We start from the raw sequence: 288,358 nt of genomic DNA, 5'->3' as shown, positions 1-288,358 counted from the left end.
ACTTCCTAAGTCCAAATGAAGAAGGAAATAGATGCCCGGCTACAGGAAACAGAGTCCCAAACAAGATGATCCCAAAGAGACCCACACCAAAAATATCACAATTAAAATGGCAAAGATTAAAGAAAAAGAGAGAGTGCTAAATGCGGCAGAGAAAAACAAAGAGGGAATGCAAGGGAACCCCCATAAGGCTATGAGCTGATATTCCTGCAAATCTTTGCGGACCACGGGGAAGTGTCATGATATATTTAAACTGCTGAAAGTGGGGAGGGGGAGGCGGGGGGGGGGGAGGGGGAGGCGGGGGGGGGAGGGGGAGGCGGGGGGGGAGGGGGAGGCGGGGGGGAGGGGGAGGCGGGGGGAGGGGGAGGCGGGGGGGGAGGGGGAGGCGGGGGGGGAGGGGGAGGCGGGGGGAGGGGGAGGCGGGGGGGGAGGGGGAGGCGGGGGTGGGGCGGAAAATTACAGCTAGTATGATCTACCAGCCACAGTTATTCAGAATTGAAGAAAAGATAACAAACTTCTCAGACAAGCAGTTCACCAATAGTAAATCATCCTTAAAAAGATGTTACAGGTTCTTCACTAAGTGGAAAAGTACAGGCTACAATAAGTAAGAATTTGTAGGAAAGGAAAAATCCCAGCAGTAAAGGCAAATATACAGTAAAGACTATGCATTAAACACTTAAATAAGCTATTTAAAATTTGAGAGGGGGAAGGAGAGACCGTTACTTTTTCTGGATGCTTAGAGACGGGGATGGGGGCAGGGGGTTTGGGGGGATAGGGTCAGGTGTTGTTTCCGGATGAGCCTGAGGCTTGGTTCAGGCAGTGACCACAGAGGAACAGTGGCGCCATCAGGTAAGGGCAGAGCAAGAGTAGTCAGAGTGTCCACCTGAATTAATAGCAAGTCATTCTCCTTTCTTTTAAAATCAGACGAAACTGGTTTCTCTGCCTTACTTTCCTATTAGACCATGATCTGACATTTTCTTTGAACAGACCTATTCTGATACAACAACATAAAAGACTACATAAGGTATTTCATCACATTTTTATTTCCATTTACAAAATAATTGTAAAATTGTGATATAGGGATCCATTTCTCAGGTCATTTTGCTGTAAAGGACATTGTGGCCATGCAGTGTTAAAAAATACTATATTTTCTTTTCTACAGATTAGTAACTGAAAGTCACCCAATGTTTGTCCTCTAGGCATTTCACTCTTCAAACAGATAAAAGAGATTGATTCATTTGGTATACATGCTGTGGAGGATACATTTTGGTGGAATCATGCTAATAACACCTAAATCAAAATAAGAAGTATATAAAGTTTTTATATGATGGCAAGGTTGTAAACCCATCTGAATTTTTCTGTTAATATTCTTCTTTCTGTTAATAGTCAGAGATTTTTAGAAGGATAATACTGTAAGACCCATGATTTAAAAAAGAAAAAGGACTCAGCTATATTCTGTCTATAAAACATGTACTTAGAAATAAAGATAGATTGAATTGTAAAATAATGAGTTCATTCTCTACAAAGATAAAAGCTAAATTTGACAGAAAAACATGGAAAATAACAAATCCAAAATTGTGTTTGGATATTTCGGCATTCATCTCTGTGTAAATGATTGCTCAAATTAACATTACTATCAACCATTTTGACCCTACCCCTAAATTGTAGAAGAAATATTCTTCTAAGTGTATATGAAATATTTCTTAAAATAGACAATATATTCAATATAAAGGGTCTCATTAACAAGGGTGGTAATCTCATAAAGTATCTTCTTCTACCACAATAAAATTAAATAACTTACAATAAGATAAATATAAAATCACACAGAGCTTTCTAAACTAATCTTTCAATATAAACATGAAAGAAGAGTTTTGAATATATTTAAGGAATGGGATTAACACTTTTAAAAATCAGATAAACATTCACGATGTGTATTATATGAGGAAATTAAAAATATGTAATTTTTTTCAGTGATCTTTTGACAGTCTGCTTTTTAATAATTTGAATAGAATAGCCTCTTTAGGTAAATTGGTTATTTGAAAATTCTGACTATAATAAATAGTTTTGAGTTTCTCTTCAGCCACATGATTGCATGGATTGGTTTGCTGAACACAGTTCTGCATGCGGTTGATTTTACTGCTTAATATTGTAAGATCCTATTCGAGTAGGGACAATTCCTCTCTGATATTTAGCAGTTAGTTTTGTGGCTTGAAGGTGTTTCAATAACTATTTGTAGAATGAATACTGTTATCATTAGTTCAGAAAATGAAACAATAAACACAGGAAGAAATTTAGAACTAAATTTAGATGAGGGTGAACTACACTAGCCAGAATAAAGGCAACTATTGACATACCTCTTATCAAGCAAAATCATAGGCTTTAGTCAAATTCTTTATCCTGTTTGAAATTTCAATCTGCAGCATTTTGGATGGTATTAGAAAAATGTTTATGATAAAATAGGAATGTTTACTTTATGTTTTACAGTTCACATTTATAGTCAGGTTTTGGACAGTATCCATGAAATTACACTTTTAGTGTTCACATTTTTTTTTGAACAATTAGACTCATGGAATAATGTTTTATTTTACCTGAATTGGATGAAAATCAATGACCTTTACTACCAATGACTACAGCAAAACAGGAAAAAGAGGTTTATACCATAAGCCTTTAGGAGAGAGAAATTATCCTACAAATTCTATTAACCCCCACTCTCCTTTTACCTCTCTTCTCCACTAAATATCTCTCTCAAACATACTCAGCCACTATTTAGCCTGTTTCTCTCAAATTATGCACCAGAAAAATTCTATTTAAGCTCTTTTTTTCCTACTACTTAGTCTTTCAAACAACCACTCCTCAACTTTTATTTATCTGCACCCCACTGTGATTAGATGGAGAACAAAGGCAGAGTTATTAGTAGAGACAGAGCACAAAGAACAAAGCAATTGTCAAGAGTATGTTCATTATCAACAACAAAGCAAATAGCCCAGATATTTACTTTCTCAATTTCTGGACTCTCTTGGTCTTCTGCTGAAAATTGAAAATTACATTAGAACAAAAGTAGTCTTTTGAGCATATCAAATAAACTGCTTCATCTAATAAAGAATATAGCATATATTTACTATGAATGTCTTAATTTTTGCCTGGTAATATGTTTCCGTTTAGTTCAGTGCAGTTGCTCAGTCATGTCCGACTCCTTGCAACCCCATGAATTGCAGCACGCCAGGCCTCCCTGTCCATCACCAACTCCCGGAGTTCACTCAGACTCACATCCATCGAGTCGGTGATGCCATCCAGCCATCTCGTCCTCGGTCGTCCCCTTCTCCTCCTGCCCCCAATCCCTCCCAGCATCAGAGTCTTTTCCAATGAGTCAACGCTTCGCATGAAGTGGCTAAAGTACTGGAGTTTCAGCTTTAACATCATTCCTTCCAAAGAACACCCAGGACGGATCTCCTTTAGAATGGACTGGTTGGATCTCTTTGCAGTCCAAGGGACTCTCAAGAGTCTTCTCCAACACCACCCTTCAAAAGCATCAATTCTTTGGCGCTCAGCCATCTTCACAGTCCAACTCTCACATCCATACATGACCACTGGAAAAACCATAGCCTCGACTAGACAGACCTTAGTCGGCAAAGAAATGTCTCTGCTTTTGTATATGCTGTCTAGGTTGCTTATAACTTTTCTTCCAAGGAGTAAGCATCTTTTAATTTCATGGCTGTAATCACCATCTGCAGTGATTTTGGAGCCCCCTCAAATAAAGTCTGACACTGTTTCCACTGTTTCCCCATCCACTTCCCACGAAGTGATGAGACCAGATGCCATGATCTTCATTTTCTGAATGTTGAGCTTTAAGCCAACTGTTTTCACTCTCCTCTTTTACTTTCATCAAGAGGCTTTTGAGTTCCTCTTCATTTTCTCTCATAAGGGTGGTGTCATCTGCATATCTCAGGTGATTGATATTTCTCCCGGCAATCTTGATTCCAGCTTGTGTTTCTTCCAGCCAAGCATTTCTCATGATATACTCTGCATATAAGTTAAATAAGCAGGGTGACAATATACAGCCTTGATGTACTCCTTTTCCTATTTGGAACCAGTCTGTTGTTCCATGTCCAGTTCTAACTGTTGCTTCCTGACCTGCATATAGGTTTCTCAAGAGGCAGGTCAGGTGGTCTGGTATTCCCATCTCTTTCAGAATTTTCCAGAGTTATTGTGATCCACACAGTCAAAGGCTTTGGCATAGGCAATAAAGCAGAAATAGATGTTTTTCTGGAACTCTCTTGCTTTTTCCATGATCCAGTGGATGTTGACAATTTGATGTCTGGTTCCTCTGCCTTTTCTAAAACCAGCTTGAACATCAGGAAGTTCATGGTTCACATATTGCTGAAGCCTGGCTTGGAGAATTTTGAGCATTACTTTACTAGCATGTGAGATGAGTGCAATTGTGCGGTAGTTTGAGCATTCTTTGGCATTGCCTTTCTTTGTAATTGGAATGAAAACGGACCTTTTCCAGTCCTGTGGCCACTGCTGAGTTTTCCAAATTTGCTGACATATTGAGTGCAGCACTTTCACAGCATCATCTTTCAGGATTTGAAATAGCTCCGTTAGCTTTGTTTGTAGTGATGCTTTCTAAGGCCCACTTGACTTCACATTCCAGGATGTCTGGCTCTAGGTGAGTGATCATACCATCATGATTATCTTGGTCATGAATATCTTTTTTTGTACAGTTCTTCTGCGTATTCTTGCCACCTCTTCTTAACATCTTCTGCTTCTGTTAGGTCCATACCATTTCTGTCCTTTATCAAGCCCATCTTTGCATGAAATATTCCCTTGGTATCTCTAATTTTCTTGAAGAGATCTCTCTAGTCTTTCCCATTCTGTTGTTTGCCTCTGTTTCTTTGCATTGATCACTGAAGAACGCTTTCTTATCTCTTCTTGTTATTCTTTGGAACTCTGCATTCAGATGTTGATATCTTTCCTTTTCTCCTTTGTTTTTCACCTCTCTTCTTTTCACAGCTATTTGTAAGGCCTCCCCAGACAGCCATTTTGCTGTTTTCATTTGTGTAATATGTTTAGGCTCTAGTAAATAAAGTTCACTTAAAATGAATTACATAACATGATTTTTAATTAACTCAAGTTATTCTGACTGCCTGGTACTAATATTTTGTTGTTTAGTATTAAACAGAAATATACAAATCTAGATTATTGCCTACTGAAACACTGTTCGACCTTAGGAAGGTGATTTCAGTTTCCTTAGACACAATTTGCTTATCTTTAAAATGAAACTGTAAGACTGCTATTGGGTATAAAATTCTGAGTTTGTTACTCTCTAGGTGGCAGCTAAGTTATTTGAATTGGAGATATATGCTTATGTTGTCAGTCTAGACCTAAGGAGAAAAAGTAAAAGAATAATATAGTATGTTTGGTATGTAGATGAATAAGCAGAACCAAGTTTATTTTTGTTCTTATTTCTATTGCTGTTTTTTGATGTTATTGTGACAAATTTGCACCTAAAACATAATAAACTCTTATTTTTCTGGATCCTTCTGAATGAGAAGCCCATGTTGTTATGAGCAGGGAAAGATGGTGTAGATACATAACTGCAGATGATGTCTGCTAATCAGAGGGAATCTTTTTGAAATCATTAGTGGGAAATATTGATTATTTATATTCCTATCATGGTTGCTGATTATTGGTCCTTCTCTAATTAGGAACATATTTATCCTCTATTAATCATAGAGATTTTCCATGAGAGCAAAGTGATTTGGAAAGAAATATGGAACAGTGATAACTCTTAACCCACAGACCAAGGACCCAAAGTGAATTTGTGCCAATTACCAATTATTCTAATTATATATTCAGGGTTCTGGCTAATAACTGTTCTGTCATTTCCATTGACACTAGTGACTCTAGTTCTATAATAACTGCTCGTTCAGTCATCCCTGGCTTAGAGAGCCATCACCAAAGCCTTCTGTCGGTAAAGGTTTATCTTCCAGCCCCTCCAACAGTGGATCTTCTTTCAACACGACCACTTCTCTGAGTTCAGTATGTTTCTCAACCTTAGCAATATTGGCATTTTGGCCAAATAACTGTGTGAATGTGTGTGTGTGTTATTGTGTGTTTTGTAGGATGTTTAACAGCATCCTGAACTCTACCCAGTAGATACGCAGTAGCACCTCTGAACTCTACCCAGTAGATACCACTAGCACTTCTCTAGCTGTAACAACATTAAATGTCTCCTGACAGTGACAATCCTGGAGAAAGCGTAGGGATAAAATTGTCCCTGGTTGGAAACTACTATGCTGTGGGAATTCTAGACCTGCAAGCTGTGTCAGCATGGGCCATAACTCTATTTACTTCTACAGATATCGTACTCTCAAGTTTGCACTGTGCTAATAACAAATGCTGGAGGAATGTGGGTAGAAATTAATTTTGAGGCAGCTAGAATAAATATGGAAGATTCTAACTGTAAGTTGGATCAGAATTTATTGAAATGGGGGGTCCTTAGCCGGAATAAAATTCAGTGTGCTAATATATAGAATTTGGAGTTATTTAAATTATTCACTTATCAGTTCTCAGCCTTTTGGCTAAGGTCAAGTATAGATTATTCACTTACTTAGTTGGTTTAAAGAAGAACCCACTGGGAGCCCACTCTAAATAAAACTGAAATCCTAAAGTCATGAGACTCAGAGCAACAGACAATTCTTCAGGTGAACCAGTCTGAAGTTTGAGTAGATTTATTCCCAATTGCTTATGATCTAGTATATTCAAGTGAATTTAAAGCATCTAAGGCAGATTAGGGTCCTCCTAAAGGACAGAACTCTGGGAAGTTCACCCTGTCTCCCACTTTGTAACAAACAAGGAGTGACTATGGATTAGAATATGCTTGAAATCAATAGCAGGGACAAAGGCTTGCCTGGCTGATCAGAGTCTTAGAAGGACAAAGCAGTTCTGGAATAGAGACATGTGAATGTACATATAGAAGTAGGAATGAAGTATGAAATCTGTGTATTACACATTCATATGCATCAGAGAGCATCCACCAGAGAAGAGGCACTGAACAACTCAGCAGACAAAATTATTCGTCTAGTTGTAGCTAGTCAAGCCTTTCTCGTTAACCACTCTGGTCCTGGCACTATGGGCACCTGAGTGAAGCAGCCATTGAAGTAGAGATAGACTTTATGCATGGGCCCCAGAAATCAGTCTTCTAGAAACAGAGACTAATGTTGAATTGTTTATATAAGACAAGTGTCAACCTGATTACACTGGGCCTCTTCTAACATGGAAGGGACAACCAGAAATTCATGCTGATAGAAACAGACAGATATTCTGGTACATTTTTGTTTATCTTTCCTGTAGGATTCACTTTTGTGAGACCCCACATATATATGGCATCCGAACAAGGGTCACACTTTAAAGCAAAGGAAATTTCAGAGTTGGAACATGGGCAATTATCATTTCATACATCACACAATCTAAAATTCATTGGCCTAACAGATCAGTAGAACAGCATGTGAAAGTCCCACTAAAGAGGTAATTTGAAGATGACACATTATAATAATGTATGATAATGTAGTACTATCTTCTAGGATGCAGAAGAGTATAAACTCTTTATAAATATCTTTACATAGCACTTTACTCTTCATAGAAATAACAATCCAGGAACAAAATGATAATAGCAAAAATAGTTCCACTTACCATCATTTCCAGTGGTCCACTTGGGAGTCTGTGCTATCTGTCCTTGCAATTCTATGCATTAAAATTTCAGAAATCCTGGTTCTAAAAGGGGGAGAAATTGTCACCTGAGGATAGAACAAGAATTCCATTGCATTGTATAATAAATCATAGTGTTAATGATAATAACAACATGAATTTAAAACAGATTTCTCAAACACCATTATATGCAAGACCCTGCCTCAGTTTTGACCCTACTTGGGCAACTATATCCAAGACAGATCAATGCAGGGATATAAAGGACCAGCTATCTCAACTGAAATTTGGAAAGACCCAAAGGACCACTCTAACTCCATTTTGATTCACTGAATGAGGTTTTAAAACAGTGTGTCGCAGCACTGTTTATAATAGCCAGGACATGGAAGCAACCTAGATGTCCAGCAGATAAATGGATAAGAAAGCAGTGGTACATATACACAATGGAATATTACTCAGCCATTAAAAAGAATACATTTGAATCTGTTCTAATGAGGTGGATGAAACTGGAGCCTATTATACAGAGTGAAGTAAGCCAGAAGGAAAACACCAATACAGTATAATAGCGCCTATATATGGAATTTAGAAAGATGGTAACAATAACCCTATATACGAGATAGCAAAAGAGACAAAGATGTATAGAACAGTCTTTTGGACTCTGTGGGAGAAGGCAAGGATAGGATGATTTGAGAGAATAGCACTGAAACATGTATATTATCATATGTGAAACAGATCGCCAGTCCAGGTTCAATGCATACGACAGGGTGCTCAGGGCTGGTGCTCTGGGATGACCCAGAGGGATGGGATAGGGAGGGAGGTGGGAGGGGGGTTCAGGATAGGAAACACATGTACACTCATGGCTGATTCATGTCAATGTATGGCAAAACCACTATAATATTGTAAAGTAATTAGCCCCCAATTAAAATAAATTAAATATAAAAACTGTGTTAAATTAACTTGAATAGAAACATTCAAATATCAGAGTCAACAATTGAACATAGATATATATTGCTTTTAGGTCTAGATCCAAATTTCATTACTTACTCTGCAAAAACATAGATGGTCCCTTTAAAGATTTTTACTGTTATCCTCTGGCCTGATGTTAAACTTTGTGGAAGGAGCTGAAAAGATATCGTAGCTGGGAGTTTTCTAGTGTGCTCTCCTGGAAGATTTAGACAGTGACAGCTTCTCTGATGCTGGGTTCCAACAATAAAGGCAGCTTCTCCAGCACCTAACTGTAACAGTGCATGAAGCATTCCTAGTGCCCAGATTCTACACTGGGGGCTTGTGTATTAACAATGCCTTTTATTTTCTATACTGAATATTTGACATACTGGAACCTTGCTGACCCTGAAGAGACTGCTTCTCCCAGGGTTAGCTGATTTCCAAAGTCAGCAAACAATTCATCTTCAAGAACTTATTTCATATATATATACATACTAACCAGTCCAGAGCCCATATCCCCAAACATCTTCTTCATCAGTCTCATACTCTGGGCCACTATCCCCCTGCTCTAATTAATAGATCCTGTGTCCAGAGCCTGCTCAAATTATTCAGACTAACCAATCATGAGTTTGCTTACACTGCCTTACCTTTTCCTTCCCATGGAGTCCCTTTCCCCTATTGTCTCCTAATTTTTTGCCTCTTCATTGATATTGGTACCTTGGCATGCTCTCTCCTCTTGGGATGTATGAGTAAAATAAACAATCTTTTCAAAGGCAGTAATTTCCTGCTCTGTTTATATAACCAATCCTGAGTAGCAAAACTTATATTTTGAAACTGGTGGCTTCCCCTGCACCAGGTTTCTGCAAACAGTTATCAGCAGCACTCAGGGAACAGCAGCTTCTCCTGGCATACCCCATGGGTGATTTCATAGTGGAGTGCCTCTGGTATGAAATCTCCCCATGAGAAACTTTCCCCAGATACCAAGATAGTTAACTACTGGCAAGTTCTGAAGGACAGATTCCTACAAGATCCACCGTAATAACTCCTCTGTCTTCCAGTGAGCTGAGATCTCAGGCCTGGGTTGGTGAAAAGGAGACTTTTTTGGATACCTTACCTCAGCCCTAGGCTACTAACTATACCTCTTATGTTTCATTTCCAAATTCATTAGCGTTCTCTTTCTTACTAGCCAATACCTTTTATTTTTTTCAATCCCCTGTTACAGTTAGCAAGTGTTTACAGTAAACTTTTCTTGCTCAGATAACTGTGTGGTTTTATCTCCTAATTGGATTTGGATTTATACAATATTTGATTAGATTCACCTTATAGTAGTTATTTAACCAGTTTTCACAAGAGTAATAACAATTGTTGTTGCTTAGTCACTAAGTCATGTTCAAATATTTTGCAACCACATGAACTGTAGCCCACCCACCGGGCTCCTTTTTCCATGGGATTTCCCAGGCAAGAATACTGGGGTGGATTTCCATTTCTTTCTCCAATAATAACAATACTTTGTGAATAAAGAACCATATTTTTATTCTTCCTTCATTAGATATAACTATTATTTTTAATTTTACTAAAAATTATTCTGGACCAAGGAATTTTTCAATCTATGTGTGTGTATAGAAAATCAAACATGGAGGAAAAGTAACAGGAAATCTTCATGAGCTATGTGAGGGTGGGATAGCCGAACTAAGACACAATGCTCCCAGTAATGCAAGCCAAGCAATACATTTTACTAAAGATTTTCTATCACAAAGAACAACCTAATTCTTTAAATTATTTTTGACATACTTTCTAGTTAACCTAAGATTTAGACAACCTACTGTTTCTATTGATTAACTCAAAGTTTGCCCTCCAAATATTTCTTTTTTTTTTTTTAAGTTTTCTCCTTTACTTTTTTTTTTTTTAATTTTAAAATCTTTACAGATGAAGAGGTCAATTCATTTGCCAGGTACTCTTTGGAGGATAAATTTTGGTAGAGTCATACTGGTAACATCTAAATAAAAATAGAAATTATATAGACTTTCTACATCATGGCATGGTTATAAAGTCATCTGACTTTTTCTATTAATTTTCTCCCAACAAGTGAACACTAGGGAAGCCTGAAGATCTGTGAACAGTTTCTACAGGGAAAGTATTGGTTCTTATGTCTTCTTTCTCCTTTTATGGATGGTTCACAATATCTGTTTAGAAGTATTATTAAACTCTATAAAGAAGTTAGAAGATAAAGATCAGGGATAAAACTCATGAGTTTTGTAAATTTTCCACAGTATTTCTGCCATTGACATAGGAAAATAAAGGAGTTTATGTAAGACAGATATATCAGAATCTGGAAAAAACAGGTGTTAGATGAACTTAAGATTGTTTTTCCATGTGTGAAACAGCAGACTGTTAAATACTTTGCCCATCAACACAGGTTTCCCCCTCCTTACTTCTACCCCCATTACTTCAAGATTTCTTTGTTGTAGCTCAGAATCATTTCACTGGTTTTCATGTATGATAAAAAAAAAAAAACCTACCATAAAAGAAAAAACTTAACCAAAGATAAAAGGGAAATAAGTAGTCTTTGAAAGATAAGGTCCCTGAATCTAATTCTAGATTTGCTTCTTACTGCACTACTGAAGTTCAGTTCTCTACACTGTAAAATAAGAAACCTTACGATGTCATATTATAAGAACATGAGAACACCTTTAAAAGTTATTTTCTCATAATGTAGAAAGAACCTGTTGTTGTTGTTCAGTCACCCAGTCATGTTCAACTCTGCGACACCATGGACTGCAACAGAGCAGACCTCCCTGTCCCTCACCATCTCCTGGGGTTTTCCCACATTTGTGTCCATTGCATCAGTAATACATACAGTCATCTCATCCTCTGACACCCTCTTCTCCATCTGCCCTCAATCTTTCCCAGCATCAGGCACTTTTCCAAGGAATTGGCTGTTTGCATCAGGTGACCGCTATACTGAAGCTTCAGCTTCAGCATCAGTCCTTTCAATGAGTATTCAGGGTTGATTTCCCTTAAGATTGACTGGTTTATCTCCTTGCTGTCCAAGGGACTCTCAGTAGTCTTCTCCGACACCACAGTTTGAAGGCATCTGTTCTTTGGTGCTCTGCTTTCTTTACGGTTCAGCTCTCACAACCATATGTGACCACTGGGAAGACCACAGCCTTGGCTATATCGACTTTTGTTGGCAGAATGATGTCTCTGCTTTTCAACATACATCTATGTTTGTCATAGCTTTCCTGCCAAGAAGCAAACGTCTTCTGATTTCACGGCTGCAGTCACCATCCACAGTGATTTTATAACCCAAGAAGAGGAAATTTGTCACTCCTTCCACCATCCCCCCTTCTATTTGCCATAAAGTGATGAAACCTACTCTTAATGAATAGAAATGCTTTTTCCTGATAATTTCAAATACATGTTGTCTTAGTCCATTTGGAGGGGATTCTCAGGCTCAGTGGTAAAGAATCTTCCTTCCAATGCAGGAGACACAGGAAATGAAGGTTTGAACCCTGGATTGGGAAGATCCCCTAGAGGAATAAATGGCAACCCATTACAGTATTCTTGCCTGGAGAATTCCATGGAAAGAGGAGCCTGGAGGGCTACAGTCCATGGGGTCACAAAGAGTCGGACATGACTGAGCGCACACACACACACACACACACACACACACACGTCCATTTGGGCTGCTATAACAAAATATCATAGAGTGAGTGGCTTATAAACAACACAAGTTTATTTCTAATAGTTCTAGAGTCTGGGCTGTCCAACATCGGTACACATCGGGGCATGTCGTGTCTTTAAGAGTCCATTTCCTGATTCACAGACAATTGTCTTCCTCCTGTATCTTCACATGGTGAGTGGGAAGGGGAAGGCAGGTCTCCAGGGTCTCTTTTTACAAGTGTGCTAATCCCATTCATGAGTGTTCTGATCTCATGACCTAATAACCACCTAAAGCCCCTACTTCCAAATGCTGTCATCAGACTGGGAGTTAGAATTTTACATATGAATTATGGGGATAGACACAAACAGTCAGTCTGCAGCACAGCTGATAACCTCTTTCAACACTACCTACCCACTAACACATTGTAAGTTGTGCTTACTGAAAATGAACATGTTACGGTCATATGCATTTTACTCAGCCTCAAAAATAAAGCAACAGAATATTCCTGATCACAGATTCCCATTTTGCTTTCCAGCCTTTAATTATTTTATATTTGTGTGAAATTTATAGTGATTTTCTGTCTTGACCAATATTTGATTGTCATGTCATGGTTACTGTGTTATGGATGGTTCACAGTTACTACACTTCCTCCCTTCTGATAAATTTTATTTCCATATACAAGGACCACCCACTGAGGTAATTAGGCAGTTCATTTCTCCAGCTCATTTCTTCTTCATGACTTAAGTGAGTCTTCCTGTTTACTGTCTGAATCCTGGGAATACAGAGAAAAAGCAGGAATTCTCTAATATGTTTACTAAGGAAGCAAAGACATGGATAATTGGGGGTAAGGAGAGCAGACTATTTAGAGGCTTTATGAAAGAAGCAAAGAATTTATATCATTTAATACATTTAAATCGGACTAGGCAAAGTACTTAAGGATAAAGGCTGGAAAGCAGGTTTGTTGTTGTCTCAAGGGATGAGGAAAAATAATCCAAGTGCTCTCTTCCACTTCTTATTACTGTGATTAAACAACTTGATCCCAGCCTTTTTAGTGACTTTGTTGAAGAAGAAACCAATTGGTGGCAGTTAGAAGGTTGGCTTTACTACATGGACATCTGCTCTAGGAGCTAAGCCTAGAATTGATTAATTTCAAATATGTCAGCAGCTGTCAAGAGGTAACAATTTCAAGTCATTTCTAACCTAAGCCAGAAGCAAACCAATAACATAGAAGTAAAATTGCTTACGAATCCATGGATACATCAAAATCCTATTACATAAACATTTTAGTCACTTCTTTAGTTCCAGCATTTTAATTTAAAACCATTGAGCCAGCCCTAGACTTTAATTAATGGATTATTTATAAAAGACTCTGGTTTGCCATTTTATTGGATATATCATACAGTCTCCAAATGTCAGCACAAACAATGTGCTTTTGTATTGTAACTTAAGTGTTTAATACAAACAAAATAGCATAGCGTTTAATGTGCTTTTTAACAGTTCCCAAGTGTTTACTCTTACTGTGAATGCTTAAAGCCTACAAATCCTATATTCTTAGTCACCGGTTAGTAATGAGTCTTTTTTCTGCATATATCATTTGCCCTGTTTGAAGCCCCTCTTTGGCTTCCCTATGCTTTTAGGATGATAAGAAATCTCATTATAAGATATTAACACCAAACTGGGTCTGGCCTGCATCTCTTTCCCCAGCCTCAAATTCCAGCACTTTGCCTCCTCACTTCCCTTTTTAAACCTTTCTGCTCTTCTTTCAGGTCCAGAACCAGTCCTGTCCCCTTCTACTTCAAGATCTCTAACAATGCTGTATCCTCTGCTGGCATACTTCTCCCTGCCTTCTTTAACAAATTAATGTCTGTCTGTTCCTGCTCTGAGTTCAGTGTAAGCATTCCCTCAGGGAAAGTGCCCTGGGATCCCTCCTTAGGTCAAAGCCCTACTGTAAGCTCTTACAGTGCCTCTTTATCCCCAGTCATATCCACTTGAACTATATTGGACTATTGCCTTTTCTTCCAGACTAGAATCTAAACTCTGAAGAGGTAGGGAGCTGTCTCTTCTTTGTTCACCTTTATATCATTAGCACCTTGAACAATACACAATGCATCTCTGTTGAACAAATGAATTACAGGGAAGTAATTGAACATCACTAAAAAATCATATAGCACGTGTGAGTAAATTGCAATTGGGTCTAGTATTTACGAGGCTAATCATTGTAGGAAAGTTTAAACCAACATGACCAACATCAATTTCTCTCATATCATTTGGCTAATGTCCTGTTACTGTTGTGTATAGCAAGTGTATTTCCTATATCGTGAACTAAAAGTGCACAAGTTTGCTAACAAAAAAAAATCTCACAGGGAAGTAAAATCAATGGAGCAAGAGCTACATCTCAGGTGAAATTACCCTATCCTCAAAAGAAGAAATAAAATCAGAGTAAATAATTAGAAAATAAAATTATATTAACACAATGAAATGAAAATCCTTCATTACTGTTAAGAATATGAAAATTCTATTGAAATGAGGATGAATATATCTTTTTAAACCTTTAAAGAAGAGACAAAGGTGAAACACTAAGGAGACTGGAATATATGCAGCAGCGTGTTTAAGAATGTTCATAGATTAGACTGGAAAACTCTGTGTATGTGTGTATATGTTATGAATTTCACACTGAGCTGTTTGGAAATAATCGTAGGAGGAATGTGGGATTTCTCTATTATTTTTGTTAAAGAAATTGACAATATAAAATCATTTTCATATTGATTAATCAAGAGAACTAGAGAAAAGAGGCAGAATTTGGGGAGGCACAGAGACCATAATTTTGCAGTAATGCAGACAGGTAGGCAGGCCTGCAATGAGAATGAGATAGGAAGCAGATATATAAGATATTCTGAAGGCACAATTGGTGGGTTAATCACTTATACATAGTTAGAGGAAAATAAAAAGATCAAAATGATACCTGATCAAAGACATGTTGAAAGATTTTCTTTACAAACACATCCAAAAACAAGATTCTTTTAGTCTTGGCCTTTCTACTTCTTATCAAACTTTCTCAGCGCTTTTAGTTTTGGACTGTGCAAACCTCCACTGATATTCTTTGTACCCACATATATATATAAAGACAAACAATTTTTAGGAGTGAAAAAAAGGTATTTTTGCATTGGTGTAAGCACTTTGGACTCAGAATGAGTTTGGATCACCATAGAAATTGGTTATGTAACCAATTTTTTCCATATCATTTCAAATTTTACTACATAAAAATTCAACAATATAGCATGAGAGGAACAAAGCTTAAATATGGGACTTATTTTTCTACATGTTTCCTTTACAAAGAAAAGTCTTATAGAAAATAAGCAAAGCACACCTGTCAAGGGGATTCCCAGGCAGCGCTAGTGGTCAAGAACACACCTGCCAGTGCAGGAGATGTAAGATACATGGGTTCCGTCCCTGGGCTGGGAAGATCCCCTGGAGAAGGCATGGCAACCCACTCCAGTATTCTTGCCTGGAGAATGCCATGGACAGAGGAGCCTGGTGGGCTGTGGTACACAGGGTCGCAAGGAGCTGGTCATGACTGCAGTGACTTCTGTCAAAATATCTGCCAATAATAAAGCAATCCAACAACAAATTTATTAACCAATAATATATATTTTTAATTTTTTAGAATTCCGTAATTGTAAATCACATAAATGCTGTACAATGTTGTTTAGTTGAATAGCTTTAAAAATACAAAAATTTCTGTTGTGGCATTTGGGAGGGCTCTACAACTAATTAATTAGAATTTTAATTTTGAAAAGTGTATTTTAACTCTTGAAACTTGGAATGGGAGACAACATCCACAGCAAATGTATTTTATGCTAAATGGCCACCCTGTAGTACCATTAACACATCAACTTTCTCTTCAGAGTTAACTCATCTTGCGCAAATCTCATACTGTCTCCAGTTATCTTCGTACATGTACTTGAACTTTTTGTAAATGTTGTTACCAATTAAGAAAGTGAAGTTCAGCACTATGTTTCTTGAATTTTTAATACAAAATTCAGTCCTGAGAATATTCATTAATGCAAATTAGTACAAGTGATTCTGGTACTCAGGGACGTGTATCTGAATCAAGCCCTATTAATAAGACTCAGGTGCATTGGCTCAGCAGTGAAATTAACCTTTTACTGCATATGAACAACAACGTCCAAAAAATGGAAAACCACTGCTCTAGTATAATTGCTAGTTTGCAGAAAAAATAAAAGAGGCTCACAAAAATATAATGGTTTACCTGAGGTCACACAAATCATGAGGGAAAGCACAGACACACACACACACACACGCACAATCTGATCCCTAGATCTTTGCTTTTGCCAGTATATGATGTCAGCTTTGAAAATACGAGATTCTTCTTTTACTGTGATTATAAAGTTGAAGAGTTCTAGAGGACTATTTGTGAGAGTGACATGCATTTGGAAGTCCTAAGAATTTATGTTTTTCATTGATGGGAACCTTTAAAAATATGTATTTGTCATATCTTCATTTTTTTAGTCTTTGATGTACTTGGGAAACCATGTTATAGAGGTAAAATGAAAATCAGTTGCTTTCCTTGTCTTTTTCTGTAGAACAAGATATCTGGGTGACAATGGATTTGGCAACTACTAATTATCGTTCCAGGGAACGCTGTTTTAGAGCAATTACTTCATGAATACTCTATTCCATCCAGAGGATGTTTCCAAGGCTTCACCAAAGGCCCGTAAAATTTGTCCTGTTATTTGAAATGTCATGTCAACAGCTGTTTATTTTGAATATGTGAAACTTGTAACTAGATTATGAAGATCCCACTTCAAATTGTTCACTGAACTTTTTAATCTATCAGTTCCGCTTGTGCATTAGGTTTCTCTCACAGGGGCAGTTAACACTGTAGAATTTCATTAAACAGTTCAGACACATGTTGGCTTACTACATTTTAAAGACGGGAGATGTTTATCTTTTGGTTTCATATTGGAAACCAGTGAGTATTCCAAAAACTATCAACCATGTGATTTCAAGCCAGACATTGCATTTTGCTACTAATACCCGTTGGAAAAAAAAAAACTCAGTGCTTTATGTTTTCTACTTTGGATATGTAGTAAACAACTTTTTCCCCTTAGACTTGAATAGAATTTTAGTTTTTTTTTTATTGTTTTCTTTTGAATTTTAAGTTATGACTCAAATCACATTCTGAACAATTATTCTTGGAAGTCATTTGCACATAAGTTTGAAGCATAACAATAGGCCTTACAAACATTTCTTTTACACCCAAGTTGTTATCCCATCTACAACCTTTTTTTTAATCTCTGATTAATAATACATATGTGAATTATTGGAGCAGAATGTCTTCTTGTCTTAGACTTAAATTTTAATGCATTTTCAAAACGCCAGATATTTTTTAACTTAACACTTTACCTCATAGATATGTTATATATGTGTACACATTTACTCACATACACATCACTTTAAGGCATTAAATTTTCTATTGTACTCTTCAAAAATGATATTTAATAGTTATAGAAATATGAAATATAGAAAAGATGTATAGGTGAAAGTTAAAAAAACAACAGATTATTGGCAACAGTTCCACAGTAAACAAACACTGTGTGCTCAGTTGCTCGTTTGTGTCTGACTTTTTGTAGCTGCATGAACTGCAGCCCACCAGGCTCCTTTGACCATGAGATTCTCCCTGCAAGAATATTGGAGTGGGTTACCATTTCCTTCTCTAGAAACAAACACTATTTTAAGTAAAAAGTGATCTTTGTTCCTACTCCAGGAGTCTTCCTGACCCAGAAATCAAGCCTGTGTTTCTTGTGTCTCTTGCATGAGGAGGCAGAGTCTTTACCACTGCACGACCTGGAAAGTCCCTAAAAAATGATTTACTGGGTGCATAACATATACAGTTATATTACTGAAAAAATAAACTACTCTACATTGAAGTGTGCAAAATCTAATAGAATAGATCTATTATCTGATATTTTAAAGTAAGTAGACTGCAGAAGGGCTTCCCAGGTGGCTCAGTGGGTAGAGAATCCACTTGCAATGCAGGAGACACAGACAGATGCCAGTTGGATCCCAGGTCAGAAATATCCCCTGGAAGAGGGCATGGCGGCCCACTCCTGTGTTCTTGCCTGGAGAATTCCATGGACAGAGGAGCCTGGCGGGCTACAGTCCATAGGGTCACAAAGAGTCAGACATGACTGAAGTGATTGAGCACGCACACAGATGACAAAAATTCAATATATTATCACTTTAATTAAAACCAGATGCAAATAAATAATAAGCAAAATGTAAGAAAGTGATCAAGTGGGATTAGTTTGGATAGTCAAAACACACATGGATGGCTCCTCAGAGGGCAAGTGGGAAGGAAGAAACAAAGTCATGTTTTTAGAATAAAAAATGTTGAATGAAGAATTGCAAACATTATTACACAAACAAGATCATTTAAGGGATGGTACAATACAGCCAGAAGTGCACAATTCTGGCAATTTCGCCAGTATACCATGCGCTTTTTCTGCATTCTGTTCATTCATATTTATATCAATCCCCTACTCATTATTCTTCCCAGGAGTCCTTAGCAAACTTGTCTTCCAAATACTGAGTCAAGAATAACCTCTTCTGTAAAACCCTGTCTAACCCTTCTGGAAGACTGGGAGATTGATTTCTCTAAATTTTGATTGGTTCCAATTATAATCACTATTCTAAATCATTGGTTCTTTACCTTGGTTACGCACTGGAATCATCTAGGGTGGTTTAAATGTGCTGAAGCCTTGATCCCACCCTCAGAGATGCATATTTAAGTGGTTTAGGAGTACCTTGGGCATTGGGAATTTTTTTTAAAAAAGGAGAAAAAAAAAGCAAAGTCATTCTACAGTTCAGCAAAGTTTGAGCACCACTGGAATGTGTGTTAGCGGTTGTGATATTTGAGTTGTCTGTATAAGGCTTCTCCTATGCCATGTCTGAATCTGCAATTTTATACAGAGAGATCCCTGTCCTTTGTTGCTGGTTGGGAACGTGAACTGTATGCTGCTAAATAGCAGAGGTTTTACCATGAGACCAAATGAGTTGGAATTGCAGTTCCCTCACTTACTAAGAATGTACCTTTGGGCAAGTAATTTAATCTCTACAAGCTTCAACTTTCTTGTGAATTTATTGGGATGACTAAATGAAATGTAGTATATGTATATATATATATGTATAAACATTATATATATAATAAATGTAGTATATATATGTAATATTTGTATATATGTATGTAGTATATACATATACTATATATATATATAAACATTAACAATAAAATTCAACACAAAGGTGACCTATTTTGAACAACTACTGTTATCTACTTACAAATAATTGAGCATGTTTTATGTGCCAGGAAGTGTTCTAAGAGATAATATATTTCATTAACTTTTGGAAAACACTGTAAAATTTTAAGTAAATTATAAATATTATTTAACATTATTTTATATATGATGGAACTGTGGTACAGAGAGATCAGACAATTTGCACTAGGAACTTGCTGAAGGTCACACATATAGTTCAGAAACAGAGCTTAGAACTGAAACCAGTTAGTCTAATTTCTGACCGTGTGACAGATATCACTATACTTTGCTAAACAAAAAATTCATAAAAGAAAATTCTATTTAATTGTATGCGGTAAGTCTGTGTATGCAGAGTACATCATGAGAAACGCTGGGCTGGAAGAAGCACAAGCTGGAATCAAGATTGCCAGGAGAAATATCAATAACCTCAGATATGCAGATGACACCACCCTTATGGCAGAAAGTGAAGAGGAACTAAAAAGCCTCTTGATGAAAGTGAAAGAGGAGAGTGAAAAAGTTGGCTTAAAGCTCAATATTCAGAAAAGTAAGATCATGGCATCTGGTCCCATCACTTCATGGGAAATAGATGGGGAAACAGTGGAAACAGTGTCAGACTTTATTTTGGGGGCTCCAAAATAACTGCAGATGGTGACTGCAGCCATGAAATTAAAAGATGCTTACTCTTTGGAAGAAAAGTAATGACCAAACTAGATAGCATGTTCAAAAGCAAAGACATTACTTTGCCAACAAAGGTCCATCTAGTCAAGACTATGGTTTTTCCAGTGGTCATGTATGGATGTGAGAGTTGGACTGTGAAGAAAGCTGAGCGCCAAAGAATGGATGCTTTTGAACTGTGGTGTTGGAGAAGGCTCTTGAGAGTCCCTTGGACTGCAAGGAGATCCAACCAGTCTATTCTGAAGGAGATCAGCCCTGGGATTTCTTTGGAAGGACTGATGCTAAAGCTGAAACTCCAGTACTTTGGCCACCTCATGCGAAGAGTTGACTCTTTGGAGAAGACTTTGATGCTGGGAGGGATTGGGGGCAGGAGGAGAAGGGGACGACAGAGGATGAGATGGCTGGATGGCATCACTGACTCAATGGGCTAGAGTCTGAGTGGACTCTGGGAGTTGGTGATGGCCAGGGAGGCCTGGCATGCTGCGATTCATGGAGTCGCAAAGAGTCAGACATGACTGAGTGACTGAACTGAACTGAACTGAACTGAAGTCTGTGTGAATGTTGGAAACAAAATATTGTAGAAGTTTACAAGGGAAGAATTATTTATATATAAGTGGTAAAGAGAAGCTTCATGGAAGAAGTGAAATTTGAGCTATATTCCTTGGTTGTCACCAATGTTGTGCACAGTAGCTTGTAAATAGACACACACGTAGCAACTCACTTTAATTAAAATGTGCATAATAGTTACTCATGAGTTAAAGTGTTTTAAGTGAGATACAGCATTTCTTCAGTTCAGTTCAGTTCAGTCGCTCAGTCGTGTCTGACTCTGCAACCCCATGAATCACAGCACGCCAGGCCTCCCTGGCCATCCCCAACTCCCGGAGTTCACTCAGACTCACGTCCATCGAGTCCGTGATGCCATCCAGCCATCTCATCCTCGGTCGTCCCCTTCTCCTCCTGCCCCCGATCCATCCCAGCATCAGAGTCTTTTCCAACGAGTCAACTCTTCGCATGAGGTGGCCAAAGTACTGGAGTTTCAGCTTCAGCATCATTCCCTCCAAAGAAATCCCAGGGCTTATCTCCTTCAGAATGGACTGGTTGGATCTCCTTGCAGTCTTGGAAATATATAAAAAGCCAAAGTTGAAGAAGAATGAATGTAACTATCTTAGGAGTCGTCAAATACATTGGAATCATATAAAAGATAGCAGAGTTGGAGGGCTCACTGGCGAAGAATCCTACTGCCCATACAGAAGACATACATTTGATCCCTAATCCAGAAAGATCCCATATACTACGGGGCAACCAAGCTCCTGTGCCACAAATGATGAGCCCAGGAGCTGCAACCACTGAACCCATGTGCCACAGGTACTGAGCCTGCTTGCCCTAGAGCCTGTGATCTGCAACAAAGGAAGCCCCTGCAGTAAGAAGCCCAAGCACCACAACAAGAGAGTAGCCCCTGCTCGCCCAAACTAGAGAAAAGCCCAGGCAGAAATGAAGACCCAGCTCAGCCACAAACAAATAAATAAATTTATTAAAACAAAACAAAAACTAAAGATTACAGGATGGGAATCTACGTTACTGTTCAGTTGCTCAGTCATGTAGACTTTGCGACCTCATGGACTGCGGCACACCAGGCTTCCCTCTCCTTCACCGTCTCTCAGAGCTTACTCAAACTCTTGTCCATTGAGTCGGTGATGCCATCCAACCATTTCATCCTCTGTCATCTTCTTCTCCTGCCCCTATCTTTCCCATCATCAGGGTCTTTTCTAATGAGTCCGCTCTTCACATCAGGTGGCCAAAGTATTGGAGTTTCAGCTTCAACATCAGTCCTTCCAATGAACATTCAGGTCTGATTTCCTTTAGGATGGACGGGTTGTATCTCCTTGCAGTCTAAGGGACTCTCAAGAGTCTTCCCCAATACCACAGTTCAAAAGATTCAATTCTTTTGCACTCAACCTTCTTTATGGTCCAATTCTCACATCCAAACATGACTACTGGAAAAATCATAGCTTTGACTAGAAGGACATTAGTTAGTAAATCAGTGTCTCTGCTTTTTAATATACTGCCTATGTCTGTCATAGCTTTTCTTCCAAGGAGCAAGTGTCTTTTAATTTCATGGCTGCAGTCACCATCTGCAGTGATTTTTGAGCCAGAGAAAATAAAGTCTGTCATTATTGTTTCCATTGTTTCCCCATCTACTTGCCAAGCAATGATGGGACTAGATGCCATGATCTTAGTTTTTTGAATGTTGAGTTTTAAACTGACTTTTTCACTCTCCTCTTTCACTTTCATCAAGAGGCTCTTCAGTTCCTCTTCACTTTCTGCCTTGAGGGTGGTGTCATCTGCATATCTGAGGTTATTGATATTTCTCCTAGCAATCTTGATTCCAGCTTGTGCTTCATACAGCCCAGCATTTCACATGATATACTGTGCATAGAAGTTAAATAAGCAGGGTAACAATATGCAGCCTTGATGTAATCCTTTCCCAATTTTGAACCAGTCCAGTATTCCATGACTGGTTCTAACTGTTGCTTGTTGTCTTGACCAGCATACAAATTTCACAAGATAAAATGAGAATCTATAGTGAAATGAATATTTTAATATTGAGAATAGACACAGATTGTTAGATGATCCTAAAGAAAATGTGCCCTCTCCCAGGAATATCATTTTCCTTAAGCACAAGTAGATTATTAACCATTATTCAAATATTCACTAGTGGCAGAAGGCAAAGAGGAACTAAAAAAGCCTCTTGATGAAGGTGAAAGAGGAGAGTGAAAAAGCTGGCTTAAAACTTAGCATTCAAAAATCAAAGATCATGGCATCCGGTCCCATCACTTCATGGCAAATAGATGAGGAAACAGTGGAAACAGTGACAGACTTTATTTTCTTGGGCTCCAAAATCACTGTGGACAGTGACTGCAGCCATAAAATTAACAGACACTTTTTCCTTGGAAGAAAAGCTATGACTAACCTAGACAATGCATTAAAAAAGCAGAGACATTATTTTGCTGACAAAGGTCTGTATAATCAAAGCTATATTTTTCCCAGTAATCATGCATGGATGTGAGAGGTGGACCATAAATAAGGCTGAGCACCCACAAACTGATGCTTCAAATCATGGTGTTAGAGAAGGCTCTCATTGGACTGCAAGGAGATCAAACCAGTCAATCCTAAAGAAAATCAATCCTGAATATTCATGGAAGAACTGATGCTGAAGCTGAAGCTCCAAGACTTTGGCCACCTGATGTGAGGAGCTGACTCATTAGAAAAGACCAGGATGCTGGGAAAGATAGAAGGCAGGAGAAGGGTACGACAGGATGAGATGGCTAGATGGCATCACCAACTCAATGGACAAGAGTTTGAGCAAGCGCCTGGGATGGTGAAGGACAGGGAAGCATGGCGTGCTGAAGTCCATGGAGTCGCAAAGAGTTGAACACGATTAGGTGACTGAATAACAATAACAACAATTCATACAGTATTATTTCCTTTATAATCAGAATAAAGGCAGATACGTCCACTTTCACTAGTACTATTAATATTACACTGGAATTTCTAGAAAATATAGTAGGATAAAAATTAAAGCAAACAGATTTAGATATAGATAATCTACATTTGAATTATTTGTATATTATGTAAAAAATAATTAACTTTATATCTTTTAGAATGAACTTATTAGAATGATCATCAAGAAAAACTGCATTTGTGATAGCATCTAAAATCTACAATGTTAGGAATAACTTTAACAATAAATACACAGACTATATAAGAAATACATATATGTGTGTGTGTGTGTGTGTGTGTGTGTGTGAAAGCTAGGTCACTGAATGAAGTCTGATTTTGTAGAGTAAATAGTTTTCTTGATGACTTTATAGATTAAAGATCTCCAAATCACTACCTCAGTGGAGTGTTTTTGGTAACTAGACAGAACAGTTTTAACATATACATTAAAAAAAAGAAAATACAAAAAAGAATTAGATCAGCTGTGCAAGTTCACTATGAAACTTTAAGACTTAAAATAACAAAGATGTTGTTCTAAAAGAGCAGCATACAGATTAAAAGATAATTATAAAGAGCCCTGAAATAAACCTATAACATATGGGAACATAGTACATAACAAATGATGCCTTGCAAATTGATGATGAGGACATTTATTATTCTACAAATAATATAGGATAAAATCAGTATTTGCCTTATACTATATACCAAATTGAGCCATATGTATTTAAATAATTAAATTTCAAATTAAGCCACAAAAGAATGAGAAGAAAATACAGGTAAATATTTAACTGATGATAGTTAAGTTGGTCCATTTTTCTGACATTTTTGACAATCCTATTATTTTAAGCTCAGACTTATTTGAAAATTAAGTGACTGGCTATGAAGCCTCTCTTTGGGCGGGGGGAAGGGAAACATATATATGCATACATAAAACATCTTGCTTATAATTATATTTAATATGTAAATATTGAAGAGAGGATAAATGAATAGAGGATAAAGAAAAGTATTAACAGTAAGTCATGTAGACTACTCTCAATTCCTTCCCCCAGAAATCAGTTTCTTTTAGGTTATCCCAATGGATTCCTGAATTAAACTGAATCCTGCTTAAGTTTCAGAATAATAGAAGATGAGAAGGTTATGAGTATGAGGTGGCATGGGGTGGAGGGTAGGGGAGTGTAAGTTTAAGTGTATTCTCAGTATACGTATACTCATATACGTATACGTATATATTTTCAGTATACACTCAGTTTAAATGTAGTCTCTTCACTTCTCTTTATAAATGAATCCCCTCAACAGCCATATTCTCCAGAATAGTTCAAAAAGTGGTGCTATGAAACTGAATGTTTATGTTCACCCACGATTTATATGATTAATCCTAACTCTCAGTATGATCACTTTAGAACATGGGGTTTGGGGGAGTTGATTACATTATGAACATATAGCCCTTATGAATGGTGTTAGTACCCTTATGAAAGAAGACTCCAGAGAGCCCCTTTTCTTCTTCCCGCATGTGAGGATATAGCTAGAAGACTGCCCGTCTATGAACCAGGAAGCAGGCCCTCGCCAGACACCCAGCCCTGCATCTTGGTCTTGAACTTAGCCTCTAGAATGGTGAAAAATGAATGTTTGTTGATCATAAACCATGTGGTATTTTGTTATAGCAGCTTAAACAGACTAAGTTAAGTGATAAGAGGATAATAGTATAAAATATGAATGAGAAAGAGGGATGCTTGTAAACCACTAATGCTGACCCCTTTCTTTGGTTAATTAACACCTTTGATTTGCTTTCCTCTGCAAAGCATCCCCTAACTTCTTCAAATTATGTTGAGTCCTGTGTTATGGTACCACTTTACCTTATGCTTCTTGTAACACTTATTATGCACTTACAATTATTCTCTAGTGCCTGTCTTCTTCACAACACTCCATAGTACCTGAGAGCAAGAAATATGTCTCTCTTTTTAAAAAATCACTGCTCTCTAGAGTCTATTCAATATCCAGCACATTCTAAGTACATGAACGATAGATATTGAATAAATAAAATGGCACAAAGCCTTAATCATTAATTTTCATGATTTTGCATAGTTTTAGCTTTATCACTCAAAATCATTTCAACGACTAAGCTAAGCACTGGCTCTTGGTCCTTGAAATAGAATAAAATATCAAAAATGGGGAAAATTCTAAAATCATGTGAAATATATACAATATATAAATCATATCCAGTTTGTCATTGAAATAAATTTAGTGAGTCTTCTAGGTGATAATATATAGCTTTGCTCTCTTTTATAATTCTTCATGGCATGTCATACAAAGTGAGTGCCAAACTATGGGGCCCCATGGTTCTATCCTGGGAACATCATCTGGGTAGGCATTGGATTAGTAGATATACAAAATCAAAGAAGGTTCCGTGATGTGAGAAACCCTCTGGAATCTGGGGATAAAGTTTCAAAAGCCTTAGGAATGTTCTGGCAATGATGCACCATACTTAAAATAGGAAAGACAAAACCGGTTATACTAGAGATTTTAAAAGTAAACTACTAGAGTTCTGATGACCTTCCGTATTATCAAACTGTTTCTTCTCTTAAAGATATTCTAAGAGGGATTCTCCAAAAGTCTAAAAATATACCTACAGATTTTTTTTTGGTCAATAGCATTTTTTATTAGCTAGTTTATTATCAGATAAGTTAAAACTGATTGGACTTGGTATTTCTATGATAACTTATTTTAACATTTTCAGTGTTATAAATTAAGTAGTAATTAAAGGAAGATAAGTTAGTTTTTATCTCTCAGCTGGTAATGAGTGAATATTTAGATCTCCAAAAATTAGCAAATCATTAGTTAATCACCCAAGCCAAACACAACCAAGGAAAAACTTCTAGCAACCAACTGCTTTCAAAATTATTTTCTAGAATTTGACTCTCAGAATATATATTGGAATGTAAGTAGTTCTATTTCAAATTCTGTAAAATGTAGATTTTGTAGTAGTGTCTAGAAAACTGAGTACAAAGCATTTTACTTTGTCTTTTTATACCTCTTAAGAAAGTTACCTACTGACTGAAACCATTAACAAGACAAAATAAATTCCGATATGTTTTCAGGTGCATAGTAGGAGACAGAATTCAAATGAAATAAATGATAGAGGAATGCAGAGAATAACATTAAGACAACAGGAATGTATATATACATATATATAATTGTATTATATACATGTGTTGTGACAATAAATGATTTTACTGTTTTTTATAGGTTCAGTTTTTTAAATTGTTTTGATTGAATATAGCTGAATAACAGTGTTGTGTTAGTTCCAGGTGTAAAGCAAAATGATTCAATTAATCATATTATTTTTCAAATTCTTTTCCCTTATAGGTTATTGCAAAATATTAAGTATCGTTCCCTGTGCTTTACACCAGGAACTTGCTGTTTATTTTATGTATAGCAGTGTGTAAATGTTAATTCCAAACTCCTAGTTTATCCCTCTAGAAAGAGCCTTGTGCGTGATGATTGCTTAACAATAGTTCCATTAAACTCTAATGTGCCCAACTCTATGCTAACTCAAGTGGTGTCCTGGTAAATGCTTAAGAAACAACCTGGGAAAGAAGACACTATTCTGTAGTGTATACTTCCATTTTGACTACCAAAGAAGAGTGGTGATGTGCAATAGCATACCAATAAATAACATTTCACTATACAAATACAGCTGATGTAAACAGCCATACCAGAATAAATAATATTATGTAGTAAAAATAATTAGGAAGTGGTGGGTTTAGGGGCTTATTACCTTGCTTTCAATATAATTTAATTGTAAATTTATGTAATTTAATTTTCAGTAACGACTGTGTTTGACAACTGGCTTTACAAAACTGAAAATTTAACAATCGGTTCTGCAAGACCAGTACCAGTCTACATAGCATGCCATATTTACCAACCACACATCTTCCCGCCAATTATATGACAACAATGAAAACATTTGGAATCACACACCAAGCTAAGAGACCTCTACACAGAAGCCAAAGGGTCACAGCATAAATCTGCCAAAACTTGTATTCAAGGTCACTATCAGAATATCTCATGACAATTTTCTATCCCTTTCTATAAACAACAGCAACAATACTGTGATCATCTGTCATTTGAGGCCCAGAGATGTCATCAAGTTTAAAACCAGAAGCAGTGATACTGGATATAGGAATAAGGATGCAAGCCAAGACGTCAGATACATTCTGCTGTCTCTTCTCTCTCCATTTCCTGAAAACACCTGCTGACAAATTCTAGTCTTGTGAACAGAGCCCAAGATTCAGATTGCTGAATGTTCTAATGATTGGCAGCTAATCGGTAGCATATTGCTATTTCCTGAGTTAAGATTTTGCTTTGCTTCAGGCACTATGATAGGTTCATAAAGTAGATGGTCTCATTTAATCCCATTCTCTTTTTAATTTAAGCCTTATATTTCCATTTTTAGTAAGAAGAAACCAAAGCTTAAAAAAATTATGTAACTAGTCATTACCCACAGGCCATAACTAGTAAAGTAAGATTTGAGCTCAGGTTTCAAAAACTGTGCTCCAAATGATTTTACTATTCTGCCTAGCGTAATTCATGATGATATTTATTGACAATAATAACTGACATTGGTTAAATGATAGTTATACACTTAGTACTATTCAGTGCTTTACATGTACTAACTCATTTAATTCTCATGACAACTAGACATTAATTAGCACATTTCCTCAATTTTAAGATATTATTCATTGTAGGGAGTATTGATTTGATAACAACATTCAAAGAAAAAATAGGAGCATGACGTGTATTATTTTAAATGTGATATCAATAATACATTTGACACCCCCCCAACATGGGGGTTAGGGACTTTCACTCTCCTTGAAATGTAAAATTTGAGTATTGACTTTACAACTGGCCCTTCCTATCTGCAGTTCCACATCTTTGAATTTAATCAACCTTGGTGTCTATGGTACTGTGGTATGCATTTAGTGAAAAAAATTCATGTAAAAATGGACCATTGCAGTTCAAAACCATGTTGTTCAAGGGTCCATGGTACTATGCATCCCAAACTAATAAATATTTTAAGATATAAAGCTTAAGTCAGAGGACCAAAAAAATATGGTACCCAACCCTGTATTAACAAGGACGCCACAGGAAGAAAATGTGCTCAAGGATGCACAAAATATAAGGGAGAATGAGAAAGTGAAATGTTAAGTTACCTGAAGACCTTACAGTTTCTCAAGGTTCCCAAATAGACTGGTATTTATTATTCTGACTTCTTCAGCGTATTAAAAAGCAGAGGCATTATACTTTGCTGACAAAGGGTCACATAGTCAAAGCTACGGTTTTTCCAGCACTCATGTACAGATGTGAGAGCTGGATCGTAAAGAAGGCTGAATGCCAAAATATTGATGCTTTCAAACTGTCATGCTGAAGAAGACTTTTTAGAGTCCCTTGGATTTCAAGGAGATCAAACCAGTCAATCCTAGAGCAAGTGAGTCCTGGATATTCACTGGAAGGACTAATTCTGAAGCTGAAACTCCAATACTTTGGCCACCTGATGCGAATAACTGACTCATTTGAAAAGACCCTGATGCTGGAAGATAGAAGGCAGGAGGAGAAGGGAATGACAGAGGACAAGATGGTTGGATGGCATCACTGACTCAATAGACAGGAGTTTGAACAAGCTTCAGGAGATGGTGAAGGACAAGGAAGCCTGGTGTGCTGAAGTCCATGGGATCACAAAGAGTCGGACATGGCTGTGTGATTGAACAACTTCTTCCTTCCCTTTCCCCCTTTAAAGACTTGGTGATTACACTTAGCTCTACTGGATATTTCAGGATAATCTCCCTTTTTTATTTTTTAAACTAATTGATTTATTTTAATTGGAGGCTAATTACTTTGCAATATTGTAGTGGTTTTTGCAATCCATTGACATGAATCAGCCACGGGTGTACATGTGTCCCCCATCCTGAACTCCCCTCCCTCTCCCTCCCCATCCCATCAGCATATTAGTAACCTTTACTCCATCTGCAAACTTAATTTCCCTTTGCCATATAACTGAACATGCCTATAGGCTCCATGAATTAGAACACGGATATCTTGGAGGGTTACTATTCTGCAAACTGCAGAAAAGACAAAGATGTAGCTGCACTTTGTTTCAACTAAAAAATAAAATCCTAGAGAAGAATTCCAATCAACCTGGCAAGAGCCACCTCTCTATTCTAGTGATAGCAATGGGATTGGGAGACAGGCAATATATCATAATTGACAACCCCAAGGAGAATCACATATTTTTGAATTAGATGAGGAGCAGATGATTGAGAGAGGAGACAACTTTTCTCCCATTATTTGGGAGACCAGATAATGTCTGTCTAGTGTCCTTCCATTTCACCCTAACCTCTTGGTACTTCCTTTTAGGCACCCAATGCTCTGCCTCTGCTGCTGCTGCTAAGGCGCTTCAGTCGTGTCCGACTCTGTGCGACCCCATAGACGGCAGCCCACCAGGCTCCCCCATCCCTGGGATTCTCCAGGCAAGAACACTGGAGTGGGTTGCCATTTCCTTCTCCAGTGCATGAAAGTGAAAAGTGAAAGTGAGGTCGCTCAGTCGTGTCCGACTCTTTGCGACCCCCATAATACCATCTGGTTCCTCCAACATCTTTTCACTTTCACATACCCTTCATATCTTCTCTCAGATAGTACAGGCTTCTTGTCATTCTCTGCCATAAAAACCCTCATTCTTCTAAATAAAACTCAAAAGTTACTTCTTCTAGAAGAGAAGTAGATTTCTGGAACTGTCTAGTCCTCAAATATTCAAACCACTTACTACTAAATGAAAGTTTTAAAAATCTTGTTGTCATGATTCCAAGAGCAAATATTGTTCTTTCTCATTGCTTAAATATTTCAGAAACCATCTTGACTTGGAAGATTTGTTTGTACTTGTCTATCCTGTTTCTGAATTGTCTCCTGTTTCAAGAGTTACTTCAAGTGCTTTCCAAAAATCCAGGATATTTGGTTTTGCTTTAGAGAAATTTGTGAATGCAAAGTTTACTTTCTAGTTCAAATCTATCTATGGCACTAATAGACAATAGTGACATTGTCTCTGGGCCACTTTACTTGCCTTTTTGCAAAGGAAAATTTAATCCTCCAAAGATTTTTTTTATAAAGGCAGTCAGTGAATCAAAAATTAGATTTTACTAAGAATTAGTTTCTAAACTAAATGATTAAATTCCAACATAAAAATCTACAAATGGTATTCTGGCATATGCTTAATCATGTTATTATTATTATTTTTTTAGAAAATGAAATTTTGTACACAAATTTTCTACACATATCAACATTAGTTCACTTCTTTGAAGTCCAGCAGAGACATCTAAGGACATTACTATGGTCTCAGAAAAGATGCCATCTCAAAATAAGGAGGTAAATTTATAAAAACAACTCATGTTTAAACAAATGCAATGATCTATGAAGTCAATATTTGGTAAAGACAAAATTGATTAAATTATCTAAACAATGGAGAATGTAAAAATGGTAACATATAAAATAAAACTTTGATTTTTAGCTTACAGATTTTTATCTATGGGATGAAATACTTCATTTCTTCCCAAGACTAACATTTTAACTTTTTTTTTTCAATTGTAATAGTTATAGGTACTTATAGGGCTTCCCTAGTATCTTAGCTGGCAAAGAATTCTCCTGCAATGCAGGAGACCCATTTCAATTCCTGGGTTGGGAAGTTCCCCTGGAGAAGGGATAGACTACCCAGTCCAGTATTCATGGGCTTCCCTGGTGGCTCAGACAGTAAAGAATCCACCTGCAATGTGGAATACCTGAGTTCGATCCCTGGGTTGGGAAGATCTCCTGGAGGAGGGCATGACAACCCACTCCAGTATTCTTGCCTGGAGAATCCCCATGGACAGAGGAGCCTGGCAGGCTGCAGACCATGAGGTTGCAAAGAGTCGCACATGACTGAGTGACTAAACACAGCACACAGGCATTTATAATGCTCTTCTAATAACACAGTGTTGGAAGTCATATAACTAATTTGCTAGAAAATTAATTTCTCTTTTCTTCAGAAAAATAATCATAATAAAACACCATTAAGTCTTTTGTAGTCTCTGTAAAAGTGCTCTGTCCTCTTAAATTGCTATCTGGCTAATAGTTGGTAAAGTACTTCATATATACTTTCAGTCTGATAACTGACACCTCTTTCTTTATTAAACTTTTAAAATTGAAGTTCCTCTGGGCTCCTTCTTTGGCCTTCTTCCTTTACCACTCCACACTTTCCCCAGGACTTTGTTATCTTCTCCAATGAGTTTATTTTTCCGCTGTAGATAGAAGAGTCTAAAATTGAAATCTGAATCCTATAATGTCATCTGAATCCACTCTGAATGTGAAGGGTGCAGTCACTCAGTCGTGTCCGATTCATTGTGACCCATGGACTGTAGCCTACCAGGCTTCTCCATCCATGGGATTCTCCAGGCAAGAATACTGGAGTGGGTTACCATTTCCTTCTCCAGGGGATCTTCCTGACCCAGGGATTGAACCCAGGTCTCCCGCATTGGAGGCAGGCGCTTTAACCTCTGAGCCACCAGGGAAGCCGAATGGAAGACTCCACTCTACCATTAACCATTTGCCTACTGGTAGCCCCATCCAGATGTACTATAGCTACCTCACATCCAGTGTGTCCAGAATTAAACACATGATCTCCTCAAAGCCAGCAGGCTCCCTTTGTTCCATTGGCAAAGAGTAACTTGGACTTCCACCTAATTGCTTAATTAAGCCAGGAAGCAAATAATCGTTGATACTTCTCTCTCCTTTAAGCTTTATGTCCAATCTAACATTGTGACCTATAAATTCTATATCAAATGCATTTCAAGTGTTTTCACTTTTTATATGCTACCTAGACTCCTCATGTCAACATTATCTAAGTCTGAGCTATGATTCTTTGGCCAGAAAATCTGATGAGATCAATGTTCTATTCAAATCCCTTCCTCTTAGAGGTAAGAGAAAATGCCTCCTCCTTGCTTTTATAGTGAAATTCAAACTTCTGGATATGATCCTCCAAAATCTGATTACTCTCTACACCCCAGCTTAATGCATGTTCTCCCTAGGTTTTTTCCAACTGTATCTGCCTTCATATGCTTTGAATGCATTCTATACTATTAAACTGTGAGCATTTGCATAGATGATTCCCTCAGCCTGGAATATTCTGTCATCCCCTCTTCATCTAAGTCCCACCATTCCTCACATCATGGCTTAGATATCAGGTCTTCATAGAAAAGGTGTCTGACTACAAGGTTAGATTGCATTATTTTGTTCTATTCTTTCTTTACCTATGTCTCAAAATTACGATGATTCGTCTCCCATGTAGGTTATTATAGAATAGAGAGTAGAGTTCCCCTGTGTGGTATAGTAGGTCCTTGTTGATTATATATAGTAGTATGTATGGGTATATGTGTATATGTGTATATATATATATACACACACACATATATATATATATAAATATATCACTTTGTTGTACACGTGAAACTAACACAAATTTGTAAACCAACTATGAAAGAAAAAAGTGAAAGTGTTAGTCGCTCAGTCATGTTTGACTCTTTGTGACTGCATAGACTGTAGCTTGCCAGGCTTCTCTGTCCATGGAATTCACCAGGCAAGAATCCTGGAATGGGTATCCATTTCTTTCTCCAGAGGATCTTCCTGGTGCAGGGGTTGAACCTGGATCTCCTGCATGGTGGAAGATTCTTTACCACCTGAGCCATATTGATTATCAGTTCAGTTCAGTTCAGTTGCTCAGTCGTGTCCGACTCTTTGTGACCCCATGAATCGCAGCACGCCAGGCCTCCCTGTCCATCACCAACTCCCAGAGTTCACTCAGACTCGCGTCCATCGAGTCAGTGATGCCATCCAGCCATCTCATCCTCTGTCGTCCCCTTCTCCTGCCCCCAATCCTGATTATACTCCAATATAAAATAGAAATTAAATGAAAAAATAAAAATAAAATTACAATGAAATAGTTAACTGATTATTTATAATTTATGTTATTGCACATTAGTTCTTTATTGTCTTTGCCCTCAATATAAACTTCATAGGAGATTATATCTATCTGCTATATCAACTCTAACACTTTCTTTTACACAGAGGAAGAGCATCAATATAAATTTTTTGAAAAGATAATAAACAAATGCATATAAAGATACTCTTTAATGTGTTACCTCTTCAAAGGAAAATTTCTTTATTAAGGGAGTAAATATAATGCCTTTGCTTTCTTTTAAAATGATATCCATAATCCACTTTCTTCAACTGCCTACTGTTCTCAGTCCTATTCTAACTCTGTTTGAAAGATAATTAATAGCAAGCTTATTCTCAGGTAGATCTGCAGTTGTTGCTCCATTTAAATAATTTGAAAACCTGATGCTTTTTTGGAAAGTCGGAAATGTTTGTCTTTAACTAATGCACTTGCCGATACTCAACTAGTAATGGGAAGACCCTGTAACGCTCTTTCTTACATTTGCATTCTATCTCTCTCTCAAAACCAACGTGCTATGCCTCCAGTGATTTCTGCCTAAACATCACATTCAGTGTTGACAAACAGTTCTTTAAAGAGCTCAGAGTTTAGGGAGGACTATCGAAAAAAAAGTTAAAACAGAGCAAAAACAAAAGTTATAGTTGGAATACCTTCACAGATCCAGGTACTTTATGATCTTTCAAAGGACAGCAATCATGTCTTATGCTTAGTACAACAACCTAACACAGTTTAGACACTCAGTGTTTTTGTTGGCTTCTGAAGAACAGAGGAGGTAAATAATTATCTCTGTCTGGGAGATTCAGGCAAGATTTCGCATTTGTGATAGCGTTCAAGCCAAATCCCAAAACTGACAAAAAGTGGTAGTATGAGAGAGGACGTTATCTCAGCTAAAGGGAAGAGCAAATGCAAAGACATAGAGGCTTGAAAGGGAACCGCATGTTATAACAATGAGTGATTTAGAGCACTTTGAGCTTGGAACCCACTATATGACAAGCAAAGAGAAGGCTGGTTAAGGTCACCCTGGAAAGCTCTTTTACCATGCCAGAGTTTATATTTTATATTCTGGGAAATGATATGCCATATAAGATTTAAACAGAAAAGTGAAAGACTCAGGGCTTCCCAGGTGGCACTAGTGGTAAAGAACGCAGCTGCCAGTGTAGGAGACATAAAACACTTGGATTCGATCCCTGGGTTGGGAAGGTCCCCTGGAGGAGGGCATGGCAACCCACTCCAGTGTTCTTACCTGGAGAATCTCATGGACAGAGGAGCCTGGTGGGCTACAGTCCATAGGGTCACAGAATCAGACATGACTGAAGCAACTTAGCACACATGTATGCACGTGGAATACTCATATATATAAAAAAACAAAAAATGTGGTGGCATTTTGAAGCATGGACTAAAAGGATGAATGGCTACAATTACTCGAGCAAGTAGATTTCATCTGTAAATCAAGGGTGAAGTTCAGGAGGGAGCAGTTCTAGCAGGTCTAGAACATTTGAGGGGAGATGGAAGTGGGGGGCACCAAATGAAGTGCGCAAATTAGAGATAGTTTAGAAGTTAACATCATCTGGCATGTTGAAAAAGATAATTAGGGAGCAGTGATATGAAGCAGTTATCATGAGTCTGAAAGAAAATTTGTTCATTTCTATCTCTTGGTTTTCATGCAGATATGACTATTAGGAAACTAGGGGAGAAAAGAGTTATTGGTGCATTCTCTCTACAATTCACTGTCTCCAACATCTTTTTATTACATTTTATACTTTCTATTCTCAGATGACTGTCTTTCCAGATTGGCAGTATCAATTTTCTTTTGGGGACTTTCCTGGGATAAAGGTAGAATATTGGTTCCAGGGAAAGAAGATAATATTTTCAGAACTTAACTAATACACTGTATACATGAATCATAATATTATTTATTAAATCAGCAAATGTTCATTCAGTAACTCTTTTGAATCAATTTGTTTAATAATCAAAATTAGCAAACATTTATTTACTGATTATATTATCTGAGTAAATATTCAATGCCCCAAGAGGGAAAAAGGAAAAGAAAGAGCATAATTCTTCCCCTAAAAAAGGGTGTTTTCCATATTTTCAGAGTAAAATTAACTACCTAGAGTTATTCCACTCCCCAGCTCTCCAAGCCAATCTATTAACCACTACTTGCTCATAGAAAGGAAGTGGTTCCATTTAGGGCTAGCAGCCAAGATTTTTGCATTCCATTCTATTCATTTCTTCAGTAACTGATTTATTGAGTAATATTCAGTAGCTATTCCGCAAACTTTCCTTTTATCCTCTGGAGTGGGCATTGCACTGGAAATGCCACCAGTGTGGACATGGCCTAGGGCATGACAGAGAAATGGGTGGAGACTAGAAATACATCTCTGACACATTTCAGGAATGTCCCTAGAGATGGCTCATTACTGAGTAGTTGAGCAGAGACATGACTCAGCCAGAGTTTCTGCAACTGGCTGTCTGAAGCAGCTACAAGAGTCCTGGCAAGAGTCACGGCTCAGGCAGTGTTTCTTGGATGTAGAAGAGGAAACTGAGCCTTTTATTCAGAATCGGAGTTCTTTAACAACAATCTGATTATAGAAACTTACTTTTTGTCAGCACTACAATATTAAGAAGACTTCTGCTTACAATAACTTACTCAAATATCATCAATCTATTTGAAACACATTGAAAACAATCATTTAATCAGTGGACTTCAGAATTCCTCTTTAGAATGAATTCATTAGAAAAATACCTTGATTTTTGCAGTTGAAAAATGAGATATCTCTGTTGGCAAAGAGGTAACTAAAGGGTATATAAACTTGTTTCCTAAACAATAAACACTAACTTGGACAGGGAGGGAAGGGGAGAGGAAAGAGAAGAGAAAAAAGGAAAGTGACGAAACAGCACAGCAGAGAGAATGAAAGAAGTATGTCACAAATGACCTTTGTCTATCAATTGTCATTGTCTTGTGATATCAACTGTGTCAATTGTCATTGTATCAAATGACATTGTATCAATGTCATTGTATCAATTGTCAAGGATATCAATTGTATAAATGTTTCTTGTAAGTGATATAATATGCCAGAGAACATGTATTTTGCATTGGGGTTTTGATGGTTTGATATTTATTTTAGGATTGTATTCACAGTCTTTCCTGTGAAGAAGTTAAACAATGTGTCTGCAGTTGTGTGTCATGGCATTATTCAGTGCCTGATTCTTATGACAGAAACTGGACAGTTAAGGCCAAGCACAGTCCTTCTGTTTTATTGGGCAATAGTTTGCATGATCTTCAGTATGTAGGAATTTGTGTGTCAAGGCTCATGTGACAATTTTTTTATGGCTCTGAAATAAAACACTAATTGGCTTTGCTGTGGCCTTTCTGCCTATCCCTGGTGTACTCCTTCTAACAATGAATTCCTATTTATGAATCAAAAGATGATCAGTTTCTAGCTGTAAAATTAAATTTAGCGCCCCATGAAAGTTCCAGCTGTCCGTAAGTAAAGGAATTATCATTTTCCTCAAGCTAAAAATTCCAGTTCTGCCTAAGACAAAGCCTTGAGATGGGAGTTCCCAAGAGGCTGCTTTTGGTCCAGGGACCTCTTATTAGAGTGCCAGTGAATTTCCACACACATAAATAAACTCAGTTTTTTTGTGTGTATGTGATAAAGACAAAGGATTCTCAGAGGAGATGATCCTAGAACTCCTGGTTCCAGAACAATTGCTCACAGCTAGCTTAAGTGTTCCTGGTTTATTAACCAGGACCGAGTAGAGTGGTAGGGGACTTCCCTGATAGCTCAGTTGGTTAAGAATCCACCTGCAATGCAGGAGACCATGGATTGATTCCTGGGTCAGGAAGATCCACTGGAGAATAGATAGGCTCCCCATTCTAATATTCCTGGGCTTCCCTGGTGGCTCAGATGGTAAAGAATCCGCCTGCAGTGCGGGAGACCTGGGTTTGATCCCTGGGATGGAAAGATCCCCTGGAGGAGGGCATGGCAACCCACTCCAGTATTTTGCCTGGAGAACCCCAGGGACAGAAGAGCCTGGCAGGCTACAGCCCATGAAGTCACAAAGAGTCAGACACGACTGAGCAGCTAAGCACAGCACAGCACAGTAGAGTAGCAACAGCGACAGAAGACACCAGCAGATGGTAACTTTTAGCACAGAGCTGACTCAGTACCTGAGAAGTGTGTAGTCATCAGTGTGCGGGCTCTTCACACGTTCGTTTGGATCCCTTTTAGTTTTCCTGTGTGGAAGTGGTGAAGTGTTAATTATTTTTGTGTATTCAACAGCCTGTCTTCTACCCCCTTCACAATGACAGAAGACTGGCAGATGCTGTGAAACCCAGCTTTCCTGCCTTCAGTCAGGGTACCTTTAAGGCATAATGTGTATAACTCCAGAGCTCCCTACGTGATCAGGCTTACATTACCTTCTGCAGGACTTACGCCTAAGACTGAGTCTGCACTGTTGCTTGGCTTCCTTCCCTTCTCTCTCCTGCTTCTTCCAGCTCTTTCACTAGTATCCCTCATGGTCATTTCCTTAATAAATCAGTTACACATATATCCTTGGCTCATGGTCTGCTTCTTTGGAACTTGACCAAAACAGAGAGAGGTGAGTGAAAAGGAAGAGACAGGGAGAATAGGAATCTCCAAGTACAAAATAGCAAAATATATTACTAGAAGGAGGATGGGAGAGAACAGGATAATCTAAGAAAAAAGAGTAGAAGTAGGGTGAAGGAAAGGATCAAAATGCAGAATACTGTAGTCTGGGACCAGACTTTATGGGACCTTCATTTGGGGATCCTGAAACATGGTGGTTAAACACAAAGTCCTGAACTCATGCTGACTGGGGATAAAGTTCCAACTTTGCCACTTCATAAGTGTTACCATTGGCAAGATATTTTACTCTCTAAGACTCTACTTTTCCACCTACAAAACATATTGAGATGTTAACCCTTAAAAATACTTTTACATATGGAGAGAAGTTTTATACCTAAAGGTATTTGTTGCAGCCTAATTTAGAGATATGATTCCCAACTAGAGGCGATTTGGCCATATCTGTATACACTATTGTATTCACAGGTTGGAGATGGAGAAGCTACTAGTTACTAGTGGGTAAAGATCAAGGTTGCAGCTATAAAATTCTACAGTGCAAGAGATAGTATCATATCTTTATACCCAACAAAGAATTATTTGGGCCAAAATGTCAATAATTGCCAAGGTTGAGAAACTTTACACACACACACACACACACACACACACACACACACACACACACTCAAAAGGAAATGAAACTAAATATTTTTTAAATAAGAATAAGTAAATTATGATGCATATCTTAGGTGAAATAGTATATATAAAAAAACATTATTTAAAAAAGTATTAACTCCTTTGATGAAATTATAACAACAAAAAATTCTGAGGGTCTGTACATATAGGTTCATTGATTCATTCAAGTCATAATCTTTGAGAGAGACTCCATGCCAGGCATCGGACTAAGTAATTGTTGTAAATGAGACAAATGTATTACTTTCATGAATTTACATTCTAGTGAAATGTCTAAAAAGGACTATAGAAAGAAAGAAATGGAAAAAGGGAAAGAGGGAAGGAATGAAGGGAAAAAAGAAGGAAGAAAGGAACACACATTAAAAGTTATGGAAATTTTAATCATAACAAATAAGAATATAAAGTAAAATGTCTGAGTAATTTTAAAAATAAATAACTAAAATATGATAAATAAATGAACAAGAAACAAATCTCTGAAAAATTGACATTGCAACTGAGATCTGAGTGACTGAAAGTTGGGAACTATACAAGGATGAAGGAGAAAGCATTTCCAGCAGAGGGATCCATTACACTGAAGACCCTACAGTGAGAACAACATCAGCAGTTTTGCAGAACTAAGTCAGTTCAGTTCAGTTCAGTCACTTAGTCGTGTCTGACTCTTTGCGACCCCAAGGACTGCAGCACGCCAGGCCTCCCTGTCCATCACCAACTCCCGGGAGTTCACTAAAATTCACATCCATTGAGTCGGTGATGCCATCCAGGCATCTCATCCTCTGTCGTCCCCTTCTCCTCCTGCCCCCAGTCCCTCCCAGCATCAGAGTCTTTTCCAATGAGTCAACTGTTCCCATGAGATGGCCAAAGTGCTGGAGTTTCAGCTTTAGCATCATTCTTTCCAAAGAAATCCCAGGATTGATCTCCTTTAGAATGGACCGGTTGAATCTCCTTGCAGTCCAAGGGACTCTCAAGAGCCTTCTCCAACACCACAGTTCAGAAACATCAATTCTCCGGCACTCAGCCTTCTTCACAGTCCAACTCTCACATCCATACATGACCACAGGAAAAACCATAGCCTTGACTAGACGGACCTTTGTTGACAAAGTGATGTCTCTGCTTTTCAATATGTTATCTAGGTTGGTCATAACTTTCCTTCCAAGGAGTAAGTGTCTTTTAATTTCATGGCTAGAATCACCATCTGCAGTGATTTTGGAACCCCCAAAAATAAAGTCTGACACTGTTTCCACTCTTTCCCCATCTATTTCCCATGAAGTGATGGGACTGGATGCCATGATCTTCGTTTTCTGAATGTTGAGCTTCAAGCCAACTTTTTCACTCTCCTCTTTCACTTTCATCAAGAGGCTTTTGAGTTCCTCTTCACTTTCTGCCATAAGGGTGGTGTCATCTGCATATCTGAGGTTATTGATATTTCTCCCGGCAATCTTGATTCCAGCTTGTGCTTCTTCCAGCCCAGCGTTTCTCATGATATACTCTGCATATAAGTTAAATAAGCAGGGTGACAATATCCAGCCTTGATGTACTCCTTTTCCTATTTGGAACCAGTCTGTTGTTCCATGTCCAGTTCTAACTGTTGCTTCCTGACCTACATATAGGTTTCTCAAGAGGCAGGTCAGGTGGTCTGGTATTCCCATCTCCTTCAGAACTTTCCACAGTTTATTGTGATCCACACAGCCAAAGGCTTTGGCATAGTCAGTAAAGCAGACATAGATGTTTTTCTGGAACTCTCTTGCTTTTTCAGTGATCCACTGGATTTTGGCAATTTGGTGTCTGGTTCCTCTGTCTTTTCTAAAACCAGCTTGGACATCTGGAAGTTCAAGGTTCATGTATTGCTGAAGCCTGGCTTGGAGAATTTTGAGCATTACTTTACTAGCTGTGAGATGAGTGCAATTGTGCGGTAGTTTGAGCATTCTTTGGCATTGCCTTTCTTTGGGATTGGAATGAAAACGGACCTTTTCCAGTCCTGTGGCCACTGCTGAGTTTTCCAAACTTGCTGGCATATTGAGTGCAGCACTTTCACAGCATCATCTTTCAGGATTTGAAATAGCTCAACTGGAATTCCATTACCTCCACTAGCTTTGTTCGTAGTGGTGCTTTCCAAGGCCCACTTGACTTCACATTCCAGGATGTCTGGCTCTAGGTAACTGATCACATCATCATGATTATCTTGGTTGTGAGTATCTGTTTTGTACAGTTCTTCTGTGTATTCTTGCCACCTCTTCTTAGAATCTTCTGCTTCTGTAAGGTCCATACCATTTCTGTCCTTCATCGAGCCCATCTTTGCCTGAAATGTTACCTTGGTATCTGTCATTTTCTTGAAGAGATCTCTAGTCTTTTCCATTCTGTTGTTTTCCTCTATTTCTTTGCACTGATCGGGGAGAAAGGCTTTCTAATCTCTTCTTGCTATTCTTTGGAACTCTGCATTCAGATGTTTATATCTTTCCTTTTCTCCTTTGTTTTTCACCTCTCTTGTTTTCACAGCTATTTGTAAGGCCTCCTCAGACAGCCATTTTGTTTTTTGCATTTCTTTTCCATGGGGATGGTCTTGATCCCTGTCTCCTGTGCAATGTCACGAACCTCCGTCCATATTTCATCAGGCACTCTGTCTATCAGATCTAGTCCCTTAAATCTATTTCTCACTTCCACTGTATAATCATAAGGGATTTGATTTAAGTCATATCTGAATGGTCTCGTGGTTTTCCCACTTTCTTCAATTTAAGTCTGAATTTAGCAATAAGGAGTTCATGATCTGAGCCACAGTCAGCTCCTGGTCTTGCTTTTGTTGACTATATAGAGCTTCTCCATCTTTGGCTGCAAAGAATATAATCAATCTGATTTCGGTGTTGACCATCTGGCGATGTCCATGTGTAGAGTCTTCTCTTGTGTTGTTGGAAGAGGGTGTTTGCTATGACCAATGCGTTCTCTTGGCAAAACTTTATTAGCCTTTGCCCTGCTTCATTCTGTATTCCAAGGCCAAATTTGCCTGTTACTCCAGGTATTTCTTGACTTCCTACTTTTACATTCTAGTCCCCTATAATGAAAAGGACATCTTTTGGGGGTGTTAATTCTAAAAGTTCTTGTAGGTCTTCATAGAACCATTCAACTTCAGCTTCTTCAGTGTTACTGGTTGGGGCATAGACTTGGATTACTGTGATATTGAATGGTTTGCCTTGGAAACAAACAGAGATCATTCTGTTGTTTTGAGATTGCATCCAAGTACTGCATTTCGGACTCTTTTGAGGACCATAATGGCTACTCCATTTCTTCTAAGGGATTCCTGCCCACAGTAGTAGATATAATGGTCATCTGAGTTAAATTCACCCATTCCAGTCCATTTTAGTTCGCCGATTCCTAGAATGTCGATGTTCACTCTTGCCATCTCCTGTTTGACCACTTCCAATTTGCCTCGATTCATGGACCTGACATTCCAGGTTCCTTTGCAATATTGCTCTTTACAGTATCAGACCTTGCTTCTATCACTAGTCACATCCACAAGTGGGTATTGTTTTTGCTTTGGCTCCATCCCTTCATCCTTTCTGGAGCTATTTCTCCACTGATCTTCAGTAGCATATTGGGCACCTACTGACCTGGGGAGTTCCTCTTTTGATATCCTATCATTTTGCCTTTTCATACTGTTCATGGGGTTGTCAAGGCAAGAATACTGAAGTGGTTTGCCATTCCCTTCTCCAGTGGACCTCATTCTGTCAGACCTCTCCACCATGACCCGCCAGTCTTGGGTGGCCCCTCAGGGTGTGGCTTAGTTTCATTGAGTTAGACAAGGCTGTGGTCCATGTGATCAGATTGACTGGTTTTCTGTGATTATGATTTCAGTGTGTCTGCCCTCTGATGCCCTCCCGCAATACTTACCGTCTTACTTGGGTTTCTCTTACCTTGGACGTGGGGTATCTCTTCATGGCTGCTCCAGCAAAGTGCAGCCTCTGGGCCTTACCTTGGAGGAGGGGTATCTCCTCACTGCAGCAGCTCCTGACCTTAAACCTTATATGTATTACGGTGGTCCCCGCCAGAGCAACTTCAGCAGTTTGGGCAGTGGTGGAAAAGCTGCCAACCACCCCGGTTCTGTGGCTTAAAAATTTGACTTTGCCTCGTATTGGTTTTTGTGTTTTGACTTTTTTGAAATTTCCCCGCAGCTGCTCGGCAGCTGAACCGCACGGGCACGTATTCGCCGTGGAATCTGGGGCTTGGCTAGTGACCCTGCACCCCTGCAGGCGGGAAAATTCCTATGAATCTTGTGCTCGTGGGGCAGAACTAAGTATGAGGCACCAAAGAACAGTGTGGCTAGCAATACAGACTATGAAGAAGGATAGACTTGACTTTGATTTCCTGCTTTGTGAGATATGAAGTGAGATGTTCAGTCTCTCAAAGACAGTTCCTTCAGCATTGCTCCCCTTTATGTAATTGGTAATAAGAAAAATTTTCAGGGTGATTGTGAAAATTAAATTAGATGATATGTAAAGTGCTACGCATTATATCATTTACATAGAAAAGTACTCAGTGTGTGTGTGTGTGTGTGTGTGTGTTCAGTCACAGCCATGTCTGAATGTTTGAAATGCCATGAACTGTAGCCTGCCAGTCTCCTCTGTTTATGGGATTTCCCCGGAAGGAACAATGGAGTGGGTTGTCATTTCCTCCTCCAGGGGATGCAGTTTTAATTGAATAACAAAATCAAGGTTTAAACATATACATAGGATACAAAATTAATACAAAAATAGTATATCAATATTAAGCCTATATAATACAAAATGTAACACACAGTCCTAGGGTGCAGAAGGTAAAATGAAATCTAACATGATATAGCATGACCTCTAAGATCTTTCTTATTCCGTGATACCAGGACTCTATGAATTCCGGTACGATGATAAATGACAAATAGCCTTTGACATATTAATGCATTTATTTCAGTTCTCTGGGCCAATGGAGAGCAACTGCCTTTTTTACTGGGATATGAGAGTGTGGTGGAAGCAAAACATCTGTTGACAATTGAACTTTACATACAAAAATAAAGATGATCAGGTTTTTACAATAAGTAGTTCAGAGACTGGGCAGCCCATAAGGAAACTTTTAAATACCCTCAGTAGAGAAAGACAGGGTGGCGTAGCCCTTACTAAAATGGCTGTACATTAGACAGAGGCTATTCCTGACAAATGTCATCAAATGGAATTTCAGCTCAAATGTACTGATCCAAAATTGGCTCACCAATATTCTTTTTATGCCATAATTGAAAATAACTATCTAACTTTATCAGTAATTCACCATTTGTGTAAAAGCCATTTACAAATATTATTTCATCACATTGACAAAATAAATGAATCAGAAGTGATGAATGTACCAGCTTTGCTTAACACAATTTAATTGAATAAAGGATGTAGGCCTAATGGTTTACAGAAAGTCACACACAAATAAGATAAGTTCAGGGTAAAGATCCACTTATAATCCATTAAAATGCCATTGAAATCATAGCCCTGTTCTACAGGAGAAGGTAATTGTACTGTCTAATGATTTGAAAAGAAAAGTCGTTATAAGGAGATGTAGAGAACTACGTAGTCTTCAAGATTAGAGAATGCATGATAAATCTTATATGAATGTATTTAGTACTTATATTCTTACCTTATTAATTTAACAAGTTAGAAAGCATAGTGTATAATAAAGCTATATTTAATTTCACATGTGGAATTAAACAGGAAGACTTATGTGGACAAATTGCAAGTTATGTTTGCCTTTCATATTTCAAAATTGCTTCTGTGAGTTCCTTAAAAGTGTTGAAAAATATTGTTTGGTTATACTATTGAGATGTTATTTAAAATTATGAAAACAATCTCTAATGGAGAGTTTATGTATGAAATTAAAATAAAATCAATTTAGAAGACAGCTCAGAAATTTTTTTTTTTAATTCAGTAGGTGAGGATCTGGGGCCAAGAGTTGAATGAGAGAAGATAGTCTTCTTTATACTACATATACTGTATTTCAAAATGGATGGGTTCAAAATTGAGAAAGGAGTACAGCAAGGCTGTATATTGTCACTTTGCTTATTTAACTTATATACTGAATACATCATGCAGATGCTGGGCTGGATGAAGTACAGGCTAGAATCAAGATTGCCAGGAGAAATACCAATAATCTCAGATATGCAGATGACAACACCCTGATGGCAGAAAGTGAAGAAGAATGAAAGAGCCTCTTGATGAAAGTGAAAGAGGCAAGTGAAAAAGCTGATTTAACACTTAACATTCAAAAACTAAGATCATGGCATCTAGTCCCATCACTTCTTGGCAAATAGATGAGGAAAAAATGGAAACAGTGACAGACTTTATTTTCTTGGGTTTCAAAATCACTGAAGATGGTGACTGCAGTCATGAATTTAAAAGACACTTGCTCCTTGGAAGAAAAGCTATGATGAACATAGTGTATTTAAAAGCAGAGACATCAATTTGCCAACAAAGGTCCATCTAGTCAAAGCTTTTGTTTTTCCAATAGTCATGTATCATCTATGGATGTGAGAGTTGGACCTTAGAGAAGGCTGAGTGCCAAAGAATTTATGCTTTTGAGCTGTGGTGCTGGAGAACACTCTTGAGAGTTCAGTGGACAGCAAGAAGATCCAACTGGTCAATCCTAATGGAAATCAACCCTGAATATTCACTGGAAGGAATGATCCTGAAGATGAAGCTCTGATACTTGGCCGCCTGGTGGGAAGAGGTGACTCACTGGAAAGATCCTGAGACTGGGAAAGTTTGAAGGCAGGAGGAGAAGAGGATGACAGATGATGTGATGGTTGGATGCCATCATCGACTCAATGGACATGAGTTTGGGCAAACTCCAGAATATAGTGAAGGACAGAGAGACCTGGCATGCTGCAGTCCATGGGGTCACAAAGAGTGGAACATGACTGAGTGATTGAACAATGAGTATCTTATATATTAAGCCCTTAAAACAACCAGCATCTAATAAACAAGGCCTACAGAAAGCAATTTTATGAGCATTCCATTTTTCTTAGTAAATTTTGCCAGTGTGGAACAATTTTTACTATTGTTGAGGTGAGATGGAAAAACAGTAATTCCAAACAGCAAGTTGGGAGTAGGGAAGCTTTGTTTACAATGGTAGATGGACTGTTTTTATTTATATTATTCCCCACTGAACTTAACCTTAAAATTCATATATAACAACAAAGCGATCAGAATGGGGCTACCCATAAGCTTTTGACACATTTCTAGAAGACAGAAAGCAGATGATAAAGTGGTGCTATTGCAGAAGGATAGAAAAATCTGTGAATCTGTGGCCTAAAGAATATGAGGGAAAAGTAACAGTAACTAGGAAAGCGTCAATATATGCTACAAACCTACAGGATGTTTTGGAACCGGATTTTCCAGTTACCATAAAAGGGGATGAGTAATTTATGGCAGGTAGATGGAAAAATTAATCCACTCTATTTCTCACAACTGAATACAGAACACTTGACAGCTATCTTTTTAACTATGAGATCAAAAATTAACCTTTTAAAGTTTTACGTGTGTGGAAGTAGCCACCCTATAATAAGACCATCTATATTCTGATTTAAGGATCCAAATATGTAACAATTCAGCTTTCTGACCTTATCCTAAGCAGGCTGACAATGAGCAAATACCTCACACATCAGAAAACCTCATACTCATGAGTCCACATAAATGGATAACCTAAGTTGACAGGAAAGTTTAGAAAAGTATGAACTATAAGAAAGCCAAGTGAACAGATGAATAAGTGACCCTAAGGAAATGGATAATTAACAAAAGAGAATAAAACATCCAAGAATTTAATAGGGTCATTAGATTTTTATAAACAATATACTGCTTTCATAATATAAGATTCTATGACAAAGAAGTAGTCAGAGAACAGAAGGTATTACTTAGCAGTTAATATTTTATTGCACCTAAAGTAATTAATTAAGAAGCTTAATAGATAAAGTCAAAGAAATTTCTCAAGAAGATAAAGAAGATAAAAGACAGAGAAGATCAATCCTTGGGACTGGATATCAAACTAGTAAAAATCTCTAGAAAGCATAAAGAGATAATATACAAGGAAAGGGGTTAAAAAGAAATTAACAGATACTTGTGAAAGATGTAGGTGTAAGTCTACAGATTAAGAGGACTGATTTATTGTTTAGCAGAGTGTGTGAAAAAGATACACATTTTAAAAAGTATTATAGAAGCTCAGTATAGCAAGGACAAAAAGGAGTTCTTAAAAGGTCAAACTGCTTAAACTACAAAGAAATAATACTCAAACTACCATCAGACTTCTTAACAGTAAAATTGAATTCTGGAATAAAGTGATACATGCCTTCAAAGTTAGGTCAGTCTTCATCCCGGATCATATGGAGAAAATGGTGAGCAGAATAAAGTCACTGCCACACAGTTAAGCTATCAGGAGGTTACTTTCCACATAGCCCTTTTTTAGGTGGTTCCCTAGGTGTGTGTTCCTGGTGGGCTACAGTCCATGGGGTCACAAAGAGTCGGACACGACTGAGTGACTTCACAACTCACAATAAGTGTGTGTTCCAGAAAAAAAAGAGAAATAAATGAATAAACTAATATCAAAAAAATGAAGACAGACATATGGAATATAGAAAATAAAGAATTCAATCATCAAGTCATATAGATATGGACCAAAATGTTTCATAGATAAATCAGCCCATATTGGAGAAGAACAAGTTAGAGAAGGAAATGACTTCATGAGGTAAAAAAAGATTTCATGGGTTTGTTATTTTGAGAATTTTAAAGAACGAAAAAAGTAAAATTTACAAAAAAGAAAGTCACCTAAACTACAGCAAAAATATAAATGATGGTGTGAAAGAATGAATGAAACTAGGTAGAAAAGAAAATGTTATCACAGTATGACATAGTTCCATGGTAAACACTATTTAGATGAAAATGAATTTTAAAAAAATACCTCAGATTGCCTTTCAATTTTAAAACCAAGCTATAGGTAGAGACCAGAGGGTCACTTATTGCTATGGAACAAAATACATTGTAACCAACCTTGACAATAAATAAGAAAATGTTCAAGTGACTGAAGAGAGGAAGTTGGAGAAGAGCTGGAGGAGAGGCTGTGGGTGGTAATAACATACAAGTCTTAAACAATGATTCAGGAGATACTGGCTATTGTTGATGGAATAAGGAGTGAACGTGTAAGAATATAGTTTATAATAAAAATAAAACTAAAAGAGTAACAAAAAGTGATAGCAATTTCTCTTTTACAGGGATAGAAGATTGAAAGTAAATTAAATATTGTGTGAAATCTCTGCTTCCACCAATCAGTCATTCCATGAACAAGAAACATGATCTCTAAATTAAGAAATATTAACATAGGCCTTTATACATGTTTAAAATGAGACTAAACAAAGAGAGTACTTGGCCAGAGAATTGTAAGTCCACCTCTACTATTTTCTTTTAAAATTGGTACTACTTTTTAAAAAATAAACTTCCTATTTTGTAATACCTTTAGATTTACAGAAAAGGGGCAAAAAGTATACAGAGTTCATATACACTTAATCAGTTTCCCCCATTAGTAATTTATATTACCATGATACATTTATCAAAACTAAAAAACTGATATCGGTACATTGCTGTTAACTGAACTCTAGACTTTATTTGGATTTCACCAAGATTTTCATGAACATCATCTTTACATTCCAGATTCAAGGTAGTGCATTGCATTTGATTGTCAGGCCTCCCCAGTCTTTGTTTTGTGGCAGTTTCCCTGTCTCTCTTTGCTTTTATAACTTTGATAGTCTTTAAGAATACTGGTCAGCTATTCTGCATAATGTCTTTTCATCTTGGTTTGTCTGTTGTTTAATGACAATTAGACTGAGGCTAAAGGTTTTAGAAAGAATACAACAGAGAGGAAGTGTCCCTGTCTTCTCACCATATCAGAAGTACATGCTATCTTGATTACATCATTCATGGCATTATTCTTTTTTGGTTAAGGTAGTGTTTTCTATGTTTTGCTACTGTACACTCTATTTCTCCTTTTGATGTTCTGTTCTTTGAAAGTAAACTATTAGGTCTCAGTTCAGCTCAGTCACTCAGTCGTGTCCGACTCTTTGCAACCCCATGAATTGCAGCATGCCAGGTCGGAGAAGGCAATGGCACCTCACTCCAGTACTCTTGCCTAGAAATTCCCATGGATGGAGGAGACTGGTGGGCTGCAGTCCATGGGGTTGCTGAGAGTTGGACATGACTCAGTGACTTCACTTTCACTTTTCCCTTTCCTGCATTGGAGAAGGAAATGGCAACCCACTCCAGTGTTCTTGCCTGGAGAATCCCAAGGACAGCAGAGCCTGGTGGGCTGCTGTCTATGGGGTCGCACAGAGTCAGACACGACTGAAGCGACTTAGCAGCAGCAGCAGCAGCAGGACTCCCTGTCCATCACCAACTCCCAGAGTTCACTCAAACTCACGTCCATCGAGTCGATGATGCCATCCAGCCATCTCATCCTCTGTCGTCCCCTTCTCCTCCTGCCTTCAATCCCTCCCAGCATCAGAGTCTTTTCTAATGAGTCAGCTCTTCGCATGAGGTGGCCAAAGTACTGGAGTTTCAGCTTCAGCATCATTCCCTCCAAAGAAATCCCAGGGTTGATCTCCTGTAGGATGGACTGGTTGGATCTCCTTGCAGTCCAAGGGACTCTCAAGAGTCTTCTCCAACACCACAGTTCAAAAGCATCAATTCTTCAGCGCTCAGCTTTCTTCACAGTCCAACTCTCACATCCATACATGACCGCTGGAAAAACCATAGCCTTGACTAGACGGACCTTTGTTGGCAAAGTAATGTCTCTGCTTTTCAATATGCTATCTAGGTTAGTCATAACTTTCCTTCCAAGGAGTAAGTGTCTTTTAATTTCATGGCTGCCGTCACCATCTGCAGTTATTTTGGAGCCCCCAAAAATATAGTCTGACACTGTTTCCACTGTTTCCCCATCTATTTCCCATGAAGTGATGGGACCAGATGCCATGATCTTCGTTTTCTGAATGTTGGTTGAGCTTTAAGCCAACTTTTTCACTCTCCTCTTTCACTTTCATCAAGAGGCTTTTGACTTCCTCTTCACTTTCTGCCGTAAGGGTGGTGTCATCTGCATATCTGAGTTTATTGATATTTCTCCAAGCAATCTTGATTCCAGCTTGTGCTTCTTCCAGCCCAGCGTGTCTCATGATGTACTCTGCATATAAGTTAAATACGCAGGATGACAATATACAGCCTTGACGTACTCCTTTTCTTATTTAGTCCAGCCTTAACTTAGGATAGGGACAGGAATTACTGTTTACCTCTTGTAGCATGGAGTATCTACACATATTATTCGGAATTCTTCTGGGAAGAAACATTTATTTATTTATTTAGTCATTTATTTATATCAGCATGAACTGATGTATACTTATTTTATAGTTTAGGTTATAACCCAGTATGATGCTATTTGGACTTCCCAGGTGGCGCTAGTGGTAAAGAATCTACCTGCCTATGCAGGAGATGTGGGTTTGATTCCTGGATCAGGAACATCCTCAAGTAGGAAATGGCACGTCACCCCAGTATTCTTGCCTGGAAAATTCCATGGGCAGAGGAGCCTGGCAGGCTATCGTCCATGAGGCCACAAAGAAGGGGACATGACTGAATGACTGAGTACACACACACCCTGTTATTTATTTTATTGCTCAGATTATTTGCGTTTAGGCCACTGGGAACTCTTCTAAGTTAGTCATGTCTCTTTGAAGTATCTCCATCCTTTCATTTTTGAACATTTCCTTTTCTTTGGAGCTATAAGATGATCTAGGTTTATTTATTTATTTTTTAACCCTGATCCTAGAAACAGCTATTTCTCCAAGGATCCACAGTTCCTTTTTATTGGAAAATAATGTTTTGGGGCCAAGATCTAGGTATTGGATGTGCTTGCTGTTACTGTGTGTTATTGCTTATCAATGTATATAGCTAGATCACACACACACACACACACACACACACACACACACACACACACACCAGCCATAACCCTTGAGGATATATGCATTAGAAAAACAGAACCAGTAGGGTGTGTGTATCATAGAAAGAGATTTACTTTTAAGAATTGGCTCATGCAGTTAATGTGGACTGACAAATACAAAATCTGCAAGATGGCCCAGCAGGTAGGAGCCTCGGAGAAGAACCAGTGTTGCAGTTTACTAGCAATGGTCATCTGCTGCAGAGTTCTCTCTTGCTCAAAGGATGACAGTCTTTTTGTTCTACTCAGGCTTTCACCTGATGGGATGAGTCCCACCCATTTTATGGAGAGCAATAAACTTTACTCACAGTCCACTGATTTAAATATTAATTTCATCCAAAAACATTCTCAGAGAAACATCTAGAATAATATCTGGCCAAATATCTAAGCACAGTGGTCCAGTCACATTGACCTATAAAGTTAGCCATCTTTCATATGTATCTATAACTGCTTCTGTTTCCATACATATTTATATGTATTTATATGACTGGTGTGTTACCATCCACCGGGTTGCAAAGAGTCAGATGAGACTTAGCTACTGAACAACAACAACAAATATAAGTTCATTGTAATAGTTCTGACTCTTAGCCAGTCTCAATGATATTTTTGTAAATATGTCTTAATTTTTTAGCTAAATATTTAAGACATGAAACATCTTGACTTTCATTAATAAATGTGAAATTGAGAATTGTATATTACCTGTAATTAGAAAATGTTTGAAATTAGTGAAGCAGGGAAATGATCAATGACTCCTAATACATGTTAGATATTTCATATTTTTTATTTTGCTTAAACTATACAATTATGGGAGGGAAACATTGTTGATAACATTGTTCATGTCAGAAATCTTCAGCTCAGGGAGAAGAGAACTTGTCTAGATCCTCACAGAATGTTAGTTTATAACAAATAGTATAATTCAGAGGAAAGAAGATGGAAGGTGCAGGGAGCAGGAACCAACAATTAGTTAACATTAAATTTCTGCTGTAACAAAGTGCCTCAAACTGGGCCATTTAAAATGACAGAAATTATTCTGTCACAGTTGTGAGGTTAGAAGTCCAAAATCAAGGTGTTGAGAGTTCCACGTTTCCTCTGAACTCTCTATAGGAGAATCCTTCCTTGTTCCTTTCAGTTTCTGATAGCCCCAGGTGCTCCTTGGTTTGTGGTAACGTAACTCCAATCTGTCACCATAATTCATATGACCTTCTTTTTTTCAAGACACCAGTCATATGGGATTAAGGACCCACTCCAATGACCTCCTTCTAACTTATCTTTGCAAGGACCCTATTTCCAAATAAGATCACATTCACAAGTATGAGGGTTAAGACTTCAGCATATCATTTTGAGGGATATAGTTCAATCCACAGTTCCTCCCAAATAATGTTGACATAATTTAAAAAACCATTGAAACTATAGTCAAGACAGTGTGATCATGACTTACATAGAGAAAAGATGTCCAACAGGATACAGCAGGGCCAGACAGTGATGACCTAAGGGAGGTGGAGAGGAATGCAGATTCCTGAGTACTACATTGTGTTTCTCCTGTGTTCATTCAGACTTATTCCCTTTCTTAGCTTTCTTTGTTTTAAAATCTTAGGTGAGGATTATAAAGTAAAATATGGTGAACATAACGCGCTGTAAATGCTAACAGAGCTATTCCCTGCAAAATGCAAACTTACCTCATACAGCTCTCTGTTACAAAGTATCACCATTTCCCTCGACTTCCAACCTTCTTTGGCATTGTGCACAGCAAAACTTTGTTTCCTTAGAGACGTCCATATTTAATAGCAGACAGGGAGGCTTTGACTCAAAAATAGAAGAGAAAAGAGACAGGGTACCTGACTGTAAGAGCGTTAAACATTTCAAGAAATGCTTTTATACTAGTGGAGGACCTTCTTTGGGTTAAACTATTACACAAATTGACAAGTAGAGTGAAATATGGATCATCTATGTGACTTGATTAATTACCAGGTTGCAGTCTGAGAAAAGTAGATTTATACTTAAATCTATGCCAATCTGTGATTTTGTATCGTAACTTAAAAATAGTGAAAGTGAGCAGTGAACTGGTTATTTTTTCTAAGTCTAAATATGAGGAAAATGCTAAACTTTAAAAGTAAAGCACATTTGTTTGCCCTTCAAAATCTGAGAAGATAAAATCATAACACATGCAAAAACTTCACTGAGTATTAGCCAGTAAATTGTTGAAGCAGTCAGTATTTAAAATATTGCCAAAGGCTATTTTCTCTCCTATAAGTAAATTATTGTGTTTCAATTTGCAGATACTCTCATCATGTTTTGGTTTCACTCAAATAATAATCCTAAAATAATAAAAAAAATCTGATAAGGGAGGAAATGCAAAAAAAAGGGGGGGGGACATTTTGGAGTTATGAGTGCCTTAAATGAAAATGAAAGACTGTAAGAATCATAAGAACATTCATATTTTGTATGAAAGTGATATACAACAAAATCATACCCCAGGGTATGTATTTGCATATGATGTTAAAGCATATAAAGAACATAAGTTCCATGGAGAAACAACATATTGTGACCAAGAGTTTATGCACACTCGAGACTTACAGTGAAAGTGATAGTCTCTCAGTCGTGTCTGACTCTTTGCGACCCCATGGATAGTCCATGGAATTCTCCAGACCAGAATACTGGAGTAGATAGCTGTTCCCTTCTCCAGGGGATGTTTCTGACCCAGGAATTGAACGAGGGTCTCCTGTATTGCAGGTGGATTCTTCACCAGCTGAATTACCAGGGGAGCTCCCAAGATAGACTTAAAAGGAAGTTAAATAATGAAATATTTCCTAATATCAAAAATTGTTGCCTTTTAGAAACCTTTATATTCGGTCTATACATACATACATAGGCAAATGACAGCATCAATAATTGGGTGCAAGTTCTAATTTGTATTTTCAAAACTGAGATGATACCTTCAGTATACCTATGTTCTAATAGAGTTATATTATCTTTTAATGTTTATTCTTAAACTGTAGATCCAGAGTCAGAATATTCCTAGAAACTTTTAATATTTCTTCAAAATATATGGGTATGTATGGGGATAGGAGAGGTGCTGTTTTTAACTCCAGGAAAATAAATAGTTCATTCTGAAAAGAAAAGTTCTCCATATAAAAATCTTACAATGTAATGAATTTTCTGGGGTTACAGGTGCACATTTATACTTTCTAAGGGATCGATAAAAAAGTATCCAACACTAGCACTTAATCCTATGGCTGGAGCTCAATGTCTCTCAATAAGATTTTATTAAAAAAAATCTGTACATTTTATAATATTTTATAAAAGTTTTATAAAATCTTTGAAGTTTTTAAAATTTATCAAACTTTTATAAAAATTTCATATTTTCTATTACAAAAAATATAGGAAGTACAAATGCTTTTTTTCCCCTAGCTGATATGAATTTGCTATAGATAAATAAAAATAATATACCATGTGTTCCTGAAATAATATGCTTATAAATGTTTTGCATTAATTTACTCATCATAGAATTTTGTTTTATTTTTACTTAATTAATTATGGGTGTGCTGGGCCTTTGTTGCTGCATGCAGGCTTTCTTTAGTTGTGGTGCATGCACTTCTCATTATGGTGACTTCAGTAATTTGTGGCTCACAGATTATAGAGGAAGGGCTTAGCAGTTGTGGTGCAAAGGCTTAGTTGCCTTGCAGCATGTGGAATCTTCCCTGGGCAGGGATCAAACCTGTGTCCACTGCATTGGCAAGTGGATTCTTAACCACTACACTATCAGGAAAGACCCTTCACAGAATTTTAAAACTGAATTGGTATTATTGGTGTTATTTTTTATAGCTCTTCATTTAAACCATAGATATATTCTGAAAATATATATGCTTTTAACATGAATGCTAACTAAATAAAATTTTTGGATCGATTGAAGAACCCTTTGATAAAGTAAGTTTTTAAAACTCATGCTATTATTACAGCATTAGGTAATCCAAGATATTTAATATACGATATTTTGTTAAATGATATATACTTAAAAGTAATGAAATTTGGGATGAAATCTGCAGAATATGAAAATAAAATTTGTAGAAAGTTTAAATCTTAAAAGATTATACTTTGGTTGGTTCAAATTAAGACCTTGGTAGAAGAAAGCTTAAATGAAACAACTCTAGAGTAAAACATGAGAAGAAACAAAATTATATTCAGTTATTGGAAATAGATATTTTTTTCCCTTTCTATCCCAAGAGTTGCTGCTACTAGGCTCTTTTTAATCATGTATGCTGTTATTTTTATGTTTAATGTGATAGGAGTTTCCCAGAACCTTGTTTTAAATTTTAAACAGAGAACTCAAAACATGTTTTCTGAATTTTAATTTTAAACCTCAAAGTTTAAAATTTGAATTAATTCATACCACATGTTCTTATAGCAGTTGATTATCAAGAATGAAGCCAATTCAAATGTTCTCACAGATTTTACAAACTCAAATTAAAATTCAAATACAGCCTGAAGAGGAAAATACAAACATAATTACCTTTGGGAGTAAAGTTATGAACCTTGGAAAGTAGTTACTTAAAAAGTCAGTAAGAAACTCCATATATTGCAATGAAACACTATTAGTAACAATAAAATATATTATTTAGGCTTCTTCAGGTCCATAAAACATTACTAAAAGAAAAGTTTGATATAGTTAATTGAGCAACGATTTATCAAGCAGTCACTGTGTACCGACTTGACTTTGCTTCTGGCTACAAAATCTCTTGAGATCAATGTCCTGTCCTGTGGCAGTGGAGTTAAAGGAGAACATTTTCACACGATGGTAGCATAAAATATACAGCAGAGACTTCCCTGGTCGCCCAGTAGTTAAGAATCCGCCTGCCAGTGCCAGGGACACGGGTTCGATGTCTGGTCTGGGACGATCCCACATGCTGCAGAGCAACTAAGCCCGTGAGCCACAACTACCGAAGCCCACGTCCACAGCGCCTACGCCCGCAGAGCCTGGGCTCCGCAACAGGAGAGGCCACCGCAGTGAGAAGCGCGCACACCGCAAGGAAGAGCAGCCCCCTCCCACCGCAACTGGAAGAAAGGCAGCGTGGCAACAGAGACTCAGCACAGCCAAAAAAACAAATAAATACGTATTTTTTAAAGTATACAGCAGAGGGATAAAGAAATTTATGGTAATAATGAGAGAGAAAGTGTCATCATATATTATAATATCTAATTAACCATCAAGCTAACAGTAGTTGGTATAATTCTCATTTTAAAAATAATAAAAATAAAACTGGAAATCACACGATACTCAAAATAGTAAGTTAATGTATCAAAAATATAAATAAAAATCTATTTGACATCAAAATTGATGTTGTTATTTTATGTATAATACCCAACTTCACTAATGTTTGCCTAGGATTGTAGGAGTGTTCTACAGAGAGGATTTGTCTCAATGAATGAGAAAGAATTTGCCAAGTGGGTGAGATGGAGGAAAACAGAGGAAATGGCATGTGAAAACCACAAAAGGTGACGAGGTACAGTATGGTCAAACAATTGTAAGGCGAGGCATTTGATATATAGACGTTTAAGGAGCAAGGGGAAGGAATAGGTGAGAGGGGAATGAAGGATTATCTTGGACCAGTCAGTGAAAGGGAATGTCTGAGCCATGAAAATAAGCTGGAACATTATCCCCAGTGAATGAACAAAAGACTATTCAGAAACCCTGGTGACAACTGGCGTAACAGGTAACCTGTAACTTGCCGTTTAAAAGTCAGGTGTGACCTGCCTTGATATCACTGAACCTCATGTTACTTAGGCTTGAATTCACTGTGCAGATTTGTTTCTGGATTGGCTTTTACTATATTTACACAAGTAACAAACTAGACTTAGAGGAAGAGAACTAATTTGTTAATATATAACTATAAATATGTTCGGATAGATGATAAAAAATTATTCAGGGATTTTGTTTCATAATAGTGTGGTCTTTTACCTAGTCAATTTATTATTGATTCCTTCTTCTACCTGTATTTCCTGAAATACTTCTCCATCTATATTTCAAGGCTGTTCATTAATCATCGCGGTTCTAGCTATTCTATAAATGCAAAGGAGAAATACATGGTGATTTTGCTTTGAAACTTCCTGTACTTTCATGGTGATAATAAGACATCTGAATTTATAATTTATAATTCAGATGTGTGAGATAAAGTATTTAGTGTCCAACAAAAACAAAAAACCTTCTTCAGGACCTAAATAGCCTTCTTCAGGACCTAAATAGGAAGCAAGGTAAAGTTTTCCACTTCTTCCTGCTTACCAGACTGAACCAATGTACGCACAGTAGTGAGAAGTGGACTTTGACACAGGCAGATCTGAATTCACTGCCTAGAGACAGGGCCCAAGTAAGAGCAGGTGACTCAGTTTTTTGCACTGGCTCTCTATTTGCATAATGTAAGCACTTTTATTTTCTTTTTAGGACCATTAAGGAGTTTAAAAGAAATAGTCTTTGTAAAATATCTATTAAGTAACATGTGCGTGTTTGCTAAGTTGCTTGAGTCATGTCTGACTCTTTGTGACCCCGTGGACTGTAGCCTGCTAAGCTTCTCTGTCCATTGTATTCTCCAGGCAAGTATACTGGAGTAGGTTACTATGTCCTCCTCCAGGGAGTCTTCCCAAACCAGGGACTGAACCCACATTTCTTATATTAGCAGGACGGTTCTTTGCCACTAGGACCACCCGGGAAGCTCATTAAATAACATATTCTCTTCTAATTCATACTCCTTTTTCTGGTACACTTCTGGTCTAAAATTCAACAAGCCCATTGCCATGGATACAATCCATCAAAGAAAAGCTATTTTGTGGAAATGTACCCCGAAGTTGCATATCTTATGTCACATTTTTTTAAAAAATGAAAATTGTTTATCTCCTTTAAAGTTTTTAAACCCCACTTGAAATGTCAAAGCACTAAGTAGTTGATGCTTTTAAAATTTATTGCATAGCCTTCTCTATCTCCCAGAGATCAATGGTAGAGAAGACGACTTTGTCATGTAATTTTCATTATGAAGCTGCCTTTGTTAGGATGTAAAAGTTGTTTATACAATTTAATATTCTACTTTCTAATCAACCACTTAAGGTTCATGAAGAATAGAAAAGTAGTAAAATTTGAAGATAATGTGGAAAAGGCCTTTGACTAGGTTAAAAAGCTGCAGATGGGAATCAGCTATAACTAACAATTCTGAACTCATTGCTCCAGCTGGTAATTATTTTTGAGCCTTGTTACACACATCTGACAATCAGAGGTGCTCACATTGGCCTCTTGTAGCTCTCCTGTGAGAACATGTGGGAAAGAGTTTTATACTGCCAGATAGAGAAACAGAGCTCAGGATACAATAGATCTAGCAAAGTGGTTTGCCTTTCTTAAGCGAAGTCTGATGGTGTGTGTGTGTGTGTGTGTGCATATATTCAATTAGCAAACTCTATTTATTAAGGAACTATCATTTACTTTGCAACTGCAGTTGTTGATGCTAAGTTGCTAAGTCTTGTCTGACCCTTTGCAACCCCATGAACTGCATCTTGCCAGGCTTCCTGGTCCATCACCAACTCCCAGAGCTTGCTCAAACTCATGTCCATTGAGTCAGTGATGCCGTCCAACCATCTCATCCTCTGTTGTCCCCTTGTCCTCCTGCCTGCAATCTTTCCCAGCATCAGGGTCTCTTTCAGGGAGTCAGCTCTTTGCATCAGGTGGCCAAAATATCAGAGCTTCATCTTTACCATCAGTCCTTCCAATAAATATTCAGGATTGATTTCCTTTAGGATTGACTGGTTTGATCTCCTTACTGTCCAAGGGACTCTCAACAGTCTTCTCCAGACCACAGTTTGAAAGCATCAGTTCTTTGGCACTCAGCCTTCTTTACGGTCCAACTCACATCCATACATGACTACTGGAAAAACCATAGCTTTGACTAGAAGACTTTTGTTGGCAAAGTGATATCTCTGCTTTTTAATACACTATCTGGGTTTTTCATAACTTTTCTTCCAAGGAACAACTGTCTTTTAATTTCATGGCTGCAATCACCATCTACAGTGATTTTGGAGTCCAAGAAAATGAAATCTGTAACTGTTTCCACTTTTTTTCCCATCTATTGTCATGAAGTGATGGGACCAGATGTCATGATCTTAGTTTTTTGAATGCTGAATTTTAAGCCAGCTTTTTAGCTTTCCTCTTTCACCTTCCTCAAGAGACTCTTTAGTTTCTCTTCACTTTCTGCCATGAACAGTATGAAAATGCAACTGCAGTTGTTTACAGTTGATCTTGAAGACAGATACTACTCCCCTCATGAAGTTTCCCGTGAAATATTCCTATAAGGACAAAACAAATGCAGAGTTCACATTTTACCCCTGTGATAATATGAGTGACCACAATACTGTTTTACAAGCTTTGTCATGTGCACATAAAAAATAAAATAAAATCACTAACAGACTCTTACTACTGAAATTCCTTACCATTCTACTTCTGTGTTTGAAATACAGTAATATATAGACATTAGAGAGAACATACTTTTATTTGGCTGAGTTGGGAAATATAGAACTTTATTGTGTATGAACAACTTAAAAGTATTTAAAGTAATGATGAACTAGATTTCACATTTTATAAAATCTTATACATTCACCTGCTATAAAATCACAAAGGCAAAAAGGTGCAAAGTAGCAGCAGTTTCTTTCTGGCAGTTTCTCTCTCCAGAGCAAACCACTATCACCAGTTTATTTTGTTTAATGCCAGGAACTTTACAAGTTGAGAAGCCTAGGGTTTAGAACACATCAAAAGAGAAAGAGATCAAGGGTCAAGGATATAGATTAGCAATGGGTTAAGAATGAAAGTAGAGATACACTCATCGTATTGAAAAATAAGGAAAGATTTTAATGGAGGAAATACTAAAGCCTATTAGCCATGCAGATAGCAATTCCACACACATATTTCTAGACCAGACCTGTTTGACTGGCTTGGTCTCAGAACAGCTAAGGTAACCAAAAGAGAATGCTGATGTGAATAAAGTCAATAACCGTTTGCAGTACAAACGTTCTAAAGATATGGTTCAGGAGATTTAAAATGCTATCATCTAGAATTTGAGCAAATGAGGAAGTTAGGAGGCAGGAAAGTCAAAGAGGAGAAGAGAATTAGAGAAGGGAGGAAACATACAATATAATTCACATTGAAAAAATTAGACAAGTCATTCAATTAGCTCAAGTTATTTCCCACCTATGAGGACAGGGTCAAAACTGCATCCAAGAAAAGTGTCACTGGCCATTAATGTTTCTTATATAAGTCCTGTCAAGGTTTTTTAGGCTTCTAAGTAGTTTGGAAAAAGAGGGGCAGAGATAAATCTTATTATGGTCACCTATTGACCCTCTTAAAATTTCACTATATGGCCCAAATTTCAGTCAAACATGAGAAGTAATTGTGTCCTTGTGCTTGAATCTGATTTGACTAATGCCTATCAATATTTTCATCACTCATTTTGAGGTGTGGTCAGTGGTAAATGTCTGAGTCCTGTGCAAATACTATTAACGTCTCAGTACTGGGCAAATACCGTTCAGTTAAATACACTGAAAGAAGTTTATTCAGCAAGGAAAGAGAGTATCATAGCACAAGTTTCATAGACTGGTTAAATATAAGCTATTTTCATACCCTCTAAAGCCTTTTGAAGAATTGAGTTTTGGTAGTAAATTTGGCATGCATTTCACCTTGCATTTCTTTATCTTGGTTCCCTGTGTAAATATATTATACTTTGCATGGGTTTACAGATTAATCAGTGTCTAATGGGGCTTCTCTGGTGGCTCAGCAGTAAAGAATCTGCCTGCAACGTAGGAGATCTAGGTTTGATCCCTGGAGGAGGGTGTGGCAACCCATTCCAGTATTCTTGACCTGGTGAGCTGTAGTCCATAGGGTCACACATAGTCAGACACAACTAAAGCGACTAAGCAACTGCAGCAGCAAGTGTCTAATGACTCCACATTTGGAAATTAAGGATTATACAGTTTGTTAATGCTCACTGCATTCTTCTTTCTAATGATTTATTCTTTTCCCTCCCTAATTTACAAATGCTGAAGGATATATACAAATACATCAGTAGGAAAGTAATTATGATCACTATAACTCGGATCTTAATCAGTTTCAGATGTATTTCAGAGAAAACCATGCATAGTGTTTACTCATGTTTACATCTGGTTTCTAATACTGTCAGATGTTTTGTCAGTTAAATTCATTATTACAAACATGTCAAGGAGCTGCTCGCATTTTTATTTCACTAATTATCACAAAAATAATTTAACTGTATTAGATTTTTTTTAAAAAACAGATCCACTTAATTTGAAATTTCTTTCATAAACATAGTTTGTGTCTGAAGATAATATTGGTCATGGAATATAATTTTTGAACACAAGTTTGCATTCTTATTTGGCATAATCCCTTCATATCTCACTGCACAGAAAAAGTTAGTGGCATAACATAAGAAGTGGTGCTTAGATACATGAAAGATGTGTCTTAATCACTTCTTCTCTTCCTTCTAGTGAGATTTAGCTCAGCTGTCCCACTCCATCAAAGATTTTGCACTCTCTGAAGTATTTTCTATGATAGTTTACAAGAATTTAGTGATCTAACTTATTTCATAAAGAAAATTGTAAGAAACACGGTAGAGAAATTACACTCCATGTTCTCTCTGTATAGTGACATCTACTGGGCTGTAGCTCACAGTGATTTTTAAGCAAGTACCTGCTCATTTTATGGAGATGGAAGCTCATTCCTCCCCAAGTACAAATATGTAGTTAATTGTGATCCAGAGAAATAATTTTCACTTAAACATCAACGGTAGTTCCAGAATTTAACAAGGTTACCTGAAGGTAGTGCTGGAAATATATACCCTTGATGTCTAGATTCGTAAACCTCTGTTGGTATAATTCAAAACAGGCTTCTTCTACACAACTGTGAAATAATTTCTTATAATTATGTTTTGGGAGTATCCCGGAAGGTAGGGTATTGTATATGAGTGACCGTGGAAAGGTCGACAAAGTTACTGCATTGGGGACATTAAGGAAGCACAATAGGAAACAATACCCATTAAAAGGATAAACTTCTGCGATGAGACTGTTTTATGTCGACCGGTTTTAGAAAACGTTCTACAGGAAAAGGACGAGACTCATGCCTTTTAAAAACCCATCTACTTGCCTTAAAAGGATGCTGTGATCCTTTTCTGGCAAAAACTGCTTTGCACTTTGATAGTTAAGGCCAAGCTTAATCCTGAATGCCTTCCCAGAGCAGCCGGTAACAAACAAAAACCTTGGAACACACCCTGTAAGTTGCTCACTCCACCGCGGAGTGAGAAAGGAGCAGAGTTGTTTGGTTGGCCCCTTAGCCTGCTGCAGCGCATTCCTGTATCTCGAGGGCAGCTTGTCCTGGGGTCGGCCCCGCCCTGGCGGCTCCCTGCCACCCTCTCGCGGGCGCGCTCTGGGTGGGGCCTCGCGGCCGGTGGAGATGCGGCCGAGTGTGTTGGGCGGGTGATGTGAGCTGGCTGGGCGGCGCGCCGGGGCAGCCGGAGCCGTGCGCCGCGTAGCTGTAATCGGACACCCGAGCGCTCGCCCTTGCGCCGGCCACTTTCCATTCACTCCCGAGTGCTTGATTGAGCGACGCGGAGCAGGGCTCCGGGTGCCGCGCCGCGGCAACGCTGAGGATTCCTTTACAAAGGAACTCAGAAGGCAGGAAAGAAAGAATTTCATCGCTGGGACGCCCTAGAAATTACGGTCTTTTGGGGAAAGCGCTAGAAAAGAGGATCCAAACCTGTAGCGCATTGACGACTTTTCCGCGCTGATCTCTTTCCACCTCGGTAAGCTGGATTCGTTGTTTTCAGCATTACAAATTTAGCAAAATACAACTTTGGATCTGTGTATAGACTTTTCACACATCCGTGTTCTCAAATCTGGGCATTTTCTTAAGAGCGCATGTAGTTTGTCATGGAAGTGTTTCCCTAGCAGAGAGCCTGGCTGGAATTGTTTTTTTAGGTTATGACACCTGCGGAGAGTTTAAAGTTGAGTATCCCTGTCTTCTAAGGCAAAATTACTGGAGAGAATTTTATAAGAGGCCTTTCATTACATGTTATTAGTGTTCAGTCGTTACAAGTGAACACAGTAAGCATCGTGTCTTAAGTGTTTGAGTTAAAGGGGAGAGTCATAAAATGTGAGGGGCGGGGGCATGTATTAGATACTTGACTTTCCCTCACTTCTCATCTCTGGATGGCTTGAAATCACGTTGCTCTTTATACTCACTCCACTTGACCTGTCATTTCATCTCCAATGTTATTTTTTGCAATTTGTGGCATATGTTGCTTTCATAGGGACATATCAGATAAGATATTGATAATAGCAGTATGTAAAAATGTGTATTTATTGTCCTGCTTAATACAGAGGCAAAGGTTAGGCATATTTATATATTTGGTAGGGAATTTAAAGTCAACAAAACCAGGGAGCAAATTACTAAGGGAAAATCACCCTATAAAATCAGTTTTCTTTCAAGTTAATTTAGGGATAACAAGGTGAAGAGGTTGTGGAAGCAGGAAGAAAGTGTTTCTTTTGAAAATTAGGAACACAAACATCTCTAGGGTTTTCTCCATCTGTGTGGTAAAAGAAGCATAGAATTTTTTTTCTACCTCTTACATGTACCACCTAAGAAATCAATATAAGTTTTGTTTACAGTGGCATATTCAGTTTAATTGTTCCTTTGATTCTGTATTACTGAAGCTTCTCTATTGCTCCTGTACTGTATTACTTGTCAAATTTTATTGGCATTTCTTTATTGAATAATTGTGGTAAGATTTTACTTTTAAAAGCCACATACTATTGAAGATCAGTATTGTTATAACCTGTAAAAATAAATTTCTAGATTAAACTCTGTCATGTCATCTCATTGTATAATTGTGTTAGACTCAAAATGATTTTTCTTTTTGATGGTCCTGAGTTTACTTTGCATGTGGCTACTGGAGCTCCTATAGATTTGATATTACACATGTGATCTCTGGTGTTCAGACATTAGTTAATAGCATATATCAATTATATAGATATGGTTTTAAACAGTAATACCTGTCCCTCTGATTTATCCTTTGAAATTTTGACAGCCCACTTTCTAGGTGATTTATTTTAAAAAAGCATTGAGGGATACATGGTTCACTGGATTGCTCACCACTAGGTCATTGGTTTGTATTTGGCACAAATTCATGGTTACCTCATCTACATCATTTAACAGCTGTATGGTCATCTGTATAAACTGGCAGATAACTAATTCCAGTGATATAAGTGATGAGGAATTGAGCCCTGGTAGATTTTTGTGTAGAACTATCATTTCAGAGATGGTTACTCCAAAGAGCTAATGAGTGTGTGGAAGTGAAATTTTATGTGACGTTTTTCTACTGCTACTGTATTTATGGTAGAAAGAGAAGTTTCCATCTCTTAATCCCTATTGGCACCATTCTCAAATCTTTTCAATGTAATGTGTTTTTTGTTGTTGTTGTTTAAAGAGAATAACAAGTTTAAATATTGGTTTTTCCTTTGGGAATTGACAACATTTTCCTGGCTGCTTTGTTTAATATTCACATTATTTTGCTGGATGATGAAATAATTTCACTTTTAACAAAGACTTCCAGACACAAATGAATTCAAATCCAAATTTTCACATGTAAGACAGAAGGTCACAGCACCTCCTACTGTTTGCATGACTCTGAAAGTTCAGATATGTCTTTGTGAATAAGGTGCTGTCTAGATTGCAGGTTTTGTGTGTATGGGTGGGTGTGTGCTCCTAAAGTGTGAAGTAAAATATAACAAACTTATTATCTTTATTGTAAAGGTATTTTCCCTTGGATATTAACTTGCAAATCTGAAGAAATGGCATTCCAGGCAGTTTGCCTCTTGGTTGGAGTATTTGTTTGTTCTACCTATGTGAAAGGATCGTCTCAGCCCCAAGCAAGAGTTTACTTAACATTTGATGGTAAGAAAGTTGATAAACAATCTGAGAAAAATTTTGAAGTCTTTTTTTTTTTTTCTTAATCCAGATACAAAAATTAGTAAGGAGAGTAAAATAATAATTGAGTATTGATTAGCATTAAAAAATGTCTACTGAATTGCTTTTTGGATGATGTGGCTGTTTTAAATTATTGATTACCAGACAAAACCCTCTATTTCATTTGCTTATGAAAATGTTTGAAATGGATTCTGCCCTTTTTTGAAGTTCCTTCTGTGTTTACATGTACATTCATGAGGAGATGGTGAGGACTCCAAAGCCTAAGATCTTTAAGCTTAGTAGTCATTTACCTTTGATGAGGAATACCCCTTATATGGAACTTCTCATCCATAGAAAGAGCTGTGCAGGTTTAGTTATTGAAATTTTTTTCTAATACCTTTTGAGCCTTAAATTCAAGACTAGGTCTCTCCATATATTGTTCTAATGGTGTTCTTCTATTTCCATGAGGAGATCCTGAGGTTGGCAAACTCTCCTAAGTAATTAAAAAGGACCTAAAATAATATGCTTTGGATTGCTGTTATATGCAAATGCTCTTTTCCTAATCTTGGAAAATGAGTGTGATTTCAAATATTCATGAACATGAAAGGCATATTAAGGTCCTCTGAGGGAATGGTTTGCCAAATGTGTGTGTGAGCTTTAATGTATATAATATAAAAGACTTGGAGATGGATGATTTTGGTCGTCATGTAACACAAAATAATTGGACAGATGGAATAAGAGATGGATCAGGAAGATCATCTTGCCAGTCAGAGTCACTTATATTTTTATTGCTCCTTTCAGCTTTATCTCTGCATAAACATTAGTGTCACTGGGCATATTTTCATTCATTTGAGAAACAGTATACTCAGGCCTTATATAGCTGTGAGCCTTTGAAACTCTGTTATTTTGAATTTCAAACAGCAGTATGACTGACAATTATGAGTCAAATGTCCATCTTTTTTCTTAGTTTCTTAAATCACCAGCACTTTCCCCAGGGTCATCACAAGCACTGAAGGAGCCTTATTTGGAACTTAGAGTGTGTGAGCTTCTGATTGTTTCCTTAGCTTCTGAATTAGCCATTCCCCTCAAGAACCCGTGGCTATCAAGTTGGGAAGAAAAAAGACCTTTTGAAATGTCTTTTTTTTTTTTTTTTTTTAATTACTAACACAACTTGCTGGCTGCTTTCACCTCTTCTCCCAGGATGAAAACTGTGAATTGTTGTTGTTGTTTACTCACAAGTTGTTTCTGACTTTTCTGCAACCCCATGGGCTGCCCATAGGCTCCTCTGTCTGTGACGTTTCCCAGGCAAGAATGCTGAAGTGGATTACCATTTCCTTCCTCAGGGGATCTTCTAGACCCAGGGGTTGAACCTCCATCTCCTGCATTGCAGGTGGACTCTTTACCACTGAGCCACCAGGGAAGCCCTAGAGCTATGAATTATCTAATCAAGTAAAAAAATAAAGGCATTAAGGAGCAGTGCAATTCCCTCCCTGTTTTCTGTATTTCTCTCAGTATATAGGAAGATGACATGGCAACCCACTCCAGTATTCTTGCCTAGAGAAGTCCGTGGACAGAGGAGACTGGTGGGCTGCTGTCCACAGGGTCGCACAGAGTCAGACACGACTGAAGCGACTTAGCATGCATGCGTAGGAAGATGAAGTGATCGCATAGATTAGGTATCTAAACCTGCTTTCTGTTACACTGAAACTAATTAAAAAATTTTAAACTGAAACTTAAGCTTGAATATTTAACTGTTAGAAACAAGTTTGTCACTAGAGATAGTTCATCAAGGCTGTTTTTGAAAAGACAGTTACATTTTATCTTTTAAAGAGGAAATTAAGTAATACAGTCTTTTGAAATCAGACTTCAGTATCTTATAGGATAATGACTACTGTTTACAACATGACTGGAAATTATGATGAACTTTTAAAAATACTGTATATCTAAAATTTTAAGTTCTCTGAAATTAAAAAAAAATCTTATAGAATAATACTTAATTTATAACATATGCCGAATACAGCATGATTAGATAACTATCTAAAAATCTTATAATTCCTATTTTATTCTTCCCAAGAGTCTTACTTGGAAATAACTAGATAGAATTCACTTAATTTGGATACTGTTTTAAAAATATATATCACCAAGGATAATGAAATCCCACAATTTATAAATTAATAACAAAAAACCCCTCCAAAAATTAACTATGTAATAGGAAAAGTATCTTGAGAAAAACCAGTTGTTTAAAATGTATAAATTTTAATCATTTGGTCATAGTAATTTTCTTAACTGATTTGACTGTACCTGCTTGAAGTCTTGTTCCAAATTTCTTGTTACTTAAAGTGTCTCAGTGATCTTATTATGATTTGTCTGAGTATCACACTGAATAGGTTACTAAAGGTATAGAATTTTTTTACAGGGTTGACATATATAGTTTCTTTCATTTATTAATAGTTTAAAATTTCTGAGTGACCCATTAGAAGAATCCTTTCAGTTTTGTCTTACTGTCCAGTTAAGAATCACAGTCAGTTTAAAGGTGTGTGAAATAAGAGATCTCTTCTCCCATACACATTCTGTCCCTTCTTGTGGTGGCGGAGTGATGGAGTGATAGCATTTGGGGAACAGTGACTTACAGATTTGCCTTCCCTATTACTCTAGCACAAGGTCACCCAGATGGTTATCACTCCTAGGGGAGAATATACTTCAGGTGTTATTAAATAATTATGTATGCTGGATAAATCTTGAATGTTAAAAGAGCTGTTATTCCGATTAGATACTGTGTTTCATAAAATTTTATGCCAAATAGCTTTTCAAATGAATAAAAAGTTCATGCAAATTATTTTTGTTTGAATTGAATTTTTCTTGAAAAAACACAGTAGTTTATGGATTCATATTTCATAACATTATTGTCATATTCTTTCCAGAAAATCTTTAGGACCAATAAGGTTCGTAAGGAAAAGCAAGGCTATGTACATAAATAGACAGAACATGTTTTGATTGCTAATATTAAATTGTTAATGTTCAGTCAGTCTGTCAGTCATGTCTGACTCTTTGCAACCCCATGGACTGCAGCTCACAAGGTTCCCTGTCCTTCACTGTCTCCCAGAGCTTGCTCAAACTCATGTCCATTGAGTCAATGATGCCGTCCAATGATCTTGTCCTCTGTTGTCCCCTTCTCTTCCTGCCTTCTATCTTTCCTAGCATCCAGGTCTTTTCCAGTGATTCGGTTCTTCACATCAGGTGGCCAAAGTAGTAGAGTTTCATCTCTAGCATCAGTCCTTCCAATGAATGTTCAGGGTTGATTTCCTTTAGGATTGACTGCTTTGATCTCCTTGCAGTCCAAGGGACTCTCCAGAGCCTTCTCCAGCACCACAGTTCGAAAGCATCAATTCTTTGGCATTCAGCTTTCTTTATGGTCCAACTCTTACATCCATACATGACCACTGGAAAACCATAGCTTTGACTCTACGGACCTTTGTTTACAATGTAGCGTCTCTGCTTTTTAATGTGCTGTCTAGGTTTCTCATAGCTTTTCTTCCAAGGAGCAAGCATATTGAAAGATGTTCCCTGTATTCCTACGCTTAATATTTCTTGTAAATGAATGTTGAATTTTGTCAAATACTTTCTGTGCATCTCTTTAAGACAATCAGTTTTTCTGGGTTTTCTCCTTCATTTTGATACTGTGGTATATCATGATGATTGTTTTGCAGGTATTGAACCATTCTTACATCCCTAGAATAACTCCCAGTTGATTGTGGTGTATGCTTCTGTTAATGTATTGTTGAATTCTGTCTGCTGATAGTTTGTTGATGATGTTTGTACCTATGTTCATCTGGGATATTGGCCTATAATTTGTGTGTGTGTTTGGTGTCCTTTATGATAGATTTTCATGGCAGCCCACTCCAGTATTCTTGCCTGGAGAATCCCTTGGACAGAGGAGCCTGGTGGGCTACAGTCCATGGGGTTGCAAAGAGTCGGACATGACTGAAGGGACTTAGTATAGCATAGCCTAGCATGATAGATTTTGGTGTGTTGTATTTCCATTTTCGTGTGTCCCGAGATATTTTCTTAATTTTTCTTTTGATTTTTTCATTGACCAGTTGGTTGTTTAGTTGTTGTTGTTTAACTGCTAAGTTGTGTTCAAGTTGTTCAGTAACATGTTTAATCTCCACCTATTTGCAGAGTTTTGTTTTTGTTTCTCAGATTTTTCTTGTAATTGATTTCTAGTCTTATACCATTGTGATCAGAAAGAGACTTGATTTTATTTCAGTCTTCTTAAATGCATATGACCTAAAATGTGATCTATCCTGAAAAAATATTTCTTGTGCCCTTGAGAAGAATGTTTATTATGATGCTTTTAGATAGAATGTTCTATATATATCTGTTAAGTCTTTCTGGTTTAATGTTTTGTTCAAGACTGATTTCTGTTGATTTTATGTTGGGATGATCTATTCATTGATTTAAAGGAGATATTACAATTATCTCCTTTTATATTGCTGTCATTTTCTCCCTTTAGGACTGTTAATATTTGCTTTATATATTTAGGTACTCCTATTTTAGATGAATAAATATTATAAATATTATATCTTTTTTTGTTGGTTTGACAACTTTATCGTATAATAACCATCTTTGTTTTATTTTTTACATTCTTGGTTTAAAGTCTATTTTGTCTGATATAAATATATCTACTCCAACTTTCTTTTGGTTTCTGTTTGCAAAGAACATCTTTTTTTTCATCCCTTAACATTTAGTGTATGTATGCCTTACATCTGAAGTCAACCTCTTGTAAGAAACATGTAGTTGGGTCTTGTTTTTAATCCATTCAGCCATTCTGTGTATTTTGATTATAGAATTTATTCCATTTATATTTAAAGTAATATTAAAGAAGTCTGTATGATTTTTCTATTAATAATTGTTTTCTTGCTATTTTCTCTGCCTTTCTTCTCTTATTCTCCTCCCTTGTCCATTTGTTGTTGTTTGTTTCTTTTTTTATTGCTTGATAGTTATTTTTTCCAATTTTTATTGGAATATAGCTGATTTACAGGGCTTCCCAGATGACTCAGTGTTGAAAAATCCATCTGTCAATGCAGGAGACACAGAATATGCAGATTTGATACCTGGGTCAGAAATATTCCCTGGAGGAGGGAATGGCACCCCACTCCAGTATTCTTGCCTGGAGAATCACATGGACAGAGGAGCCAGGCAGGCTACAGTCCATGGGGAAACAAAGAGTTGAAATGACTGAGCCATTCAGCACACACCTCACAGCTGACTTACAGTATTGCGTTAGTTCCTGTTGTAGAGTGCATTAAATCAGGGATGTGTATACATATATCTACTCCTTTCTTTCCCTTAGATTATTTTCCCATATAGGCTTTTACAGGGTATCTTCCTTTGTGTTTTGTGGCTTTCTTTACTGTTATGCTCAGATTTGTTTCTTACCTTTTATGTACCAGTGAGATTTTTATTTTCATATGTTTTCTTGTTACCTATTGGTCCCCTTTCTTTTCAGCTTAATGAAGTTCCTTTAACTTTTCTTATAAGGCCAGTTTATTGGTTGTGAACTCCTTTGGTTTTTTCCTGACTGGAAAACTTTTATCTTTCCTTTGGTTCAGGATGATAACCTTGTGGGGTAGAGTATTTTTGGTTGGAAGTTTTTTTTTTTTTTTTCTCTCCTTTCAGCATCTTGAATATACCATGCTACTCTCTTTTGTCCTTGAAAGAGTTTTGCTGAAAATTCTGCAGATAAGTCTTAGAGGGAGCCCATTATATGTAACAATGTAACAAGTTGCTTTTTTTCCCCCTTTCTTGCTGTTTTTAAGATTCTTTTGTGATCTTTAAATTTGACCTTATAATTACACTGTGCCATTGTGTGGATCTCTTGGGTTCTTATTTGAAACTTTCAGGGATTCTTGGATCTGGACGTCCTGTTCCAAAATTAGGGAAGTTTTCAACCGTTATTTCTTTGAATAAAGTTCCTGCCTTTTCTCTCCTTCTTTTACTTCTGGGACCCTGGTTAAGCAAATGTTACCCCTTTTCATGTTGTCATACAGGTACTGTGAAGTGAAGTGAATTCGCTCAGTCGTGTCTGACTCTTTGTAACCCCGTGGACTGTAGCCTACCAGGCTCCTCCATCCATGGGATTTTCCAGGCAAGAGTACTGGAGTGGGTAGCCATTTCCTGCAAAGCTATCTTAACTTTTTAAAATTCTTTTTTTTTTTGTTTTGTTTCCCTGTTTGGGTGAATTCTACTGCCCTGTCACCAGATCACTGATTCTTTCTTCTGTCTGATCTTGTCTGCTGTTGAAACCTTCTACTGTATTTTTCAGTTCAGTTTGTATATTCCTTAATTCTGAGACTTCTGTTTTGTACTTTCTTATCTTTTCTGTATTGTTCAGGTTCTCACTGTCTTCATCAGTCTTCTAAATTCAGTGAGCATCTTTATGATTTATGCTTTGAACTGTTTATCAGATATATTTCTCATCTCCATTTAATTCAGATTTTTTTCTGAGGTTTTATTTTGTTCTTTGTTTGGAGCATGTTCTTGTTTCCTCATTTTGCTTGACTCTTTGTTTCTGTGTATTATATGAAATAGCTACCTCCCTTAGTATTGAAGGAATGGTCTTATGTAGGAGATGAACCTTAATTGTTCAACCTTGAACTAACATTTACTTGTCTCTCAAACTTTTGTGATTGTCTGAAAGTGTGAAAGTGTTTAGCTCAGCTGTGTCTGACTCTGTGACCCAATGGACTGTAACCTCTGTCCATGAAATCCTCCAGGCCAGAATACTTGAGTGGGTTGCCATTCCCTTCTCCAGAGGATCTTCCCAAACCAGGGATCAAACCCCGCTCTCCCACATTGCAGGCAGATTCTGCAAGCCTTTTGATTGTCTAAGGAAGCCTTGTGATTGTCTAAGCAGTCTGATTCATTCTTGATGGGTCACAGATGAGGATGTAACAATGACTGTGAGAGTTTCATAGCAAGGGATCTCAGGAAAAACCTAGTTTCAGGCTGATTGGAAGAGTTTCCTCATGTAGCAGCTTTTGAGATATGCAAATATATACAGCTCTGTGGGACCACAGTTTTAAGCCCTGCTGTCCTCTAGACCAGGTGATATGAAGGTGTCCCCTAGATGACAGTTGTGAAACTCAGGGCTCCAAACAAGTGTATAAACTATTTTCTGGTAGGTACTAGTGAGCTGAAGTGAGGCCAGAGGAGAGTACAACCATGGCATTCTCTGGCCTACATTCCCTGAGAGCACTTCCATAGCCTCTGGTGTGTGGCAAATGTTAAGTCTCCCCCTAAGACTGAAACTCAAGAAAATAGGTCTCTCTCTCTCTCTTTTCCACAGAAAGTCGGGTTGTGTTTCATTATGCTGTGTCTGTTCAATGTCCTGGGTGTGGTAGCCTCCCAACAACTGACTCTGATTGTTTCAGTCCAAAAAGCTCGCCAGGCCACCAAGCCATATAATCAGGGTGCATCTTCTGTGTGGACTGGGCATACCTGCTGGCTTTAGTGATCCAGCAGGAGAGCTCAGGGTCATGACGAATCTGCAGACTTTAACAGTAGTGATGAAGCAGGAGAGTGCAGTAATGCAACTTCCAGCTTTAGGAAAGCAGCAGGAGAGCACAGGGCAAGTCACGAATGCCAGAAATATTGCAGAGCAACAGGAGAGTGCTGTGACTGTTTGTGCCTACTGGCACTAGCCAGGTACTGGGGAGAACACAAAAAATGTCACTCGCCAACACCTCAATCCCCAGAGAGAGTCCCAGCAGTCCACTACTCCTCCCGTGCACTGCCCCCTCGCCCCACCCCCGACCCCAGCAGTTGCTTTAAGACTAGCAAATGAATTACCTTCCAGTATAGACTAGGAACTTTCTAGGCTGCTACTTTTCTGCTGAGTCCCAAGGTGAGTTGTCTATAAGTCTTTAAATAGCAGAATCTAGGCTCTCACAGCCTTTTGGAGCCTGAACATAAGCCCCTGGAAATAAATCCCTTGGTTTCAAAGGCAGACATATGGGAGCTCACCAAGGGTTGAGGTACTTGATATGGGGCACAAACCACTCCTCAAGGAGACGTTCCATATTTGTGAGCTGATTGTGGGTTGCTGTACCAGAGATGGATTTTTTGGCAAGAAAACATCTCTGCCTGTCCTGCCCCTTTTATCCTTTGAGCTGTTTACCTAGTTTCTAGCTCTTTTTTTTTTTTTAGAGGGAATCATGCCTTTTGTAGTAGAAGATTTGGTTGTGTTCATGTGAGATGGTGAGTTCAGGATCTTTCTATGTTTCTTGGCTTGAACTGACCAAATTCAATTCAGGTCAGTTGCTCAGTCATGTTGGGCTCTTTGTGACTCCATGGACTGCAGCATGCCAGGCTTTCCTGTCCATCACCAACTCTTGGAGCTTGCTCAAACTCATGTCCATTGAGTTGATGATCCCATCCAATCATCTCATCCTCTGTTTTCCCCTTCTCCTCCTGCCTTCAATCTTTGCCAGCATCAGGGACTTTAATGAATCAGTTCTTCGAATCTGGTGGCCAAAGTCTTGGAGCTTCAGCTTCAGCATCAGTCCTTCCAATGAGTATTCAGGACTGATTTCATTAGGATTCAATGGTTTGATCTCCTTAAAGTCCAAAGGACTCTCAAGAGTCTTCTTCAACACCATAGTTCAAAAGCATCAGTTCTTCAGAGCTCGGCTTTCTTTATGGTCCAACCTTCACATCCAAATGTGAGCAGGTAAAAACATAACTTTGACTAGACGGACCTTTGTCAGTAAAGTAGTGTCTCTGCTTTTTAATATGCTGTCTAGGTTTGTCACAGATTTTCTTGCAAGGAGAATGCATCTTTTAATTTCATGGCTGCAGTCACCATCTGCAGTGATTTTATAGTCATGTTTTTAATTTCTGTTATTAAGTACTGACTTATTTAGAAGTGTTACACTTCTTGATAAATTTAGCTCTTTTCCATTATGAAATATCTCTGATTATTCCTGGTAGTAATTTTTCTTCTGAAATGTATTTTGTCTGAATGTAACAATTTCATTTTTCTGGTAGAATGAAAAATATTAACAAAAATTAATTATAATTTAGTGGGGGAAATATTAGTTATGATTTCAGTGCCCTTGAGGAAATTGTTAATAAAATATTATGAAATACATTTAAACAAATATTTTTATGTACATAAATGTATGAATATTAGATTGGCAGTGTGGTATAATGAGAACAGTGTTTACATGGAAATAAATCCTTCAGGGGTTTCAATCCTTACTTCTTTAGTAATTAACTGTGAAACTTTGTCAGGACCTTGGTTTCCTCAATCAGGTACAAAAAATTTTGGACTAAATTGTTTCTAAGACCCCTTGCTATAGCCGTTGGTAAAATTATATGATATTTGAGCTTAGTTTTATTTTATAAATATGACCTCCTTTGAGTAAATCTTTCACAATAATACCCTTAGTATTTTTAAGAACATTTGTGTGAAGAACCTAGGCAAGTGGAGGAAAAGAAACCTAAACAATTTTTTAAAAATTCATGGGTTTTACTACTGGTTTTAAATCATAGTTGTTTGCTCCTTTCTGGGTATGCTGTATTGGGGTGGTCACTTAATTTTCTTAATCCAGAATTTTATAGTCTGTAACATGATGATACTACTTTATAAAATCAGTTTGAAAATTAAATGAGTTAAGTTTGTAAAGTGTTTAATGTTGTATGTAGTGTTCATTCTATTATACATGAAGGCTTGCCTGAGTTATTGTTTGTAAATATGATCTTCATTTGGCCTCCTCTGGTGGCTCAAACGTTAAAGAATCTGCTCCAATGCAGGAGACCTGGGTTTGATTCCTGGGTCAGGAAGATCCCCTGGAGAAGGAAATGGCAACCCACTCCAGGATTCTTGCCTGGAGAATTCCATGGAGAGAGGAGCCCACCAGGCTATAGTCCACAGGATCACAAGAGTCAGATATGACTTAGTGACTAAAGCACCACCAGAAAATACCTGACCATCACCTGCATAGCCGGGGATGGATCTAAATTCATTTGTGTAAAAAGTAACAAAAATTCCTCTCTGGTGCTGTTCCTATTCTGATGCTATGGTGAAGAAATGAGTATCTATTGCATTTTACCTGGTATCTATCAATTAAAAAAAATTAAAATTCCCTGAAGAGTGATTGTACTGTACAAAAGCTTTATTGCCTGCGGACGTGTAGTGGTAAATGGGTATCAAAACTTATGTTAATTCATCATTTATTGAGCAATAACAAATAGCAGTCTCTATGCTAAGTGGAGTGAAATGAATTACAGTACAAATGAAGACCATGTTGTTGTGTTAGTTAGCTGTATCTGACTCTTTGCAACCCCATGGAGTGTAGCCTGCCAAGCTCCTCTGTTCATGGAATTCTCCAGGCAAGAATCTTGGAGTGGGTTGCCATTTCCTTCTCCAGGGGATCTTCCTGACCCAGGAATCAAACCCGGGTCTCCTGCATTGTAGGCAGATTCTTTACCGACCGAGCTATGAGGGAAGCCTCTATTCACTTTCAAACTCTTCACAGTATACGCTAAAGATTCAGTGCGGTCCGGGAATTCACCTTTCTGTGTTGACCCTTGTCAGTTAATTCTCAAACTTCTAATTATTCTGTGTCCTTCCCCATCAACATCTAACCTGTAAAATTTTGGACATTTTCTACAAGAGAACCTTCTGTGCTTTTTGATTAGAAGCCTGGCTTCCAGTGTTAAATGAAAGATACTGCATAGAGGCCCTTGATAGGTAACCTGCCAATAGTATTAATAGTATTAATTGATAGGTAACCTGCCAGTAGTATTAATAGTATTAATTGATAGGTAGTATTGTCTTAATCCTCAGTGTCCTTGGCATTTATGTATGCTAGCATGTTTGGCATATCTAGATATGTCTAGAATTTGGAAGTATTGACCCAAATGAATAATTTTTTTAAGATTCTATTTTTCTAAAGTTGAATTTTTCATGATGAGCTTAAACTTATAAGCATATAATCTACTTTTTGACTGTCATGACACATAGTATGTGGCTTGAAATTGTAAACAACAATTTGTCATTCTTGGCGCACTTAAGAGTATCATAAAACCTCAGAAAGGAGAGCATGTGGGATGATTCCTGATCCATTTCTGCACTGTAATATAAAATTTATGTGTATAAAAATATCCATAAAAACATGCTAATAAAGTCAATCACAAATATAAATATACCCATGTAAATAACAAATATGAGCATACACTCAAAACAATGGTTGTTAAATTGTTTTTTTCATACTTTTGATGTACTTGAAATTGATTCAGGAATATTTGCATTGTATAAGAAAATTTAATATACCTTAAGTCTGATATTTTAATTGAGAATTACTGGATTTGTTAATTTTATATGAACCAATGAAGATATATATTATTGACTTTCTGAAAGAGTACAGTATCTTGGATTGTGTGTGTGTGTGTGTGTGTGTGTGTTTTAAGTTTGGATTGTTGTTGTTGTTTAGTCACTAAGTAGTATCTGACTCTTTTGTGACCCCATGGACTATAGCCCACCAGGCTCCCTGTCCATGGCATTTCCCAGGCAAGAATACTGGAATGGGTTGTCATTTCCTTCGTCAGGGCATCTTCCCGACCCAGGGATTGAACCCACATCTTGTATATTGCACTCGGATTCTTTACCACTGAGCCACCAGGAAAACCCCTAAGATCAGGTATCAGCTGCAATCCAGAAGTTAACTTATCGTGCATCACACAATAGCGTCCCCTCAGTTACCAAAGAAGCAATAATCCAACCATGTGGATTTTTTTTAGTACAATCCTCCAAGTTATCAGACTTGATTTTTTAAGTAATCCTGAAAAATACTGGATTATCTTTTTTTATTATATGTTTTTAAATCTAGAAAGATAATATTCTGAAATAAAGTAGGATAAAACTAAGGTGTGCTCAATTAACACACAAGGTTCAAAAAGTCTAAATATCATTTTACTAAACAGGCAGCTGCCTGGCTCTACTTCAGGTTTTCTTTTGGCTAAAAACTCTTATGAGTTATCATGGTACCTATGGAAATATTTTAAAATGCTTTATAAAACTATGGATGCTCACAAGTAAATTCACTGATAGTAAAACGCATGGCAGAAAAGTCCATTATTTGTGATTGCTAGTAATTTTTTGCTTATGTTCACCGAAATAGTTATGACTTCCCACTGCTAAAGTGTTCTACTCCCACTTAAGCCTGTGACTAATTTCCTAAAGCTCAAAAGAAAAATGACAATTAAAAGATTAAAACTCAATAAAGATTTTTACTATTTGGATGCATAGCTATTATTGGCCAGTTTTCCAGTCCAAAGTTGAGTTTTACAGTTACATTTACATATGTATGAGAGCAGTTTAAAAACATAAAAATGTCAGTGTGAGTTGTATTGGGAAACAAGTGTATTAACTGCAGAGACTAGGGTTGCGTAAGAGTATAAGCTCTTTCAGTTATTTACCTTGTGATTCTTTCTGCCTTCTTTCAGTGCTATATTTTAATTAATAAGTTGTTAAAATCTCCAGGTCATTGATAATATATAAATGAAAGATGATGGAATTTTACAAAACCTCTTTTCTCTTTTAATATCTGTCTTATTTGACAAGAAGCTTAGTTAATTAGACAATAAATGAAAGGACCCCTGTGAATTCATAGGCTAAATCTAAATGCTGATGAATTGTTGCTGGACAATAAACTCAAAATAATAAATCACCTCTTTATGAACTCTGGTAGCATTAACGTTGCAAGGCACATTTGTTGAAAACGGTTTGTCTAGTGGCTGCCCAAGATATAAAAATAAACTCAATTGTTCTTGGTTTCTCCATTAATCTTAGAGAATGCTCACTCTGATTGTATGGAATCTTCTGAAATATTTAGTTCTTGGGAAAACTTATGCTTCTACAGTTTCCTTTAATTTCCCTTCCAGTGGTCTCAGTTAAACATCAATTAAACATATTAAACAACACCTGCGTGTTTTAATAAACTTAGCTCAACAAGGGGTGCTGTGTGAATAAGAAGCTCTTAGCATTCTTCTCCTCTGAGAGAATCACTGAACTCAGGAAGAGGTTGATGAATACAAGTGTGAGTTGGACATTACCTAAAGCATGAAGATTTTTAAGTAGAGTAACAGTAAGTTTGTTATGTAAAGAGCAAGTTAAAATAGTTGTAAAATACTATGGAGATAGAAAATGAGAAGAAATTGTCAGAAATTTTAAATGTATATTTTTCTGTAAGGAATTTATTGACACGAGACTCTAGTAGTCAAATAAGACAGAATCTGTTTTGTAGCCTTGAATTGTGAGAAGTTTTATTTCAAAGACTGTCTCTTGGGAAATATTAGAAATTATTACAGAATTGTATTGATTAATTACTTGTATTAATTAGTACAGAAATGCATTATGGTGATATGCTGTGAATCTCTTTCTAAATGATTTATAGAAAAAAGTTGGAAACCTGTATTTTGCGGTCAATTCTTGTACTAGGTAAGCTTTCTCCGAATCTAATAAGCTTAGTTATGTTGCCAAAGGATGATGCTGTGATGTTAAGCCATTCCTAGAGGTACAGGTTTCTGCAGCTGGAAACAAAGAGGGTTGCTTCAGTGAAATGAAATCAGAAGAGTGAGCTTATGTTATCTGGTTAGTCAACCATCAATAGCAATTCCATGGAAAAAGGATGTTATATTCCATGATTATCCATAGATACATGTGAATATTAGTGGTTGAACTGTCAAATGAAGACAGCTCAAGTGATGCTAGATAATTTTAACACATTTACATGTTGATCAGGACTTCCCTGGTGTCTCAGATAGTAAAGAATCTACCTTCAGTGAGGGAGACCCAGGTTTGATCCCTTGATCCAGAAGGGAATGGCTACCCACTCCAGTATTCTTTCCTGGAGAATTCCATGGACAGAGGAACATGGCGGGTTGCATTCCATGAGGTCACAAAGAGCTGGACATGACTAAGTGGCTAACATTTTCACTTTTTTCTTTTTATATTGATCAAATATGTGAATATGTTCTTCACAAGAGTGAATAATGGTGTATGTTACATAGACTTTCTCTGCAGTTTTGATTTAGATAATTATACCTAGAACTAAATATATGCATTTTCCATCCTTCATAGATGTGTGCTACCATTTTGCCTTCTGTGTTTCTAAAATATTTTGATAATTTATTCATCACTTCATGGGAAATAGATGGGGAAACAGTGGAAACAATGTCAGACTTTATTTTGGGGGGCTCCAAAATCACTGCAGATGGTGATTGCAGCCATGAAATTAAAACACGCTTACTCCTTGGAAGGAAAGTTATGACCTACCTACATAGCATATTGAAAAGTAGAGACATTACTTTGCCAACAAAGGTCCATCTAGTCAAGGCTATGGTTTTTCCTGTGGTCATGTATGGATGTGAGAGTTGGACAGTGAAGAAAGCTGAGTGCCAAAGAATTGATGCTTTTGAGCTATGGTGTTGGAGAAGACTCTTCAGAGTCCCTTAGACTGCAAGGAGATCCAACCAGTCCATCCTAACGGAGATCAGTCCTGGGTGTTCATTGGAGGGACTGATGCTAAAGCTGAAATTCCAATACTTTGGCCACCTGATGCGAAGAGTTGACTCACTGGAAAAGACCCTGATGCTGGGAGGGATTGGAGACAGGAGTAGAAGGGGACGACAGAGGACAAGATGGCTGGATGGCATCACTGACTCGATGGACGTGAGTCTGAGTGAACTCCAGGAGTTGGTGATGGACAGGGAGGCCTGGCGTGCTGCGATTCATGGGGTTGCAAAGAGTCGGACATGACTGAGCGACTGAACTGAACTGAACTGATGCATTATAATAGTAATCACTAACATTAATATTGCCTTTGTGCCAGGCACTATTTATACACTTCATGTTATTTAATTCTGTAACTACACTGTGAATAGGGACTATTTTTATCCTCATAAAAAAGTGCAGAGTAACTTGCCTAAGGTCACAGGAATGGAAAGGAACATGATAAAGCATGAGCAATCAGAGTGTGGAACCATTTCTGGAAATACTGTTAGAATTAGTTTTAAGCTCCCCAAAAAGTCACAATGGAAAGAAAAAAACATTTTCTGCGGAAGTCATATATGACTCCCTTTATCACTGACATTAAAGGTGTCAGTTTATTTTTGGTTTCCTCTTGAAACAGCAAACCTTCACGAACATAATGGATCTAAAACTCATTCCTAATCCCCTCTTCAGTTTCAGATTCATCAAGGTGACGATGAGGGAATCAGCCCTCTGGAACAGGTTTATTTTGTTGCTATAGCTGAGGTCTCCTTTTGTGGCTCTGAAAGCTAAGACTGAACTCAGAAATGATAGAAAACTAGTTATTCACTCTCCTCACCTCACTATGCAGGTTTATCAGGATGTGTCTACATAAGTTCAATATAGCCTATATTTTCTTTAAAGAAAAAAAAAATCATGTGTTCTTGTTTATGAATACCATTACAGAATTATAGCAGTGAGAGACATTCAATGTTTTCATTTCCCAAATATCTTTTATATAACGAGGTAAAAAAAATCCAGTCATCTTGAGTTAGTTCCATTACTGTCCAAAATAAAAGTATTGAGAAAGAGAGCTGCAAACTTTGGGCAAATTCCGATACTCTTTTTTGCCTTCTACATTTTCATTTGTGTGTTACTTAGAACCTCTGTTGTTAATGAAAACAAAGTGAAAAGCAAGGAGCAGAAAGGTTAGACATTTTCTAACGCAGAGTATGGTTGGCAAGAAGGGCACATAAAAGGCAGAGCTCAGCGCTGAGCCATGTGCTATTTTAGGGCAGCACTAACTATGAAACAATGTGCTGAGCTGTAAAAGATGGCAAGTACATACTACATTTCTAAGGAACATGCTCAGAAATAATCATTTCAGCCTTCCCTCCTTGTTTAGTAAGAATGAACTGCCTTTGAGCCCTCTGTAGTAATATGTTACTTCTACAGGGTGCTTTTCAACTTTTCAGAGAATTTCCACATGTTATCTCATTTATTACAGAATTCTTAGGAAATGAGTGGGCATGGAGTCCCTGAGGGACTGCGTGTCTTGGCTAAGGACCTACAGCTTGATGGTAGCAGAGACAAGACTGGAAGAGGGAAATGGTATAGGAAGAAGGAAATTAATTATGTAGAGAATCAGAGACATTCTGCAAATGCATATTACAAAATCTGAAGAAACGCCAGGCCATTAATTTGAATATTAGCAAATTTGTCTCCTGCTGTTTGCTTTCCCAAATTATACACAACACTGTAGCTTTAACTTACTTTAAATTGTTAATTACTGATTTGTAGCAATAATTTGGAGTTTCCCAGGTGTTTCAGTGGTAAACAGTCTGCCTGCCAATGCAAGAGACGCAAGAGACGTGGGTTCAATAATGCCTGGGTCAAAAAGGTCCCCTGGAGAAGGAAATGGCAACCCACTACAGGAATCTTGCCGGGTTGTCCCATGGACAGAAGAGCCTGGTGGGTTACAGCAATAATTTATGGATTATTATATGTCAGGTTGCAAATATATTGAATAGTAAATCAGAAATGTCTCTAAATTTTCTTTGAAAAGATTGAGGCAATACATAAATACCAAAATTTCATATTTTTATTTCTAATTTATGTAAGTTAACGAACATACTTTCTTTGTCTTGCCTTCTCTGAGTTACTGCTCTTGTAGTCAGGAGTTTCACTTGCTGTGCTGTGTACATCAGGATTATATTTTCTCCTTTGTCAATCCCTAGAAGAGAGTATTCTATGTATTATCTTAGAAGGAAGCAATCATTTAAATAATCTTAAGATCTGACTTGAAGTGATGCCAATGAAAGTGCCAAATATTCTTGCCTTTCTCAACTTTAACATTTTCTAGCACTTAAGGTTCTTGATAATAAAAATGAAAAATATTCTACGTAATTAATTCCTAAATTACTACTTCACTGAAACTGTTTTCTTATAAAAAATTAACAGGTACCAGACTTTGATATGATTGCTTATATTAAGTCATATATATGATGTAATACTAATGTCAAGTCTCTAGCCAATACAGAATTGATAGACCGAAGGAGTCAAACCAATATAATTTTGCAGAAGGTAATTGCTCTTTCTTCTAAGAAGATCAGACTGCTGATCATGTAAAAAGAAAATCATAAGTCTCTTTAGGAGTAATAGTGTTAAAGAAACGAATGTTAAATTCTTTCTTGAAAAACTTCCTATTCCCTTGTTATAGCCTTTCGCTTTCTTTTTCCTTTTGCAAAAATTTTAAATTAATTAATTTTTTTGGCAGCACTGTGTCTTTGTTGCTGCGCACAGGCTTTCTTTAGTTGTGGCGAGGTGGGGCTCCTCTTCCCAGTGCTGCACAGACTCCTCCTCCTGTTAGTAACATGAAGTCTCCTGGAGGGGCATGCGCTCTAGGGCAAGGGCTCAGGAGTTGTGGACTGGAGCTCAATTGCTCTGACGGCACGTGGGATCTTCCCTTCCAGCATCGAATCTGTGTCCCCTGCATTGGCGGGCAGATTCTTAATCACTGGACTACCAGGGAAGTCCAGCTTTTTATCTAAAGATAAATTATTTATGGAGAGGGGATATATATCTGAGTTAAGATAAATGCACAATCTTTACATACACATACACATATACACATATGCTTTGCCTGTGGCCAAGCGGTAAAGAATCAGCCTACAATGCAGAAGACACAGGAGCGTGGTTCAATCCCTGGGTCAGGAAGATCCCCTGGAGAAGGAAATGGCAACCCACTCCAGTATTCTTGCCTGGAAAATGCCATGGACAGAGAAGCCTGGCAGACTACAGTCCACAGGGTCTCGAAGAGTCAGACATGACTGAATGACTGAGCATGTACATATGCATACTCTGTGGGTAAAGATCTAGTTAGGGGCTTTCCTGGTACCTCAGCTGGTAAAGAATTGCCTGCAGTGCAGGAGACCCCTGTTTGATTCCTGGGTTGGGAAGATTCCCTGGAGAAGGGATAGACTATCCACTCCTGTATTCTTGGGCTTCCCTGGTGGCTCAGCTGGTAAAGAATCTGCCTGCAGTGCAGGAGACCTGGGTTCGATCCCTGGGTTGGGAAGATCCTCTGGAGAAGGGAAAGGCTACCCACTCCAGTATTCTGGCCTAAAGAACTCCATGGGCTGTACAGTCCATGGAGTTGCAGAGAGTGGCACACAGCTGAACAACTTTCACTTTCACAGGTAGTTATATTTCAGTATGGTTTCAGTCTTTCCTAAGTGTGCATTCTAAGTGCATATAACAAAACCTGAGAAGTAACAACAGAAAGAGTTGTATTCCTGACACCACTTTTATTATGCATTACTTATATGTTTTCTTATTTAAAAGTTGTGATTACCACAAATTTGTCGTTTAACAATCAGATAATCAGCTTGACAAACACTTTAGTACTATAAATATTAATGTAACAGTTATACAGTAATAGCTAGTACAGTTGCGCTGAAGACCAGGACAAGAAATTGATGGCTTATGTATTTGAGCATTTCCTCCCTCCCATTACTGATGGCTAGTACTGGTGGGAACAAAATGACCTGTTGCCAGAACAAAGTAATCCATCCTTAGCATAGATAACAGGAACTTAAAGGAAGTGAGTGGGACAAAAATAACGCGTAAAGTAACTATAAAGTAAATACCTAAATTTGTTTACAACCTTTGCTTCTTTTATAGCAATTTAAGTCTTCCAGCCCAAGTTGCTAGTGTTAATTATGGTTAGCATCAATTACCAAGGACTTAGCAGAGTCCCAATTGTAGTATATGAAACATAATCTTTCATTATGAGCTTCTTTCTAAAATCTTTGCAAAATTCGGATTAGAAAATCTTTTTTTTTTCTTTTCTAAATAAACATAACGCTATACAAACAGATGTGAAGTGCACCAAGCTTGGGCTTCATTCATTACTGAAATTTTATGATGGATACAAGGATCTGAAGCCTTTAAGACAACACTAACATAATTAGAAACTGGGAGTAAGGGGAATAGAACAGAACGTCTTAATACTCCTTTCCTTGTTTATTTGGGTCAGGTAGAAGTGGTGTATGTGGCCACACTTTGTTTTAAATGGTAGAGACTTACAATTCTACAGAACTGTAATTCTTAACACAAGACCTCTTTTTCTAATGAAGTGATTATTAATTTGGCTTGTATAAGAAAGCGTTCCATTGAATTTCATAATGGGATTAAGAGGTACATCTATATGTATCAAATCATTCAGTAGACTGAATTTTAAATATATTTAAAACTGAAGATGATGATAAGGCATGCAGAAGTTTTGATAATATGATGTGGTGAATATTTCAAAGCACTTTTTATAAGTTTACCAGCCTCTTAAATACACAGTCCACAGAATTCTGCAGACCAGAATTCTGGAACGGGTAGCCATTCCCTTCTTCAGGGGATATGCCCAATCCAGGGATTGAACCCAGGTCTCCTGCAGTGCAGGTGGATTCTTTACCAGCTGAGCCACAAGGGAAGCCCTAAACATACACCAGTTGTCATTAATTCAAGCAAAACCAAGACCTCTTGCCTTAAATTGTCTCTTCATTTGAAACATTCTCTGGATAATTAATTGTGTCAGTTGTCAATAAGAACCTTAAGCTTTCTCTAAACATGATCAAACTGGTTCTGTATTCGTATCTAAATGTTATTGTGTAATAATGATGTAGACAATGGGAAAAGATTGGAATCTCATTGCTGTTATTTACAAGTCTTAAAGGTTTAAATAGAGCCATAGCTTTTAGAGGCCGTTTTTTGGGCATCAAAAGTTTCCAACTTTTGTTGGTCCATCCAGCCAGACTGTCACTCCATAAATTCACATTCATGGATTTTTTTTTTCTTTCCCCTGAATGGTAATACTCAGAACATTCCAGGAGACCAGAACATTAAGCTGGAATAAAACAATGAAGGTATTATCATCACCAAAAGAGCATTTTGAATTTTATTAGAAGAAACCAATTAGGATGTTATTTTCAAGCAAAGGGCTTGGCAAGGCTTCAGAAAGTTACTTTCCGGAGGCGGGTAGGGGTTTAGCTGGCACAGAGAGCAGATCTTTAGCTTAGAGTCTTGACAGCTTTAATGCACATGCAATTGGGATTTTTTTTTTTCCCTTTAAGCTGATTCTCCTAAAAGCCATGCTTCCTGCCACTGTTCAGAATAATTGCATCAATTCCATTTTCCATTAGTACTCAAAACCTGCTGATATGACTGGATTTTTAAAACCTCTGTGTGAAAATCTAGTTATACATATTTTTCCAGGGGAATCTAATAATGCATATGTTCCAGAAAGTTATTTTTTTATCATGATATCTAGCATAGATCTTTGTACTAGTCATATACCTTGGTTATTCATTTAATTATATTCACTACAGTGGTATAAGCAATTTTCTATTATGGGAGGAAAAGAACATTCAATAGGTTCTATTATGTTGAAGGACAAAGAATCAGTTATCGGTTTGCTACAGATAATAAAATATTCTGACTTCAGGTGGAAGGAAATGACTATCTCTCTTTTTATCATGTCTGTAATATCTATGTCCCTTTTATAAAGTGCTTATTTTCAGCAGTTTGTCTTTGTAGATATTTTATAATGATCTTCATTGATTTACTTCATCTTATATATTTCTACTTTTTTGATACTTATTTGAAACTTTTCTATACTTATCGCTATGTATAGACATTTCAGATATTACTTTAGAAATTTTCTAATTTTTTCCTCGCATTCCTTCTTTGTTTATTTTTTTTTTCCTTTTTTAATTGAATCAAGAAAAAGATCATGAAGCTTAGCCTGGACTTATTCACAGAATGGTGAAGGCCTCAGAGCCAATGTCCTGATGGAACATGTAGCAGGAACCGAGTTAAAGATGGCCTGGAGTTAAGATGTGTCATTCATATATGCTTTGGAAATGAAATTTAGCACCACAGACACTTAGATGAAATTATTGTTAAAGCAGTACTATCTTTGGTTTCCAAATTTTACAATAAATATTTGATGCTAAAGCAGAATTTTAACGTCTTTTCTAAAATTGCTTCTGGGTTAAGAGAAAGAAAACTAGAATGTCAGTAACTGAAGATAAGTTTGCTGAGGTCCATTGATAATAAAGCATGGATATTTTTCAAGCTATACAAGTATCTGTATTAAATTCCAACAGCATACATTATGTTCACCTTAAACTAGAAGCTTGAAAATCTGGTTAGAATTGATTGTTGGCAAATTATGAGTCAATGTAAGAAAATAGCTTTCAGGCTTTTATAAATAATGTCTATTCACCTGTCTCTTACCTCTTTACTCCCCACTCATCCACCCTACTTTGGAGAGATTCCACTAAATACATTGTTCAGTTTTTTAAAGAGACACGAAGAACTTCATTGAATTCCATGAATATTTTAGAGAACCTGCCTTGTACAATGTGATTGCTACATATATAGGTACAAAGAGACGTATGGCACAAATCCTGTCCTCACTGACCACCTATTTAGTCAACAAGATAAGCCAACTATATAAATATTACACCAGGTACTACCTAATGTGTGCCACAAAAGAGGCACAAACAAGTGACAGAAGATGCCAGTTTTGAAATAAAAACATTATCTTTAACTTGGTTTTGAAAATTGGCTTTAAACCCATTGTGATTATTAGTCATTCTGCAAGCAGGGCTACAGTTTTATCATGGTTATAAACTGGATTGAGGGGGAGTTCAGTTGGAATGCAAAGGGAGAGGTTATTGCACTTCACCAAGGTTCTCTAAGCCTCTGGTGCAAAACACTTTTGCTAGGCTTTGTTTTGTCTTGTTATTCACCTCCAAATCTCTAGCAGGGCCTGTGCAATGTGGAATCATTATGAGTGATATACTGACAAATAGATTAGCACCAATTTGCCAAACTGTCCACGAATGCCCAGGGTATTTAAAATCCCCTAGACTCTCTATAGAAGTGGTAGGGGTAGGGGACTATTTTCAGTCTTCTCCATTTCTCAGATTCCAGATCTCTCTCATTCTCTTATTTGATCTCTCTCTCTCTCCTCCTCCTTCTCTCCCTCGCTCCCTCTCTCTCCCCTCCCTCTCTCTCTCTCACACACACACAATGTTGGCCATATTTGAAGGATGGAATGAAGACTTGAAGCAGCCTGCCTTAAACATCTAACTAAATAGATTCAAACTAAATAGCTCTTCACAAATATCTTGTTATGCACAAAAATGAATTCCATATTAGAGGTCAGAAGTTCCTTTCTCTGAGTTTTCATTCCCATCAGCAGTTTGCCATCTCGTCATAAGAACTACAAGACAGAAGAATTTAGACCAGGAAAAAAAAATCTATAAATCTACGTGTTTGAAAACACTGACTAAGTTAAACCCAAGAATTTGTGATAGTGATTCTCCATGTTGGCTACACATTCGAGTCACCTGGGAGCTTTAAAATTCTGATTCCAAGACCACACCCAGACCAATTAAGTCAGTATCTCTAGGGATGGGGTGTAGCCACTATTGTCTTTAAACCACTCCAGGTGGTTCCGATCTGCAGTCATGTTTAGAGACCACTGCCTCCAAATCCCCCCAGATTCAGTTTCTGTTAGAGAATGTGTACTCTCCAAGGAGCTTTTAACGATAAAAGATAATTCTATTCAGTCTGTTGCTCTAATGGTTTCCAAAATAGAGTCTTTGCTAAACATTGAAATGTAGTCACTTTACTCAACAGTGGAGATTTTCGTTGCCAGAGAAATCATCATTAGTGTAGCCACAGTGCTGCTTGAGGGTTCACTGCCTATTGAGTGAGCAGATGCCCTTCACCTACTTCTGTGTAAGATGTGAAGGTCATGTCAAAGTCATGACTTGGAAAATTATGTTCTGTTTTCTCTTTCCTTTATACTTTGAAATGTCGTAACATTTCAGTGAGATTCTTGAAAGTCTAAGCTAGTCTTGACTTAGGTTATGGTCTAACCTAGAGCCTGATGCCAAGAGAATTCAGTATAGATCTGTACTGTTTCACAGACAATTTCATTTGTACGCACTTGTGTCTAAATGTGGGATATCAGATTCTCTAAGGCAAAGAGGCCCTCTATAATGGCAGTTGTAGGCAGAGTGGGAGTGGAAGATAGGGAGGGTTTCTTCTCAGAAAAAAAATCACCTATGGCAATAGGTCCTGATCTTTTTCTGTATATCATTCTTTTTCCAGTCTCTTTAATGATGTATAGTAGATGCTCAATTCCTAAAAGTAAAAGAATGAATGAATGATGTCTTCATTAGCAGTTTTAGAGAACTGGAAGGGAGCAGAAGTAGGTCAGGAAACAAAAATAGTGAATAAAACCCTTTCCAAGTTTATGTTTCAGGATGATAAGTTGCCAATAATTCAAAGAGGACTTTCTTAATATGTTTTAACCTTCAATACCAAGTTATTATGGTAGAAATAAACTAAGCAATATTATGGGCAAGTCAAGAGTAAACAGAACACAAGCTGAGAACTTTAGATCTTTGAAAATGTCAGTATTGGGTGTGAAGGACATGTCAGGTTTACCTGTTCTTATTAAAATGACATGGGTTTAAAAATTTACTTGGCCATTGTCAGGAGCATTGTAGTATATGTTTACTTACCAATATGATGTCTTTCATTAAAGGTGAAATCAAGAAAAACTCTTTTTGTGGACACTGTAAGTTCAACACCTTAAAATGTATAGCATACCTCAGATGGGCAAGTTAAGAAAACATGTTTTGCTCATTGGATGCAGTTTAGGAAAGAAAAAAAAAAGGGCAGCCATCTTATTAAATGAAAAAACAAATTACATTCTAGGACAGTGTGGGTTTTTAGAATTCTAGTCATATGAAGCTAAGATGTCATTCTTTCCATGCTTTCACCTATAACTTTATTGATTGATCTTTAATGGGAAGGTATGCATCTTGCCTTTGAAAGAATTAGATTTAGTGTGTTCCTGTTATTTAGGACTTTGTGGCAGGTCTTGCAAAGTATGTAGGCAAAGCAAAGTAAGTGGGAACTGACAAGTAAGAAATAAAAGCTTAAAATATTTCCAGGAATAAATATCAATATCTGTAAGAATACAACTCCATGTGCATCAAAATGTAGGTTTCCCAACTGTATTTATCTGAAGGTTATGAAAAATCACTTTGCTAAGTGGAAATTACTTCTGTAAAATACTAAAATAGCCACACTGATAAATCGTGGCGTCTTGTACTCAAAGGTAGTTTTTAATTTTTCCTGGAGTATTTTATTTTTTTGTTAGCTTTGGAATATTGTTGTTAAACTTAAATTATCATTTAATTCTAATGACAGTTGAAAAAATTGCTTCACTATCTTATAATATCAGGTTCTTAATTCATTTCTGGAGTTCATCCACCAAAATGAAGTGTGGTAATTCTTTGTACCACCCTCTTCAGCAGGCAAAACTATGACTCATTTCTACCACCCAATTATGCCAGAAGTGTTCAGTGCACTGTTATGAAATGAGATGTAATAGTTCAATATTTCACAATTTATGTTTGAGCCATTTGAACAATGTCTGTGCAACATCTTTTTGCCTTTTCATACTGTTCATGGGGTTCTCAAGGCAAGAATACGGAAGTGACTTGCCATTCCCTTCTCCAGTGGACCACATTTTGTCAGAGCTCTCCACCATGACCTGTCCATCTTGGGTGGCCCTAAATGGCCTGGCTCACAGTTTCAGTGAGTTAGATAAGGCTGTGATCCATGTGATCAGTTTGGTTAATTTTCTGTGATTATGGTTTTCATTCTGTCTACCCTCTGATGGATAAGGATAAGAGACCTATGGAAGCTTCCTGATGGGAGAGACTGACTCTGGACTCTGAGGCTTGTTCTGATGGGCGGGGCCATACTCAGTAAATTTTCAGTCCAATTTTCTGTTGATGGGTGGGGCTGTGTTCCCTCCCTGTTGTTTGGCCTGAGGTGAAACTATGATAGGGGTAATGAAGGTAAAGAAAACCTCCTTCAGAAGGACTTATGCCCACACTGTTGTGTTCAGTGCCCCTGACCCTGCAGCAGGCCTCTGCTGACCCATGCTTCTGCTGGAGACTCCTGGATACTCACAGGCAAGTCTGGCTCAGTCTCTTGTGAGAACACTGCTCTTTTTTCCTGGATCCTGGTGAGCATAAGCTTTTGTTTGTGCCCTCCTAGAGTCTGTTTCCCCAGTCCTGTGGAAGTTCTATAATCAAATCCCACTGGCCTCCAAAGTCAAATTCCCTGGGGATTCTCAGTCCCTTTGCCAGATCCCCATGTTGGGATATCTGTTGTGAATCTTAGAACTTTCTTAACAGTGCAAGAACTTCTTTGGTATAATTTTCCTGTGGTTTGTGGGTCGTCTGCTCAGGGACTGTATGGTGGGGCTAATGGCAACCTCCTCCAGGAAGGCTTATGCCACAGGCCACACGTCCCAGGTCTGCTGCAGCCAGAGGCAGTGTCCCTGTGTCAGGCCACTGCTGATCCGCCCTTCTGCTGGAGACTCCTGGATACTCACAGGCAAGTCTGACTCAGTCTCTTGTGAGAACGCTGCTCTTTTTTCCTGGATCCTGGTGAGCACAAGCTTTTGTTTGTGGCCTACAAAGTCAAATTTCCTGGGGATTCTCAGTCCCTTTGCCAGATCCCCAAGTTGGGAAATTTGTTGTGAATCCTAGAACTTTCTTAACAGTGCAAGAACTTCTTTGGTATAATTTTTCTGTGGTTTGTGGGTCGTCTGCTCAGGGACTGTATGGTGGGGCTAATGGCAACCTTCTCCAGGAAGGCTTATGCCACAGGCCACACGTCCCAGGTCTGCTGCAGCCAGAGGCAGTGTTCCTGTGGCAGGCCACTGCTGACCCATGCCTCTGCAGGAGACACTCAAAACGTGCAAAGGCAGGTTTGGCTCAGTCTCTGTGTAGTCTCTGGGTCCTGATGGACACAAGGTTTTGTTTGAGTGTTTTCTGAGCCTCTCTGGCAGGTATGGAGTTTGATTATGAATGCAATTTCGTCCTTGCTACAATTTTGCTGGGGCTTCTCCTTTACTCTTGGATATGGCATATCTTTTTTTGGTGGGATTCAACATTCTCCTGCTGATGGGTGTTCAGCAGCAAGTAGCAATTTTGGAGTTCTTGCAGGAAAACATTAGTGCACATTCTTCTACTCTGCCATCATGTACCTATTTTTCATAATGTTTAAGAAAACAATAGAATGGGAAAGACTAGGAATGTCTTCAAGAAAATTAGAGATACCATGGGAACATTTCATGCAAAGATGGGCACAGGAAAGGACAGAAATGGTATGGACCTTACAGAAGCAAAGAATAATAACAGGTGTGAAGAATATACCAGAAGAACTATACCAAAAAGAACAACACCAAAAAGAACTATACCAAAAAGAAGAACTATACCAAAAAGAAGAACTATACCAAAAAGAAGAACTATACAAAAAAGATCTTAATGACCCAGATAACCACGATGGTGTGTTCACTCACCTGGAGCCAGACATCCTGGAATGTGAAGTCAAGTGGGCCTCAAGAAGCATTACTAAGAACAAACCTAGTGGAGGTGATGGAATTCAAGTTGAGCTATTTCAAATCCTGAAAGATAATGCTGTTAAAGTGCAGCACTCAATATGCCAGATATTTGGAAAATTCAGCAGTGGCCACAGGACTTGAAATGGTCAGTTTTCATTTCAATCCCAAAGGAAAGCAATGCCAGGGAATGTTCAAACTATCACACAATTGCACTCATCTCACAGGCTAGCAAAGTAATGTTCAAAATTCTCCAAGCCAGACTTCAACAGTATGTGAACTGAGAACTTCCAGATACTCAAGCTGGATTTAGAAAAAGCAGTAGAACCAGAGATCAAATTGCAGATATCTTTTGGATTATAGAAAAACCAAGAGAATTTCAGAAAAACATCTACTTCTGCTTTATTAACTAGGCAAAGCCTTTGACTGTGTGGATCTCAACAAGCTGTGAAAAATCCTTATACAGATGGGAATACCAGACCACCTTACCAGCCTCCTGAGAAATCTGTATACAGGTCAATAAGGAACAGTTAGAACTGGACATGGAACAACAGATTCATTCCAGATTGGAAAAGGAGTTTCCAAGGCTGTATATACAAGGCTGTATATTGTCACCTTGCTTATTTAGCTTATATGCAGAGTACATCCTGTGAAATGCTGGGCTGGATGACAAATAAGCTGGAATCAAGATGGCCAAGAGAACTATCAATAACCTCAGATATGCAGATGACACCATCCTCATGGCAGAAAGCAAAGGGGAACTAAAGAGCCTCTTGATGAAAGTGAAAGAGGACAGCGAAAAAGTTGGCTTAAAACTCAACATTCAGAAAACAAAGATCATGGCATCCGGTCCCATCACTTCATGGCAAATAGATGAGGAAAAAATGGAAACAGTAAGAGACGTTAATTTGGGGGGCTCCTATCTTCCCTGGTGGCTCAGATAGTAAAGTGTCTGCCTACAATGCCTACCATGTGGGAGACCCGGGTTCAATCCCTGCGTCAGGAAGATCTCCTGGAGAAGGAAATGGCAACCCACTCCAGTATTCTTGCCTGGAAAATGCCATGGATGGTGGAACCTGGTAGGCTACAGTCCACGGGGTTGCAAAGAGTCAGACATGACTGAGCAACTTCCCTTCCCTTCCCAAGGCACTGCAGATGGTGACTGCAGCCATGAAATTAAAAGACATGAGCTCCTTGGAAGAAAAGCTGTGACAAACCTAAACAGCATATTAAAAAGCAGAGACATTACTTTACCAACAAAGGTCTATCTAGTCAAAGCTATGGTTTTTGAGAGTCCCTTGGACTTCAAGGAGATCAAACCAGTCCATCCTCAAGGAAATCAGTCCTGAATATTCACTGTAAGGACTGATGCTGAAGCTGAAACTCCAATACTTTGGCCACCTGATGCAAATAACTGACTCATTAGAAAAGACCCTGATGCTGGGAAAGATTGAAGTCAGGAGGAGAAAGGGATGATGGAGGATGAGATGGCTTGATGGCATCACTGACTCGATAAACATGAGTTTGAGCAGGCCCTGGGGGTTGGTGATGGATAGGGAAGCCTGGCGTGTTACATTCCATGTTGTCACAAAGAGTCAGACACAACTGAGTGATGAACTGAACTGTGAGCTGCAAAAGTGTTATGATTTTGGATCACAACAAACTACAAAATTCTTGAAGAGATGGAGATATCAGCCCACCTTACCTGCCTCCTGAGAAACCTGTATGCAGGTCAAGAAGCAACAGTTAAAACTGGACATGAAACAACAGACTGGTTCAAAATTGAGAAAGGAGTACATCAAGGCTGTATACTGTCACCCTGCTTATTTAACTTATATGCATAGTATATCATGTGAAACGTCAAGCTGGATGAAACACAAGCTGGAATCAAGAATACCAGGAGAAATACCAATAACTTCAGATACACAGATGACACCACCCTATGGCAGAAAGCAAAGAGGAACTTAAGAGCCTCTTGATGTAGGTGATAGAGGAGAGTGAAAAAATTGGCTTAAAACTCAGTATTCAAAAAATTAAGATCATGGTATCTGGTCCCATCACTTCATGGCAAATAATGGGGAAACAATGAGAGGCTTTATTTTTTTGGTCTCCAAAATCACTTCAGATGGTGACTTTAGCCATGAAATTAAAAGACACTTGCTCCTTGGAAGAAAAGCTATGACAAACCTAAACAGTGTATTAAAAGGCAGAGACATCACTTTGTCGACAAAGATATGTGTAGTGAAGCTGTGGTTTTTCCAATAATCATGTACAGATATGAGAGTTGGACTATAAAGAAGGCTGATTGCCAAAGAATTGATGCTTTTGAATTGTGGAGTGGGAGAATACTCTTGAGAGTCCCTTTGACAGCAAGGAGATCAAACCAGTCAATCCTAAGGACATCAACCCTGAATATTCATTGGAAGGACTAATGCTGAATCTGAAGCTTCAGTATTTTGGCCACCTGATGCAAAGAGTCGATTCATTGGGAAAGACCCTGATGCTGGGAAAGATTGAAGGCAGAAGGAAAAGTGGGTGACAGAGAATGAGGTGGCTGGATGGCATCATCAACTCAATGGACATGAGTTTCAGCAAACTCCAGGAGATAGTGAAAGACAGGGAAGCCTTTGGTGTTGCAGTCTATGGGATCGCAAAGAGTCCAGACACAACTGAATGACTGAACAACAAATATTTTGCTAAATATTACCAGACAAAATAACACTGCCTGGAGCATATGTATCAATGTGTACATAAATTTTTGTTTTATTATTTTTAAGTATTATGACATCTTTATCTTTGTTTCTGTTCTTATAATGGAGCTCAGTGTTACTCATCTTTAACAAAAATTATTTCACATTTAGCATTTGGGTTTATATATTTTTCATTTTTTAATCTTGGAGATTATCTAGAAAAAGTAAATCTTTTGGAAATGGTCAACATAAACTGTATCTAAATGCTCCCTTGTTATTCTTTATGACAGTTGGCAGGAGTTTTAGCAGGGCATGTTAAGCTGTAACTACAAAGTAAAATAATACAATTTCCAAGTTCATGAAAAGTTTAGAAAGTTATGCATTCATTCAAACATAATTTATGGACTGTCTGACTGCACTATCAGTAAGTAAAGGTACTGCATAGCAGACTGAAAAAATCCTAGTTTGAAAATTCTTAGTCAAAGTAGCACACAGGTTTAATCTTTAAACTGTAAATGCAGCAACCTTGTTCTCTTAGCCTGAATTTCCATTCAACTCTTTGTTTTCCTCAGTATCAAATCTTACAATCAATTAATTAGCTTCACGCTGTTTTCCAGCATTTGTCCTTAGCTAGTTGTCTTTCTTCTCTTTGACTGTCCTGATTCTCATTCCTCCCTTCTTTACCTCTGAACACTCTTTTCCATCTGTGTGCTCTTGTCGTGTACCTGCCCGCTCATTTTCGCATTCCCTTCAGTTTTCTTCTCTGGTGTTCTTGCAGGGAGAGTGAAATTGACCTAGACGTGCAGCTAAGTCTGAAGACTGTGGTTTAAAACTTACTTAAGCAACCATTTTACCACTAAATCTTATACAGCCCCCAGCCCCTGCCAAAAGGAGGACCTTCCTTCCCTCTGGGTATCTCCTTATTTCTCAAAGAACAAAAGAAATAAATGTTGACTTTTAATGGATTTTTTGTTTTTTATGTGTTGGTGAAAATTCATAAGTTTAATATTGCCATTCAGTGCCCTACAACCCCATACTCTGTTGCATAAGCCAGGAATCAAAAAATGAATAGTTCATCTACCTCTAATTCATTTTAGATCTTTATTTTTTAAGGGAAATTTCCCTTTTAGTAGATAGTAAAAAATAAAGATCTAAAATGAATTGTGCAAGAGTGAAAAAGTTGGCTTAAAATTCAACATTCAGAAAACTAAGATCATGGCATCTGGTCCCATCACTTTATGGCAAATAGACAGGGAAACAGTGGAAACAGGAAGAGACTTTATTATTTTGGGCTCCAAAATCACTGCAGATGGTGACTGCAGCCATGAAATTAAAAGACGCTTGCTCCTTGGTAGAAAAGCTATGATCAACCTAGACAGCATATTAGAAAGCAGAGACATTACTTTGCTGATAAAGGTCCATCTAATCAAAGCTATGGTTTTTGCAGTAGTCATGTATGGATATGAGAGTTGGACTATAAAGAAAGCTGAGCACTGAAGAATTAATGCTTTTAAACTGTGATGTTGGAGAAGACTCTGGAGAGACCCTTGGACTTCAAGGAGATCCAACCAGTCCATCCTAAAGGAGATCAGTCCTGAATATTCATTGGAAGGGCTAATGCTGAAGCTGGAACTCCTATACTTTGGCCACCTGATGCAAAGAATTGACTCCGTTGAAAAGACCCTGATGCTGGGAAATATTGAAGGCAGGAAGAGAAGGGGACATCAGAGGATAAGATGGTTAGATGGCATCACCAACTTGATGGACATGAGTTTGAGTAAGCTCCAGGAGTTGGTAATGGACAGGGAAGCCTGGTGTGCTGCAGTCCATGAGGTTGCAAAGAGTTGGAGAAGACTGAGCAACTGAACTGAAAAGGGAAACTAGAAGGTGAAGGGAAGAGAATTACCTATTTTCAGAGCATATAGGCCAGTGGATTAGTTGGGCCATGCAAGATGCTGGATGGTTGCATAGCCCCATGCTGCCATATGGGGTCTGTGTGACTCTGTGTCTCTCTCACCCCCATCTCTCCCCAAAAGCCATGTTTTCCTCAAGCCTTGCTGCCTTACCACAGAGTCTTATCAGATCTCCATTTTTGAGAGGTTAATTCAGGAAGAAGCCTAATACAAAATAAAAGTTGGCATAAGAGGAAAAGAAGCCAAGATGCAGGCTAGCTGTGTTGCAAGATGACAATACTAGAGTAGACAACACAGAAGTGATGGCACTTCTAAAGGAACAACTAACTACTAGGGTTGATAGAGGATCATTAGAGACCCATTCAACCGTTAGAGCTACTGGTGTACTCCAGTTGAGGTCCAGTTCACTATTGGGCTGATACAGGTGGTTGTAAGATGATTTTTTATGTTTCCCTTTCTATCTTTCCTATATATTTTTCTGTTTAGATCCTTGTGCTAAAGGTAAACTTAGATATACCTGTTTTTGACATTAGGTATATGACTGTGTGTGTGCTTAGTCACTCAGTTGTGTCCGACTCTTTGCAGCTCCGTGGGCAGTAGCCTGCCAGACTCCTTTACCCTCTGAGCCACCGGGACTTAGCAACTGAACAACACAACAAACTTTATTTATATAATAGTATCGTATGCCTAAAGATCAGTTAATTTAAGAGTGAATTGTATAAGAAAACTTTTTAAATGATGGCAATTGAAACAATCGATTTTTGTAGGGTAAACTTTGCTTTAGATAGCTCTAGATTGAATCATCCTTCCTTTTTCCAGTTTACAGAAATATTTTAGAAAATGAAGTAACTGTTTGGATATTTAACAGGAGACTTTTTTAGGTGTTCTGCTGTGTGTTTTTTAGTGTCCCTCATTTTTCTTGATCTAGGTAATTAAAAGATTGCATGTATTACTAGACCCCTTTTTGTTTAAACTTAATCTATACAATTTTCTAATCATTCTTTGCTAATGTATAGCTTTGTGAGCATGTTAGAAATTTGGATTTGTTTTATTTATCAGTGATTAGAATTTCTGTATATTTTTATTGAACACCTTTATGAAGGTTTGCCACTTTTTGAGCAGAGATACATTTTTAAAATTAAAAGATTGCTGTATCTGAACACTGGATGCAGGGAACACTGCCCTGCTTTGTCAGTTTACATAGGGAAAACTAATGAGGCTATAAAGAAATACTATCTGTTTTATTAGAACTTTTTTAGTAGTGAAACAGCTGGAAAAACAGAGTTAGTCGGCTGGCTTCCATTTTCCATTGCTTTCTGCCCTTTAAATTCAGGTTTCCTCTTGTTCATGACCACATGCTCACCACACACAGACTCCTTAGTTTGTTACTTTAAGCCAACGGAGATTAAGCACCATTAGTAAAGACTAGTTTAGCAAAGGTTTTAACTAAAATAAATGGCGCTTTCAAAGAGAATCTTGATTTATGGAGTTTGTGTGTGTGTGTGTGTGTGTGTGTCTGGGTAAATCAGTAAGGAAAAAATCAGATCATAGTGGTTGGGTTGAGTGCCATTAGTCATTGAGACATGTTTTCTGTTGCAGTCTTATTTGTAGTAAAAATGTACAGTTTAATTGTAGTACAAATGCAGCTTTGCACAGTGGCAGTATTGTAGCCAATGACATTTCTCTGAGGCAAGACTATTGCTAATTGAAACTAACTGTGGTAAAAATGCTTAGTAGCAGCCTAGTGACCAGAAGGAATATGTATCACTTTACTATATTTAGAATCAAAATTTTGTTGCTGAAAGGGAAATTAGATATCACTTAATCTGATAACTGAGACTCAAAGAGATTAAATGTCTTGGTTAGTAGGTAGAATAAGTAGAATTTGGGTATACTTGTTAATTGCAGATCAGAGAAGGCAATGGCACCCCACTCCAGTACTCTTGCCTGGAAAATCCCATGGACAAAGGAGCCTTGTAGGCTGCAGTCCATGGGGTCGCTAAGAGTCGGGCATGACTGAAGCGACTTAGCAGCAACATCAGCAGTAGTTAATTGCAGATAGCATTCCCACATCATCGTCACTCTCTTTTCTACCTGTCCTCTAAAGGGGTACATGGAGAAATTGGAAATTCAGTGTGAAGGAAGATGAGAGAAGATAAGAGTGGAGCCAATCAGGCTTTAAAAATACATAATTGTGAAAGGTAAACTGACACCAATTAATTAGGAGCTTTGGGACTAAAAACAAATGAAAATTATTTGATTTAAAAAATACCTATTATTTGCAGTTTGATCTCAGGAAAGATGAAATTAAAGCATTTACAGTCATCTGCCTCCAAAAATCCATTAAGTGCTAATTAGCTGGTATCTGAGAAGGTCCAAATCTCTCTACATTGGAAACTTGCTCTTTAGTGAAATATATGACTTAAAAAACACACACAAAAAACATCTGTTGGTAGAAACATATATCCATGATCTCTGCATTTCTGAAAAATTCACATATTTATTGTAGGGAAAAAGAATCAGAAAAAAACAAGTCAGGTAAGTTTAATTCTAACAAACGTACTACTGCAATGATAATGTGAAATAACTATAAAGCATATGAAATGCAGTTTATATTCCACTTTACTTGGGAGATGCAAAGAATTTATCTTTATTTTACATGTATCTAAATTTAATTCACTGTGCTTTTTAAAATATTCTTTACCAATAGATGTCAACACATTAAATAAGAAAAATCAATATATTCTAATACACTCTGTTATGCAACTTCCACAAGAAAATTATAATTCACAACATTCAGAAGCCAGTCTGAAGTATTTGTACTGTCTACCAAGGGAAAAATTATCTCATTGTTGTCCTATAAATTGCATATTTATTTCATAACAGTGGCAAAAATGGGTTATCTTTGAGAGGTAGGATTAGTTTTCTCAGCATTCATGTGTGACAAAGGCTAAAACAAATGAATCATAGCAGTAGTATTCAAAGAACAGAAATGTCTTCAGTTACCTTTCAGTCATGGTACAGCATTAAAAGTCTTCTAACTTTTAAGGATTTGTTTACATTAAAAGTACTTGGCTATTTCATAATGACTAACTGGCAATTTAAGTTAATTTTTTGATAGAGTGATCTTTCTTTAGTTTTTAGGAATTAGCTGATATATTTTGGAAATTATGTTAATATAATTACCTAAATTATTCATGAAATCTCAGAATAAGGGACTATATCAATACAGGATGAAAACTAACACAGTTCATAATGGTACATATGGATCTGACATGTCCCTTAGCCTTTCAGTATATTTTCTAATTTAAAATATTCTGATTGAGAACCTACCACATTTAAGGCATTATCTCCACTGTTGAGTAGAATATCAGTAAATGACTGATTTCTTGCTTTCCAGGAATTCACAATCCCATTAAGAAGATGAAGAGAATAATGACTATAGAGCAGATGACATTGTTTATGATTAGTGTTGGAGGCTAAAGAGATAAGGAAAAAAATGAAAGTGGGGATATAAAATCTGAGCTTTACCTGAAGCCTGAAGAAACAATACAGTTTAAGAATATATAACCGAGAAAGATGGTAGAGAGTGCATCTGATAGACAGTGGTATAGAAATCAATTTCTCAACTCAGTTTGAGTCTAAGACAGCATGTGATGAATTTGAACAATGTTGACTATAGGGATTAGGATGAAATGGGATTGGAGAAACTAACCTGGCTAATATGTGGTCCTAATGATGAGGCTGGTTGCCATAGCAAGGCAGTTGTGTGGAATTCAAGGTACAACAAAAGGAGAATGAAGGACTAGGCAGGAAATCAATGTAAACTGAACTAGTGAGAGGGATTATTATGATTTTTAAAAAGTAGAAACTCTGGATATCACATTTTCTGCCTCTTCCTCATTAATTATCTAATGAAAGAGTTTAGGTACAAAAGATTTCATAAGGTTTAGTACAACTTCAGACTGTCCAGTGCAGCACCATTCCTAGCTTCCATCCCTTTCTGGAGAATGGTAGAATAATCAATAGTCAATGTCAAAATACTCCTTCAGAATAAAATTACAAGAAATATAATATTTTTCTTGTTAGAACAATAAAAAGTGGAGAAAAAGATGATAATATAGCCACACATTCCAGACTTTAACAGTGGAGGTAGTTATTCAGAGTAGGAGTTTTGTTGGGAACTTGAGCAGATAAAGAGCAAAGTACTTTACACCTGAATCATTAGAAATGCCTGTTTTAAAAAATGCATGTTAGCTGGCATGTTTTTCAATCATCTATATTTATGAAAAATGATTTAGTGGCTAATACTCCTCAACTCAAAAAAGATCACTGCCCCTAAGGTATCTATTAGATATAGGATATTATCTTGCTCTTTTTTCCCTTCTGTTTCAAAGTGTTTTAGTGTATCATTTCCCTATCATGTCTAGGACCTACTTCTATCTCCCTTTTAGACAGTGTACACACTGAACTTAATCACAGTTAGGTCTATAATAAGAAGCAGAGAATTGTCTTGAAAGAAGAAAACATCATGACTGTCTTTTAAATATTGTGCATATACCCCCAAGGAAAGAATCCATGTAAGTGAAGGTATAAATTATTTTGGTATTATAATGATAAAAAAGACCCACATTAACTGGTAAAATTAAAACTGATTTATAAATACAATTCAATAATCTATCCTGTCTCCTATAAAAACACTGATATGTAATCAACTTTAACTATGAAATATCGCAGAGAACTGCAAGATGAATTAAATGTCAAAGTGGTCTTAGTGAATACGTACAGCGATAGTTTATTGTCTCCTGTAAATATATTACCTACACAAGCCAGTTATTTTATATGTGATTCTAAAGTAGTACCATTATGCTGAGTGTTTATATGTTTAAATGAAACAGCCTACTTTGGGTTCCCTGCTGGCTCAAGTGTAAAGAATCTGTCCGCAATGTATGAGACCCAGTTCAATCCCAGGGTCAGGAAGATCCCTAGAGAAGGGAGTGGCTACCCACTCCAGTGTTCTTGCCTGGAGAATTCCATGGACAGAGGAGCCTGGTGGGCTGCAGTCCATGGGGTCACAAAGAGACAGGGACAACTGAGTGACTAACACTTTCACTTTGATTACCAACAGAAAAATAAACGGAGGAATATATGTACTTTTTAAAAAATTTATTCTTTTTTTTAAATTTTAAAATCTTTAATTCTTACATTTAATTCTTACATTCTTTATGTACTTTAAAAATATTAACTGTTTCAGACTTTTGATAATGTTATTATCGTAACCATATATTACTTTCAGAAAGACCAGAGAAAAAATAAATTTTCGTAGTTGACCACTGTTGCTTGAATTCCACAACTACAATTTCTAATGCTTTTTATATTCAAGAGTAAATGTAATAGTAATACCATTTGCTAGTTAGCATGGGGAAAATATTCTTTATTTAGGAAAGTGTAATAGTTCATTATCTGGAGAATGTTTTTTATATAAGAAGGCAAAGTTACGAGTCTTTGTCACTTTGTAATTTCTAGTTTGATTTTGAGTATTATATTTAGCAGAAAAGTGAGGACATTTTTTTTCCCCAGAACTTAAGAAAGTTTGCATAATTTTGTTTGTTCTTAAGGAAATTTGGCACTTCCTTCTTTGAATATCATAGTTTTATCAATTTATCTTACTCATGAACTTTATTTAAAACAAGGGGAAAAGCGTGAAAAGGAAGCATATTTATACCTGCTTCTTTTCTTTGCTTTTTCTGTTCTCTTTTCCTCATTCCCATTCCGTTCTTTGTATCCCAAATTATTTGACGATTTCATGTGTGTAAAGTGATGGGTGAAGATAAGCTGGTCCTATAGGCTATTACTACTACAGAAGTAGTTGAGATATCATGAGGAGGAGGAAAAGTGGGGAGATTCATTCTGCAACAGGTTGTGCACGGTGAAGAGGGACAATTATCAGGAGTTCGGACTCAAAAGGGATACAGAGAAAATATGGCTGAGGGTTTCAATGATTGGTGAGACCCCTTCCTATCTCACTCATAGACTATTTGTAAATTTGCTAATCATCACAGATGCTAAATGTGTCCAAAATTTCAGTGGAAGCCAACAAAAAGTTGAAATTCACAAGCCTTATTTTGCATAGTGTAGATGCATGCTGATTGTTCTGAACCAACAGGTGAAAGAGAAAAAACACAACAGAATTTGTTGTAGAATTCCTAGATTTGTAACTGTATCAACCCCAGAAACATGGTGTCTGAAGCAAGATTCACCACATCTTGTAAGTGCAGAGAAGCCTCAGGTAATATATAGATTGCATGTGTAAATACTTCTCAAAGAAACACTGACATCCAGTACTACACTGATCATAAAATAATAGCATTGCACCTAAATAATGCATACATTTGCTGCATTAGGCATTTGACTGTTGCTTTGGATTTTGGAGAAAGTAGTAATATGCTAGAAGAATTGATGCTTTTGAACTGTGGTGTTGGAGAAGACTCTTGAGAGTCCCTTGGACTGCAAGGAAATTCAACTGGTCCATTCTAAAGGAGATCAGCCCTGGATGTTCTTTGGAAGGAATGATGCTAAAGTTGAAACTCCAGTACTTTGGCCACCTCATGTGAAGAGTTGACTCATTGGAAAAGACTCTGATGCTGGGAGGGATTGGGGGCAGGAGGAGAAGGGGATGACAGAGGATGAGATGGCTGGATAGCATCACTAACTCGATGGACGTGAGTGTGAGTGAATTCCGGGAGATGGTGATGGCTAGGTAGGCCTGGCGTGCTGCGATTCATGGGGTCGCAGAGAGTTGGACATGACTGAGCGACTGAACTGAACTGAACTGAACTGAATATCATATCATATGGCCTTTGATTGTATTTGTCTAAAGCCTTGTCAGAATCTAAACTTTCTCTATGGAGACATTTCTCTGATACTGAGCTTTTGGTTCTTCTTTGATGTTTTTGGAACTCCATGAGTTTTGTAGTGTGCCAGACTAGCTGGTGAAGGTTACTTACTGCTGGACATGTATATTTCCACCTTCAAACCAACAGATTAAAAAAGTAGAAAGTATATATAATAAAATAACTCTGCCAAACCTCAAGTGAAGAGCAACTTTGGTCATTTTTTGAGTCTTTAGATTTAGTTGTTTATAAGTGGTTTCCAAAGTTTATTTTACCAAGTGCCCTTTCAAGATTTTAAGTTTTCTGAACTTACTTTCATTTCTTTATACACTCTTAAACTTAGCATTAATTTTTATTGAGCTTTATGGAGAAGGTAATAGCACCCCACTCCAGTACTCTTGCCTGGAAAATCCTGTGGATGGAGGAGCCTGGTAGGCTGCAGTCCATGAGGTCGTGAAGAGTCTGACACTGAGCAACTTCATTTTCACTTTCTTGCATTGGAGAAGGAAATGGCAACCCACTCCAGTGTTCTTGCCTGGAGAATCCTGGGGACGGGGGAGCCATTTATGGGGTCGCACAGAGTCGGACATGACTGAAGCAACTTAGCAGCAGCAGCAGCAGCATGGTCTATGTAGAAAACGGTGCTACAAGTAAAGGGAAAGATATCTTTGGAACTTTGAAAGACCCTTCCTTAAGAAAGCATTTGCCCCTATCAACCACGGAGGAGATAATAATTCTAAAAAAAGCTTTCTTTTTTTCTTTGCCTTGCTCAAGCCATTGTAAAATTTTATCCAAAAGTGATAGCAACTGATATTAAAAATTTATCTATTGAAAATAGGATAAATTAAATTGAACAAGTGCCCAGATTCTCAAAGAAAACAGACATTTTAACCACAATGTAAATGCCTTCAATATGCCAAACTTCTAAAAACAGTTTCTCCTAACACACATCTAATCTGATTCATTTCTGAACATTTGAATTACTTTTCCCAATTATGAGGACAATAGACTACATATGAGGAAAGCAAGCATTTGAAGAATGAAGAATATGCCTTCCAATTCTACATAAAGTTGCCAAAGTTATGATTTGAATGATTGTTCACCCACTCTCAACTCCACACGGTTGTCTTCACTGAATTAGTTATTTGTGATTATGCTATTTAAAATTGTCATAAATGGGAAAATATTTATATCATTGGACATTATTTAAGAGGGTGCTGCAAATAAATCATTTTTTCTTACAGTATATTAATAGAATGTGTCCTCATTTTTGTCATCATATTTATGCTTAAGATAAATATAGCTCGGCCTTTAAAACACTGTGCTCTATTTGGAAAGGTATATAATTATTTTGATTTGATTATTTTATTTTATCTAAAGTAATATGGAAAAACTGGCAGACTTTATTTTTTTGGCCTCCAAAATCAATGCAGATGGTGACTGCAGCCATGAAATAAAAACATGCTTACTCCTTAGAAGAAAAGTTATGGCCAACTTAGGTAGCATATTCAAAAGCAGAGAGATTACTTTGCCAACAAAGGTCCATCTAGTAAAGGCTATGGTTTTTCCAATAGTCATGTATGAATGTGAGAGTTGGACCATGAAGAAAGCTGAGCGCTGAAGAATTGATGCTTTTTAACTGTGGTGTTGGAGAAGACCCTTGAAAGTCCTTAGGACTGCAAGGAGATCCAACCAGTCCATCCTAAAGGAGATCATCCTGGGAGTTCACTGGAAGGACTGATGTTAAAGCTGAAACTCCAATACTTTGGCTACCTGATGTGAAGAACTGACTCACTGGAAAAAACTCTGATGCTGGGAAAGATTGAAGGCAGGAAGAAAAGGGGATGACAGAGGATAAGATGGTTGGGTGGCATCACCGACTCAATGGACGTGAGTTTGGGTAGACTCCAGGAATTGGTGATGGACAGAGAGGCCTGGTGTACAACAGTCCATGGGATCGCAAAGAGTTGGACATGACTGAGTGACTGAATTGAACTGAATACTTACTATAACTAATAATGCATAATATATTTGGAACCATGCTTCCTTAAGGATACGTTTTGCAGGTTAGACTAAATTATCATTTCAAGCCAATATAACAGATGCCAGATCTGTTACAGGAATGTGAGGTAATATAAGAAAGAGGAAATTCATATGTTCTGTACTAAAAGATGGCAAATAGATGGGGAAACAGTGGAAACAGTGTCAGACTTTATTTTTCTGGGCTCCAAAATCACTGCACATGGTGACTGCAGCCATGAAATTAAAAGACGCTTACTCCTTGGAAGGAAAGTTATGACTAACCTAGACAGCATATTAAAAAGCAGAGACATTACTTTGCCAACAAAGGTCCGTCTAGTCAAGGCTATGGTTTTTCCAGTGGTCATGTATGGATGTGAGAGTTGGACTGTGAAGAAAGCTGAGCGCTGAAGAATTGATGCTTTTGAACTGTGGTGTTGGAGAAGACTCTTGAGAGTCCCTTGGACTGCAAGCAGATCCAACCAGTCCATTCTAAAGGAGATCAGTCCTGGATGTACTTTGGAAGGACTGATGCTAAAGCTGAAACTCCAGTACTTTGGCCACCTCATGGGAAGAGTCGACTCATTGGAAAAGACTCTGATGCTGGGAGGGATTAGGGGCAGGAGGAGAAGGGGATGACGGAGGATGAGATGCCTGGATGGTATCACTGACTCAATGGACATGGGTTTGGGTGAACTCCAGGAGTTGGTGATGGACAGGGAGGCCTGGCATGCTGCGATTCATGGGAAGAGTCGGACACAACTGAACAACTGCACCGGAACTGGTGCTAAAGAAAATCATGAATAATAATTATTTGCAAATTTATTTTTAACACATAAGGTGATTGATTATATGTAACACAGGGTATATAGAATTGATATTGAGACCTAATTCTAATTTTAATTTTACTGTGTCTTACTCCTTTAAGCTTCACAAACTTTCCTTTTCTCATATTGAGATTAAAATAATTATAACTACCTTTTTTTCAAGCAGGGCTACAGGGAGATTAAATGGAACATAAAATTCAAACTCATCAACTCATGCGAAATGTTGACCCATTGGAAAGGACTCTGATGCTGGGAGGGATTGGGGGCAGGAGGAAAAGGGGATGACAGAGGGTGAGATGGCTGGATGGCATCACCAACTCGATAGATGTGAGTCTGAGTGAACTCCGGGAGATGGTGATGGACAGGGAGGCCTGGCGTGCTGCAATTCATGGGGTCGCAAAGAGTCAGACACGACTGACTGACTGAACTGAACTGAAAATTCGAAACATAAGTATAATTCAGTTCAGTCACTCAGTCATGTCCAACTGTTTGCGACCCCGTGGACTACAGTACATCAGGCTTCCCTGTCCATCACCAATTCCCAGAGCTTATTCAAACTCATGTCCTTGAGTCAGTGACTCCATCCTATCATCTCATCCTCTGTCGTCCCTTTCACCTCCTGCCTTAAATCATTCCGAGCATCAGGGTCTTTTCCATTGAGTCAGTACTTTGCATCCGATGGCCAAAGTATTGGGAGTTTCAACTTCAACATCAGTCATTCTTTCCAATGATTATTAAGGCTTGATTTTATTTAGGATGGACTGGTTGGATCACCTTGAAGTCCAAGGGACCCTCCAGAGTTTTCTCCACCACCACAGTTCAAAAGCATCAATCCTTTGGCGCTCAGCTTTCTTTATAGTCCAACTTTAACATCCTTCCATGACTGCTGGAAAAACCATAGCTTTGCCTAGATGGACCTTTCTTGACAAAGTGTTGTCTCTGCTTTTGAATATGCTGTCTAGGTTGGTCATAACTTTTCTTCCAAGGAATAAGCATCTTTTAATTTCATGGCTGCAATCACCATCTGCAGTGATTTTGGAGCCCCCAAACAATAAAGTCTCTCACTGTTTCCACTGTTTCCCATCTATTTCCCATGAAGTGATGGGACCAGATGCCATAATCTTAGTTTTCTAAATGTTGAGTTTGGTGGCAACTTTTTCACTCTCCTCTTTCACTTTCATCAAGAGGCTCTTTAGTTCTTCTTCACTTTCTGCCATAAGGGTGGTGTCATCTGCATAGCTGAGGTTATTACTATTTCTCCTGACAATCTTGATTCCAGCTTGTGCTTCATCCAGTCCAGCATTTCTTGTGATATTCTCTGCATATAAGTTAAATAAGCAGGGTTACCATATACAGCTTTGACGTACTTTTTTCTCAATTTGCAACCATTCTGTTGTTCCATGTCCAGTTCTAACTGTTGCTTCCTGATCTGCATACAGGTTTCTCAGGAGGCAAGTTAAGATAGTCTGGTATTCCCATCTTTTTAAGAACTTTGCACAGTTTGTTGTGATGTGCACAGTCTAAGGTTGTGGCATAGTCAATAAAGCAGAAATAAATGTTTTCCTGGAACTCTTACACTCTTTTGATGATACAGTGGGTGTTGGCAATTTGATCTGTGGTTCCTCTGCCTTTTCTAAATCCAGCTTGAACATCTGGAAGTTCATGGTTCACGTACTGTTGAAGCCTCTCTTGGAGAATTTTGAGCATTACTTTCCTAGCATGTGAGATGAGTGCAGTGTATGGTATTTTGAGCATTCTTTGGCATTGCCTTTCTTTGGGATTGGAATGAAAACTGACCTTTTCCATTCCTGTGGCCACTGTTGAGTTTTCCATATTTGCTGGCATACTGAGTGCAGCACTTTCACAGCATCATCCTTTAGGATTTGATATAGGTCAATTGGAATTCCATCACCTCCACTAACTTTGTTCATAGTGATATTTCCTAAGGTGCACTTCACTTCGCATTCCAGGATTGTCTGGATCTAGGTGAGTGATCACACCATCATGATTATCTGGGTCATGAAGATCTTTTTTGTATATATCTTCTGTGTATTCTTGCCACCTCTTCTTAATATCTTCTGCTTCTGTTAGGTCCATACCGTATCTGTCCTTTATTGTGCCCATCTTTGCATGAAATGTTCCCTCGGTATCTCTCATTTTCTTGAAGAGATCTCTGCTGCTGCTGTTGCTGCTAAGTCGCTTTACTCGTGTCCGACTCTTAGCGACCCCATAGACGGCAGCAGCCCACTAAGCTCCCCTGTCCCTGGGATTCTCCAGACAAGAACACTGGAGTGGGTTGCCATTTCCTTCTCCAATGCATGAAAATGAAAAGTGAAAGTGAAGGTGCTCAGTCGTGCCCGACCCTTAGCGACCACATGGACTGCAGCCTACCAGACTCCTCTGTCCATGGGATTTTCCAGGCAAGAGTACTGGAATAGGGTGACGTTGCCTTCTCCGGAAGAGATCTCTATTCTTTCCCATTCTATTGTTTTCTTCTATTTCTTCGTATTTGCATTTCAAGTATAAGGTTTAATCAAAATATGTTTTCTCCCTAAACTAAGATACAAAATACAGCATATTTTATTTCATTAATTAAACTTAATAAATTTATTTAATATCAATAATTGTCATTATAAATATTTAAAATGTGGTTTCCATCTAAGGATAATCAAAATCAGTTTAAGGTCATTATACTTTTGAGACATGGAACAGAATTAGCAGTGTAGACAAAAAATCAAACAGCTAAGAACGGTACCAGACCTTCCTCATTCTTTGTTAATAACAGGGTAAATATATATTTAGTGTATACTTCCTTCCTTTCAGATATCTCTTCACTACTTTATTATTATAGTGTGTGTACTGTGTGTAACGAGTGCATGCTTAGTCGTGTCCCACTCTATGCAACCCCATGGACTATAGCCCACTTGGCTTCTCAGTTCATGGAATTTTCCAGGCAAGAATACTGAAGTAGGTTGCCATTTCCTATTCCAGGGGATCTCCCTGACCCAGGATTGACCCAGCATCTCTTGTGTGTCCTGCATTTGCATGTGGATTCTTTACCATAGGCACCACCTGGGAGTCTACGTTAGTGTTAGAAGCTTACTCTTTATGTCAGTATCTCATCAAAGTTCTCAGAGTTCTTTCATTTTATGTTTCCTAGAGGCCACCTAAGCAATCATCTCTTAAGTGGTTTAAGGGGGAAAATTGCCAGTAAACATCTTTCTAAAATGTTTCCTGTGTGTTATAATATATAAATGCATTTATCTTTAAAACCTACAGAGGCTTCTTTAGACAAATAGTATTAGTCTACATTCAGTTCAGTTCAGTTCAGTTCATTCGCTCAGTCGTGTCCGACTCTTTGCAACCCCATGAATCACAGCACACCAGGCCTCCCTGTCCATCACCAACTCCCGGAGTTCATCCAGACTCACATCCATCGAGTCAGTGATGCCATCCAGCCATCTCATCCTCTGTCGTCCCCTTCTCCTCCTGCCCCCAATCCCTCCCAGCATCAGAGTCTTTTCCAATGAGTCAACTCTTCCCATGAGGTGGCCAAAGTACTGGAGTTTCAGCTTTAGCATCATTCCCTCCAAAGAAATCCCAGGGCTGATCTCCTTCAGAATGGATTGATTGGATCTCCTTGAAGTCCAAGGGACTCTCAAGAGTCTTCTCCAACACCATAGTTCAAAAGCATCAATTCTTCGGCGCTCAGCCTTCTTCACAGTCCAACTCTCACATCCATACATGACCATCAGAAAAACCATAGCCTTGACTAGATGGACCTTAGTCAGCAAAGTAATGTCTCTGCTTTTGAATATGCTATCTAGGTTGGTCATAACTTTCCTTCCAAGGAGTAAGCGTCTTTTAATTTCATGGCTACAATCACCATCTGCAGTGATTTTGGAGCCGCAAAAAATAAATTCTGACACTGTTTCCACTGTTTCCCCATCTATTTCCCATGAAGAGATGAGACCGGATACCATGATCTTCATTTTCTGAATGTTGAGCTTTAGGCCAACTTTTTCACTTTCCACTTTCACTTTCATCAAGAGGCTTTTTAGTCCCTCTTCACTTTCTGCCATAAGGATGGTGTCATCTGCATATCTGAGGTTATTGATATTTCTCCCGGCTATCTTGATTCCAGCTTGTGTTTCTTCCAGTCCACCTTTTCTCATGATGTACTCTGCATATTGTCCTCCAAACTACATTCTGTATATAGACTATTTACTATTGATGAACTAAAATTCAAATTACAGGCTTTGGAATATCTAAGATGACATAAAAATCAATATTCATAAAGCTTCTGTACTGGATTATGTTAAATAGTTGAATATTTCTGTAAAGAGATGAATATCTTTGGAGTCTTAAGATTATTTTTCCACGATAGATATGTAATTGAATGAAATACAATCTCAGTTACTCTTTATATTTCGGATAGGCAGTGCTTTCAAATCTGTGTTATAATTAACTCGGAAGTGTGGAACCTGTAACCAGCATCTCAATAACTGGTTTGAAAGATTGAAGATAATAATCTAACCTTTGCCTCAAGGCTACTGTAGTTTTCATTACTCTAATTTGTTAGACATACTACCAGTACTTTGATTTGGTGATTTGATTCATCCATTTAATCTTGGTTTAGGGAGTTGAACCACTGTTTTAATTCTTCTGCTTATTATAAATTCAGTATATTTCCTGAAGATAGAACTTTAGTGAGAGGCACTCAAAAACTCAGTTATAAAATGTCAGAGGGTCACTCTTTTCTCTTTATTAACATTAGTTCTTCAACCTGTCTGTTTCTGTTACACCAAATTGAAATAATTGTTTGGGCACCAGCTAAAAATTGCTAGGTTCAATCTGTTTAGGTATTCAATACCTCTGTCCATTTAGAACTTTGGCTACTTTAAAAATTTTTTTAAATATTTAAATAAATTTAAATAAATATTTCAAGTGAAAATGTAAATTTACTTGATATATTATGCTTTAAATTGTATCTGCTCTATAAAATTACATAGCTCCATTAAAATATAAACCTTTTCATGGGACATTTTAACTTAACTATCTAATAACTCTGAGTATAAACTAAACACTGAGTGAATGACAATGCATGCCATAGTTTTATTAAAAAACCTGTTATTGATTTTACACATAGATGTACACATTTAAAAAACCCTAGTGGTCAGTGTTGGAATGAGAGAAAAATCCATCAATATTTGTTACCTAAAAATATTCTAATAACTTTCTTATTGGTCTTGTTATAAGGAAATATTGAGTTAGTGAAATTTTTAAATACTTATATAAATTCAGCTATATTTTCAGCATTAAAAGCAAGACTGAATTCCGGTGACTTTTTAGCACAAAGCTGGCTCAATAAATTTTAACATATTACATTTAACTAACTCCTAGAATTCTGAATCTTTGCTCACTGAGCAATTTCTAAAAGTTGTTTGAAATGGGAAAGCCTGAGAATGCAAGTAATCCTTTAAGAAGTTTAATTTCTGACTGTAAGTATTAACAGACTCAGCTGAGCCTTATACGTGAACATATCAATACATATTGCATATACTGTATAAGTTTATTGCACGAATGCCAGCTTAGAAACACTTTACCAGCTGTTAGAAATAAATTCACAAAAGTAAAAAAAAAAATAGACAATATGTGCAAAGCTATAATTAATTAATTTGCTGACTGGTATTTACCTTTAGATGGCATCTTCAACAGGACATGCATTCAGTAGTGATTAACTGTCCTTCAATTTGAATTAGTTTGAATGGGTAATGTGAGTATGCTCTGGACTGAGTGGGCTCTTAGAAAAGCACAGCTGCTTTATAATCTTGAAGGGGAACAACTGAAACTAAAAAAAAAAAAAAAAATCAATATGTTACCAGCAGGTTTGTTGTAATAGATGCTTAGCACAGCAGGTTTGTATGAGCTAATGGCTTATTAGGCATGACAAGACAGTTATATTAAATGACTGCATAGGCAGAATCACTAGGGCAGCAAGATGTGCAACTATATAAATGCAGTGTTTTTTTGGCAGAAAGAGGGCCAGACAGGAGTGTGGGTCAGAGTTCATAGGTACCTGTGTTGGAATATAGTACTGAAAACATTTTAAACATAACAAATTTACATGGATGTAACATTCACTTTGAATTTACCCATGCATTTAAAACTCATTATCAAACAGCTGTTAATTTTTATTTTAAATGATAATAATTTTATATGAATTTACCAATGTACCATTTTCTTTTAAAGGCAAAAGTTATTCTTTACACAATTAATCTAAGGATCAAATAGGGGGAAAAGCTATGTTCCAAATGTCTGAAAAAATAAAAAGGAAGTCTGTATATTTAAGACATCAGGTAATAGTCTGCTTCAGAAACAATATACAGGGAAAAATCCCAAGATGTAAAACATTTAACAAGTTAAATTCAATCATAATAATTATCTTCTTTGTCTCATTCTAAAGTGAAATATTATCACCATATTGTAATCTTATGAAAGCTTGCAAATGAAATGATCTCATAAAAAGAATGACTTCAACTCACCAGTAAATTATTTTACATATACTTCCTCCTAGGAACCAGAGATTTCCTTAGAAGACTTTTATACAGGCACTAAAGCTATGTTTTTTAATTCATGCACTGGCCTTAATGTTTATTATTCTCTAGTTAATTTCACAGTTTTTCTTTATAGTCAACATATTATTACAACCTGAATTGTGATGTTTCAACACAATCTTGTGACCTTTTAGCAGAAATTTATGATATACATTGAAGCAGTAATATACACATAAAGAAATTCTTGTACAAAGAAACAGTTACTTCAGTATTTCTGCTGAACATGTGGCTAGAGTTTACATCTTGGCTACCTTGCACAAGCTTCCATGAAAAACAGTTCTACTGTTTGTATGAGAATAGACTGCTGATGTTCTCCCATCAAAGAGGTTGAAGTTTCTACTAGGGCTTTCTGTTTAGATTGCTGGGAGACACTTGCTGCTCATCTTCACTATAGAATTGTCAGTACAAAAGGCTGTAAAAACACAGTTTTTTATTCATTTCTTCACCATAGTATAGCATAGTTGTATTTTTTAAAATCAGATATTCTTACAATGTCTCTCATGTTTGAAAAGTTAGTTAATTTACCTTGATTCTTTCTGTAACAGCCTTTTGATCTTGGCCCAGTCTCAAATTTCCCACCTGTAAGTGTTTCTTACTTGTAAAATTCAAATGGATCCTTATATCTAAAATATTTCAAAGGTTTTAAGGGAAATAAGTTTATCAAATATATGAAATTTTACTCATATATGTCAGTATATAAAATTAGGGATACATTTCTTTTTCTTACAACTGTTTTTATGACTATAAAAGGAAAATAAGTCTACCTATGAATTAAAATTTAAATTTGAAGCTAATAAAATTCAAATGAAGAGCGTTAACATAGTAGATGTTTTTTTACTGAAATGCCAGTTTTACTCACAAAGTAACCTTGACACTGACTGACTCTTGAGATTAGGGTATAATTCCTTGCATTTATCATAGTGCCTCCCACTTAGTGTGGACTCTAGAAACATTTCTTATAGGAAATAATGGCTACCAAGTGAAAATGAAAGATGAGTGATGATTCTTGCAAATTATGGGTTATGCTGGTATGAGGTAATTTTGTTGACATCTTGGGTCTTTTCCTCATGATTTAAAGATATGCTTTGATACTGTGAAGGGCTACAGAGCAGTGAATCACTGCAAAGCTGCTTGTGAAGTATGTCTTAGGAAAAATTGTGAGCTTTTATTTGTGTCCAGGGTGGAAGGAGCAGCAAGAAGCATGCATGAGTCATAGGACAAAAACACAGAATGCCATTCCAGAGAGAGTGGTGACCTTATGTCTGAGGATGCAGAAACCAAATTGGGGAAATAAGCTGTCTTGTCTCAAAAGTTCATGTAATGAGGATAAAACCAATTTTTTTCCCTTAGAAGGTTATACCATTGAATTATAGAATTACTTTTATTTGATATTCCAAGTGAGTTACCTCTGCTTCAGTTTGAAACTACCCCAGATGAGACAGAGTCCAAACATAGACCTTTCTTAACCTACTACTGCTGTTTGTAATTTGGAACAAGGGATACTGTTAAAGGTGTATGCTTCTGCCCCCTGACAGTTGGAACAATTTCTAAATTCCGTGTTTCCTGTGATGTACTTAGGTAGAATCTACTTTTATAGGCCCCTTTCGATTTTAGAAAGAGGCTAAATGTTCGAATTAGCAATTTGTACTTTTTTTTTTTTTTTACTGATTGCTAAATATAAAAAGAAGTGCATATGGAAGGTTGTGGCATATTAGCAAATACTCAAGAAAAAAAAATGTATTATAATAGTAAAATATGAGAGAAGTCATTACTTTGTGGAAGAGAACACTTGTCTCCTAAATGCCCAGTGTCATGGAATGTCAGGCCATGGAATCCTCATTCTTTTATTCCAAGTGTGTTTACTATCATTCCTCCTTTTTCAAAAATGAGTTAAAATGCATTTCGCTTGTTGATATGAACCTTCCATTCAGGATCTTTTTCTCTTTAAAATTTTCATATGTGTAGATCCATTTTTATGTGGAAACGGTCCAACTTAAACATTTGTGTATGAAAGTTTTCCAGAGAGCTCTCAAAGAATTCTATTGGATGTCTTTACTGTATTATAAGACTTATACCAAGAAAAGGGAACAAAGACCATATCCAATTAAAACAAGGAAAGAACTCTTGAACCCAGCCATGCATACAAGAAAAATAAATTGTTTGAAGTGAGACATGAGGTAATCGTGACTCCTCAAGGGAGAAGCCAGTACTAATCTGGCTTCTAATGTGCTGGTTGGAGATGAAATGTTTCATTGACATTAGCGCTTAACAAATCACCAAATGTTCGATGAATACTTACTATTTCAGGAGCTCTGTTAAATGGTTTTTACTTCATATGCTCGCATTTCAGCAAATATGTAAATTATATGAGGCACAGTTGACAGTGTTAAATACCAGGAAAAAAAAATGCATTTCCTAAAAATTCCAGAATGTATTCTGAGATTTTACTCAGTGCTATACAGTGATTCAAAGTTATTGCTACAGTCTAGCCTATGAGAAAATAAAAATACTAGAAGGCATATTGCAGTGTAGGCCGTGAAAATACTTCCCAGTAAATGAAGACTGTGTTCATAGACATGACTAACACATCTCATTTCATATATTGAGATTATTTGAGATGGGATAGGAACATTTTAGTGATCTAAGCCTTGCAATATTGAATCATAGTGTTTGGGGAGCTAGATGTAGTAACGTATACAATCACTTATAATGACTAATGTTAACTGTGAATGTGGTTCTTTTTCACATGATCACAGCAAATTTAAAAAATGATCAGGACATTTAAAAGAATACAATCACTTCCTAGGTACCCAAAGTTTCTGTATGCTATGATTTTTCCCTCTTAAAGCTATATTTAGGTTTTACTTAAATAAAATGTATTCCAAAGTATTTATTATTATATTAAATCAACAGAATCACTGAGTAGTTTATTTCATTATTTTCAGCCAGGAAACAATATTTGTATTCATTTGTAGCCAAACTTTTTCAGCCTTTTATGATTTTCAGCATTCTTTCTTTGTCACTACAAATTTTATGTGGCTTGACATTTTCTTCTCACACTGTTTTTATGGTAGTGCACTGGCTCAGTTCAAGTTTGGTTCAGTCACTCAGTTGTGTCCAACTCTTAGCAACCCATGGACTTGCAGCACACCAGGGGGTTTCGCTGTCTGTAACCAATTCCAAGAGCTTGCTCAAACGCAGGTCCATCGATTGGTGACGCCATCCAACCATCACATCCTCTGTCTTCCCCTTGGTTCCTGCCTTCAATCTTTCCTAGCATCAGAGATTTTTCCAATGAGTCAGTTCTTCATTTCAGGTGGCCGAAGTATTGGAATTACAGCTTCAGGATCAGTCCTTCCACTGAATATTCAGAACTGATTTCCTTTAGGATTGACTGGTTTGATCTCCTTGAAGTCCAAGGGACCCTCAAGAGTCTTCTCCAACAAAACAGTTTAGAAGAATCAATACTTTGGCGCTCAGCTTTATTTATACTCCAACTCTCATATCCATACATGACTAAATGGACATTTGTCAGTAAGTAATGTCTCTGCTTTTTTAATATGCTGTCTAAGCTGATCATAGCTTTTCTTCCAGGGAGAAAGTGTCTTTTAATTTCATGAATTCAGTGATTTTGGAGCCCCTCAAAATAAAGTCTTTCACTGTTCCCATTGTTTCCTTGTTTGCCATGAGGTGATGGGACCAGATGTCATGATCTTAGTTTTCTGAATGTTGAGCTTTCAGCCAATTTTTTCACTCTCCTCTTTCACTTTTATCAAGAAGCTTTTTAGTTCTTCTTTACTTTCTGCCATAAGGGTGGTGTTACCTGCATATCTGAGGTTATTGGTATTTCTCCCGACAGTCTTGATTTCAGCTTGTGCTTCATCCAGCCTGGCATTTCGCTTGATACACTTTGCATATAAGTTAAATAAGCAGGGTGACAATATACACCCTTGACGAACTCCTTTCCCAATTTGTAACCAGTCTGTTGTTCCATGTCCAGTTCTAACTGTTGCTTCCTGATCTGCATACAGATTTGACAGGAGACAGGTTAAGATAGTCTGGTATTCCCAGCTCTTTAAGAATTTTCCACAGTTTGTTGTGATCCACACAGTCAAAGGCTTTGGTGTAGTCAATAAAGGAGAAGTAGACATTTTTCTGGAACTCTCTTGCTTTTTCAATGATCCATTGAATGTTGGCAATTTGATTTCTGGTTCCTCTGCCTTTTCTAAATCCAACTTGAACTTCTGGAAGTACACTGTTCACATACTGTTGATGCCTGGCTTGGAGATTTTTGAGCATTACTTTCCTACCATGGAAGATGAGTGCAATTGTGTGGTAGTTTGAGCATTGTTTGGCATTGCTTTTCTTTGGGATTGGAATGAAAACTGACCTTTTCCAGTTGTGTGGCCACTGCTGAGTCATCCAAATTTGCTGATATATTGAGTGCAACACTTTAGCAGCAGCATGTTTTAGGATTTGAAATAGCTCAATTAGAATTCCATCACCTCCATTAGCTTTGTTTGTATTGATGCTTCCTAAGGCCTTGGAAGAAAAGTTATGACCAGCCTAGATAGCATATTCAAAAGCAGAGACAATACTTTGCTGACTAAGGTCCAACTAGTCAAGGCTATGGTTTTTTCAGTGGTCATGTATGGATGTGAGAGTTGGACTGTGAAGAAGGCTGAAGGCCGAAGAATTGATGTTTTTGAACTGTGGTGTTGGAGAAGACTCTTGAGAGTCTCTTGGGCTGCAGGGAGATCCAACCAGTCCATTCTGAAGGAGATCAGCCCTGGGATTTCTTTGGAAGGAATGATGCTAAGGCTGAAACTCCAGTACTTTGGCCACTTCATGCGAAGAGTTGACTCATTGGAAAAGACTCTGATCCTGGGAGGGATTGAGGGCAGGAGGAGAAGAGCATGACAGAGGATGAGATGCCTGGATGCCATCACTGACTCGATGGACGTGAGTCTGAGTGAACTCTGGGAGTTGGTGATGAACAGGGAGGCCTGGTGTGCTGCGATTCATGGGGTCGCAAAGAGTCAGACATGGCTGAGTGAGTGAACTGAACTGAACTGAACTGAACTGCATTTTGAACTCTTTTGTTGACTATGAGGGCTACTCCATTTCTTCCATGACATTCTTGCCCGCAATAGTAGATATAATGGTCATATGAGTTAAATTCATCCATTCCAGTCCATTTTAGTCCACTGATTCCTAAAATGTTGATGTTCCCTCTTTCCATCTCCTGTTTGACCACTTTAAATTTACTTTGATTCATGGACCTGACATTCCAGGTTCCTAATATTGTTTTTTATAGCATTGGACTTACTTCCATCACAACTCACATCCACAACTGTGTGTTGTTTTCACTTTGGCTCCATTTCTTCATTGTTTCTGGAGCTATTTCTCCACTTTTCTCTAGTAGCAGCATATTAGGCACCTACCAACCTGGGGAGTTCATCTTTTGGTGTCATATCTTTTTGCCTTTTCATACTGTTCATGGGGTTCTCAAGGCAAGAATACTGAAGTGGTTTGCCATTCCCTTCTCCAGTGGACCACATTTGCCAGAACTCTCCACAAAGACCCGTACGTCTTAGGTCACCCTACATGGCATGGCTCATAGTTTCGTTGAGTTACACACGGCCATGGCTCATGTGATCAGTTTGGTTAGTTTTCTGTGATTGTGATTTTCATTCTGTCTGCCCTCTGATGAATAGGATAAGAGGCTTATGGAAGCTTCCTGATGGGAGAGACTGACTGTGGAGGATACTGGATCTTGTTTAGATGGGTGAGGCCATGCCCAGCAAAACCTTAGGAGGGGCAAAATTGCCTTTAGAATCAGATCCCATACCCATCAGAGATGCTTGAATGGCTCAAAGAAAATCTTGTATGCACCAGGACCCAGAGACCCCATATAGACTGTGTCAGATCTGCCTTTGAGTGTTTGAGTGTCTCCGAAGGTACAAGTCATCAGTGGCCTACCACAGGGGCAGGGCCTCTGGGTGCAGTAGACCTGGGTCACACAGTGTGGGGCATAAGCCCTCTTGGAGGAGGTCGCCATTAACCCCACCATAGATCCTTGAAGCAGTAGACCCACAAACTGCAGAAGAATTAAACCAAATAAATTCTCTCACTGTTAAGAAAATTCTAGGACCCACAACAGATATCCCAACCTCAGGATCTGGCAAAGGGACTGAACCCCCAGGAAATTTGACTTTGGAGGCCATTGGGATTTAAATTCTGTAAATTACAGGATTTACACATGACTGGGGAAACAGACTCTTGGAGGATGCAAACAAAACCTTGGGCACCCCAGGACCCAGGAAAAAGGAGCTGTGACCCCACAAGAGACTGACCCAAACTCGCCTGTGAATGTCCAGGAGTCTCCAGCTACAGGGTCAGGGGCACTGAGTGCAGCAGTGCACGGGACCTTTTGAAGGAGGTTACCATTATCTTCATTACCTCCACCATAGTTTGGTCTCAGGTCAAAAAACAGGGCAGGAACACAGCCCCACCCATCCACAGAAAATTGGATTAAAGATTTACTGAGCAAGGCTCTGCCCATTAGAACAGGACCCAGTGCACTGGTTAATCAGGAGTTTTTAGTCCTATTCATTGGTTATCTCCACAGGGAACAATATCAGTCCAGTTCTCTAACTTTATTTCAACACTGCTGCTGCTCCTGCTGCTGTTATGAAACCAATTATAGATGCAAATAATTCTTTCCATGATTACTAAGATAAATACCACATGTAAGAGAGGATTGATTTTTTCATACTACGAAAGATCAACTCTGGGGAATGTAATAGCAATTGTAGCATTGTTTCCTAATCAGTTACACATGCAGAACTCTTCTGATGGTGCTAAACTTGTCCATTATTTCTTGTAAGCAATGTGTAAAACTCAGAGTGTACTCAGAGAAAGGTTTTAATCTCTTTTCTTGGAAGCTAGTGCTGCTACATTAATGTTAAAAATCAACGCCATAAACCACATCTTACTGGTTGTTTTTTAATATGACCCAAGATTAGCTAAGAACTATAGATAGAAGGAGATGGCAACCAGTACTCTTGCCTAGAAAATCCCATGGATGGAGGAGCCTGGTAGGCTATAATCCATGGGGTCACAGAGTCGGACAAAACTGAGCAACTTCACTTCACTATAGACAGAATAATATTTGAGTTTCTTTTGGAAGAATAATAGCGTTGGTCTTAATGAGTTCTTGGGTAAAATGATTGATAAACTTGAGACTCTTGTGTGTCTGTGTGTCCCCGGGCAATAAAAAATAACAGGCTTAAAACTTTTTGGTAGAAGATCATTCTTTAAAGAAGCAACACTGTACATCCCAGCAATCAAAAAGTTACAGTTGCATAAGAATGATTATTATTGAATATTTGCAATGCAGGGGACATGCTGATTTATTTCTTACTGTAGTATGGTCTATATTTGGGTAAGGTTATTGTTTTAAATGGAGATAAGAGTGAACATTTCAAAACCCTAAAAGGCACAGATCTTTTGAAAGATTTCAATTATGTAGCATGTATTTCTAAGATGAGCAACCACTGTGATTTTTAAACATAGTGAATCTCCAGGGCATCATTCAAATGCATTCATTTAATTAACAAGTATGTATTATTTAGCACTATTATCCACTTAGAACACATCAGTGAACACAACAGATCCCCCTTCTGTTGTGGACCTTATGTTCTTGTGGAAGGGGACTGATTTAGGAAAAAAAAAAAAAAAGGACAAATAAGTAAATTAGTATTTTAGACAGTAGTAAATACTATGGAAAAGAAAAACGGAAAGGTTGATGGTGCTTTGCAGAGGTGGGGGAGGTCAGGTGGCAGTTTTAAAATGGTAGTTAGGGTAGGCCTCTTTCAGACTGTGAGGTTTACAGAGACTTGAAGAAGATGTGTGATAACCAGGGAGTATCTGTGGGAAGAGCATTCCAGACAGAGGAGAAGAGCCAGCGTAAAGGTCCAGTGGGGTGAGTGAGCACTCCTACAGTGTGCTAAGAAGAAGGCCAGTGTGACTGGAGCCGAGAGAGAGATGGAGCGATGCGCGTGCACGTACGTGCGCTCAGTCACGTCCAACCCCTTGAGACCCAAAGGACTGTGGCCGCCAGGCTTCTCTGCTGATGGAATTTTCCAGGCAAACATCCTGGAGGAGGTTGCCATTTCCTTCTCCAGGGGATCTTCCCAATCCACGGATCAAACCCATATCTCTTGCATCTCCTGCATGGGTAGGCAGATTCTTTACCAGCTGAGCCACCTCAAAGTAAAAATGCCTTGAAGGGACAGGTTGCTGCAGATACCTTTAAGACAGTACCATGATGACTGCCTTTCAGAGAAGAGCACTGAATTTTCTGCAGAGTGGATAGAGAAACTTTTTAAATCTCTTGGCTCAAGGTTATTTGGAATTAGGTTTGGTATGGTGTCCAAATTCATTTTAAACACCAGCTAATCGCTTCATGATTTATCTTCTCTTGTTATATTTGTACTCCATGCTGGTGTAGCTTTAGCGAATGCACACATGTGCATACACATTTGTTGTTGTTCAGTCATTCAGTCATGTCTGACTCTTCTTGACTCCATGGACTGCAGCACGCCAGGCTTCCCTGTCCTTCACCATCTCCCAGAGCTTGCTGAAACTCATGTCCATTGAGTCCGTGATGCCATCCAACCATCTCGCCTTCTGCCATCCCCTTGTCTTCTTGCCTTCAGTCTTTCCCAGCATCAGGATCTTTTCCAATGAGTCGGCTCTCCCTGCATCAGGTTGCCAAAGTATTGGAGCTTCACCTTCAGCATCAGTCCTTCCAATGAATATTCAGGACTGATTTCATTTAGGATAGACTGATTGGATCTCCTTGCAGTCCAAGGGATTCTCAAGAGTCTTCTCCAACACCTGTTTGAAAATATCAGTTCTTTGGCGCTCAGCCTTCTTTATGGTCCAACTCTCAAATCTATACATGACTACTGGAAAAACCATAGCTTTGACTAGATGGACCTTTGTCGGCAAAGTAATGTCTCTGCTTTTTAATAGGCTGTCTAGGTTTATCATAGCTTTCCGGCTTCCCTGGTGGCTCAGAGGTTAAAGCGTCTGCCTCCAATGTGGGAGACCTGGGTTCGATCCCTGGTCGGGAAGACCCCCTGGAGAAGGAAATGGCAACCCACTCCAGTATACTTGCCTGGAAAATCCCATGGACGGAGGAGCCTTGTGGACTACAGTCCACGGGGTCGCAAAGAGTTGGACACGACTGAGCGACTTCACCTCCTTTCAAGGAGCAAGAGTCTTTTAATTTCATAGCTGCAGTCACCATCTGCAGTGATTTTGGAGCCCAAGAAAAGAAAGTCGGTTGCTGTTTCCATTGTTTCCCCATCTATTTTCCATGAAGTGATGGGGCTGGATGCTGTGATATTAGTTTTTTGAATAGTGAGTTTTAAGCCAGCTTTTCATTCTCCTCCTTCACCTTCATCAAGAGGCTCTTCAGTTCCTCTTTGCTTTGCTCCATGCGAGTGGTGTCATCTTCATATCTGAGGTTGTTGATATTTCTCCCAGCAACCTTGATTCCAGCTTGTGCTTCATCCAATCCGGCGTTTCACATGATGTACTCTGCATGTTAAGTTAAATAAGCAAGGTGACAATATACAGCCTTGACGTACTCCTTTCCCAGTCTGCAACCAGTCCTTTGTTCCATGTCGGGTTCTAACTATTCTTGACCTGCATACAGGTTTCTCAGGAGGCAGGTCAGGTAGTGTGGTATTCCCATCTCTTGGATTTTCCACAGTTTATTGTCATCCACATCGTCAAAGGCCTTAGCATAGTCAATGAAGCAGAGGTAGATGTTTTTCTGGAACTCTCTTGCTTTTTCTATGATCCAACAGATGTTAGCAATTTGATCTCTGGTCCCTTTGTGTTTTCTAAATCCAGCTTGAACATCTGGAAGTTCTCACTTCATGTACTGTAAAATTTCTAGCTTGGAAAATTTTGAGCATTAGTTTACTAGCCTGTGAAGTGGGTACAATTGTGCAGTAGTTTGAACATTCTTTGGCATTGCCTTTCTTTGGGATTGGAATAAAAACTGCAGGGAGGGAACACATCCCCACTCATCAGCAGAAAATTGGATTAAAGATTTACAGAGCATTGTCTCCCCATCAGAGCAAGACAGTTTACCCCATAGCCAGTCTGTCCCATCAGGAAGCTTCCACAAGCCTCTTTTCTTCATCCATCAGAGGGCAGACATAATGAAAACCACAATCACAGAAAACTAAGTACCTGATCACATGGATCACAACCTTGTCTAAGTGAATGAAACTATGAGCCATGCAGCGTAGGTCCATCCAAGATGAATGGGTCGTGGTGGAGAGTTCTGACAAAACGTGGTCCCCTGGGGAAGGGAATGGCAAGCCAGTTCAACATTCTTACCTGGAGAACACCATGAATAGTATGAAAAGACAAAAAGGTAAGACACTGAATGATGAACTCCCCAGGTCAGAAGGTGCCCAGTATGGTACTGGAGAAGGGCGGAGGAATAGCTCCAGAAAGCATGAAGAGGCTGAGCCAAAGTGGAAGCAGTGCCCAGGTGTGGATGTGTCTGGTGGTGAAATAAAGTGCACACACATACATGCACACAAAACTAGATGGATGGGTGGATGACTAGAAAGAAATTTTCTTTTCTAGGGCCAATTATATTCATGTATATAAATAAATATTCATGAATAAATGCATATATTTATGGTTCATAAAATTTCATGAATAATTTAACACATATCCTGAAAGAGTGTTATATGTGTTTGAAATCTGTGCACCTTGGCCCCCCCCTTCCTTCTGCAGCATCTTGTGAGTATTATTAGGTGGCTGCAGTCTTGCTGTCTTTATATCTGTCTCTTGCCCCCTGACTGAAAAGAATCAAGTGCTGCTTTTTCTAGTACTATTAGATTCCCTGTGCTTTGAAATTCTGTAGCCTTTGTCTGTGAAGGGATTTTGTTCTGTCACTTTTTGTCCCTTGTATCCAACAAATTCTGTTCTTTAATATAGATTTTTTATATGGACCTTTAAAAAAATCTTTATTGAATTTCTTGCAGTATTGTTTCTGTTTTACATTTTTACTTTTATCTGCAATTCCCATGGAATCTTAGCTCCCCAACTAGGGATCAAACCTGCACCCCCAGCATTGGAATGTGAAATCTTAACCACTGGACCTCCTGGGAAGTCCCCCAACAAATCCTGCTTAAACGACCTTTTCCGTTAATACTTGCTCGATGTCTCCAGTTATTAAGCTATTGCTTTGTAGGTCCAGTTTTCTAGCAGCGTCTAACTGTTTTCTCCTGTTCAATACCAGGCTCTTTATGTGCATTTCTGTGTCTGCTGTTTGCGCATCAAATCCTCCCCTTTCATCTGCAGGCCTCTGCAGTTGGGATTCTTCCCCTGTTATCTCACTGATGAGTCTCCTACCTCTTTACTGCTGTCAGTGTTCTTTTCGTTCTTTATCTGATTTGATCTCTTTATAACATTCGAGGCAATGGACCCCATTTCTCCTTGAAAATATTCTTTTCTTTGGTTTCAGTGACTATTATTTCAAGTTATTTTCTACTTTTAAGGCAACACAACTTATTTCTAATCTTTTCAAATCCCTCTTTTGTACCAACTTGGTAAATACCAGTGTCTGTAGGGCCACCTTCCACAGTCTGGACTGTCTCAACTCCTGGCAAAACTTCCATCAGTATCTTCATGGTATCATCCTTCCCAGATGTATCTCAAGTTGAGGTCTCTTCACAGTTATGTAGAACTGTGGCCTAGACACCAGTGTGAAAATCCATATCCCATAAGCACCCTCAAATTCAAGATGTCAAACTCTAAACATCTTCCAAACATCTTTCTCTTCTTTGCCCTATATTTAGTGAATGGGAGCCCTAAATACCCCAGTGTCCAAGCTAAGAACCTGAGCACCATTTTTAAGAGCAATTTTAAATTCATAGGAGAATTGAGAGTCAGGTACAAAGATTTCCTATATACTCTTCCGTTTGCACAGCCTTTCTCATTATTAATAGCCCCACCAGGGAGGTATATTTATTACAACAGGTGAACCTACTATGACACAATATTATCACCCAAAGTCCGTAGTTTACATTATTCCGTGGGTTTGGATAAGTGTATAATGACAGATGTCCATCACTATAGTAGCATACAGAATATATTCTCTTTGAGCACTATAATTAATTCCTTTTTCACTGCCCCTATATGATCAATTACTTTGATTTTTATAGTTTATAACACAAAACTTTCTAAATTACCTGTGTCCCAATGTAAACCTTTGTGAAATTATGTTTATTTTTATTCTATAAAACTTGAAACAGATACAATAAATTCCATCATGAAAATAAAATTCACATTAAAGGAAGAGGCTCTAATCATCAAAAGTTATTAAATTTGAACAAATAATGTATAAATTTTAACCTTGTCATTGCAAAAGCAAAAGTGTGATTTAGACTGAGAGAAATAATTCTACTTTTAGTGATAATTCATTACATAAGATCTACTGAGAAAAACTGCCTTTTTTGAGTCATCTTGCTTCCAGTTGCACTATATCCAACCTCACATGTCATAAACTATATTTTACATTTCAATGTCCATGAGTTAATTTGGAGAAAAAATTTTAAATACAAAATACTTTGTTAAATCTGTTTTCTTAATGCAGAACAAAAGACTAGGATGGGGAAATATTTAAAGTGCATAATTCTAAAACTGTAAAAATGAAATTTAATTTTAAGAAAAGAGGGAAAAAGCAATGTGAATATATATATGTGTGTGTGTATATATATATTTTTAGTTACATCTGTCAACTAATAAGTGTATTTAAAGAGAAATGTAGTAAAAATACTGTTTGAGACATCAGTGGTCATTATCACCAATGGCCAAAGATAACATTGAGATAAGATTAGATGGTGGAGTATATGGTAATTAAAATCACACTTTAGATCACTCTTTAAAGGAATTTTTAAAATAATAATCATTTAGTATAAAGGAAAGTGTTTCTGCCAAAGTTAAAGAATCTCAGGATACAAAGAACTTAACAGTTGTAGGAGAATGAGGCAAAGCATTCCAAATTTGAAAAAAAAAATCCAATAGGATATGACTAACAAATATTATAACTGGGAATGCATTATAAGCTAGAACAGTTGTTAAAAATATATGGTAGCCTCTGCAGAGAAAGTTTGTCATTAAGAATGATTTACACATTTCCTGTGATATTGTGCTTAAATTTTGCAATTGTATATGATCAACATATATTCATAATCTTACCATTATCTTTTTCCAGGATAACTATAATTGCTTTGGACTTTACAGAGTTGGCTCAGAAGCAAACTGTTGTATATCAGAAATGTAATCTCCACAACTTACAGCTATCTAGTGGCCCTCTAACATGACAGATGGCTCCCTGCCTGTCTTAAGCAGCTTGTGGGACAAAGCTGAATGTCAACACCACTGGGATGTAATTATTGCAATCTCTTGGGTCCAGTTTGGCGTGACCCTGAAAGCAGTTCCCCAGAAACTGCTGGAAGCAATGCAGTGATAGAAAGAGCAAAGAAATGGGAGCTTTTTGAGACCAGTAGCATTTTCATTTTACTGACAAGTGTTTTCACACAGCTTGAGAATTACTATTTTTCATGTGGCAAATCAAACTGACAAGAAAATTGAAAAAAAAAATTATCAATTTCCTGTGTGACCTAATTTAAATATTACCAGAGTGTCTTTTATTTATATTGTAGAAGGAGCTGAATAGCTCAAAACAGTTTTGAAAAAAAAATGCTTTTAATGATTAAAAAGCAATATCAGTGATATTTAAATTGTTTGCTAAATAACTTGATAATGCTTTGTTATATTTTAAGACATACATTGTAAATTACTCTTTAATTTAATCTTTAAAACAACCCTATAAGTTAGATATTATCATTAGCTCCAATTTATAGGTGGTGAATGAGGCACAGAGAAGTAATTTACGACACAAAACCAGTGGTAGATCAAGGGCCCTAGCCAAGACATCTAGTTTCGGAGTCCTTGTTCTTAATCATTTTACTTCTCTGTATTCTGCCTTGTATGTTTCTTAAAAATGCTCAATCTACCTGTGTAGCAAAGTAGTACCTATAAAGATTATGGGGCTTGATACTGAAAACATAATGGAAGATAATCTAAAATTCCAAAGATACTAAAAAATAGATCATTAGAGAAATTATTAATATATGAATTGATTACTCATAAATTTCTCCTCAGAAAAGTGCCTTTAAGTTATATATATAAAGCTTAAAGGCACTATAAGTGCCTATACATATATATATATAAATATAAATAAATATGCATGCTGAGTCGTTTCAGTTGTGTCTGACTCTTTGCAACTCTGTGGACCATAGCTCGAGAGGCTCTTCTATCCATGCAGTCTCAAGAAAGAATAGTGGAGTGGGTTGCCATAGCCTCCTCCAGGAGATCTTCCTGACACAGGGATTGAACCCAAGTCTCTTATATCTTCTGCATCATGTGTGTGTGTGTGTAAATGTATATATACTAAGGATGCTGAAAAATGCTTTTTATTAGTAAAAAAATTAACATCCCCAAACAGATATGCTTTCATGTGCCTTTTAGTGGGGTGGGGGGACTTTATACAAATGTCCCAACTCCTTTTCTGATTTATAAGTGGCACAGACATTTCTCTTATACATGAAAACAGGCATCTAAAAGTCATCCTGCTGCTCGTAGTTAACAAAATCTGGGCACTGTGTATGTATTATCTCATTTAATCTTCACAATAGCCCATGAGAAAAGTGTTGCTTATTATAACTTCATTTTACAGATGAAGAAGCTAGAGAGAGAAGTAACTTGCCCATAGCATTTTAAATAATGCATAGAACAAGGTGATACATCTGTGGTAAAAGCAATTGCATACTCTGTAGATATAATTCGTTTGCTTATTGTATCAATCAACCACTAAGCAAGAGATAGTGAGAGCCTAAACAGTGTGAGGAAAATACCTGAGGAACTGTTACTGCTAGTTGTGACTTTTTCTTGTAGGGGTTGGTTGGAACAGTCTGTTCTAACTAGTAGAACATTTGCAGTCTAATTGTTGAAATTACTTATACTGTGAAAAACTGTAAAATGATGGATTATAAATTTTTAGTGTAAACAAGGAGTAGCATAAGAGTCTCAGAGGGGCAGTTGTGGTTTAAGGATACCTCCCACAAATCTCCACTCTGAGAAAGGGGCTCTGTGGTGGATCTTGGAGGAAGAAAAGGTAAAGTAAGGTGTAGGTGGGAGGAAGGGCTTTATCATTAGGAAAGGCAAAAGCAAAGACCAAATTCATGATGCACTTGTGCACTTGAGAGCTGAAAGGTGTGGAGCCGGGTGAACATTTCATTGAAACTTCTGCTCTTGCCCCTCATGATCTACTTTCCACAAAATGACTGGTTGTCTTTTTAAAACAAATGAGAAAGTGTTTCTCCCTGTATACTGCAATTCAATAATTTTATAGTTCACAGAGAATCAAGAACCAAATGCTGCAGAATGAGTCCCTGCTGAGAAGTCTCACCCACACAGTGTGTGTGGGAAGAGAAAGGTGACTTTAATTAGTGAATCAGGCCAGAACAGATAGCTCTGGGGAGGGCATCGGTCTTGAAGAAGCCGTGAGGAGTGGTGGAGCCTGTGGCTTCCTCAAATGCTATATTAAGTCCTACTCCCCTCCAGCTGCCCCATGTAGAAGGAGCTTTTCTTTTGCTTGGTATTCTGGTCCATTTAAGAGCATCCAGAAATCCTGATTTTTATGTGAAATCCCTTTTTGAAAATATTTGGCTCAATAAGAATAAGTGGAAGGAAAAAAAAAAAAGCACTGTGCAGACAAAATACATCTGTAAGACAGATGTCTAGATCAGAACCCCGGGCCACTAGTGTCTGACCTCTGCTCTGCTCGGTCTGGCTCTGCCTTGCTCCTCACCCTCAGTTCATGCTACACCTTCTCCTGCTCACAACATTCTCGCCGCAGTGGCTTCCTTTCACATTATAAAAATTGTTGATCTCTTCCATCCTCTGGGTCCTTCATGCTTTTTCTTTTCTCTGTCTACAGTTGTTTGGGGTCCTTCTCATTCTTCAGGCCTCAGCAAGACTTTCAGTCCCTTAGAGTAGTATTTCCTGACTCCTGTCTAAAACTGTTACCTGACCCCTTTGCCCTTTGTTTCCTTCCTTTCTTCCACTGGTTCTCAAAAGTGTGGTCTGGGGGTCCCTGGAGATCCTCATGATCCTTTCAAGAAGGCCCACAAAGTAAAACTAGATCCACTGCAGTAGTAAGATGCATTGTTTTTGCTTTCTCTTTTCACTTACATTCTTTCATGATTGAGTCGTGGAATTTTCTAGAAGCCATATGACAGGTGATACTGTAACAGACTGAATGCAGAAGCAGATATGAAAATTCTGCTCTCTTCTATTATCCAGACAGAGAGATCTGAAAACATCGCTACTCTTGTCATTAAACTTTTACTTTGAAAATATAGATATTTTCATAAAATCACATTACTAACATTAATATGCAATGGGCTTTATGGTGGTTCTTAATACATTAATACATATTATAACTTTTTCAATTTTAATTTCTGTTACGGTAAATATCACTAAACATAGACCCAAAACAAGTTCTTTGATGTACATAATAACTTTTAAGGATGAAAGGGATCTTGAGACCAAAATTTTGAGAATTGTTGCTTTATAGATATTGTATATATCAAACACAAAAATTGCCTTTTATTTACTTGTTTCTTCCACTAAAATACAGGTTCATTGTGGGTAGGTGCTTTGTTGTATTCACCACTTCAACCATCTTCAGCATCTAAAACAGTGCCTGAAGCATAGACACTCAGCAGACATGGGGAATAAGTGAATTAGTAAATGAACGTAAGATGTGTAAATGAGAATTCTGTTTGGAAGGATAAGTTTGAGCAAGCTCTGTAAAAAGTCCAGCATACGAGGAAGGGCTGTGAAATTGATGATGCACTTAATGCAGAAAATTAAAGGTCTGTGAATGAGGAAGTAACAGTTGTAAGTGGTGTATTTAAGAAATTACTTTATAGTAGAAGTTAAATGAAATCAAATTATCCTGAATTATTTTTCTTTTTCCCACACATCTTTGTCAACTCTTCAACCCACTCTTCCTTTGGCTTTTTGAGGAGGAAGTTTTTGAAACCCATGTACATTTCTTACAGCTGTAAATACATTATGTCCTAATGAATGAGGTCATATCAATTTAAATGGAACACTGACAGAAAACACAGTTTAGTTCATTAGTAAGGCATGACAAATTTATAGTCAGAAACTTGTGTTGACTTTTATAGAGGAACATAAATTAAATGTGGGCAGTATTAAAAGTCTGAACTCACTGGGGCAAAAATACACATATTCCTCCAAGGCAAGCTGCTAATATAAAGCAAGGAGATGTATCTGTGGTGTAATTTGAAGGGCTCCAGGGGAGGTCTTTCTCCCTCCACCCAGGGGGCACGAGTGTTTAAACTCTACCATTAGAGAGACCTTCTTTGAAGTGACTCTTTCTGCTGTGCTCTTTTAAAATACAAATCCCATAGAGAACGTTAAGAATTTGGTACCAAGCTGCTGTATTTAATTCTGCCTCTATGTTATATTAGCTGCATGATCTTGGGCAACTAATTAAACATTTCTATGCTTTAGTTTATGCATTGTAAAATAGAGACACCAATAGAGTTGTTGTGAGAACTGAATAACATGTGTAAAGATAATTGGTATGGTCCCTACATGTGGTATGTCCTCTGGCAGTGTTAGTGTTTATTGTTATGTCATTGTGGGTAGCATAGGAGACTGGGTGCTAAGGAGAACTAACTTTGGAACTAAATGACCAAGAAATCGCAATTAAGTAATTTAGCATATCTAAGCTTTGATATACTAATTTAGATGAATAAAAATAAGAGACAGCTGACTTTAGTTCAGTTAAAAGGAAGAAGATGTTTTTTAACAAATGGATGTGCTGAGTGAAAGGAATACATAATAACTTTCTTAAAAATATTAATGATGGGGAAAGAACTAATATACACTCTGCAGAGTGCTTTAATGGAGGCATCTATAAGACGCTGTGGAATCATGGAAAAGGAATATGGCAGTTTTGATTGTCATCAGACAAGACATGAAAGAGAAAGGAGGTTTTCAGATGGACTTTGGACATATTAGAAAGGTTTTATGCAATTCGAGTGGGATAGGGTAATTCCAGGTAGGAAAGGTTCTGATTGAACCTCTTTCTATAAGGAGGAGTGCACAGTACATAGCACACAATAGGAGGTGACTTAGTGGAAACCTAATTTGGGGAAAAAAGAGTTCAGAAATACCGTAGAGAACATGGAAGTTTATGAGTTACAGATTGGGCTTTCATTCTTCAAGAAAGAGACACTTTGAAAATTTATGGACCTGAAAGGTTTTGATCATCTGTGGTCATCTCTTCTATAAAAAATAAACTTTGGTAACAAGGCAAGGGAAGAAATGGTGAGAAGTGAGAGTAAAGTCTGAGAAAGTAACTGGAAGAAAGAGGGACCTGAAGTCAGAGTTATAGATGAGGAGATTCTAGACATGAAACCATTGGACATGAGGCTCTTTTTTGGTTTGAGAAATGAAGGAATGAGGGTCAAGGATGATACTGGGGTCTGCATCCCAGAAACTGGAAAGATGTGTTTAAGTAAATAGTGTTCAAAGGAAAGGAAAAGCTGGTTTGGGGGAAGAAAATAATACTTCTAGCAATAGAAGAAAACATATTAGTCAAAAACATGTTTGAGGTGCTCACGGCTCCGCTGATTCACCTCTCTCGTGCCGCAGTGCCTGGCGTGGAGAGCATCATAAATATAAGTCCAGCTCTGATGCAAGGGCTCTGGTGTGGGGTCTGGAAAGGCAAAGAATGTAGAAAGAGGGATGAAGCTATGTAGAAAAGCATCATAGATTGCACATTTTTACTTCTTCAGTGAGAGTTTTTATGAGGCTATAAATGTTAAACGTAACAGAAAATTTGTGCTCTTAGCATTTAAGGATTGATCTATGAACAAGTAGGTTTATATATCAAGTGGTTTCTGCTTCTCTTGTAATGAGATGCTGATTTTCTTTGCTGCTAAAAACCACACTTACATTAGCATTTTGGTAGCTAATTACAGTTAATTATAACATTAAATTCATATGTGATTACTTACAAGCTTGACAAATCTGTGTGTGCATGGGGGCATTCTAGTTCATTCATCCAAGTTACTAAAATTTTTACTGAGTTATAATAATACCAGGATTTTATATTAAAATACCCTTTTGAAAAATCTCCTGTATCCTCATTGCAGTTAAAATTTTAGTTACTCATAATTTATCCATTTGACATATACCAGGCATTTTATACTCTTAAATATACATTTAACATAGGTTTTATGAATAGTAAATAGTCTATCATAATTTTAAATGTGTATTTTAGTGTTATAATATAACTTCTGCTTTGACAAAACAAGCTTGTAATGCATTTAATATGGGTAATTCCCAATTTAATAATAAATTATTTTCCGTGATGTTGTTAGTTGTTTGTTCTAGTTCCCTTTATGACACCTGGAATAGCCACAATAGCAACTATAGAATCACACAGACATCACCTATGGAGTCCTGCAGTCTGCTACTTGTGGAATTTCTCCAGCCTACTGCAATCAATTCTCCTTCTTCTACTCCAAACCACACACTTTGACATCATCATATAACTTTCATAAATAATCTTTGCTTCCTGTGAAAGGAAAGCATATGGTCATCAGCTGGTTACAAATATATGACTAATGAATATCTATATTAATATAATCAGTATCCCATATTAAATTATAAGTAGGGATCTAGAGAGAAAAGAAGTGATTGTCGTTTCTGGTGCGGCATCAGTCTGTCATTTGTTTTGTTTATTTTAACTGGAGGACAGAAGTTCAGTATCCTCTCTTCTAGAAGTCACAGTTTGCTACCTGCAGGTCAGATTGACCCTCAGATCTACACAGCATTAAAAAAAAAATCTGCAAAATTAAAAAAAATGATACAGATAAACTTATTTACAAGACAGAAACAGACTCACAAACTTCGAGAAGAATTTATGGTTACTGGAGGGCAAGTGGAGGGGAGGAACGGACAGATTGGGAGTTTGGAATTGACATGTACACACTGCTATATTTAAACTAGATTACCAAATAACTAACAAGGATGTACTATATAGCACAAGGAACACTGCTCAATATTCTGTAATAACCTAAATGGGAAAAGAATTTGAATAAGTTTCTATTTATCATCAGTTTATAGTATCTCCTGGCCTTTTTGACTCATTTGCATTACATATATGGTCTCTAAAGTTATAGAATGCTTCCCTCTCATGATATTTTCTTCAGGGACAAGGTTAACTAGTGTGTGTGTGTGTGTGTGTGTGTGTGTGTATTTATACTGAATATATAAAGAATTGATAAATGTACACTCAGCGGTATAATGCCACTTTATACCCTCATTTTCTTCCCTGGTTTCAAATTTATCACATTCACAAAGCACCTGGTATAAGAAAGGGAAACACAGGGAGGTCAACGGACTCAACACTATACACAAAAGAGAGTAGAATTAATTTCACGGTATTTTTCTGTATTAGTGATTTCTAAACTGTAATACTTTGAAATACTGCCATTTTCATTAGGATATTTTCCCAATATGAAAATAGTTGCCTTATGTATATGCCAGCATAAATATATTTCTCTTTGCTTGAAAGGACATATTTTGATTATTTCAATATATTCGCCTGCAACCATTAACATAAAATATTACTAATTCTCACAGGAGCATGTTAAATTGGTAATTTATTGTGTACTCATATATTAACAAACAATTCCCAAATAAGTATTCCTCAAATAGGCATTTCAGGAGGACCCATTCCCTGGAATTCTCTCGTTTGTTCTGCTTATCAGAAACCTACTCATTTTTGTCGGTTCACAAGCATCATTGTTTCCATATCCTCAGTGTCACATTACTCTCTGTGTTCTCTCTAAGCACATCTAGTTAAGCAAATATGTCTTATTTAATTTTTATACCATAGAAATATTATGTTAAAATGCAGTGTCTCTAAATGCATAAAATGTTCTATATATTTTAAATGTTTTATATGTTGAGTGATTATTTTAGATTATTATAGAGTTACAAAAAATTATGAGAATGAGCCCCTTCACTGTTTGTTTCTTCAGAATGCCTAGTTTTCAGTCAAAGCAAACACCTTATCTGGCTGCCCTAGCACCTTGCAGGAGTGCTGACTATAATTATGCATAGCCATCAATGTGAAATGTACTGATAAAATAGACTTTAACCAGGTGACATGACTGCTTCTTAAAGAACTATGAAAAAGAAGTAGAAATAAAAATAATTGTGTTAGAGAGATAATATTAAAGTGAGGTTTTAATTGTTCAAGTACATTTCTTTTAATTTGATTTTTGACCATAATATTATGGAAAAAAAACACTGAACTCCTCAGAAAACAGTCTTTCTTTTTACCTCAGGCCTGAGTATCACCATTGCTAGTTTCTATAATCACCAGTTATATAATCTTGACAAAAAACTTACCTAAGAATCAACTTCCTTATACATAAATTAAATCTGTGGATTTTGTGCATATTAATCGAGGAAATATCAGAAAGCAGTTTTGGAATCATTACCTATAATTTCCAACTATTAGATAACTATTGATAAATGTCATGAAACGGGTATTTATTCAATATTATATGCAAAATACTGAATTAGACACTCAGGGATAGAAAGAAAAGCAAAATATAGTGCTTCCTCTTAATATATTTACAGTTAGGTACTATAATGTCAAGCAGAGTGCAAGCACTATAAATTAAGTGCTATGGACAATGGAACTAGAGAGACCAGGAAAATCTAGATCTTTGGTTTGCATCTTTAAAGATATAAAAATGAATTTCAAGAAAGAACATTCCAGATAAAAGAGACAACAAAATTCAAGACATGGAGATCTAGTGATTGGAATGTGTTTGTAGCGTGTTAATAGGAGGCTTCCCAGGTAGTTCAGTTGGTAAAGAATCCACCTGCCAGTACAGGAGATGCAAGGCACACGGGTTTGATCCCTTCGTCAGGAAGGTCCCCTGAAAATGGAAACGGCAGCCTACTCCAGAATTCCTGTCTGGGAAATCCCATGGACAGAGGATCCTGGCAGGCTACAGTCCAGAGGAGCCTGGTCGACTACAGCCCATGGGATCACAAAGAGCTAGATATGATTGAGCGCACACACACACACACGTACTATGTTAAGTAGACCAGAAGGCCAGAGTGAAAGATAAGTTTAGAGGTTATCATGAATTATATGGCTCAGTTCAGTACAATCACTCAGTTGTGTCCGACTCTTTGTGACCCCATGAATCACAGCATGCCAGGCCTCCCTGTCCATCACCAACTCCCGGAGTTCACCCAAACCCTTGTCCATCGAGTCAGTGATGCCATCCAGCCATCCCATCCTCTGTCGTCCCCTTCTCCTCCTGCCCCTAATCCCTCCCTGCATCAGAGTCTTTTCCAATGAGTCAACTCTTTGTATGAGGTGGTCAAAATATTGGAGTTTCAGCTTTAGCATCAGCCCTTCCAAAGAACACCCAGGACTGATCTCCTTCAGAATGGACTGGTTGGATCACCTTGCAGTCCAAGGGACTCTCAAGAGTCTTCTCCAACACCACAGTTCAAAAGCATCAATTCTTCAGCACTCAGCTTTCTTCACAGGCCAACTTTCACATCCATACATGACCACAGGAAAAACTATAGCCTTGACTAGACGGACCTTTGTTGGCAAAGTAATGTCTCTGCTTTTGAATATGCTATCTAGGTTGGTCATAACTTTCCTTCCAAGGAGTAAGCGTCTTTTAATTTCATGGCTGCAGTAACCCTCTGCAGTGATTTTGCAAACTGACACTGTTTCCACTGTTTTCCCATCTTTTCCCCATGAAGTGATGGGACCAGATGCCATGATATGGCTAGGGAGGTTAATTAATATTATTGTCTGAGTATATACACAGCTACCCCTTGACCTACACAGGGTTTAGGGGTGCTGACCATCCACACAGTGGAAAAACCACATATAACTTACAGACAGCCTTCTGTATATGCAATTCTTTCATATCCACAGATTAAACCAGTGGTGGATTGTGTAGTACTGTAGAAGTTACTATTGAAAGAAAATTCAAGTGCAATATCAGTGGACCCACACAGTTCAAACCCATGTTGCTCAAAGGTCAACTGTATTTTGGAGGCTTTAAGGTGTTAGTGGAAGTTTTGTTTGTTTTGCTTTATTATTTTTTAAATCTCCTACATTATATCCAATCTTTGTCAATATTTTCTCTAATCAGTAGATAATTGAAGATTTCTTTAGTAACTGTATAATAATCCTTACAGCAATAAATTAAATGTTAAATAAAAACTCTGTGAGGAGAGAAATATGGTGTTTAATTCATCATTGTATTGTCAGAGCCTAGTAGTTGGCAAATAATATGCACTCAAGAATATTCTTTGAAATAATTAACCTTGCATGGCAGTAATAGCTACATTTTTTAAACTTTAAGACCATCTTTCTAAAGGCTTTAACCATTTAATTTCACTTGATATATTTTCCAAATAATTCTTATAAAATGTGATATAGCCATAAAATGAAGTAATATATAAAATTGAGGTATTTTATTGGATAGTTAAGGCAGACCCATAATATTGAAAACCATTGCAAATAAATATGTGACTGTGACATCATGCTGCTCAGTGAATTCAACTGCATATTACATTGTTACAAATGGCTGAATTATTTCTAATATATTTATAATAAATTTTCAGAACTAACTCATCTGGAAACAGTCCTCATTGAAAACACTTTATGATATATATCTCTTTTCTTGTAAGTATAGGCATTTTTATGGTTTAGGGGTAATGGATGTATGAACAAATTAAAAATCAAAGTTTTACTGAATATAGGAGAAAATATTTTTCATATGTCCTATACTTAAAATCTGTTCTGAAGTGCTGTTGTCAGGAAATAAATTACAAAGAATGCTCATACTACTAAGATCTCATTTTCTCATGTTTGTTCAACTGGATAAAGGTCTTTGTTAATTAAGTGAAAATCCGTATTATTTCATCATGTTTGTCTTTGATTTAAAGTCACACAATAAAGCTATGTCAACACTACTGACATTAAATAAACAAACATCAATTAAAGAAGAAATGCAAAACTGTGCTTTGGAGGTACCTACAGAAGCAAAAGCACGCACCAATAAGTAGGTCTCCCCAAACAGAATTTATCAAGCCCTACAGCATCTGTCTTCATGGTATCCTGTGGCAAGAAGCAAGCAAGCAAGCAAGCAAAGGTTTGTGTGGGTGGCCTTCTACTCACTGTCCATCCCCTTGATTAAATGTGCTTCCTGGTTCTGTCTCTGCCACTGCTGGAAGAATATTGGCAGTGGGCCCCTGACCTCTGCAAGGTTTGGATCTCAAACCTACACTTGGGTTTCTACCAATTAAAACCTACGTCTTGTTCCCTGACTCAGATTATTTTGTTATTATTATCAAATAGAAACAGGATAATGTCTCTGTAACACTCAGGCTTTTGATCAGAGCTCAAGCTACATATAGGTTTTACCAAGTTAAATCAATTTTTTCTGTCATGTTGTAGCAATGTTTCAGGGAACATAGTTGGACCATTATATGTCCAGAGCCTCATGTTAGCAGAAATATGACAATGTTCCACTCTGAAAAGTGGCTGTAATAGAGATGATAAAATATCTTGGGGAAGCAATAACAGTATTCATGCATTTCTAAAATCTTAATGAAGAAGCCAGAAAATAATTGGCACTCATAGACGATTCATAACCTTTTTTAAAAGGTTAGTTTTATGATTATAAACTTAGGCTGTTAGACTTTAGTCACAGTTTACTTTATTCAGTAAAAGATAGACAATAGTTCATATCTCCTAAAGAATAGTAGTATTGCTGAAACGTGAGTGTGATAAAAAACATTAGCCTATATTCATTTACTGGCCATACATTTAACCACAAGGACTATTTCAATGAAATTAAGACTTATTTTAATAAAAGTTAAGTGGATTTTGTATAAGTAGCCTTTTATATTTTTTTGCATCTTCATTAAAATAGTTTTCCCAAGTTTAAATATAAATTTATAGCCCAATAGATGAGACGTTCTTGAAAACTGATTGTTTAAAAAATAAGTTGTGTCTGGCAGATTTACAAAGGGACTCCTAAGCCAAAACATATGCAAAAGGTGTTAGAGATTTCTAAATTTCAGTTCAGTTCAGAAACATTTTCTGTGCCAGCCGCTGAGCTGGGAGCTAAGCTATCAGCACCAAATAAGGCCTCATGCCTCGTCTCAGAGAGGAGCTTACCATCCAGTGAACATGAAAGACACCCAAATGGAGGCTGTCACCAAACTGTGGCAATAGAAGTGTGCTGATACTCAAAATGTATGCTCCTGAACAAATTAACATAGAAAATACACATGGCAAAGATCATATCTTTGTTTTCAACATAAGGAATTCACTTCATGCAGTTGCATAGCCATGAATGAGATGACTAGTTGTTCCCCTGACTTAGAGAGGCCCTTGCAAACATTTGTGAACTCATTAGACCCACCTGAGGCTTGACATAAATCTTTAGGATGAATTTGGAAATGATAGAGAAGATCAGTTATCCTTTCTGGAAAGGGTACTTTTCTGAAACAACCAAAACTCTAAGACAAGCATACCTAAACTTAGCAGTACACTTGTTATAAAAACCAAAGGAAGTGCTTTCTAGACCCGTAAACATGAAGGGGCAAAAAAGTTATCTAAATATGCATGTCTAAGCATGTCTAAGTCAAGGCTATGGTTTTTCCTGTGGTCATGTATGGATGTGAGAGTTGGACTGTGAAGAAGGCTGAGTGCTAAAGAATTGATGCTTTTGAACTGTGGTGTTGGAGAAGACTCTTGAGAGTCCCTTGGACTGCAAGGAAATCCAACCAGTCCATTCTGAAGGAGATCAGCCCTGGGATTTCTTTGGAAGGAATGATGCTAAAGCTGAAACTGCAATACTTTGGCCACCTCATGCAAAGAGTTGACTCATTGGAAAAGACTTTGATGCTGGGAGGGATTGGGGGCAGGAGAAGAAGGGGACGACAGAGGATGAGATGGCTGGATGGCATCACTGACTTGATGGACTCGAGTCTGCGTGAACTCCAGGAGTTGGTGATGGCCAGGGAGGCCTGGCGTGCTGCGATTCATGGGGTCGCAAAGAGTCGGACACGACTGAGCAACTGAACTGAACTGAAGCATATAATTAGGCCAAATTATCACAATGCCTCATCTACATAAATAATATAAATGTACTTATTTTTACATAGAAAAAAATGGGGAATTATCTTGAGTTTTCAGCTCTATTTTCTCTTGTAATTTTGGTCTAAGAATTAAAGTGTGATGGAGGCCTGATTCAGAAGGGAATTTTAGGCAGGATTTTCAAATAATAACAGTTTCAAATGATGAAAGATGAAAGAGAGGGAAAATGCTTTAAAAAATCAAAAGGTCCTATAAAGTCTGAGTGTTGCAGGGAAGGAGACAAAATATACAGCTCTTAAGTCAGGAGCCCAGACTTCATCCGCTTTAGATACCATTAAGTTCTATATGTCTAGGGGTCAGTTATATTCAAACTGAAGTTGTATTGGAAAAATTTGTTTTCTCCCTAAACTGCTGATGCTGCTGCTAAGTTGCTTCAGTCATGTCCGACTCTGTGCGACCCCACAGATGGCAGCCCACCAGGCTCCCTCGTCCCTGGGATTCTCCAGGCAAGAACGCTGGCATGGGTTACCATTTCCTTCTCCGGTTCATGAAAGTGAAAAGTGAAAGTGAAGTCACTCAGTCTTCTCCGACTCTTAGCTAAGACTCCTAAAATAAATGGACGAGAGGAATGAAGAATTACCTCTAATTCATACTTGTTCTACATAAAACTGGACCCAGTCTCGGGTAAAATGCATCTGGTCTAATTAAACTTTGCAGGGCAGTGTGAGAGTATTTAAAAAGAATGGGCTCTGATCTACACCTAGCAAATTTATGAATTGGATGGCTCAACTTGATGTATCTCAAGCTTCTTACTTCAGTTTATCTTGTGAAAGTGAAAGTCACTCAGTCATGTCCAGCTCTTTGTGACCGCATGGACTATACAGTCCATGGAATTCTCCAGGCCAGAATACTGGAGTGGATAGCCTTTCCCTTCTTCAGGGGATCTTGCCAACCCAGGGATCAAACTCAAGTCTGCCACATTGCAGGCAGATACTTTACCAGCTGAGCCACAAGGGAAGCCCAAGAATACTGAAATGGGTAGCCTAGCCCTTCTCCTGGAGAAGGCAATGGCACCCCACTCCAGTACTCTTGCCTGGAAAATCCAATGGACAGAGGAGCCTGGTGGGCTGCAGTCCATTGGGTCACTGAGGGTCGGACACAACTGAGCAACTTCACTTTCACTTTTCACTTTCATGCATTGGAGAAGGAAATGGCAACCCACTCCAGTGTTCTTGCTCAGAGAATCCCAGGGATGGGGGAGCCCGGTGGGCTGCCATCTCTGGGGTCGCACAGAGTTGGACACGACTGAAGTGACTTAGCAGCCCTTCTCCAGGGGATTTTCCTGACCCAGGAATCGAACCAGGGTCTCCTGCATTGCAGGCAAATTCTCTACCAACTGAACTGTCGTGCATTAAGTTATTTTTATTCATTTTATATACTTCGTTTGAGCATGTTTGATTTGTAAACACCAATACTTGATGTAGGGTTTACTTTATTTGATGGTTTCATTGTTTGTAAAAATAGGGACTGAAATTTTTCCTCCAAAAGCTTTTTTATTTTTATTACTACAACATAAAACTCTAATCTCACAGTCTCTTAAGCATAGTACATTAAAAAAAAAAAAGAGTAGTACTGTAGTTTGCTGTAGAGTATTCACAGAGGTTTTTCACTTTGGAAAATATCTGGGTATCTGCATAACTAAAACTTTTCCTTTGGGACTTAGTGTCAAGTCATCAGTTAAACCAGATGGAAGCCCTGCAGGCAAATATCTTCATTCTTTCATAATATAGATTGTGTGTGTGCTCAGTTATGGCCGACTCTTTGCGACCCCAGGGACCGCAGCCTGCCAGGCTCCTCTGTCCATGGGATTTCTCCAGCAAGAATGCTGGAGAGGGTTGCCATTTCCTCCTCCATGGGATCTTTCTGACCCAGGGACTAAACCCGCATCTTCTGCATCCCCTGCATTTCAGGCGGTTTCTTTACCTCCGAGCCACTTGGGAAGCCCATATATAGATTGGTGAGTCTCAAACCTGCCTGAACTTCAGTATTCTCAGGAAGACTTACTTATAGCGTACATTTTGTCCAACTCTTTGCGACCCTATGGACTATAGCCCACCAGCCTCCTCTGACCATGGAATTCTCCAGGGAAGAATACTGGAATGGGTTGCCATTTCCTTCCCCAGGGAATCTTCCCAACCCAGGGATCGAACCCATTGATTTGATCCTGCATTGCAGGCAGATTCTCGACCATCTGAGGCACCAGAGAGGCCGGCACATTCTTGAGCCCCACCTCAAGGAATTGTCATTCAGTGGTTTACAGTAAGGTCCAGGATACATATTCTTATATGGCTCTCCTTAAAGCCTTCCTTATATACAGATATAGGAGCCTGCAGAACCTAGGGTCACAAATGCCTAAGGGCATTTTCAGTTTGTCAATGCTGTAAGTGTGGTTGAGTCCTTTAGATGCTTAACAAAATAAAGTGAAATTAAGGCAATACCTTAGATAACACAACAAAACTCCCCATATCAAGGTCTGATATGGAAACACTGTAGAAGTTTTAAGGAGAAAAGAAAACCTTACCAGGCTATTTGATTCACTTTCCAACTTTGTGAACATAGACTATCCTTAGTCATATTTAGAAACATCATGATTGATAACAAGATATTAACAGACATGTCGTATAACTTAAACACTGGTAAATGTTTAGCTGGTAAAAATGTTTGAGCTGGTAGAAATTTTTAGTGTGTTTAGTTAGCAAAGAATCTTTAGTTCCTGTAAAATATTCATCATGCTAACTCTAAGGTAGTTGGTCTAACCAAAATATTCCCTTAATATTATTGTCAGGTGGCCAGAACTATGGAGAAAGGGAAGAACTGGCCATCCTCATCAGAAAATGTTTTTAACAGATTTAAATACTCACAAATATATCATTTTAAATTTTATGATGTATTGTTGGATGGAGAAAAAAGTTCATATCAGTAATAATTGTTATGGGCTTCCCTGGTGGCTCAGATGGTAAAGAATCTGCATAACTTTTTAAATTTAATATACTCTAATCAAATATTTTATCTAGTGATAAATAATTCTAATTTAGCAATTAGTCATGAAATTAAAACATTGTTTTGTTTTTCATTTTTGGTCTTTTCCTGCCTTGTCCTTTCCTTTCTTTTAACTGCTGGACACTTATGAAAGTATTGTTTTGTTGATTTAAGAATATATGGCACATGAGCAACATCCTTAAAAATTCAAATTCCCTTTGGTAAAGGACCCCTTTATCACTGTCACCAAAGACTGCATCATTTGAAGTATTTATATCCTCTTCTTGGAAGTTAGGAATTTGACTTGAATTTAAGGAATACATGTACAGTACATATATAAGCAGAAAGGAAAATGGATTAAATTCAAGAATCAATTTAATGAAAGGCTTATTAGGTGAAGGTGAAGAGAGACTTTTTCTTTAAAAGACATTGATGATGAAATTTGTGAGCTCAGTGACTGTTCATCCTGATACCATTATCCAGTGGCATGTGGTTATTAGAATGAAATACGAGGGAAGAAGGGGAGGATGGAGCTAATGTTGATTTTTACTTCAGGCTCAACCCCAGAGGTTTTAATTTTCATCCCAAAGCATAGGGGAGACAAATGGAGTGACCTTTTAAGTTGATTAACACGTTGAATATCCTCCATATTAGGTGGCATATGTTGGGGTAGGGTGTGTTTCATTGGTGGGGGCCATAGGACACAGTAAAGAATCAGATCTATTTCTTTTCAATTGTAGCTCCTTCAGCAGTAGAGACATGTTGTTGTCTAGTTGCTAAGTCATGTCCAGCTCTTTGTGACCCCAGGGACTGCAGCATGCAAGACCTTCCTGTCCTTCACTGTCTCCTGGAGTTTGCTCAAATTCATGACCATTGAGTCAGTGATGCTATCTAACCGTCTCATCCTCTGCCACTCCTGTCTCCTTTTACCTTCAATCTTTTCTCTGTGAATTTTACTCAGTCAGAAAAGTATAAGATAATAAGATACTATTTAAAATTTTTTTTCCAGAAAATAATTTATATCCACATTGTTCCTTTGTTTATTAATCCTTAAATTCTAAGATTAAAGTGCAGTTTTTTGTTGGCATAAATTCTTCTTCTAACCTACTTTACCCAACCATTGTAGGATTGTGTGTCCTTTGAAAATCTCTGGTCAGGGTGGCACCATTATTTTGAATGAAGTGCAGTACGATAGTGCCAGCCTCTCCTTGCTTTTTCTAATTCTTATTTCTTCCAGATTATCATTTTGTTAGTTCATGGTGAATTCAAATTCTTGTTCTTTTTTTGTTTGACATGCTTTACCTGTAATATATAGGAAAAATGGACCAAACAAACAAAAAAAACCCACAAAAATGCAGCCTCAAAGGGGTCACTTTTTAATTTTAGATCATCTATCAAATTCATTGCTATCCTGACACGCTTATGAAATTGGAAGAACAGTATATTTTTATCTGCATATTCAAGGATAGTCTTTTAAGAAATAATTCTAATTTTAAATTAAAAATTCATAACAATAGTTAAAAATTAATTTTCTAATTTATGAAAAACTATTTTAAACTATGTTAACTGAATATATTTAACCCAGATATCCCTCCACACACAAACCCTTTTTAAAGAAGCAAGAAATAAATTCATAAAGGCTTATCTTTTATGTACATACATTTAAATAAGACTGCTAAAAATATACCAAATCTAGTTAAAACAACATAAGTGACAGAAAAGAAAGCTCTTTTTTAAAAAGAGCTTCATGATGAAGTGAAATCTAAACACAAATAAAAAAGATTTTCTCCTCAGTTCAAACTGGTGTTACAACTATTTCAAAGACAAATTGTTAACGTTATAATCTTTTATCTCTGTCAGTTCCTTAGAGCTTACCATGTGTTGATGCTACTACAGTCCTCCAGGATTACAGTTAAGATCAACGACTCTGGAGGCAGGCTACCCAAGGGGCCAGGCCTGATTCTGACACTTACTAAATACTATAAACGTGAGCATATTATTGAAATATATGTTTCAATACCGAAAAACTGAAATGCCAGTTTCTTCCACTGTGTAAGGATAAAAATAATTCTCATATATATGGTAGCATCCATCTTAGTTTGCCAGGGACAGTTGCCATTTATGCCAGTTGTCCTGAAATAATTATTACCAGCTCTCTGTTTCACACTCAAAAATGTCCTGTTTAAATTGATAAATTATAGACTTTCTTTTCTTAAATTGCTATAGTAAACATTCATAATTATGTAAAGGACTTAGAGAAATGTTATAAATGTTTATAAATCTTATAAATGTAAGATCATTGTATTTCTTATAAGATTATTATAATTTTTGTCTAATTCCAGTGTAATTCCAGTATTTAAAAAATCAGAATTGATAAGGGAAATCCAGGACTTGTACATGCCCTGTGCAATAACATGAAGAGTGGAGTAGCATGGGTGTCCAAAATACTCTTTATTTTCAAAGAATCTGGTTGCATCTTGTCTTATATATAAATATAGAAACAAAGTGGTTGTATTGGTAGGTCTACATTGTGAAATTTCATTGTGATTAATAAAATGCAAACATGAAAAATAATGTTACTGGTAGAAAACATGTATGGAAGTTGTCTTGGTCTTTCAAGCAGGTATTATTTTAGGCAAACGATATATTATACATTAACCATAATACCATATTACATAACCATAATACAGCTGGGCTTAATTTTTGGATAAACATCCTCTCCATAAAGATGTAAAAGAGCACAGATGGCCACTCAATACAATGGATACAAGTCTGAAGTTCACCTGATAAGTATCAGTATACCTATGCAGGTATTAAAATATCAAAAATCCCTAGATTGCCCTTTCTCAGTGTGGTTGCCTAAGCCCTGCCCAAGAACCTTTGTCTCACACAGGATCCAAGAACTAAGAGGATTATTTCTGCCCAACTGTGGATCGCCATAACTTGGCTCTGCACTATTCCTTTAATAGCCCCACTGGAAAAGCATGGCATAAGAAAACTGTTCCAAAGCATAATCAGATAAAGGAGAATGTATCTGCCCTTTCCATGTAAATTCATAAGCTTGTGTAAATTCACATGGAGTCTGCTCTGTAGATCTACTCAAGCTAAGGACAGATGGAAACACTTGGAAAGACTTTCAAGTCATTGTCTTTGACAGCATTAGGGGCCGGGGGTGCAGAATTAAAAGAATGTATTTCAATAACCTCGCTTAAAACTACATACCCTATTTTTAAATATCATTTTAATGCCTAATTTATAATTGAACTATATTAGAGTAAAATAATTTTTAATCGTGTAGTAACCATAGTTTTCAATTATGGCAATGAAATTATATTTTTCTTTGTAAGGATGTCACAAAAGAAAATCTCCTTTTGTTTTGAAGAAATTTGTAAGTAGTATAGTGACACCAGCTACTATCCTGAAGGAACAGACCTGCATTTCAAATCAATGACGTCCGTAAAGGCCAGGGATTAAACTGCGATTCTAACAATAATGTGAGGAGCAGACGTATGAGAGTATCTTGATTTTCTGGAGGGATTGCTTTCAGAGACCCAACTAGGGATTGTAGTGAAAGGGTTCTTCTGCTTTCAAACTGTGTCTGAGTCGTGTTGCAGTGCCAGGGTGATGATGAAATACTTCATCTCTAGCAACACTCTCTCATTTTGTTTGCGTTAGCAACCTAAGTAACTGCTTAACTGTAATAAGCACAGGCATTTAAAGAAGGCAAAGGTTTCAGAAGTGTGGAAAACAAACCAACATGAAAATTGTTGATGATATTCACATTTTAATCATTTTATCACATTAAAATTACTTTCATCACATTAAAATGTGCTCATATTAAATTTTTAACTGGTATAAATTCTGATGTGGAAAATATAGCTAAAATTAATATTCTCGCAGTTCATGAAAACATACCATGTTTTAGGCACATTTTTTTATTTCTTTTTACTAATAGTGGACTACATTAAACTTTGTTTTTCTTTATTGCTTGGCATCCTTTGTGGCCATTTTTTTGAACTGTGACGGCCTGTTTTTCTCTACATGTTCCAATACCATTATTCATGAAAGTGCAGTTTGCCTACTTCTGTTTTATGAGGAATTTCAGCTTATTCTAGTACTTGGTTATTTCTCCCCTCTGAACTCATAGTGATTAGTGTCAATAGCACTAGGTATGGTAGGCTGAGTAGTGGGTCACTGAAAGATAACTACATCTGAATCCTTGAAACCAAGAATGTTACCTTATATATTAATAGCAAAATCGACTTCACAGATGCGAATAAATTTAAGTAAGCTCTTGAGACCTGAGACTATCCTGGATTATCCAAGTGAGCCCTAAATACTGTCAGTGTTTACTTTTAAGAGAGATTTGACACAAGAAAAGGAGAAGGTAATGTGATTACAGAGGAAGAGAGTAGAATGAGGTGGTTTCTAGCCAAGAGAAACGAGAAGAGGCGAAGAACAGATTCTTCCCTCCAGTATCTGGGCGGAATGTGGTCCTTCCAACACATCCATGTTAGCCCAGTAATACTGATTTTGGACTTCTAGTGTACAAAGCTGTGAGAGAGTAAATTTCTTTTCTTAAGCCACAAAGCTCATCATAATTTTTTATAGCAATGAGAAAACTAATACACTTTGATTCAGAAACTATCATGGGTAAATTTAAATACCCTTTCTTTTCAAAAATACAATTTTCCACAAATCATAGATACAGAAAAATTATAAAAACCTTCTTTAAAAGTCAATTATCACATGAGTTAGCACATACTTGTTTAATTACCACCCAGGTTGAAAAATATATGTAATTCCTTTTTGTCCGTCTAAATAAATATCTTTTCCCTTCCCCTTGTATGTATCTGCTGTCCCAGTTTCTAACACCATAGATGAATTTAGCCCGATTTTGAACTTTATATAAGTGAAATTGTATAGTATATTTTCTCTTTTATCAGACTTATTTTGCTTAATATTTTGTTTGAGAGAGTCATTGGCATTGTTAAGACTGAAAGTAGTTTATTCATTTTTATTCCAGAGTATCACCCATTGTAGGAAAATACCACAATGTATTATCTGTTCTCTTGTTCGTAGACATTTGTGTCATTTCCCATTTGAGGTTATGATGAATAAAGCCACTCTGAACTCTTGTACATACCTGGGAATTGAATTGCTGCGTCATATAGTACACATATGTTGAAACTGAACAGATAAACCCAATTTATTTTTCTAAGTAGTTATACAAAATTATATTCCTTCTAACAGTATATGAAGTTGTTCTACATCTTTGCTACACATGAACATGACCATACTTTGTTATTTTTATACTGAGGTATATTTGACATACATTATATTAGTTTCAGGTATATGACATAATGATTTAATATTTGCATGTATAATTGAAGAGTGGTCACCACAATAAGTCTACTTAGTATCTATCATCACACAGTTACAGATTTTTTTTTCTTGTTCTTAAAATGTTCTTAAAAAGAACTTTTAAGCTTTATTCTTTTAACTTTCAAATATGCAATACAGTATTATTAACTATAGTTGCCATGCTGTGTTATTACATCCCCGTGATTTATTTAATTTATACCTGGAAGTATGTACCTTTTGACCCATTTTTTCCACCCACCTCAACCCTCTACCTCTGGCAAGCAACCATCAATTTGTTCTGTCTATCTTTGATCTTGGGTTGGTTTGCTTGTTTTTATGTACTATATATAAATGTGATCGTGAGTGTTTGTCTTTCTTTGTCTGACTTATTTCACTTAGCATAATGCCCTCAAGGTTCATCTTTGTTGTTGTCAATGGCAGGATTTCACTCTTTCTGAATGAAATAATGAGTAAATAATATTCCACTGTGTGTGTGTGTAGATAGATATAGATATAGATATTCCCCAGTGGCACTGGTAGTAAAGAACCCACCTACCAGTGCAGGAGACATAAGAGAAGCAGATTTGATCCTGGGTTGAGAAGATCCCCTAGAAGAGGACATGACAACCCACTCCAGTATTTTTGCCTGGATAATCCCATGGGCAGAGAAGTCTGGCAGGCTTCAGTCTGTAGGGTCGCAGAGTTGGACATGACCGAAGCAACTTAGCATGCACATATTTCTCACATTCTCTTTATCCATTTATCTACCAGTGGATACTTAGGTTGTTTCAATATCTTGGCTATTGTAAATAATGTTGCAATGAACTTAGAGGTGCACATATATTTGTGAGTTATTGTTTTCATTTTCTTCAGAAATAGAATTGCTGAATCATATCATAGTTCTGTTTTTAATTTTTCATGGAACTTCCATAATGTTTTCTGTAGTGACTGGACCAAGATGTATTCTTATGAACAGTACACAAGAGTTCTCTTTTCTTCATGTTTTCACCAATACTTGTTATCTCTTGTCTTTTGGATAATAGTCACTCTAAGAGATGTGACGTCATCTCTCTTTTTAGCTCTAATTTGCATTTATTTCCCTGATAATTAGTGATGTTAAGCATCTTTTCAGGTACCCAGGTGCCTGTTGGCCTGTATGTCTTTTTTGGAAAATATTTATTCAAATCCTCTGCTCATTTTTTAATTGGATTGTTTACCCCCCCTTTTTTTTCACTGTTCAGTTGTATGAGCTCTTTATATATTTTCGATATTAGTTTCTTATCAGATATATAATTTGCAGATACTTTATCCTATTCAGTTTATTGACTTTTCATTTTGTTAATGGTTTCCTTTGCTGTGCAGAAGCTTTTTAGTTTGATGTAGCCCTACTTATTTATTTATTTTTACTTTTGTTGTCATTTATTTTGGGTGGAAAAAATGGAAATGGTCATCTTTATTTTTTATTTTTATTAAAACAAAAATTTTAATGAATCTGATAGCAATATAGTAATATCTCCCTGTAGTTTTAATTGGTATTCTCTGCATTACTAATGCATTTGAACACTTTTTACAAATGTTTATTGATAATGTAGATATCTTGCACGGTACAAGACACTGCCTATTTTATTTAGTTTATATTTTTCTTCTTTGTTTTTAGGAGTTCTTTTACATTTTGGATATCAGCCCTTTATAGTTTATATGTGTGAGTTTACAAATCTATTATTTGGCTTGCTTTTCACACACTTGATGCTTTTGTATAAATGCAAAAACCAAATTTGGTTTATTATAATTCATCATTCTTTTCCTTAAGACTTATATGGGTTTTGCTCTATTTAAGAAATTTTTGCCTATCCCAGACTTCTCTGGTGGTCCAGTGCTTAAGACTGTGCTTCCAATGCAGGGGGCATGGGTTCAGCCCCTGATCAGTGAACTAAGATCCCACGTGCTGACAAAAGAAAGAGAAGGAAAGAAATCGGACCTATTCCAAGGCCATGATAATAGTATTTTATTTTGTTCTCTAGGGGATTTGTTCACCAACTCAGATTAAGAGTGCCCTCCCCTATAGTGTTTATTTTCTTTTTTCTTTAAAAAAGTATTATGAAAATGTACATTATTATCTACTACATTCAGTAGCACTTCCTCCTTTAAAAATGTGTTTTTTTAAAAAAATATTTTATTATTTTTGTTTGCACTGAGTATCCGTTGCTGCACACGGGCTCTCTCTAGTTGTGGCAAGCAGGGGTTACTCTGTTGTGGTGTTTGGGCTTCTCTTTGCAATGGCCTCTTTTGTTGTGGAGAACAAGAGAAGCTCTAGGCGCGTGGGTTTCATTAGTTGAGGCACACGGGCTTGGTAGTTGTGGCTCATGGGCCCTAGAGCTTTGGCTTAGTATTTGTGGCACGTGGGCTTTAGTTGCTCCGAGGCATGTGAAATCTTCCAGGAACAGGGATTGAACCCCTGTCCCTTGGATTGGCAGGTGGATTATTCTTAAATACTGTAAACCAGGGGAGTCCAGAAAATGTATTTTTATGCCTATGGATCTTTTTATTATGCATGTAGCAGAGACCATGGTAAAAATACCATATTGTTTATCAGTGTAAAATGTATATTAAGGCTTTAAAATCAGGGAAAGATTTTATATCAACAATAGTAATTTTTCTGTTTACATATCTACTCTACAAAAGCATCAACATTCTTTAATTGTTACTATTACTATGACTTAAGTCTTGCTACTTCTCCTCTGGTTTGAAACTCTAGGTGGAAAAACTGTTTATAAGTGATACAAATGAAGGCTAAATAAATATTTTTGTGTGATTTTTAATGCAGAACAGTAACTATAGAAAAGGAAGCAATTATCTACTCTTGGTGGAATCCAGTTCAGTTCAGTTCAGTCGCTCAGTCGTATCCGACTCTTTGTGACCCAATGAATCGCAGCACACCAGGCCTCCCTGTCCATCACCAACTCCTGGAGTTCACTCAGACTCACATCCATGGGGATGGTCTTGATCCCTGTCTCCTGTACAATGTCACGAGCCTCTGTCCATAGTTCATCAGGCACTCTATCTATCAGATCTAGTCCCTTAAATCTATTTCTCACTTCCACTGTATAATCATAAGGGATTTGAATTAGGTCATACCTGAATGGTCTAGTGGTTTTCCCTACTTTCTTCAGTTTAAGTCTGAATTTGGCAATAAGGAGTTCATGATCTGAGCCACAGTCAGCTCCTGGTCTTGTTTTTGTTGACTATATAGAGCTTCTCCATCTTTGGCTGCAAAGAATATAATCAATCTGATTTCGGTGTTGACCATCTGGTGATGTCCATGTGTAGAGTCTTCTCTTGTGTTGTTGGAAGAGGGTGTTTGCTATGACCAGTGCATTTTCTTGGCAAAACTCTATTAGCCTTTGCCCTGGTTCATTCTGCATTCCAAGGCCAAATTTGCCTGTTACTCCAGGTGTTTCTTGCCTTTCTACTTTTGCATTCCAGTCCCCTATAATGAAAAGGACATCTTTGTTGGGTGTTAGTTCTAAAAGGTCTTGTAAGTCTTCATAGAACCGTTCAACTTCTGCTTCTTCAGCATTACTTGTTGGGGCATAGACTTGGATTACCGTGATTATTGAATGGTTTGCCTTAGAAGCGAACAGAGATCATTCTGTCATTTTTGAGACTGCATCCAAATACTGCATTTTGGACTCTTTTGTTGACCATGATGGCTACTCCAGTTTCTTCTAAGGGATTCCTGCCCACAGTAGTATTAGACACACTTAAAGCTAAATTTAGAAACTTAGATACAGAATGATGTTTTATATAACATTTAAAAGATGGATGAAAAAGATTGTCAAGTCTCTTGCGTTCAGAAATGTGTTCCTGTGAAACATGATAAGAAGAAGGGTGCAAAGTGAATTTATGAGCAATCTTCTTATCATTTCCCCAAGTAAGAGACTATGGGCAATTGCAAGAGAGGGATTCTAGAGTTAGAAAAGGCAGAATTCCTTGATCTAGATTCTATAACAAAATTGTCACAAATAGACCCATCATAGATTGAAAAATGAAAAGAGAATATCGGTTAATAACAAGGAACTCTTCTCAATGTTATGTGGCATCCTAGATGGGAGGGGAGTTTGGGGGAGAATCAGTATTTAGTTCAGTTGCTCAGTCATGTCCGATTCTTTGTGACACCATGGACTGCAGCGTGCCAGGCTTCCCTGTCTATCACCACCTCCCAGAGCTTACTTAAACTCATGTCCATTAAGTTGGTGATGCCGTCCAACCATCTCATCCTCTGTCGTCCCCTTTTTCTCCTGCCTTCAATCTTCCTCAGCATCGGGGTCTTTTCAAATGAGTCAGTTCTTCACATCAGGTGGCCAGAGTATTGGAGTTTCAGCTTCAGCATCAGTCCTTCCAATGAATATTCACTGATTTCCTTTAGGATGGACTGGTTGGATCTCCTTTGTATGGCTGAGTTCCTTCATTCCTTCATTGTTCACCTGAAACTATCACAACATTGCTAACTGGCTATTCCCCAATACAAAACAAAAAGGTTTCTTAAAAATTTTTTTAAAGAAAATATGGATGAAAATGACAATGTTCTATAAAATACAAAGGCTGAGTAAATTGTATGTAAGAAAGAAATAACGTCATTAAAATAAGATAAATGAAGATTGATGAAAAAGAATGCTCAGTTGGAAAAAATTTTTGAACTCAGAATATTTTGCCTGTATTTTCTAAATATACTTAATAGAGGAATAGACAGAGTATAAATCCTTTGAAAAATAAAAACATCAAAAACTATAAAAAGGATGGGACTAAGATGTTGTTTTAGACTTCTCCAAAGAAGACTGCCTCTTTTTCCCCCAGATGTATTAAGGGAAGAAATATTTACCCATGCTCCATGACCTGACCTTGGCCATATTCTATGTTCAGGATATGGAGATATGAAAGTGGCAAAGCTCTCATCCAAAATATAATAATGTTTAAATTGCCTGGTTTATACATAGTGTACACTTACTGTTTAGTAGTTACACTCACAAACTTTCATGCTTGCTGCCACAGTTAACTCCAAACTATTTATTTTTGGAAGACTTGTTGACTGCATTGCTGACTCATCTTAAATGCTTCATAAGCAAAATGAGAATGCCAAGCAAATTTGCTCTTAATTTTGGAAAAAGAAAAAACTACTCTGTACTGGTACTGTTCAGATTCAGTCTTCCAGAAATGGCAGAGAAGGCTCACAGTTGTTATGCCCACAAAGAGGTAAATACAGAAATTAAGAGTTACAACCACTTGATAAAGTACTGTAATGTCAACTGAATCTAATGTTAAAAAATCGGGGGTTGAATTTTGTATTATTGAGTTGTTGTTTAATTTTCATTTACCTAGACATTCACTTTTCCTGTATGTTACAAACATACTTGTCCATTAATCATTTGAAAAGGATTAGCCTGTAGAACTCTAGCTTCAAATTCCCTCCCTGCTGCTGCTGCTGGGTCGCTTCAGTCTTTTCCGACACTGTGTGATCCCATAGAAGGCAGCCCACTAGGCTCCTCTGACCCTGGGATTCTCCAGGCAAGAATACTGATGTGGTTTGCCATTTGCTTCTCCAATGCATGAAAGTGAAAAGTGAAAGTGAAGTCGCTCAGTCGTGCCTGACTCTTAGCGACCTCATGGACTGCAGCCTACCAGGCTCCTCCGTCCATGGGATTTTCCAGGCAAGAGTACTGGAGTGGGGTGCCATTGCCTTCTCCCTGAGTGAGCTTCAAATTCCCTCCCTAGTGAATGGCAAATAGTTGAAGTTAGGCAACACTGCCTGATTGGACAGAGAGGGAAATGGCAACCTGCTCCAGTATTCTTGCCTGGGAAATCCCATGGACGGGGGAGCCTGGTGTGCTATAGTCCTGGGATTGCAAAGAGTTGGAAGTGACTGAGTGAGCACTCAGTCTTACCTGGGCTTCCTGCGTAGCTCAGTGGTAAAGACTCCACCTGCCATTGCTGGAGACATGGGTTTGATCCCTGGGTCGGGAAGATCCTCTAGAGGAGGATATGGCAACCCACTCCAGTATTCTTGGCTAGGAAATCCCGTGGGCCACAATCCATGGGGTTGGGAAGAGTCGGACTCAACTGAGCACGTGCACACACACCTGCTTGGACAAATAATTGTTTCTCTTCTCTTTCTCCTCCCTCTCCCAGAAACTGGGTTAAAAATTGAAGGCCATTTTAAGCAATTTTTATTGAACAAATACAGTCTTCCTATCTTTCTAAAGCATTCTTAAGATTTCTAAAACATAATAACATTTTTTTAAAGTACCCATAGTTATGAGACAGATGTATCCAGTGTGGTCTAATATGTGTAAGAATGGATGTATACTCACTATGTTACAATGGAAAAAACTTTAAAATCTAGCTTTCCTGGATTCTAATCAAGACTCTACCACTCCCCAGCTATAATCATCAGCACACTTAACTCCTTTAAGCATAATTTCTTGGTGTATAGGACATGAAGTACAAAATGTACACCTCATTAGTGCAAAGATTGAATGTATACAATTAAAGCACATATCTCAGTGCCAGTAAAATAGTATGTTATTAAAAAGGTAAGTAATTATTTAAATTTTATCACAAGAGAAAATGGGAATTGGCTAAGACTTTATATAAAGTGTAGTATTGGCTAAACCTTAAAAAATAAGGAAAATTTATCAAGGCAAAGAGACTAATATGAACATAGCTGAGAAGCATGAGTTAAGAGGATCATTCTTAAGACATTACAGGCAGATCTACTGGCAGGAACATAAAGATCAAGGAGGAGAAGCCAAGTGTTGTGTTGAGGAAGTAAGCAAGGGTCAGGTCACGGAATGTCTTGCTTAGTATATTTGGAGGTAACAAAGTTTCTCTTTAGGTGGGACATTGATAACCTGAGTGTGCGAGTGCCCCCCCTCCTATGCACGCTTCTTCCATGGAATATGGAGGGGCACTTGAAGGAATCCAGCATGTAACTGACACCCTGAAGTTTCGCACATTTTATGATTTATGACTGTGCTCATATATGAAATTTTTGAGAAAAAAGTACCCCATGGCTTCTAACGAACTAGCTCATGACTAGTGTTTTAGAAAATAGGAAGTCACTGACAATAGATTTAAAGTGGGACGGGAGCGCCATGTGTAAAAGACGCTATCATGTTTAGCTTTTGGACGGCACTTGTTTCCGATAGAAACATGAAGCTGGTGTGAGAACTCCACTTGAGTTATAGCCTGGTGTCTGAGTCTTTTATCTCTAGCTCACAGCACACAGACTGCCCTATGGTGCCCATCATTTCTCCAACATTCAATAAATATTTGAACAAAGGATAAAACTAAAGGCAGGAAGAGCAGTTAGAAGGTTCATGCAATTATCTAGTCAGAGACGACATGATAAGTGTCTAGAATTAAAGAGTGATAATTGGGATGGGACAAGAAATGTCAGATCTGTATACATTTTAGAGGTAAATCAGTACGACTCAGCAACTGACTGATTGGCTGTGAGGGAAGAATTAAGAATGACTTCCTGGTTTATAGGTTGGATAAATGATGCTGGTGTCTGTGCCTCTCTTTAAAGGCAGTTATCTTTTACTACCTTATATTATATTAGTTTGAACATACCACATCTTTTCTTGAAGATTATAAGTGTCTAGAAAATTTTTTTCTTTTTAATTTTTATGGTAATTAGCAGTTGGCTTAGCAGTGTTCAGCCAAGAAGCACTCAAAAAATATATGCTTAAAAAAAATTAAAGATACCATAGAGGGTATAGTTCAATTTCTAGTGCCCATAGGAGCGATTACTTTTGTATCCTATTTTCAGACTTTTTGTCTTTTTTTTTTTGCCTCACAAAACTGTTTTGACTTTGTGTGAGGGAACAGAAACTTCTTAAGGAATGGAAGTGAAAAGCTGAGCAGTATGACTGTGCTTTGTAAATAGTGAAGTAGGAGAGGTCGGATGGAGAAGGAAATGGCACCAGATGGCCACTCCAGTATTCTTGCCTAGAGAATCCCCTGGACAGAGGAGCATGGTGGGCTGCAGTCCGTGGGGTCACACAGAGTCGGACACAACTAAAGCAACTTAGCATGCATGCATGAACTGGAGAAGGAAATGGCAGTCCACTCCAGTATTCTTGCCTGGAGAATCCCAGGGACAGAGGAGCCTGGCGGGTTGCCGTCTATGGGGTCACACAGAGTCGGACATGACTGAAGCGACTTAGCAACAGCAGCAGCAGCAGCAGCAGGAGAGGTCAGATAGGTAGGCTTTAGGAGTTCCCACTAGAGACTCAAAAAGAGCTATTTCTTGCTGATCTATTTTATATTTTGACTTTCTGATTTCATTTGGCAAGTTCTGCTCCTCAAGCAGGTAGGGAATGAAACTTTCTGACAAAGAGATAGGTTTTCTCAGAACAGAAGCAGAGAATTTAGAGGGATATATTCAATACGGCTGTGTTTATATATCTTGAAAATGATTGCAATGATGTACTAAATTAGCATATTTCATGAATTTCCTCAAAAGACACCGTTCATTGATGATTGGGTAGAGTTCAAAGGTTAGTGCTGTGATAGTATATAAATATGGTATGGTTAATTGGAAAGGACAGTGTTTCTAGTGCCAGGAAGACCTAATTTCAATTTCCTTCCATTGGCTGTTTTTGATAGTGTGATCTTGAGAAAGGTATCTGATCTTTCTGAGAAATATTAACCATTAGTTCCTGAAAATAGGAATAACAATAACAGTTACTATATTATGAGCAATATAATGTGACGGTAACTATTCTTACTGCTTTATTAACTTAATTTACCCTAATCACAAATCCGCAAGATGGATGATATCATTATCCCCATTTTACAGATACTAAACAGAGGCTTCAAGGAATTAAGTAACTTTGCTAGATAACACAGAAGTAAGTATCAAAGAGATCATTTACTCTGGCACTCTGGACTTAGGGCCTATACTGTGTACCACTGTAAACCTTGTAGGACTGTAATGAAGAGAAGTAATTTATGAAAAATCTTAGACAAACTTTTGATTCAGTATTTTCATTAGTAATACTACTACAACAATTAACTTTTCAGGAAAAACTATAGACCTCAGTACAACTTATAACATTGGGTTTTTAAACGAAGATTTAGTTTTGAATCTCAAATGATTGGCTTGCTCATTCACTTTTGGATCATATTTGTATAAAAGATTGGGATTTGTGGTACCAAAAGTTGTGGAAAAAGGTTTTCTGCACAAGCTTTCAGTAGTTGTGCACAAGACTTCAATCACTTTAACCAGTTTCCTTCTCACATAATTTTCAGATTCTTTCCAAATTCTTTGAGATTTGGGCAATCTGATCTTTACAAAGTCTTCTGAAGAGAAGTGAGCTCATCTTTTAAAGGATGTTGAATTCTTTGTTAGATGGCTTCAAATAAATTGTCAAAAATTAGCACATAAATGCATAGACTCAAAAGTCATTCTAGTCATACATTGTTATTAATTCTATAATCAGCCACATAATATTTAAAACAAATCTGAATCTTAAGGCCAGAAATAATTTTAAGGTCTTGAAGATAATAAAAACAGAACAAATCCCTAAAAAACAAAATGGAAGAGGCTTCCTTAGATAAAGTGAAAAGGGTTATCCCCTCCAGATTTGGTGTCATTTCAGATTAGAATCAGAAGAAAGAAGCAATCTTTGGAAGATCTGATTAGTCTCCTTAACAAGAGCCCTGGACTGTGTTCAGCAGATGAATCTGCGAAGACCTTCTGAATAAATGATTATGGAAGGAACTAATTTTATTCCTGTAATTTTTTACTTTTAGTAAGCATTTCATGTATCTCTCATGTATGTTAAAATTTGAAAACCACCACTGTACTCAGGGAAAAGTGAAAGAGACCAAGTTCTTCAGCTGGGCATTCTTATCCTGCTTGAATTGGAGAACATGGACTTTGGGTCCTACAGACTTAAATTGAAAACTTGGGAAAGTTACCCAAAATTCATCAACCATTTTTTCCATATGTCTCATGCAGGAAACAATAGGGCAAGTCAATGGGATTGTTGTGAAGATTAGGTGAAATGGTATAAACTTTTCTCAGTAAATTAGGGACTTTGTATGTTCTCCATAGATAGTAGGTAGTGGTGAGTGATAGTTTAATAGAGGCAGACTGGATAAGATTAAGAAAAATTGTATTCTAAAATTGTAATCATTTACTTTTGTGCTGGAATTTGAGAATCAGTTTTGCTAGAATTTTTACACATTGTAACATTTTTATTGGTGCACAGATTGCACTTCAATAGGAATTAAATGTTAACAAACTTTATTTAGTAGGACTGGTCCAGAATGCAACTGAAGAATAATGCTCCAAAGTTATGACAGTGTACAAATACCCGATTTAAACCTGAAACTCTTGTCTTGGCGTGGAAACTAACAGCTGAGTGATAGCTCCTATGCTCCAGGTGCTTTGCACTTATTTTCTCTTTCAATTAGTACAGTTGTCCCCTGAGATAGATACTATTATTTCCATCATTTAGCTGGGGACAGTTAGTGACTAATAATTTAAGTTGGTTGCCTAAGGCCACATAATTAGTTAGATGCAGTGTCAAAAAGACCAATCTTTACTCCAGAAAACTGCATTAAAAAAAAAAAAAAGTGAATTACCTGTATATAGTGGGTTGGGCCTCCCTGGTGGCTCAGTGGTAAAGAATCTGCCTGCCAGTGCAAGAGATGTGGGCTCAGTCCCGGGGTTGGCAATAGCCACTGTAGAAGGAAATGGTAACCCGCTCCAAGCAGCCTGCTGCAGTGTTCTTGCCTGGAAATCCCATGAACAGAGCAGCATGGCGGGCTGCAGTCCATCGGGTTGCAAAAGACGCAACTGAGCGACTAAACAACAGCAACATATAGTGGGATAAAAACACTTTTGGGGTTTGAATTGTACTGATTTAATTTTCCACTTGGATGTTAAAAGACAATCTTGGTTGCTTTTATGTTCATTATGAGTAATCATGCTTGTAGAGTTTTTCAATTAGGGAAGTACAACTTGTATATATTTGGTGAATGTAAGCCAAAGGTAAATGCCTACCTAAAACCTGTTTAAATCTAAAACCTGGATAAACGGGTTTTAGGATAAACCTCTTCTGGTTTTAGGACATTAAGTGGCTTGTTTCACTTAGTTTTGCTAAGTTACTTGAATTTGTAATGTGAAATCCCTCAAATAACACTGTTCCAACTATCTACACCTGTCATTTTGCCTAATAAAAGTATGTTGTGTTTTTGAGATTCAGGAATAAAAATGGTTATCAACCAAGTGAATCAAACTTCCATCCACATTAAAAAGGCGACAGTGAGCTGTTAATATTCAGGTCAAACTTTTGGCTTTTAAGAGCTTGTTACTTCCTCTTTTAAGTGTGCCTTATTTCCTCCAAAAGATTTTACTTGTACCCTGAAAATTAAAGAGACAGCCTTGGCCAATGCTTACCTCATGGAAGCAACAGCATTTTGTAAAATAAATAAGCTTTGAGTCTATAATCTGCTCTTATCCTTGAAGTGCGTGCAGGAATGATAAATATTTTGTCCCAGAGCAAAAGCAGAAAAGTGCAACACTGATCTTTTATTTTGAAAGATTGAGTAAGGCTGCGTCCACTCCATCTCAAAATCGGATCATGTGAGATTTGGAAACAAATGGTTTCCCAATATAGGATGAAGTAAAGAGAAACCTCTTACGTATACATTGAAAAGCCATTGTATATATGATGAGTCTTGGGCTTTTCAAAGTTGCAGGAAACTTGGTCAGATCCTTTGTGCTTCTCTTGAAAAGAATCACTGGGTAGCTCTTTTTCTATGTAGAGGCACACTCCCAAGGACTGTTTAACTCTCCTCTCCAGCAGCTGAGTGCTGCAGTCACTGACCTTGTATTTTAGACAGTGTCAGGAGATAGAGATACAAGAGAAAAAGAGAAAAGGGGGCTTCTGCTTTGAATGACTGATGAATGTGTTTAAAGTGTAATGAACACGTCTCCTCTGTCCTCTACATTTTTCCAAAGTTGTTTCTTTGTTTTTAAGCCAAATGCAGTAACTCGGCTAAACAATGAGTCATGTTGAATTAAATAGTGTTTAGATAAAATAGCTGTCTCTTTAGGAAAACATCTCAGTATTCTTTGTTCATAAAGTCTGGTTCTTTAAATTTGAGATTTTGTGGTACACAGTTTATTATATCTTTTTTCTTGTGTACAAAGGAAAATGGGTTTAAAGATGCATCAAGTGAAAATAGAGTTCAAGAATTTTGATAAGTTGGAGGAAGTGGGTGGTTAATTTCCAGATTGTCTGCTGAAATTTGTGGGTGGTCTTCCATCATGCTCTAAGAATCTAGAGATTGAAAAATTTTGGCAATATGTAGCTGTTTTCCAGTTAGTGATAACTGGTATTTCTTTCCTTGTCTAGTTCAGCGTTTTGTTATATGCAGTGCAACCAGAGTCCATTATGAGAATGTATTTAAATTACAAATGTCTGTAGAGAAAGTTTGTGCTGCTTGGTTCTTGATTAAGGAGTAATTACAGTTCTTTAAACTGACAGAATGTTGAATTGATCCATCAGTATTATCAGTCTTTTATTTCTAATTCAACATGTCATGAAGAAGAATGTTAATAAGTTGAATTTTTTCCAAGACTTCTGTCCATGCATATTTATTTCTATGCAGGCATCTGATAGTTTAGTTGTACAAAAGGTTTTATTCTACTTGATTTACTTAATATTGCATTATAAAATAATCTCACTCCTGACAATTCTTTACTAGTAAAATGATCTTTGTATAGCTTGTAAGTTATCATGTAATGAGCTTTCTTAGATTTTCTTCATTGGTTTCTCAAGCAACTCTGAAAAAATTCAATCACTTTAGTTTGACATAGGAGGAATTTGTATCTTTAAATGTTACTTGCGTGACATTCAAGAATTTTGCAATTTTGCTTCCTGCTTGTTTCCTTGCTTGTGCCCACCCAAATCCTCTATTTTATCAACTCTATAAAATTCTATATTTGAATTTCCCACCTCAGTGTTTCAACATAAGCTTTTTCTTCTCCCTAGAAAATACTCGTCTCTTTATTAACGTGTTTATCCTTCAGATCACTGCTTATGTGACTCTCACAGAAGCTTTTTCTGATCCCTGATGTAAAGCAACTGCCCTTGCCTTAAACATTTATCTTGTCTTTTACCATACTGTGTGGCTTCCGTGCTGGCTCAGTGGTAAAGAATCTGTCTGCAAGGCAGGAGCTGCAGGAGACATGGGTTCCATCCCTGGGGTGGGAAGATCCCTTGCAGGAGGGCATGGCAACCCACTCCAGTATTCTTGCCTGGAGAATCCTATGGACAGAGAAGCCTGGCAGGCTGCAGTCCATAGGGTCACACAGCGTTGGAAATGACCGAGCAATTTAGCATGCACACACGTGCATTTAGTACTGTGGTTATTAATTTAATAGAGTAGCTCAACTAATATTTGTTGAATGAAGAAATAAGGTTAGGCATGTCCTTCTATTTAAGATTTGCTTGTTATTTCCAGAAAGCTCTAATCTTCCGTCCTCAATGCTCCCTTAACTTCATGCGTCATCTTGTACTAGAGTTATTTGTGTACCTCCATCATTGAACTATCCATTTTGAGGGGAAAGCCCAAGAATTTTCATCTTTTACTGACCCTTTCTCATATACTGTCTCTTGAATGATTGAATAAATATGTACCTCAAAAATGTTTGAATTTTGTGAACAACTTGTTATGTGTGAGTGTGTATATGTTTTTTTTAAATGTAAGCTTTATATCATCTTTTTAATGTAGGCTTAACCCTGGTGGCTCAGAGGTTAAAGCATCTGCCTGCAATGCTGGAGACCTGGGTTCGATCCCTGGGTCAGGAAGATCCCCTGGAGAAGGAAATGGCAACCCACTCCAGTATTCTTGCCTGGAGAATCCCATGGATGGAGGAGCCTGGTGGGCTACAGTCCATGGGGTCGCAAAGAGTCGGACATGACTGAGCGACTTCACTTTCTTTCACTTTCACTTTACATCACAGGGAACTGTAGCATGAAGGGTCAAAGAACTTTATGGGGTGAGACAGGAAAAGAGACTTCATTAACACATAGGATCGCCTGCTGTTCTTGCTCTAATCAAGTATGCTAACTAGAAATTCCCACTGAAGGGCTTCAAGGTATCCAAAGAATGTTTTATTGAGAGTGATTAAATGTTGTGGTAGACAAGTATTAAATGTCTATCAAGTATTAAGTGCTACTGTAAAAATCTTTCCATATGATGCTTTGCATAGGCAGTGGTTCACTTGGGGATTAAGAGTTGAGGAACACAGGGTCTGTTGTATTCTCTCTGCCCTGGAATTTTGCTGGCTTGATTTATAGTGTGAGTGCCTCACCCCTCCCCACTGCAAACATCTGAATCTGAGCTGTTGTCTCCCTACCTACTGTTCTCACCTTGGACCCACTGTTTTGTTTTGTTTTAATAACTTTCCCCAAAGAAGCTTTTCCAAAAGTGTCAAGAGCTCTAGAAAGAAGGTGTCAGATGAAGTGTTTCCTCCTCCACAAGTTTATCTCCCTGGTTTACATCTTAAGTGGGCACTCTAAAGCCTTCCTGATAGCTGGAATGTCGATGATAAAGACATTTCAGCTCATCAGTGCTGTCCTCCACAGCTTGGCACTGGATTTGGTTCTACTTTCCAGACTAGTTTAAAGACTCTCAAGACACCTTAGCCATTCCCAAATTGTATGTTTTCCTTATTCTGAGATAGACTTCAGCCACCACTTGCCATACATTGGGCCAAAGATTGGCATCTAACATGTTTGAAGTCAACGTCCATGTCTCCCAAGTAAGCTTAGAAGAAGGGAAGTCAGAATTTATAAGTCTCTGGCTGACTGAATCACACAACAGAAATGGAATATGCTTTAGGTGGGGGTGGGGGAAGCCTCAGGTTTTGGTTTAGCTTATTTTTCTAGAAAGGACACAGTATTGCTGTGTATAAATATGTTTCTAAGATAGATATTTAGAGAGGCTCTTTCTTTTTATCAGATTTATAGTAATGAGAAGGATTACATTGGCTTTATAGATATTTTGCAATAGTAGATAATACTTGTAACCACATAAAAAGGAATTAGTTTCATGGACATTTTTATTGCTACAGGGAACATTGGAGATCATTCTGGTTAATAAATAATCTCATTCTTCCTTCTATTTTGTGGATGTATAACTTAAGGCGGGGGAAGTAGAAAGATGGGTAAATTGGGTGAAGGGGGGCAAACCAAGCCCTGTATCAACAAATGGTGAAGCTAGAAATTCAGCCCCACTTGGTTGATTTCAAAATTGCACCTTTTTTCCTACCCCCTACTTTACATTTTCATAGTAATAAATTATTATCATGAAAACATTAATTTTAAAAATTCAATAACAGTTTTCTCTCATTTTATTGGTTCATGCTTCTAATTTTTAATTTAGCAAGATTCAGTTCAGTTCAGTCGCTCAGTCGTATCCGACTCTTTGCAACCCCATGAATTGCAGCACGCCAGGCCTCCCTGTCCATCACCAACTTCACCCAAACTCATGTCCATCGAGTCAGTGATGTCATCCAGCCACCTCATCCTTTGTCGTCCCCTTCTTGTCCTGCCCCCAATCCTTCCCAGCATCAGAGTCTTTTCCAATGAGTCAACTCTTCACATGAGGTGGCAGTTTCAGCTTTAGCATCAGTCCTTCCAAAGAACACCTAGGACTGATCTCCTTCAGAATGGACTGGTTGGATCTCCTTGCAGTCCAAGGGACTCTCAAGAGCCTTCTCCAACACCACAGTTCAAAAGCATCAATTCTTTGGTGCTCAGCTTTCTTCACAGTCCAACTCTCACATCCACACATGACCACTGGAAAAATCACAGCCTTGACTAGACAGTCCTTTGTTGGCAAAATAATGTCTCTGCTTTTTAATATGCTATCTAGGTTGGTCATAACTTTCCTTCCAAGGAGTAAGCATCTTTTAATTTCATGGCTGCAATCACTATCTGCAGTGATTTTGGAGCCCAAAAAGATAAAGTCTGACACTATTTCCACTGTTTCTCCATCTATTTCCCATGAAGTGATGGGACCAGATGCCATGATCTTAGTTTTCTGAATGTTGAGCTTTAAGCCAACTTTTTCACTCTCCTCTTTCACTTTCATCAAGAGGCTTTTGAGTTCCTCTTCACTTTCTGCCATAAGGGTGGTGTCATCTGCATATCTGAGGTTATTGATATTTCTCTCTGCAATCTTGATTCCAGCTTGTGCTTCTTCCAGCCCAGCGTTTCTCATGATGTATCCTGCATATAAGTTAAATAAGCAGGGTGACAATATACAGCCTTGACATACTCCTTTTCCTATTTGAAACCAGTCTGTTGTTCCATGTCCAGTTCTTACTGTTGCTTCCTGACCTGCATATAGGTTTCTCAAGAGGCAGGTCAGGTGGTCTGGTATTCCCATCTCTTTCAGAATTTTCCACAGTTTATTGTGATCCACACAGTCAAAGGCTTTGGCATAGTCAATAATGCAGAAATAGATGTTTTTCTGGAAATCTCTTCTTTTTTCCATGATCCAGCAGATGTTGGCAATTTGATGTCTGGTTCCTCTGCTTTTTCTAAAACCAGCTTGAACATCTGGAATTTCATGGTTCACGTATTGCTGAAGCCTGGCTCGGAGAATTTTGAGCATTACTTTACTAGCGTGTGATTAAAAGATCATAAAAATCAACATAACAATAAAAGAGGGTAGAATGTGAATAAATGAAGAATTCTGTCTCTTAGTTAGAAGCAGTTTCATCTGCAAAACTATACTGAAGACAGAGTGGGTCTTAGCAAGTCTTACAGTGTAGTCCCCCAACCCCTAATCCATGACATCTAAACTATTTCAAATGATCTTCCTGGCAGCCTTTAAGAGAAGAGAAAATTCTAAGGGAAATAAAGCAAATTTCAGCAGATCTGAGACCTGACATCATCTAGAGGATCAGGAAAGCCTTTATGCTGCTGCTAAGTCATTTCAGTCGTGTCCGACTCTGTGTGACTCCATAGACGGCAGCCCACTATGCTCCCCCGTCCTTGGGATTCTCCAGGCAAGAACACTGGAGTGGGTTGCCATTTCCTTCTCCAATGCATGAAAGTGAAAAGTCAAAGTGAAGTCGCTCAGTCGTGTCTGACTCTTCACGATCCCATGGACTGTACCCACCAGGCTCCTCCATCCATGGGATTTTCCAGGCAAGAGTGCTGGAGTGGGGTGCCATTGCCTTCTCCGAAGCCTTATGAAGCAGTCCAATTTCAATTGCATTGAAATTACTGCTTGAGTTATGAGTAGGAGCTAGTAAAAGGCAGGAAAAATCCTGTTACCAGGAGGAATAGCATATATTACTACAAAGGCCCTGAGGCAGAAAGGTGGAAGGTAAGTTTGAAGATGTGAAAAGGTCAGGAGAACAAGAACACACAAAAAAGTGAACAAATAGTGATGATTGAGATTTTCTAGTGAGATAGTCTTGAACCAGATTACATTAGGCCTCAAAAGCCATGTTAAAAATTATTTATTTTGTTCTAAAAGTAATAGAAACCCATTCAAGACAGGAAGAGGGAACATAAAATTAAAATGATCGTTTAAACATGAATCTCGAGAGTCTAAAGAGGGCACTATTGATAATTATACTGATAAACACCCCAAACTAGGCTGTTTGGGGCAAGTTAAGATGAGAATCATCCTTATATTGATTAATTTTCCTTCGAATGCAGTGCCTGGGAGATACATTCTGTGTTTACTTTTGCCCTTCCTTGGCCAGAGTCACAGAATAGAACTCTATCACTTATTCTTTCTTTTATCCATTTGGCAATTTGGCTTCCACTTAGCCAATCATGCCCATCCATCAAAAACATAGAAAAGTGGAACCTTTTTACCTCTTACAGGAATGTATGTCTGACTGCTGTTCTTCTCAGACTTGCTATGATGATTTAATGAGAATAGCATCACTGAGAATTTGACTATTCTCAAATTGTTTGGAGAATGTGCTCCTCCCCTCATCCCATGTAGCCCCCTCACTCATCAAACTGGCAAATAAAGAAAATTTGAGAGACTAAGACATTTGTTATACTATATTTGACACTGAACATGTTGCAGGAAAGATCCAATTCTGACTCCATGATGGATCTCTTTCTTTGACTTTAACGTTTGTTTTCAGTTGCTTTTGTTATTATGTTAATATTGTTCAGTAGCTAAGTCATGTCCCACTCTTTGCAACCCCATGGACTGCAGCATACCAGACTCCTTTGTCCTACACTCTCTCAGAATTTGCTCAAATTCATGTCCACTGAGTTGGTCATGATATCTAACCATCTCATCCTCTGCCACCCTTTTCTCTTGCCTACAGTCTTTCCTAGCATCAGGGTTGTCTTCAGCGAGTCAGCTCTTCCAATAAGGTGACCAAAGTATTGGAGCTTCGGCATCAGTCCTTCCAATGAATATTCAGGGTTGATTTCCTTTAGCATTGAATGGTTTGATCTCCTTGCTGTCCAAGGGATTCTGAAGAGTCTTCTCCAGCACCACAACTCGAAGGCATCACTTCTTCGGCACGCCACTTTCTTTATGGTCCAACTCTCAAATCAGTACATAACTACCGGAAAAACCATAGCTTTGACTGTACGGACCTTTATTAGTAAAGTGGTCTTTGCTTTTATAATATGCTAAGTTCGTCATATCTTATCTTCCAAGGAGCAAGTGTCTTCTAATTTCGTGGCTGCAGTCACTGTCTGCAGTGATTTTGGAGCCCAGGAAAATAAAATTTGTCACTGTTTCTGCTTTTTCCCCATTTATTTACCAGGAAGTGTTGAGACCAGATGCCATGATTTTAGTTTTATGAATATTGAGATTTAAGCTGACTTTTCATTCTCCTCATTCATTCTCCTCAAGAGGCTTTTTAGTTCCTCGTCACTTTCTGCCATGAGAGTGGTATCATCTGCATATCTGGGGCTTCCCTGGTGGCTCAGCTGGTAAAGAATCTGCATGCAATGCAGGAGACCTGGGTTCGATCCCTGGGTTGCAAAGATCCCCTGGAGAAGGAATGACTACCCACTCCAGTATTCTGGCCTGGAGAATCCATGGACAGAGGATCCTGGCAGGCTGCAGTCCAGGGGGTCACAAAGAGTTGGACGTGACTGAGCGACTTTCACTTCATTTCATCTGTATATCTGAAGCTGTTGATATTTCTCCCAGCAATCTTGGTTCCAGCTTGTGATTCATTCCAGCTTGGCATTTCTCATTATATACTCTGCATAGAAGTTAAATCGGAGAAGGCAATGGCAACCCACTCCAGTACTCTTGCCTGGAAAATCCCATGGACGGAGGAGCCTGGTAGGCTGCGGTCCGTGGGGTCGCTAAGAGTCGGACACGACTGAGCGACTTCACTTTCACTTTTCACTTTCCTGCACTGGAGAAGGAAATGGCAACCCACTCCAGTACTTTTGCCAGGAGAATCCCAGGGTCGGCGGAGCCTGGTGGGCTGCCGTCTATGGGATCGCACAGAGCTGGACAAGACTGAAGCGGCTGAGCAGCAACAGCACAATATACAGCCTTGACCTACTCCTTACCCAGTATTCAACCAGTCCATTGTTTATGTCTGGTTCTAACTGTTGCTTCTTGACCTGCATACATGTTTCTTACGAGGCAGGTAAAGTGGTCTGGCATTACCATCTCATTAAGGATTTTCCAGTGTGTTGTGATCCGTAAAGTCAAATGCTTTAGCATAGTCAGTGAAGCAGAAGTAGATGTTTTTCTGGAATTCCCTTGCTTTCTCAATGATCCAACAGATGTTGACAATTTGATTTCTGGTTCCTCTGCCTTTTCTAAATCCAGCTTGTACATCTGGAAATTCTCAGTTCACATACTGTTGAATCCTAGCTTGAAGGATTTTGATTATTACCTTGCTGACATGTGAAATGAATGCAGTTATGCAGTAGTTTGAACATTCTTTGGCATTTCCTTTCTTTGGGATTGGAATGAAAACTGATCTTTTCCAGTCCTGTGGCCACTGCTGAGTTTTCCAAATTGGCTGGCATATTGAGTGCAGCACTTTCACAGCATCATCTTTTAGAATTTGTAAGTAGCTCAGCTGTAATTCCATCACCTTCACTAGCTTTGTTTGTAGTTATGCTTCCTGTGGCCCACTTGATTTGACACTCCAGGATGTCTGGCTCTAGGTGAATGATCATACCATTGTGGTTATCTGGGTCATTAAGTCTTTTTTGTACAGTTCTGTGAATTCTTGCCACCTCTTCTTAATATCTTCTGCTTCTGTTAGCTCCTTGTCATTTCTGTTCTTTATTATGTCCATCTTTTCATGAAATGTTCCTTTGGTATCTCCAGTATTCTTGGAGAGATCTGTAGTCTTTCCCATTCTATTGTTTTCCTCTATTTCTTTGCATTGTTCACTTAAGAATTCTTTCTTATCTCTGCCTACTATTCTCTGGAACTGTGCATTCAGTTGAATATATCTTTCCCCTGTGAGATGATTATTTTGTGACATTAGTCTGCCATCTTATTGTTCAGCCAACTTTCTGAATAAAGTCACATCCCTTGCCTCAACACTTCATCTCTCATTTAATTGGCCTGGCATGTTGCAAGCAGGCCAAACTTGGACTAGGTAACACACAGACTCATGTGCAGGTCAAGAGCAAGATAAAAACCCAATAAATAAGTGTTTAAGTTGTCAGGCTCCTTTGAAAAACAAAAGGGTGTCTGACTGACTTCACAGATGAAGGAACCCACCATGCTTTGATTCCTGGCTCTGGCCTCTTCTATCAGTATTCATTACTATTTGGCCTTGGTTAGATTGCTCAAATTAACGGAAGTTTAGTTTCCTTAAATATGGAGAGGAATAGTATTAAAGCCTAACATGAAGGTTTCAAATGGGAATAAGCTTCTTAAGTACCCAGAATAGTTAATTTCTCCTACCGTTAATCCCACAAATGGTAGCTATTTGGGACTATTATTTTTGAACAAATGAACTTTTACTACATTCCTTCTGGTCTCTCTTTGCCTTAGAAATTAGGAACCGTAGTGTCAGCCTGCTGAAGTTTCAGTGCTCTTGTCTTTATCTGCCTGTTTGTCCTAAAGGGGTAGGTGAAGTTCAGTTTCTATCCTAGTTTCGAGATAGTAAGCCTCCAGGAGAGAATGGGTCACTTAAGAGCACTCTACTTAAAATTCTTCTGAGATAAGACAGTTAGGAGTGGAAATTGTTTTCTGAGTAGCAATGTCCTGAAAGTAAAAGATATGCTAAGGATTTTCTTTAAAATCTGTTGGTGTGCATTCTGCAGATAGGTGAGGTCAGGTTTGTGGTAAGGAAACTGTCATGGTGGACTTAACCAAACAAAATTAACAGAGAAGAGTGAAAAAGCTGGCTTAAAACTCAACATTAAAAAAACAAAAACAAAAACAGATCGTGGCATCCAGTCCCATCACTTCAAGGTAAACAGAAGGGGAAAAAGTGGAAGAGGTGGCAAAATTTATTTCCTTGTTTTCCAAAATCACTGTGGACGGTGACTGCAGCCATGCAATTAAAAGATGCCTGCTCTTTAGGAGGAAGGAAGGAAAGCTGTGACAAACGTAGATAGTATATTAAAAAGCAGAGACATCGCTTTGCCGAAAAAAGGTCCGTATTGTCAAACCTGTGGTTTTTCCAGTAGTCATGTGCAGATATGAGAGTTGGACTGTAAGGACAGCTGAGTGGGCTGAAGAATTTATGCTTTCAAATTGTGGTGCTAAAGAAGACTCTTGAGAATCCCTTGGACTGCAAGGAGATCAAGCCAGTCAGTGCTAAATTTCCTTTATTCAATCCTGAATATTCATTGGAAGGACTAATGCTGAAGCTGAAGCTCCAATACTTTGGCCGCCTGATGGAAAGAGCTGACTCATTGGAAAAGACCCTGATGCTGGGAAAGAACGAATGTCAAAGAAGACTTGGGCGACAGAGGATAAGATGGTTGGAGAACATGACCGAGTCAATGGACATTAATTTGAGTAAACTCAGGGAGATAGTGAAGGACAGGGGAGCCTGGCATACTGCAACCTGTGGAGCTGCAGAGTCATACCCCATTTAGTGACTGACAAACAACAAGAACAAGGCAAGATTTATAATTGTCATAGAGGCTTGATATTTTCATATTAGTGTCCTCTTTTGTGAACAGATATGTAGTGTACCATGATAGTTCAGTTCAGTTCAGTCGCTCAGTTGTATCCGACTCTTTGTGACCTCATGGACTGCAGCATGCCAGGCCTCCCTGTCCATCACCAACTCCCGGAGTTTACCCAAATTCATGTCCATCAAGTCAGTGATGCCATCCAGCCATCTCATCCTCTGTCGTCCCCTTCTCCTCCTGCCCCCAATCCCTCCCAGCATCAGAGTCTTTTTCAATGAGGCAGTTCTTCAAATAAGGTGGCCAAAGTATTGGAGTTTCAGCTTCAGTATCAATCCTTCCAATGAACACCCAGGACTGATCTCCTTTAGGATGGACTTGTTGGATCTCCTTGCAGTCCAAGGGACTCTCAAGAGTCTTCTCCAACACCACAGTTCAAAAGCATCAATTCTTCAGCACTCAGCTTTCTTCACAGTCCAATTCTCACATCCATACATGACCACTGGAAAAACCATAGCCTTGACTAGACGGACGTTTGTTGGCAAAGTAATGTCTCTGCTTTTTAATATGCTGTCTAGGTTGGTCATAACTTTCCTTCCAAGGAGTAAGCATGTGCTGTGATAAGGGCTCAATAAATATGCATTGAATATATAAATTAATAACACATCATGAACTATTAAATATAATTTTAAATGACTGTTGCATATGCTTTTCATAAAGAGACTCCTAAGAGTTGATTTTTCAATCAAGCAATCTTTTGTTTGTTTTGAAATTTATAATAGCCTGAAAGATGAGATAGTATTTTGAGGGAGTAAGTTCCTCTACTTAGTAGTTTAACAGATATATATTATTGATAGAAGAAAATCCTAGACTTTGCCATCTTTCCTCCACCAAGATCACATTCCACATCACAGGAATAAGTTGTTATTGACTTAGTCACCTTGTAATTGTTAAGATTTTTAACAGAGTACAAAGTGAAAGTCACTCTGTCATGTCCTACTCTTTGTGACCCCATGTACTGTATAGTCCATGGAATTCTCCAGGTCAGAATACTGGAGTGAGTAGCCTTTCCCTTCTCCAGGGGCTCTTCCCAACCCAGGGATCGAACCCAGGTCTCTGGCATTGCATGCGGATTCCTTACCAGCTGAGCCACAAAGGAAGCCCAGAATACAAAGGGCAATTCTTAATATGGTTAGGGAAAGAGTGTTGTTAACAGAGAGAATACATTCTGTAAATTAAACTATGTTTTAATTGCTATAGTAAGATGTTGATGATATTCAAGTGGTTCTAGAAATTTATATTGCTAGAGTTTATATTTTGGGGAAACTTCTTGTTCTCCCAGCCTTGGTTAAATTCTTAAGGCTCACAGTGGTTTCCATATCAAAACAGGAATTCCAGGTAAGCATATAATGCTACAAATTTTCCCTCCCTGGCATGGAAGACATTACAATAATTTTCTACCCTTGAACTCTACAGTAATGTGGATTTCAAACTAGAAATGTGCAGATTTTGTTGTGGCTGTTTGTTTGTTTTAATACTGTTTCCCAGGAGATCTTCCCAGGGACTTAGAGACCTATACTGCCCTTTGTGGTGCCGCTGCGTTTTCTAATAGCACTTATTCTCAAAGTTCCTTCTCAATCAGTTGAACGTGTCCTGAGAAACAGTTCAACTGGATATACGTCCAATGCTGTAAAAAGGATGACATAATTATTAAGATATAAAGAGACAGATGCAGGATAGTGCTATTCTTTGACTTGTTTAGTTGAGAGACTAGTAATTGTGATTTCCTTCTCTCACTGTTACCAAATCATTGTATCAGTTATTTTCTGTAACTGTGGTCAAATTATTGAATCATTCGTTGACTTAAGTTGGGTCTGTGTTAAGTCAAAATGATGAATTCTTTGTTCTTTTTATAGATAAAAATTCTGGATGCTTTGAACTCCTCTCTTTATTCTTTAAGGGGAAAAAAAATGTTTGTTTATATTTTTTTTAGTTTTTCCCAGGCACCAAAGTTCAATTTTGGCTAACTAACAGCAATTTAAATAGAGTTTAAAAAAATAACCTCAGCTTTTAGGCTTCTAACAGAGGTACCTCTAAAGTAAATCTTCCTTGTTTAACAGCTGTCAACTGTCAATGAGCTACAGGTAATTAAATTTGAAGATAGCTTTATGGCCCACAAAAAGAGATAAAATCCTTGGACCAGAAAGGTCTTAAGTTAATGCAGTTATTGCTCCCTCTGGTATTTGAATTTAATGCAAGAAATTGATTGTTTTCTAATGAAATACGTAAAGAGAACTGCCATTGTTTGTTACTTGCAAATAAAATTTGGTTGAGGCTGTTTTCCCAGCTCAGTTTTATAAACACTCTTGGTTTTATTTTAATATAGATTAGGAAAATAAGGCAAAAAGAAAGAAAAAATGAAGACTATTTTGAGAAAAAAAAATACCCAAACTCAACAAACCATGGTAGGAAGAGTGAGGTGCTAGGGGCTGTGAACACTGGAAACTCAAGGTGCCTTAAAAAATTCAAGGATTTTTTTTTTTCTTTAATCATATGTAACAGAAGTAGTCCTTAGACTTCCCTGGGCCAGTGGTTGAGACTCAGAGCCTCCACAGCATGGGGGGGCAGTTTCCATCCCTGGTTGGGGAATAAAATCCTGCATGCCATGCAGTATGGCCAAAAAACGAGACAAGTAGTCCTGTAATAGAGCAGTTCTAGGGCTAGTTAGGGCATTAAATGATTTCTTAGAGAACTTAAGGTTTTTTTTGTTTTTTTTTTTTAATTTCTGCATTCTCAGAAAACAGTCTTTTTGGTGGCAGCAACTGCTGAAATATTGTGCTTACATGCCAATATCCAGAGGCAGAAAAAGAAGGCACCTCTCTTTTGTGTCAGTTTTAAGACCCAAGACCCTCTTCCAGTAACTTTGCAGAAGACTTTCTCTATGTCTGTTGAGTCAGAACTAGTCATGTGGCCACATTTAGACACTAGCTTTCTAGGGGATCCAGTGTAGTTGGCACAGACCAGTTCTGCCAACAGGAAAGAAAAAGAAACTGTCTGTTAGACAGAGGGTCACTGATCTTTCCTGCAGAAACGAGCACACTGATCCTCTACCGTGTGCTAGTGCAGCTTTGAACTATGTATTGACATAACCAGTATGTAGATGAGAACATCAAAACCCGGGAGAAAAGAGGTAATTTGTTTTTTGATTTTTTTTTTTAAACAGATTAGTAAGTGATGCAGCTGGGATTTCACCTCAGAACTGTTTGACTCCAGTTCTGTACTTTTTCCATAATATCACGTTGCTTCAATACTTCAAGACACATTTTGAGTTTTGATTACAGAGCTACTCTTTTTGGATCTAACAGTCAATGTGTCTCTGTTCTTTGCTTTTCACTTATATTTACTCTTCTTCAGAGCTTCTACCCGGAACTTCTTCAGACCTATGTACTCTCAGAATTGCATATCATCCATGAGAGGAACTGGAGGTCTCTCCCTGAAGATTTTATATTCCTGATGGGAAACTAGTTATCTAAATTTTACATGCTTGTGGAATATTTCTGCTTTGGTTTGAATTGAATCTATCAACACTCAATCTCTTTACCAAAGAAATTTCCATCTCAAATCCCTCAAAAGTAGTAAAGGCCATGTTCAATTCATCCTGTTCTTAGTTTACAACGTTGGAAGATGATTGCCTCTTCCTTATACCTAAGGGCCAGCTTCATATAAAATCATTCCAAATCCTTTCAAGTATCCCTCACATCTATTTCTGGCATGTCAGATCTTTATTAACATCATAGCTGGAACAGCATCTCCTAGTTTTCCAGTCTCACATGCCCCCAAATTATCCTGCACACTCAAATTATTATTCTTAAAGATAGTTTATTATTTTACAGTCCTGCTCAAATAAGTTGAGTAGATTCTACATGGGAAAAGCAGAAATCTTATATATATATATATATATATATATTAATAAATATAAATCAGACAGTGTGGTCCCTCCATATTTGCTCCCTGTGTAACAAATTGTCCTTCTTACTTGTCTGGCTGAAGCTTGATGTCTTGTCCCAAGTCATAATAATACATAACCCATGTAACCCATGTCACCATAAGACAGATACTCTTTTAAGCGCTTGATGCATATTAACTATTTAAACCTCACAATCCCCCTGTGATGTAGGAACTATTATTGTCTTGACTTAACCAGTGAAAACACTGGAGTCTAGAGGGGTAAAGGCACTTGCCAAGTATATCGATTAATGAAATGGCAAGGCCAACATTCAAACTCTGGTGGTTAGATTCCAGATGTGATCCACTCAGTTGCATTTTACTTAGTCCATGTGTTTCACTGGAGAGTTTCTTATTCATGAGGTGTTTGTTGAAAATCTATCCTGTCTACTTAGTTCTTTGGCCCATTTTTTGATTGGGTCGTTTATTTTTCTGGAATTGAGCTGCAGAAGTTGCTTGTATATTTTTGAGATTAGTTGTTTGTCAGTTGTTTCAGTTGCTATTATTTTCTCCCATTCAGAAGGCTGTCTTTTCACCTTGCTTATATTTTCCTTTGTTGTACAGAAGCTTTTAATTTTAATTAGATCCCATTTGTTTATTTTTGCTTTTATTTCCAGAATTCTGGGAGGTGGATCATAGAGGATCCTGCTGTGATTTATGTCTGAGAGTGTTTTGCCTATGTTCTCCTCTAGGAGTTTTATAGTTTCTGATCTTACATTTAGATCTTTAATCCATTTTGAGTTTATTTTTGTGTACGGTGATAGAAAGTGATCTAGTTTCATTCTTTTACAAGTGGTTGACCAGTTTTCCCAGCACCACTTGTTAAAGAGATTGTCTTTACTCCATTGTATATTCTTGCCTCCTTTGTCAAAGATAAGGTGTCCATATGTGTGTGGATTTATCTCTGGGCTTTCTATTTTGTTCCATTGATCTATATGTCTGTCTTTGTGCCAGTACCATACTGTCTTGATGACTGTGGCTTTGTAGTAGAGCCTGAAGTCAGGCAAGTTGATTCCTCCAGTTCCATTCTTCTTTCTCAAGATTGCTTTGGCTATTCGAGGTTTTTTGTATTTCCATACAAATCTTGAAATTATTTGTTCTAGTTCTGTGAAAAATGTGGCTGGTAGCTTGATAGGGATTGCATTGAATTTGTAAATTGCTTTGGGTAGTATACTCATTTGCACTATATTGATTCTTCCGATCCATGAACATGGTATATTTCTCCATCTATTAGTGTCCTCTTTGATTTCTTTCATCAGTGTTTTATAGTTTTCTATATATAGGTCTTTAGTTTCTTTAGGTAGATATATTCCTAAGTATTTTATTCTTTTCCTTGCAATGGTGAATGGAATTGTTTCCTTAATTTCTTTTTCTACTTTCTCATTATTCGTGTATAGGAATGCAAGGGATTTCTGTGTGTTGATTTTATATCCTGCAACTTTACTATATTCATTGATTAGCTCTAGTAATTTTCTGGTGGAGTCTTTAGGGTTTTCCATGTAGAGGATCATGTCATCTGCAAACAGTGAGAGTTTTACTTCTTCTTTTCCAATTTGGATTCCTTTTATTTCTTTTTCTGCTCTGATTGCTGTGGCCAAAACTTCCAGAACTCAATTCCAGAAAAATAAACGACCCAATCAAAAAATGGGCCAAAGAACTAAGTAGACATTTCTCCAAAGAAGACATACGGATGGCTAACAAACACATGAAAAGATGCTCAACATCACTCATTATTAGAGAAATGCAAATCAAAACCACAATGAGGTACCACTTCACACCAGTCAGAATGGCTGCGATCCAAAAATCTGCAAGCAATAAATGCTGGAGAGGGTGTAGAGAAAAGGGAACCCTCCTACACTGTTGGTGGGAATGCAAACTAGTACAGCCACTATGGAGAACAGTGTGGAGATTCCTTAAAAAATTGCAAATAGAACTACCTTATGACCCAGCAATCCCACTTCTGGGCATACACACCGAGGAAACCAGAATTGAAAGAGACACATGTACCCCAATGTTCATCGCAGCACTGTTTACAATAGCCAGGACATGGAAACAACCTAGATGTCCATCAGCAGATGAATGGATAAGAAAGCTGTGGTACATATACACAATGGAGTATTACTCAGCCGTTAAAAAGAATTCATTTGAATCAGTTCTGATGAGATGGGTGAAACTGGAGCCAATTATACAGAGTGAAGTAAGCCAGAAAGAAAAACACCAATACAGTATACTAACACATATATATGGAATTTAGGAAGAAGGCAATGACGACCCTGTATGCAAGACAGGAAAAAAGACACAGATGTGTATAACGGACTTTTGGACTCAGAGGGAGAGGGAGAGGGTGGGATGATTTGGGAGAATGGGAATTATAACATGTATACTGTCATGTAAGAATTGAATCGCCAGTCCATGTCTGACATAGGGTGCAGCTTGCTTGGGGCTGGTGCATGGGGATGACCCAGAGAGATGTTGTGGGGAGGGAGGTGGGAGGGGGGTTCAAGTTTGGGAACGCATGTAAGAATTAAAGATTTTAAAATTTAAAAAAAAATAAAAAATTAAAATTAAAAAAAAAAGAAAATCTATCCTGCTGCTGCTGCTAAGTCGCTTCAGTCGTGTCCGACTCTGTCCGACCCCATAGACAGCAGCCCACCAGGCTCCCCCGTCCCTCGGTTGCCATTTCCTTCTCCAGTGCATGAAAGTGAAAAGTGAAAGTGCAGTCGCTCAGTCGTGTCTGACTCTCAGCGACCCCATGCACTGCAGCCCACCATCCTCCTCCGTCCATGGGATTTTCCAGGCAAGAGTACTGGAGTGGGGTGTCATTGCCTTCTCCGATCCTGCACCCAACTGGAACCCTACAAATGATGTTTTAAGAGGGAAATTGCAAAAATCATGAATCTGCTCCATAGGGTGAAAAGCAAGCTTTATTAAACGCTCTGGATTTTAGGCAAATTTAAGCAGAATGTGTCTTCTCCACCCTTTGAGTGACATTTGTTGTATTTGATATTCTCCCATGTTTTGAAGTCTTGGATTTTTTTTTTTTTCTATTTCAACAATAACCTCTCATCTAGCAAGGACTGACTTTTTTTCCTGAATGACATCTCTCCACTCTTTTTCACTCTGCTCATGAAAGAAGGTGTTTCAGTTTCCAGGCCTGTTACACCAGGACTGCCAGCTCCGTCACTTGGCTGTCTGTGATATCTAGTGAGGCTCAGTAACTAGGTTAGCATGCTACACCCTCATGTCTGTAATTTCCAAAGATCTGTCATCTGAGTCTCTTATTTAAATGGTCTTTCAATATCTTTTGTTCTTGTCTTCTCTCATGATTTACTTCTTAAGATTCTTCTGAAATACTTTACTGAGTTGTTCATGGTTCTTTCCACATTAAAAAAATCTTGCACTTTATTGTCACTGAGTGGACAGAATGTCAGAGACTATGATTTAAGAGAATGTGTTAGTAATTTTAGGAATCTAGCTTTTTAAATTAAAAAAGAAAGAAAAAGAAAAAAATAGGAAAATTTGCATCTTTTTTTTCTAATTTCATGCTTTCCTATAACTAGTAATTCAGATTATTCAGACCAACAGTAAAGATTATTATAATTGAATAGCTTGTTACTCGTTTCAGATATATATTTACAGTATCAATTCTATTGATTTTCATATAGACTCTCAGTAGAGCATACCATTATTGTTGTTTTTTCCCAATGAAGAAATTAAGGCACAGTGAGGTGCAGTAAATTGCTCAATGTCACAGGAAGTTTGGTGCCACAGTCTGGCTTCATAATCACTATTCTGTTCCCACAGTATTTTTAGATCATTGGCTAGATATAAAACCACTTGAAAGATATTATGACAGGCATTCTGAACTGGTGTGCCCAGAAAACAGGTTAACTTTGTTGTTCTCTGTCTTCCCACTTGAGCCTGGATGTTCACAGAATAAGGTTCATGGCTGCCGATAAGAATTCATAGAATGTTTAATTTTGTTTTAAGTCAAATCACAGCCCTATGAGAATTTCTCGAAATGTATTTGCTGTTCAATGACTAAAATTTAGAAATAGTTCAACATTGAAAGAGTAATGCCTGAAAGCAGACTGTTTTGTAGAGTTTATCATTCTTAAGATCATAATCAAAAGAACAAACAACTCTGGAATCATTTGAGGGGAAAAGTCTTTAATTGTGCAAAGGAGCATTTTGACTGGAAAGAAAATTGAACCTACTGCAATGATTATTGATTTTTTAAATTGTCACGCACATTCATTGTATTGAAAGTTTAGCTATACAGACACATATTTAATGTACAAGAATTTAAATGAACATATGTCACTGACCATTGAGATACTGAAAATCTAAAAATTCAGAATATTTGAAAATTCATGTCTTTCTTTTGATACATATGTATATGATAAATATTTAAAGTTGGAAATAACAGTCCTAAAAAGATGAACATATTGAATCCAACAATAAAACATTAAGAGAAGCTAGGAGGACATTTATGCTGTCGTTGCTTTTGTTTTTGTTCAGTCTACTCAGTTGTTTTCGGTTGATTTATCTTAACTAGTTTTGAGCTGATGAGAAACTAAAAAACTGAGTTGACATCTTATGAAATGTGTATAATTTTATAATCAAGTAATACTACTATTAACTTTAACATTGCATTTATTGATATATGTTTTAATTCAGCATAAAGGCAATAAATTAAAAAATCCAATAAGATAACTGTTTTAGAATTAATTTGTTGTAAGAGGAAAATATATCTTGACTTTTTTGTGTAAATATTTCAGTAAGATAATTTTCATTAAAATAATAAGATCAAGATTCTCAATTTTCACTTGTGGTATTCACCATTTCAGAGCTTCGAGAAACCAAGACATCTGAATACTTCAGCCTATCCCAGCACCCTTTAGACTACAGGATATTATTAATGGATGAAGATCAGGACCGGATGTACGTGGGCAGCAAAGATCACATTCTTTCCTTGAATATTAACAACATAAGTCAAGAACCTTTGAATGTAAGTTTATCATTTTCATGAGGGCAGTGCTGAATTCCTAGATGCCTTGTTCTTTAAAACTTTCAAACATGACAAAAACTTAGGAATTTCATTAGAATAGGCCACATGTCAATAAATAGTTGAAAGTACTTATTTCAAGGACTGAAAATATAATAAATTCAGTTCTCCATGTCTACTTTCATAGTTTTAACCATCTAAAACTTGAAACTAAGTGAGAAAATCCTTCCTATGTATACATACATCAAATGCAAAAAAGAGAAGCATGAAGTATAGCATGAAAAATGGTTAGTGTAAAGGATAACCTACCTTGTCATCTGTATGTAGTCCAAGACAGCTTTGAAAGGAACACAATTATTAAATTCACTGTTCTGTGAACAAGTGTGGCCTGTCCAGCAGGGATTAGAACTGCATGGGTCCAATTACATACAGATTTCTGAGGGTTATAAATACTATATAGTACATGGTTGATTGAATCTTTAGATGTGGAATTGGAATATAAGGTCAGTGTCCCTAACCAGCAAGTTGTTCAAGGGTTAACTATTTCATTGTACTAGGTTGGTGCAAATGTAATTGTGGTTTCAGACTATGAATTTTAAATCATTAAAACTAGGTTCCAACACATCTTTATTAATCAAAATAGGAACCATTACGATCAACACATTTTTGCCAACAAGAAGTAAATTTGTTTATTTTTGTAGCATAAAAACCTCTGCTTCAGGATTTAACAAACTCTTTGAAAACATTTTCTGCCTCCTGCTGATTGTGGAAGCATTTTCCATACAAAAAGTTGTCTAGCTGCTTGAAGAAGTTGTAGTCAGTTGACGAGAGATCAGGTAAATATGGCAGATGAAGCAAAACTTTGTAGCCCAATTCATTCAACTTTTGAAGCTTTGGTTGTGTGACGTGGTCAAGCATTGTTGTGGAGAAGAATTGGGCCTTTTCTTTGACCAGTGTCGACTGCAGGAGTCACGGTTTTCAGTGCATCTCATCGATTTGCTGAGCGTATTTCTCACATGTATTGGTTTTGCCAGGATTCAGAAAGCTGTGGTGGATCAGACCAGCAGCAGACTACCAAACAGTGACCATGACCTTCATGACCTTTTTTTTTTTTTTTGGTGCAAGTTTGGCTTTGGGAAGTGCTTTGTAGCTGCTTCTCTGTCCAACTACTGAGCTAGTCATCACCAGTTGTCATATAAAACCCACTTTTCATCACATGTTGCAATCTAATCAAGAAATGATTTGTTGTTGTTGCACAGAAAAGAGAAGACGACACTTCAAGACAACAATTTTTTTGATTTGCGGTGAGTTCATGAGGCACTCTCAAGCTTTTTCACCTTTCCAGTTTGCTTCAAATGCCAGACAACCTTAAAATGATTGGCGTTGAGTTCTTCAGCAACTTCTTATGTAGTTGTAAGAAGATCACCTTCAATGATGGATCTCAATTGGTCGCTTTCAATTTGCAGTGATGACTCTCTATTGGTAGTTGTCAACTTGTGATGGCCAGGCACCATGCTCCTCATCTTCAAGGCTCTTGTCTCCTTTGCAGAAATTCCTGAACCACCACTGCACTGTATGTCCATTAGTAGTTTCTGGGCCAAATGCATTGTTGATGTTGCAAGTTGTTTCTGCTGCTTTACAACTGATTTTGAAATTTAGTAAGAAAATCACTCAAATTTGCTTTTTGTCTAATATTATTTCCATAGTCTGTTGCTGCTGCTAAGTCACTTCAGTCATGTCCGACTTTGTGCAACTCCATAGGCAGCAGCCCACCAGGCTCCTCTGTCCCTGGGATTCTCCAGGCAAGAATACTGGAGTAGGTTGCCATTTCCTTCTCCATTCCATAGTCTAAAATACATGTAAAATAAAAAATAAGTAATAAGTCATAGCAAAAAAAAACCCATAAAACAAAAACGTGCATTAAAATGTACAGTATATCCACATTTATTTATGAATATATTCTGATGTTAAACAGCAAATTTCAACAGTGCAAAACCACAATTACTTCTGCACCAACCCAAATATTTCACAGCAAGGACATAAAATGAGGTTCATTGGAGTAAAGAAATAAAAGTAGATTAATTATAAATTTGTTACAACGAGGAGACTTTTGAATTTATTGTTTTAACATGACAATTAAAAAAACATCATCCTCACCAGCCCTAATCCAAGGCTACAACAGCTTAGAATGCTGTCACAGAATGTCAGACAGAGTCTTTATTCGAGTCATTTTAGCTGTTGAAGTACATAGTTTCAGGTAAATCTATCAGCCTAGCTCTGTAGTTTACTGGAAAAAATTAGATAGCAATATGAACATAAATTCACTGTGATATGACCAGTTGTGCAAAGTGTACTGTAAATCAGAAGGAGGGAAATACACATTATACTGTGCATCTTAATAATTTCCTTATTTGAAAAATTGTACTACTAGTAAATGGGCACTTATCATAGAAAGACTTGTTAAAGGAAAAATTCATAGAAGAAACAAAAACATAATTGCTAAAATAAAGTAATAAAACCTTATTAACTTGAATTCACAAGTGAAAGAATAATTTTGAAATATAAATATAGAAATAACTTTAAAATATCTGTTAGCATAAAGTAAATGAAGAACATTGGGCTGTCATATGTACAAATGAGATTATGCAACCTTTGTTTTCCTTTCTGAGCAGGTTTTCTGGCCAGCATCTGCAATCAAAGTCGAAGAGTGCAAAATGGCTGGCAAAGATCCCACAGTGAGTGCTTAAAAAAAATGCAAAACTTAAATATTTGGTCTTTGAATTCATGTACTTTAAGTGCAGCCAAAAGTAAGACAAAGGGTGTTGGTGTTCTGAATCCTCTGCAGGACATATGGCAAAAAATGTAAATGCAAAGTGATTGGAACTCTTAAACACTATAACTTAGGAATTCCTGACTGGGTGAAAATTTCCTGCTTTGCTTTTATTATTGCACCCTGACACTTTTCATGATGGATTTTAGTAATAACCCCTGTTCAAAGTGGATCCAACCTGCAGAATTCTCAGCATGCTGCTAAAATAATGATAATTCAAGTGTCTGGAGTAGCTCCCAGATACAATGTGGGCCTTTCCAAAGAAAGATTCTCGGCAAAGGGTTATGGTTAGCCAGCACATTCCAGAGGTATAAATCACCAGTAATGACTGGTATCTTTGTTGATTAAAAATAACCACAGAAACAAAATCAAGACGGATATAAGCATAAGTAAGTGTTCAGTGTGCGACACTTTTACAAAATTTATTCCTTTAGGTGAGATTTCATATACAGAGTCAAGGAATAAATCTATATTTATTTCTACAAATAGCTTGCTGAAATGGACACATTAAATTATTCTTGGATGTTATTTTTAAAATGGAGCAACTCTTTAAGTGCACAAGTCATTTAATGATTTTCGTTGTTTTTATTTGTTTATTTTTGCCATGCTTGCAACATGTAAGATCTGTTTGCTACATTTAACATTTATAATGAAGCTTATATTCATTTCACCTCTTGTCTCAGACTTTTCCTTGTGGAAGAAGAAGTGTGGAACTTAAATTTTATATTTATTGATTCAGTTTAGGTATCAATACAAGGTTCTGAAAAAGCCTGCCATAAGGCAGGGCCACAGAAGATCTTCAGGTATCACCAGATGGTGTTTTGGCAAGAGTGCTTATCAGGAGTGACTCAGCTCAGGGTTTTATTGTTTCAGTTTTATAATTCACCTTTAAGAGAAAATTCAAAATGGACAGGACTTCACTGGAGCATATTTGCTACCCACAGGATTTGTGGACCAAAATCAGAAAGGAAAAAATCCAGAAAAATGTGAAAGAAACATTCAATAGAGTATATTGCAGTTGCCTTCTTGGAAACCAATAGTAGAATGAAGCTTAATGTTGTAAAAAAAAAAAAAAAAAAACACTTTTTTTTTGGTTCCCTGAAGCTATTATTCCAATAATTTTACATGAAGTAAACTATTTTCTTTTAATTCTCTAATGTAGAGATTTTTCCCATGGATACATAGATGAACATGTCTCACCTTTAGTCACAATAATATCCTGGGCTACAGTTACTGTATTTAATTGTTCTTTGTTTAATTTTTTTTTTCCATTCATACAAACTGCCACAGGCAGAATATATAGAATTTAGATTCCTTTGCACATTCTCTTTCCAAAAAGTGTTGATTTTCTTAAGGATATTAGCCAGGTCATTTAATTCCTTTCTCCCTTTGGCAAGGAAGAAATGCTCTGCTATTTGCTTTATTATAATTAAAGGTCTTTAGATGAAGCCATTAATACATGCTTATGTCTTTACATAGTTTTATCATGGTGTGATGTCATCCATGAATATCTTTATATTTTGCCAAACAGCCAGTTAATATATATAGCAGAGGTAACTGTAGAGAGTTGTAGTAGAGCCAACATTGTTGGGTCCTAGGAAATAAAAATCAAACTAAATTTCAAATGTATGTTCTGTTTTTTGCAAGAGAGGAGAATGTTGACAAATTCATCTCACTTAATACGTGTGAGGTTCTTATAAACAATTTTTTAAGTCAAGATACTAGTGGTAGAATGATAGTTAAATAGAAGTTCTGTAGAACAAACAACGTGTTTTAATTATACTTCTCATGAAACCAAATATTTAAGAATCTTTTGGATCTCTTGAAATAAATATCATTTAATTACTTAATATTTCATTTTTTTAATGCAGGAACTGATTATTTTAATTTGTACAAATCAGTTAGATCTTATGAAGAAACCAGCAGTGATTAAAGTGGAATTCCTAACTTTAAGAGTCTCTACAATATCCTAGAGATGACATGACATATATACAGTAATTATCAACTAATATTAGCCAATACCTGATAGACCGGGCTGGGTGCTATTCTAAGAGTTGTGATTTAATCCTTGTGACAGTGCTACAAGATGGACCTTGTCATCATCCTCATTTTTAAGATAGATAAACTGAATCACTGAGAGAATGAGGAATTCACCCAAAGCTGCACTACTAACCAGTGAGAGGCCTCTGTCTGGCTCAAGCACATATGGCTCTAGACCTTTTGCTTTTAGTTGATGAAACGCCACCTCTCCAGGGAGATTATGATAAATGCTAAGGATACACACAAAAGACAAAGAAAAATTCATCACAGGTGGGGTATTTCTGAAAAATTTGGTAGATTTGGTGGCAGCTATGTTAGGTCTTCTGTTAACTTTTCCCCTGTTTATTTCAGTGATACTGAGATTCAAACAAATTGTACCCTTTCCCTCTTTAAGCCGTTGGTACAGGCTTCAGGTAACTCCCTTCTTGTTTGATTTGTTGTTGTTCAGTCACTCAGTCATGTCCAATGCTTTGTGACCCCATGGACTGCATCACGCCAGGCTTCCCTGTCCTTCACCATCTTTAGAACTTGCTCAAACTCATGTCCTTTGAGTCGGTGATGCCATCCAACCATCTCACCCTCTGTCATCCCCTTCTCCTTCCTTCAGTCTTTCCCAGCATCAGGGTTTTTTCTAACGAGTCACCACTTCATATCAGGTGGCCTAAGTATTGGAACTTGAGCTTCAGTATCGTCCTACCTTCAGGATTCCTTTAGGATTGACTGTTTTGATCTCCTTGCAGTCCAGGGGTCTCTCAAGTGTCTTATTCAGCACCAAAGTTCAAAAGCATCAATTCTACAGCTCTTAGCCTTCTTTATAGTCCAACTCTCACATCCAAACTTGACTACTGCAAAAACCATGGCTTTGACTATATGTACCTTAGTCAGCTTTTTAATATGCTGTCTAGGTTTGTCATAGCTTTTCTTCCAAGGAACAATTACCTTCCCATCTTTTTCGCCTTGGAATCATCTGCACACCCTTTCAGATGACAGTTCAGATGTCACTTCTCTGGAGAATCTTCTGTTGCCACTGAGAACTAGGCTAGCTGCCCTTCCCTGTGTGTGCACTTGAAACCCTCTGGAACTTATTTCACTGCCTTTTTAGTGGTTGGAAATGCCAGGTAGTAAGTGTCATTATCTCTAGTGCCCAAATCTGTATCTAGGCACTTCATAAAATTTAAACAAGATCTGAAAAGAACAGAAAGGGAAGCAGTAAGCATGGGAATCTATTCCAAGTCTTTGTCTCATGTTGGGAGTAGGACATACTGGATAATGAGTTATTAATGCCTTTAGCTTACTAAATTTGTAAATTCATTATGTATAATTTTAAAGATATATGGTGGTTAAATTAATGTTTTACTTTAAAATATTAGTTGTCTACTAATAAAAGCATAATCTAGTAACAGGTTTCCTACTTCTATAGCAATCAAAAAGCATACCAACATCCTTTACTTCTTCATATTTTTGACATGTATGAAATTTTAATTAAAATTATAAAAATAATGCTCATTCATTAGAAAAGAATTCAATATAATTTGAAATTTGGCCCAAGGTAATATCACAATAATACTATATAATAAACTAATGTTTATAAATAAAATATCATGGTAGCAATATAGCTTATTTTCTACCTCAGCTAAAGAGAGTATAACTTACCTCCCAATTTCCCTTTCTGCCCCTATTTATTTACATTCCTACATGTTCCATTTATTTCCAAATGTTGATATTTTACTAATACTATAAATAATTGAGTCCTAAACAATAGCACATGCTGTCAAACATATCCAGTGAGATAGGATATAATGAATGTGCTAAGTAAATACTGTAAGAGATCATTAAAAAAATTAAGCAGGGTTGCATATATTTAGACCTATATACATTACATATGCACAATGTCAAACTTGATTTATTAATTGTAGAATATCAATTTCCATGTTTCTATGACCAGAGGACCCTAAACTACTTGAAAATGTATTTTCTTTAGCAATAAATATATCAAAATACCTTGATACATTCCCCAGACCAAGAGGAAAAAATGTAGTATGGACCATGAAGAGTCATATTTTTAAAGCCCTATTAATCTGAGCTCCAAGACATATTTTTTAAAAACATTTATTTTGAAATTATACAACTAATACCTGTTCAACACAAAAATCTTTGACGGCACAGAAGACCTCATAGAGAGCAACAAAAAACAGTGTCATTACCTCTCCGTGCCTCACTTTTCTTATCTGTATAATGGATACATACATAAAACCTACCTTATTGAGTTACTAAGGGGATTAGTGAATTAACATTTGCAGAGAGCTTAGAACAGTACATAGCACATAGTTAGCACACACTGTTAAATAAATAAAATAAATTATACTACCCAAAGTTAGTAACTTAAAAATTTGAGATATAGTCTTCCAGCATTTTAGTATAGGTCGTGTGTGTGTGTGTGTGTGTGTATGTATATATATACATTAAATGGAATTATATTCTCAATAATGTTAGAAGCTTCATTTTTCTTTTAGCTTTATACCTTGAAATAGTTTTGAAAGAGAATTAAGCAATAAAAAGAAAGCATCCACAGTACTGAATTTTCCTAATGTCTCATGTCACTAACCTTTTATGGATGTCTGTTGTGGTCAGGACCTGTACTAAACTTTATGCAGGACAGTTTCTGTCCACTACACAGGGTTTGTACTGACAGTTGGAAGTGAAAATATATATGAAAACATCTGATACCTAACATTGGGTATATTTATTATGTGCCACACACTGTTCCAAGTGCTTTAGTGGGATGCTTGCTTTCAGCAAATACTATCCTCACCATTTACAGGGAAGATTGAAGCACAGAGAGGCAAGTACATATCTCAAGCTCAAACAGCTCGTAAAAGATAAAATCAGAGTTTGCACCCAAGTCATCTGGCTCTGAGAATTCATACTCTGCTGCCCATCATCCTGCAACATGGTGATAGTCCAGTTCTAATTGCCCCTCTAGTTTCATCACATAGCAATCCTCTCTACCCTCTAGGCACTATTCAACTAAAGCCTGCATTGCCATGCCTTCAGTTTTTTTTTTGTTCATGCTGTTTTCTGTTGGAATGTCGCTTTCTTCTGCTTTTGCCTGTGAAAATCTGTAGCTTATTCTGCAAATTACAGCTCAGATGACATTCACTCTCAAACCTTTATACCCAGTTCAGTATTACTCATTTTCTCTTCTCTCCTTGTATAGCACATTTTGAAAAAATAACCTTATAATATCTGCTACAGCCTGATGTATATGCTCTCCTTGCCCTGAAAATGGGAATTGAATCTGTTTATTTCAGTGTTGCTAGCACCATATACTGGAGATGGCGGTGGCACCCCACTTCAGTACTCTTGCCTGGAAAACTCCATGGACGGAGGAGCCTGGTAGGCTGCAGTCCATGGGGTCGTGAAGAGTTGGACCCAACTGAGTGACTTCACTTTCACTTTTCACTTTCATGCCTTGGAGAAGAAAATGGCAACCCACTCCAGTGTTCTTGCCTGGAGAATCCCAGGGACGAGGAAGCCTGGTGGGCTGCCATCTATGGAGTCGCACAGAGTCGGACACGACTCAAGTGACTTAGCAGCAGCACCATATACAATGCTTGCACAGAATGAGTTCAGTAAACAAATATTTTCTGGATGGAACTGACACGACTGCAGTGGTCTAGTTCAGAAATAATGTGGGTAGAAACTAAATACAATGGAAACGGAAAAGACCTAGAAAATGATTTTCAATAATTAAAGTGACTGATTTATTTTTCCTTTTATGTTTTTCCCTTTGAAGAGGGTTTGGAAGAGCACAGTAAAACATCATCAGATAGTATACAAATTTGCCTTCATGGTTGAAGTCTAGTCACTCAGTCGTGTCTGGACCCCATACACTGTAGCCCGCCAGGCTCCTCTGTCCATGGAATTCTCCAAGCAAGGATAATGGAGTGGGTAGCCATTTCATTCTCCAGGGTATCTTTCTGACGTAGCGATCAAACCTGGGTCTTCTGTACTGCAGGAAGATTCTTTACCATATGAGCCACCAGGGAAGCCTTCATGGTATAGACAACCATATTTAAGACATATTCAAATTCATACCTGAGTTACTTATTAAACCTAGAGCACTTCATTTAACCTTTTGGTGGACTCAATTTCCTCATCACTAAAATGGGACTAAATATTTTAATTGGAACATTGCTGGGAAGATTAAAAACATCAAGAGATTGGAGAGGGAGGTGGGAGGGGGGTTCATGTTTGGGATCACATGTACACCCGTGGTGGATTCATGTCAATGTATGGCAAAACCAATATAGTATTGTAAAGTAAAATAAAGTAAAAATAAAAATTAAAAAAAAAAAAGATTAAGAGCTCTGTAAATATTAGTAACTGTTATAAAAACTTCTATCTAACAACTGTGGGGTTCTTACCAAATGGCAAATTATAAAGTGGCTAAAAGTACAAGATTCAATGTTAAACACATCTGTGTTTGAAAATCTGCTTTACCTATTTCTAGCTATATGACCTTAGGCAAGTTAACTAAACAAGATCTAAATTTGTGCTTCTAAAACCCAAGTTGAAAACCCTAGTGAATATACATAGTTTGCTCAATAAATGTGATCTCTAAAGGTTAAAAAATCAATCTTCCTGGAAAGTAAAAGAGGTTAAATATATAAAATGATTGTTCTCGTGTCTAACGCATAATAAATTTTCAAAAATAGTAGCCATAATAAAGACATATATGTAACATATATGTAGACATAAACATATACATGAAACAAGTATAATCTGTATTTGAGGTGTAAAAGAGATATTAGTGACTTCTTCCTTTATCCCACTACTAATAATTCATAATGGAAAAATCTGCAAACCTCAAGATGAAACAGACAAACCTCTTATTAATAGAATTGAATCAAATTCATGTTTTGCAGGAAAATATTATGTACAGAATCCCAGAATGACTGAACTTGGATATGAAAAAAAATAAACACAAGTCTCATTGCTCACATTTACCTTTAAACATAGACATACCGTATATACACCATACTTCATCTATGATTTTTCTCCAGAGAAACACATTTCAGCTGCAGTATGTAGTCAGTTTCTAGGCACCTCTATAAACAGGTGTCAAGATACAATGACACTATATATATAACAAAAATTCTTATTGTCTTAAAATAAAAATAAAGAATATAGTCTGCTCTGTAAGGTTAAATTTATATAACAGCAGAGTTGGTGACTGATTATTTAACAATAAAAATCCATAACAGAATCATATATATGTATACAATTACTACATATGAAAATAAGCATATATTTGCTGGCAAGTAATAATGAGGATAAAAGGAGAAGATGATGAGAAAATATAAAATAATATTGACTTTAAATTTTGGCAATTTTAAAAAAACTTTTTAATAATATAATAAATGTGCATTATAAAATATTAGTAAAGTATGTGGTAACTAAAAGAGAAAAAAATACACTGTATGAACACCTATCGGAAAACCACTGAGTCTGACATATTTCTTTACTAAAAATGTTTGTCTCTAGTGTGTAATATTATTAAACATTGCTAGAACAATGACTTTGTGAAGGGAAGACTATTCAGCCTCAGGCTTGATTAATGTGTACTCAGCAAAGGATAGTGACCCTGTAAGTATAGAACATGCAGTGGTTAATTCAGTCACTGAGCTCTGCATTTGGTGCTGACCATAGTTATGTATTTCTGCAAGGTCATAATGAGCTTACAATCACCATAATCATTTTGCATTTCATTGAGTGAATAAATGACAGCCTTTGGACTGGGAGCAGGTGAGAAAGGAGTTTTGGGAAAGAGGAAAGTATTTTAGGGAACCAAGAGCAGAGAGGTCATGATTCCGTTGTTTTTCATAGAAAGCGACGATGCTGGCATTTGTGTAGCATTTGTCTTAGTCACCCCATTATGAAGGCTAATACTGTTTGCCACTGTAACTAGTGATAACACATGGACCTTCTATAAGCACAATTAATTCACAACATGTTTTATATAACATGGGTGAGTGTGTGTGTGTGTGTGTGTGTGTATGTGTAACGTTTTGAGGAAAAATTGAGAAACGGTTTGGTATACTTCTCAATTTCTAAGCTTTCTTAGATAAAGAGTAAGTTAATAAAATTTCAGAACATAAAAACATACCCAATATAAAAAATACTGAAATATGAAAGAGACATATCATTTTACTCATTATCTGTTAGACAACCTTCCTCCTAAAATACACCATGGAATAAACCATGTTCTCTTGTTATCTCCTAATTAAAAAGTTAGGGCGTAAAGAAAAACGTACAGCAGAGTATCACAGTAATACTTAGAAACAGCAGTGAAAGTCATCGGCTTACTAACTACTCAGTTTTCCTTTTCTTTTAGCATGGCTGCGGGAACTTTGTCCGTGTAATTCAGGCTTTCAACCGCACGCATTTGTATGTTTGTGGGAGCGGTGCTTTCAGCCCAGTCTGTGCTTATTTGAACAGAGGGAGGAGATCAGAGGTAAGTGCAACAATAATTTATTCTTATTTTGATGTCAGTGTCAAAGATTTCTTAAAACAGTAAAAACTTGGAAATATAATTAGTGGCCATAAAAAGTTTCAAGCCCTTGAAACACAAAATATGCTTGGTTCCTATTTGCAAGGTTACTTAAAATGTAGCCTTTTTTCCTTCAACTAAATGTACAAGCTGCAGAAAATAAAGAAAGGAGATGGTGTGATTTCATAATTACTTAAAGTGTGAGGTATTGATAATATTTGATTCCAAAGTGGGATGTTTACAAGTGGTTCAAGATGATATGAAATGTTAAAATTCTTAAAGAAAAGCAAAGGTATGCTTCTTAGAAGAGTACAGTTGTCTGCATTGAGCTTGTCGTTAGAACCACAGGTCTGTGATCAATTGATTAAATTAACTACTTCCCCAGACATCTGCAGTCTGTCAGACACTCCACTGAGAAGGGCGTGCAGTCACTGTACAGGCCAGTGAGAGCATAGCACTTTTCAGAGCACCGATTTTTAAGTAAAATCATTTTCCCATGTACAAATTGCCCAACATACACTTCAAGCCTTAATTGGAAAGTTGGTCCAAAAAGTAATCTCCTTTGGAAAACCAGCATGAAATAAATTTTAATCACTTTACTAAATAAGAACTACTTCAGTCTCACTTCAAAAGATATGTTTCAAAGGGGAAGCATTTCCCTTAGTTAATCCCTTTAAATATCTTAAGAGCATATTTAAGTGTGAAAAGGGTTATAAAATTTTAAGCTTTATATGCTTTACTTAATAGTCAACTTAAATCAGTGTTTTTCCACATCATATTTACATATCTATAATATGTAATTAATAATACAAATACAAAATGCACAGTTTTATCAAACACCTAATGTATTTATTTTATTTAGTTTAAACTAAAAGGCCATGATGCAGAACATTGTATTTTGAGAGAGTTCTATTTATTCATCACCAACACTGTATTTTGTAGTAATCAGAGGCGGTACTTACTGCTAACATCCTGTTTGTACTAAGATAGGGCATGTTTCTTGTACTTGAAACAACTTTGAAAACGAAGGTTAGGGTGGCACATTCATTAAGTATTACATTTTATTTCTGAGACACCGTCCACTACCTTTTTACCTGTCTGTCTAATAGCAATTTGTTGGTTCTCAAAGTATATTATATAACCCTGCTTGATGTTTGGAACATCACATACTTTTATTGGACTCTCTGGCCCTTCCATTATATTGTGAAACTGAGTCAGTGCTTTCCTAGAGCCTTTAGTGATGCTTCTCAAAGAGTCTACAGTTCTTGCTGCATAGATTCCTAACATGGTTCTTCTCTTTTATCCCCTGTCTTCTGGTCCTGGAAGAAAACAAAAATAAAGCGACACAAGTAAATGATGACTTTAAATAATGAATAAAACATTAATAAGAAACAATTATTGGTTAATTTTGCTGTGCAATCTTAGAATGTTACATCTCATCTCTGATTGCTTTTATCAGATGCATCTATAGCATCAGTTCCCATAAGTGAATACTGTTTAAGCTCCTGATGCTACAACTCATCAATCAGATAACTTTGACTTTGACTGATCAAGAATATCACAGGCATTCAATTTATTCCTTGTGCTTTTTAAAGCAAATTAATCACCAAACTTTTCTTTTTATTCATCTTATTGTAGTTTTTCTCATGTCAGAAGAAAAGCTGTGCATTTTTCTTACCAATAAAGTTATTTCATCTTTAGCCTTCATCACTGTTTTACATCTTCTTTCCTCTCCCCTGCATTTACTCTGTTTTTCTTCTGTAACAGTAGGTTTCCCTTCCTGTGACTTTTTTCCAACCCTCTCCTTTCACTCCCTTTTACTTTATCACAAAACTTCTTGGACTAGTAAACTATTTTTCAGCTTTTATATTCCTATTTTCCCTATCTTGCATTAAACCTTCCTAATCTGAATTTAATTTTCACCTACTAATTAAAACTCTTTCCTAAAAACCAGCACTCTCAGTGATCGTATTGACTCCCCTAATCAGCATGTTTTCTCCTAGGCCAAGCTACAACATGTAATGCCCTCTATTTTTCAGCATCTTTATTGACATCTTTGGCCATGGGATATTTTGCTATGCCTTTTTTTCCTGATCTTTCACCATGTATTGTCTTTCTGGTCCTATTTTTTCCTCTTGTCGATCCAGTCTACAAAGATGTATTCATTTAATGGCAGAAAAAAAAATCATGTCAGAACTTGTAAGCTACCTTTTGGGTACTGATCTTTGTCTTGTGTGAAAGGAGAAGCAACTGAAACCATCTTAAGCAGGAAGTGTCATGAACAGATTTGCTCTGTCACTTTTATTTTGTGTTACATTGACTCTTCTGTTGTTCATTTTGTTTGTTAGCCTGGATATGATTCTTTTGAGTCTGAGATGCTATTGAAAGATACAAGTAAAAATATCAAGTAGGCAGCTGAGTATAAAATTGGCTATATAAATATTTGAGTAATTATCTTACAGGAGTAACTGAAGCCCAAACAAAGTGTAAGTTAATCGTGTAGGAAGAATACGGCTTGAAAAGAGAAGAGTGACTGTGATTGAGACTTGAGGATCTTCTAAATTTAAATAGCCATATGGAGGAAAAGGAAAGACTAAGAAACTAGAGCAGGAGAGGGAAAAAACCAAGCATGTGTTGATGCTGAGAATAAAGACAAGTCATTATAAAAAGACACAAGTGAGCAACAATCCCAAATACCATTGAGATCCAAGAAAGAAGTCTAAAAATATAAGTGCTGAATTGTATACATGATAGGCGTCAGGGGTCTTGTCAAAATTATTTTCAATAGAGCAACTGAGGTTGCCCAACTGAAATGGATTGAGAAGAAAGTAAGAAGTCAGAAATGATGACAAGTGTATGTGAGTCTCTAAGAAATGTAATTCTCAAGGAGAGCAATGTTTAAGAACTGCAGGAGTTGTTGAAATGATATTGTAAAGGATCCAGTTAATAAAATTAAAGAACTACTGAGGACAATGGAAAGTATACCTAAGTGTGCCTAAGAAGACTAAGAGGATCTGAAACATTGGTGAAAGGATTGGCCTTGCAGTAAGAGAAATGTTTCCTCTCATGTATTAGTGGATGTGTTAGTTTATAGTTTTTAGTAGTGTATGTATTTGGTAGTGATGAACTCAAGATGTCTCATTTAAGGACTTCACTTTCTCAACAACATGTCAATCATACGAGCTGAGAATAAATTAGGAGATTTGACAATAGTGGCATTGGTTTGAAGTGATTAATGGAAGAACCAGTTGGCATAGCACCTTTGGAAGATGCAAGAGGTATAGCGGATTCATTTTAAGTTGATGATCACAAATCTGTACTATGTTGAATGTACCTTGTTGGATCACCTTTGGCAAAACGCTTAGATGTTTGGAGGCAAGTATGAAGAAAGTAGATAGACATGTGTTTACAGGTTGTGGGTGCAATGAAAAATCACAGAAAGAAGGAAATTAACACTTTTGCCAAAAAAAAAAAAAATAAGATTATAAAACATGGACCATAAACTGGTTATGAGAAAGCAAGAAGGGAAAACAAAGATGAATTGTAAAAAGTAGAGTTCTTAGGAGTGAGTTTGAAGAATTGTTGCAGGATGCTTGAATTAGTGACTATTTGGGTCTACCACATATGTTCCTGGTGATGACAAGATTTAGACTGTACTGTATGAGCCCAAGGAGGCTGTGCAATGGAGAAAGAAGTCAGTGGATAACAAGTGATACCTACGCAATCTCCTCAATTCCTGCAGTGACAACTATCACTATTACCGTCAAATCAGTATATGACTCTGGCTACACATACAGGGTTACTAAATTTTATTTTTTCCAGCAAGTTTATCATTATTTGTTTAAAGAGTAATCCAGGTCTATGCCCCAACCACTAATGCTGAAGAAGCTGAAGCTAAACAGTTTTATGAAGATGTACAAAACCTACTAAAACTAACACCAAAAAAAGATGTCCTTTTCATCATAGGGGATTAGAATTCAAAAGTAGGATGTCAAAGATACCTGGAGTAACAGGCAAGTTTGGCCTTGGAGGACAAAATGAAGCAGGGCAAAGGTTAACAGAGTTTTGCCAAGAGAACACACTGGTCATAGCAAACAACCTCTTTCAGCAATGCAAGAGACTACTGTATATGTGGATGTCACCAGATGGGTCAACAGTGAAATCAGATTGATTATATTCTTTGCAGCCAAAGATGGAGAAGCTCTGTACAGTCAGCAAAAATTAGACCAGAGGCTGACTGGCTCTGATCATGAATACCTTACTGGAAAATTCAGCCTTAAGTAGAAGAAAGTAGGGAAAACCACTAGACCATTCAGGTATGACCTGAATCAAATCCCTTATGATTATACAGTGGAAGGAACAAACAGATCCAAGGGTTTAGATTGGATAGAGTGCCTGAAGAACTGTGGACAGAGGTTTGTAATATTATATAGTAGATGATGACCAAAACCATTCCCAAGAAAGAGAAATGCAAGAAGGAAAATTGGTGGAAAATTGGTTGTCTGAGTAGGCCTTGTAAATAGCTGAGAAAAGAAGAGACGCTAAAGGCAAAAGAGGAAAGCAAAGATATGCCCAACTGAGTGCAGGGCTCCAGAGAACAGCAGGGAGAGATAAGAGAGCCTTCTTAAGTGACCAATGCAGAGAAATAGAGGAAAACAATAGAATGGCAAAGACTAGAGATCTCTTCAAGATAATTAGAGATACTAAGGGAACATTCCATGCAATGATGGGTGCAATAAAGGAGATAAATGTTATGAAGATGCCGAAGATATTAAGAAGAGGTGGCAAGAATACATAGAAGAAATACACAGAAGAGATCTTATTGACCCAGATAACCACAGTGGTGTGATCACTCACCTAGAGCCAAACCTCCTGGAGTACAAAGTCAAGTAGGCCTTAGGAAGCATCACTATGCCCCAAGCTAATGGAGGCGATGGAGTTCCAGCTAAGCTATTTAAAATTCTAAAAGGTGAGGTTGTAAAAGTACTGCTGCACTCAATATGCCAGCAAATTTGGAAAACTCAGCAGTGGCCACAGGACTGGAGAAGGTTGGTTTTCATTCCAATCCCAAAGAAAGGCAATGCCAAAGATCGTTCAGACTACCATATAGTTGTGCTCATTTCACATGCTAGCAAAATAATGCTCGAAATCCTTCAAGCTAGGCTTCAACAGTATGTGAACCGAGAAGTTCCAGATACACAAACTGGATTTAGAAAAGGCAGAGGAACCTGAGAGCAAATTGTGAACATCTGCTGAATCATAAAAAAAGTAAGGGCATTCCAAAAAGACATCTACTTCTCCTTCATTGACTACACTAAAGCCTCTGACTGTCAGATCAGATCAGGTCAGTCGATCAGTCATGTCTAACTCTTTGCCACCCCATGGACTGTAGAACACCAGGCTTCCCTGTCCATCGCCAACTCCTGGAGCTTACACAAATTCATCTCCATCGTGTCAGTGATGCCATCTAACCATCTCATCCTCTGTCGTCCCCTTCTCCTCCCGCCTTCAATCTTTCCCAGCATCAGGGTCTCTTCCAATGAGTCAGTTCTTTGCATCAGGTGGCCAAAGTATTGGAGTTTCAGCATCAGCATTAGTCCTTCCAATGAATATTCAGGACTGATTTCCTTTAGGATTGACTGGTTCGATCTCCTTGCAGTCCAAGGGACTCTCAAGAGTCTTCTCCAACACCACAGTTCAAAAGCATCAATTCTTTGTCACTCAGCTTTCTTTATAATGCAATTCTCACGTTCATACATAAGTGTAGATCACAAGAAACTGGAAAATTCTTAAAGAGATGGGAATCCCCAACCACCTTACCTGCCTCCTGAGAAACCTGTGTGCAGGTCAAGAAGCAACAATTAGAACCTGACATGGAACAAGCAACTGGTTCAAAATTGGGAAAGGAGTACATCTAACCTGTATATTGTCACTCTGCTTATTTAGCTTCTTTGCAGAGTGAATCATGAAAAATGCTGGGCTGGATGACTTAAAAACTGGAATCCAGTTTGCTGGGAGAAACATCAACAACTTCAGGTATGCAGAAGATACCACTCTAATGGCAGAGAGTGAAGAGAAACTAAGGAGCCTGTTGATGAGGGTGAAAGAGAGTGAAAAATCTGGCTTAAAACTTAACATTCAAAATAACGAATATCGAGGCATCTGGTCCCATCACTTCATGGTGAAATAGTGACAGACTATATTTTCTTGAGCTCCAAAATCACTGCAGACTGTGACTACAGCCATGAAGTTAAAAGACACTTGCTTATTGGAAGAAAAGCTTTGACAAACCTGGACAGCTTATTAAAAAGCAGAGACATCACTTTGCTGACAAAGTTCCTTATAGTCAAAGCTATGGTTCTCCCAGTAGTCATGTGCAGATGTGAGAGCTGGACCATAAAGAAGACTGAGCACCAGAGAATTGATGCTTTCTAATTGTCAGGCTGGAGAAGATTCTTGAGAGTTGCTTGTATAGCACAGAGATCAAACAAGCCAATTCTAAAGGAAATCAACCCTGATTGTTCATTGGAAGGACTGATGCTGAAGCTGAAGCTCCGATGTTTTAGCCATCTGATGCAGAGACAATTCATTGGAAAAGACCCTGATGCTGGAAAAGATTGAGGGCAAAAGGAGAAGGGGGTGCAGAGAATGAGATGGTTGGATGGCATTACCAACTCAGTGGACATGAGTTTCAACAAACTCAGTGAGATAGTGAAGGACAGGGAAGCCTTTTGTGCTGGAGTTCATGGGGTTGCAAAGAGTCAAATGTGACTTAGCAACTGAACAACATTATATAAACAATACCCTCTTGGAAAGCAGACATGACTGAATTTTGCTTTTGTCACTGTCTGTGTGTGATCTTGGAAAAGCCATATTTTCCTCATCTTCGGAGTCGATCCATAAAGAGTATTGGGTTGTAGGACCTTTCTAGGCTAGAGCACTGTGATTCTTTTGAAGCGCTATGATTTCCCATTACCTCAGAGATTTCTTGCAATACATTAAGCTCAGTATAACAAAAATGAAATAGTTTTTCTTTAAAGAGAAAACTTCAGAATCAACTTTATTTTCTTCATCTTCTTGAACTATATCTAATTAGTTATTGTCAGGCTCTATCTATTTTCACTTTACAGATCTTCTCATATCTTTACCCTAACCAAGAGATCCTAGCATGTCAGATTATTATTCCCTAATTCCTGGACTACTGAGTTGAAAACAAATTTATTTTCTTGAATTCAGTGTCTGTTTTTAAAACCACCATTCTCAGTCTTCTTAAAGAACAAGATAAGGTCCAATCTTCTTAAAACAATGTTTTGATCCTTTTATTCCATACTCAAAAAATGTTGAGCTTGCATTTTCTTTGGTATAATTTTGGAAAACAGCTTAATAATTAATCCACCATCCAATACAATCAACAATGTGATCATTTTTTCTTTGAATTTTAGTAGTAGCTTTTACTAACTTTATTTAAGTAAAAAGATAAATATACAAACAAAATGCTCCCTCTCAGTGAAGCTACACTGACCATTATATTTCTAATTGAACCCACTGCCCCCATTCCCTGCTTAAATTTTCTCCAAAGCACTGAATACCATCTAGCGTACTCAATATTTTGCGTGTCGATTCTTTTTATATTCTGTATTTCCATTCTCTATCTTTGGTTTATAAATTACCTACAGGTAAGAATTTTTGACTGTTTTGTTTACTCTGTCCCCAGTGTTTTGTCAGTGTTGGGCACATAGTAGATGCTTGTTAAGTTTTTGTTAGGTAAATGAATGAGTAAATGAAGCATTTTAAACTAAATTATGAATTATTTTGTTAAATCTAGTACAATGCTTTCTATAACAAAGTGGTAATGTAAAATTTCATATTTAAAAAAGATCTTGATTATTTTGAAAGTATCATAATCCTTATACACATTGTTTCTCTGTGAACAGTTTTCTTCCTTTGGACAATGTTCAACCTATCTAGTTCAGGTTTACAATGATCCTTGATTTCCAAGTGTTGTTTTTTGTTTTTTTTTTTAGTATAGTTGCTTCACAATGTTAGTTTCTGCTGTACAATAAGTGAATCAGCTATAAGTAGACATATATGCCCTCCCTCTTGGGTCTCCCTCCCACTTCACCCCCATCCCACCCACTAGGTCATCACCGAGCACCAAGCTGAGCTTCTAGAGCAGGTTTCCCACTAGCTTTCTCTTTTACACGTGGTAATTTATATATGCCAATCCTAAGCTCCCAATTTGTCTCACCCTCCCCTCCCCCTGTGTCTGCATGTCCATTCTCCACATCTGCATCTCTCTTCTTACACTGGAATAGGCTTATCTGTACCATTTTTCTAAGCCAGGTGTTTTTATTGATGTTGATTTGAGAACTTGTTGGATCAACTTTATGGGGAGTGTGATAGGATGAGAACTTGACGTGCTAAGGTTAGTTTATAACTTACAGATGCATTCTTCATATAGGCCAAGAAAACGTTAACACAGTAAAATTGGGAAGGCATAAGCCACCAAGTAGAAGGCGTGTTATTCATCATGATGCTTTGTTTTACTAAAGAACAATTGGTTAACTAAGATAAAGCAATTTATTTTTTTTACATTTTCAATTTTATCTATAATAAAGGACCAAGTTTTCATGATTGACTCCAAGTGTGAATCTGGAAAAGGACGCTGCTCTTTCAACCCCAATGTGAACACAGTGTCTGTTATGATCAGTAAGTGGAAAATAAAAGGGGAGGTTTAAAAAAGGAAATTAAAGAAAAATACATTATACCATATGTCCATTTTGAATAGTTGTGTGGATGATAGTACAGGAGTAAAATAATAGAAAGCAAGTTGTGAGAAATTCTAATTTCTTATTTCTAAGAATATTCATGAGTAAATGATAGCCATGTGTTTTTTCATCTAATATGACTAATGTCATTCATAGAGTAAGTCAACCATTTAAAAAGTGTATGTATCTATACATATGTTTATAAATATCTTATGTATACATATATCAATATATATTAGGAAGTAAATTTCAGTGTAGTTGTTATTTTGTGTATTCTCTTTTTCTGATGTTTTAGTTATCTTTTACAAACAATTAAAACTGGTATTTCTTTCATGTGAAGAAATAGCAAAGTGCATATGTTAGCCAAGTACATTCCCTATGAAATGTCTAAAAGTTCCCATACGAAAAAACAGGTATTAGTAAAATCACTTTTTTATTTCCTCATATTTTGTAAATTATATCAGTTAAGAATCAGGCCCAATTTCTCCCTGCTACACACATAAACAAATCAATGTACTTGAGTCTCAGTCATCAGTGCCTATCTATAACTCACTTGAAAGACACTCTAGAATATGTCTTAAGACATATTATAATATGTAATTAAGACACTGCTGGAATACGTCTGACTTAACATTAGTTGACTATAAGACGAATCTTAAATTTCAGTATGCCAATTATATAGTAAAAACTTTGTCCTTTCTGTTTCTCTATGTTTTGCCAGTGGTAAAATCGCATCATTTAACAAAAGAACAGGTGGGAAAATAATTATTATGTTCAACAGACTTTGCTTTGATTCATTTTAAAAAGCAACTCATCTTTCTTTCTCAGATCTGGAAACTAAATTAAGATAAGTACTCCAGCATTGACTAAAATGTGAACTTGGAAATTATCCAGTAAATTATTTCCATATAGTCATTCAGATTGGTCAGGGAGGAAATGAAAGTGTATCATTAGGACAAAAAATTAGGAAGCTTTGAAACTACAGGATATATAATTAAGTCTGATGCAAAGTATTTTCAAATAAGTATCCAAATATTATTTAATAGAAGCAATGTCTCAGAAAGTATTTGCCTTTAGAAACTATGATTTGTATACTATTAGATAAATATAAAAAGTTTTCACTTATTTCAAGTTAAATGCTATGAATTTCTAAACTTAGAAATTCAAAATTATTGTTAACACTGATACTAGACATTTTATCTCATCAAGTATTATTTAGGACAAAAAAGAGTTAAAACAAGGCATTATAAATTTTTCTGTTAAACTATGATAAGTCATATAATAGTTTTGCCCTTAGCGAATTGGATTCATTTACAAAATGAAGATAATAATTAGTCTTCATTTTTCAAAGACCTGAGACTTTGATTCCTAGGCTCACGTTCTTATACTATACTTCTTAACATTTTGGTTAACAAGAGTCTTACTATCAAAGAAAATCATTAAACGATTTGCTTAACTTAGCTGAAACTAAAAAGAGCATGAAGTTTTATAACCTTGTATTTATCATTTTATTTGTTCCATTGATTATCTCTGCAATATTATCTCCAATATTGTGCATTTCTTTGTGTAGCCATCTCACTTTGCCATTTGATGTTTTATCATTTCTGTTCAATTGCAATGCACTATATAATTTGGTTAAAATATTAAAGTGCCAAGAAATGTTGAGAATTAGAAGAATTTCAAATTTCACAATATAGCATGGCATCTGCCCACCGCACTAGTGTTCTTTTGCTATTTTTAGTAATTGTTGTAGCACATCGAAGTCAGATGACATCTCTTATTAAGGAAGCTATCCAAAACCTCTTGAGATATTTTTTTGTCAGTGGAAGTACAACTGGAAATCAAAATATTTTTGGATTAAAGTTTAAAAGAAGCAAGTTTATCTTTGCATAAACCTTACAATGAAATTCTGAAAAAAATTTTCTACCCTTAAGCAAAATTATTTCCAAAGTGATGTTAATTAACTATTTCTTACACAAAATAAAGCAGAAACTTTATTATTTTAACTTGCTGTTAAAGTTACTGAGAATTTATGACAGGAAATGAAGCCAATTAACCATCTAACTCTTTTAAAATAATCTTATCGTTTTTATTTCTTTATTTTTAATTTATTTTTAATTGGAGGAAAGTTGCTTTACAATGTTGTGTTGGCTTCTGCCATGCTACACAAATCAGCCATCTAATTCTTTTGTAATGTTTATTGTTTAGTCACTTAGTTATGTCGGACTCTTTTGTGACCCCATTGATTGTAACCCTTGAGGCTCCTCTGTCAATGGGATTTCCCACACAAGAATACTGCTGTAGGTTGCCATTTCCTTTTCCAAGAAATCTTCCCAACCCAGGGATCAAACCCAAATCTCCTGCATTGGCAGGTAGATACTTTACCACTGAGCCACCAGGGAAGCCCTTTTAAGACAAAGCTAAAAAAGTGGTATGCAGTAGGATTAGAATCAGTCCCCTCCACAATAAACCATCCTCTGAGTGTCCTTTTTTTTTTTCTTCCTGTAAACGGATATGAGATTATAATTCAGAGCTGTGCTAATAAATCTATTGAATATAAAAAATGTATAACCTACTCTTTGGGGGCATAATTGGGTATAACAAAGCTGTGAAATAATTAATTACAAAGTTATCTCAATTTAACAATCATTGTATCTACAGAATACTTGCATAGATGCTTCACAAACGTTCACAAAATTGTAAAGAAACTTAATTGCTCAAAATCCTTTCATACAACTCTTTTTTCATTGTCTCCCTATAATCTGTTCCCATGGACTTCAGCTCTCTACTAGGAAGCAGAAAAGGCAACACAATGCCTGACATACCCACTTGCTAACTGGTAGGGGTCCAGTTTGTGACCTGGTGAGCACATATTGAAAACATTCCATTCTTCATTCTCTCCTAATCCAACTGGGATTGCTTATTACTAAACAGCGAGCTTAGAATGCTCTAAAATGTTTCAGTTCTGTCAAAATGACCACAATCTGAAGTGGCGAGGGGAGTAATTCTAGAATATCAGATGCTTGGTAGGTCAGTGGGCCAGACCTGATAAACTTTATTATTTTTTCAACTCAACTATTGTTTTGTACAAAAAAGTCACACATACCAATTTGCTATTTACTCTCCTTACTAGACTAAAAATTAATGTAGATGTTAACAAAGAAGCAAAATGTCGAATGTTATGCACATACAGATTAGGATATCTTATTTTTGTCAATAAAAATGATAAATTAATTCAATCTTAAAATATCTTTTTTCTTGTCTTTAAATTTTATTTCATATGAGTTAATATGTTAAGCTATAGATGGTTTATTAAAATTGTATTATATTATTAACATAATGTTAATATGTTGTGTGCTACAATTGATAAAGTAGCACTTTGTTTACCTTATAGAAACCTTCTAGCATCAAAGAACAAAACATATACTTTTAATGATAAAATTGTGTTAATCATAGAGTTTTTAATAAACAGCAAGAATTATCTGATCATAATCCAGTTCCTATAGAAGAATGAGATTCAGGGTGCTAAATGATTTATCCCTAATTTCCAGTTTGTTAATTCCTGCCAGAATTGGAAATCAAGTTTTCTGATTCTTAGAATATGTTTTTAATTATTAAATAAGTAATAAGTAACTCATTTCTTTTTGTTAATTTATATATTATTTCTGCCATTACTGATACACAGTATATGAACATAGGTATTTAGTGTAGCTAAGTCAGGCAGAGGAATTTTATCTCTATATAGGAAATGTTGTTTTGGTAGTGATATATGAGACCAGATTAAACTTTATCCAAATTTTTTTATTTGGTGGACAATGGAAAGCAATTAGCAACTTAAACACTTAAATACTCTGTAATATATGTCATGATCTAATAAGCAGATTTTTAAAATACCCTTTAAAACATTTGATTTGCTTTTAATTTTGTTGACATTTGCTTTTTTATAGATGAAGAGCTTTTCTCTGGAATGTATATAGATTTCATGGGGACAGATGCAGCTATTTTTCGAAGTTTAACCAAGAGGAATGCAGTCAGAACTGATCAACACAATTCCAAATGGCTAAGTGGTAAAATAACAGTTTATCCATTTTTGAGAGCCAGACTTTAAACTACTTTGTTTAATATCATCATGAAAATTACATTAAAATTGTTAAAAAAATTATGAGTGACAACAGTTTTGTACTCTGTGATTTTAAATATTTAGGCTAAATATATGAATGAAATGATCCAGGTTTCACATTGTAACTCTTTATTAACAATTATAGAATTGTTATAGGATATATTAATAATAAAATGACAATGATATTCATCATATGGGCCTATAGACAAGAATCTTCTCCAGTTGTTTAATTGTAACATATTACAATGAAGTGTCATTTATTCATTTGGTCTGCTTTTATATTTTAATGCCAAATCTAAAATTTTTCCAAAATTTATGACAGATATAATGAGTAGGGCTTATTTAGAAGCTCTTCCTAATGGTTTTATGCTTAGATTCTAAAGCTATAAAAGTGGTATATATATATTTTTTTCACAAATTGACCAATAATTTATGGAAACCATAAGTATGCTAATTTTATTATATTCAGTATTCAGATGTTTCTTATTTGGGGGGTCACATGGAATTCACATGATGAAAAGTGCTCATTTGACTTTAATGTACACTTCCATTGTACATTTGCTCCATTGTACAATTGCTATTGTTTAGAGGAGGAAGAAACTAAGATCTTTGTCGTTTCACCCTGGGGATAGTTTAAACTGACCTTAAATTTGGCAATTCACTCAACATTGCACAGTTAAGCATGAATCACTATAGTTGAGCATCCTATTTCACTGATAGACCAGCATAAGAAAGCATTGATTGTCCATTTACTTCTTCAGATTTTTCCTCCAGTACATCTGGAAATAGAGTATTCTAAAGGTTGTTTTGTTCTTGAAATAAGGAATCCTTCTATGCCTTCAAATGACTGCATTTTTTGTCTTGAAAAGTTTCTCCTTCATTTCACATGCTGTATTTTAAGAAAAATGTGTTTTTCAGATCTTGGACTCTGAACTCTTCATTCTGCTTCAGTGAATTTGAATTTATATGTACTAGACTGAAAGCCACACATTTAAAAACAAACTTTTTTTCTGTTAAATGGCTATCAGATCCCATGGGCAATAGCTGGTAGAAAACTTCAATTTTTTAAAACTCATCAAGGCACACGTTTGCAGTTACTGTGCTTTCAGAATGTATTGCAGACAGAGGAAAATAGTTTAAGCTATAATGTTACAGCTGTACTTTGTGGCACTTGACATTCCAAATGCAGTATGTTTTGTGAATATAATTAATTGCTTTTAGACTTTCTGCCTATGAATGTTGAATTGTTCCTTTATACCAGAGATGGAGAAAGCACGTGTCTGTGATCTACATGGATGGAGAGCAGAAGGGTTTTCATCATGACTATGTATATCATCTTTGTATTCTTTTCTAGAACCTATGTTTGTGGATGCACATGTCATACCAGATGGCACTGATCCAAACGATGCTAAGGTGTATTTCTTCTTCAAAGAGAAGCTGGCTGACAATAGCAGGAGTACGAAACAGATTCATTCCATGATTGCTAGAATATGTCCGGTAAGTGTTAGAGTTGTTCTAGTTGGAAGAGTAAGAAATTCATGTCTTATAAACACATTTTCTTTTTCCAAAAGTTTATCTTCCTACTTTTTATTATCTTCTATTACCAATTAATAAAATATTAAAAGCATACATTTAGACTTAATGTTTTTTTCACATTAGTCATGTGAGATAAGCATACTATTTCAGTAAAAAATCAATCCAAGGAAATTTGTCATGCTTTTATAAAAATTAGCAGTTTGTATTAATTTTGCTTTTGCATTTAAAGTATTAGTATTAAAAACAAATTGCTAAATTGTATACTATAGAAAGAAATAAAGCAGTTCTTCTGAATACAGCAAAGCAACAGTAAAAGACAAATATTGAAGAATTGTCTACAATAGTGAAATTAAGAAATGCTTAATTACAATACAGTTCTAGTTACAAACAGTGATCAAAATGTTCTTGTTAATCAACAGTGAGTATACATGTTGTTGTTGTTTAGTTGCGAAGTCATGTACAACTCTTTTGTGACCCTATGGACTAGAGCCAGGGTCCTCTGTACCTGGAATTTCCCAGGCAAGAATATTGGAGTGGGTAGCCATTCCCTTCTCAAAGGGATCTTCCCCACCCAGGAATCAAACCCTTGTCTCCTGTATTGGCAGACAGGTTCTTTACCACTGAGGTACCTGGGAAGCCCACGACTCAAAACGCATGATGTCTTCTCACATAGGAGTATTACAGGCTTATCCTGATGTATTTATGATTAGCATCTTTTGTACACAAGCATTTCTTAAAGCATTTAATGTTTAAAGTAGTATAGTTTAAAGTGCTGCAATATTCCACTGATTGTGGAGCTCATCTGCTTCTCAGTCGTTTGGAACAAGGCGGTAAGACCACCTGCTGAGGTAAAAGGCTTCAGGGTGTACAGGAAAAAAATGTTATCAATAGAGACTATTTGTGAATGATCCAAATACCATTTTCTCTGCCCTCACCAGAGAAATATGCATATAAATCATCTGATTAGAAATATTAAGAATTAAATAATAATGCAGAGAAATGAAGGCAGGAAAATAGAAGTAATGGGAACTACTTGGCATAAGTACAAACCCACTCTCCTGACCACTGTAGAATCTGCCAGATTCCCTGTATACATTAATTTATGTTTGTGTTGAAGACAGTGAGATATTTAGAAAGTTTTGAGGTGTATGTGTTTATTCAATTCAGTTTGATACATTTTCAGTTGAACTGAAAATAGAAGAATAACAGTATAACTGTTTTTTTTAAATTACTATATATCAACTCGGAGAAGGCAATGGCAGCCCACTCCAGTACTCTTGCCTGGAAAATCCCATGGATGGAGGAGCCTGGTAGGCTGTAGTCCATCGGGTCGCAAAGAGTCGGACACAACTGAGCGACTTCCCTTTCACTTTTCACTTTCATGCATTGGAGAAGGAAATGGCAACCCACTCCAGTGTTCTTGCCTGGAGAATCCCAGGGACGGGGGAGCCTGGTGGGCTGCCGTCTACGGGGTCGCACAGAGTCGGACACGACTGCAGTGACTTAGCAGCAGCAGCAGCATATAACAACTATTCCTCTTTATTGATATGCAGACTTGGTTAACATTTCCATCCTTCAGATTATAACAAATCCCCAAATAATAAGAATCCAAATTCAATTTTAAATATATTTCAATGTTTATTTAAGCAGTCTGAAATATGTTTTCAAAATGATTTCAGAATGACACTGGTGGACTGCGTAGCCTTGTCAACAAGTGGACTACTTTCCTAAAGGCGAGGCTGGTGTGCTCAGTAACTGATGAAGATGGCCCAGAGACACACTTTGATGAATTAGGTACATAAATGTGAGATTTAAAAATGCTTTTGAAAGAGAGTTTGTAAAGTTTACAATTCTGGATTAATGATCTGGGTACTACTCATGAATTTCCTGAAGTAGTTTTTAAATCTTTCTTACCCCTAAGTGCACTGCTGAAACATATAGTTTGTTGAATCCACCATGATATATAGATCAGTGTGTTCTGTATGTGTGTTTGTATATGTGTCATAGAGACTGACAGAGAGAAGTACTTGTATAATTTATATATAAGTAATTATATGCTTGTGCTTTTAAGAAATGGTTGTGTATTTCATATATGTTTGAATTCAGATATTCTAGTTTAAAATCAATTTGCATGAAAATATAGCTATACATTTTTACCACAGTTAATGAAGAGAATTAAAGGTTAGAGAAGTGTCAGAGTGGAAATTAGACTTGTTCTCCAGTTTTAGTTCTTCTTGGTGACCCTGGGACCAAATATTCTCAGCATGTGCGACGTCAGAAGGGTTATACGTTCCAGGTCAAATAAGGACAGACAATCTGATTTCTTTCTACCAACGAACGGTTCTCTTTTTAACCAGAATAACTTGGTATGTATCATAGTATCATGTTTACCAAGTTATGTTTAGAAATGATTTTTATTTTGCTTTAATTCATTAAAGTATAAAATGATTGATGAGGCAAGTAATCAAAAGGTGTTATAATATGATTCTGTTGTTGTTTAGTCACTAAATCAAGTCCAACTCTTTGCTCCTTCGTGGACTGCAGCGCACCGGGCTTCTCTGCCCTCCACTATCTCCCGGAGTTTGCTCAAATTCATGTGCAAATATGGTTCTAGCAGTTACAACAACTGAAATAGACATTTGGTCTCCTGAAAAGCCATTATGTTGATCATAGAAACACAAATTTCTACTTCAGTTTTTTCTAGAAAAAAAGTTTTAAGTATGATTTTGTGTTATAACCTAGTCACTATTTCCTCCAGAATTCTTTGCAAGTATTGTATATTTATGTTTCAGTGACTTGGAATGTTTCAGTTTCTCCTTATTTTAGGGAGAGCTAGACAGTGCCAACCTTTGTTCACACATAGACAGACTAGGGGTTATTACTTTATTACTTAAGATGTCCTAAATTTATTGTGAATAAAAATACATCTTTCTTTGTATTGGTCAGAAAGAATGTTATTTGCAAAAAGGCCCCTAAATCCATATATTTCTTGTATTTATAACAATTGGTTATTATTGAGATTTGCTATCAGAAATCTACTCCCAGATTCTGTCATTTATTGCACCTGCACCTCACCATCTGTAATTTTCCTTTTGCCTCCATATAGTTTAAAATGATTATAGCAATTTTGATTGAAAGACAAAAGGTCTTACTTTATAAAGTCATTGTGAAAAACTTTTCTTCCATGTTCAAATTCTAACCCTAGGTTAAAACGAAATTGAGATTTGTAATACTTGTTAAATTAAAATGTAGTATTTTATCATTAAAGGATATTTAGAAATTTCAGGAAAAAAAGAAGAAACATAAAAATTTCTGTAGGTTTGTCAACCAGAAATGCTGACTGGTCATCTTCTTGTATTCTGACGTATAGTTTAAAGGTTTACTTGGTTCTCAGTTCAGTTCAGTTCAGTCACTCAGTCTAGTTCATATTAAATAATGTTATGCCTCTTCTACTTAATATTATTTTATTAACATGATTTCCATAAGGCAATAGTCCTCAAAAATTCTTTTAGTGTTTATTCAAAAAACTAAGATCATCGCATTCAGTCCCGTCCCTTCATGGCAAATAGATGGGGAAACAATGGAAACGGTGACAGACTTTATTTTCTTGGGCTCCAAAATCACTGCAGATGGTGACTGCAGCCATGAAATTAAAAGATGCTTGCTCCTTGGAAGAAAAACTATGACCAACCTAGACAGCATATTAAAAAGCAGAAACATTACTTTGTCGACAAAGGTCCATCTAGTCAAAGCTATAGTTTTTCCAGTAGTCATGTATAGATGTGAGAGTTGGACTATAAAGAAAGCTGAGCACTGAAGAATTAATGCTTTTGAACTGTGGTGTTGGGCAAGACTCTTGAGAGTCCCTTGGACAACAGGAAGATCAAACCAGTCAATCCTGAAGGAAATCAATCCTGAATATTCACTGGAAGGATGGATGGGTGAAGCTGAAACTCTGGTACTTTGGCCACCTGATGTTAAGGACTGACTCCTTGGAAAAGACCCTGATGCTGGGAAAGATTGAAGGGAGGAGGAGAAGGGGACAACAGAGGATGAGATGGTTGGATGGCATCACTGACTCAATGGACATGAATTTGAGTAAGCTCTGGGAGTTGGTGATGGACAGGGAAGCCTGGAGTGCTGCAGTCCATGGGATCGCAAAGAGTCAGACACGACTGAGCGACTGAACTGAATATTTTATTTATTTTACCAAGTGCTTATCTTTTAGTTCTTGTCAAATTATAATAATGCTGCAGGAATATCTTTCTGAATAATACTTTTCATAGTTGAAATTGTTCACTTAGGGTAAATTTTTTAAATATTTGGAAACTTTAAAAAATTATTTTTCCCTCTTACAGAGGATGTATTTCTGCTGGAAATGGATAACCCAAGGACAACACTAGTGTATGGCATTTTTACAACATCAAGGTAATTATTAAACAAATAAATTGTATGAGTTAAACAATAACCTTTATTGAGTAATAGTAATTATAAAAACATTCTTTTAACTCTTTAATTATTTATGACATTATAAGAGCACTTTTACATTAAAATAATCTTAAGACAAGGAGATAGAGTGTTCCCTTATAAGTAAGATTTATTTTGTGAGTTAAATTATGATAGGCTGTATCAATAGTGACTTAGAATTCAAATCATATTTTTTAATAAATCATCAGTTCCTTTTTTTGGTGCCAAGAAAAACCAGTTAGAAATTACTTTGATTTGTTCTATATTTTGGGCCAGATTTGTTGAATCCTTTTTTATAACTTAATGTCTACTATGTTCATGGATGACTGTAAATAAATGTCTTAATGCTTTTTATATCAATGGCTATTTCAAAAGTTTTTTTGCTTAACTTGTGTACCATAACATTCAACTTTTTATCATTGATTTTGCCATTTATTTTTAAGTTGTATATAAATTTATTTATCTATTTATTTTTAACTGTTTATTTTACATTGCAATTGAGCTTTCCTGGTGGCTCAGTGGTAAAGAATCAACCTGCAAAATGGGAGACTGAGGAGACATGGGCTCAGTCCCTGGGTTGGAAGATCCCCTGGAGGGAGGAAATGGCAACACACTCCAATATTCTTGTTTGGAGAGCCCCATGGACAGAAGAGCCTGGTGGGCTGTGGTCCATGGGATCACAAAGAAGCAGACGCTACTGAAGCCACTGAGCACGCATAGTCAATTAACAACGTTCTGATGATTTCAGGTGCACAACATTATGACCAATACAATCACTTTAAAATTGAGGAAATAGTAAAATTAATATTTTTCTGTTTTCTTTTTTTTCAGCTCAGTTTTTAAAGGATCAGCAGTATGTGTGTATCATTTCTCTGATATACAGACTGTGTTTAATGGGCCTTTTGCACACAAAGAAGGACCCAATCATCAGCTGATTTCCTACCAGGGGAGAATTCCGTATCCTCGCCCTGGAACTGTAAGTATCCAGCAAATGTTCTTTGTTACTGTAATTTTTAAAAAGATATAACTTACTGAGAAATGAATATCATGTTGATGTTAATTAAATACAAACATAGACCTACTGGTATGCTCATTATAATGTTTCACTGGATGAGTTCTTATACTTGGGATTTTACAAATATGCATATTATAGAATTCCATACATTTTTTTCTAAATGCTCTTGATATTAATAATAAAATCTCATTTATATTTTAAGACAGCTGGATATGTTAGATAGGGAAGAGATATTTTCCTAATTTTAATGGCATAGAAAGTATAGCTTGGAAAATGGTAACATTTTGGAGGTAGTCTACTAATTTGAATTCAAATTGCTTTTCTCAATTTTTCTTATATTAAGAAATCCCATCTATTTTAATGAAATTATCCTCATGTGAGAATTAATTTAGTAATCAATCTGCAAAGCTATTTCAATTTTAGGAATACATTTAGTTAAAAATTATGTATTGTATATTTCTCAAGGAAATAAAATGGTATTTGTGAGCAACTAATGACAATGAAAGTGAGGTTATAATTCAAAGAAAAAGTTTTGAGTTATTCAAATATAAACATGTCTTGAAGCATTGTTCTATTAAGGGGTAGATTGAAAACTACCTTTTTCAGCTCAGGGTATAGGCACTGCACTGGCAGATTGGAACTGAGTGTTTTCAGGACAGTGGTCATGGTCTTAATGTGTGTGTGTGTGCGTGTGTGTGTGTGTACACACGCATGCACGTGGTAAGTCATGTCTAACTCTGTGATCCCATGGCCTGTAGTCCACCAGGCTCCTCTGTCCATGGAATTCTTCAGGCAAGAATCCTGATGTGGGTTGCCATTTCCTTCTCCAGGGGATCCACCTGGGAAGACCACGGTGGCTCAGACAGTAAAGAATCTGCCTGCAATGCAAGAGACGTAGGTTCAAACCCTGGATCAGAAAGATCCCCTGCTGAGAAAATTATATAAAAGAAGGGAAAGCTGAATAACTTTCAAAATCCATCATGACTCAAGGCTTGCATTATTTCATTGAATGTAATTCATGTATTTTCAAATTATTCACTGATAATGTATCCAAAGATATGTCATATTTTTTAGAATGACTTGCTATTTGAATTGGATCAAGTCACTGTTTCATCTTAAGTCAGAAAATTAAGAGATGGTTGTGGTTGCATTTGTTTTCATCAGTTATTCTATTGAACAAAATACATGTGAGATTAATATAGGAGCAATTGATTTGTAAACTGAATAAAATTCCATTTTCTCCCATAAATCCTTAAGATAAATACCTCAGATACACATAAAGGAGAGCCATGCCAAGTAAATAACGGTTTGAGGCCTCAGGGCTCTATGAATGCTAGAGTCAGCTTGTGCCTGACTGGCAAGAAGAGATTGCATTTACCTCATCTCAGTCAAAGAGATCATAGTAGCAATTTGAAATCAGCCATGGATGGAGTCCTGCATCATGGAAACTGACGATGTTACTAATTAGGATTTTTTTCCTCTGAAGAAAACCACCCCCCTTGGTCCCGCAGTGCCTCATAAGACTCTTCACCCAATGGCAGCTCAAAAAGACTCTGAGAATGACAGTGAGAAAAACATTCATGTCAAACTTCTATTGTACATAAAACATGAGAGTAGATAATTCCTTTTTAGTAAAGCATGTCAACCACTGCCAAATTAGAAGATTCTGCTAACAGTCCCACTTTGCATTATTTCTGAGCTCCTAAGCATAAGCATTTTTCCTCTTCCAAAGCAGTGTGAAATAAGCCAGGGCTTAGTGGCACATCTGGAGCAGACTCTGTGAAAAAAGGGAGTGAGCTGTCAGTGCTTGAGACATATTTCTATAATGTGGTTGCTTACATCTGGTGTTGAGATCACAGCAGCTCCTTTAAAATAAAAAAAGTTGTCAGATGAGTGATCCTTAGAGAATAAAAAAGGCTGGGTGGAGGAATAACCTCTGGAACTCCTCCTGGAAAAGCATACCTTCCTGAAGATTCAGTCCCTCCACCCTTTACTGAGCAAAACACCATGAAGTCAGCTCTCTGACTCAGAGCAGTCTGCATATGTCTTTTTCCTAGGTTTTTAAGGTTTAATATCCATTCATGTAGCCAGAAGACTCACAGCCAAGTGACCCAAAACATTCCTTTTTCTCTAGGGTTAAGAATGTTGCCTCTGAAGTCCTCCCAATGTAAGATCAACTATGATCATCATACTTTAATTCCCTATGTAGTCCAGTTGCTGGGTCAACCTCATAACTGTATGACTGGATTCTTAAAGAAATGACACTAGCAGAAATCTGATACCCTCATTCTAATGTTCCCTGTAGGTGCTTCTCGTAAAGCAGGGTTGATAGCTGTGTTAGCAAACTGTCCCAACCAGCAAGCCCAAGTCAGTAGGAAGAAGCCTGCCAATTGTGTCATAATGTTTTTCCATAAGTAATACAAGTTTGGGGAAGAAACAGGACACCTTTGGTATTTGCAAAGGGCAGCCAAAGACTGCAGATTCTCTCTGTGGCTGAGCTAACATATAACATTATTCTGATGCAACATTTATAAGCTTCTGTAGAAGACTGTGACTGTGTTTGCTTACCCCATACTGTTAAAGCAGAACCTCATGAAAATGATCAGATTTAACATGTGTTTATAAGTGGACCAGAACCATCTGCTTCATTCACTGCGCTTTGAATAGATCTACAACCTGGTGCAGCAAAAGAACACAGAAAATGTATGATCTACATAGTTAATAGAAAGTTAATACTAGAAAAATGAGGGCCAGCTGGTGCATAAATTCAAGAAGAAAAAGAGAAACGTTTTTGTTTTGTCAGTTGCATGCATCTTCTGGTTGTTTTTACAGTAGAAGCATTTCAGTTCCTCATAGATATTTTAAAACATTGTTAGCATAGTTTACAATAAAATTCAACACAGAAGGCATAGAGACATGAAGAGTTAATTACATATTGTTTCACATAAGTATTCAAGGCATGTGAATAAATCAGACAATAAATATTATTGAAATCTAGAGAAAAAAGAGATTGTCATGGGACAGTCTAGTTTGGAAAGGCATGTAAAAATATGTGAGATTGACCTGGCCCTGAAGGGTAGTTGTGGATAATTTGAATAAGTAAGGAAGGATGTTTCAGGCAAAGGTTACTGTGTACATTACAAGGCAGAGATAGAAATTAATCAATGAGTCCTAGAAGCTCTGCATGGGCTAGTTGGACTGGAACAAAGGGCTCTTTTAAGTCATGAAGGATAAATACCAGAAAAATGAGGGCCAGCTGGTGCATAAATTCAAGTCTTCAGCTATTTAATTCTTTGGACTTTAAGTAAAGGGCCCAGATTACCAAGGGTTTAAACATAAGATCAGTTTCTTTCAGAACACAAGTTTCAAAGACTAATACTAAAAACTAGCCCAGATTCTAGAATATCATTTATTTATGTCCATTTATTTATCCACACGCCGTTTGTCCTTCAAGTGTTAGGTCAAGCTCCTTTTGAACGTGCTGGGTACTCCTTCTGTAATTAGATTTGCCTTTGTTTTCTGCTACCTGTCTTTAGTGTCAACTCCTACTTCTTCCCTTCACTTGGTGCTTCGTGATTTAGGATTGCTCCAGGCATTGTAGTTGCCAGAATATTCCAAACTATTTTTGAAATCTCTAAACCTCTTCACTAACTCTAGTAGCCTTAAGTTCTCTGATAAATTCATTTTAAAAATATTGGTTCTTATTGATTGTGAGTCAAACTCTATTTTTATTTTACATTTATCTTAAATTATATGTCACAATTGTTAGGTTACTTTGAATACGTCCATAGAACACTTGGGTCTAGAAGACAGTGGTTGCTTCCTATCCTTAAATCCCCCGCTGAGCGCTTCAAAATGCAATTTGAATAAAAGCTATCCAAAAAATTGACATATGAATTGCTATGTGAACACATTAATGCTGAAAACCAGTATAATGGGTGAGTGGATTAGGAGCAGATACTCAGGAACGCCTGAGAATAGGAAGGAAATTAGAGATGCTTCCCGGTAAGATCCGTGGCATCCTCGTTGTTCCTAGCACTTCACTTTAGCACTTTAGTAATCGAAACGCTTAAAATGTCTTTACACAAAGAAAGGAATGCTTATCATCACTTGATAAACAGAGAGCTAAAACTAGAGGAAAACAAATACCTGAAGGGGAAGTTTAACCAAAATGACTTAATGACTATTTGTAGAGCAAAATTATCCTTCCTATGAATGAGACAGCCGCCCAGTTAATGGATAAAGGCTTTATTTTATAGTAGCATGTGGGTATTACATTTTCTTAAGGTTTCAGTACACATGCTTTCATATATCACAAGGTGAGGGATATGTTAATTGCATCTTTTTTATACTTGACAGTTTTATACTGAGCAAACTCACAAGTCCAGATAGTCTGCAAAGGGTAATCAGTTTTCATTCTTGTCACATCATTGTCATTCATTCTTTCTCTTATCTGCAAGATTTAGGCCCTAAATCAATGGGAAAAAATTAATTATTAACTAAAGGAATTCTTCTGTAATTTTGAAAATATACTTTTATTAGGAGACATTGTTTCCAAGTAAAAAGTTTATTGTGAATATAATATAAAAGTCCCACATGGAGAACATTTGAATGAATACAAAATAATTGATTTCGGTTGATTTATTTGGGTTACCTATTTAATAACTGGGCTTCCTGGATGGTTGAGTGGTAAAGAATTTGTCTGACAATGCAGGAGACCCAGGATACCGAGATGCAGGTTCAATTCCTGGGATGTTCCCCTGGAGGAGGAAATGGTAACCCACTCCAGTATTCTTGCCTGGAAAAATCCCATGGACAGAGGAGCCTGGAGGGCTACAGCCCATAGAAGTCACCAAGAGTTGGACACGACTGAGCAACTGAGCACACACAACATTTAGTAACTATGGTTGTGAGCAACTGAAACATAATTTTTAGCTAAATTTCAGTTACCATTAAGTAAAACCCAGAAACTAGACACGTGCAGTTTAATAAAAGCTTATGAAAGTAATTGCTAGCTGGAAATTTTAGAAATTGCCTAGTAATCTATGCTAATTTTGGATAATCCTGGAATGTATAAAAACAATGGTTGCAGATATTTAAGGAGACAGCTCAGGAAACCATCCTTTAAGTGGTGTTTTCTGAAGGGCTGGAGCTATTTAAATTGCCCATGCGTTTGTACTTTCCATGTTTTCATTCGGTGAAAACTCATGATCCGCATGCGTCTTCTGGTTGTTGTGTTTCCCTTTCTCCACTTTGTGTGAGAAATGACAGTAGAAAATACCCGTAACACTACATCTTTCAGAAGTATGGAACACTTTCATCAGTTTAGAATACACTCACATGGAATTGTTTGTGCTCGTTTGGTCTTTTATTGTAGTTAATTTACAAATATGCATATTTAAATATAATACTTTTGCCTAAAAGACAAGCATATGAACCCTAGAGGAATGTCTTGTTAATGGGATAATGAATGAGAAGCTTAGTTTTATTATTTGTCTCATTATCTCTCTTTAGTGAAGTCATTGAATTGCTCCTTATGCCTTCCTACAAAAAGAGAACTATATTTACTAGTCCTATAAAATATTCTAGTAATGTTAACTGGTTAAAGTTAGTCTAAAAATTGCATTAGTGAAGTCGCTTAGTTGTGTCCGACTCTTTGCAACCCCATAGACTGACTGTAGCCTACCAGGCTCCTTTGTCCATGGGATTTTCCAGGCAATAGTACTGGAATGAATTGCCATTTCCTTCTCCAGGGGATCTTCCCAACCCAGGGCTCGAACCCGAGTCTCCCACATTGTAGACAGACGCTTTGCTGTCTGAGCCACCAGGGAAGTCCTAAAAATTGCATTCAGTTCTGTTCAGTCGCTCAGCCGTGTCCGACTCTTTGCAACCCCGTGAATTGCAGCACGCCAGGCCTCCCTGTCGGTCACCAACTCCCGGAGTTCACTCAGACTCGTGTCCATCGAGTCCGTGATGCCATCCAGCCATCTCATCCTCTGTCGTCCCCTTCTCCTCCCGCCCCCAGTCACTCCCAGCATCAGGTGATACAATTCAAATGAGGGAGGGCACAATCATAGTTTGCGATGACTTATTTGCAAATGTAGGACTGCCTGGCAGTAATGGCTCAGAAGCACTGGCATTGTAGGATAGCCATTACATGAATTTAACCCAGAGGTTGCCATGTTGCGTTTGGTCCCTAAAGTTGTTTTTCTTTTTGCACTGTGCTAACATTAAAATTTTGGCAGTTGTTCAGTCGCTCAGTCCTGTCCAACTCTTTGTGACCCCATGGACTGCAGGACGCCAGCCTTCCCTGTCCTTCACAGTCTCTCGGAGTTTGCTTAAATTCATGTCCATTGAGTCAGCAATGCCATCCAACCATCTCATCCCCTGTTGTCCCCTTCTCTTCTCACCTTCTGTCTTTCCCAGCATGAGTCTTTTCCAGTGAGTTGGCTCTTCGCATCAGTTGGCCAGAGTTTTGGAGTTTCAGCATCCATTCTTCCAATGAAAATTCAGGATTGATTTCCTTTAGGATTGACTGGTTTGATCTCCTTGCAGTCCAAATGACTCCTAAGAGTCTTCTCCAACACCACAGTTCAAAAGCATCAGTTCTTCAGTGCTCAGCCTTCTTTATGGTCCAATACTCACATCCATTCATGAATACTGGTAGCTTTGACTAGATGGACCTTTGTTGGCAAAGTAATGTGTCTGCTTTTTAACATGCTGTCTATTTTGATCATAGCTTTTCTTCCAAGGAGCAAGCGTCTTTTAACTTTGTGGCTGCAGCCGTGGTCCGCAGTGATCTTGGAGGCCAAGAAAATAAAATCTGTCACTATTTCCACTTTTTCCAGGTTTTGAAAATTTAGGTTTAAGCCATCTTTTTCACTCTCCTCTTTCACTTTCATCAAGTGACTCTTTAGCTCCTCCTTGCATTCTGCCATTAGGATGATGTTATCTGCATATCTGAGGTAATTGCGATTTCTCTTGGCAATCTTGATTCCAGCTTGTGCTGCATCCAGTCTGGCATTTCACATGATGTGCTCTGCATAGAAGTTAAATAAGCAGGGTGACAGTATACTGCCTTGACATACTCCTTTCGAATTTGGAACCAGTCTGTTGTTCCATATCTGATTCTAACTGTTGCTTCTTGGCCTGCATACAGGTTTCTCAGGAGATAAGTAAGGTAGTCTGGTATTCCCATCCCATAAAATTCTACATTTTTGTTTTCCTTTGAAATTTAACCACACTAGATTTATATTCCTGCATAGGAGCAGTCACCTAGAAATAAGTCTTCACTGCCATATTTAAATAAACTGTAATTTTTATTTATTACTTACTGTATCACATCTTGCTATTCACCACAGATACTGTACCTATTTGTGTTGATCAGGAAACTTGATTTGTTGCTTTCCTTTCAATTTGTACCTCTCTAAAGAGGATAAATGAAAACTAGAGCAGTAGTGCTTTTGTTTAAAAAAAATATAACCAAGTATTTATGTTTCTGAAAGTAGAGATATTGACAGTGTTTGATAGGGTTAGACAAATAATGTTTTATGTGTTAAAAAAGATTATACGTTGCTCATATAACTTGATACTCAGCTCCTCTTAGTGGATGTGTTCAAGTTTCAAGCTTCAGCACCTCCCAGCCTGCCCTTGAGTTTGTCCTCAGGTGACTGGTAAATGGAATCCTCTTCTTGGAAATCCTTGTCATGCTAGAACTGCTGAAACTGTCCTGCAGTCATTTTTAGGTCTCATTACTGCTTTCTCTCTGCCTCTTTATACCTGATGCTCTGAATCTTTCCCCTCCTCACCAGAATTAACGCCCCTGTTTCATATAGCCCCTACACCAAAATTGGGTGACAGATATCATAGAGTATTTCACTCATCCAGCTACTCTGTCAAATATCTAATATTTGTCAGCTTTATTATAGGTCTGAGGGTAAAATAATGAACAAAACATACCCAATTGAGAATAATTCACAGCTTACCTTCTAGAGGAAGAAACAGACAATAAAGATACAAACAACAAATATATCACACACAGGTATACAGAGCTGTGAAAAAAATAAAGCAAGCTAAGGAAATAAGAGGGTAGAAATGGTGATGGGGAGCTATTTTTAATTCATCACCTTAAAGAAAGTTACTTTTGAGCTGAGAACTGAATGAGGCAACAGAGAAAACCATGGCGTTGTCTGGAGAAGAGTAATCCAGGTAGGGAACAGCAAGTGCCAGGGTCCTCGATGGGGAGCTGACTTGAGGCTCAGGAAGAGCAAGACCATGGCCGTGGTAGACGCGATGCAGCCCAGACACTCAGGAGCTTATAGCCGTGCTTAGTTGCTGGGATTTTATTCTGAGAGTAATTGAAGTTACTGGAGTTTTCCAGAGGGAAATTACCAGGTATATTGACCATGTCCAATCCAAGCTCCAACTTCAGAGAGTCCTCTTTGGTAGGGAGGGGATCAGATGGAATGAAAGTCTTGCCTTAGAGTTCTGATTGAATTTGATAATGATAATCTAATTTATTCTAGCCAGTAGCAGCATTAGCGGAGAAGGAAATGCGACTCACTCCAGTATTCTTGCCTGGAGAATCCCATGGACAGAGGAGCCTGGTGGGCTACAGTCCTTGGGGTGGCAAAGAGTCGGACACGACTGAGCGACTAACACAGCAGCAGCATTAGATTATATCCGCAAGAGCATTTTTTTTTCCTAGCAACACTGAATCTGGCAAAGGATAAGAAATGTAAAAGTGATGGATGAGAAGGGTGCTAAGTTACATCATGAACCGAATGACATCAGCTTCACTCTGAAAACAAACAGGACACGATACTTGGACTTAGCCTATTTAAATGGTCAAATTATATACATTGTATGTTTATTTTCTATAGATCGTACTATGTATAATCATGCTGTTTTTTCCTCAGTAGTTAGCAAATACACTTACAACAACTTGAGCTCCTACGTATTTTGAAAAATAGAGGTCTTTTGATTATTATTAACATAAAGTTACAATTGTGTTAATGTAGTCCTTTTAAAAATATTTTTTAGTGCCCAGGAGGAGCATTTACACCCAATATGCGAACCACGAAGGAGTTCCCAGATGATGTTGTCACTTTTATCCGGAACCACCCCCTCATGTACAATTCCATCTACCCAGTACACAGAAGGCCTTTGATTGTTCGTATAGGCACCGACTATAAGTACACAAAAATAGCTGTGGACCGAGTGAATGCTGCTGATGGTACATACAACGTCCTGTTTCTTGGAACAGGTAAGTATTTCAGCTAAAACTGCTCTTAATATGTAGTAAAAGAACATGGTTGTTGAGGGCATGATATTGAAATCAGAAAAACTTCAGTGTTTGCGCTGTCTGGCTCTTAGGTGTTAAATGTCCCTGTGTTTCAGTTTCTGCATTTGTAAAATGGAGTTAAAATAAATTACTTTATGAGATTGTTGGGAGGGTCCAATGGCTTAGTATTAACATATGTAGAGCACCTTAAAAAGTTCCTGGCACCTAATATGGTGAAATAAGATAATGAAATAAATGAAGGGATGGGAGTTTTTAAGTGAGTGTCTTCTCAGCTAAAACAAATTCTGTGACCTCTTCATGAACACATGAAGCCATCTATGCTTTCCTGCCATCTCTACGACATTTCTTTATCAATTAAATTTTTTGTTTTACTTTTTAAAAATTTATTTATTTAATTGAAGGATAATTGTTTTTTGGAATTTCGTTGTTTTCTGTCAGATATCAGCATGAATCAGCCATAGGTATACATTTGTAATATCAATGTAATATCAGTTACATTAGTACAAACTTTATTCTTCCATTTCACCCTCCCCTGAAACCTTGGCTTAGCAAACGTGTGCCAGCAGATGAGATCAGGCCTGTGCGTTCAGCCGCCTCTGCCTCTGCTATGCTGCTGATTCTGCCAAGGTCTTCAGCTTTCTCATGATAAAGAGTCCAACATCCTTTAACCATTCAAATGCCTCCGTGCCCTTGTATCATTTGATATTGTAGAATCACTCTTTACTTGTTGCTTCAGCCACAAGTCACATAATTTTCCTTTATCTTCAACAGTTTGGTCTCAGTCCCTTCATTAGTCTGGCTTCCATCTCCTCATGAGTGTACGTGTTTACTGAGGTTTTGTCCATAATCCTCTTTTTACATATTCCTTGGCCATCTCATTCACTCATTTGGTTTTAATTCGTCTGTGCAAACAAATCCCAAATGTGTATCTTTAGTCCTTGCAATTTTATGAGCTCAGTATTAGTATTTACAATTTATTATTAGGTAACAGAAATTGTATAACCCATTACATTTCAAACAGCATGCTTCAAACTCAGTTTATTCACTTCTAAGACTGCTTAACCAGTGCTCAGTCTAGTTTCCCATGTTTGTATTCACTGCTACACGTTCCTCTCAAGGTTCTATTTCTCCTTGATGTCATTCTCTCTAGATATATTATGGTTCTTGGTAAACTCAGTAAATATTTGTCAAGATGAATTGAAAATCATAACTATATCCATTGCTTCTCATGCAATGAAATGAATTCATAACTGATTGCAGAAATGAATCTTTGTTTGCTTAAAAACTATGGTTTCAAAAGATGTTGTCTCCATATAAATAACTACAATCTTTTAGCCTTGATTCGGATCATCCACTGTGGAGTTTGCATTTAAAAAAAAACAACAAAAACTTTTTTTCCTGAATTGGTCGTTTAGAGTTACACCTGTCCTTAATGTCTCATAGTACTTAGGGAAAAATGACTGGTTTCTTATTTTCCTTTTGAAGCCAGTCTTAAAGGTGGACCCTTTTCCCAGTTTTATTGCAATATAATTGACACACATCACTGTATTAATTTAAGGTGCACAACATAATGGTTTGACTTACATATATTGTGAAATGATACTTGCAGTAATTTTAAGTATCCATCATATCATATAGATACAGTAAAAAGAAAGAAAAAATATATTTTTCCTTCTGATGAGAACTCTTAGGATTTACTGTCTTAGCAACTTTCATATGCTTCATACAGCAGTATAACTCTAGTGCATCCCATAACTGTACAGGTGTAGATTACATCCCAAGTACTTATGTGTCTTATAACTGGAAGCTTGCACCTTTTGATTGCCTTCATTTAATTCTTCCTCTCCCCATCTCTGGTAGTGAATGTGGTTTTTCATTTTGTTTTTGCTTTTTTGTTCCATATATAAGTGAGAGCTTAGCATAATGCACTCAAGTTCCATCCATGTTGTCGCAAATGTCAAGATTTCATCCTTTTTATGACAGAATAATATTCGGTTGTGTTTTAAACCACACTTATTTTTCCTTTTTTAAACATAACTTTTGAATGAAGTATAGTTGCTTTACTTTATAGTGTTGTTATTTTCTACTGTATAGCAAAATAACTCAGGCATACGTACACATATATCTCCTCCCTTTTGGATTTCTTTCCCATTCAGGTCACCACAGTCAGTACATGAAGTAGAGTTCCCCGGGAAGAATGGGAAATTGCTATCGAGGCATATACCCCGTTGATACTATTCTGTATAAACCACGTATCTGTAGACAGACACTTAGGCTGTTTCCGTGTCTTGTCTATTGTGAATAGGCTGCAGTGAACGCAGAGGTGCAGATATATTCTGCTGTTAGTGTTTTTGTTTCTTAAAGTTGGACTCTGATGTCACATTCAGGTTGCTTTTTCATGAAAGTCTACATAAGATACACAGGTTTCATGGATGGAATTTTCTAGTCTTTAAAAATTGTCCAACAATGTTCACTTAGATAGAAAGCAGTAAGAAACATGCCTTGCACAAGTTCTTTGACTTTTCTTACTACATAAGTATCTGGCACCTTTACTCGGACATTTCTATATTGGTATTTAAACACTTGTGTCATTTTCAAAAACAGTATTTAGGCATATGTTTTTAATTGTAGTGGGAAGCTCCACTAATGACTGCTTACAAAGCCACATAAGTCTCTTGAAGATTGTATTCTAATAGGAAAATTTATGCTGTGAAATGCCTCTGCCAAGAGCGTCTTTCTCGATAAATGGTAACTCACTTAACCATTGAATCTAATCCTCATGGTTATATCAGATCCCATTGTAACTGATTTCAACTTGCCTGAAACTCTAACAAACAGTATATTGTTATGAAATATTTTCTCCCTGAGTAGATCTTGAATTTCTGGTGAAATTTCTTCAAAAGAAAGTTCTCTATGTTTGTTTGCTGCTGAAAGTGAATAAAATAGCCTTTTCTGAAATAGAAGTTGGGAGAATCGCGGTTCACTATTCCCAGAATTTCTTAACTTTCTGTATCTAAATGTCTTAGGAAGGATTATAGTATGTCTTTTGTGTTGTCAAATCCCCAAGTATCAAATAGCTCTTTAGTTGTTATTAATAAGTAATGATGCTTCAATTATTGCCACAATTAAGCAAGCTTCTCTCATGGCTTCCCTTTTCTCTGGATCTTCATGGAGAATTAAAGGGAATTTGATGAAGATGTTGGTCGTCAAAAAAGTTGCCATAGGAAAAGCTTATGTGACAAGCCATTGGAATGCAAACAGGAAATCCTGTAACTGTATCCACTTTGAGTAGTAGGAGTGATTTGCAGTTGTGCAGGCTGGATGCTCGGTCAGTGTCACCCTTAGGCTATGTAGTTGAGTACTCCGGCTGAGGTTGAGAGGCTGGTATTCCGGCCTGCTACTCTTCTAGGACTGCCTCGTTATTTTTTGTGTACTGTGAGCTGGCACAATAAACAAACACATACATACATAGGTACTTGTGTAAGTCAGTAAATGCAATGAAGGGAGGGAGGAAGGGAAGGAGAAAGAAAAGTGAATTTTGTCCTGTCATCTTTTATTTCTTGGTTTGCATTATCAACGTCTAGTCTATGGGTGAAATAGCCCACAGCCTGCTACAGATATGGTCTATAAGCTAAGAATAATTTGAATTTTTTAATGACTGAAAGAAAAATGGCAAGAAGAATATTACATGAGCAGCGAAAGTTGTAAGATTTTTAGATTGCACTGCCCACAAATAAAGTTTTATTAGAACACAGCCACATTCATGCACTTACATTTGTCTGTGGCTGAGTTTGTGCCGCAGGAGAGTTAAGTACTTGCCAAAGAGACCACTCAGCCCATAGAGCCTAAATTATTTGTTATTTGACCTTTAACAGAAAAAGTTGGATGACTTTTGTTTAATAACTGTATAATTGTAGAAAAATTAAGACTTCTGAAAGAAGCTATTGTCTAGGATGTAGCTATAATACAATATAATGATGCTTCGTATAAAAACATCTTATTTGGTCTCCAGTAAAAAATGTCTTGTTATATCTATTAAAATTTAAACTAGAAGCCATGTTACTTGATTATTTTCCAATTCATTGCTGCTACTAAGCCCCTAACAAGGAACACAGGTTGAAACAATGTATTTTTGTTGTTGTTGTTGTCCTCCCTATTATTTATTGGTTTTTTGTGTGTGTTTTAAAATCAGCGCTTTTTAAAATCTGGTAGTATTATTTGATATTTTGTAGAATTTGGGGTTTAGGTTTTTTTTATTTGTTTTTGAGATTAATTTTTAGTGTTAAGATGATGGGTATTTTTACTGTTCCTTAGTCTCTTTTTTCAGTCTTTAGGAAAGACTAAAATAGCAGGCAAGTATTCTCATAGGATTAACATTTCTGTTTTAACTTTGCCACCTACTCTTATACCCAGGCTATTTGTTCAAAGTTGACTATAAAGTACAGTGAAGAGATTTGCCTGTTTCCCTCTTGCCTCTGGAGTTATGAAAATAGTTAAGTGTCTGGGTCAAGTTTAGACACATTTGTCAAGTTTACATTTTTAGCACTAAATATGAATCAGAATGACATGTGGTTTCTGATGAAAGAGAGAATGTTCTTGTGAATGGATGTTAGAGGTTTAGGATGATTTAATGCCATTATGATTTTTTAATGTATGGTTGATACATGTAGTGCTTTGCCAAAATTCTTATATAGCATGTACTGTTTCATGCTTCGTACTAGCTTCTGTTTAACTGGATGATTACTAAGTTTGAATGTTGGCTCCAGTAAGTCCTTTGAAAATGTGGAGATTTGAAGTGTGTGCCACATATGTGACTAAAGCCTTAATATGTTTGCCTTGCAGCATTGCAGGGTCACTGCCTTTATAGTAACTAACCAGTTCTGACAGTCACATCTTTTGAAATATATACCTAATGAACTGCAGAACTAGGCATTTTGATTTTTACAGAACTCCCTAAACTAAAAACACCCAAGATGTACAATCTGATAGCTGGAGCCATGCATTTGACTTCAGAAAAGACGACTATCAGTTGTAAACTGTGCGTGTCAGTTACTCTAAGGATAATGTCTAGTCTAGACTTGCCCTTTGCTTAGAAGTAAGGAACAAATCCCTTTATAAGTCACTGGTTTTTAATAACATTGTGGTTCATTGCTTTCCAAATCAGAATCTAGAAACATCTGAGAGTTTACCAAGGATTCTACAGGGATTGTCATAGCAGGAAATACTAATAGAACAGAGTGGAATGATGACTGCATTGAAAGGGGAAAGATGATAGATTATGGTGTGATGACTGCTTGATCATGTAGAAGAGTAGCAGAGGCAATATGTGAAGAGAAAAATATGCAAGAGAGCCCAGATTGTGATGGTTAATCTAGAGACAAATGTTCTTATTTAAATTTTACTTTTAAAAAAGTTTACCAAGAATAAATATATGATAATTGCTGCAAAATATTTTTCAAAAGGCATAAGTCTTTTCCTTTAAGCTGCTTTTCAGAGAAACGTTCTATTAAAGATAGTGTGAAATCTCACATAATCATTATACAAATTTTGGTGTTGCTAGTTTGCTGGAATTATTTATCTCTTTAATATGCTACTTCTTATGCAAATAAGTACACTTTTTCAAGTTTTGCAACTATTTTATTACTAGTATAGTGATGCTAATTAAGGTTATTTACAATGCTTATCTTTTGCCAGGTATGTTACTGAATCTCATCCAAACCTTGGAGTTACCCTGTGAGGAACTGTGAGAATGTAGACTCCATTGAGAGCAAGGATATTGTCTGATTTATTCATTGGTACATCCTCAGAATAGCACATCACTCAAAGTTGTCACTCAGTAGATACTCTTTGAATGAATGAGTGGATAAGTGGCACTTATCCTCCACCATGTTTAAACTGAAGCTCAAATAACTGAAGATCACATTGATACTGAGTGTATGATACAACCAGAATATAACCTTTTGGTATCTGATTTCATATTGTGAGCATTTGTCCTCTTCAAGTTAATTACCTCATCCACCATCACCACTTTATTTACCTTTTATGAAGTTAAAGTAATTTCATTTTGTTGTTGTTTAGTCACTAGGTCGTGTCCAACTCTTTTGGGACACCAGTGGACTATAGCCCGCCAGGCTTCTCTGTCCATGGGATTTCCCAGGCAAGAATACTGGAGTGGGTAGCCATTCCCTTCTCCAGGGGATCTTCCCAACCCAGGGATCAAACCCGCATCTCCTGCATTTCAGGCAGATTCTCTTACTGCTGAGCCACCAGGGAAGCCCCCATTGTCTCATTTTACTGTGAATTAAATGTTTCCTCACATATGTCAGGAGATATTTGCTGATGTGTTGACATCCAACATTAGCTCAGCACTGCTTTGTTAGAATAACATCACTCACTTTTGCCCATCCACACATTGTCACCAAGTCGTACGTGTGAAAGAGATACATCTCAGCAATGTGACAGAGAAAACCTGGAACAGACTGGATTTGTTTGTGAATTAACCAGTTAACCTGTGAATCTCGTATCTTTTTATGTCAGCCACCATATATTTAGGGTTGAAGGAGGTAATATTTTGGGGGGAGAGGAGAGTACTGAAATGGAAGAGTAATTCATCTCACTTTTTGATGTATGACTAAATCTTTGTGCGTTTTAAAACTTGTGCCTTTCAGCAGATGAGATGGCAATGATATGCTCTTTATTACTGGAGCTTTTACTATTTATTCACTAATATGAAACATGTGCAAGCAAATCTAAATCCTGTAGGTTGCCTTCGTTTTAACCCTCACTCTTTCATGAATGTAAAAAAAATTCCTAACCCAAAGACATTAAGTTATAAAGTCTTTTGTCTGTGTTTTAACAAGAAATAATCGCACTATGTTCTTGTTCCTCATGCACTGCCGAGTTTCCCTGAAGCAGACTTAGCAGCCTTTGTCCCTTAGAGAAACTCTCATAGCCTATTACTAAGCCTGGCCAGCCCTCTCTATGTGACTACCTAAGGAGGTACACATCCAGGTGTCAGTTGTGGGGGTGGTCTTTGTTGAAAGCTGGTTTTGTTTTATTTTGTTTTTAAGTTTTATGGAACTGAGAAAAGTTTTCAAATTGTTGAAAGTGTAAAGAGAGATTTAATTTGGAATATGAAGTGTAGTGTGAATTGAACCCAAAAGGTTTGAAAGTGGATTTTCTGAGGTGAGTCTGTGTTATTAGAGTTATAAATGTTTTCCTTAGTTGTATGCGTATTTTCTCTTTCACTAATGTAGTGAGCACAATAATAGTCCCCCAAAGATTACATCCTAATCCGTGGGAACTGCTCTCTCTGCTCAGGGTCCCACAAAGCCACAACGTGTAAACCAGACTGTGTTCCTTTCTGGAGTTGAAAATCTTTTCCAAACTCACACAGTATTTGGAAAAATTAAGTTCCTTCCTGATGCTGGGATGAGGTACTGCCTTTCCCTGCCATTTCCATTCAAAAAACACCTGTTTGTTCCTTCTGTCTGCTAAAGCAGAGTCTCATACAATGTAGCATAATCATGGGATTGACATACTATCCATTTAGCATCATTCTGTGGTTTTAGAAGCAAATCACACATCTACTCTTATTCAAGGGGAGGAGTTACACAAAAGGGTGACTTAGGAAGGCTCTTGTTAGAGTAGGTCAGTCACTTCCCAGATACATTTATGTAGCTCCCTTTGGCATTGATAGGGAGGATACATTACCGACAGAGGAAAAAGGCCGGTTAGGAGACTTGGTTTTTTATAGGCAAGAAATGATGAGAGCCTAAATTAAAACAGGTGCTAGAAGTCAGAGATTGAGAGGGATTATCAAGAGATATTTAGGAAGAAGAAAGGACCTAATAGTGACTAACTTGATTTGGGAAGAGTAGGCAGATGAAAAAAAAAAAAATGTGCCTAGGGTGTTTGTAAATATATGGTCTGTCACAAGGATGAGCAGAAGTACCATTCATTGAACAAGGGAATATAGAATCAGCAATCAGATTTGGAAAGTAGTGGATTCCTTTTGAAGGGCACACCTGTCCTTTCCTATGACCTGTTATGATTAGAAGCTGAATTTACCACCTAAAATATATTATCTCATTAAAATCTCATAGCAACTGAGTGAGAGAGAATCATTATCCCCATTTTAGAACTGTGTAAACTGAGGCTTTGATAATTAAATGGCTAGCTTATGGTTATGAAGCTATTAGAAACAGTAACTAAATTCTAACCCAGGTCTGTCTCCCACTGAGTTAGAGATTCTGTGGACCACTCAGATGGATAAGCCAAAGAGGGTGTTGTTGCGGATACACTTCAGCAGAGAGGGCTGTGCTAGAGATGCAGATACAGAAGTCATTAGCTATATAGGTGTTAGCAGAATCCTTGACAGTTCTTGAGGTCACTCTAGGAACTATGCAGATAAGGATTTAACTCTGGGGAGCTCATTTAAAGGGTAGGAAAAGTAAAGATTATCTGCTAAGAAAATGGAGAAAAAGTGATCTTAAGGTAACAGGAAAATAAGAATTAGTATCATGGTGACCTCAAGAAAAGAGAATAGCAGGCAGGACAAAAAGCCATGGCCAAGATCACCAGTTGTGGCAGTTCTGTCCAAGTGCCCTTGTAATAGGTTCCTTTCCTCATTAGCCTGTCTTCTGGAAGACCAGTGAAGCTTGAGAGGAGAATAACCATTTCAGTGGAAAGAATGGGTTGTGAACAGGAGGAAGTAAGAATGGGTTAGCATGAGCAAGTGTATTGAGAGATGACTAGATGAAGAGGGAAACCTCCTCTTTTTACCCGAGCACCCAAAAACATAGGCAGATGTTCCAGGCCAGCTTCTCTATGTGCTTTAGTCTTTGCAAACTATAGCAGAAGCACCCATCTTATGGTAAAACTGGTGCAGAAAATAAACTAATTAATAGAGGCCATAAAATCCATTAATCTCAGATGAGTAATTCTTTCCGCAAATTTTAAAGGATTAAATAGGAAGAGTTAGCTCCTTGCATCATTGGAAATTTAGTTGTTTCATCCTGTGTCGGTTCTATAAAACCTTGCATACGACATACACCTGCATGGAAATCCATTTATTTTAAATGATATTGTAAATAAACATTCATAATACAATACAACAAAGGATACGGAAATGTAATTTGTACATTTTGGTAATTTACACAATCCTAAAACATTAATGTTGGTGATTCCTGAGACTCTATTTGAGTATTCTTTTTAGCTGTGTCACCAGGAAATAATTATAATAAGCCATATGTTAATGGAATATCACTTGGTCTAATATTAGATTTTTTTCCTAAATCATTATAGGGAAAATTAACTTTGAGAACCAGAGCATATTATACTGTAACTTATTAAACACATTTTACTACATCAGATATATCATTAATAGATATTTTGCATGAGAACAGAAACTTTAGTTGAAAAAATACTCAAATCAAAAATTTTTAATGGCACATTTTGCTGTATTCTATTTTTTGGTAAGTCTCAGCTAAATCAAAGCTTATAATTTAGTCACTCCTTCTAAAATTGTCAGATCAGTAAAATCATTGGCCTTAAAAGTTTGCCCTAGAAATCTACTTCTCCATTAACTTATCTAAATATGTAACTCCCAAAGCTTTCCACAGCAGTAATGGATACAAAGCATGTATAAAATCCTAGCTCCTACGCATGGTAGTGTGAAATGGGAAATTAAAATTCCCAAAGATATTCCTACAATAACCAATTCCAATTATGTTTGGGATTTCTCCTAAACCTTGTTGCAAACAGAGTAACTTGTTAGACTAGGCTAAGGATTAGGAAACATGGTTTAACTTCAAAAGACCTATGTTTCAATCCTGCTATGTACCATCTACCAGTTTTATGTCTGGGAGCAAATTATATAACATCTCTAAGCCTGCTTTTCTTAATTGCACTACTTTATGGATGTATTTTAAAGATTAAATGAGATGATGTATACAAAACTTGGAGTGTACTGCCTAACAATTGGTAAGCATTTGACAGGTACATATATGTATGTATCTATACAGTGTGTGTGTATATATATATATATAAATTGACATCAATCATACTATCTATACATATATATGTTTGTGAATACACAAGTATTTTTGAATTCTGTTGCAAATTCTGATGCCATTAACTAGAATAAGCAGTGAACAAAATACACAAATGTCTCTTTAAAGTTTATATTCTTGTGGGAGGAAACAGGCTATGAATAATATGTGCATAATTATTTTACAGCGTTTTACAGCGTTTGAGTACACTGTGTTAGGAAAAGTAGAAAGGAAGCAAAACCTTTCATGACTGATCATAGATGAATCTGCCTGGTATAAAAGAACAGTAGGTAATTTATGTAACAGAAAAAGACTCACAATAAGGAAGGACAATTTCAGAACACTGAGAATAAAAGTATACTTTTTATAAAGTTTATAGTTCAGTTCAGTTCAGTTGCTCAGTCGTGTCCGACTCTTTGTGACCCCATGAATCGCAGCACGCCAGGCCTCCCTGTCCATCTCCTGGAGTTCACTGAGACTCACGTCCATCGAGTCAGTGATGCCATTCAGCCATCTCATCCTCTGTCGTCCCTTTCTCCTCCTGCCCCCAATCCCTCCCAGCATCAGAGTTTTTTCCAATGAGTCCACTCTTCGCATGAGGTGGCCAAAGTACTGGTTTCAGCCTCAGCATCATTCCTTTCAAAGAAATCCCAGGGCTGATCTCCTTCAGAATGGACTGCTTGGATAAGGTTTATATAGGATTTTGGCTTTGATCTTGAACAGCCTTGTCAGATTTGTAAAGCAAATACTATATCCACATGTTATAGAAAAACACAAAGGATTACAGGAGGCAGGTTTGTTCAAGTTTACACCATTGTCAAGTTTAAGACCAGAATAAGAATAGTGGACACTATTGCAGGTTTGGGGAAACAGGTATATGTTCTTTTCAGTAGTAGTGTGGAGATTGCCATTAACTGGGCTGTTAATGAGTAATGTTTATCTACTCTTGAAAGCTAACAGCAAAAAGAGAACCATCCTAGAGCACAGTTACACTTGTAGTAAGCATTCAGCCTATGGTAAAACGGTACTAATTTGTTGTATTCCTTCTAATATGAATAGCATTAGGCAGACTCAGTAGCAGTGTCCTGAATTATATAGTAGCTTTCAGTACAGTTCAGTTGCTCAGTCGTGTCCGACTCTTTGCGACCCCATGAATTACAGCATGCCAGGCCTCCCTGCCCATCACCAACTCCTGGAGTTCACTCAAACTCACGTCCATCGAGTCGGTGATGCCATCCAGACATCTCATCCTCTGTCGTCCCCTTCTCCTCCTGCCCCCAATCCCTCCCAGCATCAGAGTCTTTTCCAATGAGTCAACTCTTCGCATGAGGTGGCCAAAGTACCGGAGTTTCAGCCTTAGCATCATTCCTTCCAAAGAAATCCCAGGGCTGATCTCCTTCACAATGGACTGGTTGGATCTCCTTGTAGTCCAAGGGACTCTCAAGAGTCTTCTCCAACACCGCAGTTCAAAAGCATCCATTCTTCGGTGCTCAGCCTTCTTCACAGTCCAACTCTCACATCCATACATGACCACTGGAAAAACTATAGCCTTGACTAGACAGACCTTTGTTGGCAAAGTAATGTCTCTGCCTTTGAATATGCTGTCTAGGTTGGTCATAACTTTCCTTCCAAGGATTAAGTGTCTTTTAATTTCATGGCTGCAGTCACCATCTGCAGTGATTTTGGAGCCTAAAAAAATAAACTCTGACACTGTTTCCACTGTTTCCCCATCTATTTCTAATAGGTCTAATTTTAAATACTTACATTCTACTTTATCTTTTTCAGTAATAACCAGAACATGATTTCAGCCTATAGCTTGACTTAATTACATCTCAAATTATTTTTTATTGCTTGAGCTAAATATTAATTTTTTAATCAAGAAAATAATAGGTGAGCAAAAAGAAAAAGGAAGAAAAAGCAATCCTAGTTCACATTCCCTAATATGAAACTAAATGTATTTCAGTGTTCAGAAGTATGTGAATAGGAAAAGGTAATATTCATATATATTAATATATTAGGTAAAATGGCTTGCAGAACCTTGGATCACAGGGAAATCCATAGTATTATTGCTACAGTGAAACTTAAAAGTCCTCAAAGTAAGTATAACAAATACAGGTTATAAGTAGCCTTAAGTAAGTGCAGGTCAGATTTTCTGACTGAAGTAGTTCAAGTTAGAACAGATTTTACCATCAAAGCAATTAAAAAAAAAAAAAAAACTTTTGAAATTTAGAGCTGCAGAAAAAAGATTATAAGCCCACATTACAAATACAGTGTAACCCCCTACTTATATAGAGGGATTATAATATAAATATTTTTTTTACTCTGTAAAATATCACAAATATCTCTGCTTGACATATTTGGGGGAGAAGGGAGGAGTATTTTATTTTAGTATCACGATTCTCAGAAATATTGTTATTTACATTTTCTCACAGATTTATTGGATCACAAAATGGGAAAACACAATTGTAGACTGATTTTACATGTGGTTTGACCTGGGCCCCAGCTTCTTTTTTTGGAGTTTTTGGCTCTGTCCTCCTTAGCTGGGGGCAGAGTTAAGCTTTGGTCTTAGGTCAACTTTCTCATTTTTTCAAATGGCTTCAGAAATTCCAAAACATATTTACAGACCAACCAATCAACCCTGATGAATAGAGGTCATATTGGATTCTCTTTAATCTTCCTATGAAGTGTTTCTATTTTTTATTATTTCCATTCAGACTAAAAGACATCCTTTAGCATTTCTTCAAATGTAGGGAGTCTGCAGGCAAAAAAACTTCTAAGCTTTCATTATCTAAAATGATTGATTTCATCTTATTTTTTAAAGAATATTTTCACTGGATATAAAATTATGGGTTAACTTTTTTCTTTCATTAATTAAACTGGTTATTTCGTTGTCTTCAGATACCATTGTTTGTAATAAAAACATAATGCCTTTTTTCTCTGGCTGCATTCAGAGATTTCTTTCTGTAAATTTTCTTTTCAGAAATTTAAATATGATGTGACTTTTATATCTGTTTAGCTAAGATCTCATGGAATTCCTAGATCTATAATATATTGAGTGAGTGAGTGAAGTCACTCAGTCGTGTCCAACTCTTTGCGACCCCGTGGACTATAGCCCACCAGGCTCCTCCGTCCATGGGATTCTCCAGGCAAGAATACTGGAGTGGGTTATTTTTCATTAAATTTGGGAAATTTTCAGCCATTATTCTTTCATATAGCTTTGTCTTCCCCAGTCTTCCCTTATTCTCCTTTCAGAACTCTAATTACATGTACATAAGACTATTTGATGATGTCAACCATGCCCAAAAGACTGTTTTAATTTTTTTCTCTATGTTCTTGCAACTGGACAATTTATATTGATCTCGCTTCAAGTTCACTGACTTTCTACCCCAAACTGCTATTGAATCTATAAAACTGATATTTTATTTTAGTTATCATAATTAAGTTCTAAAATATCCATTTGACTTTTTATAGTTTTTATTTCATTGCTGTTTTTCGTATATTTTCATTTATTAAGACCATATCTTCTTTTCATTTCTGTTTTGATTTAATTTTTAAACATAGTTATAAAAATCTATAATAGCTGCTTTAAAGTTGTTGCCTACTAAGTTCAGCATCTTGGATAACTTTACTTCTTTTTCTTCCTGAAGACCATCCCTTGATTCATCCAATTTTTTCTCTTCCTCTCTCTCTCTCTTCATGTACAATACTTTTTGTTGTTCTTGATCCTGGACATTGTAGACAATACCTTGGCTTTAGGTTCAAGCATTCAGTTATCAGCTTGAATTTGTTAAGACTTGATTTACTCTGTGTTAAAATTCTAGTGCTAAAGTAAGTCACTCTATTTTAGCAGGACACAAACTCCACATTCTCTCCTTTGTATGTGTTTTCAGATCTTGGTTACAAGTAGTGTCAGGACAGACTTAAAGTACGTCTTAACTATAGAACATGGCACTTATTCTTACAGCATCAGCTTTTTTGTGTGTCAGCTGCATACCAGCAGTTCTAACAAGGTGTCAGTGTGATCCGTATGTTCGGATAGAGCCAGAACTACAGTTTAATGCAGCACTGCCTTTCTCCAGAGCTGCTGCACCCATAATTTGTCTGTTCCATACTCCTATTAGAGGCTGCAATCCATTAAGCCTTGGGAGTGTCCTCCTGCAAATATATAGCCCAGTAATCAACCATAGACCCATAGGAGATTGCCACGTGGCCTTCTAGAACCGCTTTTCTGGACAGCTTCCTCTCTTGATACTGTGTGCCACAGAATTAGTTTACTTCCGCTGCCCTAAATTCTCATACCTGCCTTCTCATCTCAGTGGGATGGCTCTGCTCTACTTGGACGCCTGCTCTCTGCGCCTCTGTTGAAAAATTGTTCCCAGGTTGAAGGTGGACTAATCATGAAGACTACCTTGTGAACTTTTTTCTTCTTTTAGTCTTTTGCTGTCAGTTGTTCATTACCTAGAAAGTATTAGCTCTATAATTCATCCAGTTTTACAGTTATTTCTTGCAAGAAGGATATTCTAGTCATAGCATCATGACTAACCAACATATTGCCCTCCAGAAAGATTTTTCAAAATGCGTTTCTACCAAAAGTATATGAAAATACATGTTTATATCCATACCAGCTCTAGGTTTAATATTATTATAATGTTTAGAGATTAAGTAATTTTTAATATCATGTATATAGATATATGTACTTTTTCATATATGTATACTTTTATATACTATATATATATATATATATATACACTTTGATTTCCAAAATATCTGAAACTTTTTGTTATAATTTTGCCTGGGGACTCTCCCAGAATACTTAAGTATATTCCAAATAAGTCATTAGCTTTACATATTCATAGAAAAGATGTTATTTTAGCCGAAATTAAGCAGAAAAAAATCAAGAGATATTTGAAAATTAATTTAGCAGCGTTTTTGGGAATTACAGACAGCTACCAAAAAATGAAATATATTAGAAAGAATTACATTGTTCATCTTCTGTGATTTTCAAATGTTTGAGCAGATATATATTTATTTTTTAAAGCTTATTTAAAATTAGCACTTCTAAAAATGATAAATCTGTGATCTGACATGGAAATAAACATCTAAAATTTTTTGAAGCTATCTAATTTTTTGAGTGAGGTGGACTGAATACCAACCACACTTTGAGAAACTATTTGTAAGATAGGACCTGATTTCTAAAAGAGCATGAGTGGTAGGTGCTTGGGAGTCAAATGAAGTTATGGTATCAACAAATAAACTTGAAAGTCACTGAATACTACATTTTCTTCACAATGCAGAAAAGTATTCGAACAATTCTGAAAGGTTCTGGAGTAAAGAGCAAAGAAACCTATTTAACTTAGATTAATCTAGTACTAATACATGGTGCAGTGGTAAAGAATCCGCCTATCAGCGCAGGAGACACAAGAGACACCGGTTCCATCCCTGAGTCAGGAAGATCCCCTGGAGTAGGAAATGGCAACCCACTCCAGTATTCTTACCTGGAAAGTTCCATGGACAGTGGAACCCTGTGGGCTACAGTCTATGGGGTCGCAGAGTCCAACACCACTGAGCACACTGCACACAATTAAAATCCAAGTTTACTTAACTCTGCAAACTTTTTAACATTATCATACTCTGGGAGATGCAGAATAGAGAACATTTGTTGATACAGTCAACTCCAAGGACTTCCCATCAAATAAAGATATTTGAGATGCCTTTGACGATTAAGTAGGGCCCTAACTACCCGAGAGCTGAAGCTACATGTGTCACCATCACGGCATTTAAATTACCTATTGAGTGAGAAAGGCTCTGCTAAACGTGAGAAAATGTGCTGGATGACCTAGTTTAGGAATATACATATATATGTAGTAAATTAGGGGCGTACATGAATAGAGTCACCACATCTTAAAGGTGTATTCACTAAACTCCTAATAGAAATTTTATAAACTTATGGTTCAACTTTATTCTCAAGTTTAAAAAATACTATTAATACTATAAATACTAAAAATACTATTTTAAAAATACTATTAAAAGCATGTAAGAGCAGTTTGATAACCTGAATGGAAAAGGAAATCTTTTATGAGTTTATACTGTAACTAGTACAAACTAAAGCAGCCAATTGTTGAGATCTAATTTAGAGGTTAACAATGCAAGATTTCTCATCATCATATTATCTATAGAGGGTTCATTTACTAAACCGAGCTTTTGCAGTTCTTTTTCTGGGGGAGCTTTAAAATATATTTCTTAAATTCAGTATACAAATTGATGTAGAAAACTATAAGTAAATAAAATAAGTATTTATAAAATATAACAATTTTTATCTTTGGTAATAATTTTAATTAATAAATACTAGAATTGGAGAAGGAAATGGCAACCCATTCCAGTACTCTTGCCTGGAAAATCCCATGGACGGAGGCGCCTCGTAGGCTACAGTCCATGAGGTCACAAGGAGTCGGACACGACTGAGTGAGGACATGAGAACTGATTTCCCAGCAGTAATTTACCTCTGAAGTCATGCAGAGGGCTACTTGACATTTAGGGACACTGTGGTGAAGATTGAGAAAAAGGAGGAAAGAATTAAGTATTGGACTTTGGAATTTATGTTTGTCTTTACTAAATTGAACGAGGTCCCTCCTTACCTGGTACAAACTGCTAGAAATTATGAACACCTAGAATCAGATTGGCTATGTAATTTACAGGGTCTGGTACAACATGAAAATTCAGGGCTCCTTATTTAAAATTATTAAGAATTTCAAAGAGGTGACAACAGAACATTAAAGTAAGTATGAATCCTTCTGACCACAGAAATATGTGTGACTGAACAAGTCTAACACCCATGAAACCAACCCTGATTGGAATATTTTTATAGAATAACAACCAGGTTTATGAAACTGACTGAATCTCATTAAGGACGCAGAGTTCTTCTAAATCTCCAGGCAACCAGAAGCCCAGTGGCAAGCACACAGTTCGGCAGAACAATTTCTAGGGAAACCTCTAACAACTAGTTTAGATGAGACTCGGTAGAAAGATACACATAGGACTGTTCAGATAACCTCCTGGTAATGAGTTTTTTTTAAACTATGCTATAAATACAAGCTGTTTTTTTATCTGGAGACTGTGGTAAATTTTAAAGATAATATTGCTATCATCTCTTGCACTACAAAGAAAAAAAAAAAAAAACCCTGGATGGTATGCAATATATAATACAGAAAATAAGTTTATAATACAGGAAAGAAATTTGTCTGGGAAATTTTCTTAAAAGATTCAATGAAATAAAAGAAAATTAAGAGCACTAATATGGGTTGATGGATCTGCTGTGGTATCTTTGTATATAAGTTTATATTATGCAGCTCTCCTATGTGTCCTGCTTGATTCATGTCACAGTGCTTTATTGTTTTCAAGGCATGCCTATTGTGTATATCTCATAGATAAGACAGTTGGTCTTCAGAAAAAGTTGTGACTCCAATCATGTAAAAAGTTGAGTTAGTGGTCAAGCTAAAATATCTTGCACTTATTGAGGGTATACTATGTACTAGACATCATACTAAGCAGTTTCCATGTATTATTCGTTTAGATTTATTAGAACTTTTTCAACAGAGAGTGACTTTGTTTACACTTTACTTAAACTAGTTAAAAATAGTAAATTTTTGTGTACTCCACTGGGAAATGTAGGAGGCAGCATCAGATATAGCTGAGTTTGTGTTGAGGTGGTGTTTTCAGGAAATTATCTCACCATCTTTCAGCTCTGCCTTCCTCTTTATTGTTTGTTCTCAGATGGAGTCTGTGCTTGTGGTGGCAGGAATGACCTCCAGATTTACAAGCCTTTAATAGTCCTGATCTCAGATAGAAAGAGGCTCCCACCTATCTAATTCCCAAGAAGGGCTAAGCCTTGACTTGTTACTATGCCCACTCCTGCATGAATCATAGGGGCAAAGACATGTTCTAATTGCACAGACCTAAGTCATGGCATCTCCCTGGGGCTGAGAGATTCTCCACTCCTTAACTGTGTAGATGGAGAATGAGAGAGGTGTTGTTTCCAAAAGTTGTCTCAGGGTGCTATTTCCAAGAAAGGGAAAGTGATTCTGGATAGACCATAGTAACAGAGACTCATTACAAAATTTATCATTGTAATTTATATTTACACACAAGCAAACTGAGGCTTAAGGAGAAAAGAAAGATACTGTGCTTCACGGTAATTATATTGCAGGCATGATGCTTTTCCTGAGGAAATATAAGGTATTGTATATCCCAATCCTTCAGAACAACAAAAGAAATTGGTGTTATATATGTTCAAGGAATGACTCACTACCTCCAGAAGGAAGATGTTTGCTAACTATATTATCATCTTCAAGCTAATAGATTCAGAGATGACTTTATGTAGACATAAGCAATTGGGAATTTTATAGACATTCTGAATGCATATTTTCTAAATGACTAACATTTAATGGGTACCCACTATTAAAGAATCATTTTTTAAAAAAAGCAAATTTTAGACTTTGAGCTCTTGAGACATTAGTAATTTTTTTCTTAAACCTATATGTAGAAATTGGTGGAAGACAACCTAAATCCATTTATTTACTTAGTAATGAATGATTTAGCCCAAGGATACCTCAAAAGTATTTTCTGTATATGGAACTGAGGTTTTGTGAATAAGTTTGGAATAGAAACCAGAACTGTCTACCATACATTTTGAGAGAAATTATCCAATTAACCTGGGCCAGCTTAGAGAGTAGCCATGGGGAATTTCATGTATATTGGCTTGGTTCCACAACTGATTGAAATAACAAATTAGCACTTGACAGCTGATATGTCCACCAAGCAAGGGTTTACAGTGTGCCTTCATAATGGCTACATTGAACCAAATTAAATCTGTCTCTTGAAAATCTGAACTGGAGACTATAGGAGTCAGATAGTTTGTAAGAGGATCAGAAATACAAACACATCTAGAGTGGAGCCTTGTCAGTGTGTACACACTGGAGTTGAGATCTCTGTTTCTGAGATTACAAGTACTAGAGATCCTGACCAGTCACCTAAGTTTGTTGGTCAACTAGGAAAACTACTGCTGTGTCTTTTAAATAGTCCCATCTCAGCAAGGTCTGCAGAGTGGTGAAACAACCGAATAGTCATGGATAATTCTAAGCATCACAGTTTAAATAGGATAATCCCAAACTGCAGGGTGTTCAGAGAATTGCAGGTAAGAAGATCTGATTTTTGAATTTGAAAAAGACCTACTTGAACGTAGTGCTCATGCTTAGACCAGAGAAACAGAGTGTGGAGGGTATAAAGATATACTCAGAGAGATCTGAGAAAGAGATTGAGTACTGTGTATTCTTGGCAGCTGTAGAAGAAAGGCAAGCAGATTCTTTACCGTCTGAGCCACCAATCTGCCTATAGAAAAAAGGCCAGTGAATAAAACAGACAGGCGGTAGAGCTATTTACACTCAACTAATGAAGAAATTTTCCAACCTTTTGCTACATGTGAAAACTGATCTTGGATGATAAAATTGTAGTGGTAAGATATTGTAGGCAAGGTTTCATTGGATAATTAGATATTCTTCAATTTAAAGTGTTATTGTCCAGTTTTATAAAAACTTTCTTTTTTAGAAAATTAGACTAATTGTCAGAGCTGGACTTACCATAAACTTTAGAGTTCTTCATTTGTAACTGGCTTCCCTGGTGGCTGAGAAGGTAAAGAATCTGTCTCCAATTCAGGAGACCTGGGTTCTATCCCTGGGTCAGGAAGATCCCCTAGAGAAGGGAATGGCAACCCACTCCAGTATTCTTGCCTGGGAAGTCCCATGAACAGAAGAGCCTGGCAGGCTACAGTTCATGGGGTCGCAAATAGTCAGAGAGGACTGAGCGACTAACACTTTCACTTGCACTTTTAAGTGTTTGGGAAAAAGCCAAACAGCTCTCTTTTTGTGTTTATGTATTACCTTACTTAAAATAGGGCTTCCCTGGTGGCTTAGAGGGTAAAGCGTCCGCCTGCAATACGGGAGACCCAGGTTCAATCCCTGAGATGGGAAGATACCCTGGAGATGGAAATGGCAACCCACTCTAGTATTCTTGCCTGGAAAACCCCATGGACGGAGGAGCCTGAGAGGCTGCAGTCCCTGGGGTTGCACAGTCGGACACGACTGAGCGACTTCACTTTCACTTTACTTAAAATAGTAACCCTATTATAAAAGTTCAAAGTCTCATAAAATCTGAATTGCTAATAGTGATGATTCTCACAGGATTTAAAACTATTCCATTCATATTTGAATCCACAAATTTGAATGACTATTCTAATTTATGTATATGAAGGCTTTATTATGTAGAATGAGAACAAATGTGTTCATTTGTGATACACTGATGAAAAAGGAACCAGTATAATGAACTCTGGAGGTATGCTACCTCATAGAGTGTCAATTCAAGTATAAATATGAAATAGTACAGGAATTAAAATGCATATTTATTTTCTTGGAACAGTGTATTTTTATCATAGATCCAAGCACACAGTAAGCATCCATTAAATATTTGTTTCTCTATAGGGATCTTGCATTTCTATGATTTTTTGAAACTTAATTTTGCAGTAGAAACTGATATTTAAATTACTGATATTTAATATTTAAATTAACTGAATTTTTGTAAGAATTTCAGATAAGTTGATGTTTTACTAGGTAGAAAATGTATTTTTATCTTTTAATAATCTCTCAAGGGAAATCTACTCACATTAACAGTAAAACAAAAAAGAACTAAAATAGGAAAGCAAACAATAAATAAAAGTAATGTTCTAACTTTCATCACGAATGAGTCAAAAGTAAGTTTTTGCTTCTTATTAGCCCAATTTTATAGCTGTTCATTGTGCTGTATTTTGTAAATGGCTGGAATGAAATATGTTTGTTATAGGAATTTTTCAGAAGAAATTATTGTTTCTGTAAAATAATGTTCTCATACCCTGGAGAAGGGGATGGCTACCCACTCCAATATTCTTGCCTGGAGAATTACATGCTCAGAGGAGCCTGGCAGGTTACAGTCCAAGGGGTCGAAATGAGTCGGACACGACTGAGCAACTAACACATACACAGTTAGTTAAAACAGTAGGTAAAAACAGTAGTCAGTTCTCTCATTTGAGAATACTTAATAAAATTATTTTCAAAGCTGATAGTTTTGGCTTTAATCAAGATTCCCTTTTACGCAGCTTGACTTGAGATTGTGCTCAGTTTCCACTCATAGCTTCTGCACAGTCTCCACTCAAGAAGGGTTCGTTGCTGCCATGTGACGGACAGGAGGCCTGGCGAGCTGCGATCCCTGGGGTCGCAAAGAGTTGGACACGACTGAGCGACTGAACTGAACTGAACTGAGGATGACACTGGTCCTTGCAAGCTTCAGCCGGAAACCATAAAACTGTTGTGACTTAAAAAAAAATAAAAATAAGAAGTATGGTTTTAGAAAAGGCAGAGGAACCATAGATCAAATGGCCAACATCTGCTGGATCATCGAAAAAGCAAGAGAGTTCCAAAAAAATATCTATTTCTGCTTTATTGACTATGCCAAAGCCTTTGTCTGTGTGGATCACAATAAACTGTGGAAAATTCTGAAAGAGATAGGAATACCAGACCACCTGACCTGCCTCTTGAGAAACCTATATGCAGGTCAGGAAGCAGCAGTAAGAACTGGACATGGAACAACAGACTGCTTCCAAACAGGAAAAGGAGTACGTCAAGGCTGTATACTGTCACCCTGCTTATTTAACTTCTGTGCAGAGTACATCATGAGACAGGCTGGGCTGGAAGAAGCACAAGATGGAATCAAGATTGCCGGGAGAAATACCAGTAACCTCAGATATGCAGATGACACCACCCTTATGGTAGAAAGTGAAGAAGAACTAAAAAGCCTCTTGATGAAAGAGGAGAGTGAAAAAGTTGGCTTAAAGCTCAACATTCAGAAAATGAAGATCATGGCACCTGGTCCCATCACTTCATGGGAAATAGATGGGGAAACAGTAGAAACAGTGTCAGACTTTATTTTTTTAGGCTCCAAAATCACTGCAGATGGTGATTGCAGCCATGAAATTAAAAGACGCTTACTCCTTAGAAGGAAAGTTATGACCAACCTAGATAGTATATTGAAAAGCAGAGACATTACTTTCCCAACAAAGGTCCATCTAGTCAAGGCTATGGTTTTTCCGATGGTCATGCATGGATGTGAGAGTTGGACTGTGAAGGAAGCTGAGCGCCGAAGAACTGATGCTTTTGAACTGTGGCGTTGGAGAAGACTCTTGAGAGTTCCTTGGACTGCAAGGAGATCCAACCAGTCCATTCTAAAGGAGATCAGTCCTGGGTGTTCCTTTGGAAAGAATTCCTTTGGAAGGAATGATGCTGAAGCTGAAACTCCAGTACTTTGGCCACCTCATGCGAAGAGTTGACTCATTGGAAAAGACTCTGATACTGAGAGGGATTGGAGGCAGGAGGAAAAGGAGATGACAGAGGATGAAGTGGCTGGATGGCATCACCGACTCGATGGATGTGAGTTTGAGTGAACTCTGGGAGTTGGTGTTGGACAGGGAGGCCTAGTGTGCTGCGATTCATGGAGTCACAAAGAGTCGGACACGACTGAGCGACTGAACTGACCTGAACTGAACTGATGATCTTTATGATAACATGACCTAAAACATAGTTTTACACCCTAAACTTTCACCTAGCCACACACACAGACACCACATACACAGACAGAATATCACACAAATCCTTCCCTAGGTGTTATAATTTCAAGGCTTTAATTTTAGGGTTTTTGGTATATACTATTCCCATAGAAGTGTACACTGTTCTTTGTGCTGAATTCTTAACAGAAACTAGGAAACACCTCCAAGTGCCTTCATCTGTTTTCAGTTGTGGTGTGTCTCTGAACTATATGCCTAAATGTTTTTCCACTTCCAGTTTATACCTGCATTATTTATCTTCCAAGAAACTAGCACAAATTGGTACAGAACTAATTCTAAAGAAGTTAATCGATGAAACAGAGTAAATTCTAGGTTTCTTAATTATGCCTAGAGCCTACAAATCTTTAGGATTTTTATGTATTTTTAAGTATGGCTTAAGAAGTGAATTTTGTATTAAGAGTGTAGTTTGAAACTTTAACAGTTAGGTGCTTAAACTTTGTATCCTTGTAAAGGTCCAAGGATTGTTTGGACAAAATCTCTTAGGTCTTATTTTTCTGTATAAACATCACTATTATTATTTATAGGTTTTAATTTTTTTAGTTGGTAAAACTTTAGAGTTTACTTTTTATTAAGAATTATTTTATTGTACAGTTAGATTCATAAAATAGAAATTATAAATAATAAATGGAATTTTTATGTCAGAGTAATGCTTAGCTATGTAATCACACAGCTTGAGATGTGAGGTTTGGGACTTGTAGTATTGGTTTCAAGTTTTTTCTTTTAAGTGAAAGTCACTCAGTCATATCTGACTCTGCGACCCCATGGACTATACAGTCCATGGAATTCTCCAGGCAAGAATACAGGAGTGGGTAGCCTTTCCCTTCTCCAGGGGATCTTCCCAACCCAAGGATCGAACCCAGGCCTCCCGCATTCCAGGTGGATTCTTTACCAGCTAAGCCAGAACGGAAATTCATCTCTAATAGACTCCTAGTTGTTAAGTCCTGTACGATTTGGTTCAAGTATCTCTTCTTAGTGACATTTCTCAACAGAATTAAAAGATGTTTTAGTGTCTGTTGATGATAATGCACCTGTCAAAATTATAAATTCACACCCTAAAGTACATGCTCGTACTTTAAGAGAGTGATGACTTGATATTCACAAAGCAACTCATTAGTTATTTTAACAGGAACACATTTTGGTGAGGAAATATATTTTTACTTTCTCAAAGCACTCAAAAATTTACTTTAACCTCACATGACCAAGTTGCAACTAGTTTTTTTTAAACCTAAAATTTAAGTGCTTGGTAGAATAACAATTATATGTTTATATGTTTAGAAAATGCTTATGTTCCAGATGAAATTTTCTTAACTAAATTTTTTGACATAAGTAACATTTCTATATATATTGCATTTACTTAGACATTTTCGTTTGGGCAGTCTCTAATTGAGAAATACAAGTACTTTTTAAAGATGTAATAACGTATTTATTTTTGGCTGCCCGGGGTCTTAATTGATGCGCTGGCACTTTCTCAAGTAGTGGCAAGCGGGGTTATCTTCTGTTGCAGTGCTCAGGCTTCACGTTGCAATGGCTTCTCTTGTTGCAGAGCATGACCTCTAAGGTGGGCAGCTGTCAGTAGTTGCCTCAGTATTGTGGCCTGAGGGCTTAGTTGCTCCATGGCAAGTGGGATCTTCCTGGACCAGGGATCAAACCTGTGTTGTCTATAGCTGCAAGCAGTAGACCACCAAGGAAGACCCAAATACAAGTACCTTTTTATTTACTTAAGTTTACTTGACCTATCTAACTTGAAACTTTCACTATAGTTTAAATATTCTAAAGAAACATGTCCAACTGAAAACGATAATCATGAAAATCATAGAATTGTTCCATGAATCAGTTCACTCAGTTGTGTCCAACTCTTTGCGATCCCACGGACTCCAGCACGCCAGACTTCCCTATCCATCACCAACTCCCGGAGCTTGCTCAAGTTCATGTCCATCAAGTCGGTGATGCCATCCAACCATCTCATCCTCTGTTGTTCTCTTCTCCTCCCGCCTTCAATCTTTCCCAGCATCAGGGTCTTTTCCAATGAGTCAGTTCTTCAGTTCAGGTGGCCACAGTTTTGGAGCTTCACTTTTAGCATCAGTCCTTCCAATGAAAATTCAGGACTTATTTCCTTTGGGATTGACTGGTTGCATCTCCTTGCAGTCCAAGGCACTCTCAAGAGTCAACCACAGTTGAAAAGCATCAATTCTTTGGCACTCAGCTTTCTTTATGGTCCAACTCTGACATCCATACATGACTACTGGAAAAACCATAGCTTTGACTAGACAGACCTTTTTCAGCAAAGTAATGTCTCTGCTTTTTAATATGCTGTCTAGGTTTGTCATAGCTTTTGGTGCCCACATCTGAAATAAAGCCACAGCTAGGCTTCTGCTTTTAAAATTATTTTGGATTGTGAGTGAAACATTTTACTATGTCTAAACTCTCTGCAGCTACAGATTGAATGCCAATTTCTAGTACTAGTGATTTACAATATAATGATTACAAAAATTCATTCATAATAATTTTTTCTATAATAACATTTTTAGATAATTTTTTCTCATAATCAAATCATTATATGTCAATGTTAACAGAAATATGAAACTGTCACTTTATAATGTTGGTTAGGAGGAGTAATATTCTTAAGGGCTAAACTTAAGACTATTTCACATACTTGGTTCAGAAACAGAACTTTTGACTTCATACAACATTTGGACATTCTTTTCTTCTCTCATAGTTAAATGGCTTTACTGCTGTGCAAAATGTAATAAAATGTTCCTATTAATTCCTTTTGAATTAATCTCAATTTAAACATATGAGACTTACAGTGAAATAAGAATATTGCAAATGGTAATAGCTCAATGTATACAATCTCATTTTTGATGACTAAGTAATTATATAAATAATATTGTAAATTGTTAAGCCAGTAGTCTTATGTCTAAATGTCTTTGTTTCCTACATCTCATTGTTTCTTTCTCTTAGATCGGGGTACTGTGCAGAAGGTGGTTGTTCTTCCTACCAACAGCTCTGCTCGCAGTGAGCTCATTCTGGAGGAGTTGGAAGTCTTTAAGGTTTGAACATATATTCTGTTAACCTCAGCACATGCATGATAAATGGAATTCTGTAATCTTATGACCACTTGGGAGGAAAAAAAATTGATAAAAGATCAAATAAATGAAAATTATAAATTTTTGAGAGTAGGAAATACCAGATAAAATGAGAAGAATAGAACAAATATTTTTCTGAAGTCATTTTTTACATTTCAAGTTATCTTAAAAAAATTAGTATTTTAGCTATCATCACAACTTGAAGAATTTTGATGTCATCATAATTTTTTTTTAATGAGTTCTTATGGTCAAGGTCTAGACTATCTGCCCTGAAAGGGCTTTTATCATTTGCTTCACAAGCCACTGAGACCCAAATAATTCCACATTATTGATTGTTAGAAAAACTTTCTCATATTTTTTTGCCAGGAACTTCAAGAAAAACTGCTTTGTTCTCTCTTGTTTTATTGCTTTCAATTCAAATGTTACTCCAGTTAAATAAAACAAACATTGTTGTCTCTTTAAACTTAGAACTTCATGTTCTGTCTTGAAATTGCATTGTTTATTTTCTTTGTCCTTGAATTTGGGATAAAAGGAAATGAAAACACAACAAAAAAGGCATAGAGGAAAATTCAGGCCAGGTGATGCTAGTGGTAAAGAACCCTTTGCCAGTGCAGGAGACATGGAGATGAAGATTTGATCCCTGGGTCGAGAAGATCCCCTGAGGAGGTCACGGCACCCCATTCCAGTATTCTTGCCTGGAGAATCCCATGGGAGCCTGGTGGGCTACATAAGGTCACAAAGAGTCAGACATGGCTAAAGCAAGTTAGCACATAGGCTCACATGCGTGAGCCTGGGAAATAGGTACATGGTGTCCTGAAAACCCTTCTCTCCTTAAGGTATAGGTCATTAAATTGATAGTTCAAATGATCCCTCTTACCTGCATTTGGAAAAATGAGTAAAGCACAGCCAGATTTTGAAGAAACTTTGGTATGGAGTCAATTCACTGCAAACTTATATTTCTGACTAAAGTAACTAAGAAACAATGGTCATGGACACCAAAAGACCAGAGTGAGCTTGTACTGGAGTGAAAATAGCACTTCAAAACCCCTCACTGCAAACTATTGCTAATCCAGAATGTTGCCTTGCTCAGTTGACTGAACTCAGAATGTATTAATATATGTTCCCACAGTCACCAAAGATACTGGATTTTAAGCACATAAGTAACTAGGATACAATGATGTTAGATTACGCTAATACATTTTAAATATGAAGAAATATTTTTTAAAAAGCCAATACAGAATCTGAGTAATTCTGGCAATTTCCCATTATGTTATTAAAGCTACAGTTTTTAATGTTAGACTAACTTTGGCATCAGGTTCCTTGTGATTAGTGGATTAATATTGTGCTCATAAAATACTAACCATGTGCATTCAAGTGCCATTTCTATGCCTTGCTTTGTAAAGAAATGTCACTGGATTAACCAAAATCACATTTTACCAAACAATACATTTCTCATTCAGTTCAATAGGGGCAACATGAATGGCCAAAATAGTATGAAGTGTCTTATTCAGTAGTTTTCTTGAAGATAGCACAAAGATTATATTTCAGCACATCATTTTAATTCTGAAATATCTTTTTTTGATAATCAGAAAATGTTAATTGAGTTTGACACAAACCCAAACATGTACTCTATGGAAAGGTCTTAAAAATGTGAGGTATTCTGATCATGTGCTAACTACTTATGATCTGTTATATAAGTTATGCTGGTGTTATCATCATAAAGAATAAACTCTCAGTGGAAAAATAGAGTCAGTCCAAATGCATGTGAGGGGAAATCAACCCAAGAGAGACTAAGGATGCTTGAGCTTTCTTCCGGATGTGTGTGGCAGTGATTGATATGGCTAAACTGAGAGACACAGTTACCAAATAAAGTTACTGTCTTCAGCATGGTGTTTGTGTCACATTTTTTGAGGTGAGGTAAAAATAATTGGGTGTGTATGATACACGGTGATGGGTACTTGAGGAAATAATACATTTAAATTGGAAAAAAAAAATCCTTAGCTAAGTGTCACACTGATATACTGCAGAAAGCTCAAATGTAACTTTTAAAAACCAAGCACTTTGTTTTTAAAGAGCACAGAACCATAATATCTTCTTTAATCCTCGTTTCAGAACTTTTTCTGAAAATATGTCCAACTTTCCTAAACTTAACTTGAATTCGAAGTACAGCTATTAATATTTCCCTAGGTGGATACAAATTGCAAATCTTGCCCTGTATGTGTGTGCATTTATAAATGAATGTCATGATTTGTTGCACTTGAGTATTTAGAGATATCACTATATTCTCTTTTAACTGTTTTTATGAACACATAACTCCAGAAAGTGAAATAATTATGGGCAGAGTTGATTTTGGCAGCGTGTGCACACTTGAGTTACTCAGATCATGCTTCACAAAACTTTATCACATAATCACAAATCTAATCCTTAATCTTTAAAAGGAACTAATGATATGTAACAAGTAAAGTTAAGAACAGAGGAATTTTAAAAAAGGATAACTATTTCAGATAACTGTTAGGCTCTTTTACTAATTCACACTTATCAAAAGAAAACCTTATCTAACAATATTCTTCTGTTTTCAACTAAGAGGATTAGTAAGTGTACAGTTCAGTCGCTCAGTTGTGACCAACTCTTTGCAACTCCATGGACTGCAGCACGATAAGCCTCCCTGTCCATCACCAACTCCCGGAGTTTACCCAAACTCATGTCCTTTGAGTCAGTGATGCCATCCAGCCATCTCATCCTCTGTTGTCCCCTTCTCCTCCTGCCCTCAATCTTTCCCAGCATCAGGATCTTTTCAATTGAGTCAGCTCTTCGCATCAGGGGGCCAAATATTGGAGTTTCAGCGTCAACATCAGTCCTTCCAATGAACATTCAGGCCTGATCTCCTTTAGGATGGACTGGTTGGATCTCCTTGCAGTCCAAGGGACTCTCAAGAGTCTTCTCCAACACCAGAGTTCAAAAGCATCAGTTCTTCAGCACTCGGCTTGCTCTATAGTCCAACTCTCACACCCATACATGTCTAGTTCAGGCAAATACTTCTTTTCATAGCAGCATTTGACAGGTGAACAATAGTGTCTCATGCAAAATGCTTTTGTTGTGGAGGAATAAAATGAGGTACCATTCCACTGCTCCCCACCCAAGCACCCAGATCCAATCCTGAATTATTCATTGCATTCAATATTTCACATACAATTTTTTCAATTATCTCAAGTTTTGTTAATTTTCATTTATTTCTAATGACTATATTGATAGATGTGTTATAATTTGTACTTAATTTTTTAGTTTAGGCGTATATTTGTATAACAAATCCATCCTTATTTTGAACAGAAGAAATGAAGTTTATAGATAATTATTGCTAAACTTTGAAAATATATGTGCATATAGAGAGAAATGATGAATTTCTCTTGAATTTTAGCATAAAAAGTATTTTCATGTAAAATCCTTTTTAAGGATTATTTGAACAACTAACAATTTTTTTTTATTTTTTAGAATCATGCTCCTATAACAACAATGAAGATTTCATCCAAAAAGGTAAAAACAAGACCATGTTTATTTGCTTTGTATGTAAAAATTTTACTATTGTAGAAGAATGTATTTTATAACTTTGAAAATTCAATTTAGTGTTAGCAAAATAATTAATACTGTTCATAATATACCACACATTTAATTTTGATATGGAATTTACTAGCTTTAGTGGAAGAAAAAATAGGTTTATTTTGGTACAGAAATTAATTCGAGTAGAATATATATGTATGTGTGTGTGTGTATATATATGCAGCAAGATATTCCAATTTTTTTGTATCCTCTATTCTTAAATATTACAGTGTGTGAAGCCAACCAAAATAAAAATAATCTTTCTGAAGGAAGAATTTAGCATAATATTTGGGCTACTATAACATCACAAGCATTCTCAGGGACTTGAAATGCGTAATCAATCCTCTTTTCCTCTTTTGAGTTCCTGCTACTGTCAAATGTTTGAAATATGCAGTGCGTTCTTTTATGCTTATTTCTAAGAACGTACTATTTTATAAGGTTTACCTGTCACTTTAAAAATCTGAATGTCTCAAATCTAAGCCATATCAGGCTTCAAGGTTTGGGGAATAAATGTTTTACTATGATTTTAACCAGAAATGTTTGGTCTAATTTGCACCTGCATATGCAGATACACAATGATCATGGAAAGAAAAAGCCCAATTCCAGTCTCTACATTTGCAAAACATGCACCTCTCCAGACCCTAAAGGCACTATCTGCTAAGCAAAAGTTCTAAGGGGCAGAACAGTTTAGTCAAAATTGGGATAGGCTTCAGAATGATACTGATGTGCATTTGAATACCAACCTGACCCTAAATTATAAATAATTAACTTCACTGACCTACATCTGCCTCTGCAAGGTAATGCTTTTCTCACAAATGAATTAACTTACATAAATTGCCTAAAATAAAGTGGTAACGCTTGTTGTAAGAGCCTAAGACTTATTTTTCTTGGAATATGGAATAAAGTTTTTATGTGTTAGCATAACTAATGATATAACTTTGGTGTTCTTCACCATATTTGGTCTGTTATAGATAAAGAAGTATTCCAATCAGTCTTGTACTATTTTCACTTGATGACATTTTATGAAGAAAAATAAATAGGGTACAAGGAAGCTAAAGATCTCATCTGTCAAAATGTTTGCATGGTGCATAACAAACATTTTCCCAAGTAGCAAGAAGCCATTTGTCATTTTCCCCAATTTCTTAGGGAGCTGATCTCAAGTCAGAAAATCTTTGAAGTCAGCAGGGAATCCTTTCGTTGAAAGTAGTTTAATGGAAAGAGAAAGGATCAGAGCAAAATTCAAAATGGACACAAAGCCATTTGTGTGTCATAGTAGCCCAATAAACAGTTATAGATTCCAGCTCCTAATTCAACTGGTAAACTTGTAATACACAGTCCACTCCATTAAATTACAATTTACAACACACACATACACAGGAAAATCCGAGTATTAAATATGTCTCAGCTTCTTCTATTACAGATAATTTACAATCTTCAGTTAAATCAATTATATTCAAGGCAAGGTAACTGATTTGGGGGAAATTCATTTTAACAACTACATATTGCACTATTTTTTAAATGTAAAAGAACTGCAAATCGACAATGGTATTTTGTATATACTTAAATTTCATGAATTTAGTACCTTTTCTCATGCTCAAACTAAAAAATTTATTGTTCATTTTATACTCTTCTATTTTCTAATTTATCCTTGCATTCCGTGACAGAAAATAGATTAATAAAAAGGTTATTTATAGATTGAAATTACCTGTATCCTTTCCTCACATAAATACATTTCCGTGGAATAAGTTAATGAAGCTGATGTATTATTTGTTAATGTATTCAATAAACATTTATTTAAAATATTTCTAGGGAAATGATTATTATTGAAACATATAGTTTTTTCTTATAGCTTGAATGTCTCAAATGAGGATCAGTAATTTTCAGCCTATTTTCTGAAAAATTCATTGATCTGAACAAAGTATTTTATATTAGGCGCAGTAAACTGAGATGTGATTCAAATGATTAATTAGAATTGAAAATATATAAATTGCTAGCTTGTTCACTGGTAGTTTACTCTATTACAACTACTACTATTACTTAATATTCATTAAACACTTAGGTCCCAGAAACTATTTTAAGCAATTTATGTGGAATTAGTCCTTATATTGTTCTTACAAAACATCTATGGAGTAAGTGCTGCATAGTCCCTATCTTACTAAAGAGTAAGCTGAGATTTAGAAAAGTTACCCAGCAAAATTTTGGAAGCTGGGATCTGAATCTCAGAGATATGCCTCCAGAATCTGTTAGACCAATGATGCCCTCACTGATTTAATTGTGAATCTATATATAATTTGCAAATGTGTATGTATATATATATATACACACACACACACACACACACACATATACACACATGTTTGTGTACATGTGCATATATTCAAGTTCCAACTTAGAAATTCTATGTTAACTTGAGTTACACATCCTTTGTAAAATAAGGACTCTGAGTTAGAAACTTATCCCTTCAACTCCTGAGAACCACTTTATGCATAGCCAAGAGAACTGGGGCAGTATCATAATAAGCTCTTGACACCATTTGTAAGGAAGATGGAATCTTTATTTATAACTTAGGCTCTTGAAGATTTGTGGATCATACAGAACATTTAAAACATGTCTAAATATAAATACAGTCCTCTGAATTGTTTTAAAATTGCTCTAATGAGTAATAATTCACTTTCAAAAGCAGGTGAAAATTGTTTTAAAATTTTTATCTAATGCTTACTATTTTTTCTCAACTTAAAAATGTCCTGCATTTTAGACTTGACTTTTTCAAATGTACAAGGTGATGAGTTGCCAAACTTGAACACTCCCTTGTGCTTTGCCAAGAGAAAGCATTCAAAGAGAAAAAACAAACATCACAATTTAAATCTGTAATACATCAGCTCAAATCTGAGAGAACAATGAATCTCAACGTCTAAAACACATTACATGGTACCCAGAGTACATGATGCTCTGAGTTTTTTGTTGTTGCCTTTTTTTTTTTTAAACGAGTCAGGTAATGTTATAGGCGTATTAACATAGGGAAAGTCTATTTATTTTGGCATTATACCCTTCTGTACTTTGCTTCTTGTTTCAAAATGCATCCAAGGGTCTGTGGGCATATACTATGTGTTCCTGCTGAAAGGTCTCTTTTAACTTCCACGTCTGAAATAAATCACCGTCATTCTTCTGATAGCAACAGCTGTATGTGAGCTCCAATGAAGGACTTGCCCAAGTGTCTCTGCATCGCTGCCACATCTACGGGTCAGCCTGCGCTGACTGCTGCCTGGCGAGGGATCCCTACTGTGCCTGGGATGGCCATTCTTGCTCTAGGTTCTATCCAACCGGAAAGCGGTGAGTACTGAATATTCAGCTGAAAATCAAAATCAGTATCATCAGACGGTTAAGCAATTGTCCACATTATTGGACTCAGTTCTATTGCAGCATCCTGTAAAAATGACACTAAAAGTAGTAGCTGTGTTCAGCGCCATATGTAGTCTTCAAATAAAGAAAATGGCCATTCATAAAAAAAAACATGTGGTTACCAAAGGATACAGAGGGCTGGGGGTCAGGGGAGGGGACAAATTTTAACTTGGGATTCTCACAGAAATATTAGAGTGCAGTAGTTTGGAAAAAGGAGAAGGCAATGGCAGTATTCTTGCCTGGCAAATCCCATGGATGGAGGAGCCTGGTGGGCTGCAGTCCATGGGGTCGCTAAGAGTCGGACACGACTGAGCGACTTCACTTTCACTTTTCACTTTCATGCATTGGAGAAGGAAATTGCACCCCACTCCAGTGTTCTTGCCTGGAGAATCCCAGGGACAGAGGAACCTAGTGGGCCACTGTCTCTGGGGTCGCACAGAGTCGGACACAACTGAAGCGACTTAGCAGCAGCAGCAGCAGTTTGGAAAAATTTCTTTTTCATTTTAAAGTTCCTCTGCAACACAATCCTCTACCTGCAGCCCTTAAAATATGTCAAGCAGCATTTAACTTTCACATTTACCCAGTGTTTATCTTTTTTGTTTTATATGCTTCAGATATCCTTAAACCTAACTTTCCTAGGGTTTCCTTGTGCCATTTAATTCTTCTGTAATCAAACACTTGTCCCAGTTCAGGCAACAGGAGCTCGCTCCAGAATGGATACTCTGAATACTTTTGAAACCTTGATAACCATGCTTTACCCCCTGCAATGGTGAGTGTATGATTATTGGTTAGATTAAGAGGTTCAGGTAGTCTGAGGCACAGTGCGTTTTAGCCAAGAGAAGACTTAGGAAGGAAACTCCGAACCAACTTTCACCAAGTTGGAAGGAAACACCAGTAATGAAATTATAAAGCAAAGAATATGCGGAATTTAGGATCAGTCAAAGTCACAGCTATTTTCACTCAAAGTTTAGTATGGGTCATGATGAGTGACAAGGGGAAAACCAATGAAACATAGGGTCATCAGGAGACAGCAAATATGCCTAGCCTTGAGTGCCAGTGATCTTTCAAGTAACAGGTTGACAGATTAAAACAACCCAGCACTTCTGCATATCAAGATTATTCTGATCCTTTTATGCATTACTTCAAAGTATTTGTATCATAGGGAAACTATTTGCCAGGCAGTAGCAAAGAGCTGGACACCACTGAGCGACTGAACTGAACTGATTCTAGAGCTAGGCACATAACATTAAAAAAAAAAAAAAAAGCTACAAAAAGGCAAAAATCCCTCCCTGGAGGGAGAATAAGTTTTAGAAGGGGAATACAGACAATTAACAAGGAAACCCTAGGTATATCAAATAATGGTAAGACCTATGACTTTTTGAAGGGCAGGGTAGAGAGACAGGGGCTGTGAAGTGGGGGACTGCAGTATTAAATGGGTGGTCAGGGGAGGCTTACTCAAGGTATATTTGAACAAAAGCTTGAATGTGAGGATGTGTGATGAGGATGAATGTGTGATGAGGATGAATGTGTTATGGCATTATTTGGGAGAATAGCATTTTAGAGAGAAGCACCAGAACCCTTAGAGCTGGAGCGTGCCAAGACTGTCCAAAAAACAACACCAAGACTAATGAGGCTATCTATACTGGAATGAGCAGGGGGAAACGTAGGAAGAAATGGGATCAAAATGCCAGATGACACAGGATTTAGTAAATCAGCAAAGGACTTTTATTTAGAGTTAAGTGGAAAACTGCTGAAGGGTTTTTGAGCACAGGAGTAGTATTGTTTGAATTTTGTTTTAAAAAATTCATCTGGTGGGTTTGGCTGGGATCGAAGCCCTGGGATAGAAAGAAAATGTGAGGAGAGGAAATAGAAGGTGCAAGACAGTCAGACTACTAACTGATGATCAACGTGAGAGAAAGTGGTGGCTTGGTAGAGCTGGAGGTGGTCAAAAGTCTTCTGATTCTGGATAGGGCTCACAGAATCTGCGAACATATTACATGTTGGGATGTTATAGAAATAGAGGACTCAGAAATAAGCCAGCTTTTCAGAACTGAGCATTGGAAATACCTGCATGTCATTTCCTGAGAAAGAGAAGACTATGAAAGGCACAGGTTTGTGGGGAAAACGACGATGTGAAGTTAATGATGCCTATAAGGTATTCAAGCAGAGTTGTCATATAGGCAGTTAGACGTCTGAATCTGAGTAAGGAAAAGTGGCCCAGATAATTTCAAAGTCTTCTGTATTAAAGGCATCAGGTATGATGAAAAGTCCCACTCTTTACCCAGAAGATTTTACTATCTGTTTTCAAAGACCCATATTCCACCATGTTATTTTAAGATTTAATCAGGAGGTCTATGGCCTCTTTTCATTTCTACATAGAATTTCTGGACTTCATTATCCTGAGATGTGTCTGCACCTGGACACAAAGTATGAGGGAAGCAAATTCTAAATAATCTCAGATAAAAAATGATTTTTGTGCTCACTTGTGGTATTTTTGACTATATATTCACTCAATTATGATAGCAGCAGTATTTAAAAACTATTTTCATAACTATTACTAAGGCAATAATTAATTTTTCTTGGTAAGCAGTTCTAAAAATTGGCATGTCTAACACCCAGACGGCTTCCCAGGTGGTAGAGAATATACCTGCCAATGCAAGAAATGTGCATTTGATCCCTGGTTTGGGAAGATCCCTTGAAGAAGGAAATGAAAACTCATTCCAGTATTCTTGTTTAGGAAATCCCATGGACAGAGGAGCCTGGCAGGCTACAGTCTTTGGGGGGTCACAAAAGAATGAGATACAACTTAGGGACTAAAGAACAACAAAACACTTGAAAAACAATCTTCAATCTATTATTAAACAAATTTAGTGCCCAAGGGAACTGAAGCGCTACACTTTCTAAGAAAGAAAGTGATATAGGGACCACACAGTGAATCTTACCATAGTCCTATACACAAATCTGCCTTCTCTATGACACGAAGAAATTGAAAATGAGTACTCCTTCCCTGCAAAATTTTCAGACATTGGCTTTAGCCACCAAGCATTTTTATTTAACAAACAAAAACTATTTCACAATTAAAATTCCATACTTTATTCAAAAACTATCATTGAATATTTGAGTTTTTTTTACATTATAGAAGTTTCTGCTGAAATATGAGTTAACTCATTTGTTCTAATATTCTCCCACTAGTCTCTTCTAAAATGTGTACTTAAGCATAGTTTCCACATTGTCATCCTAATGCAACAAATTGTTATTTTAATCATATGCTCTTAATAAAGAACTGAAACATTCTTGAAATTATTAATCTTGCTATATAATGTACATTATTAAACCTTGATCATGGGTTTTCTGCTAGAACTAATAAAATAATTTAGTAAAGTTGCCGGATACAAAAATCTATTGTGTTTCTTTACACTAAATTGCCAACATTTGCTGGATCATCGAAAAAGCAAGAGAGTTCCAGAAAAACATCTATTTCTGCTTTTTTTGACTATACCAAAGCCTTTGACTGTGTGGATCACAATAAACTGTGGAAAATTCTGAAAGAGATGGGAATACCAGACCAACTGACCTGCTTCTTGAGGAACCTGTATGCAGGTCAGGAAGCAATAGTTAGAACTGGACATGGAACAACAGACTGGTTCCAAATAGGAAAAGGAGTACGTTAAGGCTGTATACTGTCACCCTGCTTATTTAACTTATATGCAGAGTACATCATGAGAAATGGTGGGCCAGATGAAGCACAAGCTGGAATCAAGATTGCCAGGAGAAATATCAATAACCTCATATATGCAGTGAAGAAGAACTAAAGAACCTCTTGATGAAAGTGAAAGAGGAGAGTGAAAAAGTTGGCTTAATGCTCAACATTCAGAAAATGAAGATCACGGCATCTGGTCCCATCACTTCATGGCAAATAGATGGGGAAACAGTGGAAACAGTGGCTGACTTTATTTTGAGGAGCTCCAAAGTCACTGCAAATGGTGATTACAGCCATGAAATTAAAAGATGCTTACTACTTGGGAGAAAAGTTATGACCAACCTAGATAGGATATTAAAAAGCAGAGACATTACTTCGTCAACAAAGGTCTGTCTCGTCAAGGCTACGGTTTTTCCAGTAGTCATGTATGGATGTGAGAGTTGGACTATAGAGAAAGCTGAGTGCCAAAGAATTGATGCTTTTTAACTGTGGTATTGGAGAAGACTCTTGAGAGGCCCTTGGACTGCATGAAGATGCAACCAGTCCATCCTTGAGATCTTTCCTTGGTGTTCATTGACTAGACTGATGTTGAAGCTGAAACTCCAGTACTTTGGCCACCTGATGTGAAGAGCTGACTCATTTGAAAAGACCCTGGTGTTGGGAAAGATTGAAGGCAGGAGGAGAAGGGGATGACAGAGAATGAGATGGTTAGATGGCGTCACCAACTCAATGGACATGAGTTTGGGTGAACTCCGGAAGTTGGTGATGGACATGGAGGCCTGGCGTGCTGTGGTTCATGGGGTTGAAAAGAGTCGGACATGACTGAGTGACTGAACTGAACTGAACTGAATAACAAACCAGAAGAAAGAAAAATTAAGGGAGAATAATCCCATTTATAGCTGCATCAAAAAGAATTAAATATTTAGGAATAAATTTAATGAAGGAGATAAAAGATTGAAACTGTAAGTCATTTATGGAAAAAATAATTAAGAAGACACAAATAAATGGAAAGTTTTTTCATACTCTTGGGTTAGAATATTTATATTGCTAAAGTGTTTATACTATCCAAAACAATAAACAGATTAAAGATGATCCCTATCAAAATTCCAATGATATTTTTCACAGAAATAGAAAAAAGAATCCTAAAATTTGTATGGAACTACAAAAGTCCCTGGCTATCTGAAGCCATCTTAGAAAGAAGAATCTTGCTCCCTGACTTCAGACTGGGAGTATAGTCTTCAGATTACTATACAAAGCTATAGTAATCAGAAGAGTATGGTATTGGCATAACAACAGGTACATAGATCAGTAGAAGAAACTGCTGCTGCTGCTGCTGCTGCTAAGTCGCTTCAGTCGTGTCCGACTCTGTGTGACCCCATAGACAGCAGCCCACCAGGCTCCCCCGTCTCTGGGATTCTCCAGGCAAGAGCACTGGACTGGGTTGCCATTTCCTTCTCCAACAGAAGAAACTAGAGAGCCAGAAATAAACCTAGGCATTTATGGTCAATTAATTTGCAACAAAGGAACCAAAAAAATACACAGTGGAAAGGAAAGTCTCTTCAGTAGATGATATTGAGAAAACTTGACCTTCACATGTAAAAGAAAAGAATGAAACTAGACTACTGCCATACACCACATGCAAATATTTACTGAAAATGAATTGAACAGTTGAACATAAGACATGAAACCACAAAACTCCTGAAAGAAAATGTAGACAGTAAGAGAACTCCCCACTCTTTAAACCATTCTAATAGGTATGAAGTGATGTCTTTTTATGGTTTTGACCTGTGTGTGTGTGTGTGTGTGTATACACACATCTATAAGATATTACTTGGTCTACCCTTACCTGTCTTTGGCTAGCCTACTGGGAGTTTCATTAAAACTATCTATAATATTTAAATTCTCCACATTATTCCCAAATTTTTTAAAGCATACAGTTTTAGTGAATGCAAAACATGTTTGCTGTATGAATTATTTCCTAAATTCCCATATGTAGTAGTTATTTTGTTTGGAGATTAAATAGCAATAATGTAAAGGATCATTTGGAGTATTTTTATCTTATCTGATAGTGTTAACTACTTTAGTTTTATTTTCGATTGCACTGTAACTGGAAGACAAAGATCATGCAGAGGAATTCATAGGCATAAAAATCAAAAGCATGTCCCTTTGTATGGAAACAAAGAAGTACAGCTATACTTGGAAATCAAGGGAGGGTGTACTTTGACATAATAAGGTTGTTAATGTCGTTGGCTGAGTAGTTTCTTTTTTAAAAAAGACATCTTTTTCATAGTAACATTTTACTGTTTTTCATAGTAAACAGCGTTAAGCATTTTTCCTCTTTATCCTCAAGCACATTAAATATTTGTGCATTTGTATCAGTTCAGTTTAGTCACTCAGTCGTGTCCGCCTCTTTGTGACCCCATGGACTGCAGCACACCAGGTTTCCCTGTCTATCACCAATTTCCGGAGCCTATTCAAATTTAAGTTTATCACATCAGTGGTGCCATCCAACCATCTTATCCTCTGTTGCCCCTTTTCCTCCCACCTTCAATCTTTCCCAGCATCAGGGTCTTTTCCAATGAATCAGTTCTTTGCATCAGGTGGCCAAAGTATTGGAGTTTCAGCTTCAGCATCAGTCCTTCCAATGAATATTCAGTACTGATTTCCCTTAGGATTGACAGATTGGATTAACTTGCAGTCCAAAGGACTCTCAAGAGTCTTCTCCAAGACCCCAGTTCAAAAGCATCAATTCTTCAGCACGCAGCTGTCTTTATAGTTCAACTCTCACATCCATACATAACTACATACAATTTAATCTCTAATGTTATTTATTCTGGATATAGACATGTAGTTGGAAATGTTAAAACGAGAATAAATTTACCCTTCAAGTAAATACCTGCTTTTTACACAGCAAGAAAATAATCTCATTGTTTATCTAAAAGAATAGAATATAATGGAGGAAACTGACATCTTGAGCCAAATCCCCAGTCCCGCATGCAGTGTAATATGACTGTCTACCATCATGCTTTCACAATGTTCTACAAATACCTAAAAGGGAATCTATACGTATAGAAGGGGCTTCCCTCGTGGCTCAGACATTAAAGAGTCTGCCTGCAGTACAGGAGACCCAGGTTTGATCCCTGGGTGACAGATATGGAGAACTCAGATGGCTGCCTTATTGTTCTCATTGTTAAAGCAAAGCCGTAACAATGTTTTTTGATATTTAAAAGTCCGGAAGGAATATGATACTGCAAATTCAGATTGCTAAGCATAAAGGCCCATGTACTTGAGTAAACCATAACATAGTGCTGATCCTGTGACAATAAATTAAACTATTGTGAACAATATTGCTTACTTGCTGCTGCTGCTGCTAAGTCACTTCAGTCGTGTCCAACTCTGTGCGACCCCATAGACGGCAGCCCACCAGGCTCCGCCGTCCCTGGGATTCTCCAGGCAAGAACACTGGAGTGCGTTGCCATTTCCTTCTTAGACGGCTGAAAATGACCAGTTCAACTATAAGAACTATCACGTGGTTCTCATACAATATATACTCACAAGTTGGCTGGTAGTAAATAATTGTGTGACTTCATAATATACCAAATACAATGCAGTAAAAACCTGATTTAGGACCTATTCTAAAGTACAGTATTAATCATAATTCCTGAGACAAGAGTGACTTCCACTAGTTTGTGTTTGTAATTGTCGAGAAATATTCAACTGAATAGGGATCATGTGGCTTTCGGGGGAAGAGAATCCTTAAATGACACAAAGTTTTATACCTATATTTCATAAATAGATTTATATAATCCTTTGATTATATAAACTATTATCTGTTTGCCATAACTTTTTTTTCATTATTATTGACCTTGAGGTTAATTATGATTTGCAGATTTTATAAGCCCAGTGTTAATATTTTCTTTCTCTTACTGAATATTTTAATTTATCATTAAGGATAAACATATTAAGAGAAACTTCACTAGCCCAGTTAAATGATATGCTCATCCATATATACTTTTCAGAGTTGATAATAGACAATCAGTTTACACCTGTTAATCACAATAAAGAACATTCTGTTCCTTCTCCTTTATAACAAGGTTCATGTCCATAATTCATTGCTAAGGTCATTTCAATCACTCTGTTTTGATTTGTTGTATTATGTAATATAATTGACACTAATAGATAAGTGAATCTAAGACAAGAAATTAGTTTGCAAATAATTTTAAACTTTTATTTAAATAGTGAACAATTTTAAAAGGATGAGCTAAAATTTTGAAATGCTTAAATCGATGATATGTAACAACTAAAGGCAATGATTGAACCTTGTTTGGATCCTGAATAAACTTTTAAAAATGCATAAGGAATATTTTGAGTAGCAAAGCTAGTGAAATTTCAATATAGAATGTACTTTATATGATATCATTAAATAAATATTGATATGGTTAGTATAACTATAATGTTATATAGAGAAATTACTCATTCTTAGAAGGTACATACATTTAAGCATATAAAATTATCATGTCTGCAACTTATTTTCTAAAGGTCTTCATATATGTGCATACGTGGTATGTATATCATATATGTGCATACGTAGTATATATATAACATATACTTGGATATGAGAGGACATATAAACGTGGCACAACACAGCAATTTACGAGTGTAGGTTGCCATCATTCGTTGTATGTGTATATCCAGGTTTCTACAGTCTTGAAAACTTTTACAATAAGAACATGAAGGAAAATGCTTAGTCTAGTAAATGAAACATTTTGCTTAACCTAATATAAATATCCATTTCTTTGTCTCTCTGGTTCTGGACACTTTTTAATGTTTCTGGAACTGGTTTGAAAGTAAGAAAAAATTATAAAGTGGAAGATGCTAGTAAGCTTATACTTTGGAGGTTATTGTATTAGAAACTTTTCTAGGACTGTCTCTAAAATAAAAATTTACCCTACTAATTTGGAATCTAGCATCTATGTAGGAAGTACATATAATAGGAGGTTCATCTATCGTGAGTGATAGATAGGGAAACTCTGAATTAATTCAAATTGAAAACAAAGTGCCCACATGATATTTGAAGCACTGAACAAAAAATACGGGTAATCAGATCCTTTTTCTTTATGAAACCTTAGGCAATCATAAGATTGCACAATTTAAAATGAAGTCTTTTAAATACATCATAATTGGCAATGTTGATTCTAAGTCGCTTGTATATATTTCTGCACTTCATAGGAGGAGCCGAAGACAAGATGTGAGACATGGAAATCCACTGACTCAATGCAGAGGATTTAACCTAAAAGGTAATTAAAAGCGGTCAAACTTGGTAAAGAGGAGCAGTGCTCCATATCATATTTTAGTATGGGAAATCTGTGATAAATCAAAATGTGTCATTTTAAATAAAGATTCACTGTACAAATTAGAGGCGTTCATTATGGTCATTAAAAATTAAATATTATTTGTACATATACTAAGATTTATGTAAAAGAAAAGTCCAGGAACACAGATATCCTTGGATATGTTACTTGGTAAGTCTTTCACAAAGATAGTTATTATGGATTTTTCTAGCCATTATTTTCTTTCTGAAGAAAAAATGTACTTTATTTTTGTTTACCACTGAAGAAAAGATATCTTGTTTGTTTTTTCCTGTGATAAATAGCATAACAGAAGTTACTATTTTAACCATTTTAGAGTGTACAGTTCTGTGGCATAAAGTATATCGACGATGTTGTACGACTAGTACCACCATCCATCACTGAAATTTTTTCATCATCCCAAAGTTAAACTCCATACCCATTAAACACTAACTCCCTATTCTCCCTTCCCCACCTTGTAGCAACCACTGTTCTAATTTCTGTCTCTATGATTCTAAATAGTCTAAATATCTCATATAAGTGGAACCATACAATATTTGTCCTTTTATAACTGGCTTATTAGCCTAATGTCTTCTTCAAGATTTCCTGGGTGGTTCAGTAATAAAGAATCTGCCTGAAATTTAGGAGACGCAGGTTCAGTCCCTGGATTGGAAATATCCCTGAGAGAAGGAGATGGCAACCCACTCTAGAATTCTTGTGTGGGAAATCCCATGGACAGAAGGAGCCCAGCAGTGAACCAGACAACAACAGTGTCTTATTTAGGGTTCATTCATGTTGTAACGTGTGTCAGAATATTTTTCCTGCTTAAGGCAAAAATGTAACCCATTGTGCGTGCGTGTGTGTGTGTGTGTGTGTGTGTGTATCCGTCAAGGAACACTTGCACTGCTTCCAATTTTTGGCTATTACGAGTTATCCTGCTCTGAATTTTACAGTTTACAACCGTACTATACACTTTCAGCAGTCTGGCCATGTGTCTTACGATTAATCTAATTCCTTTCTTCCCATCCTGACATGGAGACATTATGTTATAATTTTTCCGCTGAACCCCTCCCTCCACCTCCACCCCACCAGACCTTCCTCGAGGCTTACCAAGGTGCTATAGAGGTTCTGGAGTTCATGGTTAACACAGACTCCTGTCGCTAACCTTTGTGAGCACAGGCCTTTTTGTTTTTATTTAAATAATGACATTCTTGTCACTAGCTACACAAAGCACAAGAAGAAAATTAAGACACATTTTTGCCTAACTGTTTCATACGTATAACTGAGGGAATAAATCCAGATTACTATTTCTCTGTTTGCTGAGTATTTTAGAAATCTGTGTGTCAGTTCCCACTTACAGTAGCAGTAGTCATAGTGGTAAGAGTATTGGCAACAGAGGTCACGAGGAACAAACATCAGTGTTGATTTTTGTGTCAAAATCTGAGCTAAGTGCTTTTTGAAATAAATTACGTCACTTACTGCTCAAGAAATTATTCTAAAGTCGGATCTATTCCTATTCATACTTTATGAATGAGATTTCTGCCCATGTCTAAGCTACCACATAACTATACTGAATACTCTTCCTAATTTAAGAATTTAAGTATAACAATGTCTGAAAATAGCTGTTTTAGAACCAAGTAAAACTGAAGCACAGAGATGTTAAATAACTTCTCTAAGGTTATACAGCTGGTAGTGATAAAGTCAAGATTTTACCTCCGGTATCTCTGAGGTCAAAGACTATTTTCTCAACCATGACATCCCACTGTGGCCACACCTTGCTTTCTGCCTTTTCCCAGTGTTTCTGAATTTCATCTATACCACACTGAGTGTGGCGTTTAGGGGTGGGATGAACCTGGCCTTGGTATTGCCTGGCACTTACTCTTTGCCTAGGATATGTTTTTTCATAACTCACAGCCTATGAAAGCTGAGAAAATGTAATTCACAAAGATGTTGTAATAATTAAATGTTCAAGGTGATATTAAGTGCATTCCTTGGTGTAAAGTAATTCTTTTTTTTTTTAAAGTGATTCTTGAATAAACATTGATGCCCTTGTATCTTTCTCTCCTTCCTTTTAGGTTAAACACACTAAACAATGTATAAACTTGTTAACTAATTAAGACTGTCTTTGGGCTTTGCTTTAGTTGCTCACAATTTTATAGAGAAATAAACATTTGTATAAGAAAATATGATCCAAATTCCATTGCTTCTCTCTCATTCTCTCTCATTTTATTTTTGCTCTTCAGCATACAGAAATGCAGCTGAAATTGTTCAGTATGGAGTAAAAAATAACACCACTTTTCTTGAGTGTGCCCCCAAGTCTCCACAGGCATCTATCAAGTGGTTGTTACAGAAAGACAAAGACAGGAGGAAAGAGGTGAGTAATGCGGGAGCAGCAATCAATCAGGGCTTGGAAAGAGCATTAAATCACCATCCCTCAGTGAGGCACAGATCAAACAAAAAAGGAAGGACGTACGAACATCCTTTAATGTCTTTGGGATGACAGGTGCCACCTTCTTTAAAATCCTTTGTCCATTGAGTTGATGGATTAATTAGAAATCCTATCTGCCTGCTCACCTCTATAACACAGTGATTAAAGCAAGAGCTTGCACACTCAGATGGGGGTACTGATGTAAGGAGGCATTTGTAAAAGAAACAAGATGTGCGCAAATCCAGAAGCCAGGTTCTCACACAACAGCACCTTTGTGTGATTCACAAGATAAAAGTGGCTTTTGAAAAAGTTCAATTTTTCTCAACAAGAAATTCCACTTAACTATAACCTTTATGATAAAGAGCATTTTTCCGCTGTGTGGTAATGCTTCCATTGCTTTATTATTCATAACTCTTGGGGGTTTGTTATAGGTAACGTGTGGAATCATTATTTATGGGACCATTGCCTTTATTAAGTGATAGGTTAAAAAAAAAAAAAACCTTGACTTTCAAATGAAAGGACACTTGTATTAACCTTTCACTGATTATAAAGAGCTGTTTTAAAAGGAAAACATTGTAAAACAGCGTAGAGTGAAATATTATAAATAATGAATTCCATAATATTGATGTCACATTGTCCTAACTAATGAGGGGATGAGAAGAAAAATACATATGTATATATAAAGCCTTAAAGTACCCGAAACTGCAGTGGTGTTAAGAGTATGTCACAAAGTGTGATGGAGGGAAGGGAAGAATAGAGCCTTCAGCACTTGGGTGTTTTCTGTTATGCAGTTTCCATACTACATATTAGGTTAATGAGAGCTACGTAGAATGGATACAGTCCTAAGCGAAGCATTGCATCAGAATTACTACAGTAGATGTTAGCTCTTTTTGAGGAAATGCTTTCCAACTCTCAGACCTGCCTATGCAAAGATGTTATGAGCTGTTTAGGAAATTTTGTGTTCCCTGTCACAGGAATATTAAACCATAAGCTGATGACGACTTACATAAGATGAGACTTAAATATCTGGGAAAAGATGGGCTCAGTGGACTTCAGGGCCCCTTCTTGCTGCAGAACTTTATAAAATTTTTTAAATTTTTTCATTAATAAAAAATATTGAGGCTTGTTTTGTGGCTATCTATCACCAAATTAGTCTTGAAATATCTGTAGTCTAATTAATTTTAAATTGTTTTGAGTGGATGTGGAGCATAAGAATGATTGCCTTCTAGACTACTCTGGGGTAGAAGTCATAATGTATGATGGTGATGATTATCATACAGGGATGGATTCTTAGGTTTGAACATGTCATGTGGACACGAACCATCCTGCCAAAAAAGTCTGTATATGTGCATGTGAGTTGGAAAGCCACAGCTCAAACAGGGGCTTACCTAACATAGATAAATGCTGTTCTTTTATTCAGTAAAAAGTTCAGTGGAAAAATATGTAATGGATGAATATAATTTCTATTGTGTAAAATTAAAATACATGAATATATACAGGCTTGACTACATGTCACAGAAATTAACAAATGAAATTTTAAAAGGAGTGTATCTTGTGTTTTATCTCTTTCATGATATTTATAATGTTTTATTTCAGAATTTCAAAAATGTGGAGACATACATGGCTATCTTGATTTTTTTCCCAACCTCAAAAACAGAAGAATACTATAATTTAAGATAATGAAAAACCTTAACCCTAATTATGAAATTCTGGTCTGTCTAGAATTTAAGCAGAGCACATTTCCACTCACTATCACTTTATTTGAATAAGCTATTAATATTTAATTAAATTTATCTTAATTCTTCTTCAGTAATTTAGGCAAACATACACATATTTCTCACATTTATGATGTGTAAATACTGAACTTTTTTTTTTTTTAGTAAGACAAGTGGTAAAAACTTTCAGAGAAAAATGCAGATAGTTCATATTGAATAGCATAAAGACTAAAAGCCCTCCTCTCCTCCACTTCAGTACTCATTCCCACTTCTCAGAGTATAGGCTGCTAAGAATTATATAGTCCTCCAACTAGTCTCCATAATTTTCCTATTTTCCTCTCTTTCCTTCTTTGTATCTCTTTCTCTGTGAGACACACACACACTTTTCAGTATTAGTATGTATGGAGCCACTTTATTTTTCTTGGCTGCATAGTATTCACTATAGGACCATACTTTGCCTTTACTAAAGCTATCTACTGATTACATTATTTCTTGTTTTTCCTCTTATCAGAAGTATCAGGTAGGGACTTCCCTGGCAATCCTGTGGTTAAGACTCCATGCTTCCACTGTAGGGGGCATGGATTCAATCGGAGAGCAAGGATCCTGCATGCTGTATGGTGTGGCCAAAAAATTATTTAAAATTTTTGAAAATTCATGTGAGTGAATATCTGCATGTTAGTTAGACCACGTATTCTATATAAATTCCTATAAATAAAATATCTGCACTGAATCTTATATATAAACATTAATGAATATTATCAAATTAGCCTCCAAAATTTTTCTCAATTTCATGCAAATAGAAAAGACTCTCTTTTTTATTTCTGTATGCATTTATACATGATTTAAGCTATTTCTAAGGCATATTAAAGCTTTAAAAACTGAATGAACATAAAAGCTTTGCTTTATATGTTTCAGTCCTTTTTCTTAATCTCTCTTTTCTAGTTCGGTTCTGTTCATATATTTTTCTGCTTTTGTATGTGAGTTACTTTTTATCTAAAATAACCTATCTTTGGTTTGTATTTCATTAATAATAAAATATGTATTTATATAGAAATTTATCATTTAGAAAAACATTTCACATTCATTCTTATTTTTCTTTGGGTCAAATTTCTTTCCTTCAATGAAAGAGCATTCCTGAGTATATATATGAAGGAACTACTTACCACTTAGGTTTTTGTGTGTTCACTGATAATACTATAGCTGGCCCTGTAAGGAAATGGATTTCAGAATTTAGCTTACGTCCAGAAAATAATATTTTTCCAGCATAAGCCTGTAAAATAATTAAATATTCACCTCATAGCTTATTACTTTTCTTGGAAAGTAAAATCACTTGGAGTACTTATAAGTTCCAGCTTATTTTTAGTCATTCTTTGTGTTACATAATTGGAAAAACTCCTCAATAATATTCAGAACTCTGCCTCAGCTTAATCAATTATTAGTTAGCAGAATATTCATTCATTCATTGAAAAAAAGGTAAAATTCAATGATTTAATTATGGCTTCATGTTCTTACTCAAGAAGTATTTTTGTTACAATAACAGGCAACAAATACAGGGTAAAATAGATAGTTTAAACTGTGAATTTCATAGATATATATATGTTGTCTGTAATTTACATTCTAGAAACATTCAAAACTCTCACTTAGATGTGAATAAACTACTTCTACCCAAAGGGAATGCACTTTAAGCTATTTGGGACAATATGGGTGATACCTTTACTTTCTCTTTAATACATTCAGTATCCCTGAAACCAGATCTCATGTGCAAAAATAAATAAATAAAAAAGAGGCAATGGAATTTTCCAAAAATGTGTGTCCACTAAGATGGAAGTTAATTAGTACTCAATGCTTTTGTAAAACTTATGAAATTCTTTTTACAAGTCACACCTTTTTAGCATATATAGAGTTGAATTTCAGAACTCTGATATCTCTGTTTCAGGTCAAACTGAATGAACGAATCATAGCCACTTCACAAGGACTCCTTATCCGCTCTGTTCAGGATTCTGACCAAGGATTGTATCACTGCATTGCAACAGAAAACAGCTTCAAGCAGACCATAGCCAAAATCAACTTTAAAGTTTTAGATTCCGAAATGGTGGCAGTTGTTACAGACAAATGGTCTCCATGGACCTGGGCCGGCTCTGTAAGAGCTTTACCCTTCCATCCGAAGGACATCATGGGGGCTTTCAGCCACTCAGAAATGCAGATGATTAATCAGTACTGCAAAGACACTCGGCAGCAGCATCAACAGGGAGAAGAATCTCAGAAGATGAGAGGGGACTACGGCAAGTTAAAGGCTCTCATCAATAGCCGGAAAAGTAGAAATAGGAGGAATCAGCTGCCAGAGTCATAATGTTGTCTTAAATGGGGCTTATGCTTCCATTAATAAAGGTCTGTCTTCAGTGATCAAATTTTTAGCAAAGAATCCTGTGCTTTACCCGTGGGAAACTCCTAAAGAAGGTGGTTACTCACTGAGAAAGGTGAATGTTACATGAACTGAAATGAGTATGCATTTTCTTGTATGATATTGACAACCCTAGACATGTCATGGTCCTCATGGTGCATAGAAAGATTTAACTTAACCTAGATTTTATTTATATCTTTATGTACCTTTTCTTCAGAATCAATATGGTGGCTATGAAACTAGAATTCTTACATCCCTTAACTGAATGAGGGCTATAACCTGAGAGCTTCTATCCTTGCTTTAAGGATTTAGGTTTCTAATTGACAGTCATCTGTATACAAAAGCAAATGCCAGGTTCACAATTTTTACATAGTAAAAGTGAAATAAATGCTTGTAACAGAGTCAAAAGAAATGTAGAATAAAAAATAAAGACAAGGAAGAGGGAATCTAAAAGTTGCATAAAACGCTAGCAGTTCATTAAAAGATAATATGGAGTTTATATGCTTCCAGCGAAATATGGTATTAGTTATTTTTATGACGGCAAAAATTGTCAGTTGCTGATATCTGTCGCTGATCTCTGTTCCCTTGTTTCAGGAAGATAAAAGGAACCCTCACCAATAATATCTGACTGGAGTTATGTCAGTGAAGCTTTTAAGTTTATATTGTCACATACTCATCTTCCAAACAACAGCACTTTCCTTTTTGGAAGATATTTAAGTTATTTTAGACTCAGAGAATATAATCTTACACAGTTTAATCGATTAATACGTTTATTCTAATTTTGTAGTTTGCATGGCAAGTTAAAAAATATAAGAAGAAAAATTTTTTGAAATACCTAACTTGTATATGAGGTCTAAAACCATCAAAATGGGAGAAAAAAGAAAAACAAGGTAAAAAAAGAAATTTTATTGACAGAAGTTTATTAAAAATATTACTAATTTTTAACTTCAGTAATTAATTTCATTGGTTAGCTTACTTTACCAACGTCAGATACCATTATGGAATTTTAAGTCACCAATTCTTTTTTTTTAATGCTCTTTTGTATATGCTGGAGAGACACTCATCTTATGGAGAAGTGAAAAAATTTCTAATTTGAACAATAATAGACATACTTTATTTTAAAAGAATGTTGGTACATCATATTCACTGGTATATAAATACAAATGTGGTAAGTCTGTGATGAATAAAATAACTATCTTATTATTATATACTTGGATCCTGTGTTTAGAGTAATTTAATATTCATTTTTTTATTCCAAATACCAATTAGATGGGAGAAGTATAAAATTTTCTTCATATCCTCGTATTTCTTTTAAAAATACAGCTTTTGCTGTTTTGTTTTACATTTAACAATTTCCATGTTTCCAGGTGCAAAGAGAAATTATATAATATACCTAATCAAAATCTGATACAGAAGTTTTATTTGTAGTTAACAATCCATAAAGAAAGTAATCGAGATAAATATATTACTTTTCTAAGCACTATAATATAAAGTGTCAAGAACTGAAATCATTGTCAAAATTAATCTAATCACTTATCAGAATCTAAGAATATGAGTAACTTATTTAAGTGGTAAATTATGATATTACAAGGGGAGGCCTCAATGGAGCAAAAGTAGCAGTAACAAACACAACATAAATAATATTTCTTCAAAAAGAAAGGTATTAATAAAAGCTATTGTTCCAAATGTGTGTATGATTCTAAAGTAGCCTCTAAAGAAGTTTGTTATACAAATAGTTCTTTATTTCCACTCTACACGCACAAATAGAAATGTGTATAAAGCTGAAACCATCTTCTGTGTTCGTGGTCAATCTATTCTATGTACAGAGTTAAAAGTAAAATTGTTTTAGACTCAAAGGATAAAGTAAATTATACAGGTCCCCTTGCTTCATGTAAACACAAACTGATAGACAATAAGGGTGTTTAGTTTTATAACATTATTTGTGCTATTTAATGCCTTCTGCTTTAAACATTATTATATTGTATATACTTTTATCACTTTACTTTTAAAATTATAGAGACCCTTCTTGAACAAAACTGCCAAATGTAAAGAAAATTTTCTTTCTCAAAAATATTGTTAACACACACTAAATGTTGGTGGTTGATTGGTTGATTTTACTTTGTGTAGTTTGACAGTTCAATGACTTGATGTGTTTTTCGTTTGTATTGTACATAAAATTTCCTAGAAATGCACTTTTTTTCAAAGTGTAGGTTTGTGAATAGATTCTAGCATGATGAAACTGTCATTACAGTGAATGTTCACTCTGTGTAAGGAAATGTAGTTAGCACAGTAATATTTAATTGGATATTGAAGAAATCATGTGCCTGGCAAAATAAAACATATTGAATTCCCCAAAGGTGTCTTTAATTTTCCTTTTTAATGTTGAGTTTATAATTTCTTGTTGATATGATAGAATCTGCTGACTCTTAACAATTGTTCTTATTTTCCCCATTTATTTATTTGTGTGTGTGTGAAAGTAATGCATCTGGATATTCCAAAATTCAAAATTTCCAGTAGGATACACTTGAAAACTTTTCTTGTACCTCTATGTAAGTCCTGCCCCAGAAGCACCCAGTATTGTCAGTTTTTGTGTATATTTCCATGATACGTTATACACAGCAAGCAAATTCATATTTGTTTTCTCTTTAAGAGACATTTTATATCCACTCACATCTGTGGACAGTTATTCAGACTTGTGTCTACAGTTGGGGGGAAAAAAAGTATAGTTTATAAATGCTTGAGTGTGGAGCCAGACTGCCAGAATTTGAAGTCTTATCATGGGAAAATTGCCGAATCTCTTTTCTCTATTCTATAAAAATATTCCAATCATGGTTGGTTTCATGGGTGTTAGACTTGTTCAGTCACACATATTTCTGTGGTCAGAAGGATTCATACTTAGTTTAATGCTCTGTTGTCACCTCTTTGAAATTCTTAATAATTTTAAATAAGGAGCCCTGAATTTTCATGTTGTACCAGACCCTGTAAATTACACAGCCAATCTGATTCTAGGTGTTCATAATTTCTAGCAGTTTGTACCAGGTAAGGAGGGACCTCATTCAATTTAGTAAAGACAAACATAAATCCCAAAGTCCAATACTTAATTATTTCCTCCTTTTTCTCAACCTTCACCACAGTGTCCCTAAATGTCAAGTAGCCCTCTGCATGACTTCAGAGGTAAATTACTGCTGGGAAATCAGTTCTCATGTCCTCTCCCAGTCGTGTCCGACTCCTTGTGACCTCATGGACTGTAGCCTACGAGGCACCTCCGTCCATGGGATTTTCCAGGCAAGAGTACTGGAATGGGTTGCCATTTCCTTCTCCAATTCTAGTATTTATTAATTAAAATTATTATTAAAGATAAAAATTGCTATATTTAATAAATACCTCTTTTATTTTATGTATAGTTTTTGCCCAAATTAATACCTGTAAAGTGTTAGGGCAGAACTTATATAATAATTGTTCAATAAATATCTTAATATTTTATTTATTTTGAAAGTACCCTATTGCTGCAACAGGAAGGAATATTTCAGTTGTGTCCTTTGACAAGTTAAATGCCAATGGTCTAGGCCGGGGAGCCTGTAGTCAGTAGATCAGATGATACCTTACCAGGGTAAGACTTTATATGAGCCTTAATAAAAGTGAGGGGAAGGAAGCCACACGGAAAAGAACAACTGTAAATAAATCTCCACAAATTTTTCAACCTGATGATTTTGAACTGCTCCCTAATTGCTTCATTTCCCAGTATCTTGCTTATATTTGAATTTAAAATTATTTCTTTAAATCAATGCATTTCTTATAAATTTAGTATTTTTCTGATGCTCTACATTTCATACCCAAATTTTAAGAAAACAAGAGAATCACCATTTCCTGTATTTACTCTTCGGGCTATAAAGAGAGACACGTCTCAGCTTTGTTTTGCAGCACAGTCAAGTCCACTGAAAGCTTTAATCTAGACAAGTAAATAAACAGACTAAGTAAAACAGTTACTCAACAAGTGGCATTGAGAATTTCTTTGAATTTTATGCATGGTAACAAAACTCTGGAAGACTATTGTGAAAAATAACTTCCTTATGACTGTTTATCCCCCTGTCATTTTATCCAATCACCTTTTGCACGGGAATACAAGCTCCTCTGCAAAGTTGAAACCAGTTGCAACAAATTTTGTGTATGTGCCATTGAGTGCACTTCATTGTCAATGAACTGTTTTTCCTAGTGGGCCTCTGGTATATATTTCAATTTTTATAATTTCATAACTTTACTTTCTCGGTGCACAGATACTGAGAACTGGAAGAACTAGCTCCAAAATAAGAAAATGCCATCTTTACTCTACTGGCTAATGCATTTGGCCTTTCACCTCATAACACAATACTTTCCACCCAGGTTGAATTGTGTATTTCTCAGGGCTATTATGTTGCCATGTGTGAGCGTTACTTAGATAAAGTGCTATTGAAGAATGAGATTATAATAAACACATTAAAACTCTTTATTCTTTGTAAGGTTACCTCTCAAACCTCAAGTGCAAAAGTAGGGTGAATTATATTCCTTAAGTGATTTTTTCCTCTGAATTATTTATATAAAAATGTCATCCAAACATTTTATGAAATCAAAAGCATAATGACTTCTGCATGGCCAAATGGACATGTGATGGAATTATTATAAAAAAGCCATTCCTATTGTTTTTCTGAATATTTTTCAATATACATACAGTCTTTGGCTCATAAGGGGGTACAATAAGATGAAAGTAATTTCCTACTTTCTTAGATCTTTTCAAAATGTCATTTTTACAATTCTATGTAGGAAAAGAAATTATAACCTCTTGTTTTATTATTTCCCCCTTTACTCATGTATGTGGGTTGATGGGTGGAGAGGGTATGATTTATAATCAACTTCCCATCTCTGCTGTACTGTAGCTCATCAAACAAAGAACTTAGGACCTCCATAGTACCTCTGAGTTGAGAATTCACAGTTGTAAGCTGTGGTTTGATGCTGAGAGTCAGCTTGACTCATGAATAGGAAAAGCAACCACTGGAAACAAAATAACTGAGGAGGTACTATCCAGGCCACATCTGCCTGAGACACTCACTGAATTCCCAGTGATATTTGTACGGATGCAGATGTGTATGTGTTGTATCCACAGGTTATGCACGTCGAGATCCCCGAACCAGCTATATTCAGTTTTTTATTATTTCAAAATGAATCTCAATTTCTGCTTCAAGTTACCATTCCAGCTCCTCCACTGAAAATGATATAGCCTGGGAATGTTATGTCTTTCTTGATGAATTGATGCTTTCTCTAAAATTGGAATTATAGTAATACCTTTCACATCCTGTAGTTGTGAGAATTAAATGAATTAATACACGAGGAATTCTTATGGTCTAACACATAGTAAAAGCTCAAGAAGTGTATGCTATTATTTTTTCCATCAGGAGAGCAAAACTGTTTTAAGTATTTGAACTTTAGTCCCTCTTTTACCTCAGATTATATCTAAATGGTTCAACTGATATTTGATGTCATTTATCTATATTAGTGTCTGTGGAGGCAGCATTTTTCTTTTCTTTTAAATTTTTATGGGAGTATAGTTGTTGTTGTTGTTGTTGTTTTACAATGTTGTGTTAGTTCCTGCCATACAGCAAGGTGAATCAGCTCTATGTATACACATAGCCCCTCTTTTTTAGATATCCTTCCCCTTTAGGTCACCATGGAGCTCTGAGTAGAGCTCCCTGGGCTACACAGTAGGTTCTCGTTAGTTACCTATTTTACACCTAGTAGGGTATATATGTCAACTGTAGTCTCCCAATTCATCCCATCCTCTTCATCCCACCTTAAGTTTGTATCCAGAGTATCCATAAAGTTGTTCTCTATATCTGTCTCTATTTCTGCTTTGCAAATAAGTTCATGTGCATCATTTTTGTAGATTTCAATATTATACATTTAACCAATATTTTGAATATAATATTGTAATATAAATAATATTATAGATTTGTGCTTCTCTTTCTGATTTACTTCACTCTTTATGAAAGTCTCTAGGTCTATCCGGGCTTCCCTGGTGGCTCAGCTGGCAAAGAATCCACCTGCAATGCGGGAGACCTGGGTTCAATCCCTGAGTTAAGAATATCCCCCTGGAAAAGGGAAAGGCTACCCGCTCCAGTATTCTGGCCTGGAGAATTCCATGTATAGTCCATGTGGTTGCAGAGAGTTGGGGATGAATGAGCAACTTTCATTTTCTAAGTCTATATCCACATCTCTGCAAATGGTACTGTTTTGTTTTGTTTTTTTTTTTAATGTGGTTCATTTCAGTTCAGTCGCTCAGTCCTGTCCGACTCTTTGCGACCCCATGAATCGCAGCACGCCAGGCCTCCCTGTCCATCACCAACTCCCGGAGTTCACTCAGACTCGTGTTCATCGAGTCAGTGATGCTTCATAAATTTGCATGTCATTTTCTATTTAACTTTTTTTTTTAATTTTTAATTTTTTTTTTAAATTTTAAAATCTTTAATTCTTACATGCATTCCCAAACATGAACCCCCCTCCCACCTCCCTCCCCACAACATCTCTCTGGGTCATCCCCATGCACCAGCCCCAAGCAAGCTGCACCCTATGTCAGACATGGACTGGCGATTCAATTCTTACATGACAGTATACATGTTATAATTCCCATTCTCCCAAATCATCCCACCCTCTCCCTCTCCCTCTGAGTCCAAAAGTCCACTCTACACATCTGTGTCTTTTTTGCTGTCTTGCATACAGGGTCGTCATTGCCATCTTCCTAAATTCCATATATATGTGTTAGTATACTGTATTGGTGTTTTTCTTTCTGGCTTACTTCACTCTGTATAATTGGCTCCAGTTTCACCCATCTCATCAGAACTGATTCAAATGAATTCTTTTTAACGGCTGAGTAATACTCCATTGTGTATATGTACCACAGCTTTCTTATCCATTCATCTGCTGATGGACATCTAGGTTGTTTCCATGTCCTGGCTATTGTAAACAGTGCTGCGATGAACATTGGGGTACATGTGTCTCTTTCAATTCTGGTTTCCTCGGTGTGTATGCCCAGAAGTGGGATTGCTGGGTCATAAGGTAGTTCTATTTGCAATTTTTTAAGGAATCTCCACACTGTTCTCCATAGTGGCTGTACTAGTTTGCATTCCCACCAACAGTGTAGGAGGGTTCCCTTTTCTCCACACCCTCTCCAGCATTTATTGCTTGCAGATTTTTGGATCGCAGCCATTCTGACTGGTGTGAAGTGGTACCTCATTGTGGTTTTGATTTGCATTTCTCTAATAATGAGTGATGTTGAACATCTTTTCATGTGTTTGTTAGCCATCCGTATGTCTTCTTTGGAGAAATGTCTATTTAGTTCTTTGGCCCATTTTTTGATTGGGTCGTTTATTTTTCTGGAATTGAGCTGCATAAGTTGCTTGTATATTTTTGAGATTAGTTGTTTGTCAGTTGTTTCAGTTGCTATTATTTTCTCCCATTCAGAAGGCTGTCTTTTCACCTTGCTTATATTTTCCTTTGTTGTACAGAAGCTTTTAATTTTAATTAGATCCCATTTGTTTATTTTTGCTTTTATTTCCAGAATTCTGGGAGGTGGATCATAGAGGATCCTGCTGTGATTTATGTCTGAGAGTGTTTTGCCTATGTTCTCCTCTAGGAGTTTTATAGTTTCTGATCTTACATTTAGATCTTTAATCCATTTTGAGTTTATTTTTGTGTACGGTGATAGAAAGTGATCTAGTTTCATTCTTTTACAAGTGGTTGACCAGTTTTCCCAGCACCACTTGTTAAAGAGATTGTCTTTACTCCATTGTATATTCTTGCCTCCTTTGTCAAAGATAAGGTGTCCATATGTGTGTGGATTTATCTCTGGGCTTTCTATTTTGTTCCATTGATCTATATGTCTGTCTTTGTGCCAGTACCATACTGTCTTGATGACTGTGGCTTTGTAGTAGAGCCTGAAGTCAGGCAAGTTGATTCCTCCAGTTCCATTCTTCTTTCTCAAGATTGCTTTGGCTATTCGAGGTTTTTTGTATTTCCATACAAATCTTGAAATTATTTGTTCTAGTTCTGTGAAAAATGTGGCTGGTAGCTTGATAGGGATTGCATTGAATTTGTAAATTGCTTTGGGTAGTATACTCATTTGCACTATATTGATTCTTCCGATCCATGAACATGGTATATTTCTCCATCTATTAGTGTCCTCTTTGATTTCTTTCATCAGTGTTTTATAGTTTTCTATATATAGGTCTTTAGTTTCTTTAGGTAGATATATTCCTAAGTATTTTATTCTTTTCGTTGCAATGGTGAATGGAATTGTTTCCTTAATTTCTTTTTCTACTTTCTCATTATTCGTGTATAGGAATGCAAGGGATTTCTGTGTGTTGATTTTATATCCTGCAACTTTACTATATTCATTGATTAGCTCTAGTAATTTTCTGGTGGAGTCTTTAGGGTTTTCCATGTAGAGGATCATGTCATCTGCAAACAGTGAGAGTTTTACTTCTTCTTTTCCAATTTGGATTCCTTTTATTTCTTTTTCTGCTCTGATTGCTGTGGCCAAAACTTCCAGAACTATGTTGAATAGTAGCGGTGAAAGTGGACACCCTTGTCTTGTTCCTGACTTTAGCGGAAATGCTTTCAATTTTTCACCATTGAGGATAATGTTTGCTGTGGGTTTGTCATAGATAGCTTTTATTGTGTTGAGGTATGTTCCTTCTATTCCTGCTTTCTGGAGAGTTTTTATCATAAATGGATGTTGAATTTTGTCAAAGGCCTTCTCTGCATCTATTGAGATAATCATATGGTTTTTATTTTTCAATTTGTTAATGTGGTGAATTACATTGATTGATTTGCGGATATTGAAGAATCCTTGCATCCCTGGGATAAAGCCCACTTGGTCATGGTGTATGATCTTTTTAATGTCTTGTTGGATTCTGATTGCTAGAATTTTGTTGAGGATTTTTGCATCTATGTTCATCAGTGATATTGGCCTGTAGTTTTCCTTTTTTGTGACATCTTTGTCAGGTTTTGGTATTAGGGTGATGGTGGCCTCATAGAATGAGTTTGGAAGTTTACCTTCCTCTGCAATTTTCTGGAAGAGTTTGAGGAGGATAGGTGTTAGCTCTTCTTGAAATTTTTGGTAGAATTCAGCTGTGAAGCCGTCTGGACCTGGGCTTTTGTTTGCTGGAAGATTTCTAATTACCATTTCAATTTCTGTGCTTGTGATGGGTCTGTTAAGATTTTCTATTTCTTCCTGGTTCAGTTTTGGAAAATTGTACTTTTCTAAGAATTTGTCCATTTCTTCCACGTTGTCCATTTTATTGGCATACAATTGCTGATAGTAGTCTCTTATGATCCTTTGTATTTCTGTGTTGTCTGTTGTGATCTCTCCATTTTCATTTCTAATTTTATTGATTTGATTTTTCTCTCTTTGCTTCTTGATGAGTCTGGCTAATGGTTTGTCAATTTTATTTATCCTTTCAAAGAACCAGCTTTTGGCTTTGTTGATTTTTGCTATGGTCTCTTTTGTTTCTTTTGCATTTATTCCTGCCCTAATTTTTAAGATTTCTTTCCTTCTACTAACTCTGGGGTTCTCCAACTCTTCCTTTTCTAGTTGCTTTAGTTGCAGAGTTAGGTTATTTATTTGACTTTTTTCTTGTTTCTTGAGGTATGCCTGTATTGCTATGAACTTTCCTCTTAGCACTGCTTTTATAGTGTCCCACAGGTTTTGGGTTGTTGTGTTTTCATTTTCATTAGTTTCTATGCATATTTTAATTTCTTTTTTGATTTCTTCTGTGATTTGTTGGTTATTCAGAAGTGTGTTGTTCAACCTCCATATGTTGGAATTTTTAATAGTTTTTCTCCTGTAATTGAGATCTAATCTTAATGCATTATGGTCAGAAAAGATGCTTGGAATGATTTCGATTTTTTTGAATTTATCAAGTTTAGATTTATGGCCCAGGATGTGATCTATCCTGGAGAAGGTTCCATGAGCACTTGAAAAAAAAGTGAAATTCATTGTTTTGGGGTGAAATGTCCTATAGATATCAATTAGGTCTAACTGATCTAATGTATCATTTAAAGTTTGCGTTTCTTTGTTAATTTTCTGTTTAGTTGATCTGTCCATAGGTGTGAGTGGGGTATTAAAGTCTCCCACTATTATTGTGTTATTGTTGATTTCCCCTTTCATACTTGTTAGCATTTGTCTTACATATTGCGGGGCTCCTATATTGGGGGCATATATATTTATAATTGTTATATCTTCTTCTTGGATTGTTCCTTTGATCATTATGTAGTGGCCTTCTTTGTCTCTTTTCACAGCCTTTGTTTTAAAGTCTATTTTATCGGATATGAGTATTGCCACTCCTGCTTTCTTTTGGTCTCTATTTGCGTGGTATATCTTTTTCCAGCCCTTCACTTTCAGTCTGTATGTGTCCCTTGTTTTGAGGTGGGTCTCTTGTAAGCAGCATATAGAGGGGTCTTGTTTTTGTATCCATTCGGCCAGTCTTTGTCTTTTGGTTGGGGCGTTCAACCCATTTACGTTTAAGGTAATTATTGATAAGTGTGATCCCGTTACCATTTTCTTTATTGTTTTGGGTTCGAGTTTATACACCCTTTTCGTGTTTCCTGTCTAGAGAATATCCTTTAGAATTTGTTGGAGAGCTGGTTTGGTGGTGCTGAATTCTCTCAGCTTTTGCTTGTCTGTAAAGCTTTTGATTTCTCCTTCATATTTGAATGAGATCCTTGCTGGGTACAGTATTCTGGGCTGTAGGTTATTGTCTTTCATCACTTTAAGTATGTCTTGCCATTCCCTCCTGGCCTGAAGAGTTTCTATTGAAAGATCAGCTGTTATCCTAATGGGAATCCCCTTGTGTGTTATTTGTTGTTTTTCCCTTGCTGCTTTTAATATTTGTTCTTTGTGTTTGATCTTTGTTCATTTGATTAATATGTGTCTTGGGGTGTTTCGCCTTGGGTTTATCCTATTTGGAACTCTCTGTGTTTCTTGGACTTGGGTGATTATTTCCTTCCCCATTTTAGGGAAGTTTTCAACTATTATCTCCTCAAGGATTTTCTCATGATCTTTCTTTCTATCTTCTTCTTCTGGGACTCCTATAATTCGAATGTTGGAGCGTTTCATATTGTCCTGGAGGTCTCTGAGATTGTCCTCATTTCTTTTAATTCGTTGTTCTTGTTTCCTCTCTGATTCATTTATTTCTACCATTCTATCTTCTATTTCACTAATCCTATCTTCTGCCTCCGTTATTCTACTAATTGTTGCCTCCAGAGTGTTTCTGATCTCATTTATTGCATTATTCATTATATTTTGACTCTTTTTTATTTCTTCTACGTCCTTGTTAAACCTTTCTTGCATCTTCTCAATCCTTGTCTCTAGGCTATTTATCTGTGATTCCATTTTGATTTCAAGATTTTGGATCATTTTCACTATCAATATTCGGAATTCCTTCTCCGGTAGATTCCCTACTTCTTCCACTTTTGTTTGGTTTGGTGGGCAACTCTCCTGTTCCTTTACCTGCTGTGTATTCCTCTGTCTCTTCATCTTGGTTATATTGCTGCGTTTGGGGTGGCCTTTTTATATTCTGGTAATTTGTGGAGTTCTCTTTATTATGGAGCTTCCTCACTTTGGGTGGGGTTCTATCAGTGGCTTGTCTAGGTTTCCTGGTTAGGGAGGCTGGTGTTGGAGTTTTGGTGGGTGGAGCTGGGTTTCTTCTCTCTGGAGTGCAATGGAGTGACCCGTAATGGGTTACGAGACATCAAAGGTTTTGGGATAATTTTGAGCTGCCTGTATATTGAAGCTCAGGGGAGTGTTCCTGTGTTGCTGGAGAATTTGCGTGGTATGTCTTGTTTTGGAATTTGTTGGCCCTTGGGTGGAACTTGGTTTCGGTGTAGGTATGAAGGCATTAGATGGGCTCCTGTTGCTTAATGTTCCCTGAATTCAAGTGTTCTCTAATGTTTTCAGGCTTTGGATTTAAGCTTCCTGCTTCTGGTTTTCAGTTTTATTTTTACAGTAGCCTCTAGACTTCTCCATCTATACAGCACCGATGATAAAACATCTAGGTTAAAGATGAAAAGTTTCTCCACATTGAGGGACACTCAGAGAGGTTCACTGAGTTATAAGGAGAAGAGAAGATGGAGGGGGTAGTTAGAGGTAACTGGAATGAGATGCGGTGAGATCAAAAGAGAAGAGAGCAAGCTAGCCAGTAGTCACTTCCTTATGTGCGCTCTATAGCCTGGACCGCTCAGAGGTATTTACAGAGTTATACGGGGAAGAGGAGAGGGAGGAAGTAGACAGAGGTGACCAGGAGGATCAGAGAGAGGAATGAGTAGGAGCGAGACAAATCCTGCCAGTAACCTGTTCCTTAGGTGTTCTCCACCGTCTGGAACACACAGAGATTCACAGAGTTGGATAGAGGAGAGATGGGGGAGAAAAGAGACAGAGGCCACCTGGTGGAGAAAAAGGAGAGTCTAGAGGAGGAGAGAGTGGTCAAGCCAGTAATCTCGCTCTCAGGTAAACTGGGATAGTGAAGTTTGGGTTTTTAAATGTACAAAATTGACCACAAAAACCTAAGAGCAAAGATTAAAAATCTAGAGTAGAGGTTGGATTTTCAAAGATACAATATTAGAGAGAAGCAGAAGGAAAAAGGAAGAAAGAAAGAAAAAAAAGAAAGAAAAAGAATTATTAAAAAACAAACAAACAAACAAACAATCAAGAAAAAAAAAAAAAGCCATCAACAACCATCCAAAGACTGTATATGGTGTTTGCCTTAAAAAAAAAAAAAAAAGTCTTTTTTAAAAAACAAACAAAAAAAATATAGTAATAATAGGTTATAGAAATAAAAATAAGAGGAGAAATAGAAGACTTAACAATTTTAAAAAAGTTAGAAAAAAAAAAGGAATGATTTTATAAATATTAAAAATATCTGGCCCTTTCTGGTGTAATGGGCCGTGTGGGATCACTTCCAAGGTGGTTCCCTCTGTTTAACTTCTTCTGTTTGCTGGCTTTTTAGGCTCACAGTTGCGCTGTGGGGAGGGGGGCTGCTGCTAACAAATAGCACTGTCGTGTGCACGCAGTATCTCTGCCCGGCTTGACCTGTCCTTTTTCGCTGCGCACAAACCGCTCCGGCTCTAGGATGCTCAGCCGGGAACCGTCTGGGGCCGGCCCTAGGCTGCGTGCACTTCCCCGGTCCAAGCCGCTCAGGTTCGGCACTCAGGCAGCCCTCAGAGGCACAGATTCGGCTGGAACTGCGCTTTGTGCGCTTCCCAGGTCCAAGTAGCTCAGGAGTTTGGCGAGCGCGATCGCCGCGGCTTGTCACCTTTTCTGCCGCTGCTGCTCAGCTTTCTGGGCGGGCCGCTGGCGCACCCCGTTCGGTAGATTGTGACTGTCCAGCACCCCCAGAAGTCTTAGCAAAGGAGCCTGCTTGCAGTTAGGTAAGTAAAGTCTCTCCGGGTCTGCAATTGCCCCTTTCCAGTCCTTACGACTCTGGCTGCCTGTCCCCGGTGGGGGATGGTCTGCAGCCGGCTTTTCCCGTTCCGTCCTTTGTTCTGTGCTCGGTCCTGGCGGTGTCTTATGTTCGAGCTTTTCGCGTGGTAGCTATCCCACAGTCTGGTTTGCTAGCCCAAGTTAGATCGTTCTGGTTGCGCGTGGGGCGTTCCTGCCCGATTCTTACAAAGCTCTGCAGCCCGCGCCTCCCGCGCGTCCCTGCCCTGCCCCCACTTCCCAATGGCGGATGCAGGCGTCTGTGCTGCTTTTCCGCTGGGGGAGTTACTGTTGGGCTTGTAATCTCTTGGTTTTAATTATTTATCTATTTTTCCTTCCTGTTATGTTGCCCTCTGTGTTTCCAAGGCTCGCCACAGACTCGGCAGGGAGAGTGTTTCCTGGTGTTTGGAAACCTCTCTTCTTAAAATTCCCTTCCCGGGACGGGCTTCCCTTCCCGGGATGAGCTCCCTCCCCACCTCCTTTGTCTCCTTTTTCGTCTTTTATATTTTTTCCTACCTGTTTTTGAAGACAATGATCTGCTTTTCTGGTTGCCTGATGTCCTCTGCCAGCCTACAGAAGTTGTTTTGTGAAGTTTGCTCGGCGTTGAAATGTTCTTTTGAGGAATTCGTGAGGAAGAAAGTGGTCTTCCCGTCCTATTCCTCCGCCATCTTTTCTCTATTTAACTTTTGCAAACAGTTCATAGCTGTCCTCTGCTTTGTCTCTTTCTGCTGAGACAGTCTTTCAGAGCAGGTGAGCTTTCCACTACATCCAAACACACAGAGAAATAGGAATTTTTCAGCTCTTCTTGCACTATTGTGGAAGATGAGCCGAAGTCCACTTACACTAAAACCACTAGGAGCTGTGTATATGTGTGTGTTACTTTCCCTTACACGATATTGTTCCTTCTCAGGACACAAACCTAGATGGGAGGCAGAAATACAGAACTCATAGCTCTGTTTGCTCACCATCTCTTCCCCTCAGCTCACCCTTCATTGCCGTGGCCACTGACAACAAAGAGGAATCATTGAATATCTCCCATGAGCTTGACGAGATTTCACCCTTTGACACCCAAGTACCCTCTCATAGAAGTTTGAAAAGCTATGTAGCCCAGAGTGCATTTCTACAATAACATCTCAATTGTTATTTTTTAGTAGCTGAAAGGATATGATTTACAGTAAGATATGAATTTTGACATTTTAACATGAAAGTTATATTACTTTTATTATGGTCTAAAATGACAAAAATAAAATCAAAACATAGAATTTGGTACCCACCATTTTATTTTTAAATCATAAAGAACAAGCTCTTTTTTAACAGAAATTTTAAATGATTCCTATTTTCCATATTCATATTTCTATTCTATTTGCTTTGCACAATTTTATGCTACTATAACAAGGTTTATATTTTCAAAACTATTAATCACCATTATCAAAATCTTATTTAAAGTATCACATGACCCTATGACTCTAAGTAATAATATTTTTCTTTTAGATTAAGTTAAAATTATAAGCTGTCAAATTTGATCAAAGAACACAAAACCACTCCAAATTTTGAAAATCACTAACCAAAAATCACTAAAAAAATCTTGAATGAAGATATATATGAGATGAACGTAGCAGCTTTTTCTTTCTGAATCATGTCTGAATTCATATTGGCAAAGAAGGCAAACTATGTGTTCGGCAACTCCCAGCATCATCAGATAGTACCGTGAAACTATCACAATTATACCCTCTTAAAGATAACTATTCACTGAGCATTTTTCTGGGGGAATCCCTATGAGCCTAAAGGTGCACACGATGCATAATTACCTGCTTCATGCATAGGACCTGCTGAAGGTGTTAGTCTGTTTTATAACTTGGCAAAACTGAGAGTCAAGTGCATTTAGTTACTTTTCTTGAGTTAAATAATTTTCTAAAGAAGACAAAGTATGAAGTATAAAGAGTTTAGATCCAAACCTAGAGTATCTTCCATGTGTCATTACCTAGAATCTCACAAAGAAGTCTTTCCACTACAAAAACAATCATATTCAACAGCCTTCATAGTATAACTTATAGGACACTAGGTAACACGGAGGCCAGGCCATGGAGTCAGAATGCCTAGATTAGATATTCTAACTTACTACCACCTAACTTTACAGGTCTGAGATCATTATGATAATACCAATCTCATGAGAAAGTCAAGATCAAGATACTTCATGTAAAGTGCTCAAAACTGACTTGATGTAACGTGAATACACATAGTATTAACTATAATACTACTACGTTTTGATACTGGGAATATAATTTATTAATTCTTTCACCAAATATTTATTGAGCACTTACTATATGTCTGGCAGTATTTTAGGCTTTGAAGGTATCAGTCAGTCAGTTCAGAAGCTCAGTCGTGTCCGACTCTACAAAACCATGGACTGCAACATGCCAGGCTTCCCTGTTTATTACCAATTCCCGGAGCTTGCTCAAACTCATGTCCATCAAGTCAGTGATGCCATCCAACCATCCCATACTCCGCCGTCCCCTTCTCCTCCTGCCTTCAGTCTTTCACAGCATCAAGGTCTTTTCCAAAGAGTCAGTTCTTCACATCAGGTGGCCAAAGTATTGGAACTTCAGCTTCAGCATCAGTCCTTCCAATGAATATTCAGAACTGATTTCCTTTAGGATGGACTGGTTGGATTTCCTTGCTGTCCAAGGGACTGTCAAAAGAGTTTTCTGCAACACTTTCAGAAGCATCAGTTCTTCGGCACTCAGCTTTCTTTAAAGATCAACTCACATCCATACATGACTACTGGAAAAATCATAGCTTTAACTGGACGGACCTTTGTTGGCAAAGTAATGTCTCTGCTTTTTAATATGCTGTCTAGGTTGGTCATAACTTTTCTTCCAAGGAGCAAGCGTCTTTTAATTTCATGGCTGCAATCACCATCTGGAATGATTTTGGAGCCCCCCAAAATAAAGTCTCTTACTGTTTCCATTGTTTCTGCATCTGTTTGCCATGAAGTGATGGGACTGGATGCTATGATCTTAGTTTTTTTAATGTCTAATTTTAAGCCAACTTTTTCACTCTCCTCTTTCACTTTCATCAAGAGGCTCTTTAGTTCTTCTTTGCTTTCTGCCATAAGTGTGGCGTCATCTGAGGTTATTGATATTCCTCCCAACAATCTTGATTCCAGCTTGTGCTTCATCCAGCCCAGCATTTCACATGATATACTCTGCATATAAGTTAAATAAGCAGGGTGACAATATGCAGCCTCGACATACTCCTTTCCCAATCTGGAACCAGCCTGTTGACAAAGCAACATCCTTGTTGTTGTGAAATTTACTTCCTGGATGGAAAAGACAAAACAGACACACAAATAATTATGTAAAACTTAGGCTGAGATAAGTTCTATGAAGGAAATTAACTGTGAAAAAATCATGCAAAGATCAGGGGAAAGGAATATGTCAGGCTGAGCAAGAAGCCAGTAAAAGCTCTAGGGCAACAACAATTCCGGCAGATTTGAGGAAGAAAATAAAACCTGAGTGGCTCGATCCAAGTGAAAGAAGAGGAGTCAAGTATTAAACTGTATCCCAAAGGCAGAGAAACCAAGTCACATGGGGCCTGATGACCATAGGGAGAAGTTTAGGTTTTATCAGAAGAAATACAAAAGTCATGAAGGCAAGATGTTACATGAGTGATTTACATTCAATACAAAACATCCCTGGCTGTATTTCAGAGGACTTTTGAGAGCAAGGAATGCAAACAAAGAGAACAGAAAGATCAATAGGAGCCAAAGACATACAAGAGCACGTAACTGGTAGGTTTAAATATTGACTTTCACTAAAGAGATGTATCAACAACCAGTAATAATTTCTCCTGGAGTGTACTTTCGAAAAAGAAGGCAGGGGTGATATGAGACAGTATTCATGCTCTGAGGTTGAGGAAGACTTGTTGGGATGGTACGTCTCCAAATGGAAAACGGGACGCCAAAAGAAGTCAAAGGTGGCTTGTAGAGAGCCCTACAGTTGGTCCTGGAGCTAGAAAATGCAGAAACTGACAGAAAGAGGGATTTATTACTCAGTACAGGGAGGCCTGGTGTGCTGCTATTCATGGGGTCGCAGAGTTGGACACGACTGAGCGACTGAACTGAATATCCAGAAGAGGAAGTGACTTAGGTTTCAATACTCAGAATTTAAAGAGTCATGGATAAAAATCCAGGAGCCATTAATGACATCTTATGTGAATGTTTGAAGATCATCTGGGGTCACATGGTCAGTGGCTGTAAATCGCAGAAGATGCAAACAACCTTTATGGATGAGAGTCCACAATAAATAACCTCCTGAAGGTACAGTGCAACGTGACCGAGAGACCAACAATTTGTAAAGACCAGCTGCCTTAATAACCCAGTTACTTAATACTGATTTTATTTACCTGGCAAGTGATACGGTTTCATCCCTCATTTAGAAACAAGCTGTCTAAGTGAGAGAGGACCATTTCGAGAACGGAGTGTGTGGTAAAATATCCTTTTTCAGAAGGGTGAAATTACAATGCAATGTATGTAGATACTCAAATCTTTAATTAAGGCACCAGGGTCAGCATTGAAGTAATGATTCTGGAAATGTTATAGCTCCTCATAATCGACCCTTCCCCACCTCAGATGACTGCTTTCCTCTGCCATGTTAAAAAGGGAAATTAAGTGGTGTTATAAAGATAGGTTCTGGACTGACTCCTTTGAGACAGCTTCTTTGGAAGCTGGCATTGAGGCTTTGAAAATGGAGGGGGTTCAAGTGTGTTCTCAGAAACAGAATAATTATGGATATTTGAGGATAAAAATATTTATGGAAGATGAATTTGAGGAAAGAAAGAAGTAATAAGAGGCATTTGTTTCTGAATAAAGAGCGTTACCCTGCACCATCCCTACCACTGCCACCACTCAAACTGCTAGCTGGGTCAAGAAAAAAATATTTATAGCCAGAGACCAGTAGAGGAAGTGCTTAACATTTTCTGAGATTACCAGAATTTGTTTTACTTTTTTAAAAAAGTTATCAAGAGAAGTCATAAAACCTTTTCTGCAGACTTCCTTACAACATTTTTATTGAGGAAAAAAAAAACTGCAATTCTATGAGGCTTTCTTCCACTTTCCAAGCTTGGCTTATCCCTCTGTGCTGTTCCACATGACTTATCCATCTGTGTTACAGCATTTACCCCATTTATTAACATTTAATGTCTTATTTTTAATCTCTTGCCAGCTACATTGTGGGCTTTTAATTTAATCATTTTTTTTATTCTTAGTATCTAGGACATTGTTAACTACATAGTAGGTGCTTAATAAACACAAAGGGTCATCCCTTTTGGATAGTACATAGTAAATCATTTTGAAGTCTAATATATAATGAAGGGAGGATCAATTCTATATGCTGTAATACAGATTTCAGAATATGAAGCTACTGGTTTGAAAATCCACTATGGTAACTAAACACTTAAACTTATGATCAATAAATTTGAAATATATAATCTGCCTCCATGTGAGAAATAAATAACCCCATCTCAATCCTAGAAGAGAAAGCTAAGACAAAATTTAAATATGTAGTAATAAAAGATGATAAACAACAGTGAAGTAATTTATATCACAAGAGCAAGAGGACATGATTAAAATAATCTACTTTGTTTTTGTTCTATTAGTGTTTGATTAGCCATAAGTCCAATGTTTTCAGTAGTTCATCTAATTTCCTCAGCAGTAATGATTTGGTAGGCATTGTTATATGAATTTTATGGATGAAAAAACAAGCCCAGAGGTTCCACAGCTAGCAAGCATCTAGACTGGGGTTGAAAATGACCTTTACTTTTTGTCCCATACCACTCAAGGAATAGCAGTGGAGAGAACAGAGACTTCACTATATTAACCAGATACGGTTCCAGGCTGCAGATAGATCTTCAAATAGACTATGGTGAATAGAATTCACATGGCTTAATGTGGGAGAAGAAGGACATTTCTGGGGCTTCAGAAGGGGGAAACCAAATAGATATGCAAAAAAGAATAAATTGATTGATTTTGAGAGTCAAAGTTATGGAAGAACAAAGATAAAGTTAGACATGTACACAAGTGGAGTAAATAATGAAATAAACATGGTTTGCTCTTTGTTTTTGAGGATATATTTAAGAAGGAAGAAATGAGGGCAGACTTTGCTTGATGGATGGATGCCCCTGGCTGCTTCTCAAAGGAATTTGAAGTGAGAGGATACCGTTAGAGATGGATACGCTTAACCTTCTAGAAGAAAATTAATATTTGTCATTTCTCAATAACTCAGTGGGCAAACTGAGGTTAGGTTTATATTGCATGAGTGTGTCAAAATTAAGAAAGCCCTTGATGTTAATATTTAGATGTGGATTAATTGAATAATTGCTGAATGAATTAGAATATTTCCTACATTGTGCTTTATTTAGTTTTTTATATAAGAGAAATACTTCTACTGCTGCTGCTACTACCACTGCTATTTATAATGACAATATAGCCCATGTCAATGGGATGCTCAGTAACTTCCAGTTAGTGTTGCTTATATACATTATTCGTTTAATTCTCATCATCAAACCCAGGAATTAATACTACTATTATTTACCCTCTAACAGATGATGAAACCAAGGCATAAAAATATTAAGAAATTTAACATTAATAAGAGACTAAGTAGGGTATTCTAAACCATGAGACCCTGTTATATTATAATGTATTCATAGGTACTCTGTCAGACTCAGTGATCTTTAATGTTGGTAACAAATTCTAATAGGAAGTATTGTACCAATATCTATTAATGAGGAATTTCAGCTTTATCTTCCTATTTATAGATATTTATCTCTTTAGATAATATGGCTTCAGCATACCAGAATTTCTAGTAACTACCAACTACACCAACAACAATTATAGCGTCTCAGGACATCACTTAATCACAAGAAAACTCAATGATTAAGATCAGGTTAAAATAACACTCATATGTAGAATTATTTACAATATTTCTGCACATTTTAGTTGATAAAATCTTTCTGTCAAATTTGACAAATGTATGGCTCAAGAATTCAAAAAATCTAGGGCAAGGGGAACACGCTGTCAGGACACACTGAGACAGAGCCACAGAATAAATGTTCTTAGTGAATGGCTCTTTCAGATGAGAATACTCTGGGGTGAAACGTGTGAGGACAAGTGGAAAGGCCAAGGTGGTCCCAAGAGTTGACATGCACAGCCAT

General features: G+C 37.0%; 1 protein-coding gene across 1 annotated transcript; it reads left to right on the top strand.

Annotated features, from left to right (window-relative positions):
- On the top strand, positions 62,663-270,004 carry SEMA3C (semaphorin 3C). The gene is made up of 18 exons (XM_005679082.3): positions 62,663-62,984; positions 64,994-65,134; positions 178,435-178,595; positions 181,265-181,327; positions 189,860-189,979; positions 198,634-198,724; positions 202,731-202,850; positions 204,258-204,400; positions 206,119-206,233; positions 208,798-208,867; positions 209,738-209,882; positions 218,964-219,186; positions 244,939-245,027; positions 248,553-248,594; positions 251,830-251,987; positions 260,986-261,053; positions 263,348-263,478; positions 267,184-270,004. Exons 2-18 carry the CDS (start codon positions 65,032-65,034, stop codon positions 267,595-267,597), a joined length of 2,256 nt encoding a protein of 751 aa, XP_005679139.1. The 5' UTR covers positions 62,663-62,984; positions 64,994-65,031; the 3' UTR covers positions 267,598-270,004.

Source organism: Capra hircus, chromosome 4, assembly GCF_001704415.2.
Source record: "Capra hircus breed San Clemente chromosome 4, ASM170441v1, whole genome shotgun sequence".
In the NCBI taxonomy this organism is placed as follows: Eukaryota; Metazoa; Chordata; class Mammalia; order Artiodactyla; family Bovidae; genus Capra; species Capra hircus.
This window is presented reverse-complemented; position numbering and strand designations above follow the sequence as displayed.

Bases quoted from the DNA above. Each gene is read 5' to 3' on its own strand.
- SEMA3C (XM_005679082.3), top strand. From the start codon at position 65,032: ATGGCATTCCAGGCAGTTTGCCTCTTGGTTGGAGTATTTGTTTGTTCT. The intron at 181,328-189,859 runs GTGAGTGCTTAA...CTTTTCTTTTAG, and splicing joins TGGCTGGCAAAGATCCCACA to CATGGCTGCGGGAACTTTGT. The intron at 251,988-260,985 runs GTGAGTACTGAA...TGCACTTCATAG, and splicing joins TTCTATCCAACCGGAAAGCG to GAGGAGCCGAAGACAAGATG.